The sequence below is a fragment of the Cyprinodon tularosa genome, unplaced genomic scaffold, assembly GCF_016077235.1.
Source record: "Cyprinodon tularosa strain WSP-4 unplaced genomic scaffold, ASM1607723v1 ctg877, whole genome shotgun sequence".
NCBI classification, from domain to species: Eukaryota; Metazoa; Chordata; class Actinopteri; order Cyprinodontiformes; family Cyprinodontidae; genus Cyprinodon; species Cyprinodon tularosa.
The window spans coordinates 45474-291773 of NW_024039648.1; the positions used below are offsets into that span (position 1 = coordinate 45474).

Here is a 246300-nt window from a genome sequence, read left to right on the forward strand (position 1 = left end):
TATAACCAGTGAGCTGGCATTGGATCCAACGGGGTTTAACTAAATCAGGAGCTCAGGCTTTGCGACAGTGTTGGCATGCTGTTGTAAAGCCACCCTCTAACATTCACCACAGCGTCAGCCTGAATGAGCAAAGCTGTGCTACAAGCACCCCAATGTAATAAACACACTGGCATCTTAAATGGAGTCTGTGTGAAATGGACTCAATTGAGAAGTTTTATTGGTTCTGAAAATGCAAAAAAGTTAAAAAATAATCCACTAGACTTTGTTTCCCAGTTTGAAGACGTTTCTCTTCCATCCAGGAAGCTTTTTCAATTCAAAATGTCAGAAATAGCGTTGAGTTCCAGGCTTTATGCAGTTGCTCAACAAAGCCTTGTTTTTGTTTTGAAAACGTGTTTCAAAGTCCAGCTATTTGTTTTTTAACTTTTTTGTAAGAACTATGACCTGTACTGTATGACTGAGAATCTTCACCAGCGTTCTGACAATGCTACGTTTCACGATAGCCGTGTTAACATAGAGGCAGCAGCAGGGTCTTCAGACACCAAATGATCTATGAGTTATCATCTATCTAAATCAGAGGTGCCAACAGTATTAATGTTTATTACGTCAGTAGGAGTATAAATCCAACTGTTTGAAAAAATATTTTTGTAGAAGTTAGAGGATCAACTTCAGCATTTTACTCCAGTAAAAGTACTATTTTTAAAACAACTTAAAATGTAAAAGTAAAAATAATTTAGGAAAAAATGTTAAGGCCAGAAACTTTAATGCTGTACCCTATTGAAGGAACATTTTGTGATCCAGGTGGAGCGGTGGAAAAAGGGTCCCAGCGTTCTCGCGCACCTCGCTCTTCTAGTGGGTCAAACTTCACGAGTTGTTTTCCACAATTTTTGATAATTAAAAACAAACCAAGCCGGCCTCCTGTCTGCGGCACTGTCTGCGGTCAGCTACAATTTGGGAGAGGAGCAGCGGAACGTCTGTGGAGGGGGCGGAGACGTCTGTTATTTGCTGTTGTTTCAACAAAAAGAAATGCATAACGATATTACAGCTTTCATTGATTTATTTCAAACTTGAAACTTTGTTTAGCCTGTAAGGTGTAAAAAATAAAATAAAATAAAATAAATAACCGATTAATCGCATCGAATCGTATCGTGGTGTTTTCTTGAGTATCGAAAATAATCGAATCGTTGGGACAGGAAATCGATACTGAATCGAATCGCCATGATGGATGTGATTTACACCCCTAGTCATAATGAAAAAGAGCTTAAATGAAATATAATGAACAAGTCTATTTTTAAAATGTAAGGAGCAGAAAGTAAAAGGTGTTCTAAGAAATAATGACTCCAGTAAAGTATAGATAGAAAACATTTTCACTTAAGTAAAGTAACAAAGTATTTGTACATTGTTACTTGAAATCACTCAAAATCCATGAATTTTTCAGTCCAGTAGGAAACGTGTCATCATGTTTCAAGAACCACTCTTTCATTTTTATTCTCAAAAATGAAAAACATTTTGGAACATTTCTCACATTACTGTTTAAATACATAGTTACAGACGACAAATAAGTTGTGAGCAAAGAAAGGAGGAGTATTAGTTTTATATGGAAAGACTCTTCTGCATGGTTCAGTTTGCCTGACATGAAAGAAGCTAAAGATACTGTTATAAAACAGCACTTTTTTGCAATTTTGTGGAAGGCAGAGAGACTGCACCTATAATGTGCAAATATGCTTCATTGTGTGGCGATTTAAAGGTATTGTGGAGGGTTTTTGAAAAGACCCACCCTCTCCATTTAAAAAAGAAAAAATGCATGTTCAAGTGCGTGCATGAGCCCATTTCTCCTCATGCACGCTCTGTTTAAAATGGGCTCTTCTCAAAGCTCATACGTCTGCCCAAACCCCTAAATCCCTCCATCAGTGTATAGAATGGGGACTATATAGTGAACTTTATGGAAAACTCAGTTAACTGACCGTTCGGACAGATGATCACTGCTTTTTGCTCCGTTGGTCGCGTAACTCCTCTCTCCGTGCGGTGCCTGCGCCATCTTTGTTATTAGTCGCCGCTGTCAGGTAGCAACAGCCTATAGCGATTTCTTTTATACATTGTACAAAGCTAGAGCTCAAACTGTAGGACAAAACTGCAGGGTTTAAAAGTTCACAGCGCATGATGCATGTTCTCACACTGTACGTCCCGGCACTCTGATGCGACCTTACAATGGCGACCTAATTTCAAACATGTTTGATTTTTCTCCCAACGTTACGATTCCTGATCGGGAGGTGGTCGTGAGAGACGCTACGTGATGAAGCATGCGCAACAAGGCTGAAAGTCGGCCCGATCGGAAAATTCTCGCACGACTGGAGAACCGGCCCAAAAACTGCAAAAAAATCATACAGTGTATTCTCAGCTTATGGCGACAGCGGGCCGCCATGACAGCAAATCCCAGAGTGTTTTGCGAGGAGTGCAAAGCATTCTGGGATATGTCTGCCTCTTCTGAGGCCTTTCTTTTCTTCTCATAGACTTCATAGACACTTTTTCTCTTCCGACCCTCTGCCATTTCCAAAGAACCGCGGTGAGAGAGGTGAGCTTCAATGACTGTCTGAAACCGTAGCTCACCACATATATACGCCTAAAAGTGCGCAGAAAAAGACAGCTAACAGGAAATAAAAGACTGTCCTCTATACTTTTAACAAAATGTTGCAAATATTAATAGTGATGGAAAATATGCACCATAGTATGGAAGAGGATTAGGCCACTGAAAAAAAAAGTTCTCTGATTTTTAAATTGTATTTCAGTTTAACATGGTAAAAAAGTCAGAATTCTGACTTTTTTCTCAGAATCCTGACTTTATCTCAAAATTCTGACTTTAATCTCAGGATTCTGACTTTTTTCTCAGAATCCTGACTTTTTTCTCAGGATTCTGACTTTTACCTCAGAATTCTGACAGATAACAAACATGTTAGCATCAAGCCATAGCCATGTCTGTTTTAGAGACTAGCTCTCTTGTTTTCTGCCCCTCTATGAATGAGGGGACCCCTCGGGCACGTAAAACGTTGCCTAATTCCGTCATTTTCCACCAATGTGTCACTGGCCCTCTCAAAAAACTCACATCTTTGTCAGTGAAGCTGAGTGCTCCACATCTCTTCTTTCTTGGTGCCCATCTACATTAAGATCCAAAACTCTGAGATTAAAGTCAGAATTCTGAGAAAAAAGTCAGAATTCTGACTTTTTTCCCATATTAAACTAAAATAAAATTTAAAATCAGTTAACTTTTTTTTTTTTTCCAGTGGTCCTTATCCTCTTCTGTAGCATAGGGAGTGAGAAAAACTGTAATAACAAAAGCACAAAGACTTCTGAAGAGGTGCTGCTATTACCTGATATGAGCTGCTGACACAGAAAGATTACCTATTACAAGGAAATTAGATCTAAAAAAAAATAAAAATAAAGGTATATCACTGGTTTCAGTATACTATGGTAATAAATTCCATATTTTCCATAAAGATAAAATATAAACAAATATGAATAAACAAACACAAAACAAAAATTACGATTTTTTTTTTTTTTTTAGCAAAGTTACTAAGAGCTTTTGTTAAATTAAATTACTGTGAGTGGCAAATTTACAGTGAAAAGTAGAGCAGGACTGGCTAATCTCTTTCTCAGTGTTTAAGACACTTTGACGTTTGTCTCAATTAATATAGTTTAATTTTGTTGTTGTTTCTGTTGCTTTTTTAAATAAACTATTAAATTCCGTACCATCCTACTAAGATGAGCAACCCTACTTAATGTCGATGGGTAATGTAGTTTTTATGAAACAGCTTCCTTGTAGCTGAAGCTGAACGCTAAACTACAATACCCACAATCCTATGTGCTGAACGTTTACTTCTGACACAAGCCGGTGTTAGACAACCTGCAGCCTGGCTGTGTCTGCCAGTAGTTTGGAAGCTCTTCGGAAGGTAAGAAAACAGAAATATGTCAGGAAACAGACAGTGACCCGGGTTAGAAATGCTCCGCTGCCTGCTGTGGATGTAGGGGTAAAGCTAACGCGGCTAAAGGAAGCGCGAGCGCAGTGCTGGCAGGCTTAGCTTTAGCTAGCAGCTCACTGCCTGATGTTTACACAAACTTTCAGAGGTTTGTGACTTTTATAAAGCTGTTCACAGAAAGAGGAGGTATAATCCTGTCTGTGTCAAACATTTAACTTTAGAAGAAGTTTTTATCACTGATAAGATGGTGTGGAAAAGTTTGGATCCAGGTGGTCAGATGGTTCCTCTGCCAGGTGTTTCATCAGAAGCTGAACCAGCTGGTTTATAGAAATGGACCTGCCTCCATTAGCCAGATGAATGAAGGTGCTTAAGCTTTTTATTAACATGCTGTTATTGGTCTGTGTGTTTTCATGTCAGAGTGACAGGAAGGAGCTGAAGAGCTGAGAGGAGGAAGGACAGAGGAACCAATGTCTCCTCCACGTCTGACAGGAGCTCTCCGCTCCTTCTCTAATGTCAGTAAGAAGGAGGATCCTGTTGAACAGCTTTATGACCTGAAGGTGAGGAAAAATAATCCAGAGTTTTCCCTTCATAGACATATGGAGGATTTATTGTGCTACTTTTGAGCTGAGGAGAAAGAAGCAACATGGAGCTTTAACTTGGATTCAAGACATTTTTATCACATCCAGGGAAGTCACAACAACATCTACTTTCATTGATGTGTCTGTTTCAACAAACATAAATAAATGAATCACTTTTTGGAAATTATATTAACCCTGAGATAAACAAAGGTTTAGATTAAAACATATTGATGGGAATTATTGCTTACAGCGATGTTGGTATGTGATGAGCAGATGCTCATGTTTTTTTAATAGTTTTTGCTCTGGTTGCCATCTTCTCCTTTTGGGGTAGAATAGAATCCAACTTTATTGTCATTACACTGCCACACAAACAGAGCAATGAACTGCAATCTCTGCATTTAACCCATCCCCCTGGGGAGCAGTGTGGGGTTAAGGGGCTTTGCTCAGGGACCCAGAGTGCAGGCGGTGGGAGTAGGGCTTAAACTCTGAAACTCTGGGACCCAAGTTCAACGCCTTGACCACTAGGCCACCACTCCCTATTAGTATAACTGTTGTTGTTCCCCTGCACGGAAATCGTTCGTAAAAGGTGAAAGAATTTTATGATCTGAATAAGGGTGTGCAAAATAATTTTCATGACGATGCATCGCGATTCTAATTTTTGTGATCTACTGCATCGATTCTTGAAGGCAAGAATCGAATATAAAAAAAAAAAAGAACAAATAAAATGCATTAATGGTTGGTGCACATCAGCCAAATCAAGTGGAATACAACTTTCAGTCCAGCAGATGTTGCTGCGGATGTGTTGACACCAGCTGCCATATGTCACAAGCATTTCCATCACATTTCAGGTGAGATACTTGGATGCATTCTGGCTTTAAAACCAAAGAAGGTAAAAATGAAATTGATATGATGCACGTCATTTGCAAAAGGACCACTGAGGCCATGTAAACGGCACTGATTATCCTTATTTTGTTATTTTAATTTTTATGTATCCTAAGATCGTTTTATTCAGTGTGTCCACACCAGTGATAGTAATATTTGTGTCCAGAATATGTTTTCATGGCAACACCTCCAACAGTCGTTTCAGTAAATACAGCTATGTAAGAATTCAGTTGCTTTCAGTTATGTATCGATTGAAGACACTATCTAGATCACACACAGCCAGTCAGCCACTGGTAAGGGCTGGATCTGTTTCTTACAGTGTTCAGTGAAAATATCTCAATGCATCGCGATGCATCCCAATATTTTAAGTATTGTGATACATCGTGATCGAATCACATCGTGGCATGTGAATCGTGATTCGTATCGAATCATGACTTCTTTGCCAATACCCACCCCTAGATCTGAATTGGTTTTGGTGATTTTGATTCGAGGAATGGATAAAGAGTGGAAATTTGAAAACAAAGCAGACGTCTGAAGAAAAGCTCCAGTGGGCCTCAGCAGATGGCTGCTCACACTGAGCCTGGTTCTGCTGGAGGTTTCTTCCTGTTCAAAGGGAGTTTTTCCTCTCCACTGTCGCTACAAGCATGCTTAGTGTGAGGGATTGCTGAAGAGTCAATGAGTCGATGCAATCAGCTGGTTTTCCTTAGATAGAAAACTTTGAATCAATCTGACTGGATGATCTGGTTGAATTATCTCTTTAAGGTGCTTTAAAGGGATCATAGAATGCAAAGACGAGTTTCCATTGTCATAGATGAATAACGATAGTTCAGGGGGTGAAATGGACGAACAGAGAAGTTCAAACTCCATCAACTCCTCCTTTCTCTGCAAATCTCACAATTCTAAACTTCCACCATAAAACGGGTGAATCCAAACAAAGCTCCTAGTTGACGTAAACTCTGGGATGTTGCCTTATTTGGTTCTGGCCTGTACTTTTGTCACGCCCTGAAATGTACATCCAGACCAGCCCACTGGTTCACTGGCCTAACACCATGAATAGAGGAAGATGGAAGACAGCAGTTTAGCTGTTTAGCTACAGTTGGGTTTACTTCTACAGAATTACAAAGCAGGAAGTTTCTCTATTGAAAATGAGCCAGAACCACGGGAGGAAATGCAGCGTTCCAGGCTGACCGGAGGAAGGGGAACATTTTCAGTCTTCCCAAGGATCCAAAGACTCTACAGGAATGGATAATTTCTGTCTATCAGAAGATCCCTGCAAAGTTTGATACTCAGCTGGTCATTTGCTCGAAGCATTTAACCGAAGACAGATTTGAAAATCTAAGACATTTCAAAGCAGGATCTGCTAAACTTCTTTTACTGAAATGAGGTGAATTGGAGCTTATAGAAATAAACTAAATTGAAATTGAAAGGTTGATTAAAGCATCAATGCGCTGCATCCCCGCTCTGTTGCCAATAAACGGTTATCATCTCCATCCATCTAGATGCTCAGATCAGAGTAAAATGACACAATGACTAGGGTTGGGAATTGATAGGACTTTCCCGATTCCGATTCTCTTATGGATTCTGTGAAACCTGGGAAATGTTATTCCTGCCTGCCTCAGAGAAAACAGAAGGAAGTGAACGGGAGCTGCAGCCTCTGAGCCAGCCAGGCTACCCGTCTCCTCACAGTCGTCTAAATCTAATGGAGAAAGCATCCGTTTAATGAAAAGCATTACAGTGAGGATTCTGCTCAGCAGTTTGATGAACCTTTAAGTCCGTCATTGTTTCTCGGTCCGTAAGCCCTGATTAGACTATCGTTTGTCGTATCCTTTTTCCAAGAACTGACTGTCAAGTAAATCCACCAAAGGCTGCTTCTTCGCCTGACTCTCCACAAAATTCCTGAATGTCACGGGCGCTGCCATGTTAGTTTGCTTGTTTACCTCTAGAGAGCAGTAGTACGGTAGATCACCACTAGGGGGCGAGGAACTGTGCTAGTATGGTGTGTAAACAGTCGTAAACCCGACGCTTTGACGCCCGCAACGCGTGCGGTGTGATTGTGGCTTAACTGCTGGTCTGGGACGTGTTGAGGGCTGAGATCAGGAGTCCTTTCATGATGCGTTTGTGTTTTTAATTCTGCATAAACTTGATCGCATCATTAAATCGTCTCTGATTCCAAAGATTTTCTGGCCTCCTGTTCTGGACTCATCGTCTCTTCCATCGAGCAAGATTAGCTTTTGGTTTGTTTTTTATATGAAGTCTTTTAGCTAATTTGCTGGCTGGTGTTAGTCTATAAAAAAATTGGATTCACTAAATCACCAGTAATTTTTGCCGATGGATTCATGCATGTGTTTTCTCCTGTAGAGAAGCCCTCATTATGTGATGCACATTTGAGGCTGTCTGGGTTTTATTTTTGTATTTATAGAAGCACTCAGACTTAAAACCAGGTGTCTCCCTTTCTAGTTTATTTCTCTGACACTTGAAATGGAATTTGGGGCAATATGCAGACCTTGGCTTTTACCTGGCTCAGCTCTCATTAAATCCACTAAGCAGAAAAAGTGCTTCTCCAGGGAAAAGATGGCTGCAGTTACTGTGAGATGATCTCCCGCTAAAATGCTTAGTTTTAGAAGCCTACAGATACTGATGGTGGTGGAGTCGGTGTGTTAGCGCTTCTGCTGGCCTCTGAGCCCTGAACTGTCAGACCTGCTCAGATTTAAAACCTTATTACTTTAATGAGATGCTGTTAAAAAAAACAAAAGTTAGGCTCATTAACACCAGCTTCACCAGAACCGCTGTGGATTCATGGCGTCTGTGATGTAGAATAAACGTGGAAAGAAAAACAACCTTTTACAGTATTCCTTTAGCACCAAACCAGAAAACACTCTATAGAGCAGATTAAATGTTGGTTTCTAAAACTCTATGAATGATTATGCAGAACTGTTTTGCTTTTTAAAATGACTAAAGAAATGTTCTTAATTTTGATATAATTTTATATTATAAGTGTCTTAATCACTGATAAATGAAAGGAAAAGCAACCTTTTCCACTCCTTTTTCTTTATTTCTAATAAATCATCATCAGGTTAAACTTGGAACCGTCTTCTTACTGAAGTAAACTTTCCTTTCCTGAACCGTCCTGAATACACTGCAAATTTTTTTTTTATCTAAATAAGTCATTTTGTCTTAACATAAATAACATTTATTTCTTAAATTGAGGAAGAAAGTGAGACAATTTGCCAATAGAACGGCATAATTTATGTTTAAAATCAGAAAATCAATTGCATTGCCTTATTTCAGCTGCATATAATACATATACATCCGAAGATGCTTCTCTTTCATTCACCCTGAGTGAATGTAGCCTTGGCCAGGAGGAATCAATGTCATCAGGTGGCGTCCACCATTCACTGGCTGTTTCAACCCTGAACCACTACAGCCTCCCGGTGGTGGGTCGGCAGTGGTGGCCAAGTCACTGCCCATCTCCTCCTCCTGGCTTCCAGCTAACCTCCTCCCTCCTACTCCATAACCAGCATGAGGCTTTTCCGCTGCCTCCCCCATCCTGCGAGCTGCAACCTTTCTTTCCCTCCCTCCCAATCCAATGGCTGTGAACATTCTCCATACAGACTGGGCAGGGAACCCTCGACAACCGACCTCGACTGGGAACAACCATGACTGCCATGCCTTCTCTCTGCACTCATGCAGAAGGTGTTGATACTTTCCACTTTTCCTTTCAAAGGCCTGTTCACACCCCTCCTCCCATGGGACAGTCAGTTCAATAAGCATGATCTTCTTCGCTTCTTCTGACCACAGTACCACATCTGGCCTCAGGGATGTCTGGACAAACTGTGGGAACTTGAACCTTCCGCCCAGGTCAACCTTCATTTCCCAGGATTGGGCCTTTTGCAGTAGACTAAATTTTGCTGTAACTGCGGTTGGTGGCTTTTCCCCTTCCCTTACGAACTGGATTGATGTTGCCTTTGGATGTTTCTGCCGTTTCTTCTTCCTCTCCTGCTCTAGGGTGTTGGCAAGTGTCAGGAGCACCTTGTCATGGCGCCACCTGTATCTTCCTTGGGCAAGTGCAATTTTACACCCAGACAGGATATCCGCCATGGTCCCTTTCTCCCCGCAGAGCTTGCACAGTGGGCTCTCAGATAGCCCCCACCTGTGCAAATTTGCTGGGGTCGGGAGTGTGTCATACACTGATCGCAGTAAGAAGGAGATACGAAACGGCTCCAGCCTCCAAAGCTCTGCCCAAGTGATCTTACGCTTGGGGAGGTCCCACTTGGTCCAGGCTCCTTGGGAAGATAGTGCCACAGCCTTTGACCTTCGCCCTTCCTCCTCCAAACTTCTAACCTCCTCCTGAATCATCACTTTTCTTTCCCTAGTTCCTGCCTTGCTCCACTGTTGGAAATGGGATGTTCCAAGACCCTGTCTTCCTGTGCATGGTGCCCCAATAATGTCATGGATCTTCAGCATCGTCTGCATTTAAGATATAAAAAAAAAAAAAAGTCATCTTTCAATCTGCTTTATCCAGAACTCCTCATGTGGAAACCTTTTAGTTTCACCTGGTTTGATTTATTAAAAACAAATCTGCTATCGGATTATTAGAAAAAATAATTGACAGATTAATTGATTTGCAAACTAATAATTATTTGCACTGCAAAATTTTTTATTAAAAAGTTGATTTTTTTTTCTTGAATTGAGGAGGTAAGTGAAATACTTTGCCAACAAGACAATTTACATTTAAAATAAGAAAAAATCCATTGCATTGCCTTATGTCAAGTGCATATTATGTAATGTTATGTTTAATGTGTTATCTTATTTTGAGAGTAAACATATTCCATTGGCAGAAGATCTAATTTCATGCTCATATTAATGGGAAATAAAAACTAATTGAAGATGTTTTACAGACCTAAAGAGGAAAAGGATTGGACCCTAACCTTCTGTCATTGAGCTGATTGTTCATCAGATCTACTGTAATCAGATGAACATTTCTCCTCCTCCCACTTGTGACGTTTTAGAGGTTTCTTTTTTCTTGTTGGTTCCTTTTCAAATCACTCCACTGCAGGTTCTGCTGCTCTGGTCCTTCACTGCCTCCACCAGCTACCAGAACACCTGAATCAAAAGGCAAAATGTCTGAGTCTCATTTATCCAGTAGGCAAACTCATCAGATTCCATCCAGCTGTTCATTAAACAGGAGGACGTCAGTGGCTTTATTCCAAACAGGAGCTGGGTGCACGGTTAGCCGAAAACAAAGCAAATAAATATGAACTAACAGTCCGTGGTTCACACAGAACTTAAGATATAGAATAATGAATTATAGATTTGGAATAATTCCTGTTTAAAGGAAAAACCCGGTCATATTCAGAATTCAAAATTAAAAAATACTGTTAAATAAATGATAAATGTTTTTAATTAAGAGTAATTTTCATTTGAATGTGCTTTACTGGAGGCATCCATGTTTTTCCAAAGAACACTACTGCCGACCCGTCCGTGGAGGATCAGGATTTTTTTTTTCCACTTTTACCCGATGTATTCCAGCATCCAGCTGCCATGCACGTGGGCATTGTCAGTTTCACTATAGCTCTGGTGAATTTCAATGGTGAAGTCCTCTGGAAATCTTCAATAATTGTTGTTGATTGCAGATGTGTCTAGTAGTTCCCATTGATTTAGCTTGGAAAGCGGGGAGAATGGCGCTAGGCTTACCGCACCGTGACGTCACTGCTGGAAGATGGCAGGAGGGAGGGGCTACTATATTTGGGCAAAAATGGCCGCTCCCAGACTCAGTGATCGTGACGAAAATTGTTTTTATTTTTTTACTAGTTTTGATGTTTCTCTTGGTGATGAAACGTTTAATTACTCGGCCTCTACACTGTAGACACTAGGGGTGGGTATTGCGAAAGAAGTCACGATTCGATTCGTATCACGATTCACAGGCCACGATGCGATTCTATCACGATGTATCACGATACTTGAATTATTGGGATGCATTGCAATATTTTCTCCTCCATGTTTTGTTTTTTAATGACTCGGCGCAGTATCCCGCGGCCGGAAATGCTTGTGACACAATGCAGTGTGCGTCAACACATCCGCAGTGACATCTACTGGACTGGAAGTTGTATTACACTTCTTTTTGGCTGATGTTCGTCAAACATTCATGCAATTTTATTTATTAATTTTTTTTTATTAATAATCGATACTTGGCGTCAAGAATCGATGCAGTAGATCACGAAAATTAGAATCACGATGCATCATCATTACGATTATTTTGTACACCCCTAGTAGACGCTGCTTTCAGCTGTTGCTTCTGAAACTTTTGAGTAGAATCTTTTCAGACCCATAAGTTGCTTTAGTCTGAACATCTGCTGCAGCTCTTTCCTTCTCAGCCTGGTTTCTAGTCCCACTCCAACGGTATAAATGTGTTCTTGGTGACTTTAAATGCATTTCCAGAACATTATCATTTTATTGTCTATAGTTTTTGAAATTCTCATTTTTGGTAAAGTTGCTCTGTGTGTGAATATGTCAGTAAAACCCAGACTGTTGTTGGTTTTCAGATGCTGAATGCTGATGTTTCAGTGATCCGCCGGCTCTAAATCAGAATCAGAATCAGAATCAGAAATACTTTAATAATCCCAGAGGGAAATTAATTTTGTTACACGCTCTAGTTACAGTTTTACATGATATATACACACATCCAACTATACAATATAATAAGATAAAAAATAAAAAAAAAGGAAGACTAGAGAGTAATTTTCTTCTTTCTTGTGGCAGACAAAGAGACTGAAGCGACAGGAGCTGTTTGCCAGGGAGGGGCTGACCTGGCAGAAGATTGTCCACTTCTGCTCTGAACATCAGGACAAAGCTGCCAGTCAGGAACTGAAGAGCCTGCTTCAGGCAGCCAAACAGATTGGTAATTCAATTCACTTTATTTCTATAGCGCCAATTCACAACACGAGTCATCTCAAGACACTTTACAGTTCAACCAGATCCTCCAATGATCTGGTTGTAATGAACTCCTCATTCTCAAATCCATGTTTTAGCTCATTTTCTCTTCTGTTCACTCTTTTTGTTTTGTGTTTATTTGACTTTTTATGGGCTGAAACTTGGAACATTAGAAATTGAATTTGAATTTCCCTCATTCTCTACTCATGTTATTTTTAATTACAGAAGCAGCCACTGGCAGCAGCCAAATGCCACTGGCCTTCTCTTTGCTGTGCATATTTTTTAGTCTGATTACAGCCTTTCACTGAATTACAGGGTCTGACCAGGAGGTGGCGCTTCTCTTTAGATCTTAATGTGAACAAATCATGATGGAAAGAAATTTTTAGTACAAAGATTGATGTTTAAAAAGGAATTGTAGGGGACCAGCCAAGGACTCATCAAGGAAAGTGGGAACATTCTGAATGGCTACTACATTAATAGCAGTAGTTTTAAAATTTAATTTCTGACGGCGGCACATCTTTCTGCATGCTGCTCAAATGTGCTAAACGTAGAATCAGAAACTGCGATGCGATCCATTTCAGGTTTGAGAAATTTCCTTTGTGGGAGGAGGTATTTATATTTGCAGATTACCCTCCCATTTCTCCTGGTCAGCAAATGAACCCATGCTGTCCAGCTTTTAGCTCCTTTAATTTGTGCTCTTTTTGTTTACTTCATCGCCCTCGCCAGTGGCGGCTGGTGGAGTTATCACACCAGTCTATTTATATGAATGCAAACAACAAAAAACATTATTAAAACATTTTATGAAAAATTTTACTATATTCTTTTATTTTCCTGTGAATCCCAGATTGTTCATTCTTCTTTGCCTTTTCTGCAAAGTGCTTTAAATCAGTCCTGGCTGCCCTTATCCACGCTGGATCAGATCCTGACGGTTGAAAAAGGAAACAGAAAAGCAGGATAAAGCTTTAGCCTCACTGCATGCAGTTAGCCTAGCCTTCGAGCTAAACTATTTCCTGGAAAAAGATTTTTCTTGCATTTCTTCCTTCCTCCTTCAGGGGTTGACGTTAAGGATTTTTACCACTTGCCCTTTGGGCAAGTGACTTTCACATTTCATTTGCCCAGAAACAATTTTTACTTGCCCAGTATAATGTTTGATAAATATAGTTCAAAAATATACATTTTTGTATATATATCAATGAAACATGTTTGTTTTTTAAATGTTTTTTGTAATTCAGTATTTTTTAAGTTTCCAGGTTCCTGGTGTGTATCTGCATGCGTCAGATAATGAACTCCAGCCTACATTACCGTGTTAACATGCTTTTCAATCCTTCCTGCTCATTCTTTTCAAACTAAACTTTGCTTTAAACTGTTGTGTGCTTGGAAAAATATACATTTTAATGCTAAAAATCTAAAAAAAACTTGACAGGTTAAAAACTTAAGATAAATCACAAGACAGAAGTCAAAGTCACAAATGAATAACTTTTATTTTAGAGTCACGGTATGTTTATACAAGATAATACTATTAATATAATGTGACTATTCTAGAGAATCATTATACAGAGTTATTTTATTTTGATTTTTGTTGACAACAACTATGCCTGGCTTAACATATGTCACGCACTCCGTTGCTCTTATTGGTTGTAGGTCTATCCAATTGAGTGCAGAGGCATTTTTTTTCATGGTTCGTTCAAAACACGCCCCATAATCACAGCTCTATGGAGCAGCATCAGACTCATTCTGACTAGAATTGAGTAGGACTACGTCAGGCTACGGAAAATCACCCGGCTTTTTCAAATCACACGCCTTTTTCAAATCATGCGAGAATGTGTACAAAACAACAAAAATGGCGCCGGCAACGCTTCTGGGTCGTTTTCATCGAATGTCGGTGATTTTAAAGTAATTTTGAGTGATAAATATTTTTTTGCGAGCATTGCACTTGCCCGGCGGGCAAAGGCAATGAAATTTGTACTCTCCCGACAATACAAAAATACTTGCCCCGGGAGATCGGACGATGGTTAACATTGAGCCCTGTCCTTTTTTAAATGTCTTAATCAGGATCACTGGTTGGGTGGAGTGGCGCCCTCTATTGGCCAGCCAGCACTGGTCCTCCTGTTACAGTGTATGTGCAGAAATCTGCTGCAGGGTCAAAGTTCATTCTGCCAGTAATAAAAACATGGACATGCTTACAGGGAGAAAGAATAGATGCCATGTTCGTTTAGAATCGGGCTGCAACTAACCAGTATTTTGCAAATATATTTATCTGTATGAATATGATATAACCACAGGAACCGTTGCCATGGTGACATAAAAGTCTAACTAAGTGTCTTTGTGTTTTTTTTTCTGTTGAACAGTTGGTGCAGATCACGGTCAGGAAGCCATCGAATGTGCTGCTGTCTTTCTGTTTGAGACCTTTCATAACAAAGACCATGTTGGCACCGAGGAGACCCGCGCCATCAAGCAGATGTTCGGCCCCTTCCCGTCTTCCGCTGCCGAAGCCTCCTGCGCTTGCGTGGCTCGGCTGGTGGCGCCGCTCGGTGACTCCAGAGTGGAAGACTTCATCCAAACCCAGAGTTCTCGTCACAGCGCCCAGAGAGGCTCCTCCTTTGGACGCAACATTGCCTTCTCATATGACTTTTATTCACTTGACCCACTGGAAGACCTTCAGGAGTCTGAGAGAGTGGAGCAACACTTTATCAACTTTCTCAGTAATCAGCAGAGCGGAAATAAGTCCACCGGTGAGGATGAAGTCTCCCGCTCTGGAACACATTCTGGCTCTGGGGATGGATCTGTCCTTCAAAGAGAAGTGGAGAAATATCTGGAAGGAGGGAACATGATTTCGTCCAACCCAGAGGAGTTGTGCACCTCCTTGTTTGAGATGCTGGCCTCCCAGAGGAGTGATGATGAGCTGCAGAACGAGGTAAGAGTAGAAGAAAAGGAAATCTATAATCTAATTAACTACGATCAGATTTTAAATTGGCAACTACGTTATTTTTAAATTGGTGGAGACATTTTTATTTTTTTCTGAAAACGCAAATGAAATATTTCAATTCAGTTTATTTATATAACGCTAATTTAAAACACATGTAAAGGCACTTAACCAGAAATTAAAATTGTGTGTTCAACTTATATCTATCTTTTTAAGCAAGCAGGATATTTGTTAAAGGTCATAAGGATGTAAGATGACCTTGCAGAGACTTAGCAGAGTTTCTTAACAGGATAAACATCTGTGCAGAAGCTGGGAACGGTCAGTTTGAAATAGGTGTTCTTTAAACGGTACCAAGCAAGAGCAATTAGTGGTAAAACAGTTACTATGAAACACCTCAACAGGTCAGTTCTGTGGAAACCATTGTGTTGTGCAAAATAGTCTCTGTTAATGTTTTGTAACCTCTTTTGCGCGGGATAGTGATCTATATGTAGAGGGGAATGAGCCAGCCCAGTCAGAGCTCACTGAGGCCCCGTCCACACGAAGTCAAACCCTGGCCTAAACGCACAAATTTTTCACCAAACCAGCCTCTCATCCACACGAAGCCGGCGTTTCGGGGGTCTGTAAACAATCTTTTTTTTATTCAGCCTTCAGAGTGGGAAGATTTCGAAACGCCGTTTTCGCGTTTCCATCTTTACGCTCTAACCGCATGTTTTTTTTTTACAAGCATGCGTCATAGCGTCGCCTCTAAACACGCATGCGCGACACATCACAACAACAATGGCGCCGTTGCTGCTAATGCTACTCACCCTGCTGTCGGGCTTACAACAGAATCTTCTTCTTCTGGAATATCTCCAGGAAGAACAGAGCAATATTGACCACATAGTTCAGCACCTGAATTTGACTGAACCACGAAAATGGACCCGCAGGGCAACCATGTATAAATATTAGTGGGCATTCCCCAACATTTCGTGGCTTATTTTTGCTTTGGCACCACAGCGCCACTTACAGGCCTGGCATACATTTTGCAGCGTTTTCATGCATTCGTGTGGACGATCACATTTATTTTACGTCTCCGTCTTTACGGCAAACGTTTTGGAAAATATCAGCGTTTCGTGTTCGTTTTGACTTCGTGTGGACGGGGCCTTAGAGATTCTGCATAACTGTGAGCTCTCCACTTGCAAGTGTCTGAATTAAAAGGAAGCTTTGTTCCTTGCAGTCTGATGTGTCTCAGTCAACAATACCTAACAGACTTTACATTGGTTAGGAAAAACGGTTGATTGTATCCAGTCATTGACCTGCAAGACGTGCTCCTCCTGGATGAGCTTATGGTGGTGATTTTCTCTGGCATTTTGTTGTTGACTCTTCAGCAATCCCTCACACTAAGCATGCTTGTAGCGACAGTGGAGAGGAAAAACTCCCTTTGAACAGGAAGAAACCTCCAGCAGAACCAGGCTCAGTGTGAGCGGCCATCTGCTGAGGCCCACTGGGGTTCAAGGAGACAGAAGCAGACATAGAAAAAGAAGCATAGATACAAAAGGCAACTGTCAACCAGCTCCACAGGCGGCCCCGTCCAGGAAACACACAGCCAGGCAGACGAGCTCCGAGCCAGCTCCCATGTCAGAGGATGAAGAGAGCACATCCAGTTAGTCACAGTCAGAGAAACAGGACTACACTGGAAAACAGGCCAAGCTCCAACATCTAGAAACAAAGGTGTTGATGGCAGCAGCACAGCTGATATTTCTCTCCAGGATGGAGTCACAGCCAAACAGGAACAGACCAGATGAAGCTACTATGAGAAAAAGCAGAGAGAGCAGAACGTTAGAGATTGAACTAACAGATTCTGCAGAGAATGGAATGGAGATAATCCAAAAAAGTAAAAAAAAACAATCCACTGGACTTTCTTTCTTAGTCTGAAGACGTTTCTCTTCCCACTCAGGAAGCTTTTTCAATCCAAAATGTCAGAATTGGCGTTAAGTTCCAGGCTTTATAGAGTGGACCAAGATTGATGGATTTACAGATATATTTTGCAGTCAGTTCTGAAGTTTTCCATCTAGAGTTTTAAACAGAGGATTGATGTAGTGTCTGTGTAGCTCAGCTCTGTCTTTAGCTCACAATGAAAGAACCTGGAGAGCTTCAAACCAGGGACTTAAGTTATCGTGTATTAAGAGGTGCTTTATGTTACATAAAACTATGTTCTACAGTATAAAATTTTTTACATGATTATGGTTTTCACAGTTGTTCCAGCTGTTTTAAATAAACAAGGTCTTTATCTATTAATAAACGTGGAAATACCTATAATCTATAATGACATATGAACCTATAAACTGCGAATCACTTGTGAATCTCAATAAAGAGAAACTATTATAAACAGACCGGGTATGTTGCTGTCAGTGGACACTCAGTGATTTAGCTCTCAGTTTTAGTGTAGCCCTGGATGAAGTGCTGGGAAATGCTTTGTGCTGCTAGCAGAGCTTTTAACCAGGTAGTTTGGTTTGCTGTGAGAGGAATGTTAAAACTTGACTGGATGAAGAGCCATAAAAGCCTCCCCATCTACTGTGCTTTAGTGCTTTTCTCTCAGGTTAACATCCTGTTATGTAAAGCACTCCACTTTTCTCTCATCCCAGCACACCTGAAGCCCCCCCCTCCGCTTCATGTCAGTGATGTTACGCTACATGATTGGCTAAAAGTTGCCACATGATGTAAAACATTGGTGTTGCCCAGACAACGATAATAACATCACGCAGCATCCGTGTGTCGGGAGCATCCATAGCGTTAGCGTGTCTAATGACTGATGAAGTTTTACCTGATTGATAACAAAACTGAAAAAAAAATCTGTTTCTGGTGAACAAAGTAACTGTTAGACGATGATATAAAGGGGAAGAGCTAGGTAGCGCTGTGGCTAGCTGTGCTCAGTAGCTAATAGGGGTGTTAATCACATCCATCATGGCGATTCGATTCAGTATCAATTTCCTGACCCAACGATTCGATTATTTTCAATACTCAAGAATACACCACGATACGATTCGATTAATCGATTAATTTAAAAAAACATTTTTTTAGACCTTACAGGCTAAACAAAGTTTGAAGTTTGAAATAAATCAATGAAAGCTGTAATATCGTTATGCATTTTTTTTTTTTTTTTTAGAAACAACAGCAAATAACAGAAGTAGAAAAGTTGCATAAAAAAATACTGCATTAAATCATTGCAATGAGTGCAATTCAATACCTCGGCTCCAGACGTTCCGCCCCCTGCACAGACGCTCCGCTGCTCCTCTCCCAAATTGTAGCTGACCGCAGACAGCGCTTGAGACAGGAGGCCGGCTGGTTGTTTGTATGACCGAAATTGCGGAAAACAACTCGTGAAGTTTGACCCGCTAGAAGAGCGAGGTGCACGAGAACGCTGGGACCCTTTTCCCTCCTTGATCTCCGCCCTTTTTGGCCCTCATGTCCCTCCGTCGTCGGACTAAACTCGCTCCCACTTCCTCGCCGCCTCGGCCGTATCTAGACCCACAGCGTGTAGCTCAGACCACGCTGCAATTTTGAGCATACTTTAAAAATGTCTGCATCAAGCTCACTGCGACACACTGCTGCAGGAGTATAACCAGGAAGCGCAGTAGGAGGGCAAAATAGGTTTAGCGCCACCGCAGCACGGGAGGAAGAATTACGCCCAGGAGCAAATGGATAAAAATAGACCGCAGAAAAAAAAACAAAACATGAATCGATGCATCAGATCGTCGGCTGTTGGATCGATGCATCGATACAAAATGATTATTATTTACACCCCTATTAGCTAACAGGTTAGCCTCTTTTAGCTTGCTCAGTTCACTAACAGAACTACAGGAAGACTCTGGATCCATTCATGGTTCTACGCTAACATGCCTCCGCTCTGGCATTCCTTCTCTTGCACATATGGCAGTGACATTACAAAACTGTAAGAAATGAATAGTAATAGAATAATTTACATTGCTACCAAGCTAACAGCTAGCAAACTCCTCCGTCTGTCCTTTCAGCACATTATGACCATTAAACAACTTGCTGATTGTCAGATGATGCTTCTTCGATCAATGGCTGCTTATCCACCTGGAGGTCTAAAGGGCAGCAATTATTTCATGCTTCAGTTTGTTTTATTTTTGTTAATCACAAAACAAGTCAAAATGTTGATGAGACGAGAAATGTTTAGTATTGAGTAGATTGCAAATCAGAGATCCTGGTAGAGAAAAGCAGCAAGCAGATGTTAAAGGCTGATGGGTGGCTTATTACAATCACTGTTGGGCATTTTGCAATCAAAATTTACCATAAAGCTAGAGCGAGGATAAGAATTACAGCTCAAAACTCATATATTGTGTGTGCAGCTGTCGACGGCCAACAGATGTTTTCAGTCGGTTGGCAGTTTTTCTGCTGCAGAGAGGTTCTAAAAGTGCTGATTTACAAACAGGTTCAAGCTGCTCCTCCTCATGAAAACCAAAGCAGTCGACCAAGATGGGCACAGACAAGCAGACCTGCAGGAATCCCAATTCTTCCAGAGATAATATTCTGTCCACTGCTGCCTGCTAGATAAAATAAGATGGAGGAGAAAATACACATTTCTAATACTTTAAAAGTTAGAGCTACAAACTAATCAATGTAAAGCTAAGATTTCTTTATTTGATTAATAATAGAAATGCCACCAACTATAAAACGGGATTCTTTACTTTTTCCATTTCCTTCAAACTTTGCCAGCTTGGGTTACCTACAGCTGTGATCTACATGCTGTCTGCCTTCACATGCAGTTTTTAGCTGCAAGGTTTTTTATTGTCAGAATTTCCTTTTTCTGCCACATCCAACTCCATTTAAAAAAAATGTATTCATCTAAATGTTGTAACTCGTAGCATTTCTTCGTCCAGCTGTTGATGCTTATAGTTGTAGGCAGGAAGGATCTCCTGTAGAGTTCTGTCTACAGCGGCTCAACAGAAGCCTCTTACTAAAGACACTCTGCTGTCTGATGAAGTGGATGCTCGCTGTTGACCATAATTATCTTCTTTTGATGAATTCCTTGTTGTGAAATCCTCTCCAGAGGCGTTCCTAGCTTCCTGCTAGTGACGTTACGCCACATGATTGGCTAAACGTTGCCACATGATGTAAAACATTGTGGTTGCCCAGTCAACGATAAAAACATCACGCAGCGTCCGTTGGCGTGTCTAATGACCGATGAAGTTTTACCTGATCAATTACAAAACTGAAATAAATCTGTTTTTGGTTAACAAAATAATTGTTAGACAGGATGAAATGTAGAATAATAGGAAATATAGGTGATAATATGTTGAGACTCCAGAAGAGATCTGATCCTTAAGAAACGGGTGCAATACAGTTTGTCCGAGTGAAGTTGTCATATGATGACTTCATAAGAAGGGGCGGGGCCCCGAACAGTTTTAGCTATCTGTTCTGAAACGGCTAGCTGGACAAAAAAAAAGATGCACAATTAACAGGGTGGATAGAGGGTTCAATAAAAGTAAGACTTTTTTAATATACCTGAATCCTTTTGAGTCCTTTATGTGAAAATAGTTGCATTTAAATCATTTAACAAATCATTTAGTTTTATGCTGCTTATTTTCTCTTTTTATTTTTCAACCTTAAAACAGTTAGTTAGTTTAATCGATTATTGAAATATTTGTCAACTAATTTAGTAATTGATCAATCGTTAACTGGAGGGTTAAGACTCAAACATGTAGTTGTCAAGGCGACGCACTTAGAGCAGCAATTATACCAATTATACCAAAAAATTAAAAAAGAAAGGAGAAAAAAGAAAATAATAAAAATATATATATATATATATATATATAAAAAAAAAAAAAATATATATATATATATATATATATATATATATATATATATATATATATATATATATATATATATATATATATATATATATATATATAAAAACTGTCTTCTCACCCCTGGTGGGGTGGTATGTGTCATCCTCAAGCTAGGGTCCTCTACCAGAGGCCTGGGAGTTTGAGGGTTCTGCGCAGTATCTTAGCTGTTCCTAGGACTGCGCTCTTCTGGACAGAGACCTCTGATGTTTTACCTGGAATCTGCTGTAGCCACTCTCCCAGTTTGGGGGTCACAGCCCCCAGTGCTCCAATTACCACTGGCACCACTGCTGCTCTTACTTTCCACATCTTTTCTAGCTCCTCCTTCAGTCCTTGGTATTTCTCAAGCTTCTCGTGTTCTTTCTTCTTGATGTTGCTGTCGCTTAGGATTGCCACATCTATCACTACTGCCTTCTTCTGCTGTTTGTCGATCAACACGATGTCTGGTTGGTTAGCCATCACCTGTTTGTCAGTCTGGATCTTGAAGTCCCATAGGATCTTAGCTCGGTCATTCTCAACTACCTTAGGAGGTGTCTTCCATTTTGACCTTGGGACTTCCAGCCCATACTCATGGCAGATGTTCCTGTACACTATGACAGCTACCTGGTTGTGGCGTTCCATGTATGCACTTCCTGTCTGCATTTTACACCCTGCTGTTATGTGCTGTATTGTTTCAGGGGCATCTTTGCACAGTCTGCATCGGGGGTCCTGCCTGGTGTGGTAGACCCTGGCCTCTATTGATCTTGTACTGAGTGCCTGTTCTTGTGCTGCCATGATTAGTGCCTCTGTGCTGTCCTTCAGTCCAGCCTTTTCCAGCCACTGGTAGGATTTGTTGATATCAGCCACTTCTTCTATTTGTCTGTGGTATACGCCGTGCAGCGGCTTGTCCCTCCATGATGGTTCTCCTTCCTCTTTCTTGTCCTCACTTTCGGTTTTCTCCTGCCTGAGGTACTCACCAAGCCATTTGTCTTTGGGGGCCATCTTTCTGGTGTACTCCTGGATCTTAGTTGTTTCATCCTGGACAGTGGTCTTGACACTCACTAGCCCTCGGCCTCCCTCGCTATGCTTGGTGTACAGTCTCAGAGTGCTGGATTTGGGGTGGAACCCTCCATGCGTTGTGAGGAGCTTTCTCGTCTTGATGTCAGTAGCCTCTATCTCCTCCTTTGGCCAGTTTATTATACCAGCGGGGTATCTGATGACTGGTAGGGCATATGTGTTGATGGCTTGGATCTTGTTTTTCCCATTCAGCTGACTTTTCAGGACCTGCCTTACTCTTTGTAGGTATTTAGCTGTGGCAGTCTTTCTTGCCATCTACTCGTGGTTTCCGTTAGCCTGTGGCACCCCAAGGTATTTGTAGCTGTCCTGAACATCTGTTATGTGGCCTTCTGGTAGTTCAACCCCCTCGGTTCTGGTCATCTTCCCTCTCTTTGAGACCATGCGACCGCACTTGTCCAGTCCGAATGACATTCCAATGTCGTTGCTGTAGATCCTGGTAGTGTGGATCAGTGAGTCGATGTCTCGCTCACTCCTGGCATACAGCTTGATGTCATCCATGTAGAGGAGGTGACTGATGATTGTTCCGCTTCGGAATTGGTATCCGTAGCCAGTCTTTGTGATGATCTGGCTGAGGGGGTTAAGGCCTATGCAGAACAGCAGCGGGGATAGTGCATCGCCTTGGTATATGCCGCACTTGATGGTGACTTGTGCTATTGGCTTTGCATTGGCTTCCAGACTTGTTTTCCACAGCTTCATTGAGTTCTTGATGAAGGCTATTAGAGTCCTGTTGATCTTGTACATTTCCAGGCATTCCAGTATCCATGTATGTGGCATTGAGTCATAGGCTTTCTTATAGTCAATCCAGGCAGTGCACAGATTTGTCTGCCTGGTCTTACAGTCTCGGGTGACTGCTCTATCCACTAGTAGCTGGTGCTTGGCTCCTCTGGTGTTGCTTCCTATTCCCTTCTGGGCATATATATATATATATATATATATATATATATATATATATATATATATATATATATATATATATATATATATATATATATATATATATATATATATATATATATATATTTATTTTTTTAAACATTTTGCAGCTAAAATTAACTAAACAAATTTATACTGTCAGTCTGCTGTATCCAGGACTACCCAAGTGGAAAAGTCTTAGATTCACCTGATTTGATTTCATAAAGTCTTCTCTATAGAATCTTTGGCTATCCGATTATTAATTGATTAATTGAAAAAAACAATCGACAGATGAACCCATTTGCAAAATAATGGTTGGTTGCAGCCCTAAAGGGAATGTCTCAAATAAAACCCACCAGAAACTTCAGGCCCCTGTACGTAGAGGTGTCCCGATCCAGGTTTTTGCACTTCCGATCCCATACCGATATTGTTTTTGGACTTCCGATCCGATACCGATACTGGCCGATACCAGCCTATCCGAGCATGTATTTAAGTTTAAGTTAAAGTATTTAGCCTTAGTTGTAAGACTCATGTTGAAAAGGGTTTTAGTACTCTTGATAACATCTAGCCAGCTGAATTAGGTGAGATTGAATAAAACACAATGATTGGTAACAACAAACTTACCTGTTTATTAAGAGATAAACACAAACTGGACAAAATTATGAATAGCAATCCGAAATTGCACAGTGAGCAGTAAAACCGTAAACAGTTAAAGGTGCAAGTATTACTGTAAGTTTTAATAAAAATGCAAAACAGGGGAACACTGGCGCAAAATAGTGGAATGGATCGCTTCAATCGGCGAAACTGGAAAATACGGACCGGATTTTTTTTTAAAAACTGGATCGGCAGTCTGGATCGGCATTTTACATGCTTTGCCGATACGCATTTTTTTGCCAATATCGGCGTCCCGATCCGATCCATGGATCGGATCGGGACAAGCCTAGTTCTGATGGGTTTTAAAAACACTATTTTTTTAAAATAAGACTCTTTCTTGTCTTTTTGGTCTTTTTGTTTGCAGTTAGTTTCGTGTATAAAAAGCAGTTGAATTGATTCATCAGCTAGTTATGATACTGAAAATTATAGTTTTAATGGAAACATCCAGACATTCAAACAACTTTCCTTCCTGCAAACCATATTTATCTGAGGAAGGTTTTTTATGGTACATTTTAGATAGGATAGGGTTAACCCTAACCCATACAGGAGAAGTATGGTAAAAGGTCCCAAAAAAACTGATATTTTTAGAGTGCTGCTAAGTTTATAATCAAACTAATCTATTGCAGGTTAATCAGTCATTAATAATTTTTTGTCATCCTGCATTTCTTTCTTCTTCTTTTCTTTCTCTGTCCTCTTGGCTGTTTATCTTTTCCGAACACGTTAGCTGAACTGTACGTCTTACAGCGGTTACAGTTGGTTCCGATGTTCCTCACGTAGTTGACATTTGGGAGTGAACTCTCCCACTGACATCTTTAGATGTAGAGTGCTCAGTGTGTGAAAGTGTGTGTGTGGGAAGGAGTGGGAGTGCACCTGCAGGCTCTCTATGCTCCAACCACAGTGTGACTCCAAAGTCAACAGTAAAGTTAAAAGGCTTTGCTCTCACTGCCATTAGAGCCAACAATAAAGGAACTCGCTCCTTATTATTTCTCATTGCTATCCCTGGAAAGCTGACATTTCCTGGTCTTCTCAGAGCTCCGTGAGGGAGCAGTAAAGCAGAGAGCTATTTCAACACTGCTGTAAAATGTCATTTTACTTTTTTTAATAAAGGTATAAATTCAGTTTTTCTATTTCTTTTCTTCTTAAGGATTAGAAAGTGCATCAGAGTAGAGGTCTGTCTGTTTAGCCTGGGCAGATGAAATGGTTCTAAACTGTCAGGTCTAAGCACCTAAAACATCATACATACAGGGAAAGAAAGAAGGCACAGAGAGAATTAATTTAGTTAGGAGAGTAGGAAGAGACTGCGGAGTTTACAAATCTCCAACCCACTCTGCCGGTCTTCAGCTTTCTGCTGGCTATTTATTGAAGTCAGGGAATGTCCCTAATTACACAAGCTGAGGTTTAACTAAGGGGAAGGGAAACAATAAACCAACCAGATAACTACGGATGTGACTCAAAGACATCTTTTTCTTTTTTGAAGTTTTATCTACTGTAAAGAGACATCAATAGGTGGTTTACTCTCATGATTTTACTCTGTCTAAAACTTGGAGAGGACCAGAATTAAGTTGATACACTGCAAAAAAGTTTAAATTTAAAGTCTTTTTTTTTTTTCTTAAAGTGCATTTTTTCTTGAATTGAGGAGGTAAGTGCGACACTTTGCCAAAAAATAAAAAAATTGGTCCCTCAATGAAACCAACATTAACCCCAAAATCCCATATCCTCCGCTGTTCCTCCCGTCCTGCTCCGCTCCGACTTCCTCTGAGCTCTAGGAGAGCACGCGCCATATTGTTATAAAATTATTATAAGCAAAACAAGCGGTAATGAATGCTTAATTTAATATGACATCATTAAATCTCAGCATCAATCCCACGTTTCTGCCCAAACAGGAATAATCATAAAAAAAGTGATTTGTTCTCTACTTCCAAATTCAGCATCTCTTTATTCATGCCTGCCATAAGAAGTTTCTTCATAAGTTCTTAGACGCGCTCTTCTGCTCATCTGCTTCCTGGTATATTGAAGTATCGATAGTTTGCATCCAATAATTTAACAGTCTTAGTTTTGGGGAATACATAAGAATTATGCTCTAATTTGTAGTTGCTGATCTGTCTCCACCGTATTTTAATTTGGTGAACCGGAGCTTCTTGACGTTCCTTTTCCTGTTTGGTGTGATTGCAATTGCAGATTTTTATTTGATTGGCTTCCAAAGGACTGGAGAGGAGTAAAAAATTGCTTAGCTACATATTTTTGAGGTGAAGGAGACGTGATGTGCGGAGCAGTAATGGTGGATGTGGAACAGTTCTCATATGTGGGAAGGGGAAGATGAGGAATCTGGGGGTAACGGATCAGCAGCACAGATCTAGAAGGTTCAAACCATCTTGAATCTGATGAAAGCAAATCATTTATACTGTTGGTTCCAAAGAGCTAACAGAAACTTCCTTGGAAAACAATAAAATGTGAGCTGGATTTGATAATTCTTAGTTTTGTGTTTCTGTGTCTGTTGCCAGTCAGGAATGCTAAAAGTGGATCTTTTCCTTCCGAGGTGATTAAGGTGGTGCTGCCCTGCCTGTTGGCTACTGTATTCCAATAACGCTTTGGCCTTCTTTTATAAAGCCGCTGAAAAATTGAGAAGGTGAAGCTGAATAGAAATGCGGCGGAGGACGCTCATATTTCCACTCCTGACCTGTAGCCTTGCAGATGTGGAGTTATTGCACAGGTGATGCTTTAGAATCTGACTTGCCTTTAGGTTGTCAGCTGGTCCGGGTCCATCTGAAAGAACCGCTCTGCTTTTCTGTCCCTGCAGCAGCCGCTGCTAATCAGTCCACTCCAAGGGCAGAATTGATGAGAAAAAATCCCTTTGAGTGGGAGGGAAGGGGGGGAGCTGCTATCGCTGGTCTACATCCCACCTACACAGCAGCACACCTGAGGTCTAATGAAATGGGGACAGAAATTAGGAACAAATTAGAGGGAAACATCTGTGGTAGTTATTTGAAAGAGATTTTAGATTTCAGTGACGTTTTATCCGTTTAAACGAAGGTTATTATTATGGCTGAAACAATCAAATTATTGAAATAATCGTCAACTAATTTATTAATAGATTAATCGTTAACTGGAGTACACAGTAGGCGCCATTCAAAATTTCCCTTCTTTCTTTCCTCGATGAGCCCTTGGTTGGTCCCTGTTACGTGCACAAGGGCACAACATATTTGAGGACACAGACAAAACTGAGGGTACAAAATAATTTATTTATTCTGTAGTTCACTCGTTCAAAAAAAAAAGCCGTCTTTCTCAAGAAAGCTGTGGGGATGTTCTGTAGAGAAAAATAAAGAATTAAATATCCTCAGCTTCTGTGTCCAAAAGAAAAGAGAAAAAGAACCAAACAAAGTATTGACAGAAAGTTGGACCTGATGAGCCGATTAAAAACAAAAAAACAGTACAGCAGGGGGCTAACCCTATACAGGGCTGTCGAAGCCCCTACTGGTACTGGACTACAAAGATAAACTACTAAGCAAAATAAAGAATCGAAAACAGGACAACTTGTCCCACCAGGCCGAAATCAAAACGAAAACGGCCTCCAAGCCAAGCTGACAAACATACCGCACGGCAGGTCGGAGGTGTCGGCTGCGACCTGCAGCAGCTGGAGACAGGTGCGCCTTCTCAGTGGTGGAGATGAATGAGCGAGCAAAGGACGGCCTTCAAGATCAAAAAACAGCCCCTTTATAGGCCGTCCAGCGGCCTCTGATTAACCGGGAAGAAAGAGTAACTCCAAAACATGTGAAACAAAAATTTATTGAACTAAAAATCATTATTGAAGTATATATAAAAAAGAATAAAAAATAATTGTGCCCAAAGCACATAACAGTCCCCTTCAATTCCTTTTTAAACATCAATCTTTGTACTAAAACATTGTTTCTGTCATGATTTGTGGACATTTAGATCTAAAGAGAAGCGCCATCTCCTGGTCAGTCCCTGTATATCAGTGAAAGGGTGGATTTTTTTAAATAGTCTTTGTTGGGGTTAAGTTGTAGGGAAATCATATTTAAATGACAAATCATTCTGGCTTAAACATGTATATAAATGTACTCTTTATCAGGTGATATTGTCCCAAAGGTTAGAACATTTCTATTATCTTCTACAGGCCATTTAGTTCTATGTCAGCCATCTGTCAATCAAATGTTTTCGGTCATAGCATCTTCATTCATATTTTGCAGCTAATATACGCAACGGTTGAAACCAGAATCCTTTCCTTTCCCATTGAGTTGCGTCCCAGTGTTCACGGGGATGGACGTCTGTGTCTTCGGCAGGCGTAGAGCTAACAGAACTGCGAGGGCTCAAACATGTACGGCTGCGAGGGCTCAAACATGTACGACTGGAAGCCTTCTACACCAAACCAAGCTTCTGCCGCCCTGGCGTCCTCTTCCACAACATTTTCGTCCCCGCTTTTCTCCTCTAAATAAAAAATGGATGACGGAGGAGACTCATCCAGCGCCGCCGAAGTTCTCGTGACCATGTGCCAAAGTTCTTGCGAGTTCTCGAATAGGCTCCTCCTTGCGCTTTGGCGGGAAACTGCTGTGCGTCCCTAGAAATTCCAGACCGACGGTGCAGAAGAATACAAGTTAAACTGGTTCGCGACCAGACTGTGATGTGCGTGGTTGCAGAAGTAGAATCTGGCCTTAAGTCACCAATTTAGTTGTACTTGGTGTAATTTCCCATTGGGAACCTACTAGCACCAAGTTTCTAGTAGGTGGGAGAAACCGTCCACGACCAAACTTACTTGCAACAATCCCGCCCCCTTGATAAATGACCAATCACATTCACTTTATTCACTCGTGTAAAGTCGGGCACCACTCAGGAGAATTCAGAAATGCAACGGTTGGAACAGCTGCTTCCCTACGACTATAAGGCTGCCAGCTAATGTGTGGGGCCAGAGGAGCAGTCTGGGGTTAAGGGTCTGGCTCAGGGAGCCGGAGTGGCAACCTGTGGGGCTCCAACTCAGAAGCTCAGGATTCCAAGCTAACCACTAGAACGCCACCTCCCCAAAGAAATATGCACCCCCTGGAGAAGGAGGCTGTCAATCCAGTGGCTGGAAGTTGGAGGGGATTTCGCTGGGAGTTGCAAGGAAGTTGGCTGCCATTCAGCTGGCATTTGACTTGGAAGGGCTATTTTGAATGGCTGCTACTGTAGAGACTGAAAAACATGCTTTAAGCTGACAGAACAACCCACTTAGAGCAGCAATTATATTAAAATTGTTAAAAAAATATATAAAGATTTTGCATTTCAGATAAAAAGAAACACACTCTCTGGTCAATCTGCTCTATCCAGAACTCATCAAAGGGAAAGGTTTGCTTCCCGTGATGTAATTTTGTAAAAAAAAAAAAAAATCTTTGGATATCCAATTATTATTCAGCAAAATTTATTTTAAATTGTTAGTTGCAGCCCTAGTTATTATTAAAAGACCTCTGCAATGATCATATTTCTCATTCCTTTTCTAAACTGCTACCAAATGATGATAAAAAAAAAAAAACACCAGACATGTCTGACTGGCCTGACTAAAGGTGGCAGAAAAAGAATGGGTTTGTGATGTTGGATGTCATTTATTTATCTTTTCTTTACCGTAAGTATTTCTTTTCTATGTAAAATCTTGAGTTATTGAGTCCTTCGTGACATTAAAAAGGTTGAGAAATATTCCTGTGCATCAATCCACTGATATCCAAGTGCATTTAAAGCGTTTTCCTAAACTCTGAAAAACCTTCAGCAGGGTTTTAATATTTATCTAAATAATTTGCTGTTTTCGACAGTTGAGCAAAGAAAGATTTCCCTGATCTAAACTCCACATCCTAAACATAAAGGTCCCCTCTGCTTTGATTAGAAACAAAAACAGTTTCTGTGCAGGATTGCTTGCTGTTTTCCTGTTAGTCTCTAAGTGCCAGGTGGCCATGTTTGGGAGGCTAAGCGGCGGAGCATATTCTGCACCAGGCGGATGGTAATTACCAGGTGTTCAGCCTTGGCAGCGGCTCTGCGTTGGATGTTGGTCACCATCGGATGTGTTTACATGTTTTGATGTGTGTCTCTATGGAACGTAACGCCCCTTCTATCTCTGCTTCCCTTCAGCTTTTTGAACTGCTGGGACCGGAGGGCCTGGAGATGATCTCCGTCCTGCTACAGCGCAGGACAGGGATCGTGGACGCCTTCCTCTCCGTTCCAGATGAAAGGACTGTTTACGCTCCAGGTGAGAGAACAACATGGCAGCTGTTCTTATTGTTTACAGGAAGTTTTACCGCCAACAGTGATGCGAACCAGTTATCTTCAAAGAAGTCCTGCAGTGGTAAATGGATGTTCTTTGTAGTATGTAAAAGAAAAAAAGAAAAGATAGAAATTGAACTTTAGTGATTTCATAATGGAGAAATGAACTCTCTGCATTTAACCCATCCCCTTTGGGAGCAGTGGGCTGCCATTGTCCGGCGCCCGGAGAGCAGTGTGGGGTTAAGGCCAGCTAAGGTGTCACTTTAGCTGGCCTTAGGGTCAGGTTATGCCCTGGTAACGGTCAGGTTTAGGGCTAAGGTGTCAGTTTAGTTGCCATTAGGGTGAGGTATGCCCTGGTAACGGCCTGGTTTTGGGCTAAGGTGTCAGTTTACTTGGTTTTAGGGTGAGGTATGCCCTGGTAACAGTCAGGTTTAGGGCTAAGGTGTCAGTTTAGTTGGCCTTAGGGTGAGGTATGCCCTGGTAACAGTTAGGTTTAGGGCTAAGGTGTCAGTTTAGTTGGCCTTAGGGTGAGGTATGCCCTGGTAACGGTCAGGTTTAGGGCTAAGGTGTCAGTTTACTTGGTCTTAGGGTGAGGTATGCCCTGGAAACGGCCAGGTTTAGGGCTAAGGTGTCAGTTTACTTGGTTTTAGGGTGAGGTATGCCCTGGAAACGGCCAGGTTTAGGGCTAAGGTGTCAGTTTACCTGGCCTTAGGGTGAGGTTATGCCCTATTAATTGTCAGGGTTAGGGCTAAGGTGTCAGTTTACTTGGTTTTAGGGTGAGGTATGCCCTGGAAACGGCCAGGTTTAGGGCTAAGGTGTCAGTTTACCTGGCCTTAGGGTGAGGTTATGCCCTATTAATTGTCAGGGTTAGGGCTAAGGTGTCAGTTTACTTGGTCTTAGGGTGAGGTATGCCCTGGAAACGGCCAGGTTTAGGGCTAAGGTGTCAGTTTACTTGGTTTTAGTGTGAGGTATGCCCTGGTAACGGTCAGGTTTAGGGCTAAGGTGTCAGTTTCCTTGGTCTTAGGGTGAGGTGTGCCCTGGTAACGGTCAGGTTTAGGGCTAAGGTGTCAGTTTACCTGGCCTTAGGGTGAGGTATGCCCTGGTAACAGTCAGGTTTAGGGCTAAGGTGTCAACTTAGTTGGCCTTAGGGTGAGGTATGCCCTGGTAACAGTTAGGTTTAGGGCTAAGGTGTCAGTTTAGTTGGCCTTAGGGTGAGGTATGCCCTGGTAACAGTCAGGTTTAGGGCTAAGGTGTCAGTTTAGTTGGCCTTAGGGTGAGGTATGCCCTGGTAACAGTTAGGTTTAGGGCTAAGGTGTCAGTTTAGTTGGCCTTAGGGTGAGGTATGCCCTGGTAACAGTTAGGTTTAGGGCTAATGTGTCAGTTTAGTTGGCCTTAGGGTGAGGTATGCCCTGGTAACAGTCAGGTTTAGGGCTAAGGTGTCAGTTTAGTTGGCCTTAGGGTGAGGTATGCCCTGGTAACAGTTAGGTTTAGGGCTAAGGTGTCAGTTTAGTTGGCCTTAGGGTGAGGTATGCCCTGGTAACAGTTAGGTTTAGGGCTAAGGTGTCAGTTTAGTTGGCCTTAGGGTGAGGTATGCCCTGGTAACAGTCAGGTTTAGGGCTAAGGTGTCAGTTTAGTTGGCCTTAAGGTGAGGTATGCCCTGGGTAACAGTTAGGTTTAGGGCTAAGGTGTCAGTTTAGTTGGCCTTAGGGTGAGGTATGCCCTGGTAACAGTCAGGTTTAGGGCTAAGGTGTCAGTTTAGTTGGCCTTAGGGTGAGGTATGCCCTGGTAACAGTTAGGTTTAGGGCTAAGGTGTCAGTTTAGTTGGCCTTAGGGTGAGGTATGCCCTGGTAACAGTTAGGTTTAGGGCTAAGGTGTCAGTTTAGTTGGCCTTAGGGTGAGGTATGCCCTGGTAACAGTCAGGTTTAGGGCTAAGGTGTCAGTTTAGTTGGCCTTAGGGTGAGGTATGCCCTGGTAACAGTTAGGTTTAGGGCTAAGGTGTCAGTTTAGTTGGCCTTAGGGTGAGGTATGCCCTGGTAACAGTTAGGTTTAGGGCTAAGGTGTCAGTTTAGTTGGCCTTAGGGTGAGGTATGCCCTGGTAACAGTCAGGTTTAGGGCTAAGGTGTCAGTTTAGTTGGCCTTAGGGTGAGGTATGCCCTGGTAACAGTTAGGTTTAGGGCTAAGGTGTCAGTTTAGTTGGCCTTAGGGTGAGGTATGCCCTGGTAACAGTTAGGTTTAGGGCTAAGGTGTCAGTTTAGTTGGCCTTAGGGTGAGGTATGCCCTGGTAACAGTTAGGTTTAGGGCTAAGGTGTCAGTTTAGTTGGCCTTAGGGTGAGGTATGCCCTGGTAACAGTCAGGTTTAGGGCTAAGGTGTCAGTTTAGTTGGCCTTAGGGTGAGGTATGCCCTGGTAACAGTTAGGTTTAGGGCTAAGGTGTCAGTTTAGTTGGCCTTAGGGTGAGGTATGCCCTGGTAACAGTTAGGTTTAGGGCTAAGGTGTCAGTTTAGTTGGCCTTAGGGTGAGGTATGCCCTGGTAACAGTCAGGTTTAGGGCTAAGGTGTCAGTTTAGTTGGCCTTAGGGTGAGGTATGCCCTGGTAACAGTCAGGTTTAGGGCTAAGGTGTCAGTTTAGTTGGCCTTAGGGTGAGGTATGCCCTGGTAACAGTTAGGTTTAGGGCTAAGGTGTCAGTTTAGTTGGCCTTAGGGTGAGGTATGCCCTGGTAACAGTTAGGTTTAGGGCTAAGGTGTCAGTTTAGTTGACCTTAGGGTGAGGTATGCCCTGGTAACAGTTAGGTTTAGGGCTAAGATGTCAGTTTAGTTGGCCTTAGGGTGAGGTATGCCCTGGTAACAGTCAGGTTTAGGGCTAAGGTGTCAGTTTAGTTGGCCTTAGGGTGAGGTATGCCCTGGTAACAGTCAGGTTTAGGGCTAAGGTGTCAGTTTAGTTGGCCTTAGGGTGAGGTATGCCCTGGTAACAGTTAGGTTTAGGGCTAATGTGTCAGTTTAGTTGGCCTTAGGGTGAGGTATGCCCTGGTAACAGTCAGGTTTAGGGCTAAGGTGTCAGTTTAGTTGGCCTTAGGGTGAGGTATGCCCTGGTAACAGTTAGGTTTAGGGCTAAGGTGTCAGTTTAGTTGGCCTTAGGGTGAGGTATGCCCTGGTAACAGTTAGGTTTAGGGCTAAGGTGTCAGTTTAGTTGGCCTTAGGGTGAGGTATGCCCTGGTAACAGTCAGGTTTAGGGCTAAGGTGTCAGTTTAGTTGGCCTTAAGGTGAGGTATGCCCTGGTAACAGTTAGGTTTAGGGCTAAGATGTCAGTTTAGTTGGCCTTAGGGTGAGGTATGCCCTGGTAACAGTCAGGTTTAGGGCTAAGGTGTCAGTTTAGTTGGCCTTAGGGTGAGGTATGCCCTGGTAACAGTTAGGTTTAGGGCTAAGGTGTCAGTTTAGTTGGCCTTAGGGTGAGGTATGCCCTGGTAACAGTTAGGTTTAGGGCTAAGGTGTCAGTTTAGTTGGCCTTAGGGTGAGGTATGCCCTGGTAACAGTTAGGTTTAGGGCTAAGGTGTCAGTTTAGTTGGCCTTAGGGTGAGGTATGCCCTGGTAACAGTCAGGTTTAGGGCTAAGGTGTCAGTTTAGTTGGCCTTAGGGTGAGGTATGCCCTGGTAACAGTCAGGTTTAGGGCTAAGGTGTCAGTTTAGTTGGCCTTAGGGTGAGGTATGCCCTGGTAACAGTTAGGTTTAGGGCTAAGGTGTCAGTTTAGTTGACCTTAGGGTGAGGTATGCCCTGGTAACAGTTAGGTTTAGGGCTAAGATGTCAGTTTAGTTGGCCTTAGGGTGAGGTATGCCCTGGTAACAGTCAGGTTTAGGGCTAAGGTGTCAGTTTAGTTGGCCTTAGGGTGAGGTATGCCCTGGTAACAGTCAGGTTTAGGGCTAAGGTGTCAGTTTAGTTGGCCTTAGGGTGAGGTATGCCCTGGTAACAGTTAGGTTTAGGGCTAAGGTGTCAGTTTAGTTGGCCTTAGGGTGAGGTATGCCCTGGTAACAGTTAGGTTTAGGGCTAAGGTGTCAGTTTAGTTGGCCTTAGGGTGAGGTATGCCCTGGTAACAGTTAGGTTTTGGGCTAAGGTTCAGTTTAGTTTTGGGCCTTAGGTGAGGGATGCCCTGGTAAACGTCAGGTTAGGCTAAGGTTCATTTTTTGTTGGCCTTAGGGTGAGGTATGCCCTGGGAACAGTCAGGTTAGGGCTAAGGGGTCAATTAGTTTTGGGCCCTTTAAATGAGTATGCCCCCGTAACAGTCAGTTTTAAGGCTAAGTGTCGTTTAGTTGGGCCCTTTGGGTAAGGTATGCCCCCGGAACAGTTAGGTTTTGGCTAAGGTGTCAGTTTAGTTGGCCCTTAGGGGGGGTTCCCTGGTAAAAGTTAGGTTTAGGGGTAAGGTTCAGTTTAAGTTGGCCTTTGGTGGGTATGCCCTGGGAACAGTAAAGGGTTTTTGGCTAAGGTGTCTTTTTTTTTTGGCCTTAGGGAGGTATTCCCTGGAACAGTTAGGTTTAGGGCTAAGGTGTCAGTTTAGTTGGCCTTAGGGTGAGGTATGCCCTGGTAACAGTCAGGTTTAGGGCTAAGGTGTCAGTTTAGTTGGCCTTAGGGTGAGGTTTGCACTGGTAACAGTCAGGTTTAGGGCTAAGGTGTCAGTTTAGTTGGCCTTAGGGTGAGGTATGCCCTGGTAACAGTCAGGTTTAGGGCTAGGGTGTCAGTTTAGTTGGCCTTAGGGTGAGGTTTGCTCTGGTAACAGTTAAGTTTAGGGCTAAGGTGTCAGTTTAGTGGCCCTTAGGGTGAGGTATGCCCTGGTAACAGTTAGGTTTACGGCTAAGGTGTCAGTTTAGTTGCCCTTAGGGTGAGGTATGCCCTGGTAACAGTTAAGTTTAGGGCTAAGGTGTCAGTTTAGTGGCCCTTAGGGTGAGGTATGCCCTGGTAACAGTCAGGTTTAGGGCTAAGGTGTCAGTTTAGTTGGCCTTTGGAAGAGGTTTGCCCTGGTAACAGTCAGGTTTAGGGCTAAGGTGTCAGTTTAGTTGGCCTTAGGGTGAGGTATGCCCTGGTAACAGTTAGGTTTAGGGCTAAGGTGTCAGTTTAGTTGGCCTTAGGGTGAGGTATGCCCTGGTAACAGTTAGGTTTAGGGCTAAGGTGTCAGTTTAGTTGGCCTTAGGGTGAGGTATGCCCTGGTAACAGTTAGGTTTAGGGCTAAGGTGTCAGTTTAGTTGGCCTTAGGGTGAGGTATGCCCTGGTAACAGTCAGGTTTAGGGCTAAGGTGTCAGTTTAGTTGGCCTTAGGGTGAGGTATGCCCTGGTAACAGTCAGGTTTAGGGCTAAGGTGTCAGTTTAGTTGGCCTTAGGGTGAGGTATGCCCTGGTAACAGTCAGGTTTAGGGCTAAGGTGTCAGTTTAGTTGGCCTTAGAGTGAGGTATGCCCTGGTAACAGTCAGTTTTAAGGCTAAGGTGTCAGTTTAGTTGGCCTTAGGGTAAGGTATGCCCTGGTAACAGTTAGGTTTAGGGCTAAGGTGTCAGTTTAGTTGGCCTTAGGGTGAGGTATGCCCTGGTAACAGTTAGGTTTAGGGCTAAGGTGTCAGTTTAGTTGGCCTTAGGGTGAGGTATGCCCTGGTAACAGTCAGGTTTAGGGCTAAGGTGTCAGTTTAGTTGGCCTTAGGGTGAGGTATGCCCTGGTAACAGTTAGGTTTAGGGCTAAGGTGTCAGTTTAGTTGGCCTTAGGGTGAGGTATGCCCTGGTAACAGTCAGGTTTAGGGCTAAGGTGTCAGTTTAGTTGGCCTTAGGGTGAGGTTTGCACTGGTAACAGTCAGGTTTAGGGCTAAGGTGTCAGTTTAGTTGGCCTTAGGGTGAGGTATGCCCTGGTAACAGTCAGGTTTAGGGCTAGGGTGTCAGTTTAGTTGGCCTTAGGGTGAGGTTTGCTCTGGTAACAGTTAAGTTTAGGGCTAAGGTGTCAGTTTAGTGGCCCTTAGGGTGAGGTATGCCCTGGTAACAGTTAGGTTTACGGCTAAGGTGTCAGTTTAGTTGCCCTTAGGGTGAGGTATGCCCTGGTAACAGTTACGTTTAGGGCTAAGGTGTCAGTTTAGTGGCCCTTAGAGTGAGGTATGCCCTGGTAACAGTCAGGTTTAGGGCTAAGGTGTCAGTTTTGTTGGCCTTAGGGTGAGGTATGCCCTGGTAACAGTCAGGTTTAGGGCTAAGGTGTCAGTTTAGTTGGCCTTTGGAAGAGGTTTGCCCTGGTAACAGTCAGGTTTAGGGCTAAGGTGTCAGTTTAGTTGGCCTTAGGGTGAGGTTTGCCCTGGTAACAGTCAGGTTTAGGGCTAAGGTGTCAGTTTAGTTGGCCTTTGGGAGAGGTTTGCCCTGGTAACAGTCAGGTTTAGGGCTAAGGTGTCAGTTTAGTTGGCCTTAGGGTGAGGTATGCCCTGGTAACAGTCAGGTTTAGTGCTAAGGTGTCAGTTTAGTTGGCCTTAGGGTGAGGTTTGCCTTGGTAACAGTCAGGTTTAGTGCTAAGGTGTCAGTTTAGTTGGCCTTAGGGTGAGGTTTGCCCTGGTAACAGTCAGGTTTAGTGCTAAGGTGTCAGTTTAGTTGGCCTTAGGGTGAGGTTTGCCCTGGTAACAGTCAGGTTTAGTGCTAAGGTGTCAGTTTAGTTGGCCTTAGGGGGAGGTATGCCCTGGTAACAGTCAGGTTTAGGGCTAAGGTGTCAGTTTAGTTGGCCTTTGGGAGAGGTTTGCCCTGGTAACAGTCAGTTTTAGGGCTAAGGTGTCAGTTTAGTTGGCCTCAGGGTGAGATATGCCTAAAATCTCTCCCAAGGGGATCTAGTGGACCATTTGTTCTCTACATGTAAACTTTTAACGGAGAACTGTCGTCAGCATGTAGGAAAAACAAGGCCACAGAAATAATAAGCAAATTTTCACTCAAAATACTGTTACACTAAAGAAAAATAGTGGCTGGTAAAATATTTATGTGGCAAAATCTTGAATTTCCATCTCTGCTCCACACTTATACTCATTCCATGCTTGGAAAACTCTTCTTCTTGTTTGTCCTGTCCTTAATGCTCACAGGAGAGCTGCTAGATATTTCTATTGATATTGGTGGAAAGATAACACTGACTAATTTATCTCTGCCACAGCTGTCTACTCATCCTCATGCAAGGTAGGCTGGAGATTAGAGGAAAGCTCTGGCTTTGTCACAATAATCCTTCCTACTATTTTAAGTCATGCACACTCGTCCTTTAAAGTTTTCCTGGAGTCATTTAAGATTCACGCTTCTTGATTTTAATCCCTGGTTCGACCCGGTACATGGTCTAATTATGCAGGCTGCAAACGCATTGTGTTCTCACATGAACTCCTTCTGCAGTTTCAACGCGTAATTTATGTTGTGGTAAACAGGTCAGTTGTCAAACGCTCACAGGTCGATGATTCCATCAAATGGGCTGAAGTGGCTTGGCATAACATTAACCTCCAAATGTATTCAGCTAACACTTATGGGGCGGACCGATCATGCAGATGATGAACTGGTAAAACTTTGAAGAAATCTTTTAAACTCACAGGACTCCGTAAACAAAAGGATCATTAATTATTGAAAGGAGACGGCAGAAATATGGCAGCAGTTTTCAATTAAGCAGGTAGAACAGAAGTCTAGAGAGCAGACCGCCTGCTCATATTTGATTATGTGCTTTTATCTAAAGGGATTTACAACAGAGCAAATATCAGATCTTTGAAAATTAGTTCAGAAAAATATGAGGTGTTGTACCATAAGCTGATATTAGAATACTTAGCTGCTAACATGATAAACATGGTGAAGGTGAGTGACGTTCTATGCTGCTTCATACCAGGATGACTTTGAGTTGAGTTACTTTTGCTGAGTGGCCACGTCTCCACTTGTCCAAACAGCTTTACAATCTAAATTCAATTCAGTTTATTTCTATGGCGCCAAATCACATCCTGTCATCTCAAGGCACTTTCCAGTTCACCAGATCATCCAGTCTGATTGATTCAAAGTTTTCTACCTAAGGAAAACCAGCTGATTGCATCGACTCATTGACTCTTCAGCAATCCCTCACACTAAGCATGCTTGTAGCGACAGTGGAGAGGAAAAACTCCCTTTGAACAGGAAGAAACCTCCAGCAGAACCAGGCTCAGTGTGAGCGGCCATCTGCTGAGGCCCACTGGGGTTCAAGGAGACAGAAGCAGACATAGGAAAAAGAAGCATAGATACAAAAGGCAACTGTCAACCAGCTCCACAGGCGGCCCCGTCCAGGAAACACACAGCCAGGCAGACGAGCTCCGAGCCAGCTCCCATGTCAGAGGATGAAGAGAGCACATCCAGTTAGTCACAGTCAGAGAAACAGGACTACACTGGAAAACAGGCCAAGCTCCAACATCTAGAAACAAAGGTGTTGATGGCAGCAGCACAGCTGATATTTCTCTCCAGGATGGAGTCACAGCCAAACAGGAACAGACCAGATCTTAACAGGGTCTTAATTTCGGTAGATGCAGTGTATATATATCAACCTTGATTATGGATGGATTGAGGCTGAAAAGTAGTGAAGCTACTATGAGGAAAAAGCTGGTTACTAGCTTAACCAGCTAGTGAGTGTAAATCCACTAGAAAAATATTGGTAGGCAGTATATGCATGCAGGGCACTTGAATGGTAAAATTCAAAACAGATTTTCTAAAAGAGAATGTAAGTATAACTTAAAATGAACAGATATATATAAAAAAAAGAATCAAATATACAACAGCCATGATGGAAAGATTAAAAGAAAAGTCCAGGCAGCAAAGAATAATCAACGGATAATTAGTTATACCTAAAACTAATACGTTTGCAGTGATTTAATGAACTCAGTGTTAATCAGTAAAAAAATCAAAACAACTTTTGTCGCAATCACTGTATCTTGGAGCGGCCATTTTTGTCCAAATATAGTAGCCCCTCCCTCCTGCCATCTTCCAGCAGTGACGTCACGGTGCGGTAAGCCTAGCGCCATTCTCCCCGCTTTCCAAGCTAAATCAATGGGAACTACTAGACACATCTGCAATCAACAACAATTATTGAAGGTTTCCAGATGTGGATAATAGCGCGTTGTGACAAACACCAGATACAGCACTGGGACTTGATCAACAGCCGATACCGCACCGTGACGTCACTAACCAGTAGGTGGCAGTAGTGTTCTTTGACAAACATGGATGCCTCCAGTAAAGCACATTCACATGGAAAATTACTCTGAATTAGGGTTGTCAAAAGTATCGAAACTCAAAAAAGTATCAATACTGAAATGTTGTATCCGGATACAATACTCGTTTTTAAAAGTATCGATACACTGCTGTCACCAGTGGCACCTAAGCAGTCAATCATCTAAAGTGCAGAATAGAGGACAATGCACTTTCTGAACACTGTGTGATTGAATAATTCTACGCACTTTTCAGTTTCACACTTTTTTTTTGTAACAGGTGCAGCTGCTGAGAATTATTTTTGTTTCTTAACCAGTTTGGCTAGTGTCATTGTTATGTGTGCAAAGCATAGCCAAGGAAGGGTTAATTTCAATTTTATAAGTTTTTTATCAAGCTTTATCAAGCTTGCTTAATATTGTGCACAGCATACAACCTTTATTGTATTTATTTATTGTATTTTATTTATTAAAGAAATATTTCTGTAGAATTTTGGAGTCTTTGTTTTTATCCTTGTGGTATCGAAAATGGTATCGAGTATCGAATATTTTCCTTAGTATCGGTATCGAGTTGAAAAGTTTAGTATCGTGACAACCCTACTCTGAATTAAAAACACTGATCATTTATTGAACAGGATGGAATCATTTCAGATTTAAAGAACTTTCAGAAGTTTGAATTCTGAATATGAGCGACTTTTCCTTTTAAAGGTGTTGATTTGAGTAATTAGCTTATTTTTTAAGCAGCTGAAATTTATTTTGTGTTTAATGGAAACCTGAAGGTCATTTTGATGAGTCCATAGAACAGTGGCTAGGCTGATGTATAGCTTAAGTTTTGTTGTTGCTCGTTTTCTGTGTATTGGTAAACATAGTTTGTTTCTTTTGTATGATGTAATTATCTGTGCTGAATAAGTAATATTTATAAATGGGGCAGATTGTTTAAATAATATAACTTTCTGCTCTTTTTCTTTCATTCATGATTTCAGTTGTCACCTGCACAGGTTTTTTTATATTGTTTACTTTTGATGAATGAATAAATAAAATAAAAAAAATCCGACCAAATCTAACATCCAACCTGTGATATTCCACATGTTTTAATAATAATTCCTACTCAACAAAACTTTAGCACCTTCGCTGCATAAGAGAGCACTTTTATCAAACAGATTAGATCATCACACACTTTTCATTAAGGTGAATGAAGGGACAGTGATCTGATTAGTGATATTTAAAGCGCTAATGATTTATTTTATTGGTACAAAGGAAGCGGAGCTCAGAAAATGAGTGAATTCAGCGGCTGGGATAGAAAAGAACATTTATAATCTTATATCTGCTGCTGTGACTCTGAAACCACTCGGCTGGAGCTGCAGGTGCTTATTTTATGACTCTGACTTATCCACCTTACCACCTCTTAACATTGTAAAAGTTTCCCTAAACAAGCAACACATCTAGTATTTGGCAGCATAGAGAGCTTATTTATGTGCTACTAGTAAATTAGCTAACTCCTATTGCTGACTGGGACTGTAAATCACCAGTCCTATTAGGATTATTGTCCTGAATTGTTTGTTACTTGACACCTCTGACGACCAATCCCTCATTTTCTCATAATCCAAAGTATAAATACTTGAGTAGAGATTTTGGCTATATATAATTTACTGAAGTAATTATTTTTACTCTTTCCATTTTAAAAATTGATCTATTAGTTTTGTTTCGTTGAAGCTTTCTGTAATGGCCTGGTGTGATGAAAACATCAAAACAATTAGTTTCATCCAGACAATTAATTTCTTTGTCTATGTTCACACTGCAGCCTGAAGTGACCCAAATCCGATTTTTTTTGCTCATATGCGAGCTGGATCTGATCTTTTCATGGCAGTCTGAACAACGCAGATCCCATTTTTCCCAAACCGACTCAGGCCACTTGGCTCTGTGGTCCTGAATCCGATACGAATCTGATCTTTTCAGACCTGTGTCTGAACGGCCAGGTCGCATTCAGCCGATCTGAACGCCATTAATACCCGACAAAGGTCATTATTCTGGGAGCAGTTTTTATGTTTAACCATCTTGAAAAGATGATTTATGGATGGGAAAGATCGCTAGATGCGCTCCAGCACTACCATCCAGGTTTCCATAAACACAGAGCACGCTGGCCTGTGATGTCATTGTGTCCTCTACTGCCTTGCGGGGAACTTGCGTTGTATGACTACAGTTAACACAGGAGATCACATACAAGTCGCATATATTTGGAAATGTGAACGGCAACGCAAAAAAAATCAGATTTCACAAAGAAATCTGATTTGATCACCAAGGCCTGCAGTGGGAACGTAGCCTTTGTGGTTGGACTCGGTGCTGCCCCCACTTGTTGTTTACCACATACAAAAATAAGTTAAATCTGATGGTCTTACCATTAGTTATAAAACTTAGAAAATAAAGACTAAGGAATTCATCCAGAATTGTAAAAAAATGTTCCTTTAATAGGGTAGAGCAGTAAAGCTTCTGGCCTTAACATTTTTTCCTGCTTTACTTTTACTTTTATACTTTAGGTCATTTTCAATCTTGTACTTTTACTGGAGTAAAAAGCTGAAGTTGAAAGTGTTTTAAACAGCAGGATTTATACTTCTACTGGAGTAATAAACATTGATACTTTTGACACCTCTGCTGTAGGGGTGACTATTGGCAAGGGTACGATACGCATCGTAAATTCAGGTCACAATGCTGATGAAGATATATTGGCTGTTCTACCCAGCTAATACCTAAATCAAATGTAGAGATTAAACAAAGCAAGTGCAGTATATCTATTAAGATATTGATCATTCAGTTGTTTTGGTAGCCATGTTGTTTGGGGTTTGAGTCAGGTACATCTGCCCTCTACTGCATGCATAGCAAAAGGGCTCCAAGGCCCTAAACCCTAACGGAGCAGCGGTGTGGAAGGACTGCATGTCCCCCATTGTTTTGGGGAGAAATTTACTTTTTAAAAATTGATATTAGAAGCTAAAGGATTGATATTATATTGTGATGCCAAAAATCTTGATATATCACAAAATCGATTTTGTTTAAATACCTGCTGTTGGATTGCTCCCGCTGAGATGTCAGGTGGAATTTTAAATCTCATTGTATTTATTTACACAGCTAAAACAAAATGTACTTGTGAAAAAATAATTTCGAAAAATGTTTTAGAAATTTTAAAGCCCCATTTGAAAGGCGTGCGGATGAAACACCATGTGACTGTTTTTTTGGCCATTGCTATAAATAGATAAACACTGGGCCTTAAGGGGTTCACACATAGTGAAGTATTAACAAAGACTAAGAAGATGAAGTCCTGCTTTGGGAAAGAAATCTGATCGTTTGCAAAAGACGTTTTGATATAAAGTATCTGATGAAGGTCAGACTTCGTTCTGTGATTGGAGCCAGAAACTAGACATCAGAACCTTTTGGTTCTGTGTGGAGCCAAAGAGAAGCGGTTGCTTTCCTTCTCATCCTTATGAGCTGCTTTAACACTCAGCCGGTGTTGTTGAAATTCTGAAGAACCCAAATCAGCCCAGAAAATTTCACTTGGCAGACAGCTTTTGAGATTAGTGTTGCCTTGACGACTGGAGGTGAAGTCATGAGGGGTTAAAAAAGGCTGATTAAATTTTCTAGTATTTGCATGCCATGAGGAAGAGTGGGATTTAGAGGAAATGCCTGTCTCCTGCTGATTAGCTTTTAAATTGCAGTTCACAGTTTGGCACCAGCATGTTTACAAGAGAACAGATTCCCCTGATGGCCGCCCTCCAAATTTCACTGGCGCTCCAGCCGTTCTGTCAGGATGGAACATCTAGGTAATAATTATTTCATTTTCATTGATCAGATTATTAATAGTTATCTCTGTCTGATGATGGTTGGGTTCTGAATCGTTCTCTATCCCCTCATGCCATCAGCGCCTATAGATGGGGCTGTTTTTCAGAAGCCACTTTTAGACTCATTTGCCCTGAGAAGGCCTAAACTCTTTCTTCTCTGCTCAGCGTTGAACGTTTCTCCTACAGAAACTTAACTTTGACTAATCTGTTACCTACCGTGGGAGTTTAAACCTGCCCTCTTTACTCAGAAAACTTCAGTTTTTCTCACTCTGACTGCTTCTAAAGACTAAACCAGCTGTTTGCTGGAGGTCATTATTTGCACTACATGCTAACATTATTACCAGCTTGATATAAGATCATTATATATAATTCTGTGTTACAGTGTTGGGTAAAATTAGAACAGAGCTTAGATTAACTATGAATCTAAAGAGGCAACAAAACCTTTATCAGTAATTTTTAGAATAAATCCATCCGTCTGCTGCAAGATGTTCTGTCAGATACGTATACAAAGTATCTGTCAGCATTCCCCGTCAGACCAGCGTACCTCGTCAGACCAGCGTACCCCGTCAGACCAGCTTACCTATAGTCAATACGCATGCGCAAGACGTCAGATTTGCGTTTATCCCTTTAGTTGGAATGAGTTCCATGACTGAACTGTAAAGGCTTGGAAGCTGAAACCTCATTCCTCCCTCTCTGCTTAGTGAATGCTTTTCTCTTTGAACAAAGATGGCTACCTTCACCCCTCTTTCAAACCATATGTCCTTACTGTCCAAAAGCTGAACACTTTGGCTTTCAAAGGTGCGTTCTTTGTTCTTGAGTTTCACGTGTCCAGCCTTCCAGGATTCTTTTATAGTACCTATAAAACGAAGCAATTTTTTTAATGTAATTAACCATTAAATATCAATTAAATTTAAGATGATTACTCGTTTACATTCCTCCAATGAAAGAAAACTATAATAGGTGATAAAAGGAGGACTCTGATCCCTAGTTTTGATTTTTACCAGGAGATGAGAAAGTATCAACAACGGACTGTTGTTTTAGTGAAGGAGGAGGGGGAGAAGGGCTTCTTTGAAATCAAAATGATGTCGACAAAGGATGAAGTGCGGAATTCTCTATTAGAGGTTTTTGTATGTGACTTTTGAAAAAGTTATTTTAATTTAGCACTAGAGAAAAGGTTTGTTTTTCTTCCTCCACGACAGACAACAGCCAGCTTCTCCATTCTCTCTCCTGCTCTGTCTGCCTGGTAGCTTCTCTGATCCACCTCTGCCCTCTCTCTATCTCCTGCAGTTAGCCTCTAGATGCTAGCCCCAGTCCCCCGCCATCCCTTTCTGCTCCATTTCCCTAGCAAAGTTGTTCGATGTACCGCTGTCGTCCTCCTGGCCAGCCGCAGCCCCTCTAGCTTCTCGCTTCAGTCTGTAGAACGCCTCGGTTGGCTGTCCAACTGCGCCCACATCAAAGTCGGCCATTTTGATTAGGTCACCAATAGGAAGAGCCCATATCTGCTGACTGACGGCATGTGGGAGGAGTTGGCTATCCAACCGAGGCGTCCTGCAGACTGAAGCGAGAGGCTACATGCTGCCGTGTGTATGTGAAGGCAGCGAGAGAAGGCCGGTCAGCGCCGCGTGGCGGCGGCGGTAGTATCGATACTTTTAAAATTGAGTATCGTATCCGGATACAACGTTTTAGTATCGATACTTTTTGGAGTATCAATACTTTTGACAACCCTAGCTCCTCCACTCTCTTCCTGAGCTAACATCAGCAGGCTGCTGCCTCTACCGCTGCGGTACCTTAGCTCCAGGCCATGGCTGCTCACCTCGCCCCGGATCTGGAGCTCTCTTAGCGGATTTTCTCGCACTGATTTCCTGCAGCTTTATTAGTCTGAGCTTTAGCACGACATCTCACCTTACCTCTGTTGTTTTATGATACATTAGAAAAACTCTGAGACACTGAAATGAATGTTTTTATCATCTGTAAACCATAATCAATTAAAATGGCAGGAAAAAAAAGGCTTGACATGTATAATGTTATGTCTAATTATTCTATATAATGAAATTCCCTTTCTGAAATTAGTGGATAAAATTCCATATCTGTATTTATGCTTAGTTATTTCCCTTTAGTTTATAAGTTCTGCACAGGCATCATTTCAGGGGAAAAGAATCAGAACTAATTTTGTTCAGCTGTTATTGAACTGAAAAGTTTCCAATCTCATCAGCTGGAAGGTCAGGGGTAGATTCTGAGTCTGTAGAGTTTAGCTTTCTGTAGCTTGTGCTGTATGCAAGGCTTACTGAGAGTGACATTGGAAAAAATCCCATGGTAGGTTGTTAACATTTACAGACTCCCCGTCTGAGCTAGTGATTTACCAATTAGCTGAAGGATCAATAATTATCTGACAGAAAAATAAACCTAATACCCAGAATTAATATTGAGCTAAAGAGCTTATATCTCAGTTTCTTAATTCTAATTAACCTTTGCTTTTGAACTTTGTGACTTCTTCCTATTTATAATTAATTGAAAATATAATATTCACTCAGAGATCTTGGCATCATCGGTTTACTGATGTCAAGTTGTTTCTCCAAGTATGAATCCAGTGTCTTCAATAACCCAACAGAGGAAAGTCATCTCAAACTGGCATAGAGAGGAATCCAGATTGTTTTATATCCCACCCCAGATTACCAAGGAGGATGTTTATGTTTATATAATGTAAACAAAACGGTGAACTTAAAGGTGTAGTGGAGGATGTTCTTCTTCTGGGTGGATCATCTCAATCAGTGGTCCTCCTAGCTATCAGTCATTCTGATTATGTGTTTATGTACGGCCGTCCTACGTACTCGTCCCCATTTTCTCTTACTGGTGGTGAATCTGACATAGTGGAAAAAATTGTAAATCTTCTTTTGGAAAGTAAGCATGTATGAGTGATGCAAACAGCAGCTTTTAAACAGAGCGTGCATGCTCTTGTTGTGATTCTAATGTTTAATGCTCATCCTGGTTGGATGCCACATTAATGACGGGATTAAATATATTCTATTGTATTCACAGGCAGTTGGGAATTTATATTTCTGATACATTAAGATGTTTATTGCCCTCCCCGGTAGGGGTGGTAAATATCTTATTTAATCAGATATTATTTGGGCTGTTATATATTGTTTATGAACACACGCCCTACTAGCTGTGTGTTAGAACAATAAATGAAAGATTAATTCGAGCTCTAATCATGGTCAAACAGATAGTTCTGCATATACATGGAATAAATTTCCCACAACTTCTGTTCAAAATGTAAGAGTTTATTAACAAAAACCATTCAGCTCCAAGTCAAACATATTTCAGTTTAACACTCTTTACTAAAACTAGTAAAACTCAACTAAACTAAACTATGTACAAAGAGGAAGGGAAGGGTCCAAGCTTCAACAACAGCTCAAAACATGTTAAAGTATAGCATGCAGTCCTTCCTGTTTGCTTGTGTCTACTCATAATCAAATGACATATTGTTTTGTTCTGTCCCTAATGATGCCAGACCTGCAAACCTTCTTGTCCATGTCTATTGGAAGGCTTGAGTTTCATCCAGCAGCTTAGCAGGCAGGCTAACAGCAGGGCAGTCTCTCTCTGTCTCAGTGGCTCACAGTAGGGGTCCTCTTTGTCTTAGTGGTTCATCTAGGCAGGCCTTCTCTCCATTCTGGAGACTTTTGCAAAAGGTCTTTCACAGCAGTTTGGTTCTGAAAGGTCCATGCTGACTTATCTTTGAGGATTCTGGAGATGTGGGCTCCCCCTGGGCCTTTGATCTCCACTGTGGTGGAGATCCTGCCAAAGCAGAGCCCAGCTTTATGGGCAAGGGAGAGAAGGCAAAGAGAAAGTGATCCTGTGTGCTCTTTGATTTAGTCTGTCCTCACAGAGAGAGGGGGGTGGTAGGTCACACCTTTGTGGGCTGCCATGTGACTTGCCAGTAGAGGCCTTGGCTGAAAAGGGGAGGCCGCAGAGGTCCCCCAGCTGCTACTCACCAGAGCTGCGTCCTCTTCTCTGGTCATCATGTCAAGATAAAATATAGACATTTCTGGAAATGCTTTTTCATTTTCAAATTTTACATTTCAAATTGAATTTTGGTATGTATTTGATGGGGTACATTTTGAAAAATAAATCTCAAATGTCTTTTTCTTTTTCATTTTAATTAAGTAAAAGGATGAGCAGGGTTAAAGAAGAAAATGAAAATGCAAACAGGATTATTGATTACTAATTTCATTTATGAGTCAAATAATGCAGCAACATTCTTGAAATGAAAAAGCATTTCTGAAAATGCTTTTTCATTTGAAATATGGTAACGATTTGCTTCCATAGTGAAGGGAGACGGCGCATACAGCTTGTAAAAACTTTTCTATGTCTGTGCGCAGTCCGCCCTGATGTTCAAGGATTCACAGATATGTGCGGCCCTTAGAGTATAGACGGCGCATTCTGAACTAGACTTGCACCGGTTAGTCACCAGTGCTTGGAAATTGGCCAGTTTACACGTGATTGGCCAAGATCGACATCGGACAGTTATTATGAAGACCACCGATTTGCCCCGTACAAATCATTTGGACAACAGAGGTAAGGGGAGACAGCATTGCGGACTCAGGCAGGAGCAGCAGGAAATCAGTGTGAGAACAGCGGCTGAGAGAGAGCATCGTAACCAGTGGCCAGCTGTACCACCCTCTTGAGCAAAGGCACTAGAGCGGTAGATCGGAGAATCACTATGGACAGATGGCATACTAGAGCTGGGGGATAAGACAGCTCAAGAGGAGAGGGGATGAGCACAGTGCAAGTTCAAATAAGTCCTCTAGAGAAACTGCGGCAAAACGGGGAGAGGCTACAGCTGATGGGGGCTAGCTTGGCTAAATGCGGAGGACCCAGTGAGCCAGCGAAAGATCCGATTGAAGTCTGCTGGGGAAACTGCAGAGTGGGGGAGAAGCTAATACTGCCTGGGGGTGGGACAGCAGCTCTTTGGAGAAACCCCCAGGAAGAAAACCTTTGGAGAGGCTACGGGTAGCAGAGCTTAGCCTCTAGAGGCTAGTTGCTGGAAGTGGAAGAATGACAGCTGGTCGATGTCTATGCTGGAGCTAGGATGATGAAACAGTCCTTTTAGATCTAAATTAAATTTATTTTTTTTTCTATTAAAAGCATCTCCTTGCATTGCAATTTTCATCTCCTATACCACTGATACCTAATAACACAATGTCGATATACATGAGACAGCAGAATTTATGAATTGATTTCGGCAAATATGGATTTTTATGATCCATGATCGGCACTCAGCCCCCAAAATTCTGACCGGTGCATATCTATTCAGAACTTTATATAATAGTTTCAGTAGAGTCAACTGATGACAGATTTACCCCTCAGACGCTGGTGAACATCGTGGGAGCTGATGTTCAGATAGTGGACTCCTAACATTATACTGGACTTGGAGTAACAACATGAAACCTCTTCTTTCTCTCTTTATCTGTTACTGAGTAGAACAGTAAATAAAGGTAATTCGGTTGTCCCCTGGACTCCAGGCAGATGGTGAGAGAGAGAAGGACTTGATGACATACCAACTAGAGACTGACATTTTTTCGAGAATCCCACGGGAATTCCCGTGGGATTCCCGTGGGATGGGAGTCAGTATTAGTAACGATCACGTGATTGGGACGGTACAGGATTAAACATTAACGGGAGCAGACGGGAGCAAACCAATAGTAACAAAAAAAACTAGGATCGATGCCAAAAAAAAAATTAAATAGAAAAAAAAAAAATCCCGTACTGGCGCCGCCATTTTGTAGTTTTTTTCCTTGAAGCCTACACTATAATGCGAATCAAAAAAAATACACGACCCAAAAACCAACAGTGCTTCCGCTCGGAGTTTTTCACCCACGCTCAAAAACAACAAGAATGGGAGTGGTGGAGCAGCGGGAGTCATTCTGAATGGGAGCGGGAGTAATTTCAACAGGAGTGGGACGGGACAGAATTTAGATTTCTACTCTGGCCCGGGATCGGGACGGGACACAATTTTTTTCTGTGGGAGTGGGACGGGACAGGAGTGAAAATACACTCCCGTGTCAGTCTCTAATACCAACGCTGTTGGACCATTGTCTTCTAACCAATGCACGCAGTGTTTGGATAATTTGAGAGGTCCTTCAGTGCTCCTTTGTCAACCATAGATGCACAAAAGAGCACCTCCACAGATCCTTCCTGCTGCTGTCAGACTTCGTAACCTTGGCTGCTCCATTAATCTTTACAGTCAATATCTTTATATGACTGATTTTTATATCCTACCTCGTGCATACAGCTTTAGTAATCGATGGTTTGCTCTGCTCAGATGTTGAAAAAGGCTTTGTGCTGTTTTTATGTAGCCTCTTGGGAAGCGTTTCTCTGTAGTAAACAGCTGCTGCTCTCTGTATTTTTTTATTAACTTTAACTTGTCTTATTTAATCCCAGTATAATTCTTTTTTTTATAAAGGCATGTTGTTTCTTCTGCTCTGTGATGTTTCTCTTTTTCTGTACACTATAACTTACTGAATTTTGTTCTTTCTGATATTTAGTTTTCGTTTGCCACCAACATCTGTATTTTCCTTTGTATGTTTTTCTTCTACTGAATTTATTTATAAAGCCCAGCAAAAGCTGCAGCAACGTGCTGCACATGGAGACATTTAAAACAAAGCAAGTTCAAAAAGTCTCAGTTTGAGCCAAACCTACAGGAATAACAATGTATTTTTTTATATTTTTTTTATGAAAGTTAAAAGTGAGCTTTAAAGCAGCATGTCAGACATGGAAAGGAGATTATTCCATAAACTAAAGACTGTCCTCTCTGAGCGTCCATTGTTCCCTTTGAAGGGCTTGTCTATTCTCCCTGAGTGCTGCGTCTCAGCTTGTCTGATGCCTGGGGACAGGTTAGCCCTCAGTGTCCTCAGGCTGTTCTTGTCCTCAGCTCCCTACAGCTTTGCCAATAGAGCAACACCCTGTTAGGGTTTCTATGGTTGAATTTTCTGGTTATGATGAGTAAAACATCAGGGTCACCGTGGTTACTTAATGCTGCTGTTCTTTATGATGTGGCTTTGCTGACTATTGCTGGACTGTCTGTCCACTGAAAGACTTTAGAGATTAGTGGAGGGAATAGGCTGTAGTTGGTCTTCTACTTAGCAGTGTTTGATAGATGCTTATTTTTTAGTTTGGATATGATCAAGTTTTTCTTTTTTATTTGAGAGTTTTAAGCCTAGAAGTATGATTTTCCTTCCAGAGTAAATGACCCCTGATGGTGAAGTTTCTTTTCTTTTATTTAGAAAGACAGATTTCCATCACATCAGTAATCACAGCTTCATCCAAGATTATAACTGAAGATATAAGCAGAAAGTCCAAGTGATTTTGTCCATGTTGCATTTCTGGTATTTTTAACAGAATATCACTAACTTAAAGATAACCAAAAATGAACAGAATTAAACTGTAATGGGGATTGCACCCCCTGGAGTAATAAAAACCACAAAGACATAAGAGGGCAGACATATTTCAGAAGAACAATCAAATGAAGTCGGATCTAATTGGTTTCACGTTCTCAGTCCATTTGGACCAAATCTTGTAAAATTTTTCTTTTTCTAATTGGAGGGAAAAACAGATCCTTTCCATCACATAAATCTGGTAAACAATTTCAATCCATTCATCAATAGTGGGGGGGTCTGGTTTCATCCATTTCCTTGTGATGGCCTCCTTACAGGCAGACAGTAGTGCAGCCAGCAGTTCTTTGTCTTTGTTTGTCCATGTGTCCAATTGTAGATTTTCCAGGTACAATGTTTCACATTTTAATGGAATACTTACATTAAATACATTTTCAATATGTTTGTGGAATTCTTCCCAATATGGTTTTATTATCTGACAGTCCCACAAAATGTGAAAGTGGTTGATGGTGAAATTTAAAAAAAAAATCCTGTTAACAAATCAGTCTATGGTTTTCTCGAGAAAAGGAGGCAATTTTCTCATTATTTAAAGATAATGAAAGATGTTTTTCCGTGATAACGTGATGATTGGTGTGTCGGAGAGGATTTATAAGTCATGGCAGCCTATGTATCTATTAGAGTGTGGAATTAATAAGATTTTCACGATTCCGGTTCCCTTATCGATTCTGTGAAACAATGAACTTGGTAAATGCACGGTGACATTCGTCTACCTTCGCCTGGGACATTCTATTTCTGCCTGCCTCGGCGAAAACAGAAGGCGGTGAACGGGAGCTGCAGCCTCTGAGCAAACCAGGCTACCTGTCTCCTCACAGTCATCTAGATCTAATGGAGAAAGCATCCGTTTAATGAAAAAGTATTGCTGTACAAGTTCGGAAAGTAAACTAATCTCCCCCTGATTTAAATAAACGAGCGTCACCTTTCTCTCGCTCCCTGAACTGCGGAGCAACTTCGTAGCATGTTTGGTTACATCCATTGCAATAGCTATAATCATGTAAGAATTCCAGCTACCATTAGTTCTAATTAAACATGCTACTAATGAAGGGCTGGATTAACGAGAAAGGCACACTCCCTTTATAACCTCAAAGACATCTATGAAATTGGTTTATTTCCAATCCAATCCAATCCACTTTATTTATATAGCACGGTTTAAATAAACACAAGGTTTCCAAAGTGCTGCACAAAAAGATAAAATAAATAAAAGTAAATAAAATAAAATAAAAGCACTGCCCGCACAGGATAGAAATATGCATGTGTATACATAAAATCAACATGTGTACATAAAATCAATACTCTACATGGTGTTAAAAGCCAAAGAAAAGAGGTGGGTTTTAAGAAGAGTTTTAAAATGAGACAGAGAGGTAGCCTGTCTAATGTGCAGCGGCAATCCATTCCAAAGTTTTGGAGCTGCAACAGAAAACGCTCGATCCCCTCTGAGCTTAAGCCTTGCTTTAGGCACCGTCAGGAGCAGCTGATCAGCTGACCTGAGAGATCGGCTGGGAGTGTAGGGGTGCAGCAGCTCAGAGAGGTAAATTGGGGCAAGGCCATTCAAGGCTTTAAAAGTAAATATTTCCATTTCCAGAAATGGCATCTGAGTTACAAGGAACCACATAAAGCACAGCCAGTGATAAAAAACTAAATACTTACCACCAGAGTTTCCTTCCATGCTGGTTGTAGCTTGAGCTTCTGTCCGGAAGCATTAGAAACACGGCATTTGTTAAAATGTATGCCATGTTGTGTGTGCAGGTGTTTCTGCATGTTGGATGTATTAACTCCTGCGGATGTAATTGCCACATTGCAAGGATTGCAAAGCGCCTTGTTGTCATCTTTCTCTATCGCTTTGACTGCTTTTGTTTTGATTGTCTAGACTTACACCGGGTCATGTCACACTTGCTTGCTGAATGCCGTGTGCGTAAATTGTAAAAAACGTGAGATAAGTCATGCTGACCAGCGCTAGGCTCTGATGCTTCCTGGAATTGTTAAGAGAATCGATACAAGCTGCCAAACAGTGCCATGGAATTGGACCACACGGAACCGGTCCTGAACGGGAACCGGTTTTCGATTCTCATCCCTATTACTCATACAGGTTAATCATCTCTCACGATAATGCGATAGTTCTGTCATCATCTCGAGAAGGCAACGGGGGAAAAAAGTCGAGTACAACTGCTCTCGGCTTCAGTACGGGATAGAGCAGATTGACAGAAGCAATCTTTTTTTCTTTTTTCTTTTTTTTCTTTTTTTTTTTTTTTAGATCTTAAATGCCTCTGTTATCTAAAGGCATGTTTAATGTTTTTCTATTTAACTTATTTATCCAACAAGAAGTTAGCAAAATAAACCTTTGCTAACCCATATGTAGCCGATCTACTTGCCCTAGAGGTAAACAGCTGCCAGCCAACACATGCCACATGCCTCGGGCTCAAAGAATTTTGGACGAAAAATTTCAAAAACTTTTAATCAATTTGCCACAGAAATATAGAACCTGTCTTCTTGCAGCCATGTTTTGTGTGGCACTGGAAGAAATACACAAAATACAAGGGTTGCTCAAAGGAAAGCAATGGCATTCTCTTCATTATTTAACTGGATAAAGGCAGCCAGCCCACAGACAATGGGTAAGAGGAAGTGAGGGCTCACCTTAAACTAGAGGAATCTTAGATTTACTTCACAGGACAAGGCTAAGAGATACCCCAAGGTCTGGCAGTCTTTTATTTCCTGTTTTGAACATGAGTTTTGATCTGCTTCAGCATAATTAAGAGCCCCCCCCCCCAACCTCAGGATTATTGTTACTGTCGTCATTTCTACTTATGTATTCATTTCTAACCCAAGAGTGTCTGGAACACGGGTGGTGGGCATGTATGATGTCTGGTAGTAGTATGATATGTCTTGTCTATATTTTTGACCTGTTCTTGTGATGTATATTATGAATCCTACTACTTTGGTATTTTTTTAATGGTATGTCTAATATTTTAATCTGAAACTTTCTTCAGGGTTTCTTCCTGTTCAAAGGGAGGTTTTCCTCTCCACTGTCGCTACAAGCATGCTTAGTGTGAGGGATTGCTGAAGAGTCAATGAGTCGATGCAATCAGCTGGTTTTCCTTAGATAGAAAACTTTGAATCAATCTGACTGGATGATCTGGTGAACTGGAAAGTGCCTTGAGATGACATGATGGGAATTGGAGCTATAGAAATACACTGAATTAAATTGAAAATGACAAACAAAAACACTTTTATTATTATTACTATCCCATAGGGTTGTCAAAAGTATCGAAACTCAAAAAAGTATCGATACTGAAATGTTGTATCCGGATACAATACTCATTTTTAAAAGTATCGATACAGTGCCGTCACCAGTGGCACCTAAGCAGTCATTCATCTAAAGTGCAGAATAGAGGACAATGCACTTTCAGAACACTGTGTGATTGAATAATTCTGTGCTCTTCTCAGTTTCAGACTTTTTTTTTATAAGAGGTGCAGCTGCTGAGAATTATTTTTATTTCTTAACTGGTTTGGCTAGTGTCATTGTTATGTGTGCAAAGCATAGCCAAGGAAGAAACACTTAATTTGAATTTTATAAGTTTTTTATCAAGCTTGCATAATATTATGCACAGCATACAACCTTTATTGTGTTTATTTATTGTATTTTATTTATTAATTAAAATATTTCTGTTGAATTTTGGAGTCTTTATTTTTATCCTTGTGGTATCGAAAATGGTATCGAGTATCGAATATTTTCCTTAGTATCGGTATCGAGTTGAAAAGTTTAGTATCGTGACAACCCTACTATCCCATATGTAAAGAAAACCCCAAAGTTCAGACAGAAAGGTGATGAACTGGGCAAACGGTGCGACACCGGACCAAAGGAAAAAACTTTTCAAGTACCTAAAGCTGATAAAGACAAGCTGGTCCTTCGGGGCCAAATCAAACAAAAAGCTAAAGCAGTAGGGCAGGCATTAGCAAGCTAGGCACAAACCGTCCGCAGGTCGATTTAAACGTCAAAGTCACGTTTGAAAACACAGAGAGAGACATCAAGTCACTACAGCCTTGCATCTTCTGGGACATGTGCAAGAAAAAAACGTTATTGTCTGTAGAACATTTGGGTTTTATGTGTGGGGATGTGATATTGGATTGTAAAATTACCCCAGAGATTATCATAATGATCTGAAGGACCTCGGCTTCAAATGTGGGAAAAACACTTTGAAATCAGCTCGTAAACAAACATGATCTATCCCGGCGGTGATCTCCTCTGCAATTATGGCACCGTGATCACTTGTGGAAATGAGAATCCTGCAAATTTGGAGGCAATTTCTGCTCGAAACACAAAAGAAGGCGCATTAGTACTCAGAGAGAGCGATGGCTGAGGAGGAGAAGGGCTTAGACCGAGGAATCGGTGCATAGAGGGTGACAGAGTTAAAGGGGTTTGGAGTTGAAGAGGTAATGGGAGGGAGGCTAAGAGTGACAGGAAGAGGAGAGCTGTTAGGAGGAGCGGGGAGCTGTGCGGTAGGTAGAGCCACTAGACGAGATAAAGAAGAAATCATTCAGTCAATCAGCCCAGGCCCCGGTGCAATCATCAGATCTCATCTGTTTTCAAGAGCAATTCTACCCTTTATTGAGCTGTTGTGTCTAAAACAGGGGAGACTGCAGTGGGGAACATTAACCCGTTCAGTGCCACCACCGTGCTCAGTGGAGCCAGAAATGAGAAATGATAATAAAGAAAAGTCAATCTTATTATCGGGTTGAACTGCTGCTGATGCTGAGGTCGTCCTTATTGCGCGGAGGTCGTGACATGCCGACATGTTTGAACGTTTCCTGTATTTTTCAGGCCAATATTAAAAACCACTCAATGATTAAATCCAGTGGAAGGAAAGCTTTTCCAACCCACTGTGCATTCGACACGTTTCCTTTCTGTCTTTCAGATGTGAGCAGAAAGGTCAGCGGCGAAATGAGCAAGCCTGCCTACGGCTGCCAGGTGACCATCCAATCCGAGAAGGAGAAACAAATGATGAAAATTTACCGCCGAGAAGAAAAGCGAGAGAAAAAGAGAGCCAAAGGAGGCGATGATAGTGACTTCTCAGAGGTTGGGGTAACCTTTGACCCCAAAGAGATGAGAGCTCAGCGGTAGGTCACCTCCACACTCTGCCTGTTCTCCATCCGCCCGTCTCTGCCTGCGCTCCAAGCAGCACCAGCTTCTGCGTTTCCCTGACACCTCTGCAGCTTTACCAAAATCCAACAAAGGAAATAAAACAAAACAGGCAAATAAAAATAAAACATCTCGATGACTCTGCAGCTCGTTACACATCTTTTCCTGCGGAAGATTATTCCCAAAGTTTAATTTCAGGGGATGACGAAGCAGTGATCTGTTTAATTAAAAAGCAGGGTTAAACTCAGCGCGATGTGAGGAAAATGATAAGCGGGGAGGTAAGCCGCCTCAGAGAGCTGCAGAATGCCTCTCGTCTGTTAGTCAGTCATCCACGGGGGGGGGGGGGGGGGGGGGGGATTCTTAAATATAGAGGGGAACAACACAAAATGAATTTAGTCGTCTTTTAGTCTGTTGAAGGGTTTATTTTTATTCATGAGGTGATGTAGAATAGTTGTTCATTGAAAGCGATTTAAAGGGTTTCAATGCTGCACTGTCCCTGCTTCTTTGCAGCATCTTTTATGGGGGGGGGGGTCTGGTTTTTGATCCCTGCTTGTTTCCAATGATCTGGTTCTGCTGGTTCCCTCCAGCCGAGTGACAGGCAGCCGGGATAAAGATCAACTCCTGAGTATCTGAGGCCGCAGCTCGAATCCCCTCAGGTACGAGGACAGGGCTCCAGCAGATCGATAGACGCTGCATTGATCTGAAACAAAAGGCAGAACTCTCGATGTAGCAGTCGTTCTACATCCCTACACCTCCCCTATGTCAGGACATCTGGACCATGAGCCAAAGAGCCAAGTCCTGGATAAAAGCGGCTGAAGTGAGCTTCCTCCTCAGGGTGGCAGGAGACCCTTTGTATGTGAACTCAGTGAAGCTACCTTGTGATGGAGCAGAAGTCGTGGCTCTGATGCTCTGACTGCCTCCCTGCCAGCTCTCAGATCAGCTCCTCTGATTGGTTAATGCGCCGCGTCAAGCAGCAAAAGTTCAGATTTACTAACTTGATGGGTGTCGCTTCAGGATGCCAGGAGTTTGAAACGCACCGCAGGACGTTTAAAAACACTGATGGTCGTCATGAAACACTTCACATATGAACCGGCCGCTCCGATGCTCCAGAAGGGTTCAGTTTGAACACAGCTTTGAAATGATGTAATTAGAGTCCAGTTTTCTTCTAAGGCTTTTAGATTCATGGTGACCAGAATAACGGAGGATCGGCTCAGGAGAAACGGTCCTTATTATTGTTTTGGATGCTAAGCTAGGGATTTCCCAGTCAGGATATTTTTCCCTGTACTGTCGTAGTCCTTCTAAAATGATCAGTGACTGATGCTGAGGGCCTTATGGTGGAACGATATAACCTCTGTTTCTTTTTTTATCACTAAATCTGATTGACCTTAAGTTTGATTAAAACAACCTTCAAGCTGTGACGCCTGTTTGGTTAAACAATCCTGTTTAGACGTAGGCCGATCCGTCAGCCAGCCGATATTTTTAAAATGATCCAACTGAACCTTTTTATTTTTGTATTTGTATCAGCTGAAACCTGCATACATTCACAGATCGATTGGAACGTTCAGCAGCTCAGCCTCTAGACCAAGGGAAGCGTTTACATTGCCCCCTCCTCCACTCACTATCTATGGTTTATTGCGTTAAAGGAAAGGCGGCTCAAATAATCAGCAGCTCATCCCATGATTGGTCAAAATAATCAACATCAGCTTTAAAAACATGGTGTCGGTCGACCTCTCAAACAAACGGTTATAATAAGATGCTAAATGTCTGCATGTGGGATTACTCTGTAAAGCTCCTGTCACACCTTGATGATTTAGACCAGCGTTTGCCTAATGCACGAAAAATCTGCCAAAAACATAGGCATACGTTGGATGAGTTCTAAGCACGTTAAAGTAAGCTGGCATGTGTCGGCAAGTAGGTTGAGAAATTTTGAGCAAGCTTTAACTGATGCAGCGTAATGCCCATGAGAATGGGCATTACGCTGCTGTGCGTCATGCTAAGGTTAGACGGTCATTGGACATAAGTTCTGGACTCATTATGAACACTATGCATACACCCAGATTTGAAAGAATACATAGAACGTATGCCAGCATTTTGGGATATCAGGCATAAGCTGGATAAATTGGCAAGGTGAGACAGTAAGCTGGATTAATCAGTTCTTAATTAATCTAAGAACAAGTGATGAACTGATGTTGCTCTGAACTTTGGAAGCCCGAGATTGTTTTAGTTTTAGATGAAAATGCCTTAGATTCTAACTGACAGACGGGGGGAAGAAAAACTAAAGTACAGTGATGAGGATGTGCACAGAAAGCAGCCTTTGGTTGTTAAAAGGGTGCAGCACACACTTCCTGTCCTGCTATGGAGGCAGCTTGGCTGATCACAGCCAGCTGAGCAAAAAGACGTGTCAGCAGCCATGTTTCCATGGACTGACATGATTGGACTCTCCCCCAATAAACGGGACCTTCTAATGAGAGCGGTTCTGATGGTGTCCTGTTGCTGTTTTTTATGACCTTTCCTTTTCTTCTCACAGAGAGCAGGCCCTGCTGAATGCACGCTACGAACCCGTCCTCACCAGAGAAAGAGTTTATGAACGGATCCGATACCCCAACGTCTACGACAGCTATGCAGAAGCAACGAAAGCACCGGCCTTCGTTGGAGGAGCCAGGGTGAGAGTTTCTTCTTTCCCAATGAGAACCTGACTGTTCAGCGCTACTTCAACACCGCCTACAGCCTGACTTCCAGCCTGACCCCAATGGGTCGGCCTGTCACACTGCAGTTCTATGGTTCAATGTATGGCTTTGAAGAAAGCAGAGAGCTGGACAGCCATCCAAAACTAAACATGGCGGCTCAGGACGATCTGCTGCTGTCGCTTCTGTTTGATAGAGATTTCATCCCTGAAAAAAGAAACGGTAAAACTATTGTGTTCTCTCATGGCGTCTGCTGACATTTTCATTTCTTATGCTGATTGGCTTAAACCAAACTGTGGTAGGCGGGCACTAGGAGTCCATTCGCCCAATGAGCTGGAAGGGTCAGCTGAACATGAAAGTTTCAGACCTGTGAGCAACTTCTTTAATAAACAATCCCATCGCCATGGGAACCGTTTCCATGTCAGGGGAGAAAAATGGAGGGAGAGAGAAAATATCTGTCGCTAGAGGCTGTGGAGGAAAGTCTTTAGTGTGAACATTAAGGCTGTTTCTCAATTCACTAGAACGCGAGTACGGACGCGTGTTCTCACCAAGTCTGTTCTTGATAAGAACACAGGAAAGTCTGGACTCTGGGAGAACAGGAGCACGCAGCATAAATATGGGTCAATTGGAATGGAAGCGTACTGATGACATCATCACACGCTCAGCTCGTCTAGAGCTGCATTTCACCTGCTGTTATTATTAGTCTCTGGATAACAAATTATTACTTTTTTCATTTAGTGGGGGAATAATAATGAACACAGTCAGAGAAACACAAATCAAATGAACATTTTTGCCAAAAAAAGTCGCCATCATAGATAGCGGTCCTTCAGACACGGCTAGGCAGAGAGAGGGCCGCTGCAGACGGGCTGCGCTTAGCCCTGGCTGCCGTTACCCTCGGAGCTCCGCTCGTTGCCACGCTCCTCTCAACTTCGGGAATCTTTTTTTAAACTACTCATTAAATCGGTAAATGGACCACATAGTGACGATTAAAAGTCTAATATTCTCGCCTCAATGATCTTAAAACTTACATTTATTGAACAACAACAACAACAGAAAAGAGAACTTTTAACTTTCAATGGAACGCTCCCCGGAGAACAACATCCGGGGATCTGGTGCGTTCTCAGTCTGGAATTGGAACAGTGCTCGGGCTGAGGCTGATGACATGTCACAAGCACACGAGAAGGCTCAAGAACGCATATTGAGAAACGGCATAAGTGTTATCAGTGTCAGAAAAATGAAGTTCTGCTCTGATTGACAGGTTCCCTCCCTGTGTGACACGGTCAGATAGTTCAGAGTTGAAACAGCAGTTTAGAAGGATCTCCTTTTTATATGCACCAGGGGGAGCAGCTGTGGACGCGCCTGCTCACCACCTCGATCCACAGCAATACAGAAACACTGCAGCTTTACCCCTTTGACAATATTTATCCTCATTTTAAGCAAATTAGACAATCCACTAAATGGAATAAGATGATTTACATTCAGAATAAATATTTTATTTTAACTGCAAAACTTCTAATTATCCAACTGATATCATATGAACTTTTTTTTTTTTTTGCACAAATTCAATCTTTTTCTGGACTGGTTAAACACTGGCAGCTCCTGAGCAACTCGACTTTAATGATTAATATTATATTCATTTTGTCAGATCAAAAGTTCTCGTATCTCCAGACATCTGCAGCTGCTAAGCTTTAAACTCTCTGGATGTTTGGACTTTGTTTCCAAGTTTGAAGATGTTTCTCTTCTCATCCAGGAAGCTTTTTCAATTCAAAATGTCAGAAATAGCGTTGAGTTCCAGGCTTTTATACAGCAGCCCAACAAAGCCTTGTAATGGATTAGAAAACGTGCACATTGAAGGGTCTTAAATGGCTTCCTTCACACCCCTTTCAAACCACCTGTGTTCTTTATCTAAAGAGTGAACTTTCTGGTTCTTAAACAAATGTGGTTTGTCCTTGAGGTGTATGTGAGCAGCAGAATCTTGTCCCCAGGAGGTCGCCCATCTGTGTTGAGCCATGCGTCTGTGAAGATGTTGATTGTTTGTTTCTACAGCAGTAAAAACCTCTGGAGTCATTTCTAAGAGTCAAAGGTCTGTGGCTGAAAAATAGAGTCTGATTCCACTGCAGAGCTCACATTTTAAAGTTGCCACGACCATATGTTATAATTTTCAACATCCTAGTGCAGAATGATGAGGTGAAGGAAGTGGACTCCTCCATGGAAGAGAAATGGCTGTTTTTCTGTCCAATGACTAAACTTTTAGAGCTTTTAGAAACGGCTGAAATTCCCAGAGAAAGTTTTAATCTCTGAATTTTCTTCCAAACCCAGTTTTTTATTAGACTGTAGGTCACCTGGTAGGTCTTTAACATTTAGTTTTGTTTTGTCTGCGACATTTAGCTGCTGTTACCAGAGGGAATCCACAGAGAAAACAACAAGATGTTTGAAGAGGTGGAGATCCCCCCCAGTGAACCCATGGCTGTCGGCTTCCAGGAGCGGCCCGTCTACATCTCCGAACTGGATGAGGTAAGTGGCCAAAGGTCGGCGACGACAAACCCGCTCATGTTGCTTTGTTATCTGCAGAGGGAGGAAAGCAAAAACAGATGAAGGTTTTGATCTGATCCGGTTCTGGGACGGTTCTCAGCAGATCATTAGAAGCGCCTCTAAAGATAAAACTTTAACTTTGCAAGAAGCAGCACGCTGTTGTTCCAACATGATTACCAGAGAAATAAAAACCCAGTTCTCTAACTATATTATCCACAAACTGGCCTTTTAGTTTGCCCCTGGTTCCAGAAACTCTGAGCAGACTCTTTCCTCATCCTGTTTTCTGCTGCGGCGTTCCTTCCCTTTGAAAGGCGGTCGCTATCAGTCAGTCCAGCTGACGGCGGTCATTCTGCTACAGCTGCATGTTGTTAGCTTCTGTTTTCCTTTATCCCAGTAAATAGAGAGAAGTGGGGCTGCAGTGTCCGCTGAGCCATGTTCTTTCTTAATAGAAGTGTTGTAACTCTCAGGCATCTGTCAGGGAACACAATGCCCCGTCAGCCTGACTGACACCTTGACTGACAAATCCACATGCATACCGCTACATACATCCCCTCCGCCTCCTGCAGCCTCCACTGACGCCTCTGCAGATGGGGACGTAGGAGACGGCAGCTCAGGGCGCCGCGGGCCTTCGGGTGCCAGACTCCTACCGGTTTGAACACCACGTTGTCTTTTAATGGCCCGGATGCTGCGGCGTCTTTGTAGCTGTAAAGGTCAGTCCCTCTTCCCATAGTTTGGCCTTTTATTTATCAAGACGCTGAAGTGCAGCCATAAAAGCCTTTTGTTCCACTTTAGGAGATCAGTGTAGCTGCTCCCTTCACTCATGCTAATGCACATCATCATAGCACGGCTTTAGCTTCGGTGTGTGTGCAGGTGTGTGTGTGTTGTGCCATGGCCAATTGATAAATGAATGCTTTAATCACATCTACACCATTGCTCTTGTTGTTTCCACGGTTAATGAGAGTGGCTCAGGTGTTTGTGTATATTTGCACCGAGGAATGGTGAAGTCCCTTCAGTGGCTGTCAGCTTCAATCTTCATCATGATGATCTATGAGAATTTAGCCATTAAAGCCTTCATTAGCCATGCTAATATAGAGATGTCTAGATGCTAACGGTAAAGGCATCGTTTAGGATCTGTTGTTTGGTCAGAGATCCATGAAATGCTTCATCAGACGTTCATTTAAGATTCTTCTCTTTCTACCCGGCAGCTCGGTTCTGACAGGCAGGCCAGCTGACAGCTTTCCTGGGGCCCTGGGCAACACAGCCCCCCCAAACAGTTTACAAACCATGCATGAAGGAATAAAACACTTTGTGAACTCTTGCAGCTGCGGCTGCTTATTACTAATCTGGATCAGCGCCATAGATTCAGTGGATTCTCTACATTCCACAACGAGCCGGTCCTCCCTCCTCCTGCTGCTCACTGATAAAACGATAAAACTGAATGTGATCCAGTATGAGCTGATAGGTGGGGGCAGGTAGAGAGTAGCTCCCCCCACAGGTAAATTGGTCTGGGTTCAGGAGAGTGACTGAGGGTCCGCAGTAGGGGTGTAAATATAATAATTTTGTATCGATTCATCGATCCAACAGCTACGACACGTCCGCAAGAGAATCGATTCATGTTTTTTTTCCTCCGGTCTACTTTTATCCATTTGCTCCTGGGCATAATTCTCCCTCCCGTGCTGTGGTGGCGCTAAACCTATTTTGCCCTCCTACCTCACTTCCTGGTTATACTCTTACAGCAGTGTGTTGCAGTGAGCTTGATGCAGACATTTTTAAATTATGCTCAGTATTTAAGCGTGGTCTGTGCTACACGCTGTGGGTCTAGATAAGGCCGAGGCGGCGAGGAAGTGGGGGCGAGTTTAGTCCGACGACGGAGGGACATGAGGGCCAAAAAGAGCGGAGATCCAGGTGGAAAAAGGGTCCCAGCGTTCTCGCGCACCTCGCTCTTCTAGCGGGTCAAACTTCACGAGTTGTTTTCCGCAATTTGGTCATAAAAACAAAACAAGCCGGCCTCCTGTCTGCGGCGCTGTCTGCGGTCAGCTACAATCTGGGAGAGGAGCAGCGGAGCGTCTGTGGGGGGGGCGTCTGGAACCGAGGTATTTTCTATTGAACTCATTGCACTGATTTTGTGCAGTATTTTTTATTGCAAGGCCTTTCAGAATCTATAACGCAGGGATATTAGTATTTTTCAGTGAATGAGGTTTTAATAGGAATTAGTACAGTGCAACTTTTCTACTTCTGTTATTTGTTGTTGTGTCTCAAATAAAAAGCATAACAATATTACAGCTTTCATTGATTTATTTCAAATTTGAAACATTGTCTAGCCTGTAAGGTGTTAAAAAAAAAAAAAAACAGTTAATCGAGTCGAATCGTATCGTGGTGTATTTTTGAGTATTGAAAATAATCGAATCGTTGGGTCAGGAAATCGTCACTGAATCGAATCGCCATGATGGGTGTGATTTACACCCCTAGTCCGCAGCCTTATAAGGTGCTGCTGTAGAGAAGCAGGGAGGATGGGACAGTGGTGCAGCAGCGATGCAGAGGCTCTCATTCCAAAAGATGCTTCATCAAAAGTGAAATTTAAAATTTGATTTACAGAAATCAGAACCAACTTTGTTCACATTAGGAATTTTATAAATATTCTGAATTATTTTCCTTAATTCTATCAGATTCTATAGAGCAGGCTTGTCGAGGGTCAGTAATAGAGGATATCAATGGTTAGCTGATAACAGGCTGTTGCTGAACCTAGGGCTGCAACTAACGATTATTTTACAAATCGATGAATCGGCCGATTATTTTTTTGATTAATCGATGAATCGGACAAAAAATATTTTTTATATTAACCTCTTTATTCCAAAATAAACATTTTAGACAGAACAAACAAGCACACAAGTACAGGTTGCTCATTAACTGTGCTGGTGCAATATGAAAAATAAATGTTTGTTAAAACTACGCAAACTTACATGAGAAATGTAGCTGTACATCCACAAAATATAGGCTACTTTGTTTCATAAAGTAAAAAAAAAGACATTTTTGTTTTTTAAAAGCCCCTAAGGGGTTCAAACAATAGGCCCCCCCCATTTCAACAAATGAGGTTTTTTTTAGACTAGAAGAGTTCTTCCTTTTAAGACAGGAAAGTATAGCAGTTAAAGTTGCTACTTGAGAAAATACTGAACCATAGAGATAAAAATAGCCCTGTGATTCAAATTATAAATTGTATTTGGAATAAAAATGAGAGAACTAGGGGTGCTAAAAAACACATCCTCCAAAGACAGATATTTACATGGGAATGTGGCAGATAATTAATTGACATATTACTGTACAATATATAGAGCTACTTTTTTCTGTCCATTAATGTATATTTATTTTTTTTATTTGTATATTTTAATTATTGTGATCAATTTGCGCCATCAATCCCGGCGCATGCGCGCTTCATTTGCAGTCTGGACACTGAGGGTAAACATCCTGCGGCTCTGACTGCAGCGCTGAGAGGGACTCCTGCGGGAGATTGGGGTTGGGATGGGGGAGGCGCCCCACGGCAGCAGCTGCCGCTGGAGGACAAGAGTAGGAACGATACATGCTTTCACGTAAGAGTCTCCAAAAAAGTCGCCAGATTTGTCGCTAGTCACTTTTTTGAAAAATAGTCGCTGGAGGGGTCTGAAAAGTCGCTGAGTTGGAAACACTGCACCTACGGCGCTGGCTCGCTCTGCCGTATTTTGTTTTTTTCCCCCGTTTCAGTCAAGTGGATGTGATGGTGGCGGGTGACGCATTAATCGCGCGACACATCTAATCGATGATGAAATTCGTTGCCAACGCTTTTAAAAGTCGATTTTTATCGATTTTATCGATTCGTTGTTGCAGCCCTAGCTGAACTGCAATCTTCATCCAACTAGGGCTGCAACCAATGATTATTGTGCAAATCAATTAATCCCTCAATTATTTTTTGATAATTGATTGATAATCAGATAGCAGATGGTTTCTTAAAAAATATTTATTATGAAATGAAACCAGGTGAAACTCCAAGTTTTCCACTTCAGGAGTTCTAGATAGAGCAGATTGACAGACGAAAACATTATTTTAATTTTGTCATTTTGTAACAAAAATACATTTTGTTAAGAACAACTCTCTAGACAATTACATTTATTAAAGTGCAGCCTTGATAATGTAAGCAGCAGTGAGCAGCGCGCTCCTTTCATGTTTGCTTGGCAGCAGTGATGTCAGACGGATCCGGATGGGATCTTAGCATCCAAATGGATTTTTACCCTGATGGAAGAGGATCTGATGCTGGAGCATTAGGGCCTGTTTCCTGGGCTTCACCCCATCAGTTGTGGTTGAGCTGCTACTACTGCCTCCAGCTCCTGAAGTACTCGCTTCTCCTGGTTCAGGGGAAGCTCAGGAGTAGCCCCCCTGGGTTAAAGAGGCTAAGGTGGTTGAAGCAGCAGTGGAGCCATCGGCAGGTTTAGCAGCGGCAGACGATGCTGGAGAAGATGTGGGAGCTGCAGGGGACCGGGAGGAGCCGGCTGGGGATGGTTCAGTATTTGTCAGGGAAGCATCTAAGAGTGCTCTCCTCATTTTCACCTGCAGAGGGCGGTGTTTCCTTTCTAGATGCTGAAGATTGCCTGGGAAAAGCCTCAGAGGAGCCTCCATTCCCGCAGAGCTCTTAGTTTCTATCGGCGCGGTACAGCATCAGACCTAGCAATGTCCAGCACTGCTGGATGCAGCCAAGACTCCATCAGAATGATGGTGCAGCAGCTACATGTCTCCTTTTTTGAAGAGAGTTTGAGTCAGTGTTACGCCCCCAAGGTCTAGGGGTTCTGGAGAGGTAACGTAAAAATGCGTCCAGGGCAAATCAGTGGAATGTAAAATTATTTTTTACAAAAGATGGTTAAACAGACCCAAGACACAATACAGCTTAACCCAATTAAAACAAATGAAAAGCGCAAACAAATTCAGGAAGGGTTAAGTGCAGATTAAATTACAAACTGTCCAAACGAGTCAGACTAAAGTCCGACGTACACTGTGCGATTTTCGAAGCAATTTTCGTGCGAGAATCTTTCGATTGTGAGTTGTGTAGTGTACAGGGGGGTTACGAGCGGCAATCAGCCTCTCACGACCACCTCCCGATCAGGAATCGTGAGTTGGATCGCCAACTTGAAGAGGGAGGATTTGCCCTCGAACTTCTGGCCAGAGAAAAAACCTGTAATATGTAGCCAACATTTGGAAGAAGAATGTTTTCAAGATGACTTGGATAATAGCGCGTTGTGACAAACACCAGATACAGCACTGGGACTTGATCAACAGCCGATACCGCATCGTGACGTCACTAACCAGTAGGTGGCAGTAGTGTTCTTTGACAAACATGGATGCCTCCAGTAAAGCACATTCACATGAAAATTACTCTGAATTAAAAACACTGATCATTTATTGAACAGGATGGAATAATTTCAGATTTAAAGAACTTTCAGAAGTTTGAATTCTGAGTATAAACAGACTTTTCCTTTAAGTAATTCTGTTTGGCTTTGGAAAGTTTATAACTCATAGATGAAAGACCTAAGAATGACTGCAGTTAATTCTTCTGTTCCTTCTCTTCCTAAAGGCCGAATCTCTGCCTTTTTTCCATGTTGACTCCCAGTGTAACCGATATGGATTGATATGAAAGCTCTTCTTCTGAGGGTTGAATTATTTGGAGTCAAGTAGCATCTCTGTTCATTAACGTCAGCTGGACCAAAGTGCTTCGCTCCTCTGAACGGCAGAACCCAACGCCTAATAAGTCTCTGCGTGTTATTAGTATGCCTTTGAAAGGCAGCTGGAAAGCCTGACGCCCCCCCTCGCCGTTCAGACTGAGTGCTGATTGTCATTTATTGAAGGCCGTAATGGAAAACAGGGCTGCGCGAGCCTCAGTGTGCCTTTAATAGGACTGCAAAACATTAAAAGTGGTGAATTTATTAGGGTGCTTTTTAACTAATGAATCATGATGCAGGCATCCTGCTCTCACCACTGTGGTAAAAGCCCTCCTAATTCATTCAATAGATCTGTTACTGAGTGTGTTGTGAGTGAGAGCAAATGCAATCTGTAGTGGGGCTGACGTTTCCTGCATGTGCAGCAGCTCCAGGCTTTGCTTGCTGACGTACCGGCACTCAAACATAGCCAGGAACACGGCAGGCCTATAGATGTCAGGATGCTGCCTCGTTCTGAGAAACGCCGCACGCTCGGAGAGACCTGGTGTGACGGGGTCGGGGGATTAAGGAGCGCAGAAAGCTTTGCCTTTTAGCAGCTGCAGCAGAGCCATAATGTGCGTGGGTTAGTTGAAAGGCATAAGTAATGAATGACTCTTACCTCCCCCTCAAGCTCTCACCGTTTGCTATTATAGCTCTTTTTGTCACATTTTTATGGATAGGCTATTTTAAACAGAAAATTCATTCGGCTAAATTTATTTTTCATTTCCAGTCTGCACCTGTCCTTCTCCTCCAGAGTCTCTTTTCATGCTCTCAGTCTGATCATAATCTGGACTACAGCAATCTTTAACCCGCAAGTTTCACTTTTTGATCACTTGCAAATGGAAGCCAAATGAAGAAAGGAGGGGAAAACTGATAATATATAGATTTTCAAAGTATTATCAATGTCAGTTTTACTTAATAGTGTCTGGCTATCGGTAAAATGAATTATTAAAGCAAAGCTTGTACCAGTTGACTCTCATTCAGCAGTGCATTTCCACCAACAGAACGTATCAATTCTCTTGGGCGCTCATTCAAATTGCCCCTGAAGTGTAGCAAAATAACCAATTGTATAATGTTGCTAAGGAAAAATTGATAAATATTTGGCCAGTCAGCATCACCAACATGAATGGCTTTGGGGCTTCTGGAATTTTCGGCCCTGCTACAGTGATATATACTTGATGCAGCTAGTAGACAGTCAGGCAGTGAGGTAGAGATTATGGTGACGAGTCCTTTTACAAACGTCAGGATCTCCTGTGTTCAATGCCAGAGAGTGGCTTTGCTATATTTTCTGCGAACTTTGGACTACAAGCTATATTGTCGCGAGTCTCACAAGAAATCCATCTCCCGCTAATACATCTGTCTCTGAAAAACCAGCTGGTCGGACCAATGACATATCAGCAGTTTTTATTGGGACGGGAGGTCGAGGAATGACGACAGTCCGAAGGGCCTTGCAGGGACATCACAAACATGGCTACGCAGGAGGACTCGCCTTGCGATACCGCAGTTGACTCAGTTTTAGCAAAAATGGCGACAATTTCGTGTTGAAAAAAGGAGCAAAGAGAAGTACTTATATCTGCGAATTATCAGTTTATGAAACGTCATAATTCGCTGCTACGATTGGCTGAAAGTGTATTCTGGAAGGCGGGTACAAGCTGGCATGTCACCCAATCAGCTTGAACTATGGTACTAAACATCCCTCCTTTTGATGGACAGACTGAAGGGCAGCCGTCCCAGATTGATAACCTAGAACTCAACTCAGTTGTACACATATTAATCTGACTACTGCCAGGTTAGTGATCAGTGGGTAAAAAGTCATTTTAATATGTTTTTAAGTGAAAAGTCCAACTAAAAACATTGTCTATGCAGTCAGTTCATCCAGATTACCCCCCTGTGTACGTACCAGATCTGGTCGGGGCCCTGCCCCTTCTGATGACATCATCATATGTCACTTGGACTAACTGTGTTGCACCCGTTTCTTATGAAACTAGAACTCTTCTGGAGTCTCAACTTATTATTACCCTTTTTTGCTATTATTTTACATTTCATCTGCGATCTAAAGTAGCCGAAAGTAGAAAACCATCGTTCTCAGTCTTGAAGTCAAGTACTGTGTTCTGAGACAGACTGAGCTCAACTATTAAACAAGGTGACACAAAAATTCTCAGGGCAGAGGAGGACACATGGAACGTCTTATAAAATGTCTCTCATAGAGATTTTAGACAAAACAGTTATTCTACTTGTAGAAAACGAATAGTTGTTGTTGACAGGAAGTTAAAATAGTGTAGCTTAATATGGCTAACTGACCGAGCTAACAGGCTAACCTGTTAGCTACAGCTAGCCACAGTGCTACCGATCTCTCCCCCTTTATTTCATGCTCTAACTTTGTGCACCAGAAACAGATTATTTTTCAGTTTTGCTATCAACCAATTGAATCTTAATCTGTCATTAGACACGCTAATGCTATAGATGCTCCCGACTCGGCACACTGACACTGCATTATGTTATTGTCGTTGTCTGGGCAACAACGATTAACGTCATCGGGCAACGTGCAGCCTGTCATGTAGCGCAACATCACTTGCATGAAGCAGAACAAGAGCAGATCGAGTACCTACAGCTGCCTTCAAAGATTATTTCTCTGTGGGAGCCGCTCAGACCCCCACATACCGGCGCTGCGCTGTCACTGGGAATCCCCAGCAGCAGCTGCCTCAACCTGAGTGAAGTTGGCCCCCCCACCTTCTTCAAATCAGACAAAATTAGTGTCAAACGTTTGTGGTGGTTTGTGCAGCAAAAAATTTTGTTTGTGCTGCTATCATTTTAAAGATATAAAGAAATATTTCTAGAGGTCATCAAAGGTCAACCAGACATTTTAAGTTAATATATATACTGTTTATAAACTGTTTCAGAGGAGTGATCATAGCACTTTTATCAACAAAAAGTAAGTTTTGCTTTAAGTTCAACTTCAGCGTTTGACACACTTCCAAACCAAGCAGAGGAACAAACTGGATGTAGAGCCTGGGATCAGCTTTTTTTTTTTTCCACCTGATCAAAGCAGCTCAGGTGACATGAATGATGAAATCAAAGTAAATATTTGGATCAGTCTGACTATAATTTTTGTTCTGTATTTTGTTCCCAACTCATCAAGTTTATATGCGAGCATTGGAGAGTTAATCAGAGGAGCTCCAGATTTATATTCCAAAAAATTTAAAAAACAATCCACTAGACTTTAAATCCAAGTTTGAATACGTTTTGTTTCCTATTCAGGAAGCGTTTTCAATTCGATTGTCAGAAAAAGCGTTGAGTTTGAGGCTTTATAGCAGAGGTCATGGATTAGCACAGTCCGGATCCGGATTCACTTGCTGGCTAATCTGGACCCAACCTGATTTAAAACATTTATAAATTACTGCATGTTGTCCGACGGCAGTGTCTAATTTCACTTGCGCCTCTTCGCCCTGGGGAGCGTCCTTCTCCAGGCTGCACGTGATCCAAATGAGCCAATGAGCTGTCAGTCTGGGTTGCTGCTGCTGCTACTTTTAGACACTGCAGGCAAACCTGTGGCAAGCCGGGCGATGGGAAAGAAGGAGAAGACCATGAGAAAAAGAGAGCAGAGAAAGTGTGGACTGCTGGAAGAAAAGTGAAATGGCGTGCTCAAAGATGACCCTGAACATTTAGAGGATGTTTGGCTCAACCTGCTGCTGTGAAGCAGGATTCTCCACCATGAACAGAATCAACAATAAATCTGGATCCAGGCTCAAAATGAGCTCCTTGATATGTGCTTGAGAATGGCTTAGTCTCCGGTTAAACCCAGGTTTAAAGCCTTGCAGGGCAGCCTAAAGCCCACTGCCAACATTAAGACAGAAAAAAGAAAGAAAATAACAAACCATCAGTTCAGGGGTTTGAGAAAATATGGGAATCAGGAAATTGTCCATAAACCAAACTGAACAATTGTTCTGTACTTAGAAAACAATTTTTGATTTTAAAATGGTAAAATGTTAAATTTTTTAAAATGTTTTTTTATTTAAAAAGGCAATGTATAACATGGAAGCATAAAAACCACATTTTATTTCAGTGTTAAATTCTGTTTAAAGTAACAGATTATAATTAAAAAATGTATCTGGACCTTTACTGGTTGATGATTTTCTTACCCCAAAAATTCCATAAATCTAAAAAGGTTGGGAACATCTGAGGTAAAGGAGGATCATTCTGGACTTGTAATGATCTTAAATTCAGTCATTTTATTTACTTTTTAAGTAATTCAACATAAAAAGAATTAAATGTTAGGATTATATTTTTAACATTTTATATTTTATAAAAAAAACAAGCAGAAATAAATGTTGTAAAAGCTTTTTGTCTGTTTGACAGGAAGCCGAGCTTTTAGAAGGTGGAGGTTGGATTTATTGTTTATATGTCAGAAAGATTGAGCAGCTTCAGTGACGCTTTAAAGCCGCTGCCTAAATTAGAAGCACTTCTCTGTTTTGACTGCCTCAGCACCGACTATCCACAAATAATTCATTCTATGAAGCACCACCTCTTTCCTGAGGCTGTGGGCGAGGTTATGAAGCCCAGCTAGAAGTTTCAACATCCATCTGGATGACCTGCAGCCGATCCATCAATAATTACAGTTCTGCTGCAGCCTGGATCCTTTCTCACACTGAACTCACTGAACAGTTTGCACATGTAGGTTGATCCCGTTCACATCCATCAGGTTTCGGTATCAGGTTCTACTTGTTCATCATAGAACTGGTCTCCTGTAATGAAAGAGGAGCATATTTATTTCTTGTTAGGTCTCATTTAACAGACATCTAAAAGCATTTTTCTAAATTTTAACTAAATATCGAACTAAAGCTTCAAAACCAGAGGAATTCTATCAAATTTGAGCCATCATGCATCCATGATTTTTAGCATTTAAAATATCAAATTCAAAGTTTAAAATTAGAAGTGCAGCTAGTAGTTGTTCACTCTAATGCTACGTTCAGACCGCGAGCAGCAGAAGCAGCTGGTTTACATTCAAAGTCAATGGTTGACTGCTGGACGTGCCTCATCAACCAATGAGAGAAGCTGATCTGGGAGCTGGCAGGGAGTCAGACGCAGCACTGCTGATTAGTGATGGGGATCGAAACCCGGTTCCATCAAGGACCCGGTTCCACTTTTTTCAAAACCCGAAAATCAATAACGTTTGGGCTTATCGATACCACTATCGAGTCTGGTCGTTTTTTTTTTTCTCCCGGAGGTCCTGTAACATAATTGTGTGTCCCTCGAGTCGCGTCACAGCATTTAAATCTAATCAATCCGATCACTGCAGCATGTCCACCAATGTTTTGGAATGAAATTGTAAGCAAATAGATATTTAAAGTAAAACAAGTGAAGTCTGGCACTTAACTTGGCTCGCGACTTGAGAATGGCTGAACGGAAAAGACTCCTCCTCCTCCTCCTGCCCCCGCACCACAGCCGGGCCCGTCTTACTCATCCACTCAGAGTACCACTGGTAAGCGCACACAGACTTTGTAGCTTGTCCGGTCAGTTAAAAATAGTAATTGTGAAATCCGTCTTGTAATCGGCAGCATACAAGCTAGTTAGCTTGAAAAGTAAATAAAGTTTCAGACGTGCTGCGTCATGATGTGTTCAGATTGGCTCAGTAAAACGACAATTAGGTTATCATGATGCGTTCAAGTGTAACGTAAAGAAGATGGGAAATTGAGTTTTTTAGCGAGAAACATGAGTAATACAGTTGTATATTGCTCTAATTATTTTAGAATATATAATTAAACTACTGATGCCAACATTTATTAAAAATTACATTTAGTTTAAAATACCATTATTTATTTGTTAAATACACTATATTGCCAAAAGTATTTGCTCACCTGCCTTGACTCACATATGAGCTTAAGTGACATCCCGTTCCTAATCCATAGGGTTCAATATGACGTCGGTCCACCCTTTGCAGCTAGAACAGCTTCAACTCTTCTGGGAAGGCTGTCCACAAGGTTTAGGAGTGTGTTTATGGGAATTTTTGACCATTCTTCCAGAAGCGCATTTGTGAGGTCGCACACTGATGTTGGACGAGAAGGCCTGGCTCTCAGTCTCCGCTCTAATTCATCCCAAAGGTGTTCTATCGGGTTGAGGTCAGGACTCTGTGCAGGCCAGTCAAGTTCATCCACACCAGACTCTGTCATCCATGTCTTTATGGACCTTGCTTTGTGCACTGGTGCACAGTCATGTTGGAAGAGGAAGGGGCCAGCTCCAAACTGTTCCCACAAAGTTGGGAGCATGGAATTGTCCAAAATGTCTTGGTATGCTGAAGCATTCAGAGTTCCTTTCACTGGAACTAAGGGGCCAAGCCCAGCTCCTGAAAAACAACCCCACACCATAATCCCCCCTCCACCAAACTTTACACTTGGCACAATGCAGTCAGACAAGTACCGTTCTCCTGGCAACCGCCAAACCCAGACCCGTCCATCAGATTGCCAGATGGAGAAGCGCGATTCGTCACTCCAGAGAACGCGTCTCCACTGCTCTAGAGTCCAGTGGCGGCGTGCTTTACACCACCGCATCCGACGCTTTGCATTGCACTTGGTGATGTATGGCTTGGATGCAGCTGCTCGCCCATGGAAACCCATTCCATGAAGCTCTCTGCGCACTGTTCTTGAGCTAATCTGAAGGCCACATGAAGTTTGGAGGTCTGTAGTGATTGACTCTGCAGAAAGTTGGCGACCTCTTCGCACTATGCGCGTCAGCATCCGCTGACCCCGCTCCGTCAGTTTACGTGGCCTACCACTTCGTGGCTGAGTTGCTGTCGTTCCCAAACACTTCCATTTTCTTATAATACAGCTGACAGTTGACTGTGGAATATTTAGGAGCGAGGAAATTTCACGACTGGATTTGTTGCACAGGTGGCATCCTATCACAGTTCCACGCTGGAATTCACTGAGCTCCTGAGAGCGACCCATTCTTTCACAAATGTTTGTAAAAACAGTCTGCATGCCTAGGTGCTTGAATTTATACACCTGTGGCCATGGAAGTGATTGGAACACCTGATTCCAATAATTTGGATGGGTGAGCAAATACTTTTGGCAATATAGTGTATTTTCCTAATCACTAAAAACATGATGAAAAGTGACAGTAGACAATACATTATCCAACAATTGTGAAAATATATTCTAGTTTGTTTTATGTCATTTCAAAGTGGCCTATTACATTAGCCATGTTTATTGAAGGCTAGAAACGTTTTTGTTATGCTCACTTGTTAAGCAATAAAAGCAATACCAGTTCTGTTAAAAAATATTGTTGCATCGTCTTTCCACCAAATAACAGAAAAGTATTGATAGTGGTATCGATAAAGACTCGGATCGATTAGGAGTATCGATAAAGGTATCGATATCAATAAATATTAACGATCTCCATCCCTACTGCTGATGCAGAGCGCTATGATCACTCCTCTGAAACAGTTTATTAACGCCTAAATTAACTTCAAATGTAAAAACCTGCCAGATAAATATGTTCGCTTTATTCATCCTGCTGCCTGCAGTTTGGATTACGTGCGTAAAAAAGGCCAACATCTACTTCCTCTCATTCTACTGTTCGCAGTTCCCAGCTGCTGCTGGGGATTCCCAGTGACAGCGCAGCGCCGGTATGTGGGGGTCTGAGCGGCTCCCACAGAGAAATAATCTTTGAAGGCAGGATGGTAATCTGGATGAACTGACTGCACAGACCATGTTTTTAGATTCAAACTACTTTTTACCCACTGATCACTGCCATTGTTCCAGGCAAAGAAAGGATAGGGTAGCTCCGCCCATCGCGGATCAGACCCACTTTACCACCGCGCAGCTAGGGCAGCAAAGATGGTTCAGCCGAGCATTAGAACTAAGCTTGAACAAGCATCAAAAAAGAAGCGGCACACATGTTTTTGCTGCTCCTGCTCTGAACATAGCATTATCCTGGTTCTGGTTCTGCTGGAGCTTTCTCTTTTTCCTCTCCACTGTCGCTGCATGCATGCACGGTGTGAGGGATTGCTGCAAAGTAAACGTCCAGTGAGGCTCATCCTGTAGGGGTGGACTCTGTGACCCGATGCCATCGGCTGCGGGTCTAGCAGGAGAAGTTCTGGACCAAGCCTAATGATATCTGTATATATGTGGCTTATTATTAATGAGTGAACCTAACAGAGTGGTTTACTGGTGTATCAAGGTTTCCTTCTTCTCTTTTAATTCCTCGCATTCACTCACGCCTGTTTAAAGCTGACCTTGCTTTCTTCTGCAGCATCCAGTGATTCAGTTCACTGTTAACAGCTTGCCCTCTACTTTGATGTGCAGAAGCAAAGCTCTCGTTTAACCGATCGATCTACGTTCCCACCCTCATGAGATCTGGGTAATAACCGAAAGGACAAGATGGCGAATACAAGCGGCTGAAAAGAGTTTCCTTTGCAGGGTGGCTGGGCGCACCCTTCCAGATCAGGGGAGGAGCTCAGTTACCCATGAGGATCTTGTAGTAGAGTCATTGCTCCTCCACATAGAAAGGAGCCAGCTGAGGAGGCTCAGGCATCTGTTCCTGATGCCTCCTGGTCGCCTCCATCAGGACGTGTTCCAGGCATGCCCCAATGAGAGGAGGCCTGGTGGACCAGGACACGCTGTCTCTGAGGTGGCCTGGTGACGCCTCGGGGAGGAGCTGGAGGAGGGAAGTCTGAGCATCTCTGCTGAGGCTGCTGCCTCCACGACCCGGCCCGGAATAGAGAGGAAGGAAATGGATGAAAAAACAATTTTTAAACATTTTCCTCGTTAGTAAAACCCTCAGGATTTTTCTCATGAAGAACAAAGCACAGGTCTATCTATACCGCATAGTTCTATAAATGATTAAGAACTGATGTTGAGTAACAGCATCATTTTACTTAAACTGTGTATTAATGGCGGAAACATCAGAATCTGTTTAGTTTTCTAGATTCATGATAGTAACTCCTTAGCTCGCCGCTCTAGCTGGATGACTTCAGCTCCTCCTGCTCATGATGGGCTGAACGAACTGCCTGTAAACAGTTTTTCAGTCTAACTTTGTGCAGCTCGTGTCCCTGCACGGCTTTTTAAAGCTTCAGAAGACAAACCTCTAATGTTAGCTCTGAAAGCCCATCAATTAGCCGCCATGTTGATTGCTGTGAGATGTGAAGCCTTTTGGTCTCACAAAGCTATTTCAGCTGGAGCTTGTTGATGAAGTGATGGATTAGCTCAGTCTTAACTATCTCCAGCCCCCCCCCACCCCCCCACCCAAGCTCTCTTTGTGCTCTCTTCTTCTCTTCCTCCTGCTGCTGTTCTGCAGGGAAATGAATGAGCCTCCTGTTTGCTGCATCTGCATCTTCTTCTGTCAAACTCCAGTGTGCGGCTGCTGCTGAGGGCGGGCTGGCGGCGTGCTCGCATGTGCCCATGGATCCGCAGGCTCGGGGATTTGCTGTGTGTGCGTTCGGCCAGGTCGTTTAGTACTCCGCATGCAAGCTTGGAACCGGCTGATAAGCTGTCTGCAAAAACTGGCAATTAAAACTTGATCAGGCTGTCAATTCAAATGGAATGAAATGGAACCAGAAAGTAATTAAAAGGATGGCATGAAAAAGACAACAATTATATCTCTTAGCTTCCCATTACCAATGTGCAGAGGAATTTAATTAGTTTTGAAGCTAATGGTAATTCTTACTGTAATCACACCACAACACCAAATAGGTGGCAGCCCACCAGACTAATATCCCTGCTGGCTCCTTTAGGTCCGCTGGAAGCCGCGCCGCGCCGCGTCTGGGATTCAACACTAAACCCAGATACAGCACAGCCAATAAATACAGACCCCACTGCTGTTTAATCATCAGCTGAATCTTCCTGGGTCCAATTAGTGTGTTTTAAAAGGCGGGATATTCCCAGTCCTCCCAGTTTGCCCATATGGCCGTAGGCTGTGTATCCACTGTGTTAATGAGCCTGTTTGTTTCCATTCCAGTCAGCGTTCGCTCAAGAAGGGATGATGGACGCCATCTTAAACAAAGATTTCCTTTAAAAACTTCACCGTGCAGCAGATTCAAAGTCCTCTCTTAGTCAGATGTGTGTCCGTCCCCATCGAACATGGAAAGGTTGAACGGCTGAGACACTTCCTGTCTCTAAATGAACTGAAGCTAGTCTGGACTCTTCCTCACACTGCTAAAACTACAAACAACTTAAAATGTCTTAAATTTAGTGTATTTCCCCTCATTTGAGCAGGTAAATAAGATCTTCTGCCAATGTTATGAGATATTTAACTCTTGAAATAAGATAATTAGATAATATGCACCTGAAATAAGACAATTCTTATTTAAAATGTAAATAGTCTTTTTCATTTGCAAAGTGTCTCACTGCAAAAAATAGAAATCTAAATTAGTCTTTTTTTATCACAATAAGGAGGTAAGTGAGACACTGCCAATGGAACAAGACAATTTACATTTAAAATAAGAAAACACAATTGCAGTGTCTTATTTCAAGTGCATATTATTTATTTTATTTCAAAAGTAAAAATGCTCATTCCATTAGCAAATAATCTTATTAATCTACTCAAGGGTAAAAAGACCTAATTTAAGACATTTTGACTTATTTTTTCTAGATTGTTTTTGCAGTGCTCACTTACCTCCTCAATTGAAGAAAATCATCACTCAGACTAATGAGTCTCTGCAGCGTTTCTGTGTTTCTTTCTTTCATCACTTCACTTAGAAACAATAAAGCTACAGAGCATTTAGACACATTAGCTGTTCGGCCCTCAGTTTTTCACTCTCATGTTTGATCGCCATTAATATCCTCACATCATCTGTTGAGAGCCTGCACTGGAAAAACAATCTAGAAATGAGTAAAAATGTCTTGAATCAAGTGTATTTACCCTTAATTTTAGCAGGTAAATAAGATGATCTACCAATGGAATGAGTATTTTTAATCTTAAAACAGGGTTCCCACGGGTCCTTAAAAAGCCTTAAAAGGCATTGAATTCTTCAAAATAAAACTAAGGCCTTAATTGGTATTAAAATGTCTTAAACCAGTCTTTCATAGGTCTTAATTTTTAAAACATCATAAATAGGATTATTTTTATTACGATTTATTTTTGTAATCTAAAAACTAGGGCTGTGAAACGATTAGAATTTTTAATCTTAATTAATCACAAGGTTTCTTGAATTAATTTCGATTAATCACTAACTTAAATATTATTGAAAAATACACATTTTCTGTGTACTGTTTTCAAAACAGAAAGATAAGCAAGATGGGTATTACATTTAGTTTTTATTAAAGACAAATCCAAAAAAAGAATTTAATTCTCAACAGTTTTGGCAACTTAGCCATTGCTTTTTTTTTTTTTTTTCAGCAAATCCAGCATGGGTGAATGGAACATTTTTCGTTTAAAACAAACAACTTGACTTTTAAACAATTACATGAGGTCATTTTACCTATTATTTATTCATCTTTTAGCTAGTTGTTAAGGCAAACTAACTGGTTAACGTTTTCTGAATGTAAAGCGGACCGTTACTTAATGCGCTGCGTTCGGTGAGGCTGGTCTGTCGCATGCGTGTTGTAACACCTGAAGTTGAAGCCCCAACAAAGGAATGCTTGGCATTAAGATGATATTTAAGGCTCGAGGTTCTTCGGTGAAATGAAAAGTCCTTCTTACAGTGTGAGCAAACCACAACGTGTTTATTTATTGTCCCGTCTTTGTTTTTTGTTTTTTATATTCGAACTGTCCATCCAGCGGGCCAACGGGTTCTTCTGATTCCTCCATCTCGCTCATGTCGGACAATTGAATTGTGGGTAAAACAGGGCGGGACTGCGTTAATGCGTTAAAAAAAAATTGCGTTAATTCCAGGAATCAATCATCTCGCGTTAACGTGTTAATTTTGACAGCCCTACTAAAAACGTTAAAATTTACAATTTTTTTTTTTTATAAAAAAAAAAGTAGCGGAACCAATAAAGCGTTGTTGCGGCCGGGACATTTGGGAGATGCACCATTAACTTTTTGTCTGGAAAATCTGAGCAAGTGTAAATGTAACCAAAATTGTCTCCAGCCAAGAGTTTTCTCCATGGCTAAAACCAGGGAACATACATGAGGCTCAGTGGATTTAGAGCAAGAAATCATTCAAGCTCAGAACGATGGGAATTAAGGCAGTGGAGTCGCACATGCGAAGCACGAAACACAAAGCGTCAAAATGGAGTTACAGAGAAACAGCCGGTATTTCTCAGTTTAGTTCCACCCTTGTCTCTGCAACGCCTCCACTTATCACCAAATCAAACATACTAAGAAAACCATACAAAGAAAAATAGCTGCAAAAAATACTTAGCACTGGTTATGTTGGGGCTTTAAAACTGATTTGTTTTGTTCCCTGCTAAAACAAAGTTTGTGAATTCAGGTAAATAATTGTTCAAATATATCATCAAATATAGCAGGTTTTTCTTGTGTTTCTTGTGAATTTGGTCTTAAATTTTTATTTCAAGTTGCATTAAAAAGTCTTGAATTTAACTCGCCTTATGCTGTAGGAACCCTGTTAAAATAAGATAATTAGATAATATGTGCTTCTAATAAGTCAGTGCAGTTGTTTTTTTCTTATTTCAGATGTAAAGTGTCTGTTTCATTAGCAAAGTGTCTCACTTACCTCCTTCATTCAAGACAAAATGCACTTATTTTAAGAAAAAATGACTTATTAAGATTTCATTTTTTGCAGTGTGTCCTCTTTTCCCTGCTCTTTATTCAGGTGACTGATCAGATGTAGAATATAAAAGATTTCCTTTAAATTCACTAAAATGCTTCAGAACGAGCTAACTATAAACATCCTGTCATTTTCTGCCCAAATAGCTTATCCATCATAAAAGTGACTAAGTACAGTTTAATACAGCCTGGGTTGTTACTTTTTTCTTTCCTTGTTTCTTTATTAAAGAGAAAAGAAGGAAAGAGCGAAATAAATATTTATTGGATATTTATGCAGATGTAGGAGTTCTCCTGCTGATGAAAGTCTTGATGAGCAGGATTTCAATAAAGCAGTGATGTCCTATAGGCTTCCAGCTGCATAACATTTACTGGAGTACAGTATGTTACTCTCCACATTACTAAAATCACACCCTTGAGACATCTCTTGGCAGCCGCAGCTGAATCTTCAATTGAACGATGCGTACGCATACATTAGCATAGCAATAAGTCCAGAGTGTTTCTAAGCAAAGAATAAAAACCCACTGAATATTTCCAAAGATCATTAAATGATGTCAACTTTCTATTTACTACGTGTATGCTTTACCTCAAGGTGAATACTGGGGCAGGCATGCATTTTCATTAATTAGCATTTTTAAAAGGTTTGAGGACGCTGGCTTTTCATCACAAACAGACAAAGTCGATAAATCAAAACCAGAGCCAGCCTCTCCACTAATTCGTTTGGCTGTCTGGTCACCACTGAGATATTGGAGCGAGGGAGCACATGTCTCTCAAATCTGTGGGAAGCTCTGCGGCCGATAGTTGATTTATGAATAATTTAAAGTTTAATCTCAGAGGGAAAGTTCTACAGACTGAAGGTTTTCCTACGTGTGTCCCACTGTGGGACGTTACCCGCCTTTCTCAGACATATACTCACTTCTTCATCCAAAATATGGTTTGGATAAGAAGTGGATTCAGTGTGATTAAGGTGAACATGATTACCGCTGGAAGAAACTTCTTTTCTGTTGGTTTTTCATTGGGAAGGCCCCCAAAAGGAGGACTGCACAGCTTCAAGCAGGAGACCTGAGCCTGTCCCAGACTGAGATCACTACGGAAGCCTGTTTGTCCACATCTAGGAGATCTCTCACCACCTGCTGTATCTAAAGAAGCAGGGAGAGTTTCCTTTTTGTGCTTCAGTTACGTCTTTTCATTGGCGGTTTTAGCTCAGCTGACCAGCCGACCAACCAGCCTGTTTGCTGGAACATACATTAGCATCAGGAGAACGTAGAACGTGTTAAAGCCAGAAATACTCCAGCAGATGTTCATGCTGTGTTCCAACATGTCCGCCCACAGAAAAGGCGCCGGCTGAGGGGATTGCTGCATAGAGATTCTTTACAGATGTTCAGATTTTCTACCAGTTAATCCTCAAACCATCCATCATGTTACGCATCATTCTTCAGCTTTCAGACGCTGAAAGAATAATGAAAACATCATCTCTGCTTTTCTCAGATGCATTTGTAACGTGCTTTTTAAGCCAGGGATTTCCATATTCACTCATTCAGGCTCACAGTCACACACTGGTAGTGATGAGCTAACTTTAGCCACAGCCGCCCTGGGGCTCGCTAACAGAAGCATTAGGCCCTCTGAACACCATTAGTATATGATGCGGATAAAGAGACTGGCAGAGCTCGGGTCAGAACCTGGAGTTTTGCACCAGCCTCTGTCCCTTAGATCTAAGATCAGCAGAGAGTTGTTTGCTGTTCAATGCAGTGAGAAACGCTCTGATCTTTATATTGGAGAAACCAAGCAACCTCTCCGCAGATGCATGGCTCAGCACATAAGAGCGCCCTCCTCTGGACAAGACTAGGGGGTACATATACACCCGAAAGACAAAGGACACTCAATGAGGACCACATTGTTCAAATTTTTGACAAAGATGTCAGGTGGTTTGAAAGGGGTGTGAAGGAAGCCATTAACCTTAGGAGAGAAAAGCAACCCTAAAAAGAGCAGGTACCTACAACCTACAATGCAGCGATAGAGCTGATTCCTTCCCACTATTACCTTGATCCTCATCGCCATGCAGGTGGTCAAAACATGGCTTCAGCCAGGCTAATAACCCTAATGACTCCAGAGGCGTGGGCCACTATCTGGTTGGTTTGCAGGTCAATAACGACCTTAACGAATCTCGTTTCTAAAAGGGTGGACCTGTTCTTCTAAGCCATAACAAGGCCTTTAGTGGTCTACGCTATAGAAGCCTGGAGCTCAATGCTACGCCAGATATTTTGAATTGAGGAAGCTTTCTGGATGGGAAACATCTTCAAACTTAGAAAACAAAGTTTTTTACTTTTTTTAAAAACTTTGCTGGATCGTTGTTCTATTTAAGTTCACTGCTGTAGTGTTGCGATGCGATCCAACACTACAGCTCTGAAAATGCTCCCGGTGTAGCAGGATGTCTGGGAAAGGCTTCAGCTCTCCTGCTCGGCGGCTCGAACCCAACGCATCAGCAGAAAGGACACAATCCGATGGTTCTGATTGAAAATAAAGGTGGCAGCTTTAATTTATCAAAAGATACGCGTCAAAATGACAACATGCTAGCTGAAAGGGTTCATTAACATTGTTAAACATTATTTTTGTCCTTGAAGTCCTTGAAGAGTAACTGTATTATTATCAATGTTAGCTTCCTGTATCCTCCAATCCAAGATTCAACTGATCTAACTCCTGAGGGAGTGAAATAAAACCTTAATTTTTTTGTTATAGTATGAGTAGGAAAAGAACTAGAGTTAGATGAATGTTAACAAGCTCAGTACTTTTAGGTCTTTTTATGGAAAATTTGGATTATTTCTGCCAGCAGTAAACAAGCTAAGGTTGGTGTTTAAATGAAGATCGCTCTTTAATCTGTTTCTGTTCCCTGAGCTCCTTCCATGGCTTCAAGTTCACAGATTATTGAAATGTTTTATTAATAGTTTATTCAAAGCATCCCTACTTTCTATAGACGCATGAAATGCCTGCTGTGTGTTTCCAGACCAACCTAAATGGGGGAAAACCTGACCTTCCCTAAAGTGGATGTGTTTATCTTTGCCCCTGTGTCTCCCTTCCTGTCAAATTATAGGTACTGTGCAGGCAGGGTTTCAGAGAACCCAGAGCAGTCTGTCCAGCCATCTGCATTTCAACCATATGACTTGATTTGAGGTTTTCCCCATGGGTTGGATGCTCCGCGTGTCTCAGGCTTTAGACTCCATCTTTAAAATGAAGACCAGGACATTTATTCCAACAATAGTGAGCAGAATGCTCCGCTCTCTGGGGAAGCTTTGACTCATGGGTGTTATAAAGGTGTCAAGTCATTGGTGTCATGTTACCCAACTCCTTAAATACTTTCTATAATGTCTTGATCATCGTCTCCTTCCAGACTTTGAGCTCTTAGCCTCAGGCAGAAGATTCAAAGTGCCAAAGGCTAAATACAGCAGAATGAAAAACGCATTTCTAACCCATTTAATCACACGTCTGAAGTTGAATTTTAAAAAGTGAGCAGTTGTGATTCGTAGTATTGGTTCCGCCTTAAGTCGTCCTTCATGATTGGATGTTGTTTGTTTGTGTGGTGTTCGTGAAATCATGTTTTCACCCATCCTGCTGCAAACCAAATAAAACAAAAGTAGTTTTTCTTAAAATTTGTGACTATTTTTTGACTTGAGGAGCTAAGTGAGACACTTTGCCAATAAAACAAAACAAGTTACATTTAAAATAAGAAAATGATTGCATTATGTTAGCCAAAGTGCATATTATCTTATTTTAAGAGGAAAAATACTCTTAAAATAAGATCATCTTATTTACCTGCTCAAATTAAGGGTAAATAAACTTAAGTTGAGACATTTTGACTTATTTCTAGATTTTCTTTTTGCTTTGGGCTTGGTCTGCAGAAATGACCCAAACTGACCCTTTAATCTTATCCTCAACAGTTGGGCTTTGTTGGCTGCCAGTAGTAAAAAAGACAAACTGTTTTCCATACCATAACTCAGACAGTTCATCATAGCTACACCTAACATCTTCCAGCTTAAGTGGACTCTAATAAAGTTGCTCTTTGATGCGTTAAGAACCTCTTCCTTCCTGTTGGGCTCCGGGGCCAACTTCCCAACAGAAGCCAGCGCTTCCTTGCCTGACGTGAACTCTCTAATTATTTTCCTCTGTGTGTCGGAGCGAATCGACGGGAAGAGGAAAGTGATGACATACTTCTAATGAATGCTTAAATAAATAATACTGCTGCCTAAGCTGCAGTTCTTCCTGAACCAGCATCATGATGGGAGGCAAGGAACAAAGATGGGGTTAGATTCTACCTGCTGATAAAAAAGGAGGAGAAAATGACCAGAATCTACTTGAGTTCAATCAAAATTCACTTGTCACATAATCAAGGTTCATCAACATAAAGTCTGTCTGCTTTGCTCACAGCTAGGGGGTGTCTGGTTCAAATGTCAGATGGCTTCTCCCATGTGGAGGCTGCGTTCCCTCTGTGCTCCTGTGGCTTGTTTCTCTAAGTCTGATTACTGTTCCACTCCTTAAATTAAATGAAATGGATTTAAAAATCTTGTGTAAACTAGAGGCAAACCTGCATCAAATACTATTCATTGTATTCTGTGTTATATTTATAATAGGTAGAATGTCCATGTGGATCTCTTAGGCTACATTCCCACTGCAGGCCTTGATGCTCAATTCAGATTTTTTTGTGAAATCTGATTTTTTTTGCGCTGCAGTTCACATTTCCAAATAAATGCGTCTTGTATGTGATCTCCTGTGTGAACTGCATTCATACAACGCAATAGGGATGGAACGGTTTATGAAAACCGTCCGAACCGTTCGGTTCGACTGTCTCGGTTCTGTGTTGCGTCCGGTTCATGCGCTGCTCCTTTTTCTCATAGGCGAAGCGTTTACACTCCAGAGCAGAAGGTGGCGGTACTGCGACCAAAGCCAACCACCAGTAGTAAACAAGAAGAAGAAGAAGCGAAGCAGCGTAGCCGGGTGTAGCAGAAAAAAATCAGTTGTTGTGGAGAATTGTGTGGGTATGGCGAGTGGGAAAGAACAGGAGTTGGAAGACGCGCCAGCAGCACTTTATAGGTCTGCTGTATGGGACTGCTTTGCATTTAGAGTGACCTACGATGACGGCGGAAAGAAAGTTGTGGATAAATGTGCAACAGTGTGCAAGCATTGTGCAACACGTTTTGTTTATGCTAACAGCAACACGACCAACATGTCATGCTAACCCCGAAATGCCACATACTCCATCAGCGCTGCGCTCCGCCCCGCTGCGCTCCAGACCTCCTGCACAAAGCAAAGCCTGCAGCCTCCACTGTGGCTCCCGTCCGCTCCCCTCTGAGTTCCTTGGAGATCGTAGAAGGCATGCGCAATAAACATATACCGAACCGAAAACCGTGACCACGAAACCACGAACCGAACCGTGGATTTTGTGAACCGTTCCACCCCTACAACGCAACTGTACCACATGCGTAGTAGAGAACTCAATGACGTCCCAAGCAATAGTACTCTGAGTGTAACAAAGTAAACATGGGTGGTTGCGCTCTAGCGCATCAAGCCCTCTTTCCCAACCTTAAAAACTAAATCTTTTCAAGATGGTTAAACTCTAAAACTGCTCTCCGCATCATCATCTGCCATGGTTGTTGTTTTTCTTCTTGCTTTTGCGTAGCAACACGAAGAATAATGACCTTTGTTGAGTATTAATTACGTTCAGGTCGGATGAATGCGACCTGGCCGTTCAGACACAGGTCGCATTAAAAAGATCAGATTCGTATCGGATTCAGGGCCACAGAGCCAAGCTGCCTGGGTCACATTGGAAAAAATCAGATCTGTGTTGTTCAGACTGCCTTGAAAAGATCAGATCCAGGTCGCATGTGGGCAAAAAAATCGCATTTGGGTGACTTCAGGCTGCAGTGTGAACGTAGGCTTAGAACCTCACCAAATAATTTACTCTGTCAGGGTTATGAGTGAATAAAGCCAGAATTGATTAATCAGGTAAAACCGACCCGATCAATCAAAGCACTGGGTCAGAACCTAGAGTCATACCTTCTGGTTTCTCTGGAGTGAATAAAGTCGTTACTCCGCTGGATATGGAGTCATTTGGAGTATTTACACGAAGCCTAGCAACTACAGATGCAGCCAAATGAAAATTCCTGGCTGATACTGAAAAATCAGGAAACCGAAAGAAGTTAATACGTCAAATAATAAGATCTTGGCTATCTGTAATAATCCTAATTAAAAAAAACTCAGACATTTTTAAAATCAGGGCACTTCAATAAATTATTCAATTATAAAAGTGCCAAAATATTTATTTACCATTGACATTTTTTATTTCCTTTTTCCTTGGAAGACTTACTGGGAAACTTTCTTGGATGTTTTCAGACACGTCGGCCACAGACAGAGTGGGCGTGTCCGTAATCTTCTCAGTCAGAATCATTACAGAACGGCGATGGTGACGTTCATATTTTGGCAGCTTTTAAACTCAGTCAGGTTTCTGACTTTTAAATACAGATTAAAGTCAGAATTCTTAGATAAATGTCAGAATTTAAACTCTCCTCGACTGCTCTCTCTCACCACAGTTGGAGCTCACAATCTTGTTATTAAAAATTGTCATAACTGCATTAAAGATGTATTAAATTCCTCCCTGTACCCTGCCTTTATTAATAAAAGCTCCAACATGTTAACATCAGATCCCGCTAGCATGCTATTAGCTTCTGCTGGGGACTTTTAAACGCGTCCAAACCTGCTAACGTTTCCCAGTTTTTCTCTGTTTTGTAAAGCTGAGGCATCCGCAGTGTTCAGCCAAGTTCAGAAGGCTGGGGTCCCTCCAGGTCTGTGACTCATAGAGCTGCTCTGGTCGTGTCTCTGATGGATCTTTGGATGAAATTCCTCCTGTAAACCCAGAGAGAGAGAAAGCTGCAGATAGTCTAAGCTGTGCTCTGCCTCAGACTCTGCATTTGAAGAATATGGTCCGTTTAGCCAGAGGGGCTCTGGTTCGGGGCCCCTCATTTAAACGGTCCTCTTCCAATGTGGCTGCCTGTGGAGATCTTCCACAGTGTGTGTGGGAGCAGAGCTTTTATAGGGCAGCTCAGCAGGAGGCCTCGCATGTCCTCTGAACACCATCCTTTAGGGAGTGTCCTGGAGAGACGCTGCCGCTTGGAGAAATCATCCTCTTCCACTAATGTTCACAATTAACACCATGGCTGGGGCACTACAGCATGAAAAGCTAAACGATCACCAAGTTTGGATCAGTTCCATCTGATAACTCATGCATGGCACTGATTTACTCCAGTTAAGTAAATTTAAATCAATAACTTGATAAAAGGAAAGACTAATGTTGTATTACTGCTCAGTGAATATTTTTCATCGCCGCTTCCAGTCGTGCTGGAAGCCTAAACCATGACGCCTTTATGCATTTCAAAGAGTCACTGGTGTAGTTGTTTCTTAGGCGTCCATGTTCCATTAAAAAAAGCATAGTATCTGTTAATGGGGATGCCACCTACCAGCTGCGGGCCCTGCCACACCTTGCCGATTTAGCCAGCATCTGCCTGACGTCCCTGGATCCTGGGTCCAAAAAAAATAAAAAGAAGAAAGAAAAAAGTTTTTTGGATGCAGCAGATTGAGCATCATGTCTGCTAGGAAGTTTGTTGGTGGTGGGCGTGAACTGATGGCCCACGTATGGCATACGCCGGCATACATATGCTCAAAATTTCTCGCTGCATTCGCTGTATGTCGACATGTTCCAGCGTACTTCAGCGTGCTCATAACTTATCCCACGTATGCCGGCGTTTTTACCAGATTTCTTTGGTACGTCAGGCATACGCTGGTCCAAATGGTCGAGGTGTGACAGGAGCTTTATGATGGCTGACGTTTCTTCTTTCTATATTCATGCTGAAACATGCAAACTGCATCTGCCAGTAAATGTTCTTCACAGCCCTTCAGTAGAAACATACTTGAAGAATCCCCAGTGTGTTTTGCAGAAGGACATGAAGAAAGCTTGCTGCAGTATGTTGTCTGTGTTTGTCCGGTGTTGTGTGAGTGTCTGGCACCCGCCGTCCTTCACTGTGCTTGTTTCTGTGCTTATCAGAGGCAGGCTGAGATTGAGGGCCATCACCCACTCTCTGTTGCCATAGTGAAGCCAGATAGAGGGCAGCCTGAGTGACAGCCGATCCCACCATATACACTTTTCTTCTCTTTCGTGCCTTTTGATGCTCCACTCTCAGCGCTGTCACCCTCCCTCACACACACATACATGGCGCTGCCATAGAGCACCTGCCTGCATTTGATTTTAGCAGGACCCCCATGGACCACTCCAGAGGATGGGTTTGTCACAGAATGCTGCCTGGCTCTGGGGCATTTGAACAAAAAACTGATGTTGGTAGTGGCGTAGATCTGGTTGCCAATGGTAACCGACTAACCAACACTCAGCTGGCTTTTTTTTCAGGGCTTTTCTCACTACCTAAAAAGTAGAAACACTGAATCAGATGTTTTTATCCTTTCAATCAAAACTGCCTTCTTTAAATAAAAAAACAGCAATATTCATTTCTTTTTAAAGATGTCTGCCGTATATTGGTTTGAGGTGTAATTATTTATGATAACCGCCGTCATCACTCCTTCTCCTCAGGTGGGGCAGCTGGTGTTTAAGGGAATGAAGCGTCTGAACAGGATCCAGTCCATAGTGTTTGAGACGGCCTACAACACCAACGAAAACCTTCTGATCTGCGCTCCCACTGGTGCCGGCAAGACCAACATCGCCATGCTGACGGTCCTGCATGAGATCCGTCAGCACCTGCAGCCTGGTGGCGTCATCAAAAAGGACGAATTCAAGGTCTGACCCTGATATTGGCACTCAAACATCTGTTGCTGGTTTAATCTGACCTCTCAGCTTTTCAAGCTGACATCCTGCAAAAGTCTGGATCAACTATGGAAACAAAGATGGGCCAAAAGTAATGAGTCTTAGCAAATCAAGTGATGCATGTTTAAAGAATTACAGTATGGATCTGTTTATAGGATTTGCAGCATAAAGTAAGTTTTGGCAATCCTGAATCCTCTCTGGTTTTTAAAAAATCTTTTTTTTGTTTTGTTTTTTAAATCAGTTTTCAGTTCTGTGTACTTTGAGCTCATCATACAAATCAGACCAAATCTGGATTTAAAGCTTTTCAACTGAAAACGCTTCCTGGATGGGAAGTTAAACGTCTTCAAACTTGGAATCAGAGTCCAGTGGATTGTCTCTTTTTGGATAGATATTCTAATCTTAGATCAGAGAAGTTGCTGAGAGTTACAGAAGCAGCTGCTTACCAACCAGGCTCGGTTCTCGGGAAGCGGCCACTGTTATAGAATCATTTTATACATCTCCAGTCTGCCATATCATCACATCATACACGTTTGCAGATGAGGAGAGAACCAAGGCTTCAGCCTTATCAAAATATTATTCTTTGTTCTTAGCTAAAGCACGCCGCTCTCATTCCATTCCCAAATCTTTGCCACGTACAGAATGAAGATTATAACTGTATATCTGGAAGAACTGTCCAATTAGATAAACTACTTGGGAAAACTTCTGAAACGCAACAGGCAGGTAATATTAGGGTCTAGTAAACTCATACATCATCAATGATAATTATCCTAACATTTCACTTTGTGTGATTCTGCATGAGGGTCAAAATACTACCAACTGATATGACAAACGATAAGTCAGAATATTTGCAGAGTTTATCCAGAATGTTGGAGTTTCCATCAAGCTCTTCCTATGTGCATAAATAAGAAGATTGATTGATGTTCTAACCTTTAAATCCAAACATCCTCTGGCTTCCATGCTTATCCATAGATCTTCTCCTCATCTTTCACACGTCAATCATTAAACTTTTCCCGATCAAGCAGCTGAACAGAAATCAGCTTTATTGTCCCTTTGTGGGGAATTTCAGGTGTTCCAGCAGCAAAATGACCACAAAGGTAAAAATGTAAGAGCAGCGTGAGAATGACAGACTGCACAGGAAGAGCAAAGTAACTGCTACAGGATAAGCTACTGTACAGGTTCTCTAAGATTCAAAGAAATATGCAGCTGACTAGTATAACTAAATAATGTGCTTGGATATGTGTGGGAAAATAAGCCCACAACAGACTCTTTGGAAGAAATGGAAAAACAGTAAACAGCACTTCTTCATGAACTGTGATCTGAGCTGGTTGCCAGGGAACAAATGATCCTGCCTCTCTCTGCTCATTTATCACCACAGTGTCCTTCCAGCCTCTACCTCCATTTTCTACCGTGCTCACCTTAGCGCTCCCTGCCTTGTATCCTATTTATTCCCACCCTCCTCCCTCTCTCTGCAGATAGTGTACGTGGCTCCAATGAAGGCCTTAGCAGCTGAGATGACTAATTATTTCAGTAAGCGTCTGGAACCCCTGGGCATCACTGTTAAAGAACTCACCGGAGACATGCAGTTAACCAAAGGAGAGATCCTTCGAACTCAGGTAAATAGACCCACACCACCTGTCCCCCCCTCCTTCCCTCTGTCCTCTGTAGGAGGGAAAAGTTCCTCTGAAAGCTTTCACACACCAAGCTTCACTGGGATTGATTTCTTGATAAATATGTTGCTGCAATCATAAAAATCTGTGTTGAAATAACAATATTCCCACCGATATCCCAATAATGCAGCATTCTTATGCTACCTTAACAACGCAGACAGCAAGAGCGGCTAGTTTACATGCAAAGTGAATGGTGGACATGCAAACATTAATCGCAGGCGCAGCAAAAGGTCCTGCAGCGTTTGAGCAGCTGAAGCAGTGCAACGCGCTGCAGAAACAGCAGCTGCTGGAGTTGGAAAATGTAACTTTAGCTGCTGGACGCGCCGCATCAACCAATGAGAGCAGCTGATCTGGGAGCTGGCAGGGAGTCAGACACAGCACTGCTGATGCAGAGCGCTATGATCACTCCTCTGAAACAGTTTATTAACGCCTAAATTAACTTCAAATGTAGAAACCTGCCGGCAGAATTTGTTGGCTTTTATTATCCTGCTGCCTGCAGTTTGTAGCACAGACCTGAAAAACGCTAACATCTACTTCCAGCCGCCACCAACAGGAGGGGAAAACCCTGGAGAGGCGAGCGGGCCTGAGGCAGCTGCTGCTGGGGATTCCCAGTGACAGCGCAGCGCCGGTATGTGGGGGTCTGAGCGGCTCCCACAGAGAAATAATCTTTGAAGGCAGGATGGTAATCTGGATGAACTGACTGCACAGACCATGTTTTCAGGAGGACTTTCTCACTTCTTTCTCAACTACTTTTTACCCGCTGATCACAGCTAATATAGCTGCCATTGTTCCAGGCAGAGAAAGGATAGGGTAGCTCCGCCCACCGCGCATCAGACCCACTTTTTCCCACTGCGCAGCTAGAGCAGCAGAGATGCTTCAGCCGCGCATAAGAACTAAACTGGTACAAGCATCAAAAAATGAAGCAACACGCGCGTTTCTGCTGCTCCTGCTGCGCGCGCTCTGAACGCAGCATTAAGACGGAAGATATGATGGAGGAGGACAACAAGGTCTGTAGACATTTTTAATAATCTGTTACCTTAAACAAAATTTAACATTGAAATAAAATGCAGGTTTTATGCATCCATGTTAAACATTGAATGTTTAAATAAAAAAAAAATAAAGATTTTTTTTTCCATTTTAAAATCTAAAGCGTTTTTTTGTTTTTTTAAGTAGAAGACATCAATCGTTCAGTTTGGTTTATAGACAATTTCCTGATTCCCATATTTTCTCAAACCCCTGAACTGATCGTTTGTTATTTTCTTTCTTTTTTCTGTCTTAATGTTGGCAGTGGGCTTTAGGCTGCCCTGCAAGGCTTTAAACTAGGGATGCACGATATTGGGATTTTGGCCGATATCCGATATGCCGATATTTTAAAACTCATGTAGCCGATAACCGATACCCAGAGATGGCAAAAGTACTCACTTTCCGTACTTGAGTAAAAGTACAGATACTTGTGTTAAAAAATACTCTGGTAAAAGTGGAAGTACTGATTAAACTTCTTTACTCAAGTAAAAGTAACAAAGTACAGGCTTGTAAATTTATTTAAAGTATAAAAGTAAAAGTAGAAACCACTTTTTTCATGCCGTTGCCTACATTTTAAATGGATGTCTGCCAATAGGACTAGATCTCCGTTGTGTTCATTTTCAATCATCTCGTCGTCCATGCTACTATGCTAACGCCACCGCCACCAAGCTGCAATGACATTTCTCATGTAAGTTTGCGCAGTTTTAACACAAACATTTATTTTTCATATTGCACCAGTACAGTTAATGAGCAACCTGTACTTGTGTGCTTGTTTGTTCTGTCTAAAATGTTTATTTTGGAATAAAGAGGTTAATATAAAAAAAAATTTTTGTCCGATTAATCGAAAAAATAATCGTCCGATTCATCGATTTTAAAAATAATCGTTAGTTGCAGCCCTACTCTATATAGTGTGAAATATAGTGGTTAGTGCGGATGTTCGGCCACAGCCTATGTCTCTACTGATGGTCTGGAGATGGTGATCGTCTCCCCCTAGTGGGCTGGAGAACTTACTTTATGTGGATCATGTTCCCTTTGCATGTGTTTTGTGTGGTTCTGTCTTTGCATTATTTATGTTTTCTGCTTGTTTCCACGCTGCTGCTCTCTATAGCAGCACCTTCTGCAGTATTTCTTTGCACCTGTTGTTTGTGTTTTTCTATCAGTGATGTTTTTGAGTTTGCCAAAACGTTTTAATTTTCTGTGAAATAATGTATTTAATGGCGTTTGCATCGCTCCGCCAGTGTAGGGTGCCCCCCCCATCAGCGATGTCACTCAGCAGCATAGTATCATGCTACTTCTGGTGAATAAGCTTTTCTTTAAGAATAGTGAACAAACTAGAAGAAAAAACACATTTTTGCAACTTAGACGTGATCTAAAATAACAGTTGTTCTGCTGTGGAGGTTAGTGGCTAAATGAGCTGTTTGCTCTCAGCTTTAAGCAGAAATGCTCAGAAGAGGTTGTCTTGTTCGCTGGGAGGTGGGATGGTGACGGCGACTTCTAAATTTATCTAATGTAATCATTAATGTAAATTTTTCATCACTAAAGTAAGTTATAAATGGTGCTGCTCCTCCTCTGAGAGGTCTGTTCATGATGACTTTAGAAAAACCACATAGATTCAATAGATTAGTGCAGGTTTCCCAAACGTAGAGCCGCACTCCTCCTCCTCGGCGTTCTCTTGGTTGGCTGTTAGTCACTGGAACCGTTTGACCTCCACAGTCTCACATAGAAACAGCTGCTGGTAAAAACAAAAAATACATAGATTAGAATAAATGTTGGAAGTGAGCGATGGGGAGGAATCTGTGGGATGATGGAGTGACTGAGTGGGCGGGTGAGTTTTTTTTATAAATGTATCTTTGATTAATGTCACACATATAACCTGTTTTCATTATAAATGATCAACTGTTTGTCCAATTCGCAGACATAGATTCTATAGACGTAGATCTTTCTTCCAAACATCAGCCTGCCCAGAGTCGACAGGTGGAGATTAGCATTTGGTGCTAATGGCCCCATGCATCTTTGCTGACATTGTCTAGGTTAGTGTGCTGTGTACCGTTCCTGTCCAAAGTAACCCATGCCATACCGTACTGGTTTCCATTACAGCAGAACAGGGACAGATTTGGCCAGGATTTTGTTACCTTTAATAACAAAGTTAAAATCTCCATAAAGATTAGTTTTAATTCATTTGATTTTTATAATAACAGTTCACAGCACATCATTTTTTCTAGTTAAATCAGATAATTTTATCCAGTCAGATTAAAGGTTCAAAGTTTTCTGTCTAAGGGAAACCAGCTGATTGCATCCAGTCATTGACCATACAGGGTTCTCTCCTCCTGGTAGAGACAGTAGATATTGGCCATTTCTCAATTCTATTCTATTTTCTAGAGAAGAACCCGGAAAGTCTGGACTGGAGAACGGGAGCAAGCAGCATAAATATTGGTCAATTAGAACAGAAGCGTACTGATGACATCACCACACGCTCAGCTCGCCTGGAGCTGCATATCACCTCCTGTTTTTAATAGTCTCTATATAATAATAAAGTATTACTTTTTTCATTCAGTGGAGGAATAATAATGAACACAGTCAGATAAACACAAATCAAATGAACATTTTGCCAATTAAAAAATAAATAAAAAAAACTCGCCATCAGAGTCAGCGGTCCTTCACACACGGCTATGCAGAGAGAGGGCTGCTGCAGACGGGCTAACGCTAGCACTGGCTGCTGCAGACGGGCTAACGTCAGCTCCGGCCGCTGCAGACGGGCTAACGTCAGCTCCGGCCGCTGCAGACGGGCTAACGTCAGCTCCGGCCGCTGCAGACGGGCTAACGTCAGCTCCGGCCGCTGCAGACGGGCTAACGTCAGCTCCGGCCGCTGCAGACGGGCTAACGTCAGCTCCGGCCGCTGCAGACGGGCTAATGTCAGAACTGGCTGTGGGCTCAATATTGGAACTTTTTTTAAATTACGCATTAAATCAGTAAATGGGCCATATAGTGACGCTTTAAAGTATAATGTTCTCACCTTAAATGATCTTAGAACGTACATTTATTGAACAACGGCAACAGAAAAGAGAACTTTTTACTTAATACTCTGAGCTCTGTGAGCGCTAAGCTGGAAGCTGCTGCTGCTGCAGTGCATGCTGGAAGAGCTGTCAGTCTGGAGAACGTACAGGTCTGCTCTGATGCATGCTGGGTAAAGAGGGAGGGGCAAGAAAAACATCCGGGGACTTTGTCTGTTCTCGGCCTGCTGTTCTTGCTCTTGGAAAAGTACTAGGGCTGAGGCTGATGAGGCACGATCCGCCCTGCGCATTATGTATCTAAAACATTAAACAATGCTACACTGCATCACAAAAATATATTGAAGACTTCATTTCTATTTTTTATTGATATAGACAGCAATACAGTCATTTTAAGGTGACGTCATCACGCAGAGCAGCACAGCGGCTAGTGAGGATTTCTATCTGTCTCATTTGTTACTTTTTTTAACAATGTTGTATAAAAGTTTAGCTACCAGTAATATCGGATCTGTGTCGGATATCGGCCAATACGCTCAGCCCGGGCATCGTATCGGATTGGATCGGTGCTTCTGGAGTTTCTGTTAGACTTTTAAGCAGCACCTGGTTTAGCAGAACCTGGTTTAGGCCCAGAAGGCAGTAATAAAACCCAAACCTCCGAATCCTCCCACTTCATCACTTTTTATCCCGTTATAATTCTCTCCACTCATTTCACCGTTTCCTGTTTTCATCAAGGCTCTCCTCATCTTCCGTTTTTAACCAACTATTTTTCCCTTCACGCTCCCTTCATTGTTCTTCCTGATGCTGTCAGCCATAAAAAGCAGTTTAATGTGATCCAGGAACGTTTAGACGCGTCGGTCTCAGCTGCTGTTGGCTTTCCGAGCTCCTGCTTCTTCCTCTGAGTCCGTCTCATTTGGAGAAATGCTGCCTTTGGGCAAAGTGTTGAACTATTCAAAGTATGGCTCCCTGATTGTGCTGTTAAGCTCTTTAGTAGTCCCAGGTTTGATGGAGCAGAAACACACACTACTTGGCGAGAATGAATCGGTCTGTGTTTTACTGCTGGCTTTGTGGATCCCTTCCTATGCAGAAGGTTTTCTCTTTGTTATAAATGAACAGCAAACCTTTAGAGGGATGCCAAAGAGAAGGAAAAGGTAAATTCTTATAAAGCATTTTCATTTGCAGCCTGGCTTCCTTCAGTGAAGTGAATATGAGTTTATCCAGCCTAAGATAGTGCTGAGGTGGATGGGAAACTGCATATCTGCCAATCCAATAGAGCTAATTTTGAAAGATTGCACAGCTTAGACTTGAAATGTATAAGCCTTATGAGACTTATGAATACAAAAGGAAAGGTCTCAGTTTGGTGTCTATGTACGAAATGAGGCCAATTCCAGCTAATCTGGAGGTGTTTTAAACTTGCCTTTCTTATGAGGTCATTTGAAAAGAGAACGATTAATCAGAACGACTGAAGCTCCGCGGCGCACCGCTATCTCCCTTTCATCCCGCCTTCTCCACTTTTTCTCTCAGCTCTCCGCTGCACCGCGTTGGTCGCAGCACATTTACACAAAGTGGTGGAGCTGTGTCCACATTTCCAGCTGCCCCCATCGTCCAGCCTTTCACTGCCTTCTGTTTCATCCATAAGTCTTCCACATTCGGCCCTTTTTCTGCTCATTCCAGAAAAGGGTTCCTGCTATAAGGTTAACAGCTTGGCAGCTGTTTTAAGAAAACGCCTCCAGACAGACAATTCTTTATCCAGCCTTTACAGAGCCAACAGTTATGTATTTAATAAAGCTCATTGCATTATTTTAAAGGAGAAATCTGGTCAGCAAGGAATAATCATAGATAATTATTTATACCTTAAACTAATACATTCGCGGTGATTCAATGAATTTAGTGTTAATCAGTAAAAAAATGAAAACATTTGGAAGAAGAATGTTTTCAAGATGACTTGGATAATAGCGCGTTGTGACAAACACCAGATACAGCACTGGGACTTGATCAACAGCCGATACCGCACCGTGACGTCACAAACCAGTAGGTGGCAGTAGTGTTCTTTGACAAACATGGATGCCTCCAGTAAAGAACATTCACATGAAAATTACTCTGAATTAAAAACACGGATCATTTATTGAACAGGATGGAATCATTTCAGATTTAAAGAACTTTCAGAAGTTTGAATTCTGAATATGAGCGAAACTTTTCCTTTAAAAATATTAAGTCAACCATTCCCATTTTTATGAATGTATCATATTTTCCTCTGAAGATCCGCCTCCTTCAGTCATTGGCTGCGTCCTCTGAAGGACCCACCCTTCATGGACCTGGTTTGGCTGTAGATTCAAACAGGTCCAGCAATTCCCCAACTGTCACCACCCCTCACTCAGAGTACGCTCTGTATCCTGCCAGCAATTCCTTTTATTAATATAGAGCCAATTCACTAAATGTCATCTTAAGGCACTTTACAAAGTCAATGCAATAGAACTCTCCTGGCAAAATGGTCAAAAGGTTTCCTCTGTAGAGAAAGCCAGCAGATTGCATTGAGACTTTATAAGCACAATTCATTTCTGAAAGAGTGCAAGGCTACAGTGTTTCATAAAAAAAAAGAAATTTCCTTTTTGCACATCTCTAATGTTGCTGCTATTTTCAAATATCCATTACTGTAAAAATGTCCATAGCTGGATATTGGTTATTTATTCTCAGTTTTATATTGTTAAAACACTTTACAGTACAGTCTGTTATTTGTCTATTTTTATTTATTTTTTTGTCTGCTGCAAAACCAAAATTTCTCCATTGTGGGACGATAAAGGGTTTTTCTTTTCGTTTCTATTCTAATTTACAACTCGTTATTAAGGTGCTTGAATTAGAACATATTGAAGTGGTTACTATGGTATGAGTGACTCTACCAACAGTACAGCGTTTAGGGATGTAAACAAATAATCAAGTTAAGATTAAATGTGGAGGGATTTTAGATTTAAAATGTTTCCATCTGATTAATTTATCATTTCTTTCAAAGTTGTAGTGTTACTGCTGTCCACTAGAAGGCACCATGGTTCATTCTTAAACGAAACCTCATGAGAATGCCAATAATAAATGGATCCAGAATCCGGTCCAGATTATTTCCACTGTTTAATGGATCCAGAATGATTCTCCTGTGGTTCTGTTAGTGAATCTAAAGTCTGGATAAACTCCTTCGGTTCTCCTAAATGGGCCCATTTGGCGGCGCTGATGGAGGAGCAGCAGATTCATGACGCTAAACGATTAGAACAGGATAGAAGAAGACATGCTAGCAGTTAGCATGGTAGATGGAGAAGCTTCATTAGTCAATGACCTTCATGGAGTCGGGTTACAAAATTTCCTCTGAGAGGAACCAGAACCAGAACCGCCTGTTAAAAAGCTCTGCTAACAGAACAGAGTCTCTTTCCTACGACGGCCTATTAGGGCCATTCAAAAATTAAGAATATAGAATTAAAAATTCTGAGTTTAAAGTGGCATATTTACGAGATAAACACGCAAATTTACTAAATTTAAACATACAAAAAAAGAAAAAGTAGCAAACAAGGAAAAAACGCGAATTTGGGCGAAGAAATTAGCAAATTTTCAAGATCTAAACATGCACATTTGCAGAACAATGTGAGAATATAATACACGTTAAAGAACGCTACATAAAGCACATGCATCATTGATTGGGGGCTTTAGTCATGGAATGAGACGGTAAAATGACCTCATGGAGGATTATAAAGAAAAAATTAATTATACAATACATTTGCATGTTTATAATCTCGTAAATTTGCATAGTTCTTTGTTAATTTTGATCATTTATTCTGTACATCTGCTACTGTATTCCTTCTAAATTTGGATGTTTATATTCTTGTAAATTTTCTTGTTTTTTCTCGTAAATATGCCACAACTCAAAAATGTAAAATCCAATTAAGCTCTGATTGGTGGATCAGGCTAAAAACGGAGAGCTAGCTCACAGTTAGCATCCACTTCACTGAAACACAGTCAGTAGCCTGACAGCATGTCACCCTATCTATTAATGATAGCTCTATGTCTGTTCAAAGGAAATCATGACGGTTTCTTTTATTAGATTCATAATTTTTTCATTAACCTAATTGTTTTATTTTTAAGTTTATTATTGTGGAAAATGATTTGTTTATTCTCTTAATATTTATTACATCTGGCAGAATGAATTGTAAGAATGAAGTACTACTTGTTTAATAAGCACATTTAAAACAATATTTATCCCTTCATGTTATGGAAGGATCCTTTTGATTTTGATATTTATTCAGCTAACATATTTAGTTTATTGATTATTTAACTTTAGATGAATTAGTTGATTGATTACTTCCATCTCTAATAGAGATTAGAGAAAAGGAACCAAATACGTGTTTGTCGAATCATATTCCAACCATTAGAGACACCAAAGGTTGATCAGTCCCTCTCTGATGTCGATTTATGATTTAGTTGAAGCAGTGACATTAATAAAACACAGAAATTGTGGATTTATGCTTGTTGTACGAATTTCAAATCTCAGAACTGCTTCATGTTTCTATTCAAACCAGAGGTGAAGACATGACTTTGTATCCAGTTTGATGTAGTCCTTTCTAAGACCTTGTCTTAATTACTAGCTGGGCCCTCAGGCCCATAATTGCTTTGTCTTTTATGATGGGAACTCATATAACAGATGGAACTGAGTCTAACAGAACCCTGAAACTAAAGGCAGAGGACAAAGTTTTAAATCGTATAAAGGGCAGCAGACATCCTTTCCCTCACATTAGTCTGACTATTTTTTTAAAAGAAAGAATAGAAAAGCTCTTTATTGTCCCACAGTGGGGAAATTCTGGTGTTACAGCAGCAAAAAGATTATAGAAAAAATGTTCTCACAAATGTGGACCTTAGAAAAATGGATAAGAATAACAGAACAGTGAAGGGTTAAAATATAAACAATAAAGTGATTTAACAATATAAACCCTGTGCACCTGGAGAATAAATAACCAATATCCATCTATGGACATTTTTACAGTAATTTGAAAATAGCAGCAACATCAGAGATGCGCTTAATGACAGCAGCAGGTTATTTAACTGACTAATGTAGAAACGGCAGAATCAGCAGGAATTGAACAACTGGTTGAGGTTGTTGGGAACTACAGTCCTAAGCTGGCCATAATATTTTCAATCACTGCTAAAGCTCAAACTGGGATCTACCTGCTCACTCTGTACTAGAGACTGACACGGGAGTGGATTTTCACTCCTGTCCCGTCCCACTCCCACAGAAACAAATTGTGTCCCGTCCCGATCCCACTCCCAAATTATTCCCACTCCCATTCAGAATGACTCCCGCTCCCGCACCACTCCCATTCTTGTTGTCTTCAGTAAGATTTCTGCCAATACATTGAATCTGAATTTCTATGAAGCGTCAGTTAAGTTCCTGTTTCTAACTGTAGTAAAGGTCAGTTAAAGGAGTAATAATTATAAATACATAATAAAAGTAACAAACAAGGAAACAGACCATGCTTATCTTAGGTGAATAAACAATCAAAACAATAAAACTTTTCGAAGTCGAGTTCGCCGCTAACTGTTGGTCCCTCCATGAGCGCGGGTGAAAAACTCAGAGCGGAAGCACTGTTGGTTTTTGGGTCGTGTAGTTTTTTTGACTCGCATTATAGTGTAGGCTTCAAGGAAGAAAACTACAAAATGGCGGCGCCAGTACGGGATTTTTTTTCTTTCTATTTTTTTTTTCTTTTTTGGCATTGATCCAAGTTTTTTTTTTTTTTTTATTATTGGTTTGCTCCCGCTCCCGTCTGCTCCCGTTAATGTTTAATCCTGTACCGTCCCAATCACGTGATCATTACTAATACTGACTCCAATCCCCAAAAATGTCAGTCTCTACTCTGTACGTCTAAAAACCACTCATTGAACTCAGCGCAGAAATGTTGCTGGTTGGACTCGTCAATGTGGAAGAACAAGAAGAACTCGTTTGCACATGCTCTAGGTTCTGGAAAATCGGCTTGTAGTTTTGCTTCAACAGCAGGATTTATCATGTTTGATTTTCTCCCGACCTCATGATTCCTGATCAGGAGGTGGTTAGAGGCTGATCTCCCCGTATTCCCCCGGGACACAAACTGGACATACGGTTAGGCTGAAAGTCGGCCTTGCTCTCAATTAAAAACACTTTTTTATTGAACATTTTGTAACAATTTCATATTTAAAGTACTTTCAGAAGGTGGAGTTCTGAATATGAGCGGACTTTTCCTTTAAAGTATTTGTTGAAATAAGCAGAAGTAGAATAGAAAGTTTCTATTTGTATGTTTTCTAAACAAAAAACAGGCTTTATTGGGCTGCTGGATAAAACCTGGAACTAAACGCTATTTCTGACATTTTGAATTGAAAAAGCTTCCTGGATGGAAGAGAAACGTCTTCAAACTTGGAAACAAAGTCCAGAGGATTGATTTTTAACTTTTTCGGAATGACTGATAATCTACACCAACAAGCAGCGCAGTGTTTGTTTCAGTTAGAGTTAAAATGTGGGAGTTTTTTGTGGAACATTAATGCCTTTAAAGTGTTATTATTTTATACAGTTTATCAGAATATCTTCAGACTGCCCAGTCCTCATCGCTGTGATGTGCTTAGAAGAACAACTGTTGCCTGACATGATTGAGTTTTCTTTTTCTAATGAGGAATAAAACAGGATAAAATGTCTAGCTTTGGTTAAAAAGGATAAAAATGAGTTCAGACTAATCGCCTTTGCTGTTTTTCTGACCAGGGTTATAATATTAATATGATTTTAGATTATTTTGAATACGTTTTACTGCAGGAGGACCAGGCCACCGTCTGTTTGGCTTTATAATGGATTCATGTGTCACCAGCGATTGATGTGAAGAAGCTTTCACCCTGTTTTCATGATTCTTTCAGCCCCATGCACCTTTTTTTGTGAGTTAAAGACCCATTTACTGGTAGTGAAAACGTAGCGTCCCTCCCACTCTTTATACTCCTCATCATCCTCTGAACAGAAGAAAAGAGCAGTTTAAAGTGCTGTGATATTTCCCCACATGTATCTAATTGGAAGTGTCCTCTCACTGGGATCAAACACACACACACCTCATTTAGAAGGGCTCTCATCATGAAAAGCTATTAGTTAACATCTTTCTTTCTCTAACCTCCTCACTCCATCTTTATTCCAAATACCTAATCCTCCTCCCACCTCTTCCACTTGCCCTGGCTGCTGTGGTTACCATGGAAACAGAAAGGCTTTGGAGGGATGCTGCCGTGTGGATGCAAGTATCAGGGTAGCTGACATCCCAGGGATGTCCAGCCTCTCCCCTCTGTCCATGTGCACAGAGGAGAGACCAGTTAGAGAAGCAGGAGAACATGCTGGAAGGTTTTCAGGTGGCCGGGTCACACACAGGGAAAGGAAAATGGCTGCTACCAGCATTAACAGTTTAACAAACCAGCTAAAGCGGGAATTTAGCTGCCGTCCTCAAATATGTCGGGCATCTTAGTTTTAAGATCTTCTTTTCAAAATGAGGTAGTTAGCATGAAGGCGCTCAGTCACCCCCCATACTGACCCTGAGGAAGATTCTCATCACCTTCACCAGAACCATCAGGTAAATAATAACACACGGGGGATCCTAGATGGTGATGAGATTTAAACAAATCCAAACATTAAAAGCCGGACATCATTTGGTATCAGTTTAGGCTTTATTTTTATCTGATTTTTATCAACTTTTCTTGAGTTTCACACATTTCCAGGAAGCATCTTACAGTGGCGAAGCGATGCAAAGATGCTGCAAACACATACAGGCGGGACAAACGAGAGCCAAAAAGGAGACTGAAACACTGAAAACATGCACAGAAGAAAATCCTGTAATCCCATAATATAGCAAAATGTAAAAGCACTGCAAACACATACATGATGCTAACACACAAGCAAACATGCAGAGGAAAAACCCTGCAAGCAGTTAAAACAAGCAAACGTTTAGAAAACTACAAGCAGGCTGTGGGTAATCAAAATGCTCCAGTTCTCTGCAGGGAGACGGTCATCTGCTCATATGAGATCAGATCACAGACGTTGGCTGAGTTCTAATTCATGGGATGCGTCCTCCGAAGGCCAGATTGGTAGGTCCATTACGTCATAGCGTGGAGCGAACGTCTGGTCGGATTCCAAGACTGCTCGTTATTCAGCCGACAAATGCGTCCTTCTTTTTGCCCGATTTAAAGGCCGGTGTTACTTTTCTATCCTTGGATATCCCAGGATTCATTGCAAGTCCAACCAAGTGATCAGAAGGAAAAGGCAAATGGCAAACATTGGAAGTTCAGTTTAATATAATCTTTTTTGTCCAAGTCTGTTTTTTAATTGCTATTTTGCACAATAAGTATTTCTTCTTGTTGAATATAAGAGATTTTCCAGATATACATATTTTTAATACATATTTATTTACATTTATTTATATCTTTCTACCCCTTTTATAAAATAGAAGAGAATAGAAAAAATCTTTATTGTCCCACTCTGGGGAAATTCTGGCATTACAGCAGCAAAAAGATTATAGAACAAAAATGGTCACAAAAATGTGGACCTTAGAAAAATGGGTAAAAAATAACATATCAGTGAAGAGTTTAAATGTAAACAATAAAATACTGTAAAGTGTTTTAACAATATAAAACTGATTACCTGGAGAATAAATGATCAATATGTAGCTATGGACATTTTTACAGTGATGGATATTTGAAAATAGCAGCAACATCAGAGATGTGCAGAATGACAGCAGCAGGTTATTTAACTGACTAAGGTTTCTATCATTACATTTGATTTGATCTGTTCCTGCTCCCGGTGGCTGGAACATTTATTCCACTCTGGATTCTCATCACTCTTTGTTCAAGTTAGAATAAAAATAAACAGTTTTGAAAAGTTTGGTTTTCATTCTTTTCCTGCTTTGTGTGTCAACTGTCATGGTTGCTAAGCGACAGAGCGTATGGCGGTAAAAGCCGCGAAGGCTGGACCTGTTTGAATCCAAAGCTAAACTCTTCTTGTCTCCTTATTTTCACGGACTTGGAAGGATCCAGTCCAGACAGAGCGCCACCTTGGAGGATGCAGCCCATGAATTCCAATTCAGACATTTTTTTGAATGAAGGTCTTTGCAAAAACATTGGGGGAGGGATAAAAGGAAAGTTTTTCTAGTTTAATTAAGATTAATTTAAGCATCTTTTTTTTTCCATCAGTTAAGCTCACTGAGGATCCTATTTCTGCCTTAGAGAGAAACCTGAGAATGGTCCCAGACGGGTTGATGAGTGTCTCCACCTGCTGCTTTCTTAACTTTTTTTAGCTGCTAGCAGCATGTGTGTTAGCATCATTGATCTATTTGCTGTGCATTCATGCATTTGCAATGAGTTGGCAGCTCTTGGAACAGCTGTGGATCTGGAAATGGTCTCATACTTTAGTCTGAATGGATTGTTGTCCACTTGGAACTTGGAGTACCTGTTTCAGGTCATCCCACAGCAGATCAGCAGATTTTCTGTTGGATTAGCGGCCATTTTGGACAGATTTTGAACCATCGATTCTAACATCCGCTGAGGCCAGTCAGGCCTACAGAGCTAAAGAGGTTTATGGTTCTGTAAAATCATTCCTAAAGCTGTTCTTTCCTTTCAACAGGATCAGTACATTGAAAATAATAATCCAACTGCTTTTGGCATTAACCTAATCATATTTAGTTACTTTAACAACATTTTTTATGATCTACCCTGCTAACATGAAACAATGAAGTAAATGCCAAAAACGTTTTTCAGTGAGTTATTCCATGTTTTTTTGTTACTACTTTCCAAACTGCTAGATGTCAGCATGTTTGTTTTTTTTTCCCATTAATTTCCTTTTATCAGGACATGATGTCAGACAGGATCTATTTATTCCTCTACATGTCAGCCGTTAATCAGGACTGGCTTTAGGTCTGAAATTAGACCCTAAAAGTTGATCGATCACAATTAATTAGTAATTTTAAAAAAGCTGTAATGTTTTTACATCACATTGAAAAGTCCTTTTTATAAACACTGTAGTTATCTTCACCTGATATTAAAGGAAAAGTTCGGTTGTATTCAGAACTCACGCTTCTTAAAGTACGGTTAGTGACGTCACGGTGCGGTATCGGCTGTTGATCAAGTCCCAGTGCTGTATCTGGTGTTTGTCACAACGCGATATTATCCAAGTCATCTTGAAAACATTCTTCTTCCAAATGTTGGCTACATATTACGGGTTTTTTCTCTGGCCAGAAGTTCGATGGCAAATCCTCCCTCTTCAAGTTGGCGATCCAACGACCAACCCGTCCGTGGAGGATCAGGAATCAGAAAGGTGGAATAACTCTTTTTTTCACTTTTCCCCGATGTATTCCAGCATCCAGCTGCCATGCACGTGGGCATTGTCAGTTTCACTATAGCTCTGGTGAATTTCAATGGTGAAGTCCTCTGGAAATCTTCAATAATTGTTGTTGATTGCAGATGTGTCTAGTAGTTCCCATTGATTTAGCTTGGAAAGCGGGGAGAATGGCGCTAGGCTTACCGCACCGTGACGTCACTGCTGGAAGATGGCAGGAGGGAGGGGCTACTATATTTGGACAAAAATGGCCGCTCCCAGACTCAGTGATCGCAACGAAAATTATAATTAAATTTTTTTTTACTGGTTGAAGCTAAATTCATTAAATCACCGCGAACGTATTAGTTTAAGGTATAAATAATGATCCATTGATTATTCCTTGCTGACCAATCTCCTTTAAAACTGGTTCATACAACATATGTCAGTGTGAACAAGCTGGTTCCAACGTTTAAAGACTCATTAAACTTTCATCTGGATCTACTTTTAGAATTTGAAATGTGAAAATGGTGGGGATTGGATCATTGGTTTCTATGTCTTTAAACCAATCTTGGTTTACAGGGGATGTCTGTCAGTGATGATGAAGGAAAGGAAATCCAAACTGTTATCAGATTTCCTGCAGAAATGATTGTTGGAACCAATTTGTTTTAATATATGTCATCAAACCAACATGCTGATAGTTGTTAAAAGTTGTGAATAATTTATGATATATAATGAGCGAGCATGTGAAATGTCTGGATAATGACCAGACCTGAAATCCAACTCATAAATATCCTGACTAATCATATGTAAAGGAAAGTGTGAATGAATGCTGCAGGAAATGTCAGCGGTGTCTCCCATATGCTGAACACGTGTCTGCTGTAGAATTAACAATGAGTAAAGAGACATCCATCTGTACACCTGCCAGAGAATGGCAGTAATTTAAAACATGTCTGACATAACTTGTTTTCTCTGTCAGCCATAACAAAATATGGTGACGATGGACGATAAATCATCACCATGTTGTTCCCGCCTGAAGCCAGCTCTGTGTTCATAACACGTAAAAAATATCACCATATAAATCACATGTAAAGGCTTAAAAAGCCGACGGTGAGTCTGAAAAAGTCATTCAAATCACCTCCATACATTAAAAAATTAAATTAAGAACAAAAGAAAATTCTTATGCTTCTTCATGTATGTAGGTCTGTATGTATTTATGCATTTATATATTAGCCGTTCAGCTGACGAAGCAAAACAAAAACACAAACAAAACAAAAAAAGCTGCATGGCTGTTTAGAAAAATCCTCTTAGTCCCACATCAGCCTTTAAGCAGAACTACAACAAATACTAAAGGATGAATGAATGGTGCCGGTGTTCTGACAGATCAGCAAACCCAGAGTCAATACCAGTTTATCCCTTTGGTTTGGTACGAAACATAAACTTTATACTACCTTAACACTCTTGTATCCCTTTAGTCTTTTACAAAAAAGCTATTTAATTACTTCATTTTTTTGTGTTTATTGCGATCTGGCCTTAGTTTGTTTTGTACATAACTAAAGGGAAACACGCCCGTCAAAGTAGTTTAAAGTCTATTTTTAGTACAAAACTAAAGGAATAAATGCAAATCTGACATCTGACGCATGCGTATGGACTATAGGTATGCTGGTCTGACAGAACACCGGCCGGCTACCATCTCTGGAAAGCAGAGCAGAGCCAGTTCTAGAGTGAAAACTGCAGAACTAAAGGCAGCAACCAGCTTAGCGTTAGCTGAGCTTTAGCATTAGCAGCTCAGATAATGGAGACAATGTAGCAAGTTTATACAGAATACGGTTGTCAGGATACTAATATATCAAACCTGATATCAAGAAAATATTCCATGTCTTATACTATGAAACATGACCAAAGCATAAATAATGCTTTTAATAAAATGAAAAATTTACCTTTTTCAGTCCTGACATGCGTCCTTTATTATCAGAATCACAGATGAAGTCAAAGAGGTTCACTAATATATAACTCAAATAAAGCACAATTCGACGATTTAAGGTTTTCTGAGGAAATTATTCTTTTAATCTGAAAATAAGCAAATAATCTAAAGCTAAGAAAAGCAAACACATGTAAAAACTTATAGTTAGAATTGATACCATAAATTATTAATAATGTATCCGGATACAACATTTCAGCATCAATACTTTTTAGAGTGTAATATCACTTTCAGAGAATTATTTTTGTCCACCTGGATGAATGGATGGTTGGATGGATGATGGGTGGATGATGGGTGGGGTGGATGGATAAATCGATCTATCCGCCGGTACCCATAGATTTCAGAATAATAAATAAACTAGGACCCGACCTGTGATCACAAAGTGTAAACACAGCTGTTTATATATCAGAGACAATCAAGGTCATTGTCTCACGCTCACATCCAGAGCGCTGCGCTCACAGACTAACCGCTATAAATTGGCCAAAGTAAGAAGGTTTTCCTCGTTGTTTAAAAAATACTATTATCTGGATATTTTTGAATCAATTTATTTTTTAAATAGTAGAGTTAATAAATAAGAAAATATCCATAAGCTTCATTAATTTTTAAACTCTATGATACTCGCATTTGGTGCATTTATACTAGGGGTGTAAATCTCATCCATCATGGCGATTCGATACAGTATCGATTTCCTGACCCAACGATTCGATTATTTTCGATACTTAAGAATACACCACGATTCGATTCGATTAATCGGTTAATTTTTTTTTTATTATTATTATTTTTTTTTTTTTTACACCTTACAGGCTAAACAAAGTTTCAAGTTTGAAATAAATCAATGAAAGCTGTAATATCATTATGCATTTTCTTTAGAAACAACAGCAAATAACAGAAGTAGAAAAGTTGCATCAAAAAATACTGCAGAAATACTGCACAATATCAGTGTAATGAGTTCAATGCAATACCTCGGCTCCAGAGAAACTGTCCAACATATTTTTTTAGAATGTAATAAATATATTCAGGAAAGAGAGATGTTGTGTAGAGAGTTAGACAGGAATAAAAATAAACTAGATATAAGGGAATTGTTTCAAAGGTCATCTGGGGATGTAGTTTTTGGGGGTATTTTTAATTTTCTAAGAAGAACGGGTATTTTAGGGAGAATATAATAGTTTGTCTGGTCCATACTCCATTCTGGAAGGTGGCGGTAATGCACCTATAAGTTGTTTGCCAACCGCCATTAAAAAAAAAAAGAAGAAGAAGAAGGCTCCAGAGTGTTGACGTCACCGCCCCTTTGAGAGACGCTCCGCTGCTCCTCTTCCAGATTGTTGCTGACCGCAAACAGTGCACCAGACAGGAGGCCGGCTTGTTTTGTTTTTATGACCGAAATTGCGGAAAACAACTCGTGAAGTTTGACCCGCTAGAAGAGCGAGGTGCGCGAGAACGCTGGGAGCCTTTTTCCAGCTGAATCTCCGCTCTTTTTGCCCCATTGTCCCTCCGTCGTCGGACTAAACTCGCCCCCACTTCCTCATCGCCTCGGCCGTATCTAGACCCACAGCGTGTAGCCCAGACCACGCTTCAATACTGAGCATAATTTAAAAATGTCTGTGTGAAGCTTGCTGCAACAAACTGCTGTAAGAGTATAACCAGGAAGCGCGGTAGGAGGGCAAAATAGGTTTAGCGGCACCGCAGCACGGGAGGAGAATTACGCCCAGGAGCAAATGGATAAAAATAGACCGGAGGGGGAAAAAAAAACATTAATCGATTATCTTGCGGACGTGTCGATGCATCGGATCGTCGGCTTTTGGATCGATGCATCGATACAAAACGATTGTTATTTACACCCCTAATTTATACCCATCTGCACCTGTGAAATAATTTGCAGGATTTTTCCACCCATAGAGGTATTTTTTATACGGATCCCTGCTGGATACCCGACCTGCTGCAGGACGCTGGGATGGATGATGGTATTTCAAAAATGTGCTTCTGTTCTTATTACAGCTGAGGATAATGAGGCACCGTATGAAACCAGTAAAAGGCTAACATGTTATAGTGAGATGCTAAAGCCGTGTCTCTTTATTCGGCCCCAGGAGAGATTGGTCTCAGCCAGCAGCTGTTGTTTTATCCTTGGTTCTGTTGGAGGTGTCCATAGCAGCGAGGCGCCGTCCAGCAGAGGAGGCTATCTAGTTCAGACCCTCTGCTCTCATCTTTTTGCATGGACAGGCCATTTTCTTCAGTGTGTTCTGGGTCCTGTCAACCAAAGACGATCGGTCAATATCATCACTTCATCAGGACTCAGCCAGAGTGTTGCATTAATGTGCTCAGGATGCCTCCGGGTTTGCCAGGCATGTCCCAGTGGTTATAGACATCTGGTTAGCTTTGGATCTTGGACTTGAAGTTTTCCTCCAGAGAGAGAGAGAAGAAACAATGTTTTTGACAGCCATTCTAGTTCAGGTCTTAGTCTTAGTCTTATGAACCACGGTCTTTATTAGTTTTAGTCAACATTTAAGCATTTCTACATGTCAGAGTTTTATTCATGCTTCAGTCAATAAAGCTCAGAAAGTTTTAGTCTAGTTTTAGCCAGATTTAGCATGTTTGTTTATTCTCCATTCATGTAGGAAGTGCACCTTTACAAACCGATCAAGTTTTGGTTTATATGCACACACAGATATATTTAGATCTCATGTGTTTAAACACTTTAAATTGAGAAAATACTTGTTTTTATAATCATTGGACTGGTATCCTCAGCAGGTGAAATGGTAAAAATTATTATATTTAGGAAAGAAACATGAATTTTTCCAGTCGGAGCCACAGGCTGTTACAGCAGAAGAACATTTGATCAAGTGATTATCTCTCTGTCCTCATTATTCTCAGCTCAAGCAGTTCTTGCCATTTTAGTTTCCTCCTGTTTGACTCCTTCATTTTTATGATGAAATAACATGCGTCTAAATGTGGAAGACAAACTCTCCAAAGCCTGAAACTTCATTCACAAATCGCAATGATAGATTTTTTATCACACATAACTAAGTGAAAATAACTCTGAACATCTTGATCATGGCCAGGATCAACCATCATGAAAATATCCACGCAGCTCCTCATCGGGAATGACAACTCATGCCATGCTCTTCTGTTACCATGGCAGCTGCCGCTGGTGCACCACCATCTATAATCAATAATAACAGCCAATAAACAACCTGATTTTCTCTTTCATAAAACACTAACATTTTGGACATCTTTAGCCTGGGACGGATAGTCTAAAATGGGGACTGTCCCCAGAATTTAGGACGTCTGGTCACCATACAGTTTTAGGCTCAAGCTAGCAGACTCTACCTATGATAAGAACGCACCAACCCATTTAACATCATAACGTGCGTATGGACGATATAAGAGGAGGTGGCCACACCATCACTGAATATAAACATTATACTTATTGACCAGTGACAAATCACTGCATTTATTCCAATAACAAATAAAACTGATGAACCAATGGTAGCGCAACCAAGCCACCTTTATCCTGAGGCTAGCGGGGTCACACCTTTTCAGGAATAATAACACAGAGAGCTTCAACGCGTTGAAGGAAAAACAGTTTATTCCATCCAGTCATTGACCTGCAGGACTTGCTCCTCCTGAATGAGCTTGCAGCGACGATTTTCTCTTGCATTTTTTTGTTAACTCTTGAGCAATCCCTCACACCAAGAATGCTTGTAGCAGGAAGAAACCACCACTAGCAGCAGAAATACAAAAGGCAACTCCACCAGCTCCACAGGAAACACACAGCCAGGCAGACGAGCTCCGAGCCAGCTCCCATGTCAGAGGATGAAGAGAGCACATCCAGTTAGTCACAGTCAGAGAAACAGGACTACACTGGAAAACAGGCCAAGCTCCAACATCTAGAAACAAAGGTGTTGATGGCAGCAGCACAGCTGATATTTCTCTCCAGGATGGAGTCACAGCCAAACAGGAACAGACCAGATGAAGCTACTATGAGAAAAAGCAGAGAGAGCAGAACGTTAGAGATTGAACTAACAGATTCTGCAGAGTGGGAGAATAGAGATAGAATGAAGCAGGATGATGAAAAAGGGGTCCCTATGTCCTCCAGCAGTCTAGGCCTATAGCAGCAGAACTATAGAGATAGATCAGGATAACCTGAGCCACTCTAACTAAAAGCTTTATCAAAAAGGAAAGTTTTAAGCCTAGCCTTAAAAGTAGACAGGGTGTCTGCCTCACGGACTAAAACTGGTAGTTGGTTCCACAGGAGAGGAGCCTGAGAACTAAAAGATCTGCCTCCCATTCTACTTTTAGAAATTCTAGGAACCACTAGTAAACCTGCAGATTGAGAGCGAAGTGCTCTGTTAGGAACATAAGGAACAATCAGATCTCTGATATCAGCTTAGTTATGGATCATATTTTTGTCTAGTCTCTGTCTGGACACTGAATTCTCTCACGTGTCTCGTCGTGTTTAAATGATCTTAGAGCCATTGTGTTATTATGGTCATGAAAAAAAGCTGCTCAATGAAAAAATTTAAAAAATGACAGTGATTGCAAGCGGAGCTCAGAAGAAGATGGATAGATTAATGTTTTCAGCATGCAGATGGGGTTCTTTGGTTCCTTTTACCCAAAACAAATTTGATAACTTTTGATTTAGTGTAACAGCTAATTGGTTTGAACAACCAGGAAGTTAAGAAAACCTCCTGGAGGATGTGTTCAAAGTCTCTGAGCAGCACAGAAACAGCCGTATATTCTAACTAATAAATCTTTTTATTTTTTTCCAGGGTTATTTTGGGTTTCTACTTATTAATTTTTTGGCTCTCCTTCAATGGTTTTCTGGTTCTGAATCACACAGCTATATTAGACATGTGAGCAATCAATGGCATTACAGTTTATTTCAGTGCACAGAAGGCAGCAATGGGATGTTGATCCTAAGCAATATTGTACACCTCTAAAGGTTGGTATTTCTGAAATCGGTGTTAACGGGCTCCTAATGAAGAAGTCAATTTAAAACCTTTTGACATGCATTTATTTAAAACCTTCCTTGGATTTGGTAAAGCCTTTGACACTCCCCCGCTCCTTCGCTCAACATAAGCAGGCTTTCATGATGCTGCGGCGCTGATTTTAGTAATTCCTTCATTTCTTTAGGTTGGTATCAGTTTCTAAAGCATTTCTGTAGATTAAAACATCACATTTTCTGCATGCAGCAGTTGCTTAAATGAAATGTAAATAATGTTCGGAAGAGATTTAGAGTATGAGTGATTGATAATAGATTGATTGCATTCTTATTGCCATCAGCTGATGAAGGTAAGTAACATTAGTTGGAAAAACAGTTGCATGTATTCTCTCTTCATTGTGGCGTGTATTTAAAAGGCAATTAATAGAAGCACTTTGGCCTGTGCTGCATCTACTGGAGTCTCCGTTTAGATCAACCAATAGCTCCAATTAGGAGCAGCTGCTTCCTTTTCTATGAGCACGCCAGTCTCTAATGGCTGAATACATTGATTTAAATTCAAACTGGAGGGGATTTAATGAACTGCTTTCATAGGGAGGGTTTAATGGGATTCACAGACCCACAGACAAGTTGCCAAACAGTTCACACATGATTAATTATGCATTGTAGTATTTTCCTTGAAACAAGAGAATAAAACTGCACCCGAACCGTATGCGCTTAGCAATGTGCTGAGAGGCTGTCTGTTGACATTTGGTGCAGATAAAGTGTTGATGCTGTTAAATCTGATGTGTGGAATGCCAAAACAAAAGCAGACATGCGGACAGTTGGATGTGTGGCATCAGCTGCCGCTATATCGATCTGCTATTCCTTAGCTGCTCTTAGTTTTGGTGCTGCTTCTGAGTTTCTAGATCAATCTAAACAGTAGATGTTAGAGATTATATTCTGGATGGACTGCCTTATTGAAAAACCAGAAGAGCCTCTGAACAGCCTAGGGCTGGGCGATATAGAAAAAAAGCTTATCGATAAAAAAAAATGCATATTGATCGATATCAATAATTATTGAAAAGATTTGAAACCATATTTTATGTGCAGCTCTGCCTGGACTTTTTATGATATTGCTAAATGATTTAATTTTAATAAAAACACGAACACAGACTTCGAATTAAATCTTTATTTAACCAACTTTTTTAACCATAACAGAATTGTTTTAAAGAAAAATAACTTAAGAGACCTGAGTTATGTTATTAAATACTGACAAAGAATAAACTAAAGTGACCAGAAAAGTGACCAAAATAAATATAACAAATAAATAAATGGACCCCCACCGCCGCCCCCGTTTCCTGCTTTAACCTGAGTTATTACTTTGAAGTTTCTGGCCCCTCAGCATTTTTCTCTCAATTGTTAGAACTACGTGGGAAACTGCCCAGAACTGAAAATATATATATATTTCCTGAAGATTCCTCGGAGGAGAGCGGCCCCGGGGCCTACACAGCTCGTACTCCTGCGGCTGTGAGCGGCTGAGATGATAAAAAAAGTTGGTTGCGTTATCAGACTTCGTTTTCACTGGTTCCCGACACATTTTCCAGATGACTGTGGTTTGTTTTTGGTCCGACTTGCCATGACCGAAATACTGCCAAACTGGCGAACTACAAAAACCCTTCTTTGAAACAGTTTCCTCCGCCTCTCCTTGCTGCATCTTCATTTGCTCTGTGTTGTGGTTTGAGAGGGCGGCGCTTGGTGATGTCATGCCTGGGTCCGCGATTGTGATTGGTTGGGAGGAAGCAGTGACTAGCATAAACCTACATGCTAGGCTACAATGAGAAGAAAGGAAAACTGCGTTTCTTTTTTATCGAACTTTTATCGACCCTCTTTTTTTCTATTGCGCCACACGTCTATCGATTGATATATATCGTTATTGAATTATCGCCCAGCCCTAGAACAGCCACACTTTCTCAGTTTCATGTTACTGATGCCAGGTTATCTGTTCCAACCAACTGCATATTGAAAATGACCATCATACATACTGTGGACCAGTTTCTATATATTAAGCAGATGTGAATAAGCAGGAAGAGTGTTTACAATTCCATCACAAAATCCTAAGTAACGTCAGTATTTCCTCCATCCAAACACCAACAGTTGGTCATTTTACATCAGAGACGTGAATAATCACAGGAGGCATTCCTCAATAATCCATTTTAGGCTCCCTCTTATTTAGGATCTCCATGCTCCCTTTAACTCAGATCTTATTCATAATTAACAGCAGTTACCATGACGATGCAGCTTCTCATCACCATGTCAGCAGCTCTTTGAACCCATCCTGGATCTGGATAAACGCAGAGAAGAAACCAAACCATTAATGAACTAAATGTTCTTCAGCTGAATCAAACTTAAATCAATTAGTATTTTCTGGACCAAAGGAAGAGCGTTTCAAAGTTAGCAGCTAGCTTCAGCTAATTCAGCTAGAAAGCAGCAACCAGACTCTAAATCTGGACTCAGACCTGAACCTTCAGAGGCTCATAGAGACAGGAACTCAGAGGGTCTTCTATCACCAGAAGAACATCTTCAGGATTAAAGGACTGATGTTGGAAAATTACTTCCTGCTTCGTTCATCTTTAGTAGGATTGATCCCTGCAGCGGCGCCTCCACAGGTCTGCCTAGAAAATAGATCATAGAGCTGCAGCTCATCCAGACGCTGCTGCCTGCGTCCTCACTAGAACTATAGAAAGTAGATCAGACAGCTGATCCAGACGCTGCTGCCTGCGTCCTGACTAGAACTATAGAAAGTAGATCAGACAGCTGATCCAGATGCTGCTGCCTGCGTCCTCACTAGAACTATAGAAAGTAGATCAGACAGCTGATCCAGATGCTGCTGCCTGCGTCCTCACTAGAACTATAGAAAGTAGATCAGACAGCTGATCCAGACGCTGCTGCCTGCGTCCTCACTAGAACTATAGAAAGTAGATCAGACAGCTGATCCAGACGCTGCTGCCTGCGTCCTCACTAGAACTATAGAAAGTAGATCAGACAGCTGATCCAGACGCTGCTGCCTGCGTCCTCACTAGAACTATAGAAAGTAGATCAGACAGCTGATCCAGACGCTGCTGCCTGCGTCCTCACTAGAACTATAGAAAGTAGATCAGACAGCTGATCCAGACGCTGCTGCCTGCGTCCTCACTAGAACTATAGAAAGTAGATCAGACAGCTGATCCAGACGCTGCTGCCTGCGTCCTCACTAGAACTATAGAAAGTAGATCAGACAGCTGATCCAGACGCTGCTGCCTGCGTCCTCACTAGAACTATAGAAAGTAGATCAGACAGCTGATCCAGATGCTGCTGCCTGCGTCCTCACTAGAACTATAGAAAGTAGATCAGACAGCTGATCCAGACGCTGCTGCCTGCGTCCTCACTAGAACTATAGAAAGTAGATCAGACAGCTGATCCAGACGCTGCTGCCTGCGTCCTCACTAGAACTATAGAAAGTAGATCAGACAGCTGATCCAGATGCTGCTGCCTGCGTCCTCACTAGAACTATAGAAAGTAGATCAGACAGCTGATCCAGATGCTGCTGCCTGCGTCCTCACTAGAACTATAGAAAGTAGATCAGACAGCTGATCCAGACGCTGCTGCCTGCGTCCTCACTAGAACTATAGAAAGTAGATCAGACAGCTGATCCAGACGCTGCTGCCTGCGTCCTCACTAGAACTATAGAAAGTAGATCAGACAGCTGATCCAGATGCTGCTGCCTGCGTCCTCACTAGAACTATAGAAAGTAGATCAGACAGCTGATCCAGACGCTGCTGCCTGCGTCCTCACTAGAACTATAGAAAGTAGATCAGACAGCTGATCCAGACGCTGCTGCCTGCGTCCTCACTAGAACTATAGAAAGTAGATCAGACAGCTGATCCAGACGCTGCTGCCTGCGTCCTCACTAGAACTATAGAAAGTAGATCAGACAGCTGATCCAGACGCTGCTGCCTGCGTCCTCACTAGAACTATAGAAAGTAGATCAGACAGCTGATCCAGACGCTGCTGCCTGCGTCCTCACTAGAACTATAGAAAGTAGATCAGACAGCTGATCCAGACGCTGCTGCCTGCGTCCTCACTAGAACTATAGAAAGTAGATCAGACAGCTGATCCAGACGCTGCTGCCTGCGTCCTCACTAGAACTATAGAAAGTAGATCAGACAGCTGATCCAGACGCTGCTGCCTGCGTCCTCACTAGAACTATAGAAAGTAGATCAGACAGCTGATCCAGATGCTGCTGCCTGCGTCCTCACTAGAACTATAGAAAGTAGATCAGACAGCTGATCCAGACGCTGCTGCCTGCGTCCTCACTAGAACTATAGAAAGTAGATCAGACAGCTGATCCAGACGCTGCTGCCTGCGTCCTCACTAGAACTATAGAAAGTAGATCAGACAGCTGATCCAGACGCTGCTGCCTGCGTCCTCACTAGAACTATAGAAAGTAGATCAGACAGCTGATCCAGACGCTGCTGCCTGCGTCCTCACTAGAACTATAGAAAGTAGATCAGACAGCTGATCCAGACGCTGCTGCCTGCGTCCTCACTAGAACTATAGAAAGTAGATCAGACAGCTGATCCAGATGCTGCTGCCTGCGTCCTCACTAGAACTATAGAAAGTAGATCAGACAGCTGATCCAGACGCTGCTGCCTGCGTCCTCACTAGAACTATAGAAAGTAGATCAGACAGCTGATCCAGACGCTGCTGCCTGCGTCCTCACTAGAACTATAGAAAGTAGATCAGACAGCTGATCCAGACGCTGCTGCCTGCGTCCTCACTAGAACTATAGAAAGTAGATCAGACAGCTGATCCAGACGCTGCTGCCTGCGTCCTCACTAGAACTATAGAAAGTAGATCAGACAGCTGATCCAGACGCTGCTGCCTGCGTCCTCACTAGAACTATAGAAAGTAGATCAGACAGCTGATCCAGATGCTGCTGCCTGCGTCCTCACTAGAACTATAGAAAGTAGATCAGACAGCTGATCCAGATGCTGCTGCCTGCGTCCTCACTAGAACTATAGAAAGTAGATCAGACAGCTGATCCAGATGCTGCTGCCTGCGTCCTCACTAGAACTATAGAAAGTAGATCAGACAGCTGATCCAGATGCTGCTGCCTGCGTCCTCACTAGAACTATAGAAAGTAGATCAGACAGCTGATCCAGACGCTGCTGCCTGCGTCCTCACTAGAACTATAGAAAGTAGATCAGACAGCTGATCCAGATGCTGCTGCCTGCGTCCTCACTAGAACTATAGAAAGTAGATCAGACAGCTGATCCAGACGCTGCTGCCTGCGTCCTCACTAGAACTATAGAAAGTAGATCAGACAGCTGATCCAGATGCTGCTGCCTGCGTCCTCACTAGAACTATAGAAAGTAGATCAGACAGCTGATCCAGATGCTGCTGCCTGCGTCCTCACTAGAACTATAGAAAGTAGATCAGACAGCTGATCCAGATGCTGCTGCCTGCGTCCTCACTAGAACTATAGAAAGTAGATCAGACAGCTGATCCAGATGCTGCTGCCTGCGTCCTCACTAGAACTATAGAAAGTAGATCAGACAGCTGATCCAGACGCTGCTGCCTGCGTCCTCACTAGAACTATAGAAAGTAGATCAGACAGCTGATCCAGATGCTGCTGCCTGCGTCCTCACTAGAACTATAGAAAGTAGATCAGACAGCTGATCCAGACGCTGCTGCCTGCGTCCTCACTAGAACTATAGAAAGTAGATCAGACAGCTGATCCAGATGCTGCTGCCTGCGTCCTCACTAGAACTATAGAAAGTAGATCAGACAGCTGATCCAGATGCTGCTGCCTGCGTCCTCACTAGAACTATAGAAAGTAGATCAGACAGCTGATCCAGATGCTGCTGCCTGCGTCCTCACTAGAACTATAGAAAGTAGATCAGACAGCTGATCCAGACGCTGCTGCCTGCGTCCTCACTAGAACTATAGAAAGTAGATCAGACAGCTGATCCAGATGCTGCTGCCTGCGTCCTCACTAGAACTATAGAAAGTAGATCAGACAGCTGATCCAGATGCTGCTGCCTGCGTCCTCACTAGAACTATAGAAAGTAGATCAGACAGCTGATCCAGATGCTGCTGCCTGCGTCCTCACTAGAACTATAGAAAGTAGATCAGACAGCTGATCCAGACGCTGCTGCCTGCGTCCTCACTAGAACTATAGAAAGTAGATCAGACAGCTGATCCAGACGCTGCTGCCTGCGTCCTCACTAGAACTATAGAAAGTAGATCAGACAGCTGATCCAGACGCTGCTGCCTGCGTCCTCACTAGAACTATAGAAAGTAGATCAGACAGCTGATCCAGACGCTGCTGCCTGCGTCCTCACTAGAACTATAGAAAGTAGATCAGACAGCTGATCCAGACGCTGCTGCCTGCGTCCTCACTAGAACTATAGAAAGTAGATCAGACAGCTGATCCAGACGCTGCTGCCTGCGTCCTCACTAGAACTATAGAAAGTAGATCAGACAGCTGATCCAGACGCTGCTGCCTGCGTCCTCACTAGAACTATAGAAAGTAGATCAGACAGCTGATCCAGATGCTGCTGCCTGCGTCCTCACTAGAACTATAGAAAGTAGATCAGACAGCTGATCCAGACGCTGCTGCCTGCGTCCTCACTAGAACTATAGAAAGTAGATCAGACAGCTGATCCAGATGCTGCTGCCTGCGTCCTCACTAGAACTATAGAAAGTAGATCAGACAGCTGATCCAGACGCTGCTGCCTGCGTCCTCACTAGAACTATAGAAAGTAGATCAGACAGCTGATCCAGACGCTGCTGCCTGCGTCCTCACTAGAACTATAGAAAGTAGATCAGACAGCTGATCCAGACGCTGCTGCCTGCGTCCTCACTAGAACTATAGAAAGTAGATCAGACAGCTGATCCAGACGCTGCTGCCTGCGTCCTCACTAGAACTATAGAAAGTAGATCAGACAGCTGATCCAGACGCTGCTGCCTGCGTCCTCACTAGAACTATAGAAAGTAGATCAGACAGCTGATCCAGACGCTGCTGCCTGCGTCCTCACTAGAACTATAGAAAGTAGATCAGACAGCTGATCCAGACGCTGCTGCCTGCGTCCTCACTAGAACTATAGAAAGTAGATCAGACAGCTGATCCAGACGCTGCTGCCTGCGTCCTCACTAGAACTATAGAAAGTAGATCAGACAGCTGATCCAGACGCTGCTGCCTGCGTCCTCACTAGAACTATAGAAAGTAGATCAGACAGCTGATCCAGACGCTGCTGCCTGCGTCCTCACTAGAACTATAGAAAGTAGATCAGACAGCTGATCCAGACGCTGCTGCCTGCGTCCTCACTAGAACTATAGAAAGTAGATCAGACAGCTGATCCAGACGCTGCTGCCTGCGTCCTCACTAGAACTATAGAAAGTAGATCAGACAGCTGATCCAGACGCTGCTGCCTGCGTCCTCACTAGAACTATAGAAAGTAGATCAGACAGCTGATCCAGACGCTGCTGCCTGCGTCCTCACTAGAACTATAGAAAGTAGATCAGACAGCTGATCCAGACGCTGCTGCCTGCGTCCTCACTAGAACTATAGAAAGTAGATCAGACAGCTGATCCAGACGCTGCTGCCTGCGTCCTCACTAGAACTATAGAAAGTAGATCAGACAGCTGATCCAGACGCTGCTGCCTGCGTCCTCACTAGAACTATAGAAAGTAGATCAGACAGCTGATCCAGATGCTGCTGCCTGCGTCCTCACTAGAACTATAGAAAGTAGATCAGACAGCTGATCCAGACGCTGCTGCCTGCGTCCTCACTAGAACTATAGAAAGTAGATCAGACAGCTGATCCAGACGCTGCTGCCTGCGTCCTCACTAGAACTATAGAAAGTAGATCAGACAGCTGATCCAGACGCTGCTGCCTGCGTCCTCACTAGAACTATAGAAAGTAGATCAGACAGCTGATCCAGACGCTGCTGCCTGCGTCCTCACTAGAACTATAGAAAGTAGATCAGACAGCTGATCCAGACGCTGCTGCCTGCGTCCTCACTAGAACTATAGAAAGTAGATCAGACAGCTGATCCAGACGCTGCTGCCTGCGTCCTCACTAGAACTATAGAAAGTAGATCAGACAGCTGATCCAGACGCTGCTGCCTGCGTCCTCACTAGAACTATAGAAAGTAGATCAGACAGCTGATCCAGACGCTGCTGCCTGCGTCCTCACTAGAACTATAGAAAGTAGATCAGACAGCTGATCCAGACGCTGCTGCCTGCGTCCTCACTAGAACTATAGAAAGTAGATCAGACAGCTGATCCAGACGCTGCTGCCTGCGTCCTCACTAGAACTATAGAAAGTAGATCAGACAGCTGATCCAGACGCTGCTGCCTGCGTCCTCACTAGAACTATAGAAAGTAGATCAGACAGCTGATCCAGATGCTGCTGCCTGCGTCCTCACTAGAACTATAGAAAGTAGATCAGACAGCTGATCCAGACGCTGCTGCCTGCGTCCTCACTAGAACTATAGAAAGTAGATCAGACAGCTGATCCAGACGCTGCTGCCTGCGTCCTCACTAGAACTATAGAAAGTAGATCAGACAGCTGATCCAGATGCTGCTGCCTGCGTCCTCACTAGAACTATAGAAAGTAGATCAGACAGCTGATCCAGACGCTGCTGCCTGCGTCCTCACTAGAACTATAGAAAGTAGATCAGACAGCTGATCCAGATGCTGCTGCCTGCGTCCTCACTAGAACTATAGAAAGTAGATCAGACAGCTGATCCAGACGCTGCTGCCTGCGTCCTCACTAGAACTATAGAAAGTAGATCAGACAGCTGATCCAGACGCTGCTGCCTGCGTCCTCACTAGAACTATAGAAAGTAGATCAGACAGCTGATCCAGACGCTGCTGCCTGCGTCCTCACTAGAACTATAGAAAGTAGATCAGACAGCTGATCCAGACGCTGCTGCCTGCGTCCTCACTAGAACTATAGAAAGTAGATCAGACAGCTGATCCAGACGCTGCTGCCTGCGTCCTCACTAGAACTATAGAAAGTAGATCAGACAGCTGATCCAGACGCTGCTGCCTGCGTCCTCACTAGAACTATAGAAAGTAGATCAGACAGCTGATCCAGACGCTGCTGCCTGCGTCCTCACTAGAACTATAGAAAGTAGATCAGACAGCTGATCCAGACGCTGCTGCCTGCGTCCTCACTAGAACTATAGAAAGTAGATCAGACAGCTGATCCAGACGCTGCTGCCTGCGTCCTCACTAGAACTATAGAAAGTAGATCAGACAGCTGATCCAGACGCTGCTGCCTGCGTCCTCACTAGAACTATAGAAAGTAGATCAGACAGCTGATCCAGACGCTGCTGCCTGCGTCCTCACTAGAACTATAGAAAGTAGATCAGACAGCTGATCCAGACGCTGCTGCCTGCGTCCTCACTAGAACTATAGAAAGTAGATCAGACAGCTGATCCAGACGCTGCTGCCTGCGTCCTCACTAGAACTATAGAAAGTAGATCAGACAGCTGATCCAGACGCTGCTGCCTGCGTCCTCACTAGAACTATAGAAAGTAGATCAGACAGCTGATCCAGACGCTGCTGCCTGCGTCCTCACTAGAACTATAGAAAGTAGATCAGACAGCTGATCCAGACGCTGCTGCCTGCGTCCTCACTAGAACTATAGAAAGTAGATCAGACAGCTGATCCAGATGCTGCTGCCTGCGTCCTCACTAGAACTATAGAAAGTAGATCAGACAGCTGATCCAGACGCTGCTGCCTGCGTCCTCACTAGAACTATAGAAAGTAGATCAGACAGCTGATCCAGACGCTGCTGCCTGCGTCCTCACTAGAACTATAGAAAGTAGATCAGACAGCTGATCCAGATGCTGCTGCCTGCGTCCTCACTAGAACTATAGAAAGTAGATCAGACAGCTGATCCAGACGCTGCTGCCTGCGTCCTCACTAGAACTATAGAAAGTAGATCAGACAGCTGATCCAGACGCTGCTGCCTGCGTCCTCACTAGAACTATAGAAAGTAGATCAGACAGCTGATCCAGACGCTGCTGCCTGCGTCCTCACTAGAACTATAGAAAGTAGATCAGACAGCTGATCCAGACGCTGCTGCCTGCGTCCTCACTAGAACTATAGAAAGTAGATCAGACAGCTGATCCAGACGCTGCTGCCTGCGTCCTCACTAGAACTATAGAAAGTAGATCAGACAGCTGATCCAGACGCTGCTGCCTGCGTCCTCACTAGAACTATAGAAAGTAGATCAGACAGCTGATCCAGATGCTGCTGCCTGCGTCCTCACTAGAACTATAGAAAGTAGATCAGACAGCTGATCCAGACGCTGCTGCCTGCGTCCTCACTAGAACTATAGAAAGTAGATCAGACAGCTGATCCAGACGCTGCTGCCTGCGTCCTCACTAGAACTATAGAAAGTAGATCAGACAGCTGATCCAGACGCTGCTGCCTGCGTCCTCACTAGAACTATAGAAAGTAGATCAGACAGCTGATCCAGACGCTGCTGCCTGCGTCCTCACTAGAACTATAGAAAGTAGATCAGACAGCTGATCCAGACGCTGCTGCCTGCGTCCTCACTAGAACTATAGAAAGTAGAACCAGACCTGCGAATCCAAAAACTGCTGCTCAGCGCCCTGCGAGTCCGTCAATAGAACTATAGTGAAAAGTAGAATGGTCAGAACAGCTGAATCCAAGACACTGCCTAAGCTGGGCCTCAACTGCGTCCACACTAGAACTAATAGAAATCATCAAGTACAGCTGATCCAGCGACGCAGCTCTGCCTGCGTCCTCCTTAGAACAAAGCAAAGTTAATCAGACAGCAGATCCAGACGCTGCGTATATGAAGAGCCAGCGTCCGTCACTAGAACTATAAGAACAAGTAGATCAGACAGCTGATCCAGAATGCAGCTCGCCTGCTGTCCTATCACTAAGAACATAGAAAGAAGATCAGACAGCTCGAATCCAGCGACGCTGCTATGCCTGCGTCACTCACTAGAACTCTAGAAAGTAGATCAGACAGCTGATACCAGGACCGCTGCTGCCCATGCGTCCCTAGTCACTAGAACTATACCAAAGTAGATCAGACAGCTGATCCAGACGCAGCTGCCTGCGTCCTCACTAGAACTATAGAAAGTAGATCAGACAGCTGATCCAGACGCTGCTGCCTGCGTCCTCACTAGAACTATAGAAAGTAGATCAGACAGCTGATCCAGACGCTGCTGCCTGCGTCCTCACTAGAACTATAGAAAGTAGATCAGACAGCTGATCCAGACGCTGCTGCCTGCGTCCTCACTAGAACTATAGAAAGTAGATCAGACAGCTGATCCAGACGCTGCTGCCTGCGTCCTCACTAGAACTATAGAAAGTAGATCAGACAGCTGATCCAGACGCTGCTGCCTGCGTCCTCACTAGAACTATAGAAAGTAGATCAGACAGCTGATCCAGACGCTGCTGCCTGCGTCCTCACTAGAACTATAGAAAGTAGATCAGACAGCTGATCCAGACGCTGCTGCCTGCGTCCTCACTAGAACTATAGAAAGTAGATCAGACAGCTGATCCAGACGCTGCTGCCTGCGTCCTCACTAGAACTATAGAAAGTAGATCAGACAGCTGATCCAGACGACTGCTGCCTGCGTCCTCACTAGAACTATAGAAAGTAGATCAGACAGCTGATCCAGACGCTGCTGCCTGCGTCCTCACTAGAACTATAGAAAGTAGATCAGACAGCTGATCCAGACGCTGCTGCCTGCGTCCTCACTAGAACTATAGAAAGTAGATCAGACAGCTGATCCAGACGCTGCTGCCTGCGTCCTCACTAGAACTATAGAAAGTAGATCAGACAGCTGATCCAGACGCTGCTGCCTGCGTCCTCACTAGAACTATAGAAAGTAGATCAGACAGCTGATCCAGACGCTGCTGCCTGCGTCCTCACTAGAACTATAGAAAGTAGATCAGACAGCTGATCCAGACGCTGCTGCCTGCGTCCTCACTAGAACTATAGAAAGTAGATCAGACAGCTGATCCAGACGCTGCTGCCTGCGTCCTCACTAGAACTATAGAAAGTAGATCAGACAGCTGATCCAGACGCTGCTGCCTGCGTCCTCACTAGAACTATAGAAAGTAGATCAGACAGCTGATCCAGACGCTGCTGCCTGCGTCCTCACTAGAACTATAGAAAGTAGATCAGACAGCTGATCCAGACGCTGCTGCCTGCGTCCTCACTAGAACTATAGAAAGTAGATCAGACAGCTGATCCAGACGCTGCTGCCTGCGTCCTCACTAGAACTATAGAAAGTAGATCAGACAGCTGATCCAGACGCTGCTGCCTGCGTCCTCACTAGAACTATAGAAAGTAGATCAGACAGCTGATCCAGACGCTGCTGCCTGCGTCCTCACTAGAACTAAGAAAGTAGATCAGACAGCTGATCCAGACGCTGCTGCCTGCGTCCTCACTAGAACTATAGAAAGTAGATCAGACAGCTGATCCAGATGCTGCTGCCTGCGTCCTCACTAGAACTATAGAAAGTAGATCAGACAGCTGATCCAGACGCTGCTGCCTGCGTCCTCACTAGAACTATAGAAAGTAGATCAGACAGCTGATCCAGACGCTGCTGCCTGCGTCCTCACTAGAACTATAGAAAGTAGATCAGACAGCTGATCCAGACGCTGCTGCCTGCGTCCTCACTAGAACTATAGAAAGTAGATCAGATCAGCCCAGTTCTAAAGTTGACAGAGAACAGATTTTAACATCTGTTAGTCTAGAAATCAGTGAATGGCTTCGCTCCAGTATTCATCCTGGACTGGTTGGCAGGGGATCGACAGCCAGACCTCTCAGTTCTACTGGAACAGAACCAAAACCAAACATGGAGAAGTGTTCCTGCTCAAAATGGTAGATTTCTCTTTGGATAAAAATCAAGACACTGAAGACGATTCGCTTCATCTGCCCGACCGGAATGAGGGGAAATGACTTTGAGGCGGGAGTGAGCGCTATATTGTGAATTTTTTAGCTGCATGTGGAATTCGACTTATCAATAAAGGTTTACCCTCAGGGGTAAGCTGAGGCAGCTTTTAAATGTTGTGCCACCCTAATCTGGAACAAATTCCAAGAAAGATGAGTAATATCTAGACAGTATTAGTTTGCATTCCAGCTTCCTTTCTTTTGATTATTAATAATTTTATTACCATGTTTATAATTTTATGATTTTATTTTTTCATTTTCTTCTATTAGATTAGTCATTTATGCCAATGTGATGAACTATTCTGTGTTTTCTTCTTGTTTCTTTTAGTTTGCAGCACTTTGAATTGTCTGGTTGCATGAATGAACCTTCCTGCCATAACCATGAACCTTCCCTCTCCTGTTCCACTTCTCAGTGATAAACATCAGGACTGATGCTCCCTCCTGGTTCACCAAACCAGCACCAGCTGTCCAAACAATATTTACATGTGAAACCTTGAGTATTTAGCATATGTGCCCCCCCCCCCGGCAGTCCTGCATTGCTCTCTAACCCAGTGAACATCCAGCTTCTAGCCCTAATGTGCCATTTGAACAGCTGCATGTGTTCATCCTTGTTTCCAGATGTTGGTGACCACGCCGGAGAAGTGGGACGTGGTGACCAGGAAAAGCGTCGGCGACGTGGCGCTCTCTCAGATTGTCCGTCTCCTGATCCTGGATGAAGTCCACCTTCTACATGAAGACCGAGGGCCGGTGCTGGAGAGCCTGGTGGCGAGGACCATCAGACAGGTCCGTTTTTCACATGTTTTTTCTTTGGTTCTAATTTACTTTTAGCATCTACTGTCCACCATCGCTTATTCTGAGATGACATTGTATGTCCCGCCCTCTGCTCAGGCAAAGCAGCCTGCAATGTCATCCTCCTTATTGCCAGCTGACATCAAACAGCCCCCCCAGGCTCTTCCCCTGGTCCCTAGGATTTATTCACATTTCCATGTCCTCCACTCTGCTCACCTTCATGCAGTGTGTTAGCTGCCACACCAGAGACATGCTGATGCTGCATTTTACTGGCTATTTCCACCCCTCAAAGTCAGAACTATGGGTTGTAAAGTCGGGCCTCTACCTCTGCATTAAAGATGGCTGCCACTGGTATTATCAGTAGTGCAGACGTTGGCTCATTTGTTCATCTTCTCTTGGGGAACCGGCTGCCGTTGGGTTCATGGCCCTGCAGCGTTGGTACCGCTGCTCCGTAGCGTCACCTCAGATGCTGGCTGCACGCCGCTGGCGTGTGAGGATCTGCAGACTGGGCCGTTGGGCTGCCAGCAGACTCACCAAAGCTCAACTTGCCTGGCTCTAGTTCGCTGCAGATCTTTAGCAGATTAAGACTTTAGTCCCGGGAGTTTTTTTCTATCTAACATTGTGGATCTTCTTCTGTTGAAGGAAACATGCCTGAAACCAGGAGACATTTAATTTGTGGAGATTGTGATGAGGTTTCCTCCTTGGCCTCTGAAGCCTCCAGGCTTTTAGCTTCTTCTTGTCCATCACGCTGGACACATTCCTTTATGACGGCCATCTTAGATCATTGATAAACGGAGCTGCCTTCCATCCAGCATGCCGTCATTGACAGGATGTTCTCCTGGTCCAGCAGAGCTGCAGCCTTCCAGATAACATGAACAACCTTCCACCCTTAAAGTAACAGAAGCTTGTAGTTTTTCTACACCTGTCAATGGAGGGATATTTCTAATGTTGTCAATATTGATCCACTGACAACAGATCTGGATTGAGGTGCTGATCTATTCAGTGATTTCTAGACTAACAGAAGGATTTTAAAGGCTATTCTTTGAGCCACAGGAAGCCAGTGGAGGGACTTCAGATCCTGGCTGATGTGCTCTACTTTCTTAGTTCTAGTGAGGACACGGGCAGCCGCGTTTTGGATCAGCTGCAGCTGTCTGATGGACTTTCTAAGCAAACCTATGAAGACACTGCTGCAGTGATAAATTCTACTAAATATAAATGCAAAAGGGAGAGAAAGGTTTTCTCCAGACCTGCCTAGAGATGGATTTGACTGAAATATCCTGTTTAAGCGCTTCTACTGAGGCCTGATTAAAACCATCTAGAGTAGGTGACTGACTAAGCAGACATTTGTTCAGAGACTCTGGTTTATAAGCTGTTTTTTTCTGAATTTCAAAGCAGTGAATAAGGGATCCCAACATAAGGAATTGTGATGTTTTTGCGTTTAAACGCAAAAACATCACAAATAAACTAAGGCTCTGCTGATGTTGTGCGTCTGATTTATTCGCCTCCTTAGAGGTGTCAACAGTATTCATGTTTAATAGAGATATAAATCTTACTGTTGAAAAAACACTTTTTTTAAAGTTAGAGGATCAACCTAAGCTTTTTACTCCAGTAAAAGTGTAAAAGTAACATTTTTAAAATGAAGTGTAAAAGTGATGAAGGAAAAACTGTTAAGGCCAGAAGCTTTACTGCTCTGCCCTACTAAAGGAACATTTTTGTATAATTCTGGATAATAACTTCCTTAGACTTCATTTTCTTCTATAACTAATGGTAACAGAGTCACATTTAACTTTGCATCATATTGAAAAATGATTTATTTTAGTTTGTGGTGAGCAACAAGTTGGGGCAGCACTGAGTCCAACCACAAAGAAATGAATTGTCTGGATGAAACTAATTATTTTTTTTAAATACCAACAGGCCATAATAAAAATGAGCTTAAACAAAACTAACGAGTCTGTTTTTAAAGTGTAAGGATTAGAAAGTAAAAAGTTGTCTGAGAAATAATTACTCCAGTAAAGTATAGATGGAAAACATTTTTACGTAAGTAAGGAAGTATTTGGTATTTGTTCCCTGACACCTCTGCTCCTTATCGCGACTAAAGAAGCTGCTGATCCTCAGCTCTTCTTCTTCCTGCTACAGTCACTTTGCATCATAACCGAGGAAACAACGACCAAAAACGGTTTGCCGTATATTAAACTGTGATTAGTTATTATAGGTTTTCATGGGCCCAGTCAGTGCGGCGCTAATGAAGCAGTGATTTCCCGTGCTATGTTCAGTAGTCTGGTTTCTCCCTCATGTTGGGCCATCGGACCTCCTCCATGCGTTACTCTGAAACGTGCCCCCGCGGTCTCTGCAACTCATCATGGACGGCATCAATCCCGGCCTGCTGGCACCTTGCTGCTGGAGGAAGAAGCAATGATTTCTCATGATGATGACTGGCATGTGTTTATGCAGGAGCCAACCTGGATATTTCACGTCTTATAATCATTATGCAAATGGAGCCCAGCTGATCGCCGGCGCGGGCTTCAGAGTCTAATATCGCATCCTGATGAACTGCTGTCACATGTCAGTCTGCGGATAGAAAATGATAAATGAAGAAGGGGGAACAAAGCTGGGGGTGGATATTTTTAGAAAGCAGGCAGCCGCCAACTAAATCATGCATCATGTGTGTTGAATTACATTTTGATCCTGAAAATTCCTCCATGTACAGACCTCTTTCTGTCTGCCCCTGGCACTGAGTGGCATGAGTCACCCTGCAGCCGCTTCAGAAAAACTCCTTTAGAAAGAGTCAATATGACAGAAAACCATAAAACTCCTTTTAAGTGATTTATAATAAACTGATTGAAATCACAGAACTCCATCCTGTTTAAATGACATGTGCAATAAGAGAAGCTTAGATATGATTAGACATTCCTCTTTCACTGTATTTATAGCAGCTCCTGATCTTAATATCCCCCCCCCCCCCCCGCCCTGTAAACCATGAGCAGCAGCAATATCTCATTATCTCCATAAAATCTAATGAAAGAATTCTGCAATAATGAAAAAAAAATCTAAATAAAAAAAAAAAAAGGAGGAGGAGAAGGAGAGATACAGGTAGGGCTAAAAGGAGGAGGTCTGGCAGCTCGGTTTTAGGTTTAAAAGCAGAATTTGACTCTTCTTTGCAGAGGAACATGTATATTTAATGTCAGTGTTTGGCTCGGGGCTGGAGAAACCCACGGAGGAGAAGAGTTGTATGCTAAAGGTAAAGACAGATCAGAGGGAGGGCAGGGATGGGCTGCTGTGCTGAGCAGCTACAGAGACCTTTATGGGGAGGTTAACTGCAAGGTAATTGAAAAGCGGGCCGTACATGTGACCGCTGTTTACTCGGTTCACTGCCCATTTATCAGGAGGGTTAGCTGATATTACTGAAGAAGGGCTGACTGGACTCTTTATACACCTTAACACCTCTTCAGGTTCAAGCTTGAAGCCTCTAGTCTGTATGCTGGCAGAGAGGCAGCCAATCAGCAGTCAGGAACATCTGGAGGGTGCGATTCATGAAAGCTGTTGCTTCTAGTCCACTAGACTGAGGACGGCTACAACATTGTGCTACGGTTCGAAAGCGTGACCTCCTTAAACCCTCGTCTAATCTCAGCTTTAGGTGGTTCTCAAGAAAACAAACGCTGAATTTCTGATTTATCATTTGGACTCTGGATGTTTTCCACTAAACTGCACTGATGTTTTTCACTGGGGCTGGTTGGTATTCAGTCCTCTGATGGAACAGCTCTTCAATCAGGCTTCATTCAGGTTTCAGTTTGGTTCAGGATCTTTATTTTGTTCTATGAGAAATACCTGATCCAACACATTTTCTGGGTTGAAGCAACTTTATTCTCCAAAGGTTTGCTGATTTGATATTTCAACTTTAAAGGGGTCATAGAATGCAAAACCTAGTTTCCATTGTCTTAGATGAATAACGACAGTTCAGGGGCTGAAATGGACGTACAGAGAAGTTCAAACCCCATCAACTCCCCCTTTCTCTGCTAGTCTCACTATTCTAAACTTCCACCATAAAACAGGCGATTTCAGACGAAGCCCTGCGGTGACGTTAGCTCAGGCATGTTGCCTTATTTGGTTCTGACCTGTACTGGGTTCTGGGCTGGGGGTGGGCAAGGCAGGCAGGAGGAAGCACGGGGCCGCCGTTGTCCCGGCTACCGTCACCGGGTCGGGTTTGGTTGTTCCATTCCCCGCTGGCTCCCTGCCCCCGTCCGCCAGAGTTCCCAGACCAGCCTCGGAGTTCACTGCTCGGTTCGAGTGCCGGGTGTGTTTTGACTACATGCTGCACTGTAGGCGCCCAAAATCCCAAAACATTTTGAAATTTTGGACATTTTTTAGGTATGAAAAGTAGGACATGTCTGGGAAAAAGAGGACGTCTGGTCCCCCTACCATATCAACAATCTGATGTTTCAGTGAGTGAGTGCTTGTTGCTATGATGCGTCTTTGCTCAGCCGCTTGGCTCGTTGTAAACCGACCAATCAGAGCACAGCTCATCTAAATGTTCATGATCAAACCATAAAAGGAAGAAAACCTGTGGTTTCATTCTAGGGCTTTTAACCAGGCTGCATTAGGGCTCATAGAACAGCTAATATGACATTTTCAGCCCAACCAATGTTACACACCCTATTAGAGACCTGAAGGACCAGATACCCTATAGAATCATTCTATCACCCTATTAGAGACCTGAAGGACGAGATACCCTATAGAATCATTCTATCACCCTATTAGAGACCTGAAGGACCAGATACCCTATAGAATCATTCTATCGCCCTATTAGAGACCTGAAGGACCAGATACCCTATAGAATCATTCTATCGCCCTATTAGAGACCTGAAGGACCAGATACCCTATAGAATCATTCTATCACCCTATTAGAGACCTGAAGGACCAGATACCCTATAGAATCATTCTATCACCCTATTAGAGAACTGAAGGACCAGATACCCTATAGAATCATTCTATCACCCTATTAGAGACCTGAAGGACCAGATACCCTATAGAATCATTCTATCACCCTATTAGAGACCTGAAGGACCAGATACCCTATAGAATCATTCTATCACCCTATTAGAGACCTGAAGGACCAGATACCCTATAGAATCATTCTATCACCCTATTAGAGACCTGAAGGACCAGATACCCTATAGAATCATTCTATCACCTTATTAGAGACCTGAAGGACCAGATACCCTATAGAATCATTCTATCAACCTATTAGAGACCTGAAGGACCAGATACCCTATAGAATCATTCTATCACCCTATTAGAGACCTGAAGGACCAGATACCCTATAGAATCATTCTATCACCCTATTAGAGACCTGAAGGACCAGATACCCTATAGAATCATTCTATCACCCTATTAGAGACCTGAAGGACCAGATACCCTATAGAATCATTCTATCACCCTATTAGAGACCTGAAGGACCAGATACCCTATAGAATCATTCTATCACCCTATTAGAGACCTGAAGGACCAGATACCCTATAGAATCATTCTATCACCCTATTAGAGACCTGAAGGACCAGATACCCTATAGAATCATTCTATCACCCTATTAGAGACCTGAAGGACCAGATACCCTATAGAATCATTCTATCACCCTATTAGAGACCTGAAGGACCAGATACGCTATAGAATCATTCTATCACCCTATTAGAGACCTGAAGGACCAGATACCCTATAGAATCATTCTATCGCCCTATTAGAGACCTGAAGGACCAGATACCCTATAGAATCATTCTATCACCCTATTAGAGACCTGAAGGACCAGATACCCTATAGAATCATTCTATCACCCTCTTAGAGACCTGAAGGACCAGATACCCTATAGAATCATTCTATCACCCTATTAGAGACCTGAAGGACCAGATACCCTATAGAATCATTCTATCGCCCTATTAGAGACCTGAAGGACCAGATACCCTATAGAATCATTCTATCACCCTATTAGAGACCTGAAGGACCAGATACCCTATAGAATCATTCTATCGCCCTATTAGAGACCTGAAGGACCAGATACCCTATAGAATCATTCTATCGCCCTATTAGAGACCTGAAGGACCAGATACCCTATAGAATCATTCTATCACCCTATTAGAGACCTGAAGGACCAGATACCCTATAGAATCATTCTATCACCCTATTAGAGAACTGAAGGACCAGATACCCTATAGAATCATTCTATCACCCTATTAGAGACCTGAAGGACCAGATACCCTATAGAATCATTCTATCACCCTATTAGAGACCTGAAGGACCAGATACCCTATAGAATCATTCTATCACCCTATTAGAGACCTGAAGGACCAGATACCCTATAGAATCATTCTATCACCCTATTAGAGACCTGAAGGACCAGATACCCTATAGAATCATTCTATCACCTTATTAGAGACCTGAAGGACCAGATACCCTATAGAATCATTCTATCAACCTATTAGAGACCTGAAGGACCAGATACCCTATAGAATCATTCTATCACCCTATTAGAGACCTGAAGGACCAGATACCCTATAGAATCATTCTATCACCCTATTAGAGACCTGAAGGACCAGATACCCTATAGAATCATTCTATCACCCTATTAGAGACCTGAAGGACCAGATACCCTATAGAATCATTCTATCACCCTATTAGAGACCTGAAGGACCAGATACCCTATAGAATCATTCTATCACCCTATTAGAGACCTGAAGGACCAGATACCCTATAGAATCATTCTATCACCCTATTAGAGACCTGAAGGACCAGATACCCTATAGAATCATTCTATCACCCTATTAGAGACCTGAAGGACCAGATACCCTATAGAATCATTCTATCACCCTATTAGAGACCTGAAGGACCAGATACCCTATAGAATCATTCTATCACCCTATTAGAGACCTGAAGGACCAGATACCCTATAGAATCATTCTATCACCCTATTAGAGACCTGAAGGACCAGATACCCTATAGAATCATTCTATCACCCTATTAGAGACCTGAAGGACCAGATACCCTATAGAATCATTCTATCACCCTCTTAGAGACCTGAAGGACCAGATACCCTATAGAATAATTCTATCACCACTTTAAATATTTGTTTTTTCATCCTTTTAAACACTGGCTGAACGATAAAACAGAGTATGCTGGTAAAGATGCTTTATATAGCAGCCCAACAAAGCCTTGTTTTGGTTTAGAAAACATGCAAATTGAAACTGACGAGCGGGTCCACCCCTTTGGAATGGGGGTCGTTTGGCTTCTCTCGTTAGCCTGGAGCACTGCAGGCTGCTGTATAAAGCCTTTAACTCAATGCTAGTTCTTTTACTTTTTGAATTGAAAAAACTTTCTTGATGGGAAGCGAAACGTCTTCAAACTTGGAAACAAAGTCCACTCGATTGTTTTTCACTTTTTTGAATACAAGAGAGTCTAGCTACAGACCTCCACTGTGAGGTTCTCCTGCACTGTCAGAGCCAGAAGCTAGTATACTGGAAATATTTGACACTCATTTTTATGTCCTTGGTCTTCATAATAGAAATACCTTTGTCTATTCATGTGTTTAACAATGTATATATAAACTTTTTCCAGTTCAACTGGATAAGGTCAAAAAATGCAAGAAAATATCTAAATAACAAAATGAACTCAGTTCTTTTATAAAGGTGTCTCTTATGTGTGTACTCTATTCTATATTCTTTGTTTTTTTAGTTTTGTTTATGTTGTTTTGCCCTTCTTCTGTTGGACCACATAGATTCTCCATCAGATGCTGTGATTTCAGGTTAACTTAGCTATATTTTCTGACAGTGAATTACTGAATACCTCGATGCATGACCAAAATAGACAATAACTTCTGTTTTTTACCCAAAACACGATAAAACAATAGACACATTTTCTTGGAAGTGTTTTTACTGTGGAAACTGCAGATTTTTTCAACATGATGCATTTTGCCAAGTTCCAGAGGTAGTCACATTGATTACAACACATAATGTTGGAATAAGCAAAAGGAATGAGCTTCTGAACTGACTCATGCATTTTTTTTCTTACAGCTACAGTGTGTAATAATTACAGGGATATACAGTCAGAAATGTAATATATTATAGATAACTATGTTATTTATTATCATCTACGAGCTCAGCCTCTTAACCTTAATATTTGCGTTGCCTTAGAATTCGTTATTTATAATTACATAGGAGCGGGTCTCGCAGCCGTGGAGGCAGACATCTTTGCGCTACGGCAGCGCAGAGCCAACAAACTAGCGATTGCCAGATCGCCCATGTAGAAAAAAATAACGGGTATATTTATTATCTTAAGTCTACATGAAATCTATACCCTACACAGACTAATGAAATACTATCTATAAAATTATCTATGTAAACAAACCTCATCACTTGAGAAGGTAGGTGATGCGGACGTCGTGGAAGACATTTTGTCCCGTAACGCTCACCGTACTGTTGGGGGGGAGAAGCGGTGGGGGGGAGATGTTCATGTTGCTGCGGTCTGCAGTCTGGACGTTAGATGTCGCTAAAAATTATACGCTGTAGCTTTAATAAAAGCTGTATATTTAACTTTATCCTTTGTTAAAGAAAACAGCTTGGTGTTTCTTTACCTGGGCGTAGGGACTGTTAACAACACCAGTAAGTTGTCTACCAGCCATTATTTGTGTCACCATGCTAACATTAGCCCGTCCTACTATCACCATGGAAACATTAGCCCATCCTGCTACCACTATGCTAGTATTAGCATCTTTGGTAGCACTGTGCTAACATTAGCTTGCCTTGCCATAACCATGACATTTGCCTCTTGGGATGACCATGCTAACATTAGCCCGCCCTACTATCAGCGTCCTAACATTCACCCGCCTTGCTATCATCATGCGAACATTAACCTCTTTGCTATTACCATGCTAACATTAGCGTGCCTTGCTGTGACGGTGCTAAAATTAGCCTCTTTGCTACCACCATGCTAGCTTTAGCCTCTTTGCTATCACCATGCTAATATTAGCCTACCTTGCTGTCAACATGGTAACATTAGCTCAACTTGCTGTGACTGTCTAAAATTAGTCTCTTTGCTACCACCATGCTAGCATTAGCCTCTTTGGTATCACCATGCTAATATAAGCCCACCCTGCTATCATCATGCTGACATTACCGTCTTTGCCATCACCATGCTAACATTAGCGTGCCTTGCTGTGACGGTGCTAAAATTAGCCTCTTTGCTACCACCATGCTAGCTTTAGCCCCTTTGCTATCACCATGCAAACATTAGTCTGTCCTATTACCATGCTAACATTAGCCTGTCTTGCTATCACCATGCTAACATTAGCCTGTCTTGCTTTCACCATGCTAACATTAGCCCGTCTTGCTCTTACCATGCAGACATTAGCCCATCCTGCTACCACCATGCTAGTATTAGCATCTTTGCTTGCATAATGCTAACATTATCCTCTTTGCTACCACCATGCTAGCATTAGCCTCTTTGCTATCCCCAAGTTATTATTAGCCCACCCTGCTATCACCATGCTAAAAGTAGCCCCTTTGCCATCACCATGCTAAAATTAGCCTGCCTTGCTGTCACGATGCTAAAATTTACCTTTTTGCTACCACCATGCTAGCATTAGCCTCTTTGCTATCACCAAGCTATTATTAGCCCACCCTGCTTTCACCATGCTTACATTAGCCTCTTTACCATCTCCATGCAAACATTAGCCCACCCTGCCATCACCATGCAAACATTAGACCACCCTGCTATCACCATGCTAACATTAGCCCTCTTTCTTAACTGCATAACAATGGTGTTGTTCACAGCTGAGTATATTAGCTTAAATTGAGTAGATATTTGGCTGCAACTTCAGGCATGAAGGTTAGAAAAGCCCCTATGTGTCCTTTGGGGCTTCTGACGTTAAAGATGAGTATGAGTGAAATACCAAGTTAAGCTTCCTTTAAAATGCTAATAGTATCTGCTCACCTGCATTGACTTGCATATGAACTTCAGTGAGATCCCATTGTTAATCCATAGGATTCAGTATGACCTCGGTCCACCCTCTGCAGCTAGTTCATCTTTAACTCTTCAAGGAAGGCTGTCATCAAGCTTAGGAAGCTTTTCCATTAAAAACACATTTCAAAGGCAAATGAAAGGAAATCTGAAAATCCAAATTTACCCAAAAAAGTATTAATTGAAGTATTTCAGCACAATATTCAAGGGACCGATTAAGAATAAGTTTGTCTGTCAAGAGCTGCCAAATGGGTTTCATTATGGGGGCAGAGTTTGCCATGGCCGTCTACTGCAACATACACAAAAGGCAAGAACAGCAATGCTTTAGGTAGCGAGTAGCCACTGCAGATGAAGCTGTGTGAAGATGTGGGAGTGATGAGCAGTACAAGTACAAACCTGAACCTATAGCTGCTCCAAAATCACAGAAACATCTAGTATTCAGTCTGTCTCTGTCCAAACTGACACTGAGGCGGCTATTTGCTCCTGTACTCCTCAGTACAGGAAAACAACATGAGGCGGCAACACTCACGTTTTAAAGCAGCACAACATGTTGTTCTGTTGTTTCCTGCACACTCAAAGCCAGGATTTAATCTTCAGGCTGTCAGGGAGAAACCTGAAGGTTTGGAGGTGGAGGGACCCTTCAGACCAGCAGGGATCGGCTTTGGGTTGGAGGGGCTGACAATAGAAAACTGTAGAACAGTTATTACTGTTGCAAAAGCTTTTTTGTCTAGCGATAGAATTTCTTTTTCTTTTAAAGACTTTGTCAGTTGCTTGTATTCAGATGGAAAACATCACAAATGCCCAGATATTTCACTGGTCCCACAGAGACTCAGCTACATGAGAAAACTGGTCCCAGTTCATCCTCTGCTTTCCAAGTGTGGAAACAGGAAGCCAGCAGAAGGCCTCGTAGCCCCTCCCCCACTGCCCCCATCCTCCTTTCCCATTATCTAAACACCTCACACACACCTGTAATTGATTGTGCTGTAGAAATTACGGAGGCTGCTGCCGACGCACAGGTTGACTTCCTCAGTCCTATTATTATGGAAATCCCTGTAAACTGAATGAAAAGTGGCACATTTCAATGCAAACGCTTTAGAATCACAGAGAGTGGTCTGTTTGGCGTTTCAGCAGAGAGATTTGCTCTTCTCCATGTTGATCCGGTGGAGTCAATCCCAACCAGTATTCTAAAGTTCCTTTAAAAGCCTTCTTTAGTAGCTTCTGATGTTTAGACGTCATGGCTCTGATTGGTGTCGGAGCAAAATTAGCCAATTAAACCCAGTCTGCCTCACATCCGCTTTTAATGCTCAGTCAGTGGATCTTCACAAACATGAAGCTGAAAGGTAAATGAAATTTTCTACTTAAATACCAGCAAAACACCTCAGTAAAGAATATTTCACGGATGAATGAAAGTGAATCATTTTATCCTTCATGTAGAGTTAAATTCCTGGATTTAAATCTCGCTTTCAGCACCCGATTCATTTCAGGGCTGCAGCTTTCCAGTCATTTAAAGTTGTAGGGAAATCGCACTAAGTTGCTAACTGGTTAGCAACATGTTTCCCACAAACCGGCCACAACCAAACTTGCTTGTGAACCTTCCACCACAACAATCCCGCCTCCTTGATAATCGGCCAATCACATTCACTTTATTCACCCGTGTAAAGTCGGGTACCACTTGGGAGAATTCCAGAGTGGTGGAAATGCAACGGTTGGAAGAGCCGCTTCTCTACAACTTAAAGTGTTGTAATGGTTTAATGTATGGAATTCCTTTTTTTCCGAGAACTTAAGATCAGTGTTGTTTTTGACAGCAAGCTTAGATTTAGTTTTGTACATTATTTCGGCTGTTATACACTGTTTATGATACACAGTCCTACTAACTGTGTGTTAGAACAATAGAAGAGTGATTCGAGCACTAATCATGGTCAAACAGTTATTTCTGCACATACATGAAATAAATTCACAACAACTTCTGTTCAAAATATAACATTTTATTAACAAAATTCATTCAGCTCCAAATCAAACATATTTCAGTTTAACTTTCTCAACTAAGACTAGTAAAACTCAACTAAACTAAAGTAACTACTATTTACAAAGAGGAAGGGGAAAAATGGTTGAAAACCATATTACAGTTTAAGATGGATTCTGTGTTTGAAACCAAGTTTATCTGGAAGAATTTGGGATACGATCAAATTAGCTTTACACTAATTTTAAAGAAATTGGAATGTTTTCAGACCAATTCACAATGCAAATCCATGAGGTGAATGAAACATTATTTGGCCAAATAATGTTTTTATTCATGTTGAATGATTTGCTTAATTAATCTTTGAAATAGCTAGCAGCCAATAGACATCAGGCTTCCACTAAATGACTCTTGGTCATACTTGGTAATGGAAATGTAAAAAGCATCTGAGGAACACATGAACACTAATGTTACATCAGTGTTTAAATCCTTAGTGAATAAAGCTTGTCTAAGCTTTAGCAACAGCTCAACACATATTCCAGTAGCATAGCGTTGCATGCAGTCCATTCTTTAGCATCAATTAGCGTCGTCTTTACTCAGCAGTAAACGCGTGATATGATTAGCATCATCAAAAGACATATTGTTTGTTCTGTCCCTAATCATGCCAGACCTGCAAACCTTTTTCCATGTCCATCTGGAAAGCTTGAGTTTCATCCAGTTGCAGCTCTGCAGTCAGGGCAGAGACTAGGGCTTCTTTGTCTCAGTCATTCATCAGGCAGTCCTTCTCTCATCCAGTTTGGCTCTATATGTTCTGAAACTCAAGAGGAATGTGTTGCAAAAGGTCTGTTTTGCAGCATTTTGGTTCTGAGAGGTTCTGACTTATCCTTTATGGTTCTGGTTCCCCTGGGGCCCCCATCTCCATTGTGGTGGAGAACCAGCCAAAGCGGACCCCAGCTTCCTGGGCATTGGAGAGGAGGCAAAGAGAGGCAGGAGCAGAAGAGGGGAGAATCTTGTGTGCTCTGTGATTTCATCTGTCCTCACACAGAGGGGGGTGGTGGTTGGTCACACCTCTGTGACTTGCCATGTGACTTGCCTGTGGAGGCCTTGGCTTAAACGGGGGTTGTACAGAGATTCCACAGCTGATTCCACATCATCATGTCAAGATGAAATATGGACACTGGTTCCCAATGTCCAAAAAGTATGATCATGCCATATGGCAGAACACTGCTTAGGAGATCATTGTAGTAAATTAACATGGATCTCTGATGGTTCTCCATGATCTGTTGGAGTTCTGTTGGGTAAACATAAGGAGGAACTCAAAACAAAACACGAGTCACTTCAGGACAGAACAGAGTAACGCAACCAGCATCAAGAGGTTTACTTGGGCCATTTCTCAAGATGCATTCTTGATCGTTCTCGTGTACTCGTGATACATCATCAACCTCAGCCCGAGCACTGTTCCAATTGCCGAGAACACCAGACCGAGAACGCACCAAATCCCTGGACGTTGTTCTCGCCCCGCCCTCTTTACCCAGCATGCATCAGAGCACACTTGTCCGTTCTTTAGATTGACAGCTGTCCCAGCATGCACCGCGGCAGCAGTAGCTTTCAATGAGGCGCTCCATTGAAAGTTAAAAGTTCTCTTTTCTGTCGCAGTTGTTCAATAAACATAAGTTTTAAGATCATTTGAGGCGAGAATATTATACTTTAAAGCGTCACTATATGGTCCACATACCGATTTAATCCGTAATTAAAAAAAAAGATTTCCGAAGTTTAGAGGACCGCGGCAACCAGCGGACCTATCGAAGCTAACCACAGCCAGGGCTTACCACAGCCCGTCTGCAGCAGCCATCTCTCGGCATAGCCGTGTGTGAATTACCGCCGGCTCTGATGGCGATTTTTTGTTTTTTTTTGTTTTATGTGGCAAAATTTTCATTTGATTTGTGTTTATCTGATTGTGTTCATTATTCCCCCACTAAATGAAAAAAGTAATAATCTATTATTATTATTAAGTCCTACCTTCCTGTGTTCTTGCCAAGACCAGACTTGACAAGAACGCAAGTCCCTACTCGCGTTTTCATTAACTGAGAAATGGCCTAAGTGTTACAGCTATACAAAGATGCTTCAACCGGTTAACAACCCAAGAGGCAAGCTGGTCAAACAGACACAGCCGTCCAGTCCATGTGATAGTGCTGGTTTAAATAGAAGCAGTTCTCCTTCGATTGGTGGGACAATCAGGCCAGGATCCTTTCCAGATGAGGAGAAGCTTGCAACAGGAAGTGACAGGAAGGCTGCAAGTTCCCATAGCGGCACCAGCTGACAGGAAGCTGCAAATGCACCTGCAAACATAACCTGAGAAAAGAAAACACACACATGAAAAAACAAAGGCCACGGGCCTTAACAGTGATTAAAAGTCTCTTTTAAATAAAAGGTTTGATATAATACAGAAAAATTCCCAAAATGTTAAAACACAAACCACTGGACTTTGTTTCCAAGTTTGAATCTTTGACCCCCATTCCAAACGGGGGGACCCGTTCGTCCGTTTCAGTTTGCATTTTTTTTCTAAACAAAAACAAGGCTTTGTTGCTCCACTCTATAAAACCTGGAAATCAACGCTATTTCTGACATTTTGAATTGAAAAAGCTTCCTGGATGGAAGAGAAACGTCTTCAGACTTGGAAACAAAGTCCAGTGGATTGATTTTTAAACTTTTTGGAATAACTGGAATGACTGAGAATCTTCACCTGAATACAGAAAAATATCATTAACTATATAAATGGATCCAAATGTCATGCATTTTAATTTGATGTGTTTATGATGCCAGTCCTGAGCAAAGGGAAACCCTGCGGTCTGCCTCCGTCACAGGCTAGCTCAAACAGAGCAGACTCTTCCATCTGGACTGAATGGTTTCAACATTTGGCAGCATCGGGGGGGCAAAGTAATAAAACCTGGAATGAACCCTTAGGTGTCCAGTTAGCACTAATTTAGACTACAGCTGTTTCTGTATAGCTGAATAAATCATCATGTGGAGTAAAGAAGGTTTTGTTTTATGACCAAATCTTTTAAACAAGGAAATTAGATATTTTTCTTTTTTTTAATATTTAGTAGCTTAAAGGAACCTGTTTAGGAAAGAGAAATTAAACCATCTTTCTTTCATCCATTTAATTATATTTCTAATAAAGACATGAAGGTTTAGGTACACCGTCTGTTGTACTTGAATTATTCTTCCTGTTCTCTTTATATAAGAATATTTTCCAGAATCTGATTAGGATTAATTTCTGTTCCTGTTGAATCAGCTGCCTCATCCAGGAAAAAAGTAAACTAAATAAAGGTTTCCCTAATCTCATCCCAGGCGCAGTAGAAACTAAAGTGTAGGGTAGATGGTAAGATGCGTGCTGGAGAGCGTCTGCACGGCGAATGGCCGGTCTGCCGGCAGGGATTGGTTGGCTCTTATCTTGATGGGATGCTCTGACAGGTACTGCATCACATTAAAGGCCTTACCAATCTTCCCTGTCACTTCCAGCAGGAGGCTCTCAGATAGGGCAGCCCGCCGTCTCCCCCGACACCCGCTGTAGCTCTGCCTCCGCTCGCCCATGTTGATACACAACATATTGAATTTGGCTCATTTTTCCAGACTAACTGAGCCAGTGTTGGAAAGAAGCAGTTTATCCTCAGCAGTTAACAAACAGGAGCAACATATAGTCACTCTGCATCTGTTTGGTTAATATTTTTTGCTGTCCTACTGCAGGTTTTGGTTCTTCTGATGGGTGTTCAGTGGTTCAACTGAGCAGGTTTTTGTTTATTAGTAACAGATCAATCCTGGATTCTGCTGGAATTAGAACTGGATCTCATGATCAGTCCCATTTTATTGTGTTATTCTAAACGATATCAGATAAAATAGACGCTTCTAGTTCAATTGCTGCAGGAAGAGGACCACCACCTCTTCATTGAGGCCTTCACGCAGCTGTAATGTTCCGTTCAGGCCACGTGCGCTCTGGGCATCAAAGCGTCCGGTTTACATGCAAAGTTTATGGCGGACGACGTCAAGAGGTCCTGCGGAGCAACCGAGAGGTCGATGCTGGAGTTCAGTGGGTTGAACGTTTTCCACCGGATGCCGCTGTAGCTACCAGATCTGCTCGGGTCCTGCTTCCTGCCACTGACGTTACGCTACATGATGGTTGCCACATGATTGTAAAACATTGTGTTTGCCCAGACAACGGTAATAACATCACCCAGCTTTTCGTGTGCCGAGTCAGGAGCATCCGTAGTGTTCGAGTGTCTAATGATGGATGAAGTTTTACCTGATTGATAAGAAAACTGCAAAAAAATCTGTTTCTGGTGAACAAAGTAACTGTCAGACCCTGATATAAAGAGCTGGGTAGCGCTGTGGCTAACTGAGCTCAGTAGCTAACAGGTTAGCCTCTTTTAGCTCGGTCAGTTAGCCACATTAAGCTACACTACTTTTAACTTTGTGTCAATAACAGTTCGTTTTCTATAAGTAGAATAACTGTTTTCTTTCTCTAAATCTCTTCCAAAGTTATTTTTTACGATGCTTCATTTTTCAGCTGTAACCTGAAGAACACGACTGTTTGTTTACTCAACATATTGATTTCAGTGATGTTTAAAGGAAAAGGCCAGTCAGCAAGGAATAATCAATGGGTCATTATTTGCGGTGATTAAATGAATTTAGCGTTAATCAGTAAAAAAATGAAAACAGTCTTGGAGCGGCCATTTTTGCCCAAATACAGTAACCCCTCCCTCCTGCCATCTTCCAGCAGTGACGTCACGGTGCGAAAAGAGAAATGTTTATTTTAAAAAGGTTTTCCAAATTTAATGTGCTGATTTTTCTGTTTTTTTTACTTTCATTTAAAAAACAAGCTGTTTGCCTAAAAAAAAACACCAGATACAGCACTGGGACTTGATCAACAGCCGATACCGCACCGTGACGTCACTAACCAGTAGGTGGCAGTAGTGTTCTTTGACAAACATGGATGCCTCCAGTAAAGCACATTCACATGAAAATCACTCTGAATTAAAAACTCTGATCATTTATTGAACAGGATGGAATCATTTCAGATTTAAAGAACTTTCAGAAGTTTGAATTCTGAATATGAGCGACTTTTCCTTTAACACTGATTTATAGCAGGGAAAGTTAGTTAGCGGTAAGAAAAAATTTTATAGGAACTGATCTTTAGGAAATAATATGAGACTCAATTAAGAAATGAAATAAAGATTTTGTCAACGACTCTAATTGAGATTTATACTTTTATTGATTTTTATATTTAATTAAATACCTATTGTAATTTTCTGCTATTTAATCTACCATATTTCCCTCTGTTTTATATTGTCCTTTAAACACACACCTAACCGGCTGTGTTTTAGGATAGCAGACGAACACCAGATCTGATCTCAGCCTTAAACTCTGCACACATGTGGAATCAGTTCACCACCACCTCCATTTAAAATAGAAGAATTAACAAAAATCATTCAATAGTTAAAAACTATTGACTGAACAAGTTAAACTCTACTAAACTTATAAGCTACTGAATACATGAAGAAGAAATAAAATGGTTCAAATCATTAACCAAGTCACAGTTTGGGAGGAAATATAATATGCACAGATTACCACCCAAATTACTAATCCCACAGTTTTAATCCAACCAGAAAATATTTCCTTGTATTAGAGGATTAAAAAATGTTTTCAATGTATTTCTTCTTCTCTCCAAAACCAGATGAATGAAAATCTAATCAGCTGTGCAGGTAAATATGTTTGCAAAAATGCAAATACACACAATGCAATCATTTATTTATCCAATCTGCTTTTTAAATCAGCGCTTTAGGACCAAACAACCGAGGATTATTTCAGTTTGGGTTTGAAAGCCGTTTCCAAGGCTCCTCCTGTATCAGCCCAAAGCTCTCCTCGTTCAGCACACGTTTTTCTGGTGGCTTACTCAGAAGGGGCTGTTAGTGTTTTTATTTTTGTTTTTTATTAGCCGAACATGTCACACTCATCTGACAGAAGATCGGCTTCTCTTTTAACCACTACAGCCTTCTACGCTAGCAGCATAATAGCCTGTGTTTCAGCAGCACTTTACTCCGAAAATGCTGTTATTCTGAAGTGTAGGTTCAACCTTGAAGTTTATTGTCCTCTGTTTTCTGAGAGGCTGGATGTGTGTGTGTGTCGGAGGGGGGGGGGGGGGGGGGGGGGGGGGGGGCGCTGCTTATTACACAATCACAGTAGAGGTTTAACGCTGGTTGGTGTTTAACCTTTCTTAGAAAGGGACATGAGGTACATTCATTCAGAGAATCTGGCCATCAGCTGCAGGATGCTGGGTTGTTTAGCGTTAGGTTTCTGCAGATGAAAGTAGAGATGAAGCAGCGTCTGTGTCCAGGATGGAGGAGGCGATGGGCCTTTATTCACTCACTGATCTACACATATCCACACATATTTACACACACATATGCTAAAATTCACTGTTACTCTCTGCAAAACCAGATCCTGTCTGACTCTGCCGAATTGTTGTACAGGGTAACTCAGGGCTCTGTTTTGTTTTTAGTGTATGTCCTTCCATTTGGAACGTTTATTCAGAGATTTGATGATGTTTCCTATCACCTGTTTGCTGATGATATCCAGCTTTACTGCTCGTTTTAGTCCTCAGAGATCCAGAAGTTAAGCTCTACTGAAATGTCTTGCACAAGTTAAACAGAAGCTTGGTGCAAATTCCCTGCAACTAAACTCAGATAAAACGGAGGTGCTGGTGATTTGGCGCTATTCCAGGTATCCACCAATATCAGGGTGTTAAACCAAGCCTTAGAAACTTAAGCGTCATCTTTGACAAAGCATTGTCTTTAAGAGCACCTCTCAAAACTGCTGACAAGGAACTTTATAAAACTATATTAATAAATGGAATTGAATTAAACTGTTTTTAACCAGCTGAAGGAAATCTCTAAACTTAAAACAATTTTGTCCAGAGGTCTTGAAATGATTATCCACGCCTTTGTGTCTTCCCATTTAGACTAATGTTTCTCATGTCTAAAAAAAAAAGTAGTCTGACTGGTCTTCAGCAGGTTCAGGTCACTGAGCTCATATTACGCCGATTCTAAAAGCTCTTCATTGGCTCCCAGTGTGTTTTCGGTTCCAGTTTAAAATCCTGGTGCTGACCTTAAGAGCCTTCCACGGTCAGGCTCGCTCCGACATTAGAGACTTGTTGTTTCCTTACACCCCCATTCAGAGGCTGAGGTCTCAGGACCAGAACCTGCTCATGGTCCCTCGTACTCGTTACAGAACCAGGGCAGATCGCTCCTTTCAGGCCGTTGAGCCGGCGCTTTGGAACGATCTTCAGCTTTCTTTGCGCGTACTTGATTCTGTTTAAGATAGCATTTTAATTCTAGTAGATTAAGGATTGTTTTATGATCTTGTCTTTTGTGACTGTAAATGTAAATGTATTTTTATTTGAACTAATTTTATGAAGCACTTTGTGACCTCCAAGTCTGTGAAAGGTGCTATATAAATAAGCATTACTTACTTACTTGCACTGTTATTCATACGCCTGGAAGGCTTAGGAAATGGGAGATCATAGTTCTGTACAGCAGCAAACCCCTTCTTAAAGCGTCCAGCCTGTTTCAGAGGATGCTATTGGTTATTTATTAGGTGAAACTCAGGGCCAGAAGCTTTTAGCCACCAGAGGCTTTTGGCACCTCAAATAAAGATGAGCGACTCAGAAAAATGCTTTAAAATGTTTTTTGATCCTATACAGAGTAACGTCATCTGTATCTGACCTGGTGTGATCAGCATCTTTGAGCATGAGGAAGATCTATCATTAACGTGAACAAACTGAATTCGATCAGATAGATCAGATTTAAACCAGTCTAGTGCTGTTCCTTTAATTCCAATAAAATATTCAAGTGTTTCTAAAAGAATATTCTGATCAACTGGATCAAATGCAGCACTAAGATCCAACAGGACGAGCACAGATACAAGTCCATTATCTGAGGCCATGAGAAAATCATTAGTGACTTTCACCAGAGCTGTTTCAGTGCTATGATGAGCTCTAAAGCCAGACTGAAACTCTTCAAAAAGTTCATTACGGTGGAAATAACCTGGTTGGAACTGGATCTAACATCCAAGTTGAAGGCTTAGATGAAGACAATAGTTTTGCTAACTCTGGAAGTTCAACTAGATCAAAGCAGTCTAAACCCGGTTCAGATTCCATGACTACCTCAGATGCTGCCCCACCTTCCAGAGACAAACCAATCATAGATAGAGGAGTGCTAATGATCTTATTTTTATTAAGATCAATCTTATTTATAAAGAATCCCATAAAATCATTGCTGCTAAGAGCAGGTGGAATGGACGGTTCAACAGAGCTATGGCTCTGGGTGAGTTTGGCAACTGGATTAAAAATAAATCTAGGATTATTCTTATTCTCCTCTATTAATGAGGAGAAGTATGCTGCTCTTGCTTTACAAAGGGTCCTCTTATACAGCAGTAAACTATTTTTCCAGACTACGAAGGATTCCCGCAGGCCTGTGGAGCGATATTTTCTCTCCAGTTTCCTAGCATTTTGTTTCAGAGTATGAAGCTCTGCATTAAACCAAGGAGTCAGCTTTTCTATTTTTAATGTTTTTCTTTTTTAAAGGGTTAATGAGAAAATTAACGTGTTTTTTCAAAAAAAAAAACACTGTGATAAAGTATCAGAGAGACACGCTCACTCTCGGCTTCTGTAGTCCTCCAATGTAGCGGGCAGATTCAAACTTTAATGCTCTTGTATGTACGGGGAAATCTGCATCAGCAGAGCTCTGCTGTGTGACGCCTACTTTCTCCTTTCACCTGCCCTGAACTGTTTAGGCTGAAGTCTGATGGAGGGTGGATTTTATTAGGAGCAACCAGCAGAAATTAAATGTTTATATTTAGGCTAAAACACTAATTAAGCATCTAGAGCTGCTGTGTGGGCATACCTGGAAGTCTTTGAGGTTGGTAGATTCCAGTCAGGACTGAATCTGCTGATAATGTTGGACTAATCTGTGTGAAACATCAGAAGAATTTGATCATTTGATTAATATCTAAAGAGTTTTCTTGCTACTCCAAAGTCGTTCAGGGTCTCTGGGCTGATTTAGCTCCGCCCACCTTTAAACACTGCACCGTTTGATGGACAGGTGGAGTCGACCCAGAGCATGATCCGGATCCTGGGGCTGTCGGCCACTCTGCCAAACTACCTGGACGTGGCCGCCTTCCTGCACGTCAACCCCTACATCGGCCTGTTCTTCTTCGACAGCCGCTTCAGACCCGTGCCTCTCGGACAAACCTTCGTTGGCATCAAGACCACCAACAAGGTAAATCCCCACTCGGCGTCCACTGATTGGCACCTAAAGGCTGCAGGACTTGGGTTTACACGCTTCAACAGCAAAGTTCATGAAACAAAGAGTCATTATCAGGCATCTGATTGTTTCCTTTCCATCAGCATAGACAACTAAAACAGATTATATCTGTTTTGTGTTCAGATCCAGCAGCTCCATGACATGGAAGAGGTTTGTTACAACAAAGTCCTGCAGCAGATCAAAGCCGGTCATCAGGTCAGTGCTTCTACCTCTAAACTAAAATGCTCCTTCATCCACTTAACTATAAAACAAACCAAGCCTTTCTCTCAATGCCTTTAAAAAGAAAGTATTTATGGGCATTTTAATTTGTTGTTTTCTTTCTTAGAAAAAAGACAAAGATGAGTGTGATCAGTGTTGATGTGTTTGTGCAGGTCTTTGAGTTACAGAAATACCTGCTCTAAAAATAAAACGGTTGACAGTAACGCTGGCAGGCTTCGCTTCTCCAAACTCAGACGGATCCTTTGAACAAACAGCCTCACGGTTTCAGGTGATGAGCGTAGAAAGAAACCAGGCAGATGCTGGTCTGCCATGTGGAGCCTGCAGGAGGAGGAGTTGCTCTGCCAGATTTTTCCCTGCAGATTCTGGTTTAGATCTAAACTGTTCACACTTTGCCAGGTTCGACTTCAGGACGGTCTGAGACTGAGGACCTGTCTGCTGGCTGCCTTCGCTTCATGGTTCTGGTTCATTAAAGGCGTGGGGAAATCATATTTAAATGTCAAATCATTCTGGCTTAAACATCTATATAAATGTTCTCTTTATCAGACCATATTTTCCCAAAATTATAATAAATTCTATTTAAAAAAAAGTCCTGTCTTAGACTTAGACAGACTTTATTTTGTCATTTTGAATACACAGAAAGTTTGTGCAGTACCGCTCTCTAGACTATTTAATTTTTGAAAGTGCAGCCTTTATAAGATAAGCAGCAGTGATAAAAACATTGTGATCAAAAACAAAACAGAAATGTAAATATATAACTATAGTTACATTTCTAACATTCAGTTTTTGTTTTTTTTTAATAACCCATTTTACATAAAATTCATCTTATTCATGTGTCGCAGCTAATATACGCAACGGTTGAAATCAGAATCCTTTCCTTTCCCATTGAGTTCCATCCCAGTGTTCACGGGGATGGACGTCTGTGTCTTCGGCAGGCGTAGAGCTAACAGAACTGGCAGCGTTGCGAGGCAAGGGCTCAAACATGTACGGCTGGAAGCCTTCTACACCAAACCAAGCTTCTGCCGCCCTGGCGTCCTCTTCCACAACATCTTCGTCCCCGCTTTCCTCCTCTAAATAAAAAATGGATGACGGAGGAGACTCATCCACGACCTCCGACACTAAACTCTCCTCCTCTTGCATGTTTCCGCTGTCCATAGCGTTCCTTGACAGCGTCGTTTCTAAGTCACCAATTTAGTGCTACTTGGTCCCAATGGAATTTCCCATTGGGAACCTGCTAGCACTAAGATGCTAACTGGTTAGCAACATGCTTCTGAGACACCGGCCACAACCAAACTTGCTTGCAAACCTCCCGCCACAACAATCCCGCTCCCTTGATAATCAATCACGTTCACTTTATTCACTCGTGTAAAGTCGTGCACCACTCGGGAGAATTCGAAAATGCAACGATAGGAACAGCCGCTTCCCTACGACTTAAAAGTTTTCCGTCCTTTTCCTGCATCTTCACCTTGATCCAGATCTTCATGTCGGTTCATCTAATCACTGCTCAGCCGAGTCTTCAGAGGGTTTCTGATTGCAGAGCAGAAGAGCATCAGTGATTGAACTTCTTTCTTAGAAACTGAACTTTTTTCAGCACTTGTAGCTTCTGCAGTAAATGTTGCGCTGAGCCTCTAAATGAGCAGCTGCTATCTGGAGCCTCTGTGGTCCTTATCTTCTCTGGTGCTCCTCCTCCTCCTCCTCAGAGGGCCTGATGAGAGCTGCAGAGTCAGACGGTCTGTGGCTCAGAGAGATGCTTATTATGGGATGTATTGATCACGCACCAGCAGGAGTCTGGATTGTTTGACGTCCAAAGTTTCAGTCCACTTCATGATCAACCAGGGAGAACCCCCCCCCCAATATTAAATTGTCAGGAAGTGGCGCTGACATATATTAATTTCATCAGGGAGGGTGTGATGGATGAAATTTCCTTTATGAAGCTGCCGGCGCCCTCCTGGTGGGAAGCGTGCTGCCAGAACAGAGTTTAATAAGCTGAAGATGTGGGGCAGCTCAGTGGTGCTGATAAAACAGCTCAAATAAATAACATTTGCTACACGGCTCCCTGTGGACTGAGTGTGTCGGAACAGGCGCAGCTCGCCGCTGCTGCTGCAGGTCTCTGCAGTCGGGAACCGTTCTCTGCTCCAACGGATCATCCTGATACGCAGAAAATGTCCTGTTCTGATCATCTCTTCACATCCGGTATAAAACTTTGATTCTCTCCAGTGAACGTCTCCGTAGAGGAAGACGAGTTCATGAAGGGCAGCAGAATCAGCCTGTTTGAACCCAATTAAACTACTTTTACTGCTTTCTGTGAAAAATAAACTTCATAACTGAATTAAAAATTATTATTTCCAAAGCTTTCACTGATAAAAAAATGTGAAAAGTCTGGCATTCTTTCTGGTCTCAACTTCTCCTGTAATAAACGCCACTGCAAATAGTCCAGAGCTATGTGACGTGATGCAGCTGTCAGTCAGTCCTAGAGGCTCCTCTAACCTGACTCCCCCAGATGGATTTGCTCCGCATATCCATCTGGAAACCTTCCGTTGAAGTAATTTTGGGAAGGGGCGAAAATACTGGTTAGCTGATTGGCCTATGTTGGTGATAGACGGGCCAAATAAACCAATCAGATCAACGAAGCATATGACGTACTAACAGAGCGGCGACGAAGAGGAGCCAATTAAAAGATCAAACTCTTGCCGAAACCAGTGGGGAGAAGAGCAAAAACATCTTTTCCTCTGAGAAAAGCCTCCAGAGCAGTGTTTTGCTCTTCTTTCAGTGAAGAAATACTCTGTAATTCCCATAAAACTTGCTCGATAGCCACGCTAACGCTAGTTTCATCGGCTGAAGCCGCCATGTTCTTTAGACTGAACCGTCGTGCTTCTCGTTGCGTCATACCTCAACCCGCCTCAAAGCCAACGCTGATTGGACGTTCGTTTGGTGAACGGCTCCAAATTTTCTTTAACGGAGAGTCTCCAGACTGATTAGCGAGTGAAACCTTGAAAGCTCGCGAGATCAGGATGGTCTCACGAGGCTAGGTCTCATCAGCGTCTGTCCAATCAGAGGTCACAGTCAAACGGCGTCTCCTTCAGGATCACAGTCCGACAGCGTTTAGAGGATTTCCCCGTTGCAGAACATTTGGGAAATTTAGTTTGAAAGATCAAATTAAATGTTGTCTGGAGGAAACATGGAGTCCACAGAATATTCAGAGGGAGGATGGACAGCAGACTGCTGATGTGAATAATTATTATTTGTAATTTAAATATTATTTTCATTTAATTGTTTTTCTTCCCTTCCTGTGTCGAACAGGTCATGGTGTTTGTTCACGCCCGCAATGCCACAGTGAGGACAGCGTTCAGCTTGATAGAGATGGCCAAGAACAGAGGAGAAATTTGCTTCTTCCAGCCGGACCAGGGCCCAGAGTACGGCCAGTGTGAAAAACAGGTACAATCAAAGACGGGTTGTTTCTGAGTGAAGTTCAGCTCAGCTGGGCTCCAGGAGACGGAGGGAAGCGGCTTTCTAGAGCAGCACATCAGAATCACAGCGCTTCAACAGACTGATTATTGTTTCAGCTTCTCCTTCCTGGTAAAAGCCCAGCTGCTCCTGCTGACTATAAGATACTGAAAGCCAGATGTGCTCCGTTGAACCATCTAGAAGCTGCAGCAGCTAAACCAAATTTTAGGTTTCCTCTGTTAGATTATTTATTTCAGTATACCTGTCTAACAGATGATGGTTAATCAGCGGCTTCGGATCTAAATAACCGAACAAAATCTGAGCCGAACTTTAGAGCTTCATTTGAAAACCTGGAGAGCAGAGAGGAAATTTTCTGATCTCCACACCTGAGCATTCCTGGGGTTTGTGGCTGATTGTTGCTTCCTCTATTTAAAAACAATAAAACATTAACAAGTTTCAGTTTAAAGGAAAAGTCCGCTTAGCAAGGAATAATCAACGGATCATTATTTATACCTAAGACTAATATATTCACCGTGATTCAATGAATTTAGCGTTAGCAGTAAAAAATATTTAAAAAAATAATTTTCATTGCGATCACTGACTCTAGGAGCGGCCATTTTTGCCCAAATATAGTAGCCCCTCCCTCCTGCCATCTTCCAGCAGTGACGTCACGGTGCGGTAAGCCTAGCGCCATTCTCCCCGCTTTACAAGCTAAATCAATGGGAACTACTAGCAGAGATGTCAAAAGTACTCACTTTCCGTACTTGAGTAAAAGTACAGATACTTGTGTTAAAAAATCCTCTGGTAAAAGTGGAAGTACTGATTAAACTTCTTTACTCAAGTAAAAGTAACAAAGTACAGGCTTGTAAATTTACTTAAAGTATAAAAGTAAAAGTAGAAACCACTTTTTTCATGCCGTTGCCTACATTTTAAATGGATGTCTGCCAATAGGACTAGATCTCCGTTGTGTTCATTTTCAATCATCTCGTCGTCCATGCTACTATGCTAACGCCACCGCCACCAAGCTGCCATGATTTGCCGCCAATGAATACCGCCGAATCTGTCGATTCATCTTGTAGTGGTGCGTCAAATGCAACGTAGATTCCCATCCAATTAGATTGAATTTGGTATTTGTGAGAAAACGGCTCGCCAGCTCCCGTCTCACGTTAGAGGAGGAGTAAGCAGATGACTTGCAAAAAGGTGGCAAGAACCAGCGGACAACAAAATTCCCCCTTAGCCATTGGGACTGTGCCCGTTAAATAGACCCACCAATAATCAGCCAATTGGGACAGCCCAACTAAACAGGAAGGCAAATCCCCAATAAATCACAGTTAACATTGTAGAAAAATAAATACAGACAATAGCATCATTCATACAAAAACATACATATTTATGAAATAATTTGACCATACTAACATTACCATTTCACCTACTTATTACCATGCAAACAATTATTACATACATTGAAATCCCACTTAACACCCCTGCCCTCTAATAGTCTTTTCCAATGCCCTGGGACAATGGATAAGAGACTGGCTCCAATGCGGTACGTGTTTCCACACGGACGAGTATGCTGACGGACTAAGGGAAGAGAACGTGTAATTTGACTGGGACGTTTTATTGCCGACTACGGAATGTATATTAAAGCTGTCGCAGTGGGTACCTTCAGAGTTTGCTACGCTGGTGAGTAAGTAAAGTGTTGAATGAAAGGTGACGTTGTAATTTCGGAACTAGTGTAAATTACCGGGTGAATTGTTTGGAACTGCCGCCGCCATGACGGCCGGTCTGTGGTGCATGCTGGGAAATGTAGTGAAGGATGTGACGCTGTGTGTGATAGACGGCGGCTACACTTTGGGAACAGAGGGGGGAAACTGCTCCGTTTTCACAGTATTGATGACGTGAAAAATAATAACGGTAACTCCATTGAAATGATTCAAAACTAAAGTAACGAGCCAATTTTTTAAAATGTAAGGAGTAGAAAGTACAGATATTTGTGTAAAAATGTAAGGAGTAGAAGTAAAAAGTCGCCATAAAAATAAGTAGTAAAGTAAAGTAAAAATATCAGAAAAATCTACTTGAGTACAGTAACGAAGTATTTGTACTTCGTTACTTCCCATCTCTGACTACTAGACACATCTGCCTCCAGTAAAGCACCTTCTAATAAAAATTACTTTTACCGTATTTTCCCGACCATAAGGTGCACCGTACTAAAAGGTGCAGTCTCAGTCATGTGTGCCATTTCTGTATTTAACACACACATAAGGCGCACCGGATTAAAGGGCGCGGTTTTTATATAGTGGTACATGTCCTCTACTACCTTTAAATACCTCTACTGCGTATTTAAAAATAGAGCGGGAGCAAAACTGAGTATGATTGTGCTTTATTCATGTATTTATTACAAAGTATTAATCAAACCCATCAAAGTCATCATCCTCTGTTTCTGAATTAAACAGCTGCACTAAATCAGACATGCCAGTTTCCCCTTCTTCGCTGTCAGAGTCACTTTCTGTGCAGCGCGGCTCCTCGGAAATGATGCCGGCTTTTGCAAAAGCTTGAACAACAGTGCCAGCAGACATGTTAGCCCAAGCATCTACAATCCATCCGCAAACTGTGGCGTAACTTGCCCGGCGCTGCCTTCCACTTTTCGTGGAATTATTCTGCCGGCAGAATATGTTCGCTTTTATTATCCTGCTGCCTGCTGTTTAGATTGTACCAGTTAGTTCTGACGCGCGGCTGAAGCAGCTTTGCTGCTCTGGCTGCGCGGTGCAAAAGTGTGTCTGACGCGTGTTGGGCGGAGCTATCCTATCCTTTCTTTGCCTTGCAGCTATATTTGCTGTCCAGCAGCAAAACTTCAATTTTTCCATCTCGAGCAGCAGCAGCACGTTGGCGGCGCGTCAAGCGCGTCAGATGCTTAAACGCTCCCGACGCGCTGCGCCTGCTGCTCAGAACGCGCTCATTTGTTTCACCATGTTTTTCACATCAGCTGTTAGATGGGCACATTTGAGTCACAGATTAACAGCGATGGTGATGCGTGGAAAAAACCACCTGGTCTCCTCACTTACAGCCACTCTGCATGGTACATGGTGGTCTCAAAAGTCCGCAGTAACAACACACATAGGCCGCGCCGCACTATAGGGCGCGCCGCACATTTTGAGGGGAAAAAAAAGACGTTTATATGCGCCTTATAGTCGTGAAAATACGGTAATTAAAAGCACTTATTATTTATTGAACAGTATATAATGATTTTATTTTTAAACTACTTCCAGAAGTTTGACTTCTGATGATATGACCGGACTTTTCCTTTACATATATAAGAAACCGTCATTAACAAATCAATTAACAATGCGAGGGAGCAGGAAACATGGCTGCTGGATGAAAGGAGGGAAAAGCGCTAAGCTGGGGGATAGATGCACTCAGTTTCTGTTTTCTCCAGTAGATACATCCCCCCCTAAAACAACGCTGCTGCTTTTAAAACGTTTGGAGCAAGAAGGACCAACCTGCTCCAGTTTGGGAAGAGCTGGATTCCCTGATTAACAGCCTTTAATAAGTGTGTGTGTGTGTGTGTGTGTGTGTGTGTGTGGGCACCCGGACGGTGAAGGTGTGTAATTAATGGTCTCGGTGCTGGGAGAGTACACAGAGGGGCAGCTTTATTCTTTCTCAGAGGACAGTCAGTCAGATCCAACTCCTGTATTTAAATCTGCTGTAGTGATAAATTTAGTAACCTTTTCCTCCTTTCCCTGGGGCTGGGCCAAGATTGATGTGCCTCTAATCTCTTCTCTCTTTAAATGGGATATGTATACAAATCAGATCACTTTTCATGCTTTGGAAAACTGGAAACAGAAGCAGGAGATTAGGGAACTAAAAATGGGGCATTATGACCTGGTTAGTTTGTGAAACTCTGCTCTAAAAGTCCTCCTGCAGTTTCTGTACATAAAGGAATCATTTTTAATTGAATAATGCGTATTATCCACTCCATTAGTTTAACTTTGAATGTGTGTTTTTCCCTCCCTGCGCTCCGCCAGAGGAAGGGGCATCAGGCCGACTCCACTTTAAACCCACACAGAGATAATGCACTGCTTATTCGCACTCTGGAAATTGCCCCGCATTAATATTTATAGGTGTTTTTTAATCTCCAATATGCATGTGCGGTGAAATAATGCCCCTCTAAGGTCACTCCAATAATTTAGCATTTATTTATCCAGCTTTAGATGATTTATTTTTCTCTCTCCTATCCATGTTGTTTAATTGGCTTTATCTCAGGAGCTGGAGAGGCTGTCAGTCAAGCTTAGACATCTGGATTTAGCCTCTCCACTCGCGTCTTATTAAACACAGTTTTTCCTCCTGAGCTGACGAGTGGAAACGTGCAGAAAACAGCCTGTTTGACTCTGCAGCTCTGCTCTCTCATCATGTTGGTACACTTGCTGTTTAAATGTTCTGCAATGAAGAGAAATCCTCTGTTGGTGTAAAAGTGGAAGCGGCTGCACATCTTATGCTGTTTCCATGTTGCTTCAGCGCTCCTAGTCGCTCCTGTCAGATTAGCATCCCAGCAACGGTCTGTCCTTCATCTAGGCCAGGCATGCAAAAAGTCAGTCCTGGAGGGCCGCTGTCCTGCTCCAGCACTGCTGATTTTCATTGGTAGCTGATCAAATGGCTTTTGCTGAACTGCAATCATCAGAATCAGCTGTGCTGAAGCAGGGAAACCTCTAAAACCTCCAGGACAGCGACTCTCCAGGAAGGACTTTGGGCATGCCAGATCTAGCTGCTCAACGTCATCCAGCTGCTTGAAAAGTTCCCCATGGAGTCCGCCATGTTTGGAAGGAAGTACCATGAAAATAGCTCCTCCTTTTAAAGCAAGGAGTGAAGTTAGGAAGCTGAGACGGAGGCATTTCTTGCAAGAAAAAAGGTTGAAATGTATTTAACGCCCTCAGACGAAGGGATAGGGCTCTGATTGGGCAAAGCTCAGTACCTACTGTTATACACACACTCAATACAGGGGTGGAACTGTCCCACCCCTATATAAAGAACTTTCTCACACACAAACATTTGGTTATTCCCATGAAAAAACACTTCAATTCATCAAGGACATAAATTTTAGCCAGATTAAACTGAGAACAGGTCTCCTTTTCACGGCATGGAGGAGGCTGTGTGAACTCAGTATCTCTCCTGACCCTCCCTTCACCCTGTCTAGAGTCGGGAGGCATTTGCTTTCTGTCATCCTCACTCTTAACTCCAGCAGACAGACTGGTACAAGACTTCTAAACAATCACCCCTATTTATGCAGATAAAAAGCACACTTTAAATATTTTATCTCAGGCTGAGGAAAAATATGCTTCCACAACAGTTAGTTAGGTTCCCGCTCAGTGTGGCTCCAGCGGTTTCCAGCAGACGCTGTTTGTGGGAATTTGGCTTCGTTTTAGAGGAAAGTCGTCTGCAGGTAGATGGGTGACAGTATTCCTTCCAGGAATAAATACTTGATCTGAAGGGAAAGTAAACAGAAACACTGATTTCATGTAGAAAGCTCAGTTTGCTCAGACGTTTTATCTGTTATCAGACCCATACATGCCTGCAGGCGTTTGCCGATTCTTTGGTGCATCCGGCGGCCATGTTTGCTGCTTCCTCTGCACTGTTAACATTTGATTTGTCCATAAAGGTTTGTTTGTTTAAATTGAGAGGTGTGTATTGTTTTTGATTACTGTTGTTGTTTTATCATGCAAATAGAGTAAGAGAGCGGCTCTGATGTCATAATAATCAGCATCATGATCAGAAACCTGCTTCAGTCAAAGTTCAATCTGAAGAGAAGGAAAACCAAATTTTATCTTTTCTGGATTTTTCTGAGGCACAAATGAGCCTGACCGTGTGATCAGCTCTTAATCCGGTTATCAGGCTGATTTAAGATGATCTTGGATTAGGAAACGTTTCAGACTATTTTCATGGTTTCAGTAGAATTTTCTAATAACCACAACATTGATCCAAAGTCTGCTGCTGGACCCACTGTTCTGTCAGACCAGCATACCCAGTCAGACCAGACCCATTTATTCCTTTAGTTTATCAGTTTAGTACGAAAAAGACTTTAAACTACCTCAACAGGCGTGTTTCCCTTTAGGCGTGTGCAAAAAAACTATTTACTTACTTTTTGGTGTTTTTTGAAGCGATGGCGATCAAACCTTAAATCATCATGTGACAGAACGCCGGTTCTGAACGACCCGGGCTTCTGTTCCAAAAGGATTTAGAGCAGAGTGATGATGAATCTTTATTTTCCCAGTCACTTCTGCTCAAAAGGAAATTTAATTTAATTCATCAGCTTTTATATTCCCTCTAAAATTTGAACATTAGAATAACGTTTTTCTGGATTATTTTGGACCTAAAGTGAGCCGTTTGCTTTAGAGAAGCAGGTTCGTCCCCGCTGGCAGAAGCAGGGAGTTCATTTTTGATCTATTTAAGAAAAAGAATTCAGTCTAGAAATTAAACTTTTAAAGTTTTCAGAGCAGCTTTGCTCTTTTTCTCTTTTTCATGTTTTATTTATTTATTTTTTACATTTCTTTTATAGATAATTTTTTTTGTGTGTGTGTTTCTTGTTTTTAGATTTAGTTTTATCAGTCCCATTCTCTTAAAATTGCATTTAAAGCTGACATTCTAAACACCAATCAAAACGCTGCTGCCATGGTCCAGCAGACCAATAGAAATGCATCTTTCCTCCAGAGGAAAAACCTCCAAACGTGACGACGATCTGATCTGGAAAATACAATTAGGATGAATTAAATCCCTAAAACTACATCTGAAAAGAGACAAATATGAACATATATATATATAAAAACAGCAAAGTTTCTTTGTAAAGCTCTCTTTGATTAAAATGTTTTCAAAGTTTTATATCTGGATAGCTTATTTTTTTAAATTCCTTGGCTTTGAAGAACGGTGTAAGGAAATTCCCTCCATACTGATGGAACCAAACGGTAATAAAGTGATGAAGGTCTTTGGGTCTCTGCCGGTTCTGATGTTCTGACCGCTGATGGACGCCGTTCTGCTGCTCGTCTCTGAAACCTTCCTGCTGCTCGTTCAGGTCGCCGGCCACCCTCCGACCCGACGGGGGCAGGCCCCAGCTGGAATAATGACCCCATCATCATCATCATCACAATCACTGAGGCCTGGCCGCGTAGCCTGATCAAATTGGACCATCTGATGCTCTTATAGCCGCCGTCCGACGGCGTCCTTCAGGCTAACGCTCATTCCAGGAAGCTCCCGTTGCTTTCAGGCTCCCCCTGTTCCCATTGCAGCTTGTTAGCTCTGTGCCTTAGAGCCGGAGCGTTTTTAGAGAACGGTGACCATTAGAAGCACCTCTCAGTCCCTGTGGTGTCAGAAACACGGAGGCCATCATAAAGCCGCCGTTTTCCTCACAGGCTGCTTCTTTTGTTAGGAACGTCCAGGTGGGTTAGTGGGTCTGTTTGTTTTAATGGTGGATCATTTAATCCAAAAGTAACGAGGATTATCTATGCAGCCGCATTTATTTCAAATTTCTGATTTTTAAATAAAATAATTAAAGTAATAAAAGAATGGGTCAAATTCTGCATATTTCAATTTAACTAAAATGGATTCATGAATACAAATGTTCACCATATTAAAACAATGTGAAGATATCAGTATAAGTGAGTAAAAGGATCATGTTACTCAGAAAAAAGTGTGTAGTTGCAGAAAAAATGTGTAAGAGTTGCTGAGAAACGGTGATGATTTAGTCTGGAAATGTGGATTTATCCAAAGTGAGACAAATCAGAAAGAAAAACCTGTTTTCATTTGGTTCTTTAAAGGAAAAGTATTCAGAATTCAAACTTCTGAAAGTTCTTTAAATCTAAAATGATTCCATCCTGTTCAATAAATGATCAGTGTTTTTAATTTAGAGTCATTTTCATGTGGATGTGCTTTACTGGAGGCATCCATGTTTGTCAAAGAACACTACTGCCACCTACTGGTTAGTGACATTGTCACGGTGCGGTATCAGCTGTTGATCAAGTCCCAGTGCCGTATCTGGTGGTTTTTTTAGGCAACCGGCTTGTTTTTTAAATGAAAGTAAAAAAAAAAAAGAAAAATCAGTACATTAAATTTGGAAAACCTTTTTAAAATAAACATTTCTCATTTCGCAATATTTTTTTCAAATAAGAAAAGATATTTATAAACCTTATTGTTTCACATTAATTCTTTTCACTATTTAGAATTTTTATTTTCCATTTTTCCAGATTAGCTCTGATCCCGATCTGATCGACCAGTAAGGATGTCACTAGCGCCCAGTAGACCAATGGTCTTTGATCCTCAGTCCAAAAGAAACCCCGCCCCCCCAGGGAAGGGAATATAATCTGCTAAAAGAAAAGACATTTGAAAAAAAGAAATGAAATCTGTTAAACAAAAACTGCAAAAAGTTATTTTAAACAAACTGAATTCAGGGATAACAGCAGGTCCTTTCAAAAGCTTTTTATAGCAAAAATGTTTCCAAGGTTCTTTTTCTGGGTTTCATCGTAATTATTATTTTTATTTATGCTTTATTTACGTCCCATGATGGAGGCGCTGGTGCCGGAGCTTCTTTTATTGGTCAAAAATGGTTCTTCTCATAAGACGTCTGAGCGGGTTTGAGAGAGAGAAATGGATGTGAGGAGATTGGTGAAAATTCTCCCAGTCCAGCCGTCCGCCCCTTTGATGTTTTTAACTGGTTTACAGGAATCATGGAAGGCTTGAAGATGTGGAGGTTCTAGGTTATCAGGATGTTCCCATCAGACGTTTTAAGCAGGGAATGGTTTGCCTCCAATCACAACAAAGTACTGCAGGTGGGATGACTTACCCCCTGGATCCCACATCCTCCTTATTTATCTAATATGACATCATTAAATCTCACCATCAGAATCAATCACACCTTTCTGCCCAAACCTTTTCTTTTCCTTCTGGGTCTTTGTAATGGGAATAATCAACCAAAGCTGGTTTGTTCTCTGCCTCCATCTCTTCATGCCTGCAATAAGAACGTCTTTTTGAAGTTCTTAGACTCTTGGAAGCTGCTGTGCCTCTCAGTATAAAATGAATATTTTGATGGAGATGAGAAATGTTGAAGTACCGATAGTTTGAATCCAATCATTTAATTCAACGGTCGTAGTTTTTGGGAATATAGAAGATTTATGCTGTAATTTGTAGTTACTGATCCGTCGTTAGCATATTTTAATTTGACAAACCGGATCTTCTCGACGTTCTTTTTCCTGTTTGGTGCGATTGCAATGGCGGATCCTGACCTGGCCGGACCGGAGCAGAGCTAAAAATAGCTCGGCTCCGTATTTTGACGGTGAAGGACGGAGAAGACGTAGGTGGACGGAGACGTGAGGAGGAGTAGCGGTGGACGTGGAACAGCTCTCATTGATTAATGTACGGGTGGCGGGGCGGAGGATGTGGAATCTGGGGGTAAATCTTCCCACGTGGATTACTTTCTTGTGATTGGCTCATACATGGCAGCTTTGTGATTGGTGGCAAACCCTCCCTGTTTTAAAAAATGTTTTTGTATGGAGGCACATCAGGAGAGTCTCAATAATCCACACAATGCAGTGAAGTTTAAAGACCGCTGGTGCTTTGTAATTTCATTGATAGAGTTGATGGAGCAGAAATGCTTTGGTGAATCCTGCTGAGCGTCAGTGGATCTTGTCCTTTGTGTGTGTGGATTTTTTTTGCTTGTGTGAATCGTGCTCGGTGTGGGGATCTGGTCCTGTGCATGTAGAAATCACAAGTGTGTATTTGTGAAAATTGAGATCATTCTATCTCCATAGATCTTTGCTTCATCAGATGTAGAAGAAAAATCCCTTTCACACATGGTGGATGGAAGAGAACCTGGACAAAGTTCTCACTGCTGCTCTTTACTGAACAACATCAACCTCATTCCCTCCTCCTCTCCTCTTCCTCACCTCCTTCCCTCCTCCTCTCCTCTTCCTCCCCTCCTTCCCTCCTCCTCTCCTCTTCCTCACCTCCTTCCCTCCTCCTCTCCTCTTCCTCTCCTGGAGCAGAGTTTTGGTGGAGGATAAGAGCCACCTTGTGGCCCCAGGGGTCCATTACAGATCAGTCCCCATCTCTCCGGCCCTCTCGGCGGCTCTAGCGGGGCCACTGATGTCATGGAACCCATTATAGTGGTTTGGATGTAAAGGTGGAGCCTCATGGTTGCTGATAAACGTTTATCCTCCTCCTCTGGTTGTGAGAAGAGCAGCTTTCATGTGAATTTTATTTTGACAGGATGCAGCGCTGCAGACAGTCTGATGGCTCCAGGGCCTCCAGGGACTCTGCAGCATCACCAGACGAGGCTCATTAACGTCTCGGTTAGCTTTCATTCCATGCTATTTTTACCCCCGGAGTCCGCCGCCTGTCCTCTCACCGCTTCAGCTCCGTGACGATATGTCATGTTTCCAAAGGCGCCGATCAACAAAGACGAGCCACACCTCAAAGGCTGCTCCAAGCAGCAGTGACAAACACTCCTACTGTGGTCCACAAGCTGCCGCCTTAAATAGAGGACGCCTTTAGTGAGGCGGAGGGAGAGCGTGAGGAAAACTGTGTGAAGTACTCCTCCATCCTGTCTGGCTGTCCCTCAGGGAGCAGCTCTGCGTGTCATCGTGTTCCTCCTCTTTCATGGCCGCCTATTCAGGATGAAAACGTAGGGAGTTTACCAGCCGCCCCCAGCTAAACGAGCGGGGAGCGTCCGTCACAGCCGCCGTCTGCGAGGTGAAACTACAAACTCCCATCCAGCAGAAACAGACTTTCTCTGCTCGTGGTTTTAAGGTTGAAGATTAGCAGAAACTCAACTATTTTCCACTGATCTCTATTTATTCACTGGATTGCTGATTGCCTGAAAAAAGTGAAGCAACCGTCCGCCATATTGGTACTCCCCACTCCCACAGAGACACCCAGTTAAAATGCCTCCTTTGCAGCATTTAGCTGCTAAAACCAGCAGTTTTCAGTCTGCAGGACTTCTTTCTAACGTGGAATCACATCCACGTTAGAAAAAAGAAAGTAGAGGAAATGGAAAGTATTTCACTGTAAATGTTAATGTAGTAATTCTTTATTAAATGCATGTTGCTGGCGTTTTTGTAGTTTGTAGCATTTATTGCATGTTGAAGAAAAAAAAGGAATTGAAGCATTTGACCCCTATATATATATATTTTAATTTATTTTTTCTTAATCTTATATATATTTAAATATAATCAACCTTGCCTTCCAACGGGCAATCAGCAATCCAGTGAATAAACAGATCAGTATTTTAAAGGCAAGTAACGACACATTTTCTAATACTTCCCTCAAAAAGGAAAAACAACCATTTACATATTTTTGTCATAAAAACCTAGAAACATTTTACGATGGTTATCATGGAATACGCTGCTTCCTCTTTTCTAGTCAAAATGTGACGCATTTTTTCAACAAATGATTATGTTTATATTTAAATGTAATATATTCAGTGCTTATTTAAATCTTAAACTTTGTGTTAATCTTTGCTGGTTTAGTTGCTTATTCATCTCCAGGGGAGGGACTTCAGGTAAACATGGTGTTTCATTCCCTCCAGGTAAACACTGAGCTGCGCTCCGTGTGAAGGCAGGAGTCTCCACCTTCATGCAGGAGTCGTTCTCTTGCAGTGATGATGCAGCAGCTCATCGTCTGAGCGCTCGCTGCAGAGACACTAAAGCCGGAAACGTAAGAGAGAAAAATTGCTGCGCTGCTTTCGTTTCTGTTCATCATGGCCGCCCTTAAGGTCTGCTTATAGCCTGCTATCGCAAATGTTTTTGGTGGCGTCTGGTTATTGCGTGTCGGTTATTAGTCGGTGTGTGATGGTTAGACACTGATAGATCTGGTTCTAATAAGTTTATTCGAAGGGAAACTAACGTCAACCAAAACCAGTGGGACGTGCGAAAAGCTGAAGGATGACAGCCTTTCAATAACATTTGGAGATCAACCACATTAGAACCTGGAACAGATGTGGAAAAGGTGCCACAAACCCAGAGGAAGAGATCACTTTGGAAATGAAAAATCCTTTAAAGATTTGGATAATAAAACTTTATCTTCAGAGGAACAGGATAACTATAACTAGTTCATAGGTAAAAAGAACGAGCTGATTAAGATGTGAATTGTGAGATGTGACATGGAAGGACATATGTATGTGTTGATATAAAAATTGTTATTGAAAATAAAAAGTTCAAAAAAAAAAAAAAAGAACGAGCTGAAAGTTCAGTTCCCTCAGATGAAAAGGAACTAGTTCATGTTCATAGTTCACTTTTTCAAAGAATGAACAAAGTTCACCAACCTATAAATGAACTAGTTCAAGTTCATTTGGTAAATGAAGCGCAACAATCCTCCACAATCCAACCTCATATTTCCCCCTTTAAATGTGTGATCATTCCGGTTATGGCGGCCACGTAGGAAGACATGCAGAACTTTGCTCCGCTGTCTGCTGCACTTATTAAGGGAAAATAACTGCTGCTCACGAAAAATTTGTGTCAGGAAAAAGATATAATGCCTAACTCATCCAAACAGCTCAAAGGGAAAAGTGAGGCATCCAAGCAAACGAAGCTTTTTGACCACAACCTCCGCGGTGAAGCTCGCAAAGCCAACAAAAACATGGCGGAGCCTGAAGAAATTAATGACTCAGAAAATAGTAAGTCTGACCAAATTTTGGTCGCGCTCGAATCATTGAAAAGCGAGTTCTCCTCGAAACTCGACGGTCTGTTGGTGACACTGCAAGATATGAAACAGGAGATGAAAGACTATAATGAACGTATGCTGCGAGCAGAGGACCGTATTTCCTCCGCGGAAGATGAAGTGGCTAACCTACAAGCTAGTGTGAGCGCCTTACAGGCTAAAAACAAGTCGATGGAAGACAAACTCACTGACTTGGAAACAAGGTCTCGCTTGAATAACTTAAGGCTTGTAAACTTGCCAGAAGGAGCCGATAGTTCAGATTTATGTGCTTTTTTGGAAAAGTGGATACCCGAAGCACTGGGAAGTGAGAAGCTGCAGACCTCTCTGAGCTTGGAAAGAGCGCACAGATTGGGCCCGAGAAAGGACAGCGCCTCCCGACCCAGAGCCTTGATAATGAAGTTTCTTAACTTCAGAGAGAAACAAGCCGTCATTCGTGTTGCACGGGAAAAAAAGGATATCTTCTATAAAGATAAACGGGTCCACTTCTACCCCGACCTGGCCGCCGGGCTCCACCAACAGAGGAAAAAGTTCGACCCGATCCGGGAGGTGCTGCGCAATCTGAACATCCGCAATGGAATAACTTATCCTGCAACTCTCCTAGTGACTTACGAAAACGAGACACTGGCATTTAAAACACCAGAGGAAGCAAGCGAGTTTATCAAAAAACTCCAGAGAGCTCAGGACGCATAAAGCACTAAGTAATGCCTCAGACGGTACGTGAAGTCTGCGAGCTTATTCGGTTTGTTACATGTTTATATTTCTAATATGTTGTACAGTTGGGTTCCTAACTTGGGTTACAAAAATTATTCAAATGTGAAGAGTACCTTCGAATGCTGTTCAGTGTTCGTGTGCAGGAGTCTTTATTGTGCCTGGCAGCGACGGGAGCACTTTTTGCAGAGTGAACTGGACGTGGTTCGGCTAATCCTCAATGACTGTGGATTGGCTAATGGCAATAACGGGAGACATAATGGTTGTGGGCGGGGCTCCTTCTGTTTGGGGAAGAGATTTGGTAGTAGGGAAAGGGTTATGTTCTTTATGTTCGCTATGTAGGATGTATGTTCTATCATCCGGTTTTGTTGTGTCTCACATTTTTACAACGCTAAGCATCCCACTACTTTTGTTGATGTATGTCTCAAACTGTAAAATGTAATTTTATTTCATGGAACTGCAGAGGGCTCCAACGCCTTTAAAAAGTCAAACAGGTCATGAATAGACTGAAAGAAATGGAGTCTAAAATTATATTCCTCCAGGAAACGCATCTTTTAGATGAGGATAATTTGAGGGTGAAGAGGAGGTGGAGGGGTAATATATATACAGCACCGTTCACGTGTCATTCTAGAGGAGTTATGACACTAATACATGAATCTGTACCATTGCAAATTGAAAACATTATTAAAGACAAAAGAGGAAGATACCTAATACTTCAAGGCTCCCTAATGTCGGAAACTAATTCTAACTAATATATATGGCCCTAATGTGGATGATAGTAAATTTTACAATGATTTACTCCTCACTCTATCTACGCTTAAAGGATCTCACATAATGGGGGGGGATTTTAATTGTACATTACACCCAAGCATGGACAGATCAACTGGAATTGATCAATCGCATAATAACTGTAGAGCTGCAATTTATAGAATGATAAAGGAGCTGAAGTTGATGGAAATATGGAGAGAGAAAAATCCAGCTAGCAAAACATACTCCTGTTATTCAAGTTCTTTCAAAACCTTCTCCAGAATAGACTTCTTCTTAATCTCTGCAGAGTTACAGTTTAGGATTCATGATTGCTTCTATGATAACATTGTAATTTCTGACCACGCCCCATGTTGCTTGGTTTACAGAGATGACCTATTAAAGAGAGACCCACCGAGATGGCAGTTCCAGCATAAATGGTTACAAGATAAAAACTTTGTGAAATATTTAGGGAAACAAATAGACGAATTCTTACAATTTAATACTTCAGAAACGACAGCATGTACAAAATGGGAAGCTCTTAAGGCCTACCTTAGAGGTCACATTATTAGTTATACAGCGTTTAAAACGAAACAAACTGAAAAAACTCGAACACAATTGGAAGATAAAATAAGGTTAATCCAAGCTAAAGTAAATAGTGGAGATAAACAATTAGAAAATGAATTACTGGCTTTGAGAGCAGAATATGATAAATACTCAGCTTCAAGGGCGGCATCAAGTTTGTTGCGACTTAGGCAAACATTTTATGAACAGGGCAATAAAGCAGGCAAGTTACTGGCATGGCAAATAAAACAATTAGAAACTAAACAACCAATTACATCTATTATAGTAAATGGACAAATTTTACATGATCCTCAAGAAATTAATGTAGCCTTTAAGAACTATTATGAAGAATTATATAAGGCACAAATAAACATCAAATCGGAAGATATAAACCAATTCCTTAAAAATTTAAATATACCAAAATTTTCAGAGGAAGACAAGGAAAACTTGGATCTAGAAATGACAAAAGAAGAGCTAGGGCAAGCCATTAATGATATGAAATCAGGGAAAAGAGCGGGACCAGATGGTCTCCCCATAGATTTATACAAGACGTTTAAAGATAAACTTTTGACCCCTCTACTAGATATGTTTCAGGAAGTTTTCCATTCAAACTATCTCCCCCCCTCAATGAACGCTGCCATGGTTATCCTTCTGCCAAAGCCAGGCAGATCTCCAAACAAATGTGAGAATTTTAGGCCCATTAGTTTACTAAATTCAGATCTAAAAATAATCTCCAAGCTGCTAGCACGACGTTTACAAAAGGTGCTCCCAAAATCAATTGATCGAGATCAAAATGGATTCATTTCGGGGAGGCAGGGTTTTCATAACGTGAGGCGAGTTCTAAACATAATTCATTATAATAGAGGTACCTCAGACTCAGCTCTTTTATCACTAGATGCCGAAAAGGCATTTGATAGGGTTCACTGGGAATATCTTTTTCAAGTTATGGAAAAATTTGACTGTCGTAATAATTTTGTAAAATGGGTGAAAATATTATACAACAATCCCTCAGCTGAAATAATGACTAACAAGAATATATCTAGATCAATAAAGATCAACAGGGGCTGCAGGCAGGGTTGCCCATTGTCACCTTTACTATTCACTCTGGCAATAGAACCATTTGCCATTGCTATTCGCTCACACCCACATCTTAGTGGAATCACTGTCGGACCTACAGAACATAGGATTTCCTTGTTCGCGGACGATGTGATCCTTTTCATATCAAAATTAAATCAGTCAATACAAATTATTTTGGAAATAATTAAATCATTTAGTGATATATCTGGATACAAGATAAACAGAACCAAATCTTCAATTCTTTTATTAAATACAAATGAAAAAATTAACCCATCAATAGGTGTATTACAGTTTAAGATGGTAAATGAATTTAAATATTTGGGGATACACATCTCACCAGATTTAGAATGGGTAGCTGCGACCAACTACAATCTCATATTAAATGAAGTAGAAAATTCATTTGAAAGATGGATGTCTCTACCAATGTCTATGATTGGGAGAATAAATACAATTAAAATGAATATACTGCCCAAGTTACTTTACATATTTCAGAATGTTGCTCTTCCACCTCCTCCTGAATTCTTCTCCCAAATAAAGAAGAGGATGTTAGGTTTTTTGTGGAATAACAGAAAATCCAGACTCCGTTTGTCTTTACTATATCTCCCTTATGACCGTGGGGGCTTGAATTGCCCAAATTTTCACTTGTACTACTATGCTGTGCAGTTGAGATCTATGATGTTTTATTACAGTGATCAGTCGCCGCACTGGGTTGACATGGAGACTCAGGATTTAAAAGTGACTCTCCCCTCATACTTCTATTCAGATTCAGTATCAAAGCTTTTGAAACATACTAAAAATCCATTTCTTAAAAACATGATAAGCGTATGGAGAGATGTAAAAAAAAAAAAATTAATGAGCCACACTGCTTGTCTCTGTTCAGCCCAGTATGGGGTAACCAATTCTTTGTACCCGGTAGAGCTGACTCAACCTTTAAAGCATGGAAAAACAAAGGACTCCAGATGATTCGGGATTTTTATGTATCAGACTCAGACATACTAATGAGTTTTCAGGATCTACAACAAAAATTCCATCTAGATAAGAAACATTTCTTTAAATACCTTCAACTCAGAAACTTTATAAGAACGAGTCAAAATAATGTGCTGGCTAAACCTGCCAAATCAGCTTTGGAAAAAATGTTAACAAGGGATAGTTTAAAGGCAGGTATTATATCAGAGTTCTATCACTCACTAATGTTGCATACATCTGATGGATCTCATGACAGACTTAATGCTTGGAAGGGTGATTTACAGTTAGAGTTATCTGGGGAAGAGTGGCAAACAGCATGCAAATTGGCCCATACCAGCTCTATCAACACGGCACTGAAAATTATCCAGTTTAAATGGTTAATGCGGGTTTATGTAACACCAGTGGACCTCAACAGATATAATGGGGAAATACCTGATGTATGTCCAAAGTGTGCAGTGGATAGAGGAACTTGGATTCATTGTGTGTGGTACTGTAGGAATATTATATTGTTTTGGAAAGAGGTAAAAGATGCAATTGAGGAAATTATTTCCAAACAAATAATTATGGATCCGAAGCTGTTTGTGTTTGGACTAAGCCCAGACAAACATAATTACACTAAAAACGAATTAATTTTTATAAACTTAGGTCTGCTTAATGCAAAAAGATGTATATCACTTTTCTGGGGGAAGTCCCATAGACCGACTATAAAACTGTGGTTGCAGCAGATGGCATCTACCCTCCCTCTGGAAAAGATTACATATGTATTAAAGGGTAAACAGAATCTGTTTGAATCCATATGGAATCCCTTTATTAGGTATGTCCAACATCTGAACTTCTTGGAAGACGGCGCAAATGACTGAAGATTCTGCTCACTGCGGTTCCCAAAGAAAATTTTGTTAGAGGACATGCACTGCTGAAGTAATTATTTCAGTATACGGATGAGGTGTAGATTATGCGATGGGTTACATTGGAACTAAGAATGTGGGAGACATGTTATTGTTTTTGTTCTGTGTTGTGTATTTCATTGTGACTTGAACCAAACTACTATTATAACTGGCATTCTTTGTTAAATGTTCAAGCAGTTTGTCTTAACTGTTAAAATTTCAATAAAGATATTTTGGAAAAAAAAAAAAAAAAATGTGTGATCATAATATATAGAAAGAAATGGAAAATCCTGGATGCAGTCCAGGTTTACTGGATGTGCAGTGAAGCCTTTATTTAGCCGAATGACTCAGAACTTCAGGAACATTCAGGAACTTTCAGGAACATTCAGGAACATTCAGGTTCTGCTGAAAAGATCTGAATCAAAATGATTTCTTCCTTTCCCCAGTCAGTAGCAGATATTTCCACAGATGCTCAGATGCTTTAACTCCATGTGAGGCTTTAAATGTGAAGTGGGCGTGGCCTAAGGATGGACTTGTTTTTTCCTTTGTTAGTTGATCAAACTCATCGCCAAACGCTCTGCTAAACTGGGACAGACTTTATTGTTTCTTAAGGATCAAATCTCTTTTGGAGTCTCAACATGTTTGCTATTATTTTCCATTTCATCTGCGATCTAAAGTAGCAGAAAGTAGAAAACAATCATTTTCAGTGTTGAAGGAAAGCCCTGCTCTAAGACAGACTGAGCTCTGCCATTTAACAAGGAGACACAAAAAGTCTCAGCTGATTTTTACTGTTTTTATTAAGATCTGAGGGCAGGAGAACAAACTTTAAAAATGACTTTCATAGAGATTGGAAACAATTATTCTACTTGTAGAAAATGAAGAGGTGCTGTGGGCCCATTCAGGAGAACAGAAGGAGTTAATCCAGAGTTTAGATTCACTAACAGAACCACAGGAAGATCATTCTGGATCCACTGAACAATGGAAATAATCTGGACCGGATTCTGGATCCATTCTTCCCATGTAAATACCAGTGAAGCTCTGCCTAAGAATGAGCAGCAGTGCCCTCTGGTGGATGGTGGTAACATTTCCACACGGAGAAATGGTGACGAAAGAAATTCATTGTAGACTGAAGGGCTTAATTAATCCAGTAGAAAACATTTTAATCGACTATTTGCTTACATCTTTTCTCTGAAACATTTGTGGCCAGATAGCGAGGAGAAACCCGTAGAACAGCAGCCTGTCCAGCTCAGCTGGTCTGTCTTTAAACTTTCCTCCTCAGCAGCTTCAGTCTGCAGCCGTATGATTGAATCAGCTAATTAAATACTCATTTACTCCATCCATTGTGTTTTTATCTGTTTAATACCTCTCTGCTTTTCAAGCATTCAGAAACATTTCAGACCTATTAAACTGGGACTTATGGAGGCCTTATTCATTCTGTCTTTAGGCTGTTTTTATGAAATCAGACGGCTTCTTCTCACAAACTAATGGAAATATTTAGACTGTTGAACAATCGTTTGCGCATTAGAGGCCTGATGGTGCAGATCAGATGAAGCCGATCAAATCTGCATTCAGAGGAACCTTCTAATTTGAAAGTAAAAACAGATGATGCCTTTTTTTTCAGCTGTCCTGATAATTTCCTGCGTTTAGCAGAGAGGGCTCTGATTGAGCTGCAGAACAACGACAAACATGCAATAGGAGGGTGGATCTCAGGCTCCGTTCTGTCCTGACTTCCCAACATCAGCCACCATGAACATTCGGCCCATCAGAGGGAGCAGTTTGCTGCGCCGCAGCGTGACAGAGACGTCTGGTGCTCCTCAGTCGGTGCTGATGGTCGGGGCAGGCGGTACCACCCGGGTGATCCTGCATCAGAACTGGGGGGTTTCAGCCTGGCTGTCTGATGACGTCCCCTCCAGGTGGGAGCTGTGATGGACTGAGTGGAGACGGCGCCTGGCTGTCTGCGAGGCTGCAGGCGGCGCCGCCTAATGCCACCCGATCAGGAGCTTAGGTCACTGCCATCTCAGATCCAGTGGTGGTACTGCAGACCTGAGCTCTAAATCACCTCAGATTAGAGCTGCTGTAACACACTCCCACACCTCAGAGCAGAACCTCAGCCGCAGCATTTCAATCAGCCCAGGAGTAGCTGTGCTCCGGCGTGCCCCCAGGCCCTCAGGGGCCCCGCCAGGCCAGGGTCTGCCCTGCTTTTTTTCAGACATATGCCTTCTGACGGCATGACAGGAACGTTTTTTGTTCTGTTACATCATTTCTCTGGGTTTTCTGTGTGAGCAGCAGCTTTTATCCAGCAGAGCTTCTGCTGTGAGGCTGGAACTGGACGGAGAGAGAAATGACTCTGAGCTGCAGAACGAGAGGAACCCTGGATCTGGTCTGAGCGCCGCCTAATCAAAGCCTTTTCTGCATTCAGAGTGGAGTCATTAATGATGAAGCCAATGTGCTTTTAGCGTGCTCCGTGGTTCCCCATGCTTCACTGCTTCAGCCACTTATTACCCTGCTTCCATCAGACATGCACCTGCTCGGCCTCCCCCTAATGGGAACACGCCAACCACATCAGCGTGGCTGTTTTAGCGTGATGCTGACCTCCATTCAGCCTCAGGTTCCTGCCATGGCGCCGGATTCACGCAAACATGTTAACCAGCTTCATTGTTCTGGGATCACAGCAGCAAAATGATCAGCTAGTTCCACCTGCAAACCCGCCTCACAGCCTCGGATCAGTTTTAAAGCAGAGGATTGTTATCAGGATGCTGGGGGGATATTTCTTCCTGCATCACTCGCTCATGTTTTGGTTTTACTGCACAGTGAACAGGAGGAAGGATTAAAAGCTGCTTAAAAATCTTTATTGTCAAAATGGTTTTTGACGCTTTGCTCAGAACAGCGGAATTCAAAGAAGATGGAGACAAAAAAACTTCATCTGATGTATTTTAGCCTTTATAAAGTTCCTTGCTGGGAAGTTAAACATGTTTATAATTCAGTGACAAACAGGAATTCAGTGTTACTGAAATGTTCGTGTTTGACTAGTTGATGTTTGTTTTTTTCTTAATCCTGAAATTTAAGTTGGGATTGAAATCATCCATCCATCCATCCATCCATCCATCATCCCTCCATCCATCCATCCATCCATCCATCATCCCTCCATCCATCCATCCATCCATCCATCATCCCTCCATCCATCCATCCATCCATCCATCCATCCATCATCCCTCCATCCATCCATCCATCCATCATCCCTCCATCCATCCATCCATCCATCCATCCATCATCCCTCCATCCATCCATCCATCCATCATCCATCCATCCATCCATCCATCCATCATCCCTCCATCCATCCATCCATCCATCCATCCATCATCCCTCCATCCATCCATCCATCCATCCATCCATCCATCCATCCATCCATCATCCCTCCATCCATCCATCCATCCATCCATCCATCCATCCATCCATCCATCCATCATCCCTCCATCCATCCATCCATCATCCCTCCATCCATCCATCATCCATCCATCCATCCATCCATCCATCCATCATCCCTCCATCCATCCATCCATCCATCCATCCATCATCCCTCCATCCATCCATCCATCCATCCATCCATCCATCATCCCTCCATCCATCCATCCATCCATCATCCATCCATCCATCCATCCATCCATCCATCATCCCTCCATCCATCCATCCATCCATCCATCCATCCATCCATCCATCCATCCATCCATCCATCCATCCATCCATCCATCCATCCAAACACACCCACCTCCTCCAGCTGCTCCCAGAGGCATCATCAGTCCAGCTCAGAGACATCGTCCCTCCAGCATGTCCTGGGCCTTCCACCAGGTCTCCTCCCAATGCGACATGCCTGGAACACCTCCTGAGGGAAGACTCCGACTTTCAGTGTCGTTGTGTCCTTGGGCAAGACCCTTCACCTGCATTGTCTACTTCTGGTGGTCAGAGGGTGGCGCCAGTGTACGGCAGCCCCGCTTCTGTCAGTGTGCCCCCGGGCAGCTGTGGCTACAATGTAGCTTGCCACCATCAGTGTGTGAGTGAATGGGTGAATGAATGTAGTGTAAAGCGCTTTGGTCAAGTCTCCTGACTTGAAAAAAAAGGCGCTATATAAGTACAGGACATTTACTTAAAATAATGAGCATTAAACTCCCCCTTCATCTGAAAGAAATGTTTTCTTTATAGTTTCTATCGGTTCAGAGAGAGAGATGGCTGTGTGTCACATCATAATAGTTCCCCAGGGAAACAGGAACCACGACTCAGTTTATAGAGACGTTGATTAATTTAAAGGCAAATTCCAAAACGCTCTGGTTGTGTATAGTAAAGGGTCAACAGGGGGCGCTGTTATACTCAGGCAGGTGAAACACTCATGGTGAACATTGGATGTTATCCTGCTCTGATGACTCTGCTCTAACTAAAAGCTGCATTATTATTTTGATGTGACTTTGGTTGTATGCTGACTGCTTGTTAAGCTCCATAAACATTTCCACCTTCATTTAGTTTTACCAGAAACAGTCGACAGCTTTTTCGAAACCAGAAGCTTTAACGGCTCCTTCTTTCAAACGCTGTTAGAGAATGAAATCTGGTGACGAATGAACATCAGTTTCAGTGAAACGTTTAACATTATCTGGAGAATCAGCATTAGCTATGCTCTCTTCAGCAGATTTCATCCTAATTTCATTTCCAGACCCAGCAAACGGATCGGTCCTCTGTGGGCTACAGCGGCAGTCCAGCTGCACGCCGGTTCTCCTGCTGCAGCCCTAGTTTGCATACCAATGCAGACATCCAGCGGCTCAGTGGGTGTGAGGCAGACAGCTGCTGACAATAATGGGCTGTCTGTTTGTGGTGCAGAGGGCGGCTGGTTCCTGACCTCCATTTAGATGCCCAGAGAGGGAGAGATAAAGCTCTGTGATGAGGACTCACCTTCAGCCATGGGAGGTCAGAGGCCTTCTGTCAGTCAGAGCCAGCGTCTCCGTCCCTCACACCGCCATGGACTTTCATTTCATTAAGGCTTTTTTAACTTTTTGTTGTTTTTTTTTCTGTTTCCTGAGGACGTGGCCTTCTTTGTTCAGACTGCATGTCCCTTTAAATCCCTCTGCCTTCCCTCTGAGCTCAAACGGATTAGATACACTGGAAAAACCATCTAGAAATAAGTAAACATTTCTTAAATCTTAGTTTCAATCGGTAAATAAGATGATTTGTCAATGGAATATTTCTACTCTTAAAGTAATTAGATAATATGTGCTTGTAATAAGACGATGCAGTTGCTTTTTTTTATTTTAAATGTAAATTGTCTTGTTTCCTCCATTCAAGACAAAATTTACTTATTTTAAGAAAAAATGACTTGTATAGATTTACATTTTTTGCATTGTAAATCTAGTTATTGTTGATTTGCTTCAAATTTCTTGAAGATTCCTCTGTTCTTATATTCTTCATGCTTCTCTCCGTTTCATTAACACTAGGACTCCCACTGGCCGTCAGTATCAGCATGAGTAGTAATGATGTCATCGACTGAGATGGTTCTAGTGTGCGATAGGAACCCATTGTGGATGTAGAACTTAAAACAGGACTAATATATATATATATATTTAAAGGCTTTATTGTTTGCTAATATTATTTGTGGTCTAAATTTGGACCGGCTGATTTTTTTTTTTAAGGTTTTAGTTTATTAAAAAAAAAAAAAATGTGAAAATGAAGGAAACATAGAAACAGGAAAAGTCAGTTAACATGAGCAACATAAGATTAAAGTCGTAGGGAAGCGGCTGTTCCAATCGTTGCACTTCCGAATTCTCCCGAGTGGTGCCCGACTTTACACCAGTGAATAAAGTGAATGTGATTGGTCGATTATCGAGAGGGCGGGATTGTTGTGGCGGAAGGTTTGCAAGCAAGTTTGGTTGCGGCCGGTTTGTCTGAAGCATGTTGCTAACCAGTTAGCAACTTAGTGCTAGCAGGTTCCCAATGGGAAATTCCATTGGGACCAAGTAGCACTAAATTGGTGGCTTAGAAACGACGCTGTCAAGGAACGCTATGGACAGAGGAAACATGCAAGAGGAGGAGAGTTTAGTGTCGGAGGTCGTGGATGAGTCTCCTCCGTCATCCATTTTTTATTTAGCGGAGGAAAGCGGGGACGAAGATGTTGTGGAAGAGGACGCCAGGGCGGCAGAAGCTTGGTTTGGTGTAGAAGGCTTCCAGCCGTACATGTTTGAGCCCTTGCCTCGCAACGCTGCCAGTTCTGTTAGCTCTACGCCTGCCGAAGACACAGACGTCCATCCCCGTGAACACTGGGACGCAACTCAATGGGAAAGGAAAGTAATTTGCGACATAGGAATCAAGATGCTATGGCCGAAAAAATTTGATAGACAGACGACTGTTGATATGATTGGCCGAATTTAGGTGTTCAGGCTGACGTAGAACTAACTGGCCTGCAGAAGAAAAACTGATTTTAAGCCAGGATATCTTTTAAAAATAGAAATGGTCTAAATTTTGGGACAATATGATAAAGAGTACATTTATATACATGTTTAAGCCAGAATGATTTGAAATTTGAATATGACTTCCCTACGACTTTAATGTCAATAAAGTTCTTTACCTTTAATATCTCAGAACCGTCAAAATGACGGTCTTGTGAGTTCTAGTGTTAAATGTAAGGAAGTCATTCTGCTTCATTATCATCATTAGCATTCTAATATATATCAGCTGGTTCAGTTGTTTTGCCGTATGATGGAGACTGTATAAGACGGCTGTACCAGGAAACATGTTAAAGAGAATAACTTTGCCTGTAATGCTTTGCTTTCCTCCATGTTTCATTTCTTCTTCTTTGTCGTTCGCGACTGTTTGATCTCACATCATGAAGCATCCATGTTATTGTCAGCAGTGCGTTGTTGACTTGCTGCTTCCTCCATCCTGAATGAGGAAGCATCTCCATCATCTGCCACCAAAGTTAACTGCGATTAATGAATGGGAAACATTTAAAGCCGAGGGCCGCCGCCTGAAGCACAAACATCCAGTAAACGCCGCCGCGCTCCATCCGGTATTAACACTAACTGGCAGAAAATCTTTAACTTCTTATTGTTTTCCTTCTTTGCCTCCATTGCTTTAATTTGAACTTTAGCTGGAGAACACAGCGGGAATGAAAACACGAGTAAAAAGTCTTCAAATAGCTGCTTTATGAGCAAATAACCGGCTTATATGTAACATTTTGCATTGAAGCTTCCCGATTAAAGGTGTTTCTATGAGTGACCATGAGATTAAAATCTAGCAGATGTCCGTGAGTGGAGTTATGTTTGACACAAACCAATAAACTGAGAGATTAGGAACGAACAGGTGAGCAGAGGAGGTGGAGGAAGGTAGAGACACCAACAGGAACCTGAGCCTCTCTAACTAGAAGCTTTATCAAAAAGGAAAGTTTTAAGCCTAGCCTTAAAGTAGACAGGGTGTCTGCCTCACGGACTAAAACTGGTAGTTGGTTCCACAGGAGAGGAGCCTGAGAACTAAAAGATCTGCCTCCCATTCTACTTTTAGAAATTCTAGGAACCACTAGTAAACCTGCAGATTGAGAGCGAAGTGCTCTGTTAGGAACATAAGGAACAATCAGATCTCTGATATCAGATGGAGCTTGGCCATTTAAGGCTTTATATGTGAGAAGGAGGATTTTAAATTCTATTCTGGATTTAACAGGAAGCCAATGAAGAGAAGCCAGGATAGGAGAGATATGATCTCTCTTTTTCATTTTCATCAGAACTCTGGCTGCAGCATTTTGGATCAGCTGAAGGCTTTTAACTACAGTTTGTGGACTTCCTGATAGTAAAGAATTACAATAGTCCAGCCTTGAAGTAACAAATGCATGGACTAGTTTCTCAGCATCACCCCTGGACAGGAGATTTCTAATTTTTGCAATATTCCTCAGATGAAAGAAGGAAATTCTAGAAACCTCTTTGATATGGGATTTAAATGACAGGTCCTGATCAAAAACAACACCAAGATTTTTTACTTTATTATCTGAAATCAGTTTAATCCCATCCAAATGAAGTGACTGACTAATCAGTTTCTTTTTCAGAGACTCTGGTCCAAATACTATAACTTCTGTTTTGTCTGCATTCAGAAGCAGAAAGTTAAGAGTCATCCAGGTTTTTATGTCTTCAAGACATGCCTGTAATCTATGTAATGGGTTAGCTTCATCTGGATTTATAGACAGATATAGCTGGGTATCATCAGCATAACAGTGGAAATTAATCCCATGCTGACTAATAACTCTACCGATTGGGAGCATGTATAAAGTAAAGAGAATTGGTCCTAGCACTGATCCCTGTGGTACTCCACAGGTAACCTTTGAGCGTGTTGAAGATCTATCATTAACATGAACAAACTGAATTCGATCAGATAGATCAGATTTAAACCAGTCTAGTGCTGTTCCTTTAATTCCAACTAAATATTCAAGTCTTTCTAAAAGAATATTATGATCAACTGGATCAAATGCAGCACTAAGATCCAACAGGACGAGCACAGATACAAGTCCATTATCTGAGGCCATGAGAATATCATTAGTGACTTTCACCAGAGCTGTTTCAGTGCTATGATGAGCTCTAAAGCCAGACTGAAACTCTTCAAAAAGTTCATTATGGTGGAAGTGATCGCAAACTTGTTTGGCAACTACTTTCTCAAGAATTTTAGATAAGAAAGGAAGATTGGATATAGGTCTATAATTGACCAAGTCATCTGGGTCAAGAGACGGTTTCTTAAGCAGAGGTTTAATTACAGCAACCTTAAAAGCTTTAGGTACATATCCCTGTAACAGAGATAGATTAATCACATCTAAAATGGAGGAGGAGATCAAAGGGAATACCTCCTTAAATAACCTGGTTGGAACTGGATCTAACATCCAAATTATGAATCAGAGATGCATTCTAATAATCCTCAGTAACAGCCAGGAAACGTAATGACCAGGAAAAAAGTTAACAACAATCCACTGGACTTTGTTTCCAAGTTTGAAGATTTTTCTCTTCCATCCAGGAAGATTTTTCAATCCAAAATGTCAGAAATAGCGTTTAGTTCCAGGTTTTATCCAGCAGCCCAACAAAGCCTGGTTTTAGTTTAGAAAACATGCAAATAGAAACGGATGAACGGGTCCCCCCCTTTGGAATGGGGGTCGTTTGGCTTCTTTGTTAGCCTGCAATGCCCCATACCTGTCTATGTCTCTGAAAGTGGAGTTGTTAGAGGGAATGGTTGGCCTGGCTGAATAGGGGAGATCTTCTGCTCTCCTGTAAAGGGGTTGGGGCTGCACTGATAGCGGCTCTTCTGTGTTGGGCCATGCGTCTGTGTAGAGGTTGTTTGGTTTCTCCTATATAAAGATCAGAGCATTCCTCACTGCATTGAACTGCAAACACCACTCCGCTCACATTTAGGATGCACTAGTTTCTGTTTAAGGGTCTGTTTGGTTTGAAATGTTCTGGGATTTTCTGTTGGGAGAAAATCCTCTTGAGTTTTTCAGAGACTCCAGCAACATATAGGATTGAGATGTTTTTTTATTCTTCTCACTGTTATGTTCTGCTGCGTATCTTTTGGATTACCTTCCTGATTTAGCAAACACCCAGTTTGGGTAAACAAAGGTTTGGAGACCATCTTTGATGTGTTTCTGTTCTTCTGTTTTAGTAGGGACGTACTCGGCCTGGTGTTGGAACGTTCTGATTACTGAGAGTTAGTGTTCCAGTGGGTGGTGTAAGTCAGAGAGAAGATTTTGGTCAGTGCACGTGGATTTCCAATACACTTCAATGTTGAGAAATCTCTCTCCAGGAAAGGTAGCTTGTTGTCTTTGCCATCCTCTCCTGTGGTCCTCTGAGTTGCCACACCACAATATTTGATGTGGTTGGAAGTGAGAGATGTAGTGAAAAAACAGAGCGCTAACACATGGATGGGTTACTGAGATCTGACATTGGAAACTGCCTCATTGTTGCCAAAGACAATCATCACTGCATCAACCATAGGAGGGATGAGTGGAGTCTCTGTAGTGGACGTCTGCTGCCATCTGTTGGATGATGGAGGTTAGACAGGATTCAGTGATATAAACCAGGCAGCAGAGGAGCAACGTTAATCTGCCACTGGATGGTTTATATTGAGTGAATTTCACCTCAGTTTCACTGCATCTGATTCATAGATAGATAGATATACTTTATTTATCCAAAGCTGGGGAATCACAGTGTAGCAGCAGCTTTACACATAGTGACAGTCACAACAAATGAGGTAAAAAGTGTCAGTAGAGATAAAGCCAGTGGATCAGGCGGCCCAGCCCTGGAGGTCCGATCATCCTGGACCTAAGAGGAGAACTTCAGCTGAGGAGGTAGTTGGACCTTTTCATTCTGGGGGGGCTGGATAAGAGGATGTTAAAACAATGAGGCATCCTAACATCTGAACTGCTCCCTCAGATCTGACCGACCCCCAGGATGAGGAAGCAGTCAACTTATTATAACACAACATTTTTTTTTCCGGTGTCGTTTCTTTCCTTCCGTTTTTGTTCTGACGCGGTTTTCTCTCTCCATGTGTTTCAGATCCAACGCTCCAGAAACAAGCAGATGAGGGAAATGTTCCCAGAAGGCTTTGGGATCCACCACGCCGGCATGCTACGCTCCGACCGCAGCCTGATGGAGAGCAGCTTCTCCAAAGGCCACCTGAAGGTGCTGGTCTGCACCGCCACCCTGGCCTGGGGGGTCAACCTGCCGGCCCACGCCGTCATCATCAAGGTCCTCATTTCAATTGATCCTAGACTTTAGCATGTTTGCTCATTTCCTGCCTCCCACCTGTGAGCCGAGCCGGCGGTGAAATAATGATTAGTCTAAACTGCGGCTGGATTCACCTCTGCTCCTCTGCTGCGTCCAACAGGGAACTCAGATCTATGATGCAAAGCGTGGCACTTTCGTGGATCTGGGAATCCTGGACGTCATGCAGATCTTTGGCCGAGCGGGTCGACCTCAGTTCGACAAATACGGCGAGGGAACCATCATCACCACCCACGACAAGCTGAGCCACTACCTGACCCTGCTCACCCAGCAGAACCCCATCGAGAGTCAGTTCCTGGGCAGCCTGGCCGACAACCTGAACGCTGAGGTCAGTCTGCAGACCAGCTGTGCTGCAATGGGGGGGCTTCCTTTGCTGCTTCCAGCTAAGTTTTAACGAGGCGCCTCAGTTTCATCATCTTCTAAAACGCTGGAGGGAACCTGAAGATGAAAGAGATCAGGGTGAAGTTCTGGGCGTCAGAATGTCCAGCTTCTGTTCAGCAGACAGATCACACTCAGGATAACAGATTCAGCACACAGATCAGCTTCACCTGAACGCTGCTTTAAGGAATGATGCCCAACATCAAACAGAACCGAAGAGAATAGAATACCATAAAACAGAACAGAATAGAATAGAATACCATAAAACAGAATAGAATAGAATAGAATACCATAAAACAGAACAGAATAGAATACCATAAAACAGAATAGAATACCATAAAACAGAATAGAATACCATAAAACAGAATAGAATACCATAAAACAGAATAGAATACCATAAAACAGAACAGAAGAGAAAAGAATACCATAAAACAGAACAGAATAGAATACCATAAAACAGAATAGAATACCATAAAACAGAACAGAATAGAATAGAATACCATAAAACAGAATAGAATAGAATAGAATACCATAAAACAGAACAGAATAGAATACCATAAAACAGAATAGAATAGAATAGAATACCATAAAACAGAATAGAATAGAATAGAATACCATAAAACAGAACAGAATAGAATACCATAAAACAGAATAGAATACCATAAAACAGAATAGAATACCATAAAACAGAACAGAAGAGAAAAGAATACCATAAAACAGAACAGAATAGAATACCATAAAACAGAATAGAATACCATAAAACAGAACAGAACAGAATAGAATACCATAAAACAGAAGAGAATAGAATAGAATACCATAAAACAGAACAGAATAGAATACCATAAAACAGAACAGAATAGAATACCATAAAACAGAAGAGAATAGAATACCATAAAACAGAACAGAATAGAATACCATAAAACAGAAGAGAATAGAATAGAATACCATAAAACAGAACAGAATAGAATACCATAAAACAGAATAGAATACCATAAAACAGAACAGAAGATAATAGAATACCATAAAACAGAATAGAAGAGAATAGAATACCATAAAACAGAACAGAATAGAATACCATAAAACAGAACAGAATAGAATACCATAAAACAGAAGAGAATAGAATAGAATACCATAAAACAGAACAGAATAGAATACCATAAAACAGAATAGAATACCATAAAACAGAACAGAAGAGAATAGAATACCATAAAACAGAAGAGAATAGAATAGAATACCATAAAACAGAACAGAATAGAATACCATAAAACAGAATAGAATACCATAAAACAGAACAGAAGAGAATAGAATACCATAAAACAGAATAGAAGAGAATAGAATACCATAAAACAGAAAAGAATAGAATAAAATACCATAAAACAGAACAGAAGAGAATAGAATACCATAAAACAGAATAGAATAGAATACCATAAAACAGAAGAGAATAGAATAGAATACCATAAAACAGAATAGAATAGAATACCATAAAACAGAAGAGAATAGAATAGAATACCATAAAACAGAACAGAAGAGAATAGAATACCATAAAACAGAAAAGAATAGAATAAAATACCATAAAACAGAACAGAAGAGAATAGAATACCATAAAACAGAATAGAAGAGAATAGAATACCATAAAACAGAAAAGAATAGAATAAAATACCATAAAACAGAACAGAAGAGAATAGAATACCATAAAACAGAATAGAATAGAATACCATAAAACAGAAGAGAATAGAATAGAATACCATAAAACAGAACAGAATAGAATACCATAAAACAGAATAGAATACCATAAAACAGAACAGAAGAGAATAGAATACCATAAAACAGAAAAGAATAGAATAAAATACCATAAAACAGAACAGAAGAGAATAGAATACCATAAAACAGAACAGAATAGAATACCATAAAACAGAAGAGAATAGAATAGAATACCATAAAACAGAACAGAATAGAATACCATAAAACAGAATAGAATACCATAAAACAGAACAGAAGAGAATAGAATACCATAAAACAGAAGAGAATAGAATAGAATACCATAAAACAGAACAGAATAGAATACCATAAAACAGAATAGAATACCATAAAACAGAACAGAAGAGAATAGAATACCATAAAACAGAATAGAAGAGAATAGAATACCATAAAACAGAAAAGAATAGAATAAAATACCATAAAACAGAACAGAAGAGAATAGAATACCATAAAACAGAACAGAAGAGAATAGAATACCATAAAACAGAATAGAATAGAATAGAATACCATAAAACAGAACAGAAGAGAATAGAATACCATAAAACAGAAAAGAATAGAATAAAATACCATAAAACAGAATAGAATAGAATAGAATACCATAAAACAGAACAGAAGAGAATAGAATACCATAAAACAGAAAAGAATAGAATAAAATACCATAAAACAGAACAGAAGAGAATAGAATACCATAAAACAGAACAGAAGAGAATAGAATACCATAAAACAGAACAGAAGAGAATAGAATACCATAAAACAGAACAGAAGAGAATAGAATACCATAAAACAGAACAGAATAGAATACCATAAAACAGAACAGAAGAGAATAGAATACCATAAAACAGAACAGAATAGAATACCATAAAACAGAACAGAAGAGAATAGAATACCATAAAACAGAACAGAAGAGAATAGAATAGCATAAAACAGAACAGAATAGAATACCATAAAACAGAACAGAAGAGAATAGAATAGCATAAAACAGAACAGAATAGAATACCATAAAACAGAACAGAAGAGAATAGAATACCATAAAACAGAAGAGAATAGAATAGAATACCATAAAACAGAACAGAATAGAATACCATAAAACAGAATAGAATACCATAAAACAGAACAGAAGAGAATAGAATACCATAAAACAGAAGAGAATAGAATAGAATACCATAAAACAGAACAGAATAGAATACCATAAAACAGAATAGAATACCATAAAACAGAACAGAAGAGAATAGAATACCATAAAACAGAAAAGAATAGAATAAAATACCATAAAACAGAACAGAAGAGAATAGAATACCATAAAACAGAATAGAATAGAATACCATAAAACAGAAGAGAATAGAAAAGAATACCATAAAACAGAACAGAATAGAATACCATAAAACAGAATAGAATACCATAAAACAGAACAGAACAGAATAGAATACCATAAAACAGAAGAGAATAGAATAGAATACCATAAAACAGAACAGAATAGAATACCATAAAACAGAACAGAATAGAATACCATAAAACAGAAGAGAATAGAATACCATAAAACAGAACAGAATAGAATACCATAAAACAGAAGAGAATAGAATAGAATACCATAAAACAGAACAGAATAGAATACCATAAAACAGAATAGAATACCATAAAACAGAACAGAAGATAATAGAATACCATAAAACAGAATAGAAGAGAATAGAATACCATAAAACAGAACAGAATAGAATACCATAAAACAGAACAGAATAGAATACCATAAAACAGAAGAGAATAGAATAGAATACCATAAAACAGAACAGAATAGAATACCATAAAACAGAATAGAATACCATAAAACAGAACAGAAGAGAATAGAATACCATAAAACAGAAGAGAATAGAATAGAATACCATAAAACAGAACAGAATAGAATACCATAAAACAGAATAGAATACCATAAAACAGAACAGAAGAGAATAGAATACCATAAAACAGAATAGAAGAGAATAGAATACCATAAAACAGAAAAGAATAGAATAAAATACCATAAAACAGAACAGAAGAGAATAGAATACCATAAAACAGAATAGAATAGAATACCATAAAACAGAAGAGAATAGAATAGAATACCATAAAACAGAATAGAATAGAATACCATAAAACAGAAGAGAATAGAATAGAATACCATAAAACAGAACAGAAGAGAATAGAATACCATAAAACAGAAAAGAATAGAATAAAATACCATAAAACAGAACAGAAGAGAATAGAATACCATAAAACAGAATAGAAGAGAATAGAATACCATAAAACAGAAAAGAATAGAATAAAATACCATAAAACAGAACAGAAGAGAATAGAATACCATAAAACAGAATAGAATAGAATACCATAAAACAGAAGAGAATAGAATAGAATACCATAAAACAGAACAGAATAGAATACCATAAAACAGAATAGAATACCATAAAACAGAACAGAAGAGAATAGAATACCATAAAACAGAAAAGAATAGAATAAAATACCATAAAACAGAACAGAAGAGAATAGAATACCATAAAACAGAACAGAATAGAATACCATAAAACAGAAGAGAATAGAATAGAATACCATAAAACAGAACAGAATAGAATACCATAAAACAGAATAGAATACCATAAAACAGAACAGAAGAGAATAGAATACCATAAAACAGAAGAGAATAGAATAGAATACCATAAAACAGAACAGAATAGAATACCATAAAACAGAATAGAATACCATAAAACAGAACAGAAGAGAATAGAATACCATAAAACAGAATAGAAGAGAATAGAATACCATAAAACAGAAAAGAATAGAATAAAATACCATAAAACAGAACAGAAGAGAATAGAATACCATAAAACAGAACAGAAGAGAATAGAATACCATAAAACAGAATAGAATAGAATAGAATACCATAAAACAGAACAGAAGAGAATAGAATACCATAAAACAGAAAAGAATAGAATAAAATACCATAAAACAGAATAGAATAGAATAGAATACCATAAAACAGAACAGAAGAGAATAGAATACCATAAAACAGAAAAGAATAGAATAAAATACCATAAAACAGAACAGAAGAGAATAGAATACCATAAAACAGAACAGAAGAGAATAGAATACCATAAAACAGAACAGAAGAGAATAGAATACCATAAAACAGAACAGAAGAGAATAGAATACCATAAAACAGAACAGAATAGAATACCATAAAACAGAACAGAAGAGAATAGAATACCATAAAACAGAACAGAATAGAATACCATAAAACAGAACAGAAGAGAATAGAATACCATAAAACAGAACAGAAGAGAATAGAATAGCATAAAACAGAACAGAATAGAATACCATAAAACAGAACAGAAGAGAATAGAATAGCATAAAACAGAACAGAATAGAATACCATAAAACAGAACAGAAGAGAATAGAATACCATAAAACAGAAGAGAATAGAATAGAATACCATAAAACAGAACAGAATAGAATACCATAAAACAGAATAGAATACCATAAAACAGAACAGAAGAGAATAGAATACCATAAAACAGAAGAGAATAGAATAGAATACCATAAAACAGAACAGAATAGAATACCATAAAACAGAATAGAATACCATAAAACAGAACAGAAGAGAATAGAATACCATAAAACAGAAAAGAATAGAATAAAATACCATAAAACAGAACAGAAGAGAATAGAATACCATAAAACAGAATAGAATAGAATACCATAAAACAGAAGAGAATAGAATAGAATACCATAAAACAGAACAGAATAGAATACCATAAAACAGAATAGAATACCATAAAACAGAACAGAAGAGAATAGAATACCATAAAACAGAAAAGAATAGAATAAAATACCATAAAACAGAACAGAAGAGAATAGAATACCATAAAACAGAACAGAATAGAATACCATAAAACAGAAGAGAATAGAATAGAATACCATAAAACAGAACAGAATAGAATACCATAAAACAGAATAGAATACCATAAAACAGAACAGAAGAGAATAGAATACCATAAAACAGAAGAGAATAGAATAGAATACCATAAAACAGAACAGAATAGAATACCATAAAACAGAATAGAATACCATAAAACAGAACAGAAGAGAATAGAATACCATAAAACAGAATAGAAGAGAATAGAATACCATAAAACAGAAAAGAATAGAATAAAATACCATAAAACAGAACAGAAGAGAATAGAATACCATAAAACAGAACAGAAGAGAATAGAATACCATAAAACAGAAAAGAATAGAATAAAATACCATAAAACAGAATAGAATAGAATAGAATACCATAAAACAGAACAGAAGAGAATAGAATACCATAAAACAGAAAAGAATAGAATAAAATACCATAAAACAGAACAGAAGAGAATAGAATACCATAAAACAGAACAGAAGAGAATAGAATACCATAAAACAGAACAGAAGAGAATAGAATACCATAAAACAGAACAGAAGAGAATAGAATACCATAAAACAGAACAGAATAGAATACCATAAAACAGAACAGAAGAGAATAGAATACCATAAAACAGAACAGAATAGAATACCATAAAACAGAACAGAAGAGAATAGAATAGCATAAAACAGAACAGAATAGAATACCATAAAACAGAACAGAAGAGAATAGAATACCATAAAACAGAACAGAAGAGAATAGAATACCATAAAACAGAATATAATAGAATAGCATAAAACAGAACAGAATAGAATACCATAAAACAGAACAGAAGAGAATAGAATACCATAAAACAGAACAGAATAGAATACCATAAAACAGAACAGAAGAGAATAGAATACCATAAAACAGAATAGAATAGAATACCATAAAACAGAATAGAATAGAATACCATAAAACAGAACAGAAGAGAATACCATAAAACAGAACAGAAGAGAATAGAATACCATAAAACAGAACAGAATAGAATACCATAAAACAGAACAGAAGAGAATAGAATACCATAAAACAGAACAGAATAGAATACCATAAAACAGAACAGAAGAGAATAGAATACCATAAAACAGAATAGAATAGAATACCATAAAACAGAATAGAATAGAATACCATAAAACAGAACAGAAGAGAATAGAATACCATAAAACAGAATAGAATAGAATACCATAAAACAGAACAGAACAGAATAGAATACCATAAAACAGAACAGAAGAGAATAGAATACCATAAAACAGAACAGAAGAGAATAGAATACCATAAAACAGAACAGAATAGAATACCATAAAACAGAACAGAAGAGAATAGAATACCATAAAACAGAACAGAATAGAATACCATAAAACAGAACAGAAGAGAATAGAATAGCATAAAACAGAACAGAATAGAATAGAATACCATAAAACAGAACAGAAGAGAATAGAATACCATAAAACAGAATAGAATAGAATACCATAAAACAGAATAGAATAGAATACCATAAAACAGAACAGAAGAGAATAGAATACCATAAAACAGAATAGAATAGAATACCATAAAACAGAACAGAACAGAATAGAATACCATAAAACAGAACAGAATAGAATACCATAAAACAGAACAGAAGAGAATAGAATACCATAAAACAGAATAGAATAGAATAGCATAGAACACCTTTACTGTAATATTTAAAACAATAACATTCAAAGAACCAGTTTCCAGGAAAATGTAAAAATGTAGCAATAAAAGATTTAGTAATCTAGCTAACTAGCTGGTTAGCTAGTTGGCTTGTTAGTTAGCTAACAATCCGTAGGTAATTGTGTCCCTGTTCATAATTAAAAAGAATGAGCTCCAAGTTAATTTCTAACAGATGAAAATAATAAAACCTATAAATGAACTCGTTCCGTTGGTAAAGGAAGTCACAGTCCTTCACAATAAAAGCTCACATTTCACCCTTTAAATGGAGAAGCTGGTTGTGAATGCGTTCCTTCTCAGTGGGCCTGCAGCGCCTCCATGAGGTGGAATAGATGATTTAATGCTCAGCATGATGAGTGGCTACCAGCCCATTATACTGGTGGTCCAATCAGAACCTCAGGAGCCTGGAACGGATGCCATCTGGACCTGCTGCCTCTTACGGCTCCTTCCTCACCCGAAGCATTAAAAGGGACGGAGGGGCAGCGGCGTTCGGCCCTCTGGGACTCTAGAGCAGCGGCAGTGTGACCTGCCTGAGGGTAGAACTGGATCGGCCCATTTCCCGTCCATAATGATGGTTCTGATCCGTCGCAGACGGCTCATCGTTCAGGACCAGCGGCTTAACCAGTTCATACCTGGACATGCTGAGGTTCTCCATCAGGATAACTGAAGCACAGAGGCAATCAATCAACTTCAGGACAATCCTGATCAACTCGGCTTTAAGCTGAGGACCAGTTTGACAGCAGGAAGCTCATCCACAGCTTCAGGAGCTGGAAGGATGTCCTGATGTCAGAGTTCTGCTGTTCTCTGTTTTAAAATTAACTGGATCCTTTAAACGGACTGATCCATCAATCAGTCATCAAACTAAACTCAGAGAAGATAAACGCGTTATTAGTTCAGCTGCATGAGGAGCCTTTAAAGTGCACCACATTAAAACCGACCAGTGCTCCATATTCAGATAGCAGGTTTATTTCCACCTCTCTGATAAATCAGACCAAACTCTGCATGGCTGAAGGTCTGATGAGCAGACTGACCAATCAGTTCAATTCAGTTTATTTCAGGGTTTCCGCGGGTCATTAGAAATTAAGTGGAATTAAATTCACAGCCAAACAGGAACATACCAGATGAAGCTGCTATGAGAAAAAGCAGAGAGCAGAACGTTAGAGATTGAACTAATAGATTCTGCATAGTGGGAGAATAGAGATAGAATGAAGCAGAATGATGAAAAAGGGGTCCCTATGTCCTCCAGCAGTCTAAGCCTATAGCAGCAGAACTATAGAGATAGATCAGGATAACCTGAGCCACTCTAACTAGAAGCTTTATCACATCACTGCCTCAGTAGTCAGAGAAACCCTCTCTTTTCATCTGCTGAACATATTGCCACCATTGAAAATAAAACATTTCCTATGGTAGAAAACATTTTCTATCAAAAATTAACAGTTTGTTATCTCCTTGTGTGTTTTTCACTCATTTCTGAAAAAAAAAACCCTCCAGAAATGTAAAAACTAATGAGAAATTAACTGTTTGTTAAACAGTTTGGGTTAGCTTGAGCTAAATGGATGGAAATATTTGGAGCTGCAGTTTCATGAAGAATCCAGGAGATGGCAGCAGAGACCACTGATCATTTCCTCTGTGCTGCAGGTTTCCCTGGGGACGGTGACCAATGTGGAGGAGGCTGTGAGGTGGCTCAGCTACACCTACCTGTACGTCCGGATGAGGGCCAACCCTCTGGCCTACGGCATCAACCACAAAGCCTTCCAGGTGGGCGGAGCCTCCACTTTCTCTGAGATCATGGAAGAGGTCCTCCTAGATTCTAGCTGGCCTTAATGCACAGAAAAAGAGGCGAGCTGCAGGAGAAAAACTCAGTTTTATGTCAGATGGTAGAACTACCTGCTGATTCAGGGATGCTTTTGATTCTGGCTGCTAACAGCTGATGCAGATGAAGGTAAAGTTTGATTCTGGTTGCTTACAGCTGATGAAGATGAAGGTAAAGTTTGATTCTGGCTGCTAACAGCTGATGAAGATGAAGGTAAAGTTTGATTCTGGCTGCTAACAGCTGATGAAGATGAGGAAGAATTAAACAGGAAAGCGAAGCCTTGGCTGAATGTTGGTGGATGTTGTGTTGATTCCTTGGTTTCTCCTCAGATGGATCCGGCTCTGGAGCTCTACAGGAAGGAGCTGGTGGTGGAGTGCGGCCGGAAGCTGGACAAGGCCAGGATGATCCGCTTTGAGGAGCGCACCGGCTACTTCGCCTCCACGGACCTGGGCAGGACCGCCAGCCACTTCTACATCAGATACAACACCATAGAGGTAGATGTATTAGATAGAGGAAGTCCTTATGCACCAGGCTGGAGTCTCAGAGGTGTTTGTTTTTTACTGGTTCTTCTAACTGAAACTACTCTGACCTATCTTTCACTTCCTTCTCATCTGAAGACGTTCAACGAACTTTTTAACTCTCAGAGGACTGAAGCAGACATCCTGAGCATCGTGTCCAAAGCAGAGGAGTTTGATCAGCTGAAGGTAGGAGGATCTGGACCCGACCCGTCCTCGTTGAGCCCAGTTCAGCCCTCGGCCTCACCGGCCCAGTGTCTGTTCTCAGGTCCGCGACGAAGAGATGGAGGAGCTGGAGATGCTGTCGAGCTACTGCCACCTCGCAGCAGCAGGGGGGGCGGAGAACAGCTACGGCAAAGTCAACATCCTGCTGCAGACCTACATCAGCCGGGGAGAGGTGGACAGCTTCTCGCTCATCTCCGACCTCTCCTACGTGGCCCAGGTGAGGAGGGACGGATCGTCACCGCGTCGGCAAAGATAAAACGTTTTAGAGAAACAGAAAATAAAGACAAAGTGTGAGATCTAAAACAAATGTTTAAAACATCGGGGGTTCGATTTTAGGGGCTGTGAAATGATTGACAACCAAGCCTCAGTTTCCAGAATATTCCTTAGTTTCTTCAGGCCTGATTAAACAGAGAAACCTGTAAAACAATCTGTATCAACCTGCCAGCATGATGGAAGGTTCATTTTTAGGGACTCATCGATTGGTCTGCTTCTGATTTCCTTCATCCTGCAGATCAGTGATCAACCGACCTCTGAAAAGGTCAAAAAATCAGCCGCTGTCAACAATCTAAACATTCTATACATTATTGACAGCAACATGAAATATGGATCTGTGATCAACTGATGACGAATTCAGGTTTAGTTAGAATGGGAACCAGCATGTCAGGGCGACTCTTTATCATTGATTGATCGACTTTACTGATCTCGGAGTGGAGAAATTTACTCGCTGCATCAGCTCAATAGTCAAAGAAGAAAAAGGTGCAGGGGATATGATCAGTTTATTTCTATAGCTCCAATTCACATCATGTCATCTCAGGTCACTTTCCAGTTCACCAGATCATCCAGTCAGATTGATTCAAAGTTTTCTATCTAAGGAAAACCGGCTGATTGCATCGACTCATTGACTCTTCAGCAATCCCTCACACTAAGCATGCTTGTAGCGACAGTGGAGAGGAAAAACTCCCTTTGAACAGGAAGAAACCTCCAGCAGAACCAGGCTCAGTGTGAGCGGCCATCTGCTGAGGCCCACTGGGGTTCAAGGAGACAGAAGCAGACATAGAAAAAGAAGCATAGATACAAAAGGCAACTGTCAACCAGCTCCACAGGCGGCCCCGTCCAGGAAACACACAGCCAGGCAGACGAGCTCCGAGCCAGCTCCCATGTCAGAGGATGAAGAGAGCACATCCAGTTAGTCACAGTCAGAGAAACAGGACCACACTGGAAAACAGGCCAAGCTCCAACATCTAGAAACAAAGGTGTTGATGGCAGCAGCACAGCTGATGTTTCTCTCCAGGATGGAGTCACAGCCAAACAGGAACAGACCAGATGAAGCTACTATGAGAAAAAGCAGAGAGAGCAGAACGTTAGAGATTGAACTAACAGATTCTGCAGAAGAGAATAGAGATAGAATGAAGCAGAATGATGAAAAAGGGGTCCCTATGTCCTCCAGCAGTCTAAGCCTATAGCAGCAGAACTATAGAGATAGCTCAGGATAACCTGAGCCACTCTAACTATAAGCTTTATCAAAAAGGAAAGTTTTAAGCCTAGCCTTAAAAGTAGACAGGGTGTCTGCCTCACGGACTAAAACTGGTAGTTGGTTCCACAGGAGAGGAGCCTGAGAACTAAAAGATCTGCCTCCCATTCTACTTTTAGAAATTCTAGGAACCACTAGTAAACCTGCAGATTGAGAGCGAAGTGCTCTGTTCATGATGACCGATCGATACTTCCAGCTCGTTGCCCTAAGAAACACAGCCTATAATCGCTGAGTTATCAGAGAACTTCTGGAGATGGCAGCTGTGTTCTCTAGGTGAAGTCCGAAGTGTGAAGAGGAAAGGAAGCAGAATGCCGCCTCTGACTGACGGCCATGAATACCTGAGAGGAATCGGATCCGTTCTGTTGGTTTATTCTGCTGCTTCGTTTAGATTCAGACAGAAAGAAAAACCTTCTGAGGAAAAGAATCGGTTTGCCTGGAAATCAGAAAATAAAACAATTCCTTAGATGGTGGATTCAGTCTGTTTCTGACCTGTTTGATTTGTTGTTGGATGGTAAACATCCAGTGTGAGGAACTGATTCACGGTGGAGGTTTTTGGAAGCGCTCAGTGCTGTCCTCTGGTCTGGTCCTGAACTCAGAGTTCACAGTGGGAACCAGGATCCCAGTCAGAGCTGCAGCTGCGGCCGCCCTCAGGTCTGAAGCTAACCCAGCATCCAGCTGCTCCACATCAGCCCTGTGATCCAGCTGTTAGCATCACTCTGCTGCTACAGCGGCGTGTAGCTCTGCCGACTCAGCGGGTTTTTCTCCTGATTCCACAGAACGCGGCTCGGATCGTCCGGGCGTTGTTCGAGATCGCCCTGAGGAAGCGCTGGCCCGCCATGACCTACCGCCTGCTGAAGCTCTGCAAGGTGATCGACAAGCGACTGTGGGACTTCGCCCACCCGCTCCGCCAGTTCCCCACCCTGAGCCCCAGCGTCCTCAACCGCTTGGAGGAGAAGAGGCTGACTGTGGACAAACTGAAGGAGATGAGGAAGGATGAGATTGGTAAAGAAAACAATTTCTATTCTTGAGCTAATTCTAAATGTGGTGGTTGGTCAGGTGGCGTGAAGGGCTCGATCGGAGGCGCCCTCTGGTAGGTCAGACATCCTGATGGATGAGGGAACTCAGGTGTGTGACTCTGCTGGTGTTCCCAGGCCACATGCTGCACCATGTCAACGTCGGAGTGACCGTCAAGCAGTGCGTCCACCAGATCCCCGCCCTCACCATGGAGGCCAGCATCCAGCCAATCACACGCACCGTGCTACGCGTGCGCCTCCTCATTACTCCTGACTTCCGCTGGAACGACCAGGTACACAAACTCATCATCATCAGTCAGCCTGATGCTTTTCATTTATAGAACAAAGTAAAGGTGAAGCGGGGTCTGGCCCCCAGGCTTTATTTTAATGGCAGAATTGAAGAACTGATTAGAGGATTTGAAAAGTGTGGCATGCATTTCTCTTCATTCGCTGCCTCCTGTTTCCTCAGTGCTGAACAGCTGATGCTTGAAGGCGCCAGAGGTCAGTTTATGACCGGGTCACGTGGGACGTGTCAGGGTCTTGAGGGACGTGTCGGGGTCGTGCGAGACCTGTCGGGTCGTATGAGACCTGACCGGGTAGTAAGGGACCTGTCGGGGTCGTGCGGGACGTGTAGGGTCGTGTATGACGTGTCGGGGTCGTGAGGGACCTGTCGAGTCGTGCGGGACGTGTCGGGGTCGTGCGGGACGTGTCGGGGTCGTGCGGGACGTGTTGGGGTCATGTCAGCGCTGCTCCATGGCTGCATCAGGACTTGGCCATAGATGTGCTGATTGTTAGTAGAAGTTCAGGATGGATTAGGCTGTTAAATGAGGCTGGAAACAGCTGAGGGCTTAAATTCAGGCTTTCTCTCCTCCTCCTCGCCAATAAAAGGCGCCACTTGATATTTACACAAACTCCTTAATTACTGCGGCAGCAGAGGAAGACGTGATGGAGGCCAGGAGAAAATCTCCTCCTACCTTTGTTTTTCTTCCCGCTCTGGAATCTGCATCTGTGCCGCAGAGGCTGAATGCCGACAGGCCTCGCCAAGATGTCTGACCTCGGTGGGCAGGCGGGCTGTGGGGGGGTCAGCGGAGCTCGGTCCAAACTTTGCGGTGGAATCTGAGGGGAACAGGAGGCTTACTGTAGCAGAGCTGAATATGAAGATGAATGTTTATGTCCGATTAGCAATGCATGCTCTGATCATGGGAGAGTGGAAACTGAACCCGACTGGCTTAGTCCTGATCCGGCTGCAGAGCCACGACACATGCCCCCCCTCCCCCCATGGCACCCAGAACACGGACCACACTCGCACACGGTGCCATCATCTCTACCACTGACAAGATGGCCGTTATTTGCAGCCTGTTCGTCACAGCGTTCCCTCTCAGGTCATCTGAAATCCGTCTTCATCTGGAGGATTCCTCAGATTGAAGGCATTGCTTTCATCATGGTTTTTTCCTACCCAAAAAGAGCATGATAGGTACCATAATTGCTGATGATTAGATCTGTCACAGCTGTAGGCTGTGGAAGAGGATCAGTTCTAGTCTCTAATGGATCACTGCTTTCAGGTCCACGGGTCTGTGGGGGAGCCTTGGTGGCTGTGGGTGGAGGATCCCATCAACGATCACATCTACCACTCAGAGTACTTCCTTCTGCAGAAGAAGCAGGTTGGTTTTGGATCTGGAGCTGGTGTTCTATCAGACCAGCATACCTGTATCAGATTTGCATACATCTGTCACTATAAATGGAAGGAAGTCCACTAGGCTGCTTTATTTATCTGTGATACACTATATTGCCAAAAGTATTTGCTCACCTGCCTTGACTCACATATTAGCTTAAGTGACATCCCGTTCCTAATCCATAGGGTTCAATATGACGTCGGTCCACCCTTTGCAGCTAGAACAGCTTCAACTCTTCTGGGAAGGCTGTCCACAAGGTTTAGGAGTGTGTTTATGGGAATTTTTGACCATTCTTCCAGAAGCGCATTTGTGAGGTCGCACACTGATGTTGGACGAGAAGGCCTGGCTCTCAGTCTCCGCTCTAATTCATCCCAAAGGTGTTCTATCGGGTTGAGGTCAGGACTCTGTGCAGGCCAGTCAAGTTCATCCACACCAGACTCTGTCATCCATGTCTTTATGGACCTTGCTTTGTGCACTGGTGCACAGTCATGTTGGAAGAGGAAGGGGCCAGCTCCAAACTGTTCCCACAAAGTTGGGAGCATGGAATTGTCCAAAATGTCTTGGTATGCTGAAGCATTCAGAGTTCCTTTCACTGGAACTAAGGGGCCAAGCCCAGCTCCTGAAAAACAACCCCACACCATAATCCCCCCTCCACCAAACTTTACACTTGGCACAATGCAGTCAGACAAGTACCGTTCTCCTGGCAACCGCCAAACCCAGACCCGTCCATCAGATTGCCAGATGGAGAAGCGCGATTCGTCACTCCAGAGAACGCGTCTCCACTGCTCTAGAGTCCAGTGGCGGCGTGCTTTACACCACCGCATCCGACGCTTTGCATTGCACTTGGTGATGTATGGCTTGGATGCAGCTGCTCGACCATGGAAACCCATTCCATGAAGCTCTCTGCGCACTGTTCTTGAGCTAATCTGAAGGCCACATGAAGTTTGGAGGTCTGTAGTGATTGACTCTGCAGAAAGTTGGCGACCTCTTCGCACTATGCGCGTCAGCATCCGCTGACCCCGCTCCGTCAGTTTACGTGGCCTACCACTTCGTGGCTGAGTTGCTGTCGTTCCCAAACACTTCCATTTTCTTATAATACAGCTGACAGTTGACTGTGGAATATTTAGGAGCGAGGAAATTTCACGACTGGATTTGTTGCACAGGTGGCATCCTATCACAGTTCCACGCTGGAATTCACTGAGCTCCTGAGAGCGACCCATTCTTTCACAAATGTTTGTAAAAACAGTCTGCATGCCTAGGTGCTTGAATTTATACACCTGTGGCCATGGAAGTGATTGCAACACCTGATTCCAATAATTTGGATGGGTGAGCAAATACTTTTGGCAATATAGTGTATGATAAAGAAAAAGTTGTAGTTGAAGGTAAACACCCAAACTTACCTGAAAAAAAGTCAAGTAGGCTAAGTTATTTATGCGTGATGTAAAAAACAAAAAGTTTTATTCTGAGGTAAACAGAATTTAAAGCTAAACTGCTTTAAACACAGACAGCCTCGCTTTCTGTGTTCCCTACTCCACACCCTGACCTAGCAGCTAGCCTGTCAGATCGTTACAGTGTTTGCTGATCTTTCCAGGCTGATCTGCAAATGTAACAGAAGTTGTTTAAATGTTCCTTTCTGCATGCGTATTGCTATGGGTATGCTGGTCTGACTGGGTATGCTGGTCTGACTGGGTATGCTGGTCTGACTGGGTATGCTGATCTGACAGAACTCCGGGTGGACAGCACACGTCCTGACCTTGTTTTGTTCATCCAGGTGGTGACCAAAGAGCCTCAGCACATCGTCTTCACCATCCCCATCTTTGAGCCGCTGCCCTCGCAGTACTACATCAAGGCGGTGTCAGACCGCTGGCTGGGCGCTGAGGCTGTGTGCATCATCAACTTCCAGAACCTCATTCTACCTGAGAGGCACCCCCCACACACCGGTACACACTCGCTTTCCGGCACCATTTACAGCATCTAGATCTGTTTAAGTTCAGGACTGTCTGGTTAAACTGTTTATCCCATTGTTTAAATATGCCTGTGCTGATTATTCTTCCTGCTGAACATCTGCCCTGCATCAAAAGCTTATAAAAATGATGTTAGCTCCTAGTTTTTCTAATGTTGCTTTGCTGTTAGTGGCCATTTGCACCAATCTTTGAGCCTTATATTGACTGTCCTTTACTTTAGTTACAGACTAACCCACATTAGGGCCAGACTTTGGTCTCCAAAGAGCAGGGGTCTGCAGCCTGTTGACCTTCCACAACTTTGGCTAAAATTTTAACGGCCCAACTAAGTGGCTGATCTTTAAATGGTTTGCATCTTTAAATGCCTGCAAATGAGTTGGTTGATGTAGAGCGGATCTTCAAAGAAGGTGCAGAGGGATTTGCCAAACCTTTGTTTGTGTGTCTTCCTTCATTTATATGCAGATCATGTTCTAATGAACAGATTCATGGATAGGCGATATAAAAATGTAAACATGTACCATGTGCAAAGAGATTTTCAAAATAGGAAACTTAACTGCTAGGCATTCAGCAGACTAAGACATCTTTCTCAGGTTTTGTTATATTTTATTTCTATATATTTAAGTTAAACTTTAGTTTTTCATCGATTTTATTTTTAGATTTTTGTGTTACTATTTCACTTTGATTCAGTTTATTTCTATAGCTCCAATTCACATCAAGTCATCTCAGGTCACTTTCCAGTTCACCAGATCATCCAGTCAGATTGATACAAAGTTTTCTATCTAAGGAAAACCAGCTGATTGCATCGACTCATTGACTCTTCAGCAATCCCTCACACTAAGCATGCTTGTAGCGACAGTGGAGAGGAAAAACTCCCTTTGAACAGGAAGAAACCTCCAGCAGAACCAGGCTCAGTGTGAGCGGCCATCTGCTGAGGCCCACTGGGGTTCAAGGAGACAGAAGCAGACATAGAAAAAGAAGCATAGATACAAAAGGCAACTGTCAACCAGCTCCACAGGCGGCCCCGTCCAGGAAACACACAGCCAGGCAGACGAGCTCCGAGCCAGCTCCCATGTCAGAGGATGAAGAGAGCACACCCAATTAGTCACAGTCAGAGAAACAGGACTACACTGGAAAACAGGCCAAGCTCCAACATCTAGAAACAAAGGTGTTGATGGCAGCAGCACAGCTGATATTTCTCTCCAGGATGGAGTCACAGCCAAACAGGAACAGACCAGATGAAGCTACTATGAGAAAAAGCAGAGAGAGCAGAACGTTAGAGATTGAAGTAACAGATTCTGCAGAGTGGGAGAATAGAGATAGAATGAAGCAGAATGATGAAAAAGGGGTCCCTATGTCCTCCAGCAGTCTAAGCCTATAGCAGCAGAACTATAGAAATGGCTCAATATAACCTAAGTACTTTGGATTTAAGAAAGGTAGAACCAAGGAGGAACATCTATCTGGACTGAAATTCTTCCCCGCCGGGTCAGGCTGTTAGCGCTCTACCTTAGTAGCACTCAGAGAAAGTCTGTAAAGTTTGCAATAGTTATTATTTCTGTACCTCCACCAAGGAGTTTTCCTGCTTTTAGAATAACCAATGAAGTTGTGAATGAATTAGGCTGAAATGTTCAGAGACCTGCCAAGCTGAACTCTGTGCTCTGAGTTCTTTCCTACTTCAGTTTTATATATTTTTTCAAATATAACTAGCATCTCCGTTGCTTTGATCATTATGTTCTTATCCCCCTCAAACTGCCCTAAAACACAACCTTTTCATTAAATGTGTGGAAATAAGCAGGTCTGAACGGCTTAATATTTAAGGAACAGCAGCAACAAGGCTGCTTATCACACATTCTGAAAGAGAATCACATCTACAGTTTAGCTCCTCTTCTGAATCTATGAGGATCAGGTCTTTATAAATGTAAGGCAGATCTAGTTTCAGTAAAGATCTATAACAGTTTTAAAGATCTTTATTTCTTCTCATTAACCTAGAAACATTTTATTCTGATTGTCGAAATAAATAGTCATCCTCTTTTATTTTCAAACATTAAAATAGAAACAACATTATGGTTTGTTAAAAAATGAGAATAAAGTTACTGTAGTAGATGATCAATGATAATGATTACTAGTTGGACCTCAGAAGGTGGGTAAATATTGCAGAAAATAGGTTCACACAGCAGCAGGCAGAGAACGGCTTCATGTTTACAGACCAGCTTATCATCATTACAGCTTCTTCACTCCTTTTCTCAGTGAAGGACAGTTAGATTTTTTTAAACATCCTGAAATGATTTATATTGTTCACAAATTAAATGTTTAAAGAGTTTGAAAGTATTGATAATAACCTTAATGGAGTCTTTGTGTCAGATTAAACCTGATTCTTCTGTTGGGCCCGTTTCTGCAGAGAGGGGCCGGTTCTGATCCGGTTTCAGGTACCAGGAGTCACTGGGCTCAGGTTTTGGTTTCAGACTTCAGCCTCCCTGGAATCTCTCTGACTTTCTGGAGAAGGATTCTGTTCAGCTGTTCAGCCTCAGGAGAGGTGGATGGAAACAGAGACGGTCCATGTTTACCCACATCAGGGTTCATCTGGTCCCAGTCTGAGTTTTACGGCCCGAGAGATTCTTTCCTCTGTTTTCACAGGCTGCCCCCCCTCCCTTCCCTAGGATACGTCTTTGTCTATATTTGAAAGCAGATCCAAACTAATAAAGTCCATAAGAACCAAGTTCATTGATATAGATATATTCAGGTTATTTCCACAGTGGGATTAAATTTGACGACTGCTTGAAGCTGACTTAGTTTAACTTGTTTCTGTCCATTGAAGGACCGATGGGTCCCAGAGGAAACGTGACGGTGCAGCTCTTTGAGTTTTCTCGTTCTCTGGGTCAGACGGTGTCGATCAGTTCGTGTTTCCTTCACTTTACCTCCTCAGAACTGCTGGACCTGCAGCCGCTACCTGTGACCGCTCTGGGGAACCGCGAGTTTGAGAGCCTCTACAAGTTCACCCACTTCAACCCCATCCAGACGCAGATCTTCCACACCCTCTACCACACCGACACCAACGTCCTGCTGGGGGCGCCAACAGGCTCCGGGAAAACCATCGCAGCTGAGCTGGCCATGTTCCGCGTCTTCAACAAGTATCCGTCCTCTAAGGTTCTGCTCCTGCTGGTTTCCTCTCCATCACATCACATTTCATTTAGCAGACTTCACTAAAAATGATAAATCAATCCTTTGATTTAAACTTTGTTTCCAAGTTTGAAGACGTTTCTCTTCTCATCCAGGAAGCTTTTTTAATCCAAAATGTCAGAAATAGCGTTTAGTTCCAGGTTTTATCCAGCAGCCCAACAAAGCCTGGTTTTAGTTTAGAAAACATGCAAATAGAAACGGATGAACGGGTCCCCCCCTTTGGAATGGGGGTCGTTTGGTTTCTTTGTTAGCCTGCAATGACCCATACCTGCCTATGTCTCTGAAAGGGGGGGCATTAGAGGGAATAGTTTGCCTGCCTGAACAGGCGAGGTCTTCTGCTCCCCTGTAAAGGAGTTTCAGTTACGATGATAGCGGAAAAGAATAAACTCAATTGCTGTATTTTAGGTTTTTGAAATCTGAGTTCCCCCCTCTGTTTAAGGTTGGTTTTTCTTTCAATTTGCATGTTTTCTAAATTAAAACCAGGCTTTGTTGGGCTGCTGGATAAAACCTGGAACTAAACGCTCTTTCTGACATTTGAATTAAAAAAGCTTCCTGGATGGAAGAGAAACGTGGAAACAAAGTCCAGTAGATTGATTTTTTTTTTGGAATGACTCTGACCTGGATGACTGAGAATTTTCACCAGCATATTTTAGCAGACGTTAACCTTCTTTAGATGTCATCATTGTGGGTCTTTAGGTGGTCTACATCGCTCCTTTGAAGGCTCTGGTGAGGGAGAGGATGGAAGACTGGAAGGTCCGGATTGAGGAGAAACTGGGGAAGAGGTAAGTCCTTCTGCTCCTCAGCAGGATGGGAGAGCAGGCCTGATGTCTAACGGCTTCTGTCGGGGTGTAGAGTGGTGGAGCTGACGGGGGACGTGACTCCGGACATGAGGGCCATAGCACAAGCTGACCTCATCGTCACAACGCCGGAGAAATGGGACGGAGTGAGCAGGAGCTGGCAGAACCGGAGCTACGTCCAGAAGGTGGCCATTCTCATCATCGATGAGATCCACCTGCTGGGTAGGAGGCCGGCTTCTGAGCCCGACGCGCTAACCTGCTGTTTTCCAACCTAAAGGAGGAGAGTCTGTGCTGAACAGGCGGCCCGCTGTCCTCTGTGTGTGTGTGTGCAGGTGAGGACCGAGGCCCCGTGTTGGAGGTCATTGTCTCCAGGACCAACTTCATCTCCTCCCACACCTCTAAGAGCGTCAGAGTGGTGGGTCTGTCTACGGCTCTGGCCAACGCTCGGGACCTGGCTGACTGGCTGGGAATCCAACAGGTGAGCCTCGGCCTGACCGATCAGCTCTGATCATATCGGATTATAATCTGCAGGAAATGCAGGGCAGAAGTCATATTTAAATGACAAATCATTCTGGCTTAAACATGTATATAAATGTTCTCTTTATCAGACGATATTGTCCCAAAAGTTAGAAAAAATTCTGTCTTAAAATCTGTGTTTTTTATTTATTATCTTCTGCAGGCCAGTTAGTTCTACGTCAGCCTGAACACCTAAATTCGGCCAATCATATATCAACGGTCATCTGTCAATCAAATATTTTCAATCATAGCATCTTGATTCATGTGTCGCAGCTAATATACGCAACGGTTGAAATCAGAATCCTTTCCTTTCCCATTGAGTTGCGTCCCAGTGTCCACGGGGATGGACGTCTGTGTCTTCGGCAGGCGTAGAGCTAACAGAACTGGCAGCGTTGCGAGGCAAGGGCTCAAACATGTACGGCTGGAAGCCTTCTACACCAAACCAAGCTTCTGCCGCCCTGGCGTCCTCTTCCACAACATCTTCGTCCCCGCTTTCCTCCTCTAAATAAAAAATGGATGACGGAGGAGACTCATCCACGACCTCCGACACTAAACTCTCCTCCTCTTTCATGTTTCCGCTGTCCATAGCGTTCCTTGACAGCGTCGTTTCTAAGTCACCAATTTAGTGCTACTTGGTTCCAATGGAATTTCCCATTGGGAACCTGCTAGCGCTAAGATGCTAACTGGTTAGCAAGATGCTTCCCACAAACCGGCCACAACCAAACTGTCTTGCAAACGGTTGGAACAGCCGCTTCTCTTCGACTTTAACAGTTGAACTGCAGAGAGGTTTAAGGCCAGAGGACGGGCAGCAGAACTTAGGGTCACATCCTGTCGCCTTGGTAACGTGTCAGGTTTGATGCAGAAACTTTGTCTTCCATTTTTAATTTAAATTCTGCAGCACGCTGATAGAAAACCGATGCTGAAGTTGTAAATCGTTAGGGTTGGGATTGGTCATCTCAAGGCCCTTTACAGAGATAGAGTTGAAGGATTTCAGCGTCTCCTTCAAAGCAGGATCTGTCCCTTTTACACCAACCTTCAGCATGTTATTGTTTTGTAGACTGTATGATGTCTCAGAAATTAAACATTTCGGTCTCAATCAGGCTGAGGAACTGGTGATTAAACCAACTTCCCTTTCATTTTAGGTTAAATGTCTCTTCTGCTCCACAGGTGTAATGTTGGTCACTATCGGCAACAGAGGAGGGTTTTCTGAATAAAGGGCCTCTGCTGTCCTGCTGCTGCGCTGTAGTTCAAACTGCAGCCAGACGGAGCTTCGGGTTTCCAGCTGCTGCCACTAAATGTATCTTTCTCTTCCTTCTTCTCTTGCCCCCCTCCCTCCCTCCCTCCCCCGATCCGTATGACAGGTGGGAATGTTTAACTTCCGTCCCTCTGTGCGTCCCGTCCCGCTGGAAGTTCACATCCATGGTTTCCCAGGACAGCACTACTGTCCCCGCATGGCCAGCATGAACAAGCCCACCTTCCAAGGTCCGTCCTCACTGTCACACTCGGGGCTCCATGTAGTCACCAGCAGTTCCTCTCTGCGTCAGACTCCATGACATCTGCTTGTTTTTTAATTAAGTGATGAAATTGAAGGATTTCCTCTCAATCATGACGGCTGATATATATATAAATATATATATATGTGAATGTTTCCTTACAGCAATCCGCAGTCACTCACCAGCCAAGCCGGTGCTGATTTTTGTGTCGTCCAGAAGGCAGACCCGTCTAACGGCTCTGGATCTAATCGCCTACCTGGCCACAGAGGACAACCCTAAGCAGTGGCTGCACCAGGATGAGAGAGAGGTATGTTGACACCCCCCCCTCCGCTCCAGCCACGGGGCTCAGGGGAAAGAAGGAGGCGTTAGATTCACACACCCTGCTTCAGGTTTTATGACATCTGCTCGAAAAGTGTCCCAGCTTTCTAATGATCAACAAAAGAAACTCTTTCACCTTCAGCAGCACCACATGCTGTGGACGATTCGATGGCCTTAGATGGCGAGAAACGAAAAGGAGATAGATACATTCTATGCATCTCAGTTCTATGCCAGCAGGCTGTTTTCTTGTTTCAATCAGAGGAAGTTTATGTTTAAATTGTTGCTGGTTTTAGTGATGACCACAGCGGTATGACTGGTTAAAGGTAGAATCCCCATGGCAACTAGTGCGCGCTCTTCTTTTTCTAATTAATAATATTAATAGCAATGAGCTGCTTTGGGTGGATGTTTCTGAAAAACGTGATGAGTTTGACCAGATGCTGCAAGAATCTGTTTTAGTGACGCTTCATTTTCAGCTCAGAGGTTAGACTCCACGCAGGACTGAGATGAGGAGCCGACCCTGATCATCCGATGTTTTGTGTGCACTCTGTATATACACAATGACAATAAAAACTGTCTAAGTTCAGTGTTTGACATTTCTAACTCCTAGACTATTAAGAGAGACGGCTAAAAGAGTTATACCCTGTGAGGGATCGAGCCGCCCAAGAATGAGGACACAGGGGTGATTAGAAAATGGGTTTTATTTCCCCAAAGTAATGAGAATCCAAACAATAATGACAATAAAAAAGGTAAAATGAAGGGACTAACTCAAGGCAAAAAATACCTCAAACTAACTGCACAAACAAACAAAACTGACCTGACACACAGCAAACAAAGGGAACAGAAATACTGTCTGATCAGACCAGACTGACCCACTGAGGAGGAGGTAGGGAGAACGTCTACACAAATTAAAAAAAAATAACTAAACAGTTTGCTTAAGATTAAACTTAGATTACTAAGAACAAAAAAAAGCAAATCACAAAAACAAAAGAACGAAAAGATTATGCAGCATATTAAAATGTAAACTCCATGGTCTTCCCCCCCATAGTGGAGCTCCAGATGGTACGACCCAGTCAGTCAGTGAGTGTGCCAGCCAGAGTCCTTTGCATTCTCCCAGTTGAAGTTAGTCCCACAGCACCAGAACAGGAAGCACAAACAATATTAAACCTTTGACAAAACTAAAAATTCAAAAGTTAAAGAAATGTGCGCGCTACAATTGGAACTAATGTCTTCCAATATTGTCATAAAAAAAATAAACAGTGTTGAAATTTAAAGTGAAAAAGTGATTGTATGTGGGGTTACTGACCATGTGACCATCACATACCGCTTTCCCCAAAAAACGCTTTCAAATCCGCGAACAATCAGCTTTTAGTAGCAGTGGGAACAGCTCACTGATGCGTTTCTACTCGGATCAAACGAGTCGGTGAGCAGCCTGCGTTAAAATCTCCTCGGCTCTGATCAGCATGCTGTGCGAACACTAGTACCGGATTGACCCGATATATAACGTGATACCATTGAACGCAGTGTACGGACGTTAAAACACTGCGCCACTCGCTTTTGATCTACAAGCAGAATCAACTCTGTTTACTTTGGATAAACATGGAGCAGCTCTGGTGAGAGGAATACAGGCAGATGTTAGAGAGAAACAATAAAGCACACTGACTACGCCCGGGCTCCTTCCATGTTGCTCTCCATTGTTTACTTTCCTGATTTCTATCGCACTGATGACATCATCATTGCTAACCCAGTGTGATGATGTCATTAGACACACAGCAGCTGGGGGACAGAGGCCATTTAGCTGCCAGTGTTGGGTTATTCGTTCACTGTCTAAAAAGCTGTAATAAATGAAATTTTGTTTTGTATGCCCTCTGTGTATACAAAACGAAAATAAAAGTTGTCTATGGCTGTTTCTGTCTGTGTACTTGTGCGTTCTCATGTGCTCCTGTCCTCGTGAAACATAATCAGCCTCAGCCCTAGTACTGTTCCAATTCACAAGAACAGCTGACCGAGAACAGACAAAGTCCCCGGATCTTGTTCTCGCCCCTTCCTCTGTACCCAGCATGCATCGGGGCAGACTTGTCCGTTCTCCGGACAGCATCTTCCAGGTTAGCGCTCACAGAGCTCAGAGTATTAAGTTAAAAGTTCTCTTTTCTGTTAATTTTGTTCAATAAAAGTACGTTTTAAAATCATTTGAGGCGAGAAAATTATACTTTAAAGCGTCACTATATGGCCCATTTACCAATTACATGCGTAATAAAAAAAAATGTACATGTTGAGAGGACCGTGGCGACCAGTGGACCTCCGAGGGTAACGGCAGCCAGTGCTAACGTTAGTCCTTCTGCAGCAGCCAATGCTGACGTTAGCCCGTCTGCAGCAGCCAGGGCTAACTTTAGCCCGTCTGCAGCAGCCAGGGCTGACGTTAGTCCGTCTGCAGCAGCCAGGGCTAACTTTAGTCTGTCTGCAGCAGCCAGGGCTGACGTCAGTCCGTCTGCAGCAGCCAGGGCTAACTTTAGTCTGTCTGCAGCAGCCAGGGCTGATGTTAGCCCGTCTGCAGCAGCCAGGGCTGACGTTAGCCCGTCTGCAGCAGCCAGGGCTAACTTTAGTCTGTCTGCAGCAGCCAGGGCTGATGTTAGCCCGTCTGCAGCAGCCAGGGCTGACGTTAGCCCGTCTGCAGCAGCCAGGGCTAACTTTAGTCTGTCTGCAGCAGCCAGGGCTGACGTCAGTCCGTCTGCAGCAGCCAGGGCTAACTTTAGTCTGTCTGCAGCAGCCAGGGCTGACGTCAGTCCGTCTGCAGCAGCCAGGGCTAACTTTAGTCTGTCTGCAGCAGCCAGGGCTGACGTCAGTCCGTCTGCAGCAGCCAGGGCTGACGTCAGTCCGTCTGCAGCAGCCAGGGCTAACTTTAGTCTGTCTGCAGCAGCCAGGGCTGATGTTAGCCCGTCTGCAGCAGCCAGGGCTGACGTTAGCCCGTCTGCAGCAGCCAGGGCTAACTTTAGTCTGTCTGCAGCAGCCAGGGCTGACGTTAGCCCGTTTGCAGCAGCAAGGGTTAACGTTAGCCCGTCTGCAGCAGCCAGGGTTAACGTTAGCCCGTCTGCAGCAGCCAGGGTTAACGTTAGCCCGTCTGCAGCGCGCAGGGCTAACTTTAGTCCATCTGCAGAAGCCAGGGTTGATGTCAGCCCGCCTGCAGCAGCCAGTGCTGATGTTAGCCCGTCTGCAGCAGCCAGGGCTGATGTTAGCCCGCCTGCCGCAGCCAGGGCTGACGTTAGTCCGTCTGCAGCAGCCAGTGCTGACGTTAGCCCGTCTGCAGCAGCCAGGGTTAACGTTAGCCCGTCTGCAGCAGCCAGGGTTAACGTTAGCCCGTCTGCAGCAGCCAGGGCTAACGTTAGCCCGTCTGCAGCAGCCAGGGTTAACGTTAGCCCGTCTGCAGCAGCCAGGGTTAACGTTAGCCCGTCTGCAGCAGCCAGGGTTGACGTTAGCCCATCTGCAGCAGCCAGTGCTGATGTTAGCCCGTCTGCAGCAGCCAGTGCTGATGTTAGCCCGTCTGCAGCAGCCAGGGCTAACGTTAGTCCGTCTGCAGCAGCCAGGGCTGACGTTAGCCCGTCTGCGGCAGCCAGGGCTAACGTTAGTCCGTCTGCGGCAGCCAGGGCTAACGTTAGTCCGTCTGCGGCAGCCAGTGCTGACGTTAGTCGGTCTGCAGCAGCCAGGGCTAACGTTAGCCCACCTGCGGCAGCCAGTGCTGACGTTAGTCCGTCTGCAGCAGCCAGGGCTAACGTTAGTCCGTCTGCAGCAGCCAGGGCTGACGTTAGCCCGTCTGCGGCAGCCAGTGCTGACGTTAGTCCGTCTGCGGCAGCCAGTGCTGACGTTAGTCCGTCTGCGGCAGCCAGTGCTGACGTTAGTCCGTCTGCGGCAGCCAGTGCTGACGTTAGTCCGTCTGCGGCAGCCAGGGCTGACGTTAGCCCGTCTGCAGCAGCCAGTGCTGATGTTAGCCCGTCTGCAGCAGCCAGGGCTAACGTTAGTCCGTCTGCGGCAGCCAGGGCTGACGTTAGCCCGTCTGCAGCAGCCAGGGTTAACGTTAGCCCGTCTGCAGCGTGCAGGGCTAACTTTAGTCCATCTGCAGAAGCCAGGGTTGATGTTAGCCCGTCTGCAGCAGCCAGTGCTGATGTTAGCCCGTCTGCAGCAGCCAGGGCTAACGTTAGTCCGTCTGCAGCAGCCAGGGCTGACCTTAGCCCGTCTGCGGCAGCCAGGGCTAACGTTAGTCCGTCTGCGGCAGCCAGGGCTAACGTTAGCCCGTCTGCAGCAGCCAGGGCTGACGTTAGCCCGTCTGCGGCAGCCAGGGCTAACGTTAGTCCGTCTGCGGCAGCCAGGGCTGACGTTAGTCCGGCTGCGGCAGCCAGTGCTGACGTTAGTCCGTCTGCGGCAGCCAGTGCTGACGTTAGTCCGTCTGCGGCAGCCAGTGCTGACGTTAGTCCGTCTGCGGCAGCCAGTGCTGACGTTAGTCCGTCTGCGGCAGCCAGTGCTGACGTTAGTCCGTCTGCGGCAGCCAGTGCTGACGTTAGCCCGTCTGCGGCAGCCAGTGCTGAGGTTAGTCCGTCTGCGGCAGCCAGTGCTGACGTTAGTCCGTCTGCGGCAGCCAGTGCTGACGTTAGTCCGTCTGCGGCAGCCAGTGCTGAGGTTAGTCCGTCTGCAGCAGCCAGGGCTAACGTTAGTCCGTCTGCGGCAGCCAGGGCTGACGTTAGCCCGTCTGCAGCAGCCAGGGTTAACGTTAGCCCGTCTGCAGCGTGCAGGGCTAACTTTAGTCCATCTGCAGAAGCCAGGGTTGACGTTAGCCCGTCTGCAGCAGCCAGTGCTGATGTTAGCCCGTCTGCAGCAGCCAGTGCTGATGTTAGCCCGTCTGCAGCAGCCAGGTCTAACGTTAGTCCGTCTGCAGCAGCCAGGGCTGACCTTAGCCCGTCTGCGGCAGCCAGGGCTAACGTTAGTCCGTCTGCGGCAGCCAGGGCTAACGTTAGCCCGTCTGCAGCAGCCAGGGTTAACGTTAGCCCGTCTGCAGCAGCCAGGGTTAACGTTAGCCCGTCTGCAGCAGCCAGGGTTGACGTTAGCCCGTCTGCAGCAGCCAGTGCTGATGTTAGCCCGTCTGCAGCAGCCAGTGCTGATGTTAGCCCGTCTGCAGCAGCCAGGGCTGACGTTAGCCCGTCTGCGGCAGCCAGGGCTGACGTTAGCCCGTCTGCGGCAGCCAGGGCTAACGTTAGTCCGTCTGCGGCAGCCAGGGCTAACGTTAGTCCGTCTGCGGCAGCCAGTGCTGACGTTAGTCCGTCTGCGGCAGCCAGTGCTGACGTTAGTCCGTCTGCGGCAGCCAGTGCTGACGTTAGTCCGTCTGCGGCAGCCAGTGCTGACGTTAGTCCGTCTGCGGCAGCCAGTGCTGACGTTAGCCCGTCTGCGGCAGCCAGTGCTGAGGTTAGTCCGTCTGCGGCAGCCAGTGCTGACGTTAGTCCGTCTGCGGCAGCCAGGGCTGATGTTAGCCCGTCTGCAGCAGCCAGGGTTAACGTTAGCCCGTCTGCAGCAGCCAGGGTTGACGTTAGCCCGTCTGCAGCAGCCAGTGCTGATGTTAGCCCGTCTGCAGCAGCCAGTGCTGATGTTAGCCTGTCTGCAGCAGCCAGGGCTAACGTTAGTCCGTCTGCAGCAGCCAGGGCTGACGTTAGCCCGTCTGCGGCAGCCAGGGCTAACGTTAGTCCGTCTGCGGCAGCCAGGGCTAACGTTAGTCCGTCTGCGGCAGCCAGGGCTAACGTTAGTCCGTCTGCGGCAGCCAGTGCTGACGTTAGTCGGTCTGCAGCAGCCAGGGCTAACGTTAGCCCGCCTGCGGCAGCCAGTGCTGACGTTAGTCCGTCTGCAGCAGCCAAGGCTAACGTTAGTCCGTCTGCGGCAGCCAGTGCTGACGTTAGTCCGTCTGCGGCAGCCAGTGCTGACGTTAGTCCGTCTGCGGCAGCCAGTGCTGACGTTAGTCCGTCTGCGGCAGCCAGTGCTGACGTTAGTCCGTCTGCGGCAGCCAGTGCTGACGTTAGTCCGTCTGCGGCAGCCAGTGCTGACGTTAGTCCGTCTGCGGCAGCCAGTGCTGACGTTAGTCCGTCTGCGGCAGCCAGTGCTGAGGTTAGTCCGTCTGCGGCAGCCAGTGCTGACGTTAGTCCGTCTGCGGCAGCCAGTGCTGACGTTAGTCCGTCTGCGGCAGCCAGGGCTGATGTTAGCCCGTCTGCAGCAGCCAGTGCTGATGTTAGCCCGTCTGCAGCAGCCAGGGCTAACTTTAGTCCATCTGCAGAAGCCAGGGTTGACGTTAGCCCGTCTGCAGCAGCCAGTGCTGATGTTAGCCCGTCTGCAGCAGCCAGTGCTGACGTTAGCCCGTCTGCAGCAGCCAGGGCTAACGTTAGTCCGTCTGCAGCAGCCAGGGCTGACGTTAGCCCGTCTGCGGCAGCCAGGGCTGACGTTAGCCCGTCTGCGGCAGCCAGGGCTAACGTTAGTCCGTCTGCGGCAGCCAGGGCTGACGTTAGCCCGTCTGCGGCAGCCAGGGCTGACGTTAGCCCGTCTGCGGCAGCCAGGGCTAACGTTAGTCCGTCTGCGGCAGCCAGGGCTGACGTTAGTCCGTCTGCGGCAGCCAGTGCTGAGATTAGTCCGTCTGCGGCAGCCAGTGCTGACGTTAGTCCGTCTGCGGCAGCCAGTGCTGACGTTAGTCCGTCTGCGGCAGCCAGTGCTGACGTTAGTCCGTCTGCGGCAGCCAGTGCTGACGTTAGCCCGTCTGCGGCAGCCAGTGCTGAGGTTAGTCCGTCTGCGGCAGCCAGTGCTGACGTTAGTCCGTCTGCGGCAGCCAGGGCTGACGTTAGCCCGTCTGCAGCAGCCAGTGCTGATGTTAGCCCGTCTGCAGCAGCCAGGGCTAACGTTAGTCCGTCTGCGGCAGCCAGGGCTGACGTTAGCCCGTCTGCGGCAGTCAGGGCTAACGTTAGTCCGTCTGCGGCAGCCAGGGCTGACGTTAGTCCGTCTGCGGCAGCCAGTGCTGACGTTAGTCCGTCTGCGGCAGCCAGTGCTGACGTTAGTCCGTCTGCGGCAGCCAGGGCTGACGTTAGCCCGTCTGCGGCAGCCAGCGCTAACGTTAGTCCGGCTGCAGCAGCCAGGGCTAACGTTAGTCCGTCTGCAGCAGCCAGTGCTGATGTTAGCCCGTCTGCTGTTTCAATTGATTTGTGTTTATCTGACTGTGTTCATTATTATTCCCTCACTAAATGAAAAAAGTAATACTTTATTATTATCTAGAGACTAATAATAACAGGAGGTGATGTGCAGCTCCAGAAGAGCTGAGCGTGTGGTGACGTCATCAGAACGCTTCTGTTCCAGTTGACCCAGATTTATGCTGCGTGCTCCCGTTCTCCAGTCCAGACTTTCCTGGGTTCTCCTCAAGAACATATTTGGCGAGGACATGAGTCCACACTCACGGTCTTGTGAATTGAGAAACGGCCTAAGTCTAAGTCTAAGACCAGCTGTTTCTGCCAGTGGGAGGGGAGCTAAATGCTGATTGTTAGCGGATCCACCCATTAAAATCATGCATTAACCTGCTACTTTCAGCAGGAAAGAGGCTTAAAGAAAAGATTGTTTTGTGACCATGCTCACCGCGGTCGGTAGTGACGAGCTGCTCTTTGGTTTTTCATCCGTGTTTTCTTTCATCTGACCGCTAAGGTTTTTGTTTCCTCCAATTAGTGCCGTCTTTGGTTCTGTTGGTCGCTGAAGAACTGAAATGTGTGGTTTTATTGCCCCTGTTCTCTGTTTAGATGCTGCCGGGAGCCACCTTTCATGATGCATGCAATGACAAAGGCCTAAACCTGTAATATTTAGGATGATGCCACAGTCAGTAACAGTGAAATGTGGGTTTCCTCAGCCTGGTTTATGCTCAGAAACCTGTTAATGCAGATATGCCCCCCCAACCCTTCCGCAAACACACCTCCACAAAATTGTAGGAAACCCCAGACAGTGCTGCAGACAGCGTCACTGGGAGGAGAGAAAAGGAGGCCTCTGATTGGTCAGATCTACATCCGCTCTACACTATGCGTATTTCCTGTTTTGTTCCTTACCGGCTTGTTTTGTTTGTCTGACCGCCATTGTGGAAAACGACTGGTGAAGATGGACCAGCTAGTAGAGCGAATCTGTGAAGAAGTGAGGAAGTACCCACATCTATACGACTCTCGTTCTCCACACCACAAGGACGGCACATGGCGATGAACGTGGGTCTAGATACGGCCGAGGCGGTTAGGAAGTGGAAAAACGCATGGGACAGGTTTGTGTAAGCGGAGGAGAAACACGCCACCCTCCACACCCACAATCCTAGCTACTTCCTGATTGTCCCTCTGGCGTTGTGGCGTGGAGTCACATAGCGCAGACCACGCTTCAATATTGGGCATAAATCAAAGCTATCTGCAACAAGCTCACTGCGACGCAGTGCTGCGGGAGGATAACCAGGCCTTTTTAGTCTCTATGATCCTCTTCACCTGATGCCTGGTTGTTTTCCAGATGGAGGCCGAGCCATGACCTTCTCTTCTCTAGAATGAATTAATAGATAACAAGCTTTTAATGGGAAGGTCTACATCTCAAACAGTCGGAGGCTTTAGTTCTTCTTCTTTGGTTCGACAGATTCCTTTTTTTAGAGTAAAAATGAATGTTCTGAATGAGGACTGTGTGTTCTGCTGATGTGCTGTGCTGCCTGCTGTTCTGGCTCGTGTAGCAGCTCTGCTCCCTGCTGTTTGACTGACAGGCTCCTGCTGAGAGCTCCTCTCTGCCCCCCCGCCCCAGCCGTCAGCCGATACCTTCTTCTCTCCGGACACTTCCTGCTTTGTCCATTTCTTCTATCTGTTACCTTCTACACATTTCTGCAAATTTGGGCTTTAAATAAAAAAAAAAATCATAAAATAACAGTTGATGGCTTCTATCAAACTCAGAAATGATTAATGTTAAATTTATTTATAAACGGTATATAATATCATATGCTAACCAATCCATCAGAATCCAATGGCAGTCAGGCTGGAGGGGGCTTGCTAACTCTGGGCGTTTGAACATGACGTTAGCTGACCACATTTCTGAAATCCCATCTGGGGACATTTTCAGCTTGTAGAAAAAAATAAATATATATCATTAAAATTAAAATAGAAAATCCATCATTTTTACATATTAATTCATATTTAAACAACAAAAATCAAGTGTAAAATCCAGGAATGCGCCTCTCCTATTTCCTAAGATTAATAAAACGAATCAATCTATAGTGTTTGTTAGTGGCATCTGGTCTTCTTCCTTCTCCAAACAGACATAATACAATCATAATCTCTTCCAAACAGATATAATCTCATCATACATATTATCATCATTAAGATGATGGTGGTTATTGTTGTTGTTGTTATCTCACTGATTAAATACTAAATAGGATAATCACCACAATATGTGGAGCTACAGAGAAAGACCTAATAAATGAACATTAAACAGGTGGTTATCTCTTCCTCCATCATTCTCAGATCATGCAGATCTTGTCTCAGTTTTCCTTTTACTGCCTCTTATTTCTAATAATGAGGAACTTTCATTTATCTAAACTGACTGGTAGAAAAGTAGACTTAAGCCTGGAGGTTTACGCTCATAAATCCCAAACCATATAACAGCAAAACGACTTATAACTCTACTTACAATAACTAACTATCTGAGGATATAACGTAAAGGTCACCGATCAGATCTAAAAACATCTTTAGATGAATCCTTGTTGATCCCTGGAGAACCACAGAACCAGATTAGCTCCTTCTAAGGAGTTTTCAATCATTCTGGTTCATTTGATCTGAGTCTATTTCCTCCTGCAGCTGCAGCCAATGGTCTGTCTGACTGTTGGCTGATAGTTTAGGTTACATTTCTGGTCCTCATCTTTAGTAAAACAAACACATCAAAGCCCTTTTTTATTAACCTGAGTAAAAACCAAACATTAATCACAATGATCAGCCCAATTCAACCAATTACCACATTCACCATAACACAGGGCAGCGGCGACCCGTTGTCATAACGAACTTCCTTGTCCATTTTAGTAGCATTACAGTCAGCTCCTCATCTATTCGTTAACAGCTGCCAACCAGCTAGCTAACAGCTGTTTTTGTGAGCAGCATGCTCACGCCCTCTTTCTACGGTAATTACAATCTACACACATCATTTCCCCCTCATTCATAAAACATTAAAATAGGAGACATTTCAGGGGACGACTTTAGCGGCAAACAGGTGGTCCAAACAGGGACTGTCCCTGCAAATCAGGGACGTCTGGTCACCGTAGTGCAGTGGCTCCCAACGAGATATCTTGATGCTCTCTTAGGCACATATTGCCCCCCCCCCCCAAATTGTTAATATGTTTTATCTTTCACATATACTGTGACATTGTTGCCACTCACTCACTTGTTGAATTAAGCACATTCAAATATTTTCTTTACTGATTCTTTTCAACATACGTTAAAGCTATTTTTACGAATAAAAATAAAAAATCATTCATGTTGATCCAATACAGCTGATATCAACAAGAAATATTGACTGTATAATGGTTTTAGTGAAACACAGACATTATAAATAAAATCACTTGACTTGCTTGATCCTCCTTCCAAATGACTCGGGACTTGCTTGAGACTTGATTGCTAATACTTGGGACTTGAGACCTGCTTGTATGGAACTTACATTACTGGTTAACACGGGTCGATTAGCCTCTCATGAGCACCTCCCAATCGGGAATCATAAGGTTGGGAAAATCAAGCATGTTTGAGATTCAGTAAGCCGTTATAAATGCTGCAGGCTGTGAACTCCATGATGGACACATCCTGCTCTGACTCCAGCAGTCCTACCGTAGCGTGTCCTCATGTCGCTGTGTGTCTGATGTGTCCTTTGGCTCTGGTGGGCCTGCAGATAGAGGCCATCATCGCCACTGTGAGGGACTCCAACCTTAAGCTGACCCTGGCCTTTGGGATCGGCATGCACCACGCAGGCCTTCATGAGAGGGACAGGAAGACAGTGGAGGAGCTGTTTGTCAACTGTAAGATTCAGGTAAGCTGCACCTCTCTCCACCCACTGCTGCATGCTTGCATTATATTATGACATGGATGTCATGCATCTTCTGGTAGACAGTCTGGAATCATCTTCCTACAGGAGACTTATCCACTGATTTAATTTTATCATGATGATTTTTGGACAGTCTTCTTCTCATCCAGTTGTCTGCAGCCCATCAGTTCACCACTAACCTTCTGTGACCTTGTTGTATGGGACCTGTAGTCTTTAAAGATAGCACCTGTTGTCTCGTGGTCGTCACGTGACTCACACTTCCTGATGGTTTTTTTGCTGAATATCCAGTTTCCTCTGGTGTCATTTTCTGTTGTTTTTTCTTCCTTCCTATCAAAACATGAACAGGTTCTGATTGCCACCAGTACTCTAGCATGGGGAGTAAACTTTCCCGCTCACCTGGTGGTCGTCAAGGGAACCGAATACTACGACGGGAAATCCAGACGCTACGTGGACTATCCCATCACAGGTACACAGGCTTCCTTTTCCCTCATCTGGTCAGTCCAGATTCCACCAATGGCCACTTTATTAGGTACAGCTGATCGTTAACAGGCCAGCAGCCGTGGGGACACAGCAGAATAGTCGACCTTCGGTAGAACGGTGCCGCTCCAGTCACAAAACATCAACAAAATCCACAAGGTCCATTAAAATGACTCAACAGACCAGCCCCATCCCTTAATGAGCACAGCGTACCCGTCCCCAGATGAATGCCACTGCTAATTTAACCTGGTTTTCTGAGCAGGATGATGAGGTCACTGAACTGGAGTTCAATTCAATTAAACATCAGGATAATTTGATAAAGCTTCTAGTTAGAGTGGCTCAGGTTATCCTGATCTATCTCTATAGTTCTGCTGCTATAGGCTTAGACTGCTGGAGGACATAGGGACCCCTTTTTCTTCATTCTGCTTCATTCTATCTCTATTCTCCCACTCTGCAGAATCTGTTAGTTCAATCTCTAACGTTCTGCTCTCTCTGCTTTTTCTCATAGTAGCTTCATCTGGTCTGTTCCTGTTTGGCTGTGACTCCATTCTGGAGAGAAATATCAGCTGTGCTGCTGCCATCAACACCTTTGTTTCTAGATGTTGGAGCTTGGCCTGTTTTCCAGTGTAGTCCTGTTTCTCTGACTGTGACTAACTGGATGTGCTCTCTTCATCCTCTGACATGGGAGCTGGCTCGGAGCTCGTCTGCCTGGCTGTGTGTTTCCTGGACGGGGCCGCCTGTGGAGCTGGTTGACAGTTGCCTTTTGTATCTATGCTTCTTTTTCTATGTCTGCTTCTGTCTCCTTGAACCCCAGTGGGCCTCAGCAGATGGCCGCTCACACTGAGCCTGGTTCTGCTGGAGGTTTCTTCCTGTTCAAAGGGAGTTTTTCCTCTCCACTGTCGTAGCGGCAGCATGCTTAGTGTGAGGGATTGCTGAAGAGTCAATGAGTCGATGCAATCAGCTGGTTTTCCTTAGATAGAAAACTTTGAATCAATCTGACTGGATGATCTGGTGAACTGGAAAGTGACCTGAGATGACATGATGTGAATTGGAGCTATAGAAATAAACTGAATAGAACTGAAGTCCAGTGGTGATAAAGTCTTGGTCCAACATAGAAACAAGAGATTTAATCCTGGTTCTGTTGCTCAAAACTTAGCAGCACCTCTGATGCCATCATACCAAAGAGTTCCCATCAGAAGGTTTGCTGTGAGGCGTTCAGGCTGTTGCAATGGGGAGAAGTTTCATACCTTTGTTCCTAATAAAGTGGCCATTTGGTGTCAGTTTACTCCTTTAAACGTCAGAGATGTTCCCTGATGCTGTTGGAGTTTGTGGATTTGTCTGAGCCTGTCCAGAGCTCCGACAGAAGCAGCCTGCAGTGACCAGCTGTGCTCTGTGTGCCTCCAGATGTGCTGCAGATGATGGGGCGAGCTGGACGTCCTCAGTTTGATGACCAGGGCAAAGCCGTTATCCTGGTCCATGACATCAAGAAGGATTTCTACAAGAAGTTTCTCTATGAACCGTTCCCTGTAGAGTCCAGGTAACATTTATTAGCAACAGTTCTGGCAGCAGTATTGATATCCTGTGTTTGTTAATCAGTCCTCTGCCTTCCATCCTATTCATCATATTCCTCTCTACTAACACTTTATTTAAGGAAAAAAAGAACCTCATTAATCCCAAAAGAAAGTTGTTGTTTTTAGTGGACTAAATCAGGGTCCTGGGGCCTCCTGCCACAGCCAGGTTTCTGTGAACCATCCTCATTCTGATGAAAGACCATCAGAGGAGGCAAAAGTTCTCACATTCTTTATTGAAATAAATAGTACTTAAGTATAAAACCAAATCAAGTATTTTTCTAAATGATAAGTAACTTTTAAACATCTGTTGTTAAAAAGAACATGTCTGCACAGAAAGTGGGTGAATTTTCCTCCTCTAGTCTCTGTGTTGGTAGAGGATCAAATCCTGACGGGAGTTTGAAGCAGCTGAATCCTTTCACAGCTCTGGTATTCATCACAGCATAAAAGCTGGAAATAGAACCTGAAACATAACCAACGTGTAAATTTAAATCTAATAAAGGGGGAATGTCTGCGTCTGAGAATCTGATCCATCATCTGCAGCGTCTCGCAGCCCCCCCGTCTCCATCAGTGTGTTTCTGTAAACAAACTGCGCTCCAACAGGACACATTCTGTGGATCTTCCCTGTTTATTTGCAGCTGCTGCATCATGTCTTTATCAATGTCTATAAAAAATCTACTTAAATACAGAAATGAAATATTTGTACTTGGTTACGTAACACCTCTGAGAACTAGATGCATCAGTTTGCTGTTTAATGATGCCGTCTAGATAAATCCATGTAGCTCTGCTCATTTCAAAAAGGTCATGTTTTGCACTATAATGGGTTCAGAAGCCCAGGTTCTCCACCTTGGGGGGGATTTACTATTAGGCAATACTAGGCAGTTGCCTAAGGCCCCAAGTTCCCTGGGGGCCCCATAAAACTCTACAATGCCATCAGAACGCTAAGAATATTTAAGTCGTAGGGAAGCGGCCGTTCCAACCGCTGCATTTCCAAATTCTCCGGAGTGGTGCCCGACTTTACATGAGTTTGATTGTGGCCGGTTTGTTGGAAGCATCTTGCTAACCAGTTAGCATCTTAGTGCTAGCAGGTTCCCAATGGGAAATTCCATTGGGACCAAGTAGCACTAAATTGGTGCTTTAGAAACGACGCTGTCAAGGAACGCTATGGACAGAGGAAACATGAAAGAGGAGGAGAGTTTAGTGTCGGAGGTCGTGGATGAGTCTCCTCCGTCATCCATTTTTTATTTAGAGGAGGAAAGCGGGGACGAAGATGTTGTGGAAGAGGACGCCAGGGCGGCAGAAGCTTGGTTTGGTGTAGAAGGCTTCCAGCCGTACATGTTTGAGCCCTTGCCTCGCAACGCTGCCAGTTCTGTTAGCTCTACGCCTGCCGAAGACACAGACGTCCATCCCCGTGAACACTGGGACGCAACTCAATGGGAAAGGAAAGGATTCTGATTTCAACCGCTGCGTATATTAGCTGCGACACATGAATCAAGATGCTATGACCGAAAACATTTGATTGACAGATGAACGTTGATATATGATTGGACGAATTTAGGTGTTCAGGCTGACGTAGAACTAACTGGCCTGCAGAAGATAACAAATAAAAAACACAGATTTTAAGTCAGGATTTTTATTAAGTATAAATTTGCTAAACTTTGGGAAAATATGTGTTAATAAAGAGTACTGATTTTTCACGATACATGTTTAGGCCAGAATGATTTGACATTTAAATATGACTTCCCCCCCACCCCCCCGCCAAAAAAATAAATTTTTTCAAAATTAGTTTTGGCCTTTTAAGTGGTTGTGACATGTTAGAGATTATTGTAATATTATCTCTGACTCGTCTTTCATGTGATTAAAATGAGATCTAAGGCGCCTCCGGTTCATTCTGACAGCAGCTGTCTAAACTGGTCCGATCCAAGATGGCCGCCCTCTAGGCAATTCGGCCTCGTTGCCGACAGCGTCCAATTAGGCGTCTACGTATATAATGTCACTGCTACAACATATCCCATAAGTCTGGGATATATCTGCTCGTCTAGTGACCATGGGTGATCACTACTTTCCCAAGGTGCATTGTGGGAAATTTTAGTCCACTACTTTTAGACGTTCGGCACTCATGGCGTAACCCCTATATAGTGTTTAGGGCGGATGGTTGGACACAGCCATGGAGTCAGACGTGGATTTGCTCGTGAAGAGGGAAAAAACCCAACAGGATTTGGACTTTTGGTCAAACGGAGCACAGCTGGTTTGTGACTTCCACATCTGGATCTCTGAGTAACAAACAGAAATCTGTGTTCCGGTTCAGAATAGATCCACAGTCACTCTTTTGTTATAGACTCTGGTGTTAAACCATCACCTCTGCTAAAGGTAGAATCCACACACGCTCTGATAAAGGAGACCTCTGGTAACGGAGCTCCTAACTCTCATCATCTGTTCTTAGACTTAGACTTTTATTTTTAAATTTCATTTAAAAGAGCTCTAGACAATTACATTTTTTAAAGGGCAGCCTTGAAAACAGTAATAAATACATAAGAAATAGCAATATAAACATATGACTGTATATTTATAGTTCTGATTTTTTAATTTAATTTTTTTTTTTGTCTCGTCAGCCTCCTCAGCGTGCTGTCAGACCATCTGAACGCTGAAGTCGCTGCTGGAACCATCTCCTCCAAGCAGGATGCCATGGATTACATCACATGGACCTACTTCTTCAGACGGCTGGTGATGAACCCCAGGTTAGTGGCGGCTGCTCACTGAGGCCACTAACACACGTGGCCAACATGTCCGATGCCCAGACATGGGAGCGGAGTGGAGAGGAAGAAATATGGGGGAGCGCAGAGCGGCTTTCTATTCAAAGGTCGGAGCTCTGCTCCAGTTTGCTCCGGCTTTATTTAAATTCATGTTTGCATTAAACCTAGACCTATGCCTGTGCTGTAGTCTGTGCCCATAATGTGTTACAGACTGTTTCAACTTTAGCACGGAATCGCCCAGACGAGGATTGCAAATTGTGCGATAAAAAGTAAAGGAAAATTAAGTTGCTAGTAAGAAGAAGAGAGCCGCCTCAAGAGGCAGGATTCCATGAAAAGTATCCAATCACTGGCAAGTTGCTCTGTCCGGTGGGTAACGCCTTCAAAGTGGCGAAAGTTGTCAGAAGCGCACAGAAGTGGGTCCAAACACGGCAGAATCTACATTAAAAAACAAACTTCGAGCGCAGAGAATTAATTCATGGCTGCGATACATCTGGACCTCATAGAGCAATGAAAATGAAGTTTACATCCTTGTGTTTGAAATAAAACTGCTCAGATGAGTATTTATTACACGTGTGGACTTTAGGCTGAAATCTGACGCAATACTTCCACAATTATAATATCGAAACAGATAAACATATGGCCTAAAGAAAACATTAATGGAATCAGAAGAATGACTCATAGAAGAATCATTGAATGCTTATTAATTATCAGTCAGTCTGGTGTTGATATATTTCTGTCTTAGTCTTTCATTCGTCTCATTTATTTATTTTCATGTTTTTATTTATAGCAGCGATCTTCAGTCTTCCTGTTTTCCTTTGGATAAGCAAAGGAAAACAGGAAGACATTGGTGAGACGATTAAAAACAAACAGTTCAAATTTAAAATCACTTCTAAAACAAAGGAAGGCAGCATAAAGAGGATCAAACATTAAGGGTTTTTATACTGGAGAAGCTGGAGGTGATGGAGGCTGAACTGGGAGGCAGAGAACATCCCAGTTATCCAGGCTGCAGCTCAGCAGCTTCCAGCTGAGCACAGCTTCTCCTGGACTGACCACCATTTCCATCCACCATCAGTTAGCATCCACCATCATCCATCCATCCTTCATCCATCCATCCATCCATCCATCCATCCTTCATCCATCCCTTCATCTATCCATCCATCCATCCATGCATCCATCCATGCATCCATCCATCCATCCATCCATCCATCATTCCATCCATCCATCCATCCATCCATCCATCCTTCATCCATCCCTTCATCTATCCATCCATCCATCCATGCATCCATCCATCCATCCATCCATCCATCATTCCATCCATCCATCCATCCATCCATCCATCCATCCATCATCCTCATGTTTGTTCTTAGCTTCTCTGCCAGGAAGATGCAGAAACTTCTCTCCTAATCTGTTTCCATTTCAGGTGTTAATGAATAACGTTTTAGGCATCAGCATGTTCTGCATATAAACGGGTTTGCTCCTGTTGCAGCTGGTTAGTAGATCAGCTTTGCACAGATATCCAGTGTGGACGCTTTTATAAACAAACGTTTTAAAGATCAGTTCCAGAATCTTTCTTGATTTAAACAAACTTAGACAATTTAGTTCCTGTTAGAGGGGCCAGTTTTCACAGCAATCTATTGAATCACATTATTGGAAATTAAAAACACGTCTAAAACAAAGTCCTCCTTTAAGAATGAAACATTTAGTCTTTAAATTAGTCCTCTATATGAGGAAACTCCCCATCTTCTCCCTCCTAAGGCAATAAATCACCCATGCTTTCAGCTTTAATGGCCCCTGCACAGAGAGCACAGCGGTGCAGCCCCAGGGGAATCATTAACCGCTGATGCCCTGCTCCATCAGGAGCCTGGTGGCAATAATGCTAATGGCTACGTCTTCATCAGACGGGCGCTGGGAAATCTGGGTGGTGATAAACACGTTCCGTCCTCAGAGGTGTTCGCTGTTAACATGGAAGATAAAGTTTTCATCACTGAAGCCGGTCAGCTGCTGCCAGCCGCCAGTGGCTATGGCTCCAAGAAGCTGCTTTCACTTGTTTAACAGTTGGTCCAAAGCAGCTCCAGTCGATGTGCCATAAACAGCCGAATAATCCTCAGCTTTTGTATTCATTGTCAGTTTTTATGTCTTTGTTTGGTTAAAGTGACAGGATTAAAGGTTACCATCTGGTAAACTGTCGATCGTAAGATGGACATCTTTAGGAACAACCCTGATCCGACCAAAGGTATAAGATGAGCTTCATGACGTTCAGTGTTTATCGTTTGCTGAGAGTTAACCAAAGCTCTGGAAGATTTAAGCTTTATTTCAGACAACCTGAACCATAGAAACGGTACAAACAGAGTAGTCGCTAAAGAGCTATAGATTAAGCAGGGCGTACAATGTACGATTTTTTTGCACTTTTAGGGAAGATTCTCCAGTCGTGTGGGAATTTTTCCATCAGGTCAAATTTCAGCCTGATGGTGTGTGGTGTAGTGTATATGGGGGGTAACGAGGGGCGATCAGCCTCTAACGACCACCTCCCCATCAGGAATCGTAAGGTCGGGAGAAAATCAAACATGTTTGAAATTCAGTCGGCCGTCATAAGGTGGTCGTGGGTAAATCGATTCTTCCTCGTCCTCGTCTTCTTCGTCTTTTTCGTCTTTGTTGTCTTCGTCTTCCTGTCATCAGTCCTGAGGTTTTAAGCAAATGTCCTTTTTGCAGTTTGCCTGAGAGTGTGTTTCACATTTTTATGGATTGTGTACGACTGACTAGTTTTTTCAATTGTTTAATGAACGTTTTTAGCCTTTTTAGTGTGGTTTTTACCCATTCCGTTTTTATCAATGGTGTACATTATAACCGAGCCACTGCTTTCAAATCCAGAATTTTAAATTATTTAATCTCTGAAGCCAAAATGGCCATTTACCTTACACGACGAGATAAACGGACCTCAGCTTGATGCGGTGGTTCTGTGGAAGTGTAACATCAAAGCCAGGTTGAGGCTGGAGTTCTGCTTCCACAGAGCCACTGGGGATTTGAAGGGTTTCATACAACTGTGGGGTTTTAACAATGTGTTGTGCACCATTTCTGAGTCAGGAGAGCTGAAATATAACAAGCTGCTTTTATAATGATCTCCTGATGACCTGAGTTTTTTAACTGTTTGTTGATGAATCATTGTTTAATAAATGTTTTGTTAAAAAAAAAAAAAATCTTCTTCTTCCTCTTCCTCTTCTTCCTCTTCTTCCTCCTCTTCTTCCTCCTCCTCTTCTTCTTCTTCTTCCTCCTCCTCCTCCTCGATGTAAACCCAGCAGCATGGCGGGGGGGCAATGAGTGAAATGGAGTTCTTTCTGTCAAACTGACAGACCGTAGTAGCCACGTTAGCTCAGCCATGTCTTTGTCCAAATACGTCGTCTCCTTTTCTTTTTAGGGCTTTAAGCACTAAATCGCCCAAATATCCAAGGCAGCGCGTTTCACTCTAGTGAGCTTCATGTTCCTCTGCTACTGGTTTGGCTTCTGGATAGACGAGTCCGAGTAGCGCCATCTCACTGCGGAGCTGAGTCCCACCTGGTTTATAGACATACAGTGTGAGCAGGTAGATCGCATCAGAGCGTCGGGTCGCACAGCGTGAGAACAAACATGAGCTGTAGAGCTGCTGTTGGTGCAACGATTGAAAATATGGCCCAGTGTACGCCCGGCTTTAGGGTGATGGTCAGGAGGCCTTCCATCCTTAAAGACGTTCATCACCAAAGATAAATAGACTGATCAGCAGCTGTCGGGAGGTGTCACTGCTTTAATCCAAATATCTGCTCTCCTTTATTTGTCCAGTGGTGAGAATAATTTTGATTTCTATGGATTTTTTCTAAAATCAGATAGTTTATTTCAAAGATGATGCTTCTGATAGATTGCTTTGTTAGATTTCCAGTGATTTTGGTCTGATTTCCTGTCAGGCGCTCTGCTGTCTCCAGCGCCCTTTAAAAGCCCCGCCCCTTAAACTCCACATAGATCTTGGCAGTGAACTGACTAGGCCTCCAACTGAGGCTCATGTGGAAACTCTTACATCTGAGAGCCCAACATGGAACCCATTTGGCCTCTTCTCATGTCCCCTAATGATAGCCCACCCTGGGACTCATTTTCTGTTGGGGTTTTTAATAGCCTGAAAGCTAGCTCCATGGAAGATTGTTTTCTTTTTTACTAAAGTCTCTTGAGAATCAGCCTCTTTTTTCCCATTTTTACTCTGAACTGTCTTTACTGTTAATATTTATCATTTCTGAATTTTGTTGACCAAATCCATACGAGCTATAAAGGACAACTAATTTCTTATTCATCTACATTGCTGGCCTGATTTATTCATATATAATCCTTATTCTTATTATCTGAGTTTACCCAAAAAGCAGAGTCTGTTCCTCCAGAACCCTCATGTATCTGTAACGGACTGTCAGCAGGTCCTGGGTACTGTTATAAAGTTCTGGGGGCTGCAGGGATTCATGAGCTTCTCTCTCCAAAAAACACCACAGCTTAGACTAAAGTTTTCCTCAAAGAACCCAGAAAGACCTGGACCAGTTGTGTGGACTGGGCAGAACGGCCATCAGTCGGTGGGATTAAATGGAAGGAAACAAGCTGACCTCCTAAACCACCGACTGTGTGTTTCAGTTACTACAACCTGGAAGACGTCAGCCATGACTCCATTAACAAATATCTGTCCGGCTTGGTGGCGAACAGCCTGCGGGACCTGGAATGCTCCTACTGCATAGAGATAAAGGAGGTGCGTACTCGTTGCTGATGTTCTAACTGCTGGTGTTCATGTTCAGACACAGAAAATGTTTTTTTTTCCCCATCAGGACGATCAGGCGGTGGAGCCCCTGACATACGGACGCATCGCCTCCTATTACTACCTGAAGCATCCGACCATCCGGATGTTCAAGGAGCAGCTGAGGGCTGAGCTGACGGCGGATGAGCTACTAACTGTCCTCACGGTGAGCTTCACCTGGAGAGAACAAGACATTCTGGTCTTACTGGCCTCTCAGAGGTTTGATCCGTCTGTCTAATGATGCCAGCGTACAGAAGGGGAGCCACTTTGACTTTACATATGTTTTTAGATTTAGATTAGATTTACACTAAAGCATAACTGACTCCCTGATTGACCTGCCCTCCACCCCACCCACCACCCCCGGTAGCCTTGCGTTCCTCCTGATGGTGACCTCTGCCTCCCAGCACCACGGTTTCTCACCCAGCTGTTCCAGCTGAACTATCAGCCTGTCTTTCTTGTCTTATTGTCCTAAAATGTTCCCCAGGGTTCATCTCTATCATCTGCCGTGTGTCTTTAACGGATTCCTAACTTCTGTGCAAATATACCGACCTTCTACCAGGCGGGAAAGTAGATTTAAATTATTGCTGGTTCTCTGTAAAAAAACTTTTTTAGCCTATATTTGTCTATTACAGCCCGCATGCATGAATTGCAGAAGAAAACAGAGAAGCTGCAAATCCAGAAATCCATTCAGTTCAATTCAGTTTATTTCTATAGCGCCAATTCACATCATGTCATCTCAGGTCACTTTCCAGTTCACCAGATCATCCAGTCAGATTGATTCAAAGGTTTCTATCTAAGGAAAACCAGCTGATTGCATCGACTCATTGACTCTTCAGCAATCCCTCACACTAAGCATGCTTGTAGCGACAGTGGAGAGGAAAAACTCCCTTTGAACAGGAAGAAACCTCCAGCAGAACCAGGCTCAGTGTGAGCGGCCATCTGCTGAGGCCCACTGGGGTTCAAGGAGACAGAAGCAGACATAGAAAAAGAAGCATAGATACAAAAGGCAACTGTCAACCAGCTCCACAGGCGGCCCCGTCCAGGAAACACACAGCCAGGCAGACGAGCTCCGAGCCAGCTCCCATGTCAGAGGATGAAGAGAGCACATCCAGTTAGTCACAGTCAGAGAAACAGGACTACACTGGAAAACAGGCCAAGCTCCAACATCTAGAAACAAAGGTGTTGATGGCAGCAGCACAGCTGATGTTTCTCTCCAGGATGGAGTCACAGCCAAACAGGAACAGACCAGATGAAGCTACTATGAGAAAAAGCAGAGAGAGCAGAACGTTAGAGATTGAACTAACAGATTCTGCAGAGTGGGAGAATAGAGATAGAATGAAGCAGAATGATGAAAAAGGGGTCCCTATGTCCTCCAGCAGTCTAAGCCTATATTTAAGAAATATGTTAAAATATAATGTTGAAATATTCAAAGGAAACAGATGAAAGTTTTTATAACAATACAGGAAAACATTTGCTTGTTAATTGAATAGATAGAAGAAGGCACGATTAGATAAATCGTCATATATGATGTATATGAATTTTCCTTCGGGGTTTTATCAAGAAATAACCAATAAGCACCAAAATATTTATTATGGATATAATTTCAAGAGTCCTTTGGAAGAAGTTAAAGAAAGTTTTGCATCACCTCTTCTAAACTGAAAGCAACAAAATCCCTAAATCTAGATAAAATCACTTTTTTGCACTTGGCAGATGGTGTTTATCAGCCACGTATAGTTTATCAGGTAGCGAGGGGAGAGTCGGGCGTGCAATGAGCTGCTGAGCGCATCAGGGTGGAGCGTAAGTGCAGACAAGGATCTAAGCGTGCAGCATGTGCAAAGACGGATTCTGCATGAGTACAGCAGGCAGAGCAAAGTTTACCAAACATCAGATACGCACTAAATGACCGTGTGTGAGATTTAATATTGCATATCCATCTCTCCAAGTTAGTAACTGTGCGCTGAAATAGGTGGAACCAAACCGGAGCAGCAGCTCTTCCTGGAACCGCGTACCGCCGCCTCTTTGACTGTACTAGATCGTTCCTGCTTAATTTCAGCCCTGGTTGGTAATAAATAAAATCCACTGACAGCAGTGTTTCCTGGCCGTTCCCTTTAATCACTGTATGATGCAGCTGTTCTGTTTCTGAGAACATCGGTGAACGACCAACATACGGAGACCCAGGACCTCAGCAGGCCAGGGAGAAAGTTCTGGTTCATTTCAAAGCCCAGTCAGGTCGCTAAAGCTTTATACATCTGTTGGATCCTTCTGAACATGACTACACCAACATGTGATCTTATGTGTTACGATCTGTAACATAAAATCCCATCAGAATAAACAGACGGTTTTATTTCTAACGGAATGAAGCCTGAGCTTCCTCAGGTCATTTACCTCCAGCTTTCTGTAACAGTGGCTTCCTGGCTGATGAATGGAGTGTTTAACGGCCCGGCTGAGGGATGGCCTCCACTAACGCCTCAACACATCAAAGTTAAACATAAGTAGATTATAGTAAAGGAGCCATTCGTGCCCACGCATTTCCAGCATAGAAACCAAGATGAGCTAACGGTCTCATCTAACTGACAAGACGGATGGAACGCAATCATTTCTTCCTTCCCAAAGTTTTCTCCCTGTTTTATTTGTGCAAATCCTGATTTTCTGAAAACTTCCCTCAGGACAAACACACCAAAAGGAAGACTGTGATTGTGTCGCTTAAAGACATATTTAAATGTTTTATAGTTGTTTGTGACTTTGATTTTCCCCAAAGCTTTTTCCTGCATGGAGTCACAGAGCTGCGTTGAGATGAAAATTTTTACATCTGGTTTTTAATTTCTTATTTTAATTTTCTAGATCATCAGAGGGAGTCATTGCTCCTTTTTGAGATCATATTCTGCTGCCAAAAATGATTTTCCATCCTGTCCAAGTTCTGTTGGTTTCTGTTGCTCCTCACGCCTGCTAATGAACGTTCCCATGGAGAAACCGTAGAAATGTAACCACATAAACCACCAGCGGTTCCTTCTCCACTATATTTATTTTAAGGAAAAATTTGCTCATATTCAGAACTCAAACTTCTGAAAGTTCTTTAAATCTGAAATGATTCCATCCTGTTCAATAAATGATCAGTGTTTTTAATTCAGAGTAATTTCCATGTGAATGTGCTTTACTGGAGGCATCCATGTTTGTCAAAGAACACTACTGCCACCTACTGGTTGGTGACGTCACGGTGCGGTATCGGCTGTTGATCAAGTCCCAGTGCTGTATCTGGTGTTTGTCACAACGCGCTATTATCCAAGTCATTGTGACGTCTCTGCAGGAAGATGTCAGGAGTGAGGTGTTAGTATATTTGGGAAAAAGTGGCCGCTCAGTGATCCCAACAAAAATTTTTATTTTTTTTTTTATTTTTACTGATTAAAGCTAAATTCATTAAATCACTGCAAATGTATTAGTTTTAGGTATAAATAATGATCGATTGATTATTCCTTTTCCTTTAATCCCTCTTTCCTCTTCACTTCCAGCGCCATGTCAGTTACATTTAAAATAATCTGAAAGCCGTTTCTAATAAAGCTTTAATTTCCTCCACTTGTTTTAGTCCCACATTTGCTCACAGGGTCCATCTTTTGCAGGTTATTAGCTGCCCTGCGTCTTTCTCAGTGTCAGGTTAAGTTTGGCTTTGGATGACATAAAGCTTTATGTTGCTTTCCAGCAAAGAGCAAACATCAAAACCGAACATTCCTGTTCATGTAGCACTAATCCCCACAGCGTGGCCGAAGTCTAAGGTTGAAATGCACAAGGAGTCAATGTTACAAAAGAAGAGCGTCTCAGTCGGTTCTGAAAATCTGGGCTGAACTTTTGGTGCTTTTTTAGGATGCAGAGGAGTACGCTGAGCTACCGGTCAGACACAACGAGGACCAGCTCAACAGCCAGCTGGCTCAGCAGCTCCCTCTGCAGGTCAACCCGCACTCCTTCGACAGTCCACACACCAAGACTCACCTGCTGCTGCAGGCGCACTTCAGCCACGCTCAGCTCCCATGCAGCGACTACACCACCGATACAAAGACTGTTTTGGACAACGCCATCCGTGTCTGCCAGGTAGGTCACTACAGAACTTTGACCCCAAGTGTAACAGAATAGAGAATATTTTGGAGATCCTTTGTTGCTTTCTGCACGTTTATACCATTACTATTTAACATTAGATCTCAAATTCTTGTTTCTGTAATGCTTCCCCAGACTTTCAGTCTGACAGGCTCAGTGAACGAGGCCGGGATTTTACTTTTCCTTTATTTACATCTTTACGATTTATAGCTTAGCATTTGATGTGTCTCATCTAGGCCTAAAGGATGTTGCCATAAATCTAAATAGCATTTTATTTAACCACAATTGCAATTTTATTTAAATTTTCCTTTTAACCTTAACGTTTTAAAAACGTTAAGGTTAAAAGGTCAGTGTTACATGACTTAACGTTATATGAAAAACAGTTTATTTCTACTTGTATGTGTGGATCTGCATGCTAGTTATTACTCTCTACCTTCATGTGGCGACAAATCTTCAATCGTTTAACTTAAAGGGCTTCAGGGAGGAATTTAATGTCCTTTTCTTTAAATATAGTATAATTAAAAATCAGTACCTCTGCGATTTGAAAATTGCATTTTGTTATTTTGCAAATGTAATTAATTGCCCAGCCTTAGTCTCACCAAATCAGACATTTGCAGGAACTCAGCAGGTCGGAGTAAGGAGGAAGGAGTTTGACACAGAAACTCTAATAATTGATCAAATATGCAAAACGTAGCAGCTGTAGATAAGGTTTGATAACAAAGAAAGCTTAACGGCCAACCGATGAAACCGTTTCATAAAACCTGGTGCTGTTCAAGGGTAGAGTGCCTTCTCCGGGTCAGGGGGGGTGTCCTGCCCCAAGTGGAGGAGTTTAAGTATCTTGGGATCTTGTTCACGAATGAGGGAAGAAGGGAGCGGGAGATCGATAGATGGATTGGTGCAGCGTCTGCCGTGAAGCGGGCGCTGTACCGGTCCGTCGTGGTGAAGAGAGAGCTGAGTCAAAAAGCGAAGCTCTCGATTTACCGGTGGATCTACGTTCCTACCCTCATCTATGGTCATGAACTCTGGGTCATGACCGAAAGAACGAGATCGCGGATACAAGCGGCTGAAATGGGTTTCCTCCGTAGGGTGGCTGGGCTCTCCCTTAGAGATAGGGTGAGAAGCTCGGTCATCCGGGAGGGACTCGGAGTAGAGCCGCTGCTCCTCCACGTCGAGAGGAGCCAGTTGAGGTGGCTTGGGCATCTGTTTAGGATGCCTCCTGGACGCCTCCCTGGTGAGGTGTTCCGGGCACGTCCCACCGGGGGGAGGCCCCGGGGAAGACCCAGGACACGCTGGAGAGACTATGTTTCTCAGCTGGCCTGGGAACGCCTTGGGATTCCTCCTGAAGAGCTGGAAAAAGTGGCTGGGGAGAGGGAAGTCTGGGCCTCCCTTCTTAAGCTGCTGCCCCCGCGACCCGACCCCGGATAAGCAGAGGAAGATGGATGGATGGATGGATGGATGTTCAATTTAGCAGCAGATTGGGAATATATTGTTAACTAGAACCAGGAATTATAGTTAATTAATAGGTCATTTTAACCAAGGCTCTTCAGTCTTTTACCAAAGGTTGGACTTCTGGGCCAGCTGTTAAACTCCAATTGTCTTTCACCAGTTTAGTCATTTAGACTGTGGCTATCAGCAGAGTTATTAACCACCAAACAAAATAAATGTTCTCTATTCAGTTGTTAACAAAAAGAGGATTGATCTGGCTCTAAGTGATAAATCGTTCACTGTATAAATATTAAAAGACTACCACAGTTTAAATATCAGTACCTTTATTGGCCAATGATCCCTATAACAGTATTATTTACTGTAAAAACTATGCAAACACCACACACTACTGAAAATAAGCTCAAGGTAAACAAGAAGCTAATAAAAGAGGAAACTGACTGTAATGGCTGCGCGGTGGTAAAGTGGGTCTGATGCACGTTGGGCGGAGCAAATCTATCATTTCTGTGCCTGTAACAATGGCAGCTATATTAGCTGTAATCAGTGGGTAAAAAGTAGTTAGAATCTTTGTTGAAGTGAGAAAGTCCTCCTGAAAACATGGTCTGTGCAGTCAGTTCATCCAGATTACCATCCTGCCTTCAATTCAGAACTCTTACTTAAAAACCATCAGCAGTTAAATTAAAAAGCTTCTGTCAGATAAAACACATGCAATTATCAGTTCTATTCATCGCAAAGCTATAGTGCCTCAGGTAGCATTAGAAAAGAAGGGGGAAAAGGAGGTCACTGCCATGGTTGGGTGGAAAGGAAGGAATGATGTTGAGGCTGACCGTCCACGCGCGTGGAGGCGAGGCTGACAGTCCGCGTGGAGGCTGACAGTCCGCGTGGAGGCTGACAGTCCGCGTGGAGGCTGACAGTCCGCGTGGAGGCTGACAGTCCGCGTGGAGGCTGACAGCCCGCGTGGAGGCTGACAGCCCGCGTGGAGGCTGACAGGCGCGTGTGGAGGCTGACAGGCGCGTGTGGAGGCTAACAGTCCGAGTGGAGGCTGACAGGCGCGTGTGGAGGTACCAGTCCGCGTGGAGGCTGACAGGCGCGTGTGGAGGTACCAGTCCGCGTGGAGGCTACCAGTCCACGTGGTGGCTGACAGGCGCGTGTGGAGGCTGACAGGCGCGTGTGGAGGCTAACAGTCCGAGTGGTGGCTGACAGGCGCGTGTGGAGGTACCAGTTCGCGTGGTGGCTGACAGGCGCGTGTGGAGGCTGACAGTCCGAGTGGAGGCTGACAGGCGTGCGTGGAGGCTACCATGCTCGTGGAGGCTGACAGGCGTGTGTGGAGGCTACCATGCTCGTGGAGGCTGACAGGCGCGTGGAGGCTACCATGCTCGTGGAGGCTGACAGTCCGCGTGGAGGCTGACAGTCCGCGTGGAGGCTGACAGTCCGCGTGGAGGCTGACAGGCATGCGTGGAGGCTACCATGCTCGTGGAGGCTGACAGTCCGCGTGGAGGCTACCAGTCCGAGTGGTGGCTGACAGTCCGAGTGGAGGCTGACAGTCCGCGTGGAGGCTGACAGGCGTGCATGGAGGCTACCATCCTCGTGGAGGCTGACAGGCTCGTGGAGGCTGACAGTCCGCGTGGAGGCTGACAGGCGTGCTTGGAGGCTACCATGCTCGTGGAGGCTGACAGTCCGAGTGGAGGCTGACAGGCGCGTGTGGAGGCTGACAGTCTGAGTGGAGGCTACCATGCTCGTGGAGGCTGACAGGCGCGTGGAGGCTACCATGCTCGTGGAGGCTGACAGTCCGCGTGGAGGCTGACAGTCCGCGTGGAGGCTGACAGGCGTGCTTGGAGGCTACCATGCTCGTGGAGGCTGACAGTCCGCGTGGAGGCTGACAGGCGTGCTTGGAGGCTACCATGCTCGTGGAGGCTGACAGTCCGAGTGGAGGCTGACAGGCGCGTGTGGAGGCTGACAGTCTGAGTGGAGGCTACCATGCTCGTGGAGGCTGACAGGCGCGTGGAGGCTACCATGCTCGTGGAGGCTGACAGTCCGCGTGGAGGCTGACAGTCCGCGTGGAGGCTGACAGGCGTGCTTGGAGGCTACCATGCTCGTGGAGGCTGACAGTCCGAGTGGAGGCTGACAGGCGCGTGTGGAGGCTGACAGTCTGAGTGGAGGCTACCATGCTCGTGGAGGCTGACAGGCGCGTGGAGGCTACCATGCTCGTGGAGGCTGACAGTCCGCGTGGAGGCTGACAGTCCGCGTGGAGGCTGACAGGCGTGCGTGGAGGCTACCATGCTCGTGGAGGCTGACAGTCCGCGTGGAGGCTACCAGTCCGCGTGGAGGCTACCAGTCCGCGTGGTGGCTGACAGGCGCGTGTGGAGGCTGACAGGCGCGTGTGGAGGCTGACAGTCCGAGTGGTGGCTGACAGTCCGAGTGGAGGCTGACAGTCCGCGTGGAGGCTGACAGGCGTGCATGGAGGCTACCATCCTCGTGGAGGCTGACAGGCTCGTGGAGGCTGACAGTCCGCGTGGAGGCTGACAGTCCGCGTGGAGGCTGACAGTCCGCGTGGAGGCTGACAGGCGTGCTTGGAGGCTACCATGCTCGTGGAGGCTGACAGTCCGAGTGGAGGCTGACAGGCGCGTGTGGAGGCTGACAGTCTGAGTGGAGGCTACCATGCTCGTGGAGGCTGACAGGCGCGTGGAGGCTACCATGCTCGTGGAGGCTGACAGTCCGCGTGGAGGCTGACAGTCCGCGTGGAGGCTGACAGGCGTGCTTGGAGGCTACCATGCTCGTGGAGGCTGACAGTCCGAGTGGAGGCTGACAGGCGCGTGTGGAGGCTGACAGTCTGAGTGGAGGCTACCATGCTCGTGGAGGCTGACAGGCGCGTGGAGGCTACCATGCTCGTGGAGGCTGATAGTTCGCGTGGTGGCTGACAGGCGCGTGTGGAGGCTGACAGTCCGAGTGGAGGCTGACAGGCGTGCGTGGAGGCTACCATGCTCGTGGAGGCTGACAGGCGTGTGTGGAGGCTACCATGCTCGTGGAGGCTGACAGGCGCGTGGAGGCTACCATGCTCGTGGAGGCTGACAGTCCGCGTGGAGGCTGACAGTCCGCGTGGAGGCTGACAGTCCGCGTGGAGGCTGACAGGCGTGCGTGGAGGCTACCATGCTCGTGGAGGCTGACAGTCCGCGTGGAGGCTACCAGTCCGAGTGGTGGCTGACAGTCCGAGTGGAGGCTGACAGTCCGTGTGGAGGCTGACAGGCGTGCATGGAGGCTACCATCCTCGTGGAGGCTGACAGGCTCGTGGAGGCTGACAGTCCGCGTGGAGGCTGACAGTCCGCGTGGAGGCTGACAGTCCGCGTGGAGGCTGACAGGCGTGCTTGGAGGCTACCATGCTCGTGGAGGCTGACAGTCCGAGTGGAGGCTGACAGGCGCGTGTGGAGGCTGACAGTCTGAGTGGAGGCTACCATGCTCGTGGAGGCTGACAGGCGCGTGGAGGCTACCATGCTCGTGGAGGCTGACAGTCCGCGTGGAGGCTACCAGTCCGCGTGGAGGCTACCAGTCCGCGTGGTGGCTGACAGGCGCGTGTGGAGGCTGACAGGCGCGTGTGGAGGCTGACAGTCCGAGTGGTGGCTGACAGTCCGAGTGGAGGCTGACAGTCCGCGTGGAGGCTGACAGGCGTGCATGGAGGCTACCATCCTCGTGGAGGCTGACAGGCTCGTGGAGGCTGACAGTCCGCGTGGAGGCTGACAGTCCGCGTGGAGGCTGACAGGCGTGCTTGGAGGCTACCATGCTCGTGGAGGCTGACAGTCCGAGTGGAGGCTGACAGGCGCGTGTGGAGGCTGACAGTCTGAGTGGAGGCTACCATGCTCGTGGAGGCTGACAGGCGCGTGGAGGCTACCATGCTCGTGGAGGCTGACAGTCCGCGTGGAGGCTGACAGTCCGCGTGGAGGCTGACAGGCGTGCTTGGAGGCTACCATGCTCGTGGAGGCTGACAGTCCGAGTGGAGGCTGACAGGCGCGTGTGGAGGCTGACAGTCTGAGTGGAGGCTACCATGCTCGTGGAGGCTGACAGGCGCGTGGAGGCTACCATGCTCGTGGAGGCTGACAGTCCGCGTGGAGGCTGACAGTCCGCGTGGAGGCTGACAGGCGCGTAGAGGCTACCAGGCGAGTGGAGGCTGACAGGCGTGTGGAGGCTACCTGTCCGCGTGGAGGCTACCTGTCCGCGTGGAGGCTACCTGTCCGCGTGGAGGCTGACAGGTGCGAGTGGAGGCTGACAAGTGCGAGTGGAGGCTGACAGGTGCGCGTGGAGGCTACCAGTCCGAGTAGAGGCTGACAGGTGCGCGTGGAGGCTGACAGTCCGCGTGGAGGCTGACAGGCGTGTAGAGGCTACCAGGCGAGTGGAGGCTACCTGTCCGCGTGGAGGCTACCTGTCCGCGTGGAGGCTACCTGTCCGCGTGGAGGCTACTTGTCTGCGTGGAGGCTACCTGTCCGCGTGGAGGCTACCTGTCCGCGTGGAGGCTGACAGGTGCGCGTGGAGGCTGACAGGTGCGCGTGGAGGCTACCATCCTCGTGGAGGCTGACAGGCTCGTGGAGGCTGACAGGCGTGCTTGGAGGCTACCATGCTCGTGGAGGCTGACAGTCCGAGTGGAGGCTGACAGGCGCGTGTGGAGGCTGACAGTCTGAGTGGAGGCTACCATGCTCGTGGAGGCTGACAGTCCGCGTGGAGGCTGACAGGCGTGCATGGAGGCTACCATCCTCGTGGAGGCTGACAGGCTCGTGGAGGCTGACAGTCCGCGTGGAGGCTGACAGTCCGCGTGGAGGCTGACAGGCGTGCTTGGAGGCTACCATGCTCGTGGAGGCTGACAGTCCGAGTGGAGGCTGACAGGCGCGTGTGGAGGCTGACAGTCTGAGTGGAGGCTACCATGCTCGTGGAGGCTGACAGGCGCGTGGAGGCTACCATGCTCGTGGAGGCTGACAGTCCGCGTGGAGGCTGACAGTCCGCGTGGAGGCTGACAGGCGTGCTTGGAGGCTACCATGCTCGTGGAGGCTGACAGTCCGAGTGGAGGCTGACAGGCGCGTGTGGAGGCTGACAGTCTGAGTGGAGGCTACCATGCTCGTGGAGGCTGACAGGCGCGTGGAGGCTACCATGCTCGTGGAGGCTGACAGTCCGCGTGGAGGCTGACAGTCCGCGTGGAGGCTGACAGTCCGCGTGGAGGCTGACAGGCGCGTAGAGGCTACCAGGCGAGTAGAGGCTACCAGGCGAGTGGAGGCTGACAGGCGTGTGGAGGCTACCTGTCCGCGTGGAGGCTACCAGTCCGAGTAGAGGCTGACAGGTGCGCGTGGAGGCTGACAGTCCGCGTGGAGGCTGACAGGCGCGTAGAGGCTACCAGGCGAGTGGAGGCTGACAGGCGTGTGGAGGCTACCTGTCTGCGTGGAGGCTACCTGTCCGCGTGGAGGCTACCTGTCTGCGTGGAGGCTACCTGTCCGCGTGGAGGCTACCTGTCCGCGTGGAGGCTGACAGGTGCGCGTGGAGGCTGACAGGTGCGCGTGGAGGCTACCATCCTCGTGGAGGCTGACAGGCTCGTGGAGGCTGACAGTCCGCGTGGAGGCTGACAGTCCGCGTGGAGGCTGACAGGCGTGCTTGGAGGCTACCATGCTCGTGGAGGCTGACAGTCCGAGTGGAGGCTGACAGGCGCGTGTGGAGGCTGACAGTCTGAGTGGAGGCTACCATGCTCGTGGAGGCTGACAGGCGCGTGGAGGCTACCATGCTCGTGGAGGCTGACAGTCCGCGTGGAGGCTGACAGTCCGCGTGGAGGCTGACAGGCGCGTAGAGGCTACCAGGCGAGTGGAGGCTGACAGGCGTGTGGAGGCTACCTGTCCGCGTGGAGGCTACCTGTCCGCGTGGAGGCTGACAGGTGCGCGTGGAGGCTGACAGGTGCGCGTGGAGGCTACCAGTCCGAGTAGAGGCTGACAGGTGCGCGTGGAGGCTGACAGTCCGCGTGGAGGCTGACAGGCGCGTAGAGGCTACCAGGCGAGTGGAGGCTGACAGGCGTGTGGAGGCTACCTTTCTGCGTGGAGGCTACCTGTCCGCGTGGAGGCTACCTGTCTGCGTGGAGGCTACCTGTCCGCGTGGAGGCTGACAGGTGCGCGTGGAGGCTGACAGGTGCGCGTGGAGGCTGACAGGTGCGCGTGGAGGCTACCAGTCCGTGTGGAGGCTGACGGTGAAAGGCACCCTCTGATCCGTAGCAGTCAGACGCTTTGACTGCAGACTGCTTCGTTCTCTTCATGAAATGATTGGATTTATAAATGGTAGCTGCTGCATTCAACCCCATAGTATTAACAACAGAAACATTGACCTGATTGCAGAGAAGGAAACTCTGTTTCCGCTTAAAGCTCTGTTGGTTTTCTCTATCTTTTAGTGCAAAGATCCAATTTGAATTGCAGACCAGTAACCTACTTAAATCAAGTAAAAAAAAATTCTTTTAAGAAAATTTAACAAACCTTTCGTGTCGATCTTTGACTTTTTCAAACCAGAGATGTTCCTTGGAAAGGTTGTGGCTCCTTCCTGTTGCTTCAAACCTCACCCTTCCTTTCATTTCAGCCACATTTTGGCTTTAATTAACTTTAGCAGCAATTGTTATATGGAAATCCGTTCGTTAATTTGTACTGCATTAGCATTTTGATTACCCTGTACCTCCGCCTCTCTGCACCTTCAGTCATTTTAGCCTCAAGAAATGACTTAAATTAATGATGTTTGTTTAAGATCAGCTCCTGAAGGAGCAGCGATCTGCTTCAGCCAGGAATTATTATTCCCTCCTCTAGATTTTAGTGTTTCTCTCCTCATCCCCTCCTCAGAATTAGTTTTCTAGGAACATTCTGGAAAAGTCAGGAACTCTGTTAAAATCTGGAGCTTTTAAATGTCATCCATTATTTTATTTATTCATCATTACTAAATGAACTCACTGCGTTCATTGGTTAGTGGTTTATTTTGGCTGCTGTTCCAGTTTAGATCCTCCTCTTTTGGATAAAAATGCTTATTAGTTTGTCAAAATTTAGTAATTTTATAATTTAGTCATTCGATATGAGAACATTTTTTTAACCTAGTTTTAGTAAACTCTCTGTATGTTTGGTACAACTGTTAATGTCAACAAGTAAATAGAAAACATTCATTGTAGGCTTCATATCTAAAGATGCAATTATACACACGTCAACATGTTTACTGTGTAGATGATGCGTTTAAAAACATCAATTTGACTAAATACATCCATGTTTAGTCAATAAAGTGGTGATAAAACAATCAAACCAGCAAACCAAAACAACAGCTATAGATAAAGCTGATTTACACACAAATTATTATCTAATGATTATTTCTTTCTCCTCATCTTCCTCAGTTCGTTGAGTTTCCCTCTCTGACTCAATGAGGAGCCTAAATACATCCAAACTAGGGCTGCAACTAATTATTATTTAGCAAATCCATTAATCTGTTGATTATTTTATAAATAATAATCATATCACCAAAGGTTCCTTAAAGAAAGCTTTTTATTAAATAAAAGCAGGTATGTAATTGACAATTATTTCAATAATCGATCAATAGTCGACTAATCAGATACATTTATTTTAGCTCTAATCCAAACGTATTAAATTCACCAAAGTGTGGAACTCAGAGTTCACATAAAGAACAATTAAATGGTTCTGAAAACGTCCACTAGAGGTCACTGATGGAAGCTAGCAGAGCCTGGTATGAGCGGGCGGCTCGTCATCATGTGGACAACATCACTTCCTGCTCTGCTCCTGCATCACATGATCAGTTACTATCAGAGGTGTCAGTAACAAAGAACAAATACTTTGTTACTTAAAGGAGAAGTTCGGTTTTTTACACTTTAAGCCCATTTTCTGTAGTGTCCAGGATGAAATCGAATGATCGACACCAAAAGTTTGACAATTGCTCCTGTCTCTGCTTTTTGGCTCATTTAGAATCCACCCCCTGGCTGCTTTAGAATGGCTAGCATAGAGCATGTCCGATAATGTCCTTAAAACAACCTTAAACGTTCTTTTTTTAAAATATGCTACTCACCGTGTCGTCAGCGCTGTTCAATGACGTTCCAAAAAAAGTTTCGTAAAGAAAAAACGTTCCTGTAGTGTTTTATTTAGCATTTTGTAAATCCCATTGAGTTCTGGTGGAATAGTCAATATCCCTCCGCCACCGGAAACGGAAATGGGGCCTGTTTACACAGTTGTAGTCTTTTCGCTTCACTCTGTGTACTCCGACGTCGAGGTGCTAACGTCTCTGTTAAACACTTTAAAAAACTCTGAAAATGGAATACGAAAGGTGGATTCTTGATTCTCGACGTCGGAGTACACAGAGTGAAGCGAAAAGACTACAACTGTGTAAACAGGCCCCATTTCCGTTTCCGGTGGCAGCGGAATATTGACTATTCCAACAGAACTCAATGGGATTTACAAAATGCTAAATAAAACACTACAGGAACGTTTTTTCTTCACGAAACTTTTTTTGGAACGTCATTGAACAGCGCTGACGACACGGTGAGTAGCATATTTTAAAAAAAGAACGTTTAAGGTTGTTTTAAGGACATTATCGGACATGCTCTATGCTAGCCATTCTAAAGCAGCCAGGGGTGCATTCTAAATGAGCCAAAAAGCAGAGACAGGAGCAATTGTCAAACTTTTGGTGTCGATCATTCGATTTCATCCTGGACACTACAGAAAATGGGCTTAAAGTGTAAAAAACCGAACTTCTCCTTTAAGTAGAAGTATTTTCTATCTAGTTTTGTTTCATTTAAGCTCATTTTCATTCTGGCCTGTTGGTATTTAAAAAAAATAAATGCCATCAAAATAATTAGTTTCATCCAGACAATAAATTTCTTTGTGGTTGGACTTAGTCATAAAACTAATGGTAACATCAGACCTATAATTTACCCCCCCCCCCCTCTGATCAGATCCATGGGGCCTTTTAGGGCTCATAATTGTCACCGATGATTGAGGCCTGGCTTCCTCTGACGTCTCGTTTCCTCTGTGGTCAGGCCATGCTGGATGTAGCTGCCAACGAGGGCTGGCTCATCACTGCCCTCAGTATCTGCAACCTGGTGCAGATGATCGTCCAGGGCCGCTGGCTGCACGACTCGTCGTTACTGACCCTTCCTCACGTGGAGCAGCACCACCTCTATCTGTTCAGGTAAAGCAGCTTCACCAGCGGCTCCTTGCTCTCCTGCTCCTGACATCAGAAAAACATCTTGTTTTGCTTTGATCTTGGTTATCTGAGGTGCTCCGTTATTGCCGTCACCTAGCGGGTCTAACTTCCTTTAAGCGAGGCAGCAGATGGTTTCCTCTGGTAGATGGAGGCTAATGTTTCCCAGAAGGAGGCCGGTGTGTCTTTGGAACCTCATTAGAATAAATTAAAAAAACGGACCGGACTGAAACGACTAAATGAAGGAAAGGAAGTTTGGTTTCTACCGTCTGTTTTCCTGCTTTAGTTCAGCTGTTGGTGAGACTTAATGTTTAGACGTGTGGAAACGTGCAGCCAGAGAGGAAAACACACATTCTAGAAACTCCAGAAAGTTCTAATGCAGTCTTATGAAACCTTGGATCCTAAAAAGGCCTGACTGGATTTAGTTTGACTGGATTTAGGAACATCTGTGCTGGGAAGAAAACTTATAGCGTCACACATTTAAAAGAAGCTCCGCCTCCTAACAGCAGCAGAGGCTTCTGGTTGATTTATGCTTCCATGAGGTCTGCACGGCGCACCATCACAACATTACATCATTTTAGCGTCCACAGGCCGCTCTTCCACACAGCGCAACCCAGGGACGCCTAAAGCAGTGCAGGGAAAAAACACTTTCATCTAGCAGATAAATTCCCTTTATCAGTAACCTAAAGGGTTTTTCTTTTTCATCACGCTGTTGAAGCTTCAGGCTGGAAGGATCTCCTGTAGAGGTTTGTCTTACACCAGATCTGGAGAAGCCTCTGACTGAAGACACTCTGTTGGTGTTTAACAGTGTGATGAAGAGGATGCTCGCAGTCTCTAAACTTCTTCACTTGATGAAGATTTAATAATCTCAAGAGGAGTTCCAAGAAGAGAAAACATTAACAAAACAAAAAGAAAGAAGGTGGATGAAGCGCCGCTCCTACTGGGGAGAGCTCACAGGATTAAACATGATGGAGCCTTAATTATCACCTGTCCCTGTCCATCTTGGATGAAACCAAGAGGAAACAGCTGTTTACTACTTCTGCATGTAGAGCGGCCAGTCAGTGTCCTGAACTGACCCCTGCAGGATAACAGAGTACCAAAAGCTATAAACAAAGTTGTTTCCTTCTTACTATAGAATATTGAACATGACCCAAGCTTTGGTCTGGGACAGCGGCTACCCTGGTTCCTAAAGCTGGGCCTTAGATATAGAGGCTGTGTTTAGACCAGGGGTCGGCAACCCAAACTTCAAAGAGCCATAAGGGACCAAAAAACAAATAACCTTATATAGTCTTCTCTAAGCCGCGTATGGCAGCACGGACTCTAAGTGTATTAGCCCACTATGGAAAAGGACTATGTGGGCTTAGATATATAAAATAATCATTCATGATTAAAGCTGCAGGCTTTAATGCTAATCTTCCTTGACAGAAATGGCTACATTTATTATCTAAATGTATTTATTATACACATTTTTATTGGAAACATAATTAATTGATCAATTGAACAGCACAGTTACCAAGCAACCAAGGTTCTCCCACATCAAGGCTTTCTGGGTACAAGTCAATCGGCTATGCTCGGGAATTCGCTCATTTTCACCTGATCAGATCGGCATGTGGCCACTCGCCAGAAAGACGACCAATTTCAAGCGCCATTTTTTCCCGTTTTTTTTTCCGAGTGGACGCGTATCTTTCTACAGCGCTTGGTCCATGCTTGTGAGAGAGCACCAGAACCAGGATGAGCTGGGACCAGCGGTGCCCCCCTCTGGAGCTAAGGAACCACAGCAGTAGAAGTGGCAGCTTTCAGTGCTAGCTTCGGAGGAGAGCAGCGGAGCCTGCTGAACTGAGCACTGAATGTGGAGGAGATGCTACATTGGCTTTAGCTAGCTACGGGATGTAACTGCGAAGAATCTAAGCAGGAGGGCTGAAGATTTGCCGGAGAAACAGGGCACTGAAGGCAGAAGATAGGGACAGCAGCAGGCTGAGGAGGGGCGCTGTAGATCAGGGAGACAGAGCAGATTGGGCAGGAGCTAACTGAGAGTAGCCTTTACAGGCTAACTGCTGGAGGTGGGCGGAGAGCGGAGGATCAAAAAGCCACCAGGCAGGAGGTAGGACGACGAAACAGTCCTTCTAGGACTCAAGACAGGCTTTTCTGAAAAGCATTCCTTATTTCATCCTTCTTCATCATTAATTTCTCCATCTTCCAATTTTATGCTTTAATAAATATAATATAATCCAATGTCACTGTTCAGTATTAAAGGACTGATGGATTGGATGCTATTGTTGATCAGCAGATCCTGGTCTTTGTAGATCAGACCAGCATGAACGTTTTATTGGAGATGGACGCCTCCTGACGCTAACGCAGGGATATTTATGCTACCATCTTACTGCTGGAGCTACCCCCCCCCCCCTTCTTATGACATCATCCTATGGCAACTCCACTCGGACAAACTGTATTGCACCCGTTTCTTAAGGATCAAATCTCTTTTGGAGTCTCAACATATTATTACCTATATTTGCTATTATTTCACATTTCATTGGCGATCTAAAGTAGCAGAAAGTAGAAAACAGTCAGACTTGAAGGAAAGTCCTGCTTTCTAAGACCAACTGAGCTCTGCCATTTAACAAGGTGACACAAAAAGACTCATAGCTTTTTGTTATTCTATTTACAAAGATCTGAGGGCAGAGGAGGACAAATGGAACATCTTGTGACTTTTGTAGAGATTTTAGACAAATAAAACAGTTATTCTACACGTAGAAAATGAACGGTTGTTGTTGATACAAAGTTAAAAGTAGTGTAGCTTAATGTGGCTAACTGACCGAGCTAAAAGAGGCTAACCTGTTAGCTACTGAGCACAGCTAGCTACTGCGCTACCCAGCTCTTTATATAAGGGTCTAACAGTTACTTTGTTCCCCAGAAACAGATTTTTTCAGTTTTGTTATCAATCAGGTAACACTTCATCAGTCAGTGATGAACCACTTTACTGTTGCCTGGGCAACCACAATGTTTTGGCAACGTTCAGCCAATCGTAGCGTAATGTCACTGACATGAAGCAGGACCCGAGCAGATCTGGTAGCTACACTGAATCTAACTGTGGGTTTCACTGTATCGTAGAACAATGGTGGAGCTCAGCCAATCACATTATAGAAACACCAGTTTGATATTTGGGTAAAAGTCAGCAGACCTTCTCAGTGGAGATAAAGGAAGCTCCACCCACCCGTCCACCCCTGTTGTTCCTCCCATAGTGTGGGATGCAGGTGAGCTGCAGCTTCCTGGTTCTAGTCTGTTCCTTCCTCTCCATGCTCACATTTTATCCCAGGATCGGTTCTCCTGAGTATTTATTTAATGTTTTCAGTTGTATTTGTTGTTGAAAAAACTCCATCCTGACTAGTTTGGGATGTTTTTCCCACCTAAATGTCCAGCTTGACTGTTCTCTCTGATATTCCTGTTTTCTGACGCTCCCCAGGAAGTGGGCCGTTAAAAGAGGAAGGAGTGATGCTGAGGGCTTCAGCGGGGCGGTGGAAGGACTCCCTGAGCTCATTGCCGCTTGCAGCGGTAAAGAAAGCGTTTTCTCCGCCATCGTCAGCCAGGAGTTTACTCCAAGTCAAACGCAGCAGGTAAAGACACGTTGAGTGAAAATGGCTGTGGTCTTTTCTGGGGTCCCCGGTGCCTCCCTCATTCCTCTGATGTGAGCTGTGATGGCGGAGGCAGGGCATGGCGACAGGTCCTGTGACCTTTCCTTCCCTTCCAGGTCCTTCCTCCCCCCGTCTCCACCCCCACAGAGCCGCGGCCTCTGTAACTAAGTAATTAGATGTGCCGCAGCGTTCCTGTCTGAGCGGCTCTAGGAGAGTAATCCTCAGATAAATAGCTTCTCTTTGGCCAATTTGACGGCTGTTTGACCCCAATAAGCACAGTCATCCTTTCCACGCTTCTTTTCTGTTGCCTCTTTATGCATCTTAAGCTCTTCACCTGACATGGCTCCTAGGTTGGACCAGATGTTTGCTTCCTATTTTCCTGGTTTTTTAACATTATTGGTTCTCCTCAGAGGTCACCCACATCTGACCCTTTGGTTTCTGAGCTTAAAAGGACTTCCTGATCATCCTCTGACATGGGAGCTGGCTCGGAGCTCGTCTGCCTGGCTGTGTGTTTCCTGGACGGGGCCGCCTGTGGAGCTGGTTGACAGTTGCCTTTTGTATCTATGCTTCTTTTTCTATGTCTGCTTCTGTCTCCTTGAACCCCAGTGGGCCTCAGCAGATGGCCGCTCACACTGAGCCTGGTTCTGCTGGAGGTTTCTTCCTGTTCAAAGGGAGTTTTTCCTCTCCACTGTCGCTACAAGCATGCTTAGTGTGAGGGATTGCTGAAGAGTCAATGAGTCGATGCAATCAGCTGGTTTTCCTCAGATAGAAAACTTTGAATGAATTCTTTTGTTGTAAATTTCCAGACAAATATTTCTAAAACCTTCGTGTCCCAAAAGTTAAACCTTTACCAGAATCTCACCAAGCTGTTCAAATGTCAAAACCATTTTTATTTTCACTGGCGTTTTCCCATCATGCCTTGCTCTTCCCCGGCCAGGCGTGGTCCTTCCTGAGTCACCTCCCGGTTCTGGAGGTCCAGATGAGCGTGAAGGGCTGGTGGGAGCAGAGCCAGGAGCAGACGGAGCGACCCCTGCCTGCAGGGGGCGCTAACCTGAGAGAGGAGAGCAGCTGGTTGGACGTCCACGCGGATCAGGAGTACGTCCTGCAGGTGGCGCTGCGGCGCATTAATCTGGGTCAGCAGAGGGTGAGTGAAGAAAGCAGAAGCCTTTTTATCAGAAAGGGACCAAAATGTAAAAATGTTTTTTAATTTATATCCGTCAGAGAAAGTTTAAGATCTACAAACATTTTGACAGAATTAAACTCTATCCTCCTTTTTCCTCTAAGCTAAAACTGGAGTCGTGATTAAGATGGTTTGTTTTGCAGAGGAAGCAGGACAGTAAGGCCCAGGCTCCCAGGTTCCCCAAGGCCAAGGATGAGGGCTGGTTCCTGATCATGGGGGAAGTGGACCGGAAGGAGCTGCTGGCCGTCAAACGGGTCGGATACGTCCGGAATCACACGGCCGTGTCTGTGGCCTTCTACACTCCAGAGAAGACTGGAAAGTAAGACGTAGCTTCAGAGTAGAAACACGGACGGAGATCATCGCTAGAAGAACTGCTGCTCTGAATTTAACGAGACGTTTGAGATCAGCGTGGAAAAAAGATAATCCTTACAGAGGATTATTTTCTCCTATGAAAGGAAAATGACGTCTGTGATGCAAAAACAATCTAGAAATTAATAAAAATGTCTTGAATTAAGTTTTTTTACCCTTAATTTGAGTGGGTAAATAAGATGATTTGCAATGGAATGAGGATTTTTACTTTTAAAATAAGGTAATTAAATATTTTTTTCTTATTTTAAATGTAGATAATCTTGTTCCATTGGCAAAGTGTCTCACTTACCTGCTAAATTCAAGAAAAAATGCACTTATATTAAGAAAAATAGACTCATCTAGATTTCAATTTTTTTTTTCCAGTGTAAGGAAACAGTTTATCGTTTTTTTAATCTATTGCTGAATCAGTGCATAAAGCTGGTTGGAAATAAAAAAAGCAGGATTTTCTAAAGTCTCCAGGTTATTAGAGCTCATAAAATGAGACACCAGAGCAAAACCGTTAGCACCTTGTTTCCATCGGGCCTCGTTAGCGACCTTTCAGAGCAGCGTGAGCGTTAGCATAAAGTTAGGGCCTGACTCTAGAAAGTCATCTGATCTCCTGTGAACCTTCTGCCTGTAGGTGCATCTACACGCTGTATGTGATGAGCGACAGCTACCTGGGTCTGGACCAGCAGTATGACATCCACCTGAACGTCAGGCCTGCCAGCATCTCCGCCCAGGTCAACACAGAGGTGGTGGACTCAGTGAGCGGGTTGTCCCTCAGCTAAAGACCAGCAGCAGAGTGGTCTTCATCCAGCTCCTCCCTTCAGAAGGAGCTGTAGCTCCTGTTAGCATCGGCCCCATGTCAGAACTTGATCTGCTGAAACTGAAGGCATGAAGCTGGAGAGGAACTCAATCCTTCCCTGTTTGGTTTACTGGATAGAAAAATAAAACAGAAATCTGGTTCTTTAACTAATGAGTAAAATGTTTTTATTTCATAAGTTTTTGATTCTGGTGGCAGAAATCCTTCATTTAGGAGTTTTTCTTCCTGAAGGCTGGGAAGTGATTCACGCTGCAGAGATGTCCTCTCACTCTGACAGCTGGACTGGATCTGAACCTGAAGCATCTCTTTCTGAGGGTTCTCCTCATCACCAACCTTCCTGGAGGATCTTCAGTTTCCACCTGAGTGACACAGCCGAGCAGAAACGGCTTTAAAATGCATCAGTTTGTGTCGAGTTTCAAAGTTAAGACCAAAATAAAATGTTTCTTTCAGGTGACATCATGACTCTGAGTTTTACTGCTGAAGCCCTGTTCTCCTCTGGAGGGGGGGGGGGTCTCTGCTGCAGCTGTGGTAGATTCTCAGCCTTTAGGTGGAGCCCCGCATCTCTCTTAACAGCTGCAAGCAAAACCTTTGATTAAAATAAACCCAAAACCAAACTTCCCTGACATGATGACATCATTGGAGGTTTCCTCCGGTCCTCGGTCTGCATGCTGTCAGTGTTTCCTCTGTCACCATGGCTCCATCCTGACAAGAACTGGAGATTATGGAATAATTTGACGAAAAAAAAGAAATCAGGAATAAAAATGTTGCAGTTGTGGAGAAAAAAACCCGAATATCAAATTTATCCCAAAAAGGCTGAATTCAAATAAATCAAAGTAAACAAAAGGTGAACAATGTTCATCGCTCACTGGGACCCTCCTCTCATGCTCTGTAGGGTAAATATAAACAACCTGCTGATGGACAGACTGAACATTTCAGATTCAAACAAAAGTAGAAAAATTAACTGAAAACACCACGCTGCATAGTAAAGGCTAAAGTAGAGGTATATATATATATATAAGGAAGTATATTGTATGGTTATTAAAAACAAGCTACTCAGGTGTGCTTTGGTGGCGCAGTGGTTAGCGTCCACAACCCATGTACAGAGGCTTTAATCCTTGACCTGGATCTTTTTATATATATATATATATTTATATATATATATCTTTTTATTAATTATACAGCTGAAAAACCACAAGCATGAAAGCCCAAGACAGGTCGAGACAGAACTCAAAATTGTGGACAGCACACAAACCAAGACAGGACATGGATACTTAAGACTGTACAGATTGAAAATAGCTGTCAGCCGGGCCGCTGGGCCGGGGGGGCACAGGCACACATTCAGTCCTGAGGGAGGGCATCCAGTCTCTCAAAATAAGATAATAGAGGGGCCGAAGTTCTATAAAAGTTTTGGACAGAACATCTAACACAAAATTTGATCTTCTCTAATTTAAGGAACAGGGAAAGATTTTTCAACCAGAGAGAAGTCCGAAATTCTTTTCAAACAAATCAGAAAAAGAACACGTCACATGATTCCCAAATATTTGAATCCTGTTCTAGAGAGAGGGAGTGTAAATCAGTTTCTGTAATTTGATGTCATTGGAAAACATTCACTTTTTAGAAAGTTCAACTTGTATCCTTAAAATGTACCAAAACAGTTTAGCAATCTCACATTATTGGAGATGGACCATACTGGGTCCGAGATGTAGAGTAGTCAGTCGTCCACGTATAAAGACAGCCGATGCTCCACCTGTTTCCTATAAATTCCCTTAAAGCTCTGTGAAGTTTTAAGCATAATAGATAGTGGCTCAATAGCTAACTGGACCATTTTATGAATAAATGGATGAAATATTAACGAATATTTGTGCATATAAAAATGACAGCAGACTAAAAGAAATTGATAAACAGGAAAGTAAACAACTTGGTGTCGAAAAAGTTCAGGCTCAGGATTTTTTTTTTGTGCATTAATTCCTTAATATGATTAACGATCCATGTTGTTAGAGTTAGCGCTGTTAGCCGCAGCTCAGAACACAAGGCTGCTCTCTAGCCTCTCCGATGCTGGGTTAGCATCACACTACTAGTAGCTGGGTCTGTATGCTTGCAGATTTTAACTGACTGACGGAGCAAATGGATCAAGCCCTGATTCGTATAGATCCCAGTAGATCAGCAAAAATTTATTTCAGTTTATCTCTATTGCACCAGTTCACAACACAACTTCTCAAGTCTGTTTACAAGAGAATTCAATCAGATCATACAGTCGGAAAACTCCCTTTGAACAGGAAGAAACCTCCAGCAGAACCAGGCTCAGTGTGAGCGGCCATCTGCTGAGGCCCACTGGGGTTCAAGGAGACAGAAGCAGACATAGAAAAAGAAGCATAGATACAAAAGGCAATTGTCAACCAGCTCCACAGGCGGCCCCGTCCAGGAAACACACAGCCAGGCAGACGAGCTCCGAGCCAGCTCCCATGTCAGAGGATGAAGAGAGCACATCCAGTTAGTCACAGTCAGAGAAACAGGACTACACTGGAAAACAGGCCAAGCTCCAACATCTAGAAACAAAGGTGTTGATGGCAGCAGCACAGCTGATATTTCTCTCCAGGATGGAGTCACAGCCAAACAGGAACAGACCAGATGAAGCTACTATGAGAAAAAGCAGAGAGAGCAGAACGTTAGAGATTGAACTAACAGATTCTGCAGAGTGGGAGAATAGAGATAGAATGAAGCAGAATGATGAAAAAGGGGTCCCTATGTCCTCCAGCAGTCTAAGCCTATAGCAGCAGAACTATAGAGATAGCTCAGGATAACCTGAGCCAAATGAATGGATTATATTTAGTTTATTTCTTTGGTGGCACAGGTGTGTCCCTTGTTATTTTTAGAAGATAGGAGTGTAGCCAACAGGCAGCTGGGTGAGGAGGTTTTGTCAAATTTTTCTGTTGACCATCGTCGTCATTTCTAAACTACTGAGAAATAAATAAGAAAGAAAAGGCAAGTGGGGCTCATGACGGCTTCTAGGAGACGCGTCACAGTGCAAAAAACTTCTCAGCCAGCAGCAGCTTTGTTGGTGGATCTAAGTCGCTACAGTCGGGCTCTGACAGTAATGTTTTGTTTTTAGCTTTTATTGTCATTCCACTGTCACAAGTACAGAGCAAAGAAATTCCTTCTGCATTTAACCCATCCCCTTGGAGAGCAGTGGGCTGCCATTGTGCAGTGGCCGGGGAGCAGAGTGGGGTTAAGGGTCTTGCTCAGGGACCCAGGGTGTCAGTCTGTGGGAGTGGGGCTTGAACTCAAAACCTCAGGACTCTGAGCTGCATCACAGCTTGTTATTTGGATGTGATTTGATCAATAAGGAGAAAGACAAAGTAAATCTTTAAAGGTTTTCAGGAAAAACAACAACCTTAAGATCAAAGACAGTAATTAATGTCAAATTGCTAATATTAGCTGATGGTAAAATGACACTTTGATGTTCTTGTGCAACTGAAAACAGGAAACTTTTTTTAAAGAAATAGCAGAAGCGCTGCTCCCAGATTCATTGGAAAATATTTGGAACATATGAGAGTATTTTGTATTTAAGTTAAGTTTTTGTTTTATTTACAGTGTTTGAGTTCAAACATGGTTGGAAGATCTATGGTTGGTTCCAATATCTAAGTTTAAATTAAGATGCATTCTAAGGAGCTGAGTGACGTGTTTCACCAGCTGTGACCCAGATCTGTTTCTGCTTGGCCTCCCTTCAAAATCACTCTGATACAATCGCACTTCAAACTTTGTGACAAATTATTGCTTTTGGCTAAAAAAATGCATTTTAATTAATCAGATTAAGGATAAACAACCAACTATCACACAATGGTACAGAGAAATATTTAGGGTCCTTCCTCATGAAAGGATTAGTGCAGTTCTTACTGATGTGATGTTGCTTCGCTATTTCCCTAAAGAGGTGACAGCACTTCGGTCAGGGTCCTATAAGGTGGAAGATCTCACCAGATCTTAACTAATGAACATCCT

General features: G+C 43.0%; 1 protein-coding gene across 1 annotated transcript; it reads left to right on the top strand.

Annotated features, from left to right (window-relative positions):
- The first annotated feature begins 3846 nt into the window (after nucleotides 1-3846).
- On the top strand, nucleotides 3847-242453 carry ascc3 (activating signal cointegrator 1 complex subunit 3). Its single transcript, XM_038273563.1, has 42 exons — nucleotides 3847-3941; nucleotides 4386-4525; nucleotides 12188-12326; nucleotides 14707-15272; nucleotides 29861-29978; nucleotides 55350-55551; nucleotides 58101-58236; nucleotides 60646-60771; nucleotides 87787-87990; nucleotides 89490-89630; nucleotides 124554-124718; nucleotides 145836-146012; nucleotides 146181-146252; nucleotides 149574-149708; nucleotides 177904-178095; nucleotides 178235-178459; nucleotides 187544-187663; nucleotides 188048-188212; nucleotides 188336-188422; nucleotides 188502-188675; nucleotides 190766-190991; nucleotides 191141-191295; nucleotides 192565-192663; nucleotides 194447-194615; nucleotides 197557-197777; nucleotides 198507-198592; nucleotides 198663-198829; nucleotides 198940-199085; nucleotides 200485-200605; nucleotides 200781-200923; nucleotides 211867-212004; nucleotides 212365-212485; nucleotides 213901-214033; nucleotides 216677-216802; nucleotides 221453-221564; nucleotides 221641-221775; nucleotides 225465-225689; nucleotides 236161-236312; nucleotides 239785-239935; nucleotides 240891-241097; nucleotides 241277-241452; nucleotides 242122-242453. The coding sequence occupies exons 2-42, from the start codon at nucleotides 4436-4438 to the stop codon at nucleotides 242267-242269; spliced, it is 6591 nt and encodes a 2196-aa protein (XP_038129491.1). The 5' UTR covers nucleotides 3847-3941; nucleotides 4386-4435; the 3' UTR covers nucleotides 242270-242453.
- The last annotated feature ends 3847 nt before the right edge of the window (nucleotides 242454-246300 follow it).

Bases quoted from the DNA above. Each gene is read 5' to 3' on its own strand.
- ascc3 (XM_038273563.1), top strand. From the start codon at position 4,436: ATGTCTCCTCCACGTCTGACAGGAGCTCTCCGCTCCTTCTCTAATGTC. The intron at 187,664-188,047 runs GTGGGCGGAGCC...GTTTCTCCTCAG, and splicing joins TCAACCACAAAGCCTTCCAG to ATGGATCCGGCTCTGGAGCT. The intron at 194,616-197,556 runs GTACACACTCGC...TTACCTCCTCAG, and splicing joins GAGGCACCCCCCACACACCG to AACTGCTGGACCTGCAGCCG.